Genomic DNA, 264,490 nt, shown 5'->3' with positions numbered 1-264,490 from the left:
AGATTAAAGTTACAAACTGAAAACCCCTCCGGGCTACTGATGAGATCTGAGCAGCTGGCTGCGAAGCCAAACTCCCACTCCGGAGGTGCGGTGCCGCGCACGCTGTCGCTCACGCCGGAGCTGCCGGCTCCCTCCATCCCTTCCTGCTGCCGGCGCCGGCTATTTTTACAGACTGAAAATTAAATAATAAACTAGTTTTGCCCTGAGGGAGGGTCCTGAGCAACACCTCAGCGATACCTGGGGGCTCAGGGGGATGGTTTTATGCTTCCCCCCTCATTGCACTCCTAAAGCTTTGGGGTTTGCAGTCTTCACCGGCACCTGGTTTGCCGGTGTCGTGGCCGCGGGATCACCTTGGTTGGGATGAGGGCCAGGGTTGGCATGGGAGGAGTGGCAATTGGCAGCCACTGATGGTGGTAACGACACGGGGAGGGTCGCAAGCCCTTTGATGCTTTCCCGTCTCTCCAGAGAGGTCTCATACAAGCCTCACCCTATCGAACCTACTGCTAGATATACCCACAGGTTTATATTCCTTTCTGCTACTTGTTAGTGTATTTTCTCACTTTTTTCCCCCCCTATATTTTCAGTAGGACTGGGCAAAGAATGCTCTTTTTGGTTTTATGGCTGAAAGGTACAGAAGTAAAACTCTGTCCCAAACCATAACACTATTTCCGTGCCTGTATCTGTAGGTATGATATGAAATTATTTTTATTTGACCAAAGCAGTGAGTCTGAGCCAAGATGATGATTCCATTTAATACTTAGTGTACTGAGCTCTCAAAAGTAATTTTTCCCCAATATTTTTCTTTTTGTTACTGTTGTTTTTACGCTTTTGGGGTGCTTTTTATCAGAAAGAGCCCATTTCAAAGCAAAACGTTCAGCTCTGCTATTTTGAAAATGTTGAAACGGTATATTTTGACATCTTGGAAGCTCCTCCTCCTCCCTGTGCTTTTCAGATGGAGCTCTTCGTCAGACACAGACAGAACCTGTGAAGATGTTCCGTGCCTCCAGGACTCTATGTTTTATCACGTTTCCAACTACCAGATGTTTTCCCCAGCTCTTCCCAAAGCACTTAGGTGACAGCGGAGTGAGCACCGGTACCGTGTTGGCCTTGCAAGAAATGGTGTGGTGGTGCGTGTGGTGGCCAGACAAGCAGTCGCTGGTTTGATTATCCGCTGCCCATTGTGCAGCCCTTCCCCGCCTTTCGCTGTAGAAGCATGCATCGCTTGGGTCTGTGCCTCAAGGGAGGACAGCAGCGGGACCTGTGTTTCCCGAGGGACTGAAATGGGCACGGGTAAAATACCATGCAGGCACAGCTCTAAAATGGAGTAATTTCCAGGTTCATGCCCGTTTTGATGCAGACTAAATGAGAAGGTTTTAGCAAAGCCTTGTTTTGTGAACTGTATGCTTGTGCAGGTCTCAGTCTGTGATGAATCTGTATCCTCCAACTGATTGTAATTAGCGCACTATTTTATTTACATAGGAGTAATCTAATTCAAATGACTAGATGAAATTCTTTGATCTACAGGGTACAAGAGGTGAGACTATGATGATTTTAAACAGTTGCTCCTGGCCATAAAATCTATTCATTTGAAAATCAATAGAAAGATATCTCTTGCCACGTTGATGAGATAATTTCCTCTGCTACTCAGCCCTGACCCTGTTCTCCTGGTTTTCACCCTCCTGTCAGGCTTCAATGCCTTTTTTATTTTTCTGGAAGCTCCACTCCACTCCATCCTGCACAGCTTTCTGCGTGTGTGGGGTACTGTCCTCTTCATTTGAAGCCACTTTCTGATTTATGTGCACCGAGCAGGCAAACTCTTCTTCAAAACTCTTTTCCCAACCAGTCAGGTGTCGTAGCTGCCAAAAGTACATCCCACTCCATATTTGTTCTTCGTTGCATTGGATGAATTTATAGGTATAGTGTTTTGGAGACTGTAAGCTTTCTGGGGCATGGTCTCTAACAAGTGCTGTTGTCGGTTCAGCAAGTCCTGCCCATTGCACAATGGTATGAGTATTTATGATGCTAAATAATAATCCTTGCCTCTGACCCAGCACTCTTCATCAGCAGATCTAGAATTGCCTCACTGAGGAAGCAGTCAAATCATTAACCTAATTTCCAGGTGGGGAAACCGAGGTGCTGCAAGGTGAAATGACTTGTCCGACGTCGGCAGAAGAGAGCTAGAAAGGGAGTGCAGCCGCCTCTGGCCCCGGCTACACGGTCCAGCCACTAGACCCTGCAGCCTCCTCAATGACGGCTAATAAAATTTGTGTTTATGCAATGCATTTTTCTCTTCTCCATTAACTGCGAACAATCCGAGTGTTTTCTTCACAGGCATTAATAGTCTCCCTGAGAAATATGTTTCGACATGCACTTTCAGCAGTACTTCTGCACGCGTTGCGCCCCAGCTAGCAGCTGTGACCTGCTAGAAGGAGGCAGACTGGGGCGAGGTGGCACCTACGCCCCTGCGCTCCGCTCCTCCTCCTCCTCCTCCGCCGCTCCTCCGGTGGCAGTCGGGGAGGCTGGGGACCGACCGCAGAGACGTTCTGCGTGGAGCTCCTCGGGGAGCTGGACCAGCTGCTGTGTTGGCAGCCTTGGAGCTGCCTCTGGGTCTGACTTGCCGTCTTGTCTGCTTGAATATAATTGCTTGCTGCTGATTTATTTTTTTTCTTTCCCTTTGATTCTGTGGCACTCGTATCCTACTCAGCTTCCTCGTCAATCTTGCAATCTGGGGAGTCTGAGGAAATAGAGAACTGATCATCTGCAGATTTCTTCTGTATATTATGAAAGTGTCCCTATGCCATGTGTGATTCCAATCTTTTTTTGTTTAATCAGACAGAACATCAGAGAGTCAGACTGTACCGGCGAGGTCTGTGCGTGGAGCGGGGAAGGAAGGAGCCGCTTCTGCAGAGATACTCCCGGTTCCGTAGAGGTGACGGCACATCTGTCGCTTCCCCCTTTCTAACCCTGTGCTTTACCTCCCCGCGGCCCGCACTGCTCAGCCTTGCAAATTTTCTATGGCAGAGCACGTTATCCCTCTCGCAGAGCCCGCTGGGGCAGGTCTGCTTGAACAGCAATGGCTACAGGGAGTCCTTGAGGAGTGGCGGAACGTGTCTCCCTGGAAATCTGCACGTGCCGTGGATGAGCCCCTTTCTCCTTCTTCGGAGGTCTTGAGGAACCAAATCACTTCGTGGAATTGGCCAGAATTTTAATGGTGTCCACCCAGGTGCCTTAGCACGGTGGTAGAAAAAGCATGCGTAGAAGGTTGGGTGGGTTTATTTGGGCACGAGGGTGCGTGTGCTCTTTGTGCGTTACTTTGAACGTTCATCACAAGCTTTTCAGTGCTCTGTAGGGCCTGTGTCATGAAGAAGATCAGACTAGATAGTCCTTACGCTAGGTAAGGGTCTTAAAATTGGACATTGATTCCCTAGCTTGCAAGCATTTTAGGAAAGAAAGGAGGTCTGAAATAGAGGTTGTCTTCTGCACTGAAGTTCTGCTACCTCCGTCACTGGATCCACCTCATTTATTTACTTTCTTAGCGTTACAATTTCTTGCTTTCACCTACCCACTCTCAGTACGCTACAACCGTTTCAAAATCAAAATACAAAAGCATGGAAACAGCTACAAAATTGCCAGAACTCTTTCCATCCCTCCCTTCCCATTTGTGCAGGGCAGACATCTTCTGAAGGGGACTTTTACCTCCAGACGTCAGGACATTTGGGAGAAGGATCGGACTCGGCGCTGGTTTGTCCTCTGTGGGATGCAAGCGGAAGCAGTACCTGGTCAGGAAAGTATTTGAATTTTAATGATAGGACAGCGCTAAAAAACACTGTAAAAACACTTCCTTGCTTTTCGCTGGGGAAGTCTCAATTTGTCTCATCGGCTGCCTCTGGCTTTTCGCCCGGCGTTCTCAGATTGACTGGTGAAGGGAGACAGCAGAGCGAGTTTGTCCTATTCCTCTTCCCCAGCGCGAGATGCCAGACTGGAGCAGATACGCCGCCGTTCCTGGCCTAAGCACGCGCCACAGAGCGGGCCACGGTCTACTCAGCCCGCTCCTACATCTGCCCTGATATATGCGGTAGCCCAGGACAGGGCTGAGTTACACCTCATGCGCTGGCAGCTGTCAGAAGCGCAGCTAAGGGCCGTAAGCACCTCTGCAAATCCATCTGAACGCTCCCGAAGCGGTGATGTTAGTCTCTCTAGGATAGGCACGCACAGTTCCGGCTGTGCAGGATCTCTGCCCGAGTCCCAGCACAGGATCGCACTGGGTGGACTTCAGAGGTGTCCTGGGAACTTCTTCCAGGAGGAGGGATTTGCATCGAGCATCCCTGGTGAAAATTTGACTCCCCACCTCGACATGCACCGTCCCTGCTCCTTTTCCCCATACGAGTGGCTGCATTTCTGTTGCACTGTGTGCATGGTATATAAAGCATTTAGGACGAAAAGTCTATAGAAGCGTGATACTAATAATATTTTACAGCTTTAATTACTGCGATTGTAGTGCCTAAAGGCGTATGCAAAAACATTTTGAGTGGGAGGAGAGAAGACAGCGCTGTGAACATTTTTGTGGTTTTGCTGGGCAACGTGCAACTGAGTTTTCTCATGGGAACCACAGCGTGCCAGGGAGAAAAGCTGCCTCTACCTCCTCGTCTGCTCCGTCGGGATACTGGATCACGCCCCAAAGCCAAGGAGACAACCACAGTCACTCCAGTTTCAGGCAAAAGCTGGGCGGTCGGTGCCTCTGCTTTGCAGAGGGGCTCCAGGTGCAGGCGCTGCCCGTTTCTGCAGGCAACAGGTATTCTCCCTCGGGCAACATCCCTGCCGCACCCCGCGGGATGATTTTCGGATTGGGCAATTGCTGATTTGTGGCACGGATTTGCCAGCAGCCTCAAGAGCAGCGTGCCCGTTTCTCGCTCGGGGTACACGCTGCAGACGGAGCCCCCGCTCCCGCCAGCCCGTCCGTGCCACGCGTCCGTGGGCAGGGGAGAGGCGAGGGGACGGAGAGAGGGGCCTTGTGTGGCCGGGCCAGCCCCCCGGCCCCCGCCTCGCCGCCTTCCAGCAGCCCTCCCCAGCGCAGGCTGCGCGGCACCCTCAGCCGGCCTGACGCAAAGTCACTAGCTCGACGGTCACGACTAAGTGGAAGATAGGAAAATGCCCCAGGCAGGGAGGAAAGTTCTCAGAGTTTAGCTGTTAGAAAATAAAAAGGATACGAAATAAAGACGCTTGCATTTCCCTAGCTACAGCAGGCGGTCCTGCATCTTTTTTAAACTTTCTTCCTAGATCATATACAAATTTTCAGACATATTTATGTCATTTCTGGGACAGTGATTTGCCATAGGTCCACTATTAAGGTGCTACAAAGGCAGTAGCCTCCTATTCGAAAAACTGGAAGAGAAACTCCGTTTTATCTGGAGGTGGTTACCAAAGAGCCGGTCTGTGACCTGGCTTCCCGGCCGGCCAGTCCCCGCTCCGACCAACAGCAAGGAGTGGTAAGGAAGCCTTCTGCTATCCAAGGTATCGATTGGAAGGCAACACAGATGGAGAGGAAACCCTGTGTGATAGGTATTCCCGGCTACGGGAAGAGTCGGATGTTGCCTACAAGACAAGTGTATTTTATTGAGGCTTTTTTTCCTCACGCTCTAATTTTTTTTCCCCATTTAATCCTTTTTCTGTTGTTATCTGCACTAAGTAGGATTTTCATTACCAAAACCTCCTATTTTAATCAGCTCCATCAGTTAAATAAATCCATGGTATCATTTCTCCACACTTGATTTGACACTTGGTATTTTGTACAGATCTTTGTACATGGGTATTTTGCACAGATCTTTGTACATGGGTATTTTGCACAGATCTTTGTACATGGGTATTTTGCACAGATCTTTGTACATGGGTATTTTGCAGGGACTTGAAAACCTCAAGTGAGGAATTCTAATGAAATCCCAGTACCTTAAAAAAGCAACCAAGTTTTGACGCCAGCCTCACGAGCAAGAACGTGGTCTCCCATCGTGGTACTATGTGTTGCACCTCAAGTTCTTACGAAGAAGAAAAATCAGCCCCCGGGAAATGGAAGGGCTAACAGGGGTGAGCTCTCGAAGCTGTAGACGGAGACCCTCGACATCACCGCCCGAGCGGTCGCCGTTAGCTGCGGTCGCTGCCGCACCCCAGGAGAACGAAAGGCGGGCAGAAAGGGAGGTCGGCTTTGTTTCTGCCGGTATTTGGAGTTCTGCCCCTCGCCCTACCACCCAGCCGCGTCTCACGGGCTGTGGGGTACCGTCGCCTCACGCACCGCCATTCCTCGACGGCTGCGAGGACGTCCGTCCTTCCTTCTGGGGGGCACCTCCCGAACAGCCGTGCTCGGAGGGGCCGTGGGAGCAGGGCTGGGCCGCTCTGCAGGCGTGGGGCGGCTCAAGACCGCTGCAACAGCGGTAACGCCGAAGTACGGCCGCGGAGCCTGCCCTTCCCACGCGCCTCACGCCGGAGCGACGACGGCGCCCGTTCCCAGGGCTGGGGTGTTTGGGGCGCGGGACAGGAGGAGGAGGAGGAGGAGGAGGAAGGCGGCGTTGCTCACCCCCGAGGGGTGATGCCCGGTGTCCCGCAGCCCGGGCGGTGGGCGACCGAGGCCAGCGAGCCTCCCCCCGGCGGGCCCGCGGGCCCCCCGCCCAGGCGGTAGCCGGCCGGACGGCGCGACCCTCCCTGCGGAGCCCGGCCCGGGGGCGGCGGTGCCGGCGGGGCAGCCCCGCGCCCCGCGGGGAGGGCAGCCCTGGGCGCGGGCCCGCTCCTGCCGCGGCCTCACCCGGTCTCTACCGGGGCCTTATTTCACCGAGCACGTGTTTCGCGGGAGCTGTTCGGGTTCCCCGTGGGGTTCACCACCCCGCCTGCTTCCCAGCCCCGCCGCCGCCCCCCTCACCCCCCGGCCCCGGCTCTGTCCCCGGCCCCGGGCCCAGGCCCCCCCGCGGGGCTGTCACGGAGCGGCGGGAGCACCGGCTGGGCTCGGCCGTGCGCCTGCCCCCGCCCGGGACGCAGCTCCGCGCGCCCCCCGCAGCGGCCGCGGCCCCGGCCCCGGCCCCGGGGCGGGCGGCAGCTCCCGCCCGTGCGAGCGGAAAGTTCGAAAGCGCGTTTTCCCGCGGGGCCGCCCGCTCCGGGGCGGGGCGGGGCCTCTCGGCCGCGGCGGGGCGCGCTGCCGGGCGGCGGGTGCCGGTGCCGGTCCCGCCCCCGCGCGGCGGCGGCCCCCGCCAGGCGCTGCGTCACGCGGCGGCCGCGCGTGGGCGGGCGGCGGAGCGCGCGCGGGATCTCCCCATGTGACCGCGCGGGAGGGGGCGGTGTGTGTGCGGGGCGGGGGCCGGCGGCGGGGCCGGGGCCCGGGGGGGCGGGGGCGCCGCAGGCCGCTCCCTCCCGCCTCCCGCCCGCCCGCTCGGCCTCCGCGCACGGCAGGCGCGGCCGCGACGAGGCGAGCTGCGCGGGGCGGCGGGGCGGCCGCGCGGCCCCCCCCCGGCGGCAGCGAGGCGGTGGCGGGGACCGGCTCGCCCACCCGCCCCGTCGATGGGAAAGGAGGAGCCTGGGCCGGCGGCGCGCAGGCGGGGGGGGCGCTGGCAGGAACTTCGGCGGGGCTGAGTCTGCGGCGCCGGGACGGCACCGAGGGAAGCCCCGGGCAGCCGGCGGCGGCCGCGGCGGCAGCCTACTGCAGAGTACGTGCGGGACGGCCGGGGGGCGCGCAGCTGGGGCGGCCCGGTCCCGGCCCCGCGGGGGACGGCCGGAAGGAGCGGGCGGGTCGTGCGTGGGTGATTCCCGGAGAAATCCGGCGCGGGAGGGACGGGGAGTGGGCGGAAAGTACGGGAACGTCCCTGCCGTGTCTGCTGCCGCGGGGGGGCCGCGGGGCGGGGGCGGCGGGGCGGGACGGGACGGGCGAGACGGGACGGGACGGGACGGGACGGGCGGGGGCGGCGCCCCGGCGGCGGGCTGGCGTCCCTGCCCGGGGGTACCGGGGGGGGGGCGGCGCTGTGGTACCGGCCGCCCCCCCTCCTCCGGCACTGTAGTGCCGTGCCCCTCGGCGGCCTCTCCCCCCCGCCGTCCCCCGCGCAGTGGTTCACCCCCTCCTCCCGCCCCGCGGCCGCTGGTGGGACGTGACGGGCTGTCCGGGCCCGGTGGCTCCGGGCGCCGCCGGACGGGCCGGGAGAGGCCGCCCCGCCTGCCCGCCGCCCGGGCACCCGCGCCCCTCGGTGTAGCCTTTACGGAGAAGCGGCCGCCGCCTCCCGAGGGGTGCCGGGCCCCGGCTCGGGGGTGTTCCTGTCAGCGGGCTCGGCGGCTGCGGACGTGGTGTCGGGACCGCGGCCCCCCGGTGCCCGCTCGCTCCCTTCCCTTCGCGTCGGCTCCCTCCGCGGCCTGCCCGGGGCCGGCGGCGGCCGGGTCCCGGCTGGCATGCCGGGGCGGTAGGTAGCCCTCACCGGGACGGGCCGGGACGCTCGCACCGAGCGGGTGGGAATCGTGAAGTATTTGGGATTTATTTTTTTTTTTACCCTTACACGATTGTTTTTTTTCTTGCACGTTTCGAGTTTCTTATTAGTTGCGGCGAGATACGCATCGGTATTTGGATGTGAAACTCACTTAATAGGTTGTATTTTGGCACATCTCAGAGCTAGACAAGACTATTTAATTTGCTAAGTCTCGCTTCTGCAGCTACATGTAATTTTCTTCTCCTGCTAAAAGTCCTTTGGAAACGCTGCAAAAATGTAATGAATATGCAAAGCAGCCAGCTCTCAAACCCAAATCCGGTTTGTCTTCAGAGACTTTTCAAAACGCCCAAAGTGATCAAGATATATTATGAAATAATCGCTTTTGCCTAAAATACAGGAATGCGATGTTTCGCACTTTCTCCTTGTGCGTATTCCTGATTTAATTGGTGACAGCTCAGCTATAATTCACCTGAAACAAAAATCTCTAAAAATCAGTTAGGGCTGCTCGGCTGCTCTGACTTCTAGCGCAACCTTGAAAAGCAGGCAGACTGCTCGCGAAGCCCTTGCCCCGTGCTTACATCCCACAGCTCCCGAGTTTTCCTTCTCCCAGTGCTTCACCCACACCCACCACCTGCTTACTGCAGCTGCGTATCTTCCTGCCACCTCCGGGAAATGTGCGGCTTTGAACTCGGACCAGGCAGAACGGGAAGAAACGGGTGTTTCTCCCGCGGTTAAAGGCGCTGAGCTGGGCTGCTGCCGCCGCCGGCTCTCTTGAGAGAGGGAGCTGGTTGCAGGAATAGGTTGTGATTCCTGCACTGATTGTTTACAAATATTTAGTAGCGCTGTGTGGTGTCTCTGTGGTTTTTGTTTTCCTTCTTTCCTAGGAGTTATGTTTGTGGTCAGAGTTACGGTGACATCCAGCGTTTGGAGAGGCGGGCATGGCGAGTGGGGTGATAGGCTGTGGATGTGAATGAGGTAATGTGGAAAATGAGAATGTATGGTTGTGGGTTGCAAAGGCTGCGTGAAAATCTGACTTGCAATTTCCTGGTTCTTCCGTGGCTGTAACAGTACGCACCCTTGCGTGTATTTTAAACAGCTTTTTCTGTTACGGGGAATTTCCTAGCTTCTTTCTTTGTTCTATATGTGAAAAATGTGAAAGACAGCCGCTCTTCCCTGTGTGTTCCCACACGCCTTACTGGTATGGACAATGAGCAAAGAAGGGGGAGAAATAGCAGCTCTACCTTCATCGCTGCGTTCGTTTATTCCTGCAGACCTTCCCATGCCAGCTTTGCGCTCCCGCCTTTTGCAGTAACAGGGTTTGCAGTTGGCCATACCTTGGAAGATCTACTTGCTTGCTCCTAAGGGCGGCAGATCGTTCTGGTTACCTTCTTGGGGTTCGCCAGAGGACATTACCAGGCTGTTACCCCGAACCAGGTTTGTTTGGGATGACAGATTAGAAAGCCTAAGACTTACCGAGCGGGCTGTAGAAGAGGGGGAACGCACACGGTGCCCCAGGGTCTTACCCGAGGTGCTCTACGCACGTGTCTCCTGGCAGTGAGCTCGCCCCGAGTCTTCTCATTGCGTAACCTCTTCTCGTGCTCACCCTTTGCCCCAAAAGCACCGTCCCTGCTGCACCAAGAAATGAGAGCAGCAGTGGTGGAAAGCAGTACTTTACGTCTCTTAGATGCAATTTAAAGGTCACCTGAAAGATGCGTGGCACCGAGACGTGAGTGGGTGTGCTATGGCTTTGCCGTAGCTGGGTAGGGAAGCAGAGCCAGGCAGCAACAGCAATGCCCCGTGTCCTTTGGGTTGACGGTCTCTTCTATTCCGGCAGTGCTGCGCCGCTTTCTCAGCAAACCTTGTTTGCTGCTTGTCCTCCTCCTAAGCCTCGTCTTACTCCTCCAGGTCGACTAGCTTACCTGCTTTCCTGGCTTTGTAGGCAGTGAGCTGAGCGGACCAGTAGTGTCTGGAAAAGCAGCGTAGCTGGCGGTGTGGTGAGGCTGTCTGGGAAAGGGGAGGGAGCCTTCCCCTTGTAGAAGTTTAGAAGTACTTGGGATGTCGTCGAGGTGAGTGCAGAAGGAACTCAGTTTAATGAGAGGAGGAAAGGCGTCAAAAGGAGAAGTGTTTGCAAATGTCTTCTCTGCAGAAATTGGTAGTAATCTTAAATGGAAAATTTGTGTGGCCCTCTCAGGAGTTACTGTACTAAATTTGGAAAACAGAATTGGTCTTTAAAGTACAAAACAAAGGGATTTCAGTCTTGCTTTAAATGCAAATCTCAACGCAGTCTGAACTGTGGACTCGCTACCGACGCCTCCATAGTACATATTAATCCAGTTTTATCTGTCATGAGGAGATTTGTTGATTAGAAGCCTCTAGGTAAAGGCTGCTCATGGACTGTTGCTGCTCTTCCAGCCTGTGGGCTGGAAAAATGAGCTCCGTGCCTTGCCTGGAGCTCTTGGGCTGTGCGTAATTTCACTGCCACCGTCCTCCCAGCATTTGATTTAGCTCTCTGCATGAAGTCCGTTTATGTAGATTTATGTAGATTTTTGTGCTAAGATGGATGACTTTCAGAGCAAATGGGTATTCTTGTAACAGTTATATAAGTTAATTTGTGGTAGTGATGGTAGAAAGTCAACATCCTTTGAAATGGGAGGGCAGGAGCAGTTTACTGAAATGCCACTAAACCGTAAGCTCTTAGTTTCGTTTGTCTTGTCAAAGTTTGTATGGAATGGGAGGATTTTTCTAAGAACTTCTGTGAAGCAATAACAATTTTTAAAATACTGAATTACGTGCTGCTTAAAGCATTACCTTAAGTGATCTTCCTCATTTTCCTTGTTGCCGCTCACATCTTTGAGTGGAGACAGTACTTAATTGTTTTTCTGCAATTAACTATTATTTTCGAAAGCTAATCTGTATTTCTAAAATCCGTAGCTCTTAAACGTTTCCAGTTTCACCCTGCGTTCCAAAGTGTGCAGTTTACTGGCTCTTGAGCTCACCAGCAGCTCCTTGAGGTGGCTGCTCAGATCTAAACGGCTATTGCTGTCCATTCTGTTTTACAAATACCAGCGTACAAAGAATATATGCATCCTGTTGCTGCCATATACATTTTTGTAAAGTTTCTGTTGGCCTCCTAATTTTATTTTTCTCTAGTAGAGTTTAATCAAAGTTCTGTAGCAAAAGCCTGATCTTTCAGTTGCCTCCTGAGTGGAGGTTGAGTTCTATTTGTTACATCTGTACGTTATATTTTGAGTTGCTGAAGAAAAAGCGTGTATTGTTAAAAAAAAAAAAAAAAAAAAAAAAAAAAAACAAAAAAAAAAAACCACCACACACCAAAAAAACCCCCAAAACAAAAAAAAAAAAAACAAAAAAAACCCCCAAAAAAACAAAAAAACCCCAAACAAACACCAATATGCAAAAGTGCATATTGTAAAAATAATTTCTGCCTTAGTTTTACTTCTGATTACCAGTCTCCCAGTGTCCTTAAGCATACATACATTCTTGCCTCAGAGTTCTGGGGGAGAGGGGTTGCACGTTATTAAAACAGTTTCCCCCCAGTGTGTGCAAATCGTTCTGTAAGTGCTGATTTTTAGGTTACTACTGTGTGGTTTTTTTAAAGTGCAATGTGATAGTAGAGCCAGAGTAATGTTAGCAGACCAGCTCCATGTCTTAGTTCTGTTACTTTCCCAACCAACTATAAATTACATGCTTTAGACCTTATTGATTGGTGGTTTAGCTTAATACAGTAATACTGGAAATTATCCGCTTGCAGTTGTGAAAGCCATCGTAGAGTGAAGAGGTGTGTGTGCGAGATCTTAGAATTCTCTGAAGAGTTTATTATTTGCGGGATAACTGTGGATAACAGGTTTTATGAAGTTGAAACTTGTGCAAATGGTTTTTCTGCAGCCGTAAGGGTAGAATACCGCTGCAATTTGTCTGTTGGGAGCCCTTAGAGCGCAATTGCTGTGTTGCTGAATGGTATTTCATGTCGTAAGTATCAATGACATGCAGGCCTGTTAGCAAATGGAAGGGGCAGGTGAATTCAAAACAATGTTTTTAAACTGTATGTGTTGGAATCCATCGGTATTTTTGCTTTGTCTGCGGATGTTGCTGCCGTAATTAAGATCAGCAGAGGCATTAGATCCTTTTTATGTGAAATGGGGAAAACTGTCGAAGTACTTGGTTCCGAAACACCCTTTTACTGATCCAGCTTCATTAACCCTCTGGGGTTCTGTGAAGCGCTTCGCTTTGCTTTGCTTTGCTTTTACAGTCCTCCACACTGCTATGGGGGGAAATGATTTGAGAATTAAGGCGAACCGAAACTGATGAGCTTTTTATCTTCAGGGGATCAAGTATTCAGTAATTCTTCAGAGTGTTTTGTGATCATTTTGATCTGAAGATATAAAAGAGAGTCAAGTAGAAGCAGTGAGCAATATTGAATGACATTCTTGGGAACAAACATGAAGTGGGAATGCTGAAAACAAGCTGGCTTCATGTTTGAATCATCTTTTTTGTAGGTGCATCGCAGCTATCTGCTGGTCTGTTTTTTCCACAAATGTTTCCATTAAGTTAACTAGTCAAAAAATAGAGCTATCGCTCCTTTTTTCATTTCCATACGTGTTCTTATAACGAGAGAAAGAAATCCTGTCCTCTGAGTTGACGTCCTTATGGATGGGATGGGTGGTGGTGGGGGAATGCATCTGGATGTCGGTGTTCTGGTGCTTATCTTCTCCCTGTTTTTACTGTTGGCAGGTTGTGTCATCCGTGATGGCGTCAGCTCTACCCAGAACCCTTGGGGAATTGCAGCTCTATCGAATACTACAAAAAGCAAATCTCTTATTCTACTTCGATGCCTTCATTCAGCAGGGTGGCGATGACGTCCAGCAGCTCTGTGAGGCAGGTGAAGAGGAGTTTTTGGAGATAATGGCTCTGGTAGGCATGGCTAGCAAGCCGCTTCATGTCCGAAGGCTGCAGAAGGCTTTGAGGGACTGGGTCACAAACCCTGGTCTTTTTAACCAGCCTCTCACCTCCTTACCGGTCAGCAGCATTCCAATATATAAGCTGCCGGAAGGGTCTCCTGCGTGGCTGGGGATATCCTGCAGCAGTTACGAAAGGAACAGCAGCACCAGAGAGCCTCACCTGAAGATTCCAAAATGTGCTGCCACGACGTGCGTGCAAAGCGTGGGCGCAAGCAAATCCGATGCGGTGGGGAACTTATCGCTGCAGAGCGGCAGTGAACCGAGACTCTGGCAAGGGCACCACACCACAGAGAGCGAACATAGTCTTTCCCCGGCTGACCTTGGCTCTCCAGCTTCACCAAAGGAAAACAGTGAGACCCTGGATGCCGCCGCTGCTCTGTCAGTTGCTGAATGCGTAGAACGTATGGTTCCCTCCCTGCCCAAAAGTGACTCGAACGAAGTCAAGGAGTTACTGAAAACAAATAAGAAACTGGCAAAGATGATTGGTCACATCTTTGAGATGAGTGACGAGGACCCTCACAAAGAGGAGGAGATCAGGAAGTACAGTGCAATATATGGCAGATTTGACTCGAAAAGAAAGGATGGCAAGCATCTCACCCTCCACGAGGTAAAATACTTTGAGCGACAATGGGGCTTCCTCCCCTATTCCTACACCTTTTATGAGATGTTGATCACAGGGTACACTTTTTGTACAGGTGCTTCTCACCGGTGATGAGTGTTGTGTCTTACAGGAGCCGTAGGCAGTCCTGCCCTGGAATAGAGATCTCGGGTGCAGTAGAAGTACCCTTTCTTGGGCGGGTGTGTGCATGCGTGCACTGATGACTTCAGCTTGGTGTCATCAGACTGCTCCGTCACTGGTGCTGCCTGTCAGGCAGAGGGTTTAAACAGTTTGGCACTGAAATAGCAAACCAGTATTGCACTGAGCGTGGCCCTTGGGATTCTAGGCATTTGGCACATTTTTAAAGCAGTCCTGCCTTGATATTCCCTGGCAGCTTTGAGAGTAGACTGGTTGTTTGGAAGAGTAGTAACTAAAATGGCTTGTCTCTGGTAACAGGATCCCCTGGCTTGGTTACTACCCTCTGCTGTCTTCCCTCACCTCGAGACCCTGCTCTGTAGCTTGTGCCCTCGAGGTAAAAAGGATTCTGCTGATGAGGTCTCTAAACCCGGTGGGGTGGGACTTTTTGTGTCTGAATTGGGATGAAGCTTAACTGTACAACCTGTGGGGTGTTTTGGGCATAGTGGTCTTAAGACAGTCAGGTGAAGTACAGGCTATGTGAGGAGGAAGGGAAAGGACCATCTCCAGTGCTGATGGGTGGCTGTAATTTCAAGGTTTGTCCCTTAATACCTGCGTAGCATCTGTTCCCTCTTGTCCGTAAAAGTCCACGCGGGCCTCCTTCGCTTCTCTTCTGGCATTCTTGAGGCTCACACTGCATATGTTGTAACGCAATAGGTGTGTCTGTGTGGGGAATAGCTCCCTAGTGCCAAAGTACAGTACAAGAGGAGAACAAACATTAATTCAAAGCAGTGCCAAAACACTGTTGATATGAATGCTGCATCAGCATTTTCACAGTTAACAGTGATTGCAAAATTTCAGTTGGATTTAAAATTTGGCATGTAAGGCTTAGCTCCCAAAAGGAAAGGCAATGTTTATGTTACAGGAGTGCCAAAAAAACTGTACTGGCTTTAGCCTTTTTTCGCTTCAAGAAGTTTTGTAGGTGTGTGATCCATAGCGTAAGACTAGGTTCTCTTTATGCTTCTGAGTAGAAGGGCAGAAGGAAACAAGGCGTATTTCTTTACATTTTTGTTTATGTGTTTACATTTTAAGGCAACTGCACATCACCAGCAGTGACTTCACTAGGGCTTTTATTACAGACTGGGGAGATGCTTCCAAGGGAACTTGTTAGTAGTCAGCCGCATTTCTACCACACAGTTTTAGTTGTGCAGCTTTCACTTACGTGCTTTGTGGCTTTATGTTGAACACTTAGAAGCTATGAATTCATCCAGTGTGCAAGAACAGATCTCGTCTTACTCCCCTGACCTTGCGGGAGTCTCTCCTGTAACAGAACAAGTTGCGTATGAGGTGAAGGCAGGATTTGAAAGGATTAATTGTGTAGATGCTCTGTGTATGTTGTTATTGCAGAGTGAGCGTTTGGAGAAAGGGGGTTCTCCCCACCTGAGGATGGAGGCAGTCAAGGTGCAGAATGCCTGCAGCTGTGCGCTTTTGCAATCTCTCTCTGGGGTAGCGGATGTAGAATACAGCCTGAAATCTGGGCGGACTTCTAGTAAGATAATTTCCTGGCATCCAACAGTGTAATGGGAGGTGGGCGCTGGGGGCAGCTTTTGTGTCGGGCGTGTGGTAGGCTCAGGAGTGGCTCTGTGAAGCTGGAGGAATGAATAGTGGGGTGGTAGTTTGAGGGAGCAGGGTAGCAAAGAACTGGAAGAAAGGAGGACTGCTCTGCCTTGTTAGGTTTTTTAGTACTGCACTACAGATCTTTACTACATCATTGTAAAACCATGTTTAAAAATGGAATGAGAGCATGGTTTGGCTTTAGGAAATATTTCTATCTCTATTATGATTAAGGGCACAAGATCAAAGGAGTATGTGGTTGACTTATGCCTCACTTACGCATGTGGGGCCTCGCTGAACTTGATGGGAACTGCACACATGCAAGCAACAAGAATTTGCTCATAATTGGTTCACTGTTTGCTTAAAGAGGCCGGATTTCACAAAGTTTTGTCTTGAACAGTTTTCTCTCCATTTCCATTTTAAAGCAGAAAATATACAAATAGTAGTAATGAAACCAATTTTTTTGTTTAAAATCTGCTAAACCAGAGCTTGCCTTTTGTAAACTCAACTTCAATGGGTTTTTGGGTTTGATGGCTTAAACAATTTGCTGCTCAGAAGGAAGGACCTTAAACAACCAGGGAGGTAAGTTTCTGCTTGTCCAGAGACTGTGTTTCTGCACGTGTTAATACATTCCAAGGCTGTCATTTTGCCTCACAGTTCAAGGTTTCTCCTTGCAACTGGCTGTGAACAGCTGAATAAACTTCACTATGAATTTAAAAGCTTAAGTAGTGGTTAGCTGCTTAACGTAAAGATCAGGGTATCTCTGGCTCCTCAAGCAGAGTGGAGTTGCATGCAAATTAAACTCAAACTTGATGGAATTATTAGTGGTGAATTAGAATATTTTCTGTTTCAGTATGAACACTGGAGTGTCTCAGAGGGCTTGAGCAGCCGTTGGAGGCCAGTGAGAGCTGTAGACACTGAGCTGGTTTGGAAGTGTGTGCTGTCGGTAGGATTATCTGCATAAGGCACTGATCTAGCGTAAAATCTGATGCAGAATCTTTCAGAGATGTTCCAAAACTAATAAACATACTGTCCTGAATCTATCCCATTGTTTTGGTATTACACAGCTTTTCAAGCATGGAGAGCACTTTGTGTTTAAAGTCGGACTGGAGGAGGGATGAGTACAAGGCATGCCCTTGAACTTGGTGACCTGTGCATGTTTGAGTCAGATTTGTAGTTTGTGTGTTAGTATTTCAGTGCTTGTCTAGGTACCTATAAAACCAAAAAAAAAAAAATCCTGTTTAATAGTGTGAGAAACAGGAATAAGAAATGCAAGTAATAAATTTCGTCTAGCTTGGTCTCTTCCTTTTCTTCTGTTGACTCACCAAAACAGTAGGGCTTTATATTTAATTATGTGTTTTTTAGTGGGGGAATCTATGAACCCCATCAGATGGGAATATATCCATCCCTCTCCGTGCAGCCTGTATGGTTATATGCTGCTCCATATCATTAAGGCTTCCAGCAAACAGAATCTTTATTTTTAGGCATGCAACACTTTCTATCTGCAGTATTATGCCTCCTGAAAAGGCAGGCAGCCATGATGCACTTCAATTCAGCGAGTCTGGATGTGACCTGAAAGAAGAAACCAGGAAAAACAAACAAACAAACATTTGGCTTTTTTCATATATTAGGGTAAACAGCATTTGCCAGCAACTACCCAAACAATTTTCAGTCATTTCAGCTCTTTGCAACCTTTCAACACTTCATTGAGGGATAAAAACCATCTCGAATTATTTTGTAAGCATTAGCCGTATTATTCATCTTCAGCAAAGTAATAGCTATCACTGTTACAGAAAGTAATGCCTGCTTTGGATGGTAATTCTTTTCATCAGTGTTGTATTCATCTTTTATTCTTGTATCTTTTTTCCCCCTGTTTTTTTTCTGAAAAGATAGACATTGTAGAACAACTGTTCCTGTCTAAGGGGTAATAGTTTGTTATTTTAGTACATTGTATTGTAGGAACATAGTAACCTAGAGGTGTTTCACAGGTTAAACCTGAACTTCCCACCCTTGTACATCTGATCTCTGTGAGATACTTTTGTCTGTACAGAGACTAAAGGATCAGGCAACATACCCAGTTCGCCTGTTAAAGATATGTTTGCACTCTGATTAGCAGTCAGGTATCGCAGGAAATGCCCTACTCAGATCAGAGGCTTTTATGCTAAACGCAGGAAAAAATGCTTATGAAATATTAGGAACAGCAGTTCTGTGTCAGGTTTTACTAGAAGTACTGCATGGGCACAGGCCGCTGCGAGAATCCCAGCTCTTCCGATATACATGCTTTTGGTTTTTCAGCCTTCCTGGAGAACAAGTGTCTCATTAGGCAAAATGTATTTTTTCTAATTTGGATGACATCAAGCGCTGCGGCGAAGGACAGCATGGTTGTGTGTCGTTCGTGTCTCGTGACAGCTTTCATCCTTTGGGGATGGAGCATGCGGTGTTTGGGGTGAGTTGCTGGCCTCTGTGATTTAATTCACAAGCAACGTTCTGCAGTGTGGTAGGCAGCGGGGTAAAGGAGCGAGTTTCTTAGCCTTTTCCCAAGAGACACCATTTAACTGCAGACCTGCTTCCATGAAAAGCGCTCCTTGTATGAGCAGTGCTTTTGGTGTCTGAGGTCACGCGTGTGCAGTCCTGCCCGTCCTCAGCCGCGTAACCCTGCGCGCTGAACCGCGGCTGTTCTTTGCGCTGCCAGATCAAGGGTTGGGGATGGCACGTCTCAATCCATCGTGAATATGCTGACTGTGCTGTGGAAAACCGAGCTGCTTTGTAATATTCACTAGCCTGAGACAGATACAGAACATACTGTTGACAGTAGCAGCAAAGCAGCTGTGCTCATTTGCGAGAAGCCAAGCCCATTCACAGCAGCTTCATTTCTAGGAACAGAGTGGAAGAGTCGTGGGCACTTTCGAAAAAACACCTGTAGTATTCTGGTGGCCTCTTGCTATTACGCCTCATTACAAGTGCTGGCTGTTCTTCAGCTGAGGAAGAAGTGAATTAATAATTTTGTTGCGTATAATAAGTAATATTAATAAAGTTGCGTTAATAATTTTGTTGTTTGTCTGTACTGTTGATCGTAGGCTTTTCAGACGGCAGTATTGTTAAGCTGGTGTAATTGATGACAGTATCACCACTTCCTGTAGGCTTCTGAAAAGCATTGCAAAACCATTTTCAGCCTTAACTTAAGGGTTCCCCGCCCCCCCACCCCCCCCTTATGAAAGTATTGCCAGCAGCAGAGGCACTAGAAATGTGTCCCGGCAGGCTCAGGAAAACATCCTTGAAACAAGCTACATTTGATTCATGTCTGAAGATAGTCTTCACAAACACGAGGGTGAGAAACGTAGCTAAAAAAAGTTTAATCGTTTCTTAAACCATCACCTTCTACAGAATTTATGCTGTATTCACCAGGGAAAGCCATCTGTACCCACACTGTCAGGGTTTGTTTTTTTTTTTTCCCCCCAAGTCCTGGGCATATTGCGTTTATAAAAATAGTATTCCCTGTAAACGAGGCTTTGGGAGCCAAACACTGTGAACGTTCAGAGCTACTGTTTTATACTAAGATTTAATTAATGCTGGGATGAGGCACAAGCAGCGCACATTGAGAGAGTCTTACAATAACGTTTTACTTTAAATTGGTGCATTTTATGTCCTTTATACAGATTTATAACTTTTCTCTTCCCAGAGGCTTACCTGGCTTAGTGAGGATATAAAGAAACTGAAGAAACCCTCCAGGGCTTAGTATACTATTATAGGTAGTTTTACTTGCAATTGAAATTTTTCACTGTTTCAGAGGAACGGGTACTTCTACAAGCACAATGGGTGAAAGTATGCAAAATCATGAATCCCTGTTTTTGTGTTTAATTTCCAGCTAACAGTTAATGAAGCAGCCGCTCAGCTCTGTGTAAAAGATAACGCATTGTTGACCCGGAGAGATGAACTCTTCGCACTAGCTCGGCAAATCTCTCGAGAAGTTACGTACAAGTATACTTACAGGACCACCAAGTAAGGTTTTAATTAACTCGAAGGACCTTTACTTTCAGGGAACTAATCAGTCTGATAGCATTTCTTTTGAAGCACTAGAGACGCTTTCTTCTTGCTCTTTAGCTAGCAAAGTGCTCTTCTGAGGAGGGTAGGAAAATGCTATTTAAGTCGTGAAGCTTTCAAACTGTGAAGATTTAGCTGTCTTGAATCACCGTTTTATTTGCTCTCTAGTTTTCCAGATTTTGTGGTGATAGTGCATGTTGAGAGGCATCTGAGGGGCTGGCATTTCAAGTATTTGAGGCATTTGTGTATTTCAAGGTTAATGTAAATAGGCAGAGCAGCCAAAGCTGCTTAATGTATCAATTATTTTTTTTCCATATACAGATTTGGCTTGTTAGTTTCCAGGGAATGAAAAAGATAAAGTCGTAGGGAGTGGCTTACAAACTTGCTTTAAAGGAAGGGAAGCTGAGTCCTAGTTTCAGTTGTTAACTGTTCTGTTAAATGAACTGCTGTTGTGAAACAGTAACAAAGGCTTAACAGCTTTTAAATACAATTAAAACTTGAGAATTAATAAATGTGATTGAAAGTCTTGATACTTCCTATATATTGGTTTTTAAATGTTAACTCCCTCACGTGTAATGCAGTATCCTTTCAAAATACATTTTCCTACACTTCTAGGAGCTTTTTATAGTTTTCCTTTGCTCCCCTTTCTTCCATAGTGATTCACGTAAATATACATCTATTCTGGGTAAGCAGTGCCAAAGGCATTTCTGTAATTCTCTGTGCTCAGGTAGCTTTGCTTTCTGTTCGGAAGAAGAGTGCCTGAGTCTCTTGATGCTTTTGAAAACAACACAATGCGCTTGTATTCCTCTATACTTGCGTGACATTTACTGCCATGTCCAAGTGAATTGGAGGCTTTTTCTGTGCATCTCACTTGTTCTTGCCTCATTTTTTTTTTTTTCCTTGACTCTGTTTTTCATTGTTATTTCTGATGGTCAGGGTTAACGTGCTGTTCACTGATAGCGTGTCTTCTCTTCTAGATCTAAATGTGGAGAAAGGGATGAGCTGTCACCAAAGAGAATCAAGATAGAGGTACAGTATTGTGACTCCTGTATTTTGACCTATGCATGCTAAAATTCACTTTTGTTTTGAAGGGATCTGTCTTAAGGAAATTTGTCAGAAAAACATTTGCTAGACAGTTGATGGGTGTGAGAGAGAGAGGGGGAGAACATCACCCCTGTCTCTGCAAATGTAAATGCTCGATGGAGAAAGCTGTAGGAGCAGGGTAAAGAGTAGGATTTGCTTAATGGTGAAGTTAACTCTCTGTGTTTTGCACTCTGTGTGAGTAGGAGGGGGAGGAATGGGACTGACTGACTTCCCGTGGTGAAATAAGCTCGAGCGTTATAGGAGGGGTTTTCCCATAAGGCCGCCTGCTTTTATGTCAGTGTGAGGTGGGGTTTTCTCAATTCACTTATGTCGGCTCTTGATCATGTCCAGAATCCAGAGTTCTGGATAAGGATTGATGGTGGAGTACTAGGCATCTTTGACTATGCTAGAACTTATAAAACTGATCATACCGAAAAGTCAAAAGCTAATGAAAAGCTATATATGTCAACACAAGTGGTTGTGCCTATAGATACTAATTTACGGGGGTTTGTAATTAGTGTTGTGTAAGAAGCACATGTAAACATGACTGATGTATACACCTGCACAAGATGTTGCTTAGGGAGATGCTGCGAGTTTCTTGTTAGGAGTGTGGGAGCTACATATATGTAGTTTACCTTTTGTCTTCAGTTACCACTGCTGGGAAGTAAACTTGAGGCCTTTTAAAAAGTCACTTTTTAATTAAAAAAAAAAAAAAACAAAACCAATTGTAATCATGTATACCTATATACCTCATAAGAATAGCAGTTCTTCCTTTTTAATTTATTTTTTTAAGAAATTACTGTTTCACTGTTATGTGGGTACCTAATTAATCCTTAGTGTTTTGGGAGGTTTTTTATTGTACTGTCTACTCCAAAAGGTGTAGGTGAAGGGTGCATTAGAATGTAAGCTAGGCCTGAGCTAGATTTGTATGTGACACAGATAGGCGATATATTCTTTAACTCTAGAGGAAAGTTGCAGCATATTCTGGAAGGCGTTTCTCAAATGTAACTCATTCTGTGATAAATGATGCACCGAATGTAAGGCTTTCATTTTTTTCAGTATTGCGGTGCTCTATTACCTGTACAAAGGCTTTTCCTGTGAGGCAAACCCCAGTGAGAGCAGTTAGTTTTGAAGAGGCGGTTATGAATAGGTATAGAGGAGTTAAATCTTTGTTATTTATTTATTTATTAAGTTCCATCAGTCTGTGTACAGTTGTACTTTGAGTTTACATAATACAAATATGCATGTGCATTGAGAATTTACTTGTAGCTTTGTAAGCCAGTCACGTCATTTACATGTGTTAGGATTTGCTTTGACCTATGCTTGTTCTTCGGTCCACAAAAAAGAGCAGGGAAAAGCTGCGCTAAATGATTTTATCCACCTTCACCATTATCTGCCTTGACCAACGCGTTGCAGGATGGTTGCTTGAGTCTCCCCTCTTTTGTCCAGCCTACTCCTGATTTATAAGAGCTGGTGGGGAGCTGCCACTCCTCTGCTTGAAATAGTATTTCACTGACTGTTAGATTTCAGCATTAGGATGTTTTTCCTTCATTCAGTAATAATTGATGATGAGCAAGTATCTAAAATGACACACTGCAAGGGAGGTGCTTTTTTCCACAGGATCTTCATTGAAAGAAAAAGTAAAATTAAAATCCTGAAAAATACATGCTGAAACTTCAGGTTTTTTGGAGAGCAGGAAATTTGGACAGCCTTAGAGGATGTGCATTCTCTTATTTTCTGTATGGTGGAATCTTAAGAGTCTGGAAGGCCTGCTTTCTCTAGATGCTTTTTAGTGCAGTAATTCTGCGAAAGGATGTTTACTTGGTTTTCTTCTTCTCTAAAATTACCAGTCATATTTTAAAACGCTTGTGAAAATTTCATGTCCTAACTGTACAAATTACTGTTTCAGAAATAGGACTTTTTTCCAAAATAAGAAATTGAAAATTAAACTAAATAGAATAATCTTTCATTTGATATCATAGCATTATTAATTATGAAATGACCAGTGTTATTATCAGCATAAATGTCTTTTTCCTTACAAGTTTGGGAGTCTTCTAAGGAGTAAATCATTACTTCAGTGCATTATAATTCTGAGGTACACTGTAAATCATGGACTTTTGGTCAAATAAATTAAAAAAAGATGAAGTATTACACAGTAGATCACTTTTACGTGCGGTGTTTTGGGTTCTTGGGGCTTGCATTTTGCAATAAAAAAACCCAAACGTCCTTTTTTTAGTACTATGTTTGGGGATTTGCGGGGGGTGGGTTGGTTATTTTTAGAAAGTTGGAGGTAAAAATGAAAAAGGTAGCAAATGCTGCAGATTTTTCCTTCTGTTCTGGATAAGAATTCCTTACCCTGTTTAAAGTTGCAATGCTTCATTGTGGCTCTATTAGCTCACTATCATGCTAATATCATGCAAAGGATCTGAACATGGGTGATTTTTTTGTTGTTGTAACTAGCGCTGTCTTTTACTTTTTTCTTTTTTTTTTTTTGGTAAAACAGAAAGGCAAAATGACCTTTAAGGCTGAACTCCATATTTTGATTCACCATTCCTTTACCTATTAGTCATTAATGTCTCTGCAAAGCGTGGTCTAAAATACTAGTGCTTGAATTTGGAAAGACTTCACACCCTGTTTGCATAGTGTAAAAGATTACTTAAAAAAAAGATGAGTTAATTTCCTGAAATATAATAACACTTAAAAAAACCTCCAGAGAGCCTCTGAAGGTCATCCTTGAGCAGAGCTAGCAGAGCTGTGTGTGCAAGCTGCAACATCGCCGGGTTACAGCCATCATTGTAAATTTATCCTCTTTGTGAATATGAGACTCACACGAGCATTACAAAGAAACAATATGCCATGAATTACATCAAATTACCTGTAAAAGCCTTTCTCTTCCCCTGCGAGCTCTCCCCCTCTTATTCGTAGAGTGGGTGGGCGAGCTGTGGGAGTGAAGCGTAGCGAGGAGAAGGGAAAAAATTCCAGGCAAATGACAGACTAAAGGTGTGGAGGGAGTGAAAAAGGGAATGGAGTGAATTGGGATTTGGAAGCAGATTATGAAAAAGGGGTTGTAGTTCCTGAATCCGCTCTGGACGAAGAGCAGGACAGGCGAATAGGGACGGAAACGGCACATCCTCCTGCAGAGCGAGGATTTCTCTTGCATAGGTGTTGCGGGGTGGGGGCCCCCCTTATTTTGGTCATCTTCTCTGACTCAGTACCAGCACTGCTCAAAGCGATGAGCTGTTGTGGCACCAGCTTAGAAAGCAAAGCAAGTCACAGGTATATCACACAGAAGTCACGGAGGGAGAGACTGCTTATCGCTGCTGCTGCATTGCATTGGGGTCGGCGAGGTTCCCCTTCTGAGTCAGTGCCAACAGCCAAGAGAGCAAAGAAAGAGAGTTTGAAAAATATTCTTGCTGTCTGTGGTATAAAGGAATTGTTGTGTGTGTCAATGTCTCTGTTCAGCTGAACGAGAGGAGTGGGGAGAGCTTGCAAAAGCTCATTTCACAAAGCTCAGTGGGAGTCAGGGGCACAGGCAGGAAGACCTGAGTGGAGGCTGCGAGGAAGTGTCTTCCCTCGGTGCTGGTACGGGTGGAGGGAGAGGAGAGAAAAAGCCCACCTCCACCATTGCTGAGAGGGTTGGAAAGAAAACCAGTTGAAGTGTGGGATTTGTGTTTTTCAGAAAAACAGCAAAAGCAGTAGAAGCTACTGTTTGCATAGGAAAAATGTCATTAGAGGGAGCAAAAAAGCACATGTGGGACTGAGAACATCTGCTGCACGAAGCCACTTGAAAAACAACTGAGCAGCAGCATGGCAAAACAAAAATGCTGCACTGCATGCAGCAGACCCTCCTGACCGCAGAGCGAAAAGGAACCTCCGAGCAGGTCGTGCCTGGCCCAGCCTGCTGCTTGTCAGCCCTTACTGATGGGGCAGCGGGGAGGAGAGCAGCCAGGGGTGGGGAAGGGCTCCAGGAAGGTGATCCAGAACTGCCTCGTCATCCGAGAGTTATCTGCATGACTGACGGGTGACAGTCACGGCAACAGGCAGCAACGGGCAGCCGGCCCCACTTTTAGGAAACAGCCTTTGCTTTTGTATTGGCAAGTGATCACAGATATGTTATAAAGAGCCGCGTTACCTGTTTCGTTGCAAAAATAGGATCCTGAGTGATAGGTTGTTGTGTATTCAGTTTCTCATCTTCCTACACATAATCGTTCTCTTCTCCCAAACAAATTTAGGTCTAACTAAGAAAATGGTCAGCGCTCGTGGAAATGCGCTGCAAAGCCTTTGTTTCTAGAGGATGAGGTTTTGTGGCAATTTACCTGGATATGAAATTTTGCATACCTATCATGTTTATTTTTTCGCTGAGGGAGTATGTTGGGTGGATAAAAGCAATGTGCAGTGTTCAGACATATATATTTAATTTTTTTCCATGAGCATAAAGAATAGGTTTATTGGCATTATGTTGCACTGGGGCTCTGGCCACCTGACGTGGGTCTGACCACCCACCGCTCTGCAAGTCAGTGGGCAGCCCTCCAACAGCATGGACTTTGTAGTCCTTCCCCCGTGGTTTTTCTGAAAGATTGCTTTTCTTGTTCTTGGGCTGTAACCCGTTTGTCCAGCTATTGTCAAAAATGCTGTTATTCACATGCGTGTGCCTCTGGAATCCCCAAGGAAAATACATCTAATTTGGGGTACCTTTGATACCAGGGTCTACGGATCCTCGGTGACAGGTGTCACTGTTTTCAGGTTTGGGTCTGTCTTAAGGTCTCCAGCTCCCTCTCACTTTTTAAGTCACCTATACTGTACTTTTGTAAACATTTCTGGATGTTCTATTTTACGTGAGCTTTCCTTTTATAATGCCGAGCAGGATAAATTTCTCATCGTGAACCTTTGCTTCGATGATTAATTTATTTTAATGGAGTCTGGCAGGCTTTCACAGGAACTTCATTTGCTTTATTGGTACATATGCAAGCTGCAAAAGAGATTTGCATGTCATAAGCATTTGAGACTGAAAGAATTATTGAATCATGATTTCCCATAGTATATAAAGTCTTTGCTGCCGTACTTCTTAAAATGGTGATATTTCATTCTGTGATACTAGTAGAGGTTCTGTGTGAAATACGTTGAATTTCAGGAGGCTTTGCTCAGTTTCTCAAGGTTAGTATATTCAGCTGCTGTGCCTTATTCTTGACTACATAGAAACTTGATTTCTTAAGAATCTTCAAAGCTGCTGTATGTTAAGAGTGACAGAAGCCACGGGCCTGAATCTGCCTGGCAAGGCTGAATGTAAACTAGTTTAATGTCAGTGACAACAGTAGTCTGGATTCACCTGAAACTGTGAGAGATGAGATATGATAGTCTGTGTATGCCATTTTAGATATATAGCAGTTGTTGTAGAGGGGTTGTGTGTGTTTTATGCACAAACTTAGATGATGTGGATAGCATGAACATGTAAATTGCAGTCCAGAATTTTCACAGAAGTTCAGGAATGTGGGTTTTTTTTTTTCTTTTGAGTATACAGAGAGGGTGAAGAAAAATCAATAATATGTCCCTCCTGGTGTTTGGTTTCTTCTTATGCTCAATAGGATGGCTATCCTGATTTCCAGGACACAGTCCAGACGCTCTATCAGCAAGACAAAATGCCACTTGCTTTGGCTAAAGGAAAGAGTGAAGACTCAACAGCTCTTAATTCCCAGGTAAACCAACTACACTACACTGTGAATAATACAGGCCATGTCTTTGTACATTGATTTTGATGTGTTTTTTTGATGACTAAAGTAATTACCATCAATTTTCAAAGGCTACCTAGCTTAGCTGTGATGGCATCACTCTTAATTTGGGTTAATTCACCTGAAACTGTTCTGACACAGTGCTACAGCTTTACCCTTGCTCGTTCCAAGGAGGTAAGATCTAGTGTAGTAGGCTTGAAACTACATGATCGCCTGTTGGGAGCAAGTAGGGTACTATTGGTACAGTATGTGCTGTGTTACTTGCGTTATTAGCTATAAATGGAAAGTTCAAGTTACTGAGTCTAGAGGAATAGAGTAGGCGATCTTGGAGTCCTCAGTTCTGACATTTCTTGTAAGAAGAAAGGCCAATATGTTTAGGAAATAGCGAACCTCTGGATCGGAGAGGATAAATTGCCTTTCTAAATAACATCTAGCCTGGTGGAAGTGCAGTGTTTTTTGAGTATCCAGAAAGTTTTTTATAAATGGAGACAGATTTTCGATTCTTTCTTTGTCTTTTCTGTAGTGTATCCCAGCCTTGAGGCAAAATACGCATCTCCTACTGCCAGTTGTTGCCAAAGAGGGATTTCATGCTAAGTTGCAACAAATTTATTTTGTATAGCTGATTTGGGCAAATGCAATCACTGAATTTTCACGTAAGATTACATTTAGGAGTTACACTCCTTTTTTCTGAGACTAGATGTGTTACCCTGTCTTCTACCTTCTTCTGTTGCAAAGTTGAGTACAGTCATACAAATCTGTTCATTGTGATAGATCAAAAAGCAATTATGCTACCTGTTCTGATGTCACATAATGATTAAATGAACTTGATTTTTGCAAGCTTATTTTCATCTTTTATATGCTTTAAAGTTTTCATCGGTCACTGCTACATAACAAAGGACTAGAGATTTACTTTAAGCTTAAATGTATCTGTAACTCTACAGGTTTTTCTACGGTGATCAGAAGCATCATTACAGTTTAAAATTCTGGTTTTATCCTAATTAAACAACAAAGGTGGCATGAGTGAGAAATGTTTTACTCTTCTTAAAAATTATTTTACAGTTCAAAAGTTATAACAGGAGTGACAGAATAGCAAAGTTAAAGCACACTTGAAAGTAAACTAATTGAAAATAGTTTCTTTTTTTACCTACCTCCCAAGACCAAGCTTGAGCTATCAGTGTTCTTCTGCAGAACCTGATGAGCTCTAAGCCAGAGTAAGTAAATATCGGTCATGTCATTACCCTCCTGTCAGGGTCATCACTGTGCTGGAGAAGCTCAGATCTTGCTGGTCTGTTATGCTGTCATTGTATTTGTAGATTGTTGAACTATGCTGAGTAAGCAGACTTCCGTGGGAAGTCAGGGCTTTCATCATCTCCCAAGAAAAGTTACGTGCTCTGCAATTAACAGGCCTCTGTACTAGTTGAAACAATTACGGCATTACCTGAAAGAGAAATTAATTTTTTCTTACCGATCGTAGATGTTAAGTTGGTACACTTTCTGTTCTTATGTTCATTGTGGCTCTTCTAAATCAACTTTCTTAACTTGTTGTTTTCTTTTTATTTTTGCAAGATGCTTATTTACATTCTCGAGAACAAGATTATATTGAAAGTTAGAATTCTCTTGGCATTAAAGTCAATGACAAACATTCAGACGCCATTTCCTCCCACGTTGCGCTGCATTGTTTAGTTTCACTCTCTAGAGGTGTATAGGTCTTGTTCTTCTTCTAGACAGACATTTCACACCTTTATCCCCCACAAACATACTGTCATCCTACACTTTCAGAATGGCAGATTTTTAAGCTTGTGTAGTGCTGTTTCCTAAAATAAAGATTCCAAGATGTCTGGTGAAATCTTGGCATAAGTTTTCAGCAGATGTTGCCATTGCTCTTGGAATGCTTTGTGAAGACATATATTTGAACAGAGCTAACTGGATAATTAAGACATTATTTTTTGCTTTACTTGAGATTCTCTTCATGTAACCTGCAGTCCAAAAGTGCAGAAAGTGATTTTTGTGTGTTTTTGAAGAACAGAATTTCATGTTGCATTTCTGCGTGGATGAACTACAGCAGCTTGCATTTTAAGTGTTCTTGAGTGACTCAGATGTACAGTATGAAAATCTTTGAGTGCAAAAATATTTTGTTTTCTTGATAGTTCTGAAGAAACTGTAAAGCACACATCTGTACATATGAGTCAACAAAAACCTATATCTAGGCTGTTAGTCTTATCATCTGATACTGTTTTTTTTCCCTGTGTTTTGACTCGCTGTATATATGTATATATAGAGAATTTTTTTTTTCTTTATTTGCAGGCGGAAAAGGTGATGGCAAAACAGATGGAGTTTCTTTGCAACCAGGCTGCATTAGAGAGACGTCTTTCCACAGGGTGTTATAGACAGAACTCAGAAGAGCACAGCCCCAATGGCATGTCATTAGATAATGCTGATGGACAAGGTATGGTAGCTTCCAGGCATGGCGTTGCTGCCAGCAAATACATTTGATATTACGCAACCTTTGCCAGTGGTGTTATTTATCTAGTGTAAAATACTGAGCACTGAAAGGACAAGACAAGATCTCTGCCCTGAAGTGCTTACAGTCTAAATAATGCGATCAGATGTACAGTCAGATTCTGCTCTGTTACTCTAATGTATCTGGGCAAACTGCTTTCCCTGTGGATAACGTGGGGAGGGGAGAAGGTTGGGTGCACTACTATGATTGAGGGCAGAACTTCGCTCTAGCTTTATCCTGTAGAGCAGAATGTTGCATTTCATTTGTGTTCTTGCTTTGAGGAAATTGAAAGTAAAGCACATAATATAGTTGGTACCCCCTTTTGTTTACCTGTTTGTGCAGTCTAGGAACAGAACCTGAGGAGCTGGCTATGTAAATTACTTAGAACTAAGCAGTTCTAATGACGCTCTTAATAGCTTGTTATTCTTCAAAAAGCTTACAGTTTTGTGGTTCTCTCTTTGATTTACCAACTGGCTATTACTTAGCTTGAATTAATTTTAGGAGTGTTTGTTTTGTTCCAGCACTTTCTGTTTGGATTTCTTCTTTTACTGTTGTGAAATGAGACAAAATGTTATAAACACAAGAAATACAACCAGAAGTTCTTGTATCTTTTTTTAAGAGCTAGTTTGTTTAAGGGGAAGTGGTGAGAAGCAGTAGAGGGAGAAACTAAGGGAATCAATATAAGTAAGTGTTAAAACATAGGTTTTCATTTATGTGTATTGGTCAAGCAATGCGGTACACGAGTATACAGGAAGAATTAGGTGTGGGGATCCAGCTCTTCTTGCTAGTGCAAGCTTCTTTATACCACTTATCCATTGTGCAGTGGGAGTGGGAATTTTCAGAATCTCAAAGGGATTGTGCAGTAGGAGCGGGAATTTTTAGGATCTCAAGGGTTTTTTCGGCAGAATAAGAGAGATTTTTTTTTTTTTTTGTATGGCTGAGTGTCCCTTTCTGGCAGTGCCTGTGGAATAGTCTGTGAAGCAGCATATTTACATAAGCCTTGTTTTGCTAGAAATCTTCCCTGAGCAGCTGGAATTCAGGATTGCTGATAGAATTAGTATGTTTTTAAGTCTCTACCTGTTTTTTAATACTGCTTTGCTTTTAATACATCAATTTTTCACTGTGAACAACTTCCAGGTGAAAGACCGCTGAATCTCCGAATATCAAATCTGCCAAGTAGACAGTTGCAGCACATTTCACTTGATGGAGAGCAGCATGTCGGAAAACCTCTGTGCAGTGATTTGATCCGGCTTTACCCCAGTGGTGAGGCAAAGTCCCAGTCCTCGGGTTAGTGCTGGTCCTTGTAAATTACCCACCGTTTCTTACAAAACCTGGGATGAACTTACTAATACATGATGTCTCTGAGTGAAGAAGCTTGTAGCTCAGCCTGGCATGCTTGGTGTGTAACCTTTTAATCAAGGCTTTGGACAAAACTTCAAGAGGAGTGTTACTAGCTAATCTAGAATCAGATTGAATAGTACTTGGGAAAAGCTTAGAGGATGCAGTAGTTAGGTTCAGATAAGCAGGTTCTGGCATGTGTCTGTCCTCAGAGAGCGCTATTGACCCAAACTACTGCTGTTAAATATTTATGTTGCTGTCATTGTAATGCAGTTTGATTATAACATGGCTTCACTCTGTATAAAGGAATCGGACTTCTTTTTATAAAAAAGACCTTTTTATTCTAGTTTATAAGGACCTAGCACTGTTCCTGTACTGTGAACCAAATCATGCAGTAAGTCTTTTGAACTGGGTTTCCCATTCACTGACTTCTACTCACTGGCAGTCTTGTCATTGACCTCTGGCATTGGGAGAAACTCATTCTAAGTTTGATAGAAGACAGCAAGAATCCTTTGTGAAATCTATATGGGTGGTTTCAGTTTAATACTTGGTGCACTGAGATAAAGCCAAGAATTCTTGAGACTCTCGCAACTTTAGGAATAATAATAAAATCGCACCTGAGTTTGGAAGATGCAATAGGAAAGAGGTTATTTGAAAGACAAGATGCAAAAGTAGTTGTTTTGAAGACTGGGCAGAATCTTGCGTCTTCCACTTTGGTATATTGCAGTCTTAGCTCACCTTTTTTGCAGTTTGTCCCAATCCCAGTGATAATTCACTTAGTGAAATTTCTAGTTGGGGATTTTTGCCAGTTCCCTTTCAAAATGCAAGCGAAGAGCACATGTCCGCTAACCTCTGCTCCCAGAGAGAGTTGAAGTAAATCGTGGTGATTACTCTGTCATCACTGCAATGTAACTGAGGTGGTTCTAACCCAGCTGGGTTAAAGCCCAGTAGGAGGAGGCAGAATTTATTGCTTCAAGTGTTAGTATCCATATGGTTCATGGACCTCTTTCTTGAATTAAGAACAGAATATATTTGTTTCCCAGCAGTGTTTTTAACATGTTTGGTTTTTTTTTTTTCCCCCTTTCTTTTCTTAATGCAGAAGGCCTTGGTATTTTAAAGGATTTTCCTCATTCGGCTTTTAACAACATAGAAAGGAAGGTCATAAAAACAGAACCTGAAGACACAAGATAGTCATTCTGCTCTGGAAAACGGTGTCATAGTAAAGAATGAAACTTCACAAGAGAAAAAAAAAACCAGCCTTAATAACCAGTGTTGCCTCATTCAAATAAGAGATTTCAATAGCCAAAGCCTAAGAACTGGTACAGTAATCTGTGGAAACAGGAAAGCAAGAGACACTGCAAACTAAAACAGTAATACAGGTGGATAAACATTCCTGTAAAAGTGGTTTTATAACGTGGGAAGATTCACAAATTAATATTGTGGGTCTTCATTATTTAAGAATGTATTATGTATTTGTATAACTTATCAAAGTAAACCTAGATGTCGGGACGTGTATTGAGTCCAGTAGATGTGGCTACAGTTCATTTTACTTGAAATTTCAATGTCTACTTTAAGTGTACCTAGCGTAGATATGGTTGTTAAACATTTGAATTAAAAATCCTTGGAGAATTAGGAACGCGAACCTCGTGACACAATTAACAGCAAGTTTGCAACAATATTTGTAGAAAAAAGGAAAATGCATAAAGTATTTCATGGTTTAAAATGTTATGTGGATATAGCATTTGATAGACCTAGACCCTGATTCTGTATTATAGCGAATGTACTTGACACTTAACTATCGTTACATCACTTTCAATGGTTTCAGCAGCCTTTGTGTAACACACTTACAGCATAATACCTACCTACAGTTCAGGAGTGTAGAAAATGCCAGTTAGAGTATGGAAGAGTCCATATGATTGGCTCCCATTTCATTGGGGAAATCTGTGGTTTGATAGACTGTACAATTGTGAAAATCTCATTTGGTAGGAAACCCAAGAGACCAAGTAGCACGGACAGGGCTGCAAAAGTTGTGATTCAGACCATTATCACTTTTTGGACTTCTCTGTGGATCTTTAAGGAAAAAAGAAAAAAAAAAAAAAAAAAAATTGCATCCTAGGTGTGGCAGACATGAAATATGATGCAGGATTTTTGCATCGGTGTAAAAGGTTGCACTTGATATCCAGAAACCATAAGATATTTTGGAGGAGAGAGACAAGGAGTTATGTCTTTAGCACGTGACTCCTTATTAAGTGCTGTCCAGCCCACATGATTCTATGAATATACCGTATACTGCATACAGTATGCCAATACGTTTCTTTATATATGTGATTAATTAACATCTGTATTCTTTATTTATTTGACAGTTTTTATTTTTTGTACATTTTCACTTTTGCAGATGTCATTTTGTCTAAGGAGAAATAGTCGGCATATAACTTTGGAATTTACTATGGTGTGTTTGTGTGCATCCGTTTTTCCTCTGCGCAACTCCCTCAATAAGAGTTGCTTTCCTGCAGTCAAAATAGTTGTATGCCTCAGTTTCTGAATACAGTTTTTGCCTACAAAGTGTTCTGGAGGGGAAAGGGAGGGCTGAAGAAAGTAAGTTAACCATGCCAGTGGGTAAACTTCCATATTCAGGTGTGCACTTCACGTCTGCAGTTTGCTCTGTGTCATAGATGTGTATTAACGATTCAGTCACAGTCTATGTTGTACTGAAACGGTCAGCAAAATGTGAGCTGAAATGTCTACACTGCAGTCTCTTATCACTGTAAACATATCTAATTATTTTATCACTTTTGATTTGTGGAACAAAGCTTTATAGTAGAAACACCAGTAAACAACTTTTTATACTATTAAAATGTTTGGTTTTTTTAAAAAAAAATGATTCTTGAACTGTATGGTACTGTTTCACTTACTGAAGTATCTTACTTTAAGCAATGGAGTGCGCAGCTTTGCTGTTAGAAATAAGAGATTGAACGTGTAGTTATATTTCCTCTTTCCTGTTGTGTGAGCTAGTAGTACGGATAAGATATTTCTTCAGTTTGTAACGTTAGCCAGTGCCCTGGTTAGTATCTGAGTAGCTTTCATGAGACGTGTACGGAACTTGTTAAAGGACAGCTTAAGAGTTGAACTGTACAGCTTGAGTGATAGAAGGTACCAAGCAACAAGACTTTAGAGATGCAGGAAATGTGCTGGTTTTTCAACATCTGGCATGATCAAAAGTCGTGCGTGGATCACAGAAGAAGCTTTTAGGCTCGCTGGTCTCTTCGAATGAAGTGAGAGGAAGGAAGAAGAACTTGTTAAGCAGCACGCTGTTTCAGTTGAGTCCAGAATTTATTTTGTAAACACTAATGTATTAAATTTGCTATAAATTAAAGTATATAACAGTTATATTTTTGAGTTGTAAATACAGTACTTGGTGTCACGACCAGTTGGTTATCTCTAGAATGATATTTCAGTTTATAGTCCAACAGGCCATTTCAGTCTCAATAAGCTGGAAGCAATTTTTTTTACTGGTTTGCAGCTGTATGACTTTTTTTTTTTAACCTGGGGGTGGGGTGGGAGGTACATTCCGAGATTGCACATACATTTGGTAAAGCAAATATTCAAGCATTGGTCTTCCCATGACAAAGGTCTTGGTGGACTGCGACTTGGCGAGCCTCTGGAGTGGCAGGTGAGGGCTTGCCCTCATCTGCTCTTGAAGGCTTGCTAGATTCAGGGTACTCTGGATCAGAGGCCAGCCCTGCAAGTGATGCCTGTTCTTATTCACATGTTTATATTGTTGCTTACAAAATAAAATTCACCGTGAGAACTCTTTAGTTTCCCCAGGGTTTTTCCTTCTCTTTTTTTTTTTTCTCTTAATTGTGTTTTCTAAAAGGAGATGTTAATTTGCTGGGGATGGGGGAGGAGGGAGTAGCTTGAACTGCAGCTCTCGCTGGAGGAAGCTTTTTCCTGCTCTTGCGGTTGAATCCTCATTTATGGGTGGCCTTGTTCTGTGCATGGCCTGCGGGGCTGTAGTGGGCCAAGGCGAGGAGGGAGGAACTAACACCCAGGAAGGGTCTGCAGCACGGCACTCGTACTGAAGGCCCTCTCCACCTCCCGCACTCTTGGGTTTGTGTGTGCTTGTATTTGCGCCAGAACGCAAACAAAGCAGATCTGCTAGGAGGTGGGCCTAGGCAGTTACAAGTGGTCTTTGGGGACTCGAGAGACGGCATCGATGCCCAGCCCTGCGGCTGCCCTCAACCTGGTGATCCACCATGTCTCAACCGACGTTCTAAACGGCGGCCCACATCTCCACAGTCCAGTGCTAACATATCGTTGGAGGACAGAAACTGGATGGGAGATGGGGGATAAAAAGGGAAGAGAAACAAGACCAGGGAGCAAAAAATAACAGGGGGGGGGGAACCCTACCAAAAACCTTCAAAAGCATCCAGGTTGCTGAGATGGCGTAGAAGCCGGGTGTGATTCAAACAGAGGGGAGAATGCACTCGCCCCGATGGGGTTGGAGTAGGTGCAATCCCTCCGCCTTCTCCCAGCCCAGAGGAGATTAAATGTGGGAAATCGGAACCAATGGCTTGATGTTTGCTGGTTTTTGTCTGCGCTTCCAGTGTGACCTTGTCCTATTCTGGGAGAGGAAAGAAGAGGAGGGAGAAAGGAGGTAGGCACTGTTGTCTTGAAGGTGCAAGGATGGGACAGAATATGCCGCAAGTTATTTACTGATCTTCCAGGCTACATGCAAGAATAACTGGAAAACCTTTAGATACTTATTTTTTGTTTTAAACTTGACATGGGCCGAGCAGCGACAGACCGAAGTTCAGTAAAAACAGTGATGGTGGACAGGCGTGGTCCTGGCGGGGCCCGCGGGCCTGCGTCGCGCCCACCACGCTCCGTGTCTCATCGAGGTGCTGTGAACCTGGGAGGGCCGCGTTGGAAAGCTCTGTTGGATTAAACGGCTGCTACAGAAGGGTCGTTAATGTTAATTTGAAATTTCGGGAGGTGCCTGTTTCTCCTGCAGCCAAAAAAACTTGCTTAAATTTTTATTGCTGGCTACCTGCCTGAAGCTCCTCTGTCTTTTTCTAAATAAGTGATTTATACGGGGGAAAGCATCCGCTCATGGCCATGCCTTTACTCGTGGCGATGGCTTTGCCCATGACAACAGATACAGACCTCATTCCCTCCACGTTTTCTTTTCGAAATACAGGAAACTCGTACGCGAACACCAGGTTCAGACATAGCGATGAGACGTCTTCCAGCGGCCCCCAGGTAAAGCACAAACGCTCCTTACTGCAGTAATCGGGATTTGGGAACGCTTTGGCTTGGATCTGGGCTCCTGAGGCGGTGGGGTGAGCACGCCGTGTGCAGGGCACCCTGCTTTGCTCCTTCCCTTGAGCGCGGGGAGATTTTCCAGCTGGAAAAGCAGCAGCATCCCTAGTGCCTTTGTGCTGGCCGCGGGCGGGCTGGGCTGCAGGTTGGGTGTGCTGGCTGGGGGGGCTGTCTGCTCCCCCAGGAATGCCTCAGCGGGGCTGGGAAGGGTCCTGCTGCTTCCCAGCCTTGAGCTGGGGTGCAGCTGGGTTGCGCTGCGGAGCTCTCTGGCTGTCTCCTTAAGCAGGAAAATGAGGAGACGTGCCATGAGGCTCTTTTCTGCTGTACAGAAGGGTTGAAAAGATGTTGTGCTGCAGTGATTCAGTGGGGAAAGGATAAATCCCTCACATACACCTACGCACCACCACGAGAAAGAACTCCGTGGGCAGAGAAGGAGCAGAACATGAAATATGAATTTCCTAGAGCTGCTCAGGAGGGATGGCTTTCCACAGCCCTTCCTCCAGCGGCTCTGCGCTCCCCCTGCCCGGCCGCCCAGCTGTGCCGGGAGGAAGGTCTGCCCCTGCCCCGGGGAAGGCCCCCAGGCAGGGCCGCCCGCCCTGCCCCATCGCTTGCGCCTGCAGCCTTCATGAAGGGCGAGTCCCCTTCTCGCATGGTTTTGGGCTGCAGTTCCCAGCCAAGGCGATGGCTCACGGCTGGCTGCCCGTCGCGGTGTAAGCTGGCAGCAGCCCCAGGGCTGAGGGAGGCGGTGGAGGTGGCTCCCGCTATGGAAAAGCTCGGGAAGCCCTAACATAGGCTCCTGCCAAGTCCTTGGGTCATCAGATGGTGCCCCAGACAACCGCTCACACCAAAACCACGCCGCCCCAGCCAAACCGGTGATGCTCCTGACACCCTGTTCTTCGGGTAAGCCCTCAAAGAATACCCCTCTTGGTGGGGAGGGGGCTGCGGTCCGAGATGCTGAAAGGGTTGATGAACGCCTTCGGCATTTAACAAAATATTCGGAGGTCTTTAAAGCCTGCTCATCTGAGACGTGCACCGTCTGCGACAGTCTCCGGTGGAGCAGGGGCCGTGCGGAGCCTGGTGCACACGTGGAGGCCCCCGGAGGAGCCGTTGCAGTGAAGGTAGTTGCTGCTGGGTCGGGTAGATTTAATCTACATTGCAAGGGGTTTTATTCAATTTTGTTTGCTTTCTTAAATATTTTATATTACTTCTCAGTAAATTTGAATTCCTCCTATATCTTTAGAGCGTGTGTGTATGCAGTTAATTTCCTATTACCCTGGGGATTTCAGACAGCTTCATTCTCAGAGCTATTTAGGAAATTATTTAATCACCTTGGAAAATCCTATGTAGCCAAAAAATCTTGTGTTTACTTATTACTCAGTTGTAAATTGGTGGCGCAAAACATAGCAGTACTGGGTTGTAAAACTGCACAGAAGCCTCCATTGAAATCCAGTGCCAAACTAAAAAAAAAAATAAATAATTAACTCTTCGCATGCAGTGACATGAATGCAAATGAATTTTTTCATCACAAGGTTGGGCAGGAATTTCCGAGGTTTCTGCAGAGCCGAGTAACCCCGCAGATTCAGGGTAGCTCATTGGTGACACGCTGAATTAGGATGTGATCATATTTACGCATTTTGAAACCCCATAATGAGTCATCCATATGCTGTTAAAAGTTTGCGCTTCGTAAATGTGTGTGTGACTGCTGAAAAGAGGCCGTGTCGAACACCCACGGGATCTCGGGAAGACAGCCCTGCTCCCGCTGCCGCCTCCGACGGGCAGGGCTCCGGGGCGCAGGCACCGGGATGCTGCTCAGCGGTGGGTGCCGGCCGGCTGCCTCAGCCCTCCTCCCGCTTGTCCCCAAAGGGCGATGAGCACGGACACAAAGTCGCTACCCGAGGGGCCCTTACGTTCAGCATCGCTGGGCCGTGAAAAAGACCCGCGAGCTGGTCCCCGCCTTAATACAGAAATATCGGGGGACACATTCATACGTTTCCAAAGGACCTGTTGAAGTCACTGGTCTCTGTGCTTGGCAGCGCAGTTGAATGGAGCCAGTGCGTGTGTAAGAACCGCCTTATTTTTAAGGGACAAAAATCCAGCCTTGTCCCCGTACACAAAATGAAAGTCCCCGGGTTGGCCAGTGAGCCCCCAGCTGAGCCCGGGAGGGGGCATGGTCCCAGCCCGGGGGTGATGTGGCCGAGGGCTCCCGCTGGTTTTGGCAGAGCCGTGTCAGCCTCACGCCTGCACTGCAGCCTCGGGATCCGCCTCGAGCTCATTCAGGAGCTTCAGCTTCGCTGCCACGCATCGACTGATCTCAGCAGCATCCCTCTCGTATCTCCCCTCCCTGGCTCGCTTCCAGCCTCTCCCGCGTGCGCCCAGTTATTACTGAAGCATCCAGCATGTTTTACTTCATATTCATCTCTCTTGCACATTCCGGCCCACTCACGTATTAGATCGGAATCTTTTTTTTTTTTTTTTCTTTTTGCTTGTTGCTTGACAAAGCGGCGAGGCACGACACGCCGCGTGTTGTGACACATCCTGACAGGTCTCGGCGGCACGGCGCAGTACAGCACGGAGCAGCCGTCTCTGCTGCGCCCCGGCTGCCTCGCCAGCCGGACCCACCGGCTCTTGGCAGCAGCCCACCTTCAGGGAAGCAGAGGAGAGCGTTGGATGCTGTGGATGGTGATGGCACCAAAGGTGTCTTGGCTTTTAATATATACCTCTTGCCAAAGCAGGGAGAAAGGCTTGGAAAACCACAGCCATTCGGTATGCCCAAAGCCTTGCTGCAGTCTTCTCCGATAATGTTTTGGCTTTTCTTTCTCTTGGGCAGTGATGGCCACGTTAGATGAAGATGACTCCATAGGGCTGGTTGGGGCCGTGTAGGATTCCCTGCCGTATTGCTAGCATTGAGAGGTGACATGCCAGCAATAGTGTGAATACAGAGTTTTCAGATTATTTTGGTGTGTTAAGCATGTGGCCAGTTTTAAAGGTCTGTCTTTCTCCAAAAGGTAAGAAAAGCTTTTCAAGCTTGATAGGAACAATGAATTGTAAATGGGAGGGAGAGCAGATCGTATCTTCTCGCCGAGGAGCTGTCGTGAGTGGCTGGGGAAGGCAGTACCGGTGCCTGGCTTCAGCAGGGGTGGCATCTCTGTGGCTGGATTGTTCTCTTTTTTGCATCTTCTGAAATCTCATTTTTCTATTTGCTGATTTTCCTCTTCCGGAGTGACCTACTCAAAAGGCTGAACAGTACTTCTGCTGGCTGGTGGAGTCTGGGTTTTATTTAAATTTGTAAAGGAAAAAAGTTGGAATGGTATTCAAAGTGGCCATTTTGAAGTATGCATCCATTGCAGGAGATCTCTGATGTAACTGTAGATGTTTTAATTACGAGCTAGAGAAGAATTCCTGTCAGTGCTTGAAACCGAGTTTAAATCTCCTTCTCATGCAGATGGCTTTCTCTTGCTGTCCGAAACAATTCCCTGGGTGCCCACAGAGCAGGGTCCCATCGCATTTCCCAAAGGCAGTTTGTTTCTTCCTTCAAATCGAAGAGTAACAGGCTTGAAGAGCAGCAGATACCATGCTAATCGCCTTGCTGGCTCCTCGCTTACCTGGAGGCATTTAATTTCACCCTTTGCTGTACTGAGCAGTGGATGGACGGTGCTGGGTCTCAGGTTGGACGCTTGTTGGGGTGGCTTTGGGGTTTTTTCCTAGCCATTTCCATGCATTTGGGGGCAATCCAAGAGGTTTGATGTGAACTCCATGGCCGAGACAGAGCCGGTGAAGCAGGTGGCAAGCCTGCATTCGGTGCAGGGAGGGAAAAAACCTGCAAACCAAACTGAAAGGCTTTTAATTAAACAGAAGATTAGATCAACGAAGTATTACAACAGGTGGTTAAATCCTGCGGCTAAACAGCCCGTGCTTTGTTCTCCGAGCCTGATGCACGAAGAGAAACTTTCTACAGGGCAAACAAGGGATCCTGAATACGTGGCATTAAAAGTTTATTACTGGCAACCCAGCAAAATTGGCACCCGCGTTTCACAGGGAGAAAGCAGAGACATGTAAATGCATGGCTTACATTGACGCGGCCTCTTGAACGGTGTCAAAAGTTGGCATTCCCATGGGATGGAAAGAGACTGATTTGGTTTCCTCCTCGCTGCGGCTGCGCGAGGAGCTGCTGGCACCCCTCTGCACCCAGGAGGTGTGTGCTGCTGGCAGGGGACACCGGGGGACGTGGGTCCGCTGGGCTTCCTTGTGGCCTGTCCCTGGCACAGCCATCCACGCCCCCCCGCTATACACCCTGCTTGTTAAATGAGCGTGAAGTATTTTGCTCCTCACGGGCTGTGACATTTGCAAAGCACTTTGAAACATGCATTGTTGGTAAGGGCTTCTGGGCAGTTCCGCAGCCGCACTGGGGAAGAGGTAGGATGTGTCACCTCCCGCTGCTTTCCCTGCTCCCAACCCCACAAGGTGCTGCTAAACTACCTACCAGAGGTGCCTTCTTCTTTGTGGACGAGCTACACCTCGATTTTCAGAACTGCTGGGCAATATTTCAGTCTCCTGATCTTGGACGCTCCACCTCATATACCTAGAGGGAGATGATGAGAAGCTGTGTGCACCCAACGGTGCGTGCATCCTGTCTTCCAACATTCCACGTAGGCATCCCCTGCAGCTCATTGCTTTTTAAAGCTCAAGACGAGAAGCCTCCTGGATCATGCTGGGCAACACGGTCTGCATGACAGGAGACACCCGGGCCACCAGCATGCTTCCCCTTGGTCATGCCAGTAGGTTGGCACCCTCCTGAAGGACCTGTCCGGACGGTGTCCTCCCCACTCTGGAGCTGCTGCAGGTCACCCCCGTGGCTCAGTGCACCGGTACCTGCCGCGGCGAGCGCAGGCAGGGCGAGGGCAGGTGATCCGCGGGGTCTTGGCAGCTCCGGGGGATGAAGTCAGTGCGATGGGGACGTGCCCTCACTGCAGCTGAACAGCACAGACAAGCCCAAAGGCATCCCCAACGCTGCTTGTGAGTCCTCCTCCAGTGGTGCCTGAGCGTCAGGACTTAGGGAAACGGGTGAATCTTGTGCCTGCTCTCACAACCACAAATGATACCATGAAAAAGAATTACTATTCAGAATTGTTAAAATTTTCCTTCGAATTAAGGCTGAGGGATAGGGGCAGGAAAGGAAAAAAAAAAAAAAAAGAGACCCACCACCAAACTGTTTTGGTTGGTTGGTTGGTTGCTTGGCTCTGCAGTCTGCGTTCAACAGAATTTGGGGGAATGTCTGTCTTCCTGAAAGACAACCTTTCATCAGACAAAGGCCCAACCCCAAACCCTCTTTAAAATGTTTCAGAGGGAGGAATTGGAGTAACTATGGCTGTGCACCAGGGAAAAAAATCAGAGCTATCATCTGATGCTTTTAAATCATCTGCTGAGCCACCATTTTAGGAGGCAGGTAAGCATGGCAGGTCCCAGAGGAGGGATGCTGCTCTCCCGCAGAACAGGTACCAGCAGGCAGCCCTAGCTTGGAGCGGAGCTGCTGGAGCAGGAACCCGGAACCCTGAGAAGCGGTGCCGTGCCGAGGCTCGGTGCCACCTGCTATTTTTCGCGGGATGAGGAAAGCGCTCTCGCCTGACCCGGGGGCTCCTTCCCCCCGGGAGAGGACAGATGGTCTCCCAGTGAAGGCGTGGGACTGGGAATCGGGAGCTCTGGATGCCTTTCCTGGCTACATCAGAAACTTGCTATGTGGCACCACCTACTTCTGTGCCCACGTTTCCTCCTCCTCCTTCCCTCTCGCTCACCGCCTTTTCCAGACCTTTCACCTCGCTGCTTCAGTTTTGTTTTTTTTCTTTCACAGAATGCTTTTCGCAGACTCGAAAGCCTCCCGGCACGCTGTCACCAGTACCTGGACCAGACGCCCACTCCTGCCCAGGCTTCTCCCCTCTCCTCGCTCTTCCCCAACAATCTCTCCCTTCCCCTCGCAGAGCTGCTGCCGCCGTTTGATATCTCCTCCAGATACTGCCTGTGGCCAAAACTTCTCCTTGCTCTACTTCTGGAGCATTGCTATTGGTTTTGCCCCAGGCAGTGCGCTTGGAGGCACGGGCGACTCAGATGCCAAGGGCAGAGCCGGCACCGGGCGCGGAGGGCGGTCGGCAGCGGGGTTTAGCCCCCCGCTCGGGCAAGTCTGCTGGCAGGAGCGTCCTGGTAGCGGTGGACGTGACTCACAGCAGAGCAGCCTGACTCAGCTTACGGGTTTTCTGCTCTGGACTGAACAAAACCTTCAGAGCTGGGTACTGCTTGTCCTTTTGGGCGCGTTTGTCCTGAGGCTCTGGGTTTTGCTGTAATTTGCTGCTTCAAGGTAATGCTCTCCATTTTTGGCTGGAAGCGTGTGCTTTGTGGAGCAGGCGCTGCCTAGCTAATAAGCTTAGGGCACGGTTTTTATATTCCCCAAAGATGATCTGAGTGACACGACACTGTGCCTCCCCTTCCCAAGGGCTCCTTGCAAAGGCTTCGCTTTCCGTGCTCCATCCAGGCTGTGGCTGTCCATGTCAATTGATTTTAAGTGACTAATCACAACATTTAGGTTGTTTATTGCTGCCTCAAAAGGATGAGACACCCACTCCAAAGCAAAAACATCTACAAGACTTCTAAGGCCAGGTCCAGTCCGGGCTGCCCAGCGTGTCTTGCTGCTCCTGGTCACCCGGGGGACGGACCAAGGTGACAAGCCATGGTTAGCAGTGCCAAAATGTCGGCAGCGTCAAACCCTTCAGCAGCATGCTTTGCAGTTGCTGTTGCTTCTTGCCGCCCAGAGCGGGCACCAGGGACCGTCTGAGGCTGCGTTGGAGGCACAGCCGGTGTTTCACAGCTGTTGTCGCTCAGGAGGAGACTCGGGCTCGCTCCTGCTCCAACCCGTGTTCACGTGGCTAGTGTCCCTTGGGGAGCTCTGTCACAGCAGTCCCATCCCTCGAGGTCCTGCTTGGTGGATTCCTACCTTGGGCACACACAGCAGTGACTCCACATCTTCAAATCCTGGTGGAAGCCTCCCCTCAATAGAGCTTAGCTCTGCTCGGGCACAGCAGCCACCCAATTAATTCAGGTTTTTCAGTGGTGGGGATGCAATAGATGCCGTAGTCCTTGTCTTCAGCAAGGCTTTTGGTGGGCTCCTACCTGGCAGTCTCATGACTGAGCTGGGAGGATGTCTTCTGGATGCAAATGCCCAGCGAGGTTGAAAATGCCAGAGGTCCGCGTCCAAGTAGGAGTGTGCTTAAAGAGGAGACCGGGGGCATTTCCTAGGACCACCGATCCTTCCTCCACAACACCAGGGCAAGGAGAACTAGCTCATCTAGTCTGCAGAGAAAAGCTGGGGATGAGCAAGAGGAGTGATGCCAGCAGGATAAGGGGATGCCAGCATATAAAGCTGAACCTACAGCGCAAATCTTTCATTTTTTGGGAGCAACAAGACCCGTGGTGCGGAGCATGGGGTCTGACGCTGGTGGTGTCCCCACGTACTGGGGAGGAGCACATGGAGCGGAGCAGCTTGTGAACGTGTGGCAGAGCAAAAGGTGAACTGCAGGACTGGCTGAAAATATCTCTACTTTTCATAACCCAATAACACGTCTTGCATGTAAATTAGGTGTCTGATGTGTTCCCACCACCATCAGCAGGATTTTTATCTGCCTGCAAGAAAGGGAGCTGGGTAAGAACCTTGTGTTACTGAATAATCCTGCAGGAGAGGAGAATATAAGAACTAATTAAATTAAATCTTATTTAATACTTGGCTCAGGGTTAGGATGGTAATAAAAGAAGAGAAACTGTTTCCTTGTTGTAATATGGTAGAGCATTAATTAAAAAAGAAAAAAAAAACCCCAAAATTGTTGTGATGCCAAGTCGCATTAATATCCAGCTGTTGTGCTTTGCATCTGCTGAAGTGCTGAAACAGTCCTTTAAAATATACGGCTTTAAGTTTGCATAAATAAAAGCAACGATCAAGGCTGAGGGGCAGCAAGCGAAAGGGAAAGCAGAGATGCTCCGCAGTACAGGGGCAGGAGACGGGGTTTCTCCAGGAGCTTTGCTCTCCAGAGGGAAACACAAAGCCATGGTCCTTCCTACCTCTCCTGCTGCCGCTGCAGCCTCCAGCGAGGAAACCTTTCTGCACGGGGGGGCGATGGGGCTTCTCCTTTCCCTATTCAGCAAAAGAGATGGCTAGTAAAGCTGATGAGAAAAACCAAGGGAATATAACTTCTTTCCTAACTTGTAATCTTATCATCTAAAAATTAAGGATTCTGAAATGTCTTTTGACCTTCTTAAAACTTTATTTTATGCAATTAATATAAAAATACTTTATTTTGATATTTTTGTCAAAATACTTTATTTTGCTATTTTAATCTATAAGCGTGTCATAAATCTAAGGAAAAATCTTAGGTTATTTATCTTGGGACCTTCTTGATGAAACTAAAACGTGCCTTTGAAATATTCCAGATTCACTAAATCTGCTTTCTTCCCCCCCCCGAGATCTGCTCGTTCAGAAAGAATTCAGCAAATTCATGTGATAACACATTGCTAAACAAATTAGGCTTTAGCAGAAGATGGTGTTTTGGAAAACCAGTAAGTGATAGAGGTATACAGCTCATCAGATTTCAGGATTCTTATGAAATGTCACAAAGGAAAATAATCTATAGCTGCTGAATTAGAACAAACCCAAATATTTTCAGTTTTCCATAACTTGGAATTTTGGAAAAATCTAATTTTTTTTTAGAATTTTGAGGAAAATTTGTTTGGGTATCTCAAAATTTGGTTAGTGCATGGGGATGTTTTGCCATCCCAACTTTTCATGTCATACCTGTGAAGGCAGCACATTATGTGCCTTACAATTACTGATACATCGTAATATGACATAAGAGCTTCAACAATTTTTTTTTTTAATTAAGAGCGCTTTGGGCTTGATACTGATTAAACTACCTTGCCTTTGTTTCTAGATCAAAGTGGTTGTAACGAAATGGTTTGACGGCTTCACTAGGGCACAAACAGGAGCCACTTTGATCTAGAACAGAGAAAAGATGTCTCAAATAGTACCAGATAACAGCTGCTCTTTGTGATTGTGATGGAAAATAAAATGAGAATATTTCAACTATTATTCTTGTCATAATATGACATGATACCATAACTACTTCTGACATGTAATTTAATAGATAAAAATAATATTATTAGAAGGAAACTCCATAAAATAAGAATGATATTTTTAAAATGGAGAATCCTTCATTTATAAAGTGGCAATTTTCATCAATACGCATGTTTCATCAACAGCTGAATTCTGTTGCAAGTGCCTTTGTGATGGAAGATACTTGGTTTGACCAAAAATTAAGAAACGGCTCTCGTTAGCTTGGCACGCAGCTGCCTGGGATGGAGAGATGCTCTTGCAGATGTGCCCTGTGTCAGGGGACAAGATAAGAGCTTGGCTCTGCTGGGACTAGGAGGGGGATGCTGACGACCGTTAAAAAGTGGGGAAGCTGCAGGATTTCTTCCCAAGAGTGACTTACTTGCTCAGGCTTTTTCCAGAGCTGCATGCAAACAGCCTTTGTGGTCTTAATTTATGACTTTGTGGTCTTACTTTGTGGCTTTGACTAACGTCTCTCCGTGCTGAAGAAAGCTGGTATAGGAGGGGAGGTCTCTTAGCCCGCTGGAGCTGGAGTCTCGCTTTCCTTGCTCCAGGCTCAAAGACTCCAGGTTGCCGACAGCCATGGTGTCATGTAGCCATGGTCCGTTCAGTGTCCCCCCTCGTCCCCTCGCAGGCTGCCGGGGCAGGCAGGGACCTGGTGTGGCCCTTCCCCGCGTCCCGCAGCATCCCGCTCCTGCAGCCTAGCCGCCAGCACGCTCGGAGGCGTAGCCAGGACCAGAGAAGCTTCCTGGGATTTGGGGAAGGAGCCAAAAGTCCCAGTCTGCTCCCAACCAGCCGGTGAAGTTAGCTGAAACTTCAGGAGGTGTCAGCGGGATTTCTGGCCAGCCTTAGCCTCAGGTGCTCCAGTGAGGAGCAGCAAATAAAACCTTAATTATTTTGTGTATGTAAATTGTCTCCTGAAACAGGCATTTGGCAACCCTAATGGTTTTCTGCATGCCGCGGTGTAGCCAGGCACTAAAATAAGTCAGTCTGTAGGAGGGGTGGGAGGTGGGAGATAGGGAAAACTCTTTTTATATTGCTCCCCTTGCTATATTAAGAGGCACCGTTCCCTTTCCTGGCTCGAGAAAAAGCTCTCCCTCGCCTTGCAGACGGTCTCTTGTCCTGGTTTAACTGCTCAGAATTTAGAAATCCTCATTCTTGGCATCGCCACCTGCATCCCTGTGACCTGTAGGGCGGTGAGGAGGGCTTAGCTAAGTCCAGCTGCAGGGTAAGGCCGTGGCGGTGCCGCTACCTGATGCGGGATGTGGGGTCTGCCTCGTGTCCTGACCCGTCGGCCGGTTGCGGACGGAGAGAATATGAGGAGCTGGGCGTTACAGGGAGGTCCTGCTCCTCCCGGAGAAGTGTGTGATGGCTGAGGGGGACCTCAGGTACCGGCATTGCTTCTTGCTTTTCTCCCTTTTTTTTTCTTTTCTTTTTTTCCCCCCTTGAAGCTCGCAGCTGGGTGTTGCTGGGGGTGAGGCTGCTGGGGGGTGGATACCTTTGGATGTACGTGTTTTAAATAATGGCGCTGAGCCCAGAGCTTTTTGGATGGGCGCCGCCTTAGTATTGTGGAAATCCAGGGAAATAAATAGCAAATAAGTGACTCTGACACGCAGTCTCTGCTCACGGCTGGTTACTCCTCATAGGTGAACTTCATCCCGTAACGATGAGGATTTGCAACCCCTTCAAGCGCTCCTGTAACGCCTGTCCTTGGCGATGAATCACTAAGCTGTTTGATCTGTGACCTCCTCACGCATGTAGAGGTGTACCCGCCCGGCTGACGCGACTTCCCTGCCTCGCTGGAAGCCTGGCACAGTGCTGGGAGCCGGCACAAGCAAGGAGGAGCCGAGAGCAGGCTGTTTTCCTCCCGAAGCGAGTGGGAGCAGGCAGCGGGCGATGCTGCACCCCCGCTTGTCACGGCTGTTGTTTTCCGCCAGAGCGAGGGGGAAGAGATGCAGACGTCGCAAAAGCTGCATCGCGCCGAGCTGCTGTTTCTCCCTCACCGCCCCCCAAAGCCTAAACCCGTCCCAATCCATCGCACTGCTCAGAGTAGTAGTTAATGAGTGTGCAGCGTTCCCAAGTAGAAAAGCTCCGGCGGGAAGCGGAGCAGGGCCGGCGGCAGGCAGCCCCGGGTGCCGGTGCAGAGCCCGGGGTGTTTGGCATGGCTGGCTGGGGACCCCGGGCTCCCCACCACGGAGGGCCAGCAGCCGCGGCTGTGCCCGCGCCAGGAGGTGCTGGATAACGCCCCCCGCAAAGCCATTCCACTGAGTGTCAGGATTGGTTGTTGTTTCTCCACAAAGCCCAAATATTGAGTTGCAGTGGAGGTGACAGTACCTTTTATTTCACCAGGGTTTAGGATAAAAAAGCAAGTCAGGGGAGTGATCCCACAGAGACATATGCATATTTATTCACCCTACTCAGGAGCATAGATGTTTGTGGGATACAGCCTTAACATAGCATCTGAAATTACACCGCTTGTCTAGATACTGCTATTAACATCTACCCATGACAATAGCAGCATCATTTCTGCACAAATCTACTTCAACAGAGAAAATGCAGAGGAGACCCTGTGCTAAAGACTGCCTGCCTCGTCAGCCAGCTGCTCCGCCGGAGCCAAACTCCGCATCCCAAAAAACGCCCTGCTTTCCTTCAGTAGTGCGAAGGGAGAAAATTGTGAGGGTCAGGGGCTCTGCGGTTTGGCCGCGTACCGGGACGCAGCAGGGATGCTCGCCGCTGAATTTTTGGCAGGGGTAGGGATGCCGTGCCGACGGCTGGGCTGTGAGGAGGAGGAGGAGGGAGCGGGGGGCTCTGACCCTTCCCTGCAGGGGTGACAGCTCTTTGCTGGGGCTGTCTACTACGATGCATCGCACCTGGGGTCGGTAGACACCCGGTCCCTGTAAAATGATGGTAACTTCTAGGAGTGCAGGAAAGACATCAAGGAGCTTCTGTCAAGACTAACTTGATAATGACAAATGAACTTTGTAAAACGGGGCTTTTCCAATGAGCTGATTCCTCAGCAGTGTTTAGAGAATTTTCCCCCTTTGCTCCCATTGTGTAAACGCTGATTCACTCAGGAAACCCAGCACATATTTTATAGCCTAATATAGCGTTATATTGACTTTGAGTATGAATTCCAGAAATGATCCATTTCCGTTGTTGGAACAAAACTCCACCGATTTTCCGCCATAGGGACCATGTTTACCTTGTGCTTCATATAAGGACAAGGTGTGCAGTAGAGCCTCCAATACTGGGAGACAACTGATCCGGTATTTTTCAACAGGCATGTTTCTACAGGTAGCAAGTAAGCCATTTGTTAGCCGTTACGTCTATATAAGTATCATCCTGTATCTTATTCCCCTTTTTTTCCTTCTTTCCCCAATCACTCACTTTTTCTTAAGCACTTTAGAAAGGGCTCCCAATGCTATATAGAGCCCCAATCTGACAGTGTGAATATTGAGTATATCCAAGATTTCTTCCTACAATATCAGGTGTGCTTTGCGGATTAGACAGCAGAGTCCTCACCAGACAACTTTGCTATAAAACCTCACGAAATCTGCTCTGCCAGGGCCAGGCGATCCCCGCACAGAGCCTGCTTAACAGTGCTGCCTGCCTTGTGATGCTCAGGTTTATTTTGGGAGCGCTTGAAGTCTTGAATGTGTTAGGCTCCGAGATGCCATTTTGCTTTCTCCCAAAATAAATTTGCAGTCTTTGTGGTTGAGGGCAAAAACGCCGAGTTTATAGTTTTCTTTCCATTGTTAAATAGAAAACAGAAGAACCATCCTCTAAAGCTATTCTTAATACGTATTTCAAAGAAAAAAGACGAGGCACGAGGCCCTTTTTGCTCTGCAGATCACCTTGGATTCCCATTTGCCATACCCACACCACCCTTTTGTTGCTTGGTGAATGGAACCAAATACATCCATTTTTTACCTTTTTTTTTTTTAGATTTAGCTCCCCAGCTGAAATCAAAGTGGTGGTGCTGGCCCAGCTGGGAGAGGGACAGCAGCTGGCCCCTATTCCCTAGAGGCTTTGCTGATTACATTTCCTCCGGGCAGGGTGGGATACAGCCTGTCCCTCCTTGGGTTCCCACCTCAGGGTCTTTGCTGAAATTTCTCTTCCGAAAAGAAGGCAGAAAGCATATTTAAGCCGTCACTATGCTTCAACCTGTTTTCTTCTTTGCTATGTTCAGGACTTCCCTTGGGAAAGATGGAGAAGGGAGGATGCAAGAGGATGGATGCTTTCACACTGCCTAAGGCTTTGGTGAGATTAAAGCCTTCCTTGCTGTTACTGGTGGTCGTTAGCAGAAGGTAAAGGTGGGTGAGACTGACTTTTGCTTTGCTGCTTGTGTGAGCTTTGCCTGTTGTCATCTTGTCCTGTGCAAGGCTGACCTTCACGTCAGCAGGACATCAGCAGTCTTGTAATATCAATTCAGCCTCTGCTCATGGCAGGGGGGACCCACCAAGGGGAGTTGTTCCCCTGGCCAAGCTAAAAAGCCACCTAATTCATTGTGGGTACAGCGGGGTCACGTATCACATCTGTAGGAGATGTTATGGGTTTCCTCGCTGTTGTAACTAGATGGGAAGTAAGAAGATGCGTGGCACTTAGGGACATGGTTTAGCAATGGACTTGACAGTGTTAGGTTTACGGTTGGACTCAATGACCGTAAGGGTCTTTTCCAACCTAAATGATTCTAAGATAAATAAGAAGTAGCATTCAGATATTAAAGAGGTAGGCTAATACCCCATAAGGTGTATGCTGCCACTGGGGTTTAATCTAAAGGACTGACGCTCAGGTGTGGCTATGCACAGATTAACTGAGGTGTTTAACTTAGGAGTGTTTAATCGGGCTGACTGTAATCAGGTTTACTAGTGTCGGTGCAAAAGCCTTTCTGGCTGCCTTCGTTTGTTTAGAAACGGGACTAATGGTGTTAATTAAACAGACTAGGACCGCATTCGAAGTGAAATTGGACATTCTCAAGCTAAATAAATGTTCAAGAAAGGGTTTGAGCTGGTTTAAGAGCCAGCGGCTGAGGGAAGGCAGAGAGCTGGTGGCGGAGGGAAAACCATAACCCCCGTTCCTGCGTCGGGTGTGGGGGGGCTGCCTCCCCTCTGCGGAGCGGTGCCGTGGCTCTTAATGGCGTGGCGCTTCCCAACAAGCCTATTTTCACTCCTCCGAATAGATTTAATTCCCGCTGCGAGCGGTGCCAGCCGTGCCCGCGTTGTTAAAGGCTACATTGATTGGAATTTTGCACGCTGTACCGACGGCGTTTCTTCACATCCAGCTTTCTCCCTGTGCTGTAGCGAGTGGGAACAAATGTTCCCCCGTTCAGATGTGGCCAAGGCGCTTTCAGCGGCTCTGAATGGAGAGGGAGGGCTTGTGGTGAGAGCAGTTGAGTGCCAAGATGCTACAGCTGTGGTGCAGAGGCAGGCCTGAAAATAGGTGTTCAAAGACCACAGATGTGTGAGCCTCCACCAAAAGGAAACAAATATCTTCTCTTATCCCAAGAGAGGTTCAGCCCAAAACCCCAACGATACACATCTTGGTCGCAAATAAAATTCACAAAGAAAAGATATTTAAAAAAACCCCATATAAATAAACAGGGAGTGTTGTGCAAGACCCTGGGAAGGCTGTGAATTTTAACATTTACGCTGGCTTGCTCCAAACCTCTGCTCCAACAGGCAAACACCCACCTCCGTGCCTGCCCACGCGCGCGGCTGTCACGTTCCTTCCACCTCCCGCATCCCCAGCAGCCCGGGATGCAGGAGATGATTAATGCCGGCAGAGCAGGCATGCGAGTAGTATTTGTCTCGATCTTAAATAAATAAGACGTGTATGGAAATAATTGAATAAACAACCATGTTTTAACTGCAGCTCCTCCAGGGTATCTTGTTTAGAGCCGACGTGTTAGGAGTAAGGGGGGAAAATGCGCAGTTTCCATGTGTTTTTATGATTCCTTTCAATTCTACTAACATCATTTATAGACCTGGAAGACAAGAAGTGTTCCTCTTGAGCCGTGATTGCTTTACTGCTTCCCCCTCGGATGCGCTGCAAGGGACTGGCAAGGGCTGCATGTTGCTTTCTGAGCATGATGCTCAGCAGCGCTGATGGCCATCAACACGTTAAAAATATTTGAGACTGTTGAGACTTAAGCTGCCATATAATATCTTTTTCTTAAAACCTCTGGTGTCGCAGATTGCAGCTCTGGCTGTTCAAAAGACTCGATTCAACTTCCAGTGAAGCCAGTGAAAATTTGGGTTAGGCCCAAGGCAATATTTTTCAGGCTGGCGAAATGCGCTGTTCTCTCCGACTCGCACGCGTCGCTCCCATCGAGCGTAAAAAAAGCACGGGGAAAGTGCAATGCAATTGAAATCAAATCATGCAATGTTTTTTTTTTTTCTTCCCCTTTCTCTTCCTCCTCCCCCGGTTCTCCTGAAAACAAACAAAAACAAAATGAAAGAAAATGAACAAAAACAAGCAGGGAAAAAAGGGAGAAGGGGTTGTTCAGTACCAAAGTGCTACATAATTATAGGTTTCCTGGAAAAACCACTCTGTGTGGTGTACCCCCCACTGCTAAGCCCTTCCATGCTCCCCGGGCTGCTCAGCCTATTTTTGGCGCTTTTTGGGGTGTCCAGGATTGGGGCACAGCTGTATTTTGCAGTAAGGGCTGGTCACCCTCCTGATGCAGGTGTTATTCCACGACGAATTCTCCGATTGAAATTCGTGCTTCACTAGTCCGAGACGTTTAAAATAATAATCTTCCCACTCCACCCCAGCAGAGCATTCCCCGTGATGCACCACGCAGCGCTCACCGTGATGCGTGGCTGGGAGATACGGTGCTACCTCTCTCACCGGCTGCCGGGGAGAGCCGAGATCAGCCCTGCCTGGTGCAGTGAGCACCCGGCCCCGCTGACTTTGTTCAAATAAACCTCTGGCTCCCAGGGCTCCTATACAACCGGGATGCACTTTGCAGGGGGAGATGGATGTGCATGGGTTCCCCCCACCCCGCTGGTGCTAGGCGCAATGGCAATGCTGAGACCCGTTGGGAGGGTGGGTGGGTGGATGGATGGGGAAAACAAAAGGGTGAGCCCAAGCCTCAGCCACTGGGAAGCTTTGAATCGAGCAGCAAGATTCGGCTTTGAATTACTGATCTGCTGTGCAGAAGGGAATTAATCTGGATTTACACCCAGGGAGCAAAAGGAAGCAATTTGGCCCTGGGTTTCCCATCTCTAATTGCATGCCTGCAGCCCTCTTCTCACAGGGAGATGATGGCAGCTTTGCCACTGACTTCAGGAAGCTCAGGTGTAGGCTCCAAGTTTCACATCTTTTATTTTTTTTTCCTCTTAATGTTTAGCATTTTAGGCATGTCTTGGAATGATCCTTGTGACAACTTCATGAAACCCATCTGGCTTCTCTTTATTTTTTTTAAATTATTTTTCAAATGCATCTGTGCAAATCTAAATAAGCTATCGATAGCGATGTAACATACACTCTGTAAAAGGGTGAACTCTGTGTGCTCGGTGCTTATTACCCCCGAGTGCCAATCCAGGAAGAAAGGCGTTTCTAACTGGGCCTCCTGTCCTTGATAATTCAGGTGGTGTTTGTGCAGATAAATCAGGGCACCAAAGCATTTATTTGCTTTTAGTGACAGGCACCATCTGCTACATGCCTGCGACGCGTTCAGGGAGGGATCCTGCCCGCCTGCTGCGCGCCGAGAGGCTGTGGCAATGAGAATAATAACGGCGGATTTAGCGGCAATGTTTGCAGAGGGTATGTCTGCAAGGTCAAGTGCAGGCACGGCCGGCGGTCCTGCCCGCTGGGAGCGGAGGGGCAGGGGGGTTAGCTCAGGGGTGGGCTGGCGCGACCTGGCAGACAGCCTCCAGGTGGGCACGAGCATCCCCCGAGTACCCCCGTCAGCGTCCCCCCAAACCTTGTCATGGCTTGAAGAGATCGCAGGCTTAGAGGTGCTCCCCGATGGCCTTCGTGGATTCACCCACAAGTGCTATGTGTGGATAGATCGCTGGGTGAGAATACCCGCTCAGGAGGAATTTGGGTACCCCTGGGGCACAGCTCGCGGGATTTGGGATAATGAGGGACTACAAATCTGCCAGACAGTAGGTGTGAAATCTCTGACGAGCGCGGCATCTCGGTGGTAGCCTGGGTGTCCTTACTGCCTTCCTCCGCGACGGCAGCCGAATTGCAGAGCCATTGAGGTGCCCGTGACCGAGCGTCCCCACCACCTTAATTAAGCTGTGCTGGCAGTGGCAGGCTGGCTCCCGCTCCTGCTGAAACGGGCACGTTAAAGTTCGGCACTACCGTGTCGCCATCTGCAAAGTGAGGGAGAGGGTATCGAGCTGGTAGGGGCGGGAAAAGGATGTGTGGGAAAGCACTGTGAGGGGATTGATGGAAAGGGTTTCTGAGCATGGCTGTGACCTTGTATCTCAGAGTAATGCTATCCCTGCTATTTATTTATTTTAATTTTTTTTATCGCACAATAGAACTTTTTAATAGGAAATAATTGCTCTTCTTTTTGGATAAGTAAGCAATTCACTCCTGGAAGACGTTCCCAGGATTTTCTGCTCTCGCATGCCTGTGCATTACAGCAGGGTCAGCTCTCCGTGCAAGTCAAACTCGCGCAAAACAACATACATGTAGGCTCTAGTCTACGGGGTTTAGATCAGAGACGGATCAGATGACTCACAGAGATCTATGGAAATAGATCAAAGTAGCAGCACACGTTTGAAGAGAGCGTTTGCGTTCGGCAGGGAGCGGGGTTTTTTGACAACGGCTCGGAGCGTGAGTCAGAGCGTGGGCCGGCGTGGGCAGCTGCATCTGTGGGTGTCGGACCGAGACAGACGCAGATAGATGGCTGCAATTAAGTAGTTAGCAAAATGACTGTAATAGTAAAATGAATTTAAAGGCGCAGGTTGCAAACGCAGCACTCCCAAATAGCTCCTTCCTGGCAGCTCGGCGGCCAGCGGGCGTTTCCCGTCGGATGCTCCGCTCCGGGAGCCAGTTATCCCTGCTGATGTAGGAGGCGAGTTGGGCGGCTGCTTGCTGCAAACCGGCTCGTTGCCAACTGCCGTGCGCACCCCGAAGAGGGCACGGGACGGGTGGTGTAGCCTGGGGCTGCGGGCACTGACCCCGCAAGCTCCCGCTGGGGAAGGAAAGCCGGGAGGAGGAAGGGATGCCAAGCAGAGCTGCGAAGGGAACAAGGAGAGAACAGATCTGCATTTACTGGGAATGGTTGCAAAACGCCCACGTACTTCTGTGGGACTAGGATCATGCCCAGAGCTCACAGAAAAGCTAAAGTTGGTGTGGTTTTTTTTTATGGTGCCCATTACTGTTGCTTCTAAATACTGGCGCTGGATCCCGCTCGTGACATGACCCTGGAAATCCAGTCTGGAAAGCCTGCTCTTGGGCTGTACCGCTTGCCTTTGCAGTGAATGCAAACCACTTGCAATTAACTGCCTCCAAAGGACCTGGATTCAGCTCCTTCGCTACTGGTCTTGGTGCCCCCACGGTGGCAATAGCACCTGTATTACACCGGCTCGCTGACTCCGTCCCGCGGGACCCCGCCTCTCGGCAGCCCCGTATGCGAGCTTTTGGGGTGGAAGTGGAGCGAGACTGTCTTCCTCGCTGCTATTTTTAGGTATTGCTATTTCATGCCCCGCCACTCAGATTTGATAAGTCTGCATGGCATGAGAGGAAATCTGGTTAAAATAAATAAATCAATAAAGGCCTCATTCAATAAGTGACGAAGGAAATGCAAAGCTTGCGGCCACAAACCTGCCTACCCAGCTAAATCTCCGCTCAGACCTGGGCAAGAGATCAGCAGTACCAGATACCTGCTTTGGATTGACAGCTGTGCTTTTGATGTTTAAGCTTCATTTCCACGTAACAGTGCTGCTGACTTAATTGATAGTGTCAGCTCACTTGAGGCTGTTAGTAATTTTTGAGTGGCTTGGGGGGAAAAAGTTAAAAAAGTCATCCTCGAAGCCCAGCTTTGCCACTCTGTAAAAATGAGATGAGAGGGAAATATTTCACGATGTATCGCGCTGCCACATTTAATGATGAATTGTAATTAGATTTGCTGCCAACAGGGGCAAACGGCTCAGGCGTCTCTTGAGCCATGAGGGTCTCGTGTGCCGAAACACAGCTCCCAGGAGAGACATCCTCCCGGGTCCTACAAGTGGGTTCCTGCACGTTTCCAGACTGCACAGATCTGCCAGTTTGGGATTAGCTGTGTGCTCCAGAAAACCTCTTAGACACAGGTGGTTTCCACCAGAAGTTATCAGTGGTATTTTAATAAAGAGCTTCCATGGGTCTTTTTTAAGATATTGCTTGGTAAATACCTATTATTGCCCTGCACGCCCCTCAGCTGGCCCTGCAAGGAGACCTGTAGTGGGGATTTCCTTCTCTGAGCAGATGGCTGTTTGTGGAAGGGAGGATTTTTAATTCATTGATTTTTTTTTTTTTTAAGGTGTTCTGCACAGACAAGGGACCAAAGGAGTGCTCTTCACTCTGACTGCTACACAGAGCACATTTTAGCAGGGAGAAAAGGTGTTATTTTGAATAATTAGAAAACCCCGAAACTCTTGAAGTAGTACATGTGTAAAAATTAATGTATTTTTAAAAGTGGAAGTGTTTCTACATATGTCCACTGTAGCATACGCTGCCCGCGCAGTTGCAGCATTTCTCAGCGCGTGTGAGCAACTCTGTCCTCTGCTGAGTGTGGTCAGAGCTGTGCACGGCCACCACTGATGCCACCAGCTCCAGCGCCCGAACCTCACCTGGTTTCTAGAGGAGTCCTGGGTGCAACGATTAGCTTTTTGTAGCTAAACAGGGTCTCACTGCAACGATTGCCCAGCCCAATAGCGTTACAGCTGGTTATCCCTGCCAGCAGGAAGGACAGACGCCTGGTGATGAGTTGGGACACTTCCAGGCTGGGTGATGGACGTCCTGTACGGAGGTGAGGAACTGTACGGAGGTGAGCTGAAACACTGGCAGTTTCAGCTACCCTGGTGCTCACCTTACTTGCTGCAATTCGCTGGGCCATTGCCTGCAAGCAATTTCATGGAATGTAAGTCACTGGAGATAGCCCAGGTTTACTTACTACACAGCTTTTATTTTCCCTTTTCATTTTCAACAATCTCTGGTCTACAGAGGTATTGCCCATCGTAATTTAAAATACCTATATTTCAAACTATGGATTAGAAAGAGAGAGAAATTAAATTGCAACGTGACTTTTTTGGAGGCAAATTTCTATTTCTGTCTGTTCTCGGATTGGGGTGCAATTACTGTGTATTGGAGCTCAGAGTTTCATTTACTGTCTTTGATTGTCAGGCAGTCAGATGCGCGCCTTTCCCCACCTCTCAGACCTGTAATTTAGCTGCTGTTCCACCACGACACTTGACTCCGTTTTAATTACAGTGATCACTCAATCTGGAAGCCTATTTCAAGAGGGCTGAGGGCTGGGCATTTTGAGCCCTCTCCTTCTTGGAGGCTCTCCCCGGAGCCCGGGCTGCTCCCCCAAAGCTTCACCCAGTGGGCTGGGCTGCGGTGGCCGTGTACCCAGGGTTTTGCATCTCATGGGAGAAGCGGTGGAGGCTTAAAACCGGGTTGAGATGACTGCAAGACCGCCCAAGGTCTGGGGCGGAGGATAGAGCCCAGAGCCATTAACCGGCGCAGTTTTCTGCTTTCTAGTTTTGTGTAAAATCAGGCGGCGTTCTTGTTACCGTTTTTCCCTGTGGCAATTGGAGCAGGTGTGTTTTGCGAGGACCCCGAGCGAGACCTCGCCGGGGCGTGCCGGCCGCGCGGGCAGGCAGCCTCCCTGACCCGTGGGGCCGTGCCGGTGCCGGTCCGTGCCCGCCCGTGTGCCCACTGCCCTGGTCCCACGTGCGGCCCTCGCCCCATCCCGCTCACACTGACTCATCCTCCTGCCGCCGCACCTTTGCGCGCTGCTCTTTGCTGCCTCTCCACTCCCTGCGTCTGTCGTTCTTTTCTTTGTTTTTTAAGGCTCTTGAAGCAGCTAAAAATCGAAACCAGTTTTTCTCCCCGTAGCCCCCCGGGGTGACAGCGAACGGCAGCCTCTCGCCATGCTGCTGCTTCACCTCCCGCTGCGTGCGGTTCGGTCAAGGTGTCAACTGGCTTGTGGATCTGTCCAGGTACTTCAGGGGATGGTGGCAAGACCCCTGCGATCTTTAAAAAGTGGGGCCCCCTTAGTACTGGGATCCCGCACCCCAGCGGGGCCAGCACCCCCCTTGACTTCAGTTTTCGTGAAGAGGGTGGTGGGACACCAGGGAGGTGCCTGAAGGGCTCGCCGAGGCAGCAAAGCTCAATGGCAATGCCCTTTGTGTCTGTTCTCAACCCGCAAAAAAGGGCGGTGGGGAATATTGCCTTGCCCCCCTGGTTGCCTGTAATGGGGTGCGGTGTGGGGGCACAGACCCCTGGTGCAGACAAACAGGCGGGGGGACATCTCCTGAGGGGGCAGGGGAAGGGGCTGCTCCTGCTGTCCCCCCACCGGCACCCGGCGGTGGACCGGCGGCAGTCGGCGGCTGGGGAGGAACAAGGAGAGCGCGCTTTTCCTCCGTGAACTCTCACAAATTATTTTCCATTAAAAAATACACTGATTAATTTTTTTCTTCTGTTTCAGAAAATGTAAACAAGTATTATTTCTATGCGGCTTCTGCTAAATGTCATAATTGCGTAACTGTTGAAGCATTCGATGTTTAACATTTTGGTAATCGTTGATACCAAACCAGCCCTCTCATCTCTTTTCCTAGATCCACGGGTCTCCAGCTGGGGCTTCCCCGGTGCTACCCTGCCAAATAGCTGGTGACGGAGAAACTCTGCTCACCCCTCACTCCCTGGGCTGCGCAGGCAGAGAGGGCTTTGGGTTAGGGGAAAAAATAAATAATTCCAATTTAAACGTTTATAATTGAAGGGGGCATTGAGATGAAAGGAAGAAACAGGATGGGTGATATGCCATGGATGCGGGAGGCTAATTCGTTCCCACCAGACACCGTCCCTGCCCCAGCAGAGCCCTGATACGGCCAAGCAATTCGGCTGCGGCTGCACCGGGCTCGCAGCAAGCACTGAGCGTGTGAAGAGGTCGGTGCAGCTAATGGTCTGTAAATGTACGTGTTTAACGCACAGGGGCTTTGCTGCACTGGGACCCAAGCGACTGTGGGAGCAAACTGGCCGCGGGAGGATTAGCTTGGCCAAGGCAAGAGAAGCTCTGACACATACGGCTAAACCCCTAAGAATAAGAAGGGTTTTTTCATCTAAGTATACAAAAAAAATGCTTTTTTAATGATAACAGTTCCCCTCCTGTAAGGGGGAAAGGGGTAAGCCACTTTGTATGTAGCAGCCAGGCCCATATTTCTGGCACTCTGGTCTTTGGTCAGGAAAGACTTGTATGGAGAAAATCATGATCTGTGTGCGTATAGTCTGGTCTTTCTGCAAGAGAAGAGAAATTTGAGGACCAAAACACAACCATGCTCCTCCTGGTGCTTTTCCAGCCGCAATTCGTAAAGATGACCGGAGTGGAGCAGAGCTCATCTGGTGCAACACCTTACCAGGCTCCGCCAGCCCCGCCGCCTGCCCCGCTGCTCCGGCTTCGGGCACTTGAGCTGCCCTGGCCCCCTCTCTGCCCCACCTCCTGCCCCCTCGCCCTCCGAGCGAGCGGAAAGGGGTCCTCCACGCCCCGTGAAGGGGTAAACGCCGGTCCCTTCACTGCTGGTGCTGTACTTGATGAAAAAAGCACAGGGAAATATACAGTTATGGGAAAAATATGTCAGAGTACAGCGTAAGTGACAGCTTCAAGGCAAAGCCTGGTCTGCTTTTCAGTGTAACGTTAGCCTCCGTTCAACGCCCAATGCGATAGAGAAAGATGACGTTTGATTTTTCTTCTGATTTTTCCTCTTTCATCCTTCTCTTTTTTTCAGTTCCGATCATTTTTATCTCTGCCCTGTCACAAGGCTTGGCTTTCACTCCCCAGGGCAGTTATTGCTGAGCAAATATCCTTTACCGATATCCTTTGTACCAGCTGAGGAGCAGCGCCGCGTGCCTTGCAGGATCCAGTTTGGCCGCAATTAGCATTTACAGAGTGAAATTGTTTATTAAAATAAGTTTCTTAATTTCTCCCTACTTGAACATCGGTAGATGTCGGGGTGTCAAACTCAGTTATCCTCTGGAGAGGAAGATGGGAACAGCTGGATTTTTCCTTGCTGCACATAGCTGCTGGGGTGGACTTGCACAAGGACACGTTCCCTGCCATGAGCCTCCTGGAGCTGCTGGATGAATGAGGGCTGGAAAGGAAGAGCTGGGAAGAGTTGGTGGGGGAAGTAGATGGATGGCGAGATGAGGTGAATGATGCGGCCACACTTCTGCCTGTGTGTTTTCTGTCTGCTCCTCTCCCCTGGGCCTATGTGCATGGAAAATCCCACAGTACCTGGAGCAGGGATCCATCCCTAACAGCATCTCCATCCCAAGATGATGACTTCAGTTGTGAACGTGCTTCTTCTCGGGCAAAGATGAGTGTGGGTCACTTCAGTCCCGCTGCTGCAGAGCAGTGCTAGGGCCACGTGCATTTCTGCGCTGCTGGAGCCGGGCTGTTTGCTTGCTCAAAGCCAGCGATGCACAAATCTCCTGTGTTTTGCTCTCCTGAGGTCTGTACTGGTAACCTGCCCACCAAATGGAGAAGGGGAGGGAGGGAGCAAAAGCTGTCCTGCAGTGGAAGCGCAGAGCGAAGGACTGGCTCTGGCCAGGCTGGCCCATGCAGAGCGGAGGAGGTGGTGGCCACGGGAGGGCTGGCAACCCAAGCCGCCCTTCAAGCAATGCCGGGGCATGCCCAACCCGGTACCGCTACTCTTGCAGAAAGGTTCAGCCGTGAGGGAGAGGTGCTGTTAACCAGCAACGAAAATGCTTGGAAAGTCCTGGTGAAGTGTTCGCCAAGTCTAGCGGAGATAGTGAAAGGAAAATGAATCCTATGACCAACGAATACAGCATTAGCCAGAAATTTAAATCTCCTTTTTAGCATGTCTTCCCTCCCCCCAGCCATAACGAATGTGTTGCTCACCTTTTTATCTCATTCTTAACTTTTAAAGCTTTGCCAGTGCATTTCATTTCAGTAAAACTCATGCTTTTCTTAGTCTTTTTTTGTTTTATTGAAAGTCTCTTTTGCTCAAAGCAGGTTGATGGAAGAAACGCTAGCCACCAGTTCTTACAAATGAATCATTTCTATTTCAAGGTATTTCAGGTTAGCATAGGCTGATGGAGCCTGTAAGCAGTAGATGGGCCTGAGGATGCTTGAAGCTATGCAGGGGGATGTCAGATATTTGTACTCCCACACTTTCACAGGGCTGTTGAAAAGTGTCTTCTATGAAGCATCCATCCTCCCCTTTGTATTTGTTCTAGGAGGGGAACAAAATACAAGACTGTATGGATTCTGGACAGGGTGCCCGCTTTTCTGGCAGCAAAGTTAGAAGCAAAACCTACCTCCAAAGCAAGATAACATGGCATAATTCAAGAAGACTCCTGACTTCATGAACCGTACTAATCAATGTTTGCATTTAATCAAGTTATAATTGTCTTGGTCTGCTTCACTCCAAGTCGCTCAGCAGATGAGACTTTGTGGTCCAGTGGCTGCTTACGTGGAGAGTTCCCGCAAGTAATGCCTGCTTTCAGGGTACCAATGAACTAACGCTCAGGTCTCTCCTTTCAGGCAAAGCGATGGTTGTCATTCCCTCTTACCAGTGGTCCAGCAGAGCTGAAGGCACTTACCCAAGACCAAATTCCCTTCATCCTAGTGCTGTTGCCCAAGAGAAGGTTTCCCCTGCAGAGCTGAGGTGCCCCAGCCAGCGGACGCCTTTCGCAGGTCCCCCGTGCAAAGTCCTCGGGAGCAGGGGAGTCTGCAGTGCAAGTGGTGGTGGAGGTTTGGTTGAGTCCCTGGCACACACCCATGAAGGTTTCCTTCCAAGAGATGATGCTCTGAAAGTGGTGGGGATTAGTGTAGCTGCTGTGCAGCCATGCTGAGGCCCACAGTGTTTCTGGCAGGCTGACTGAGAAGAGATTTGGGCTCTATAGGATCCCACTGAGTGAGAGCAGCTGTTGAAGTGTTTTAAAAAATGACCTAGATAGCGTTTACTTGAAGCTTAGAAATTGCCATGAGATGAGAAATCATTATTTGCCTGTATTTTTCTGCTCACCATTCACAACTCGCATCTTGGAAAGGGACGCTTTGGGAATCTTAGTGCTTCCAAAAAGAAACACCACTCCAACCCTTGCTCTTGCGCGTCCTGCTGCAATTCCCCATCCGTGTATTTACGCTGGGCTGGGTGGCAGGGCAGCCTGTAGGACCCGGCTGTGACCCTGTGCGAACAGCAGTGCAGGCTGAAGTGGCGTAAAATAGCAATATTTCCCGGCAAAAATGTGCACGGCATGTGTGAGGTAGTGTTAGTACCCCTAACGAAGCAGCCAAGCGTCAGGCGTCTTTGCCCTATCTCAGTAATTATTCACATGAGGAAGAAGGGTGGTGTGGCCCATTACAGAACTGCTTAGTGAGAAGCAGCTTCTGAAATGCGTGGGATGCGATACAGCTTTGAGTGATGGCGGCCCTTGTCCAGCTGGAAGATAACTCCATTCATCTCCTCATCAGGGCCCCGTACCCCAGGCACCTTGAAGAGGGGACAGGCTTGTTGCCCCTGGGCTGGGGATGCAGTGTCAGCTGAGCAGACATCTTATTTCCATGTGACACCTGCTGGTAAGAAAAGGCATGCCTGCCCTTCACAAACAAGATCTGCTTTGTGGCTTTTTGTTTTTCCAGAAAGCACGCATCTCGTACCGCTTGCCTGTACGGGGTTTCTCGCTGCTCCGGGTTGGTATTCTCAGTACTCTGACTCATTTTGGCAGGTTGGAAAGTACTGGTCCAGGGCAGTTGTGTGTACAGGACGTATCTCTCTAGATGTTAGATTTCTTCAATTCTGCAGAAGATGACCTTTCAAAAAAACCCACCCCTAAACTAATTAAACTTCAGATTATTTCAGTGGCAACAGAGACTGCTCTGAGTGTGAACCAGTGCAAGGTGGCTTAACGCCATTACCATAAAGAAAGATGACCGTATTTTCACATTGAAACAGAGCTCTTGAGCATCACCAGATTTTACTTTATGCTTTATCATTTTGCTATAAAGATGTTATCAGCTTTGTGCAACCTCTGCCCTCTATGTTACCTTAACTGCCTGCCGCGTTGGCGGGAGGAAGGCAGTAGCGATGCAGAGTAGGAGCGCGGAGAGCCCCGGTGACGGCAAACTCGCTAACCTCCATGGGTCCTGGCAAAAGTCTGGTGGACCGCGCTGGTGCCGGAGGGACCCGCTCAGTCAAAGTGTGCTTGAACGACGTTTTGCAGAGCCTGGAAGGGCCGCGGAGATGCAAGGCGTATTTACACGGCAGTTTTCTGCTCCAGCTGCAGAAGCGAGGCTGGAGCTGGGTGGGAACTACAGGCTGCCAGACCTGACCTGAAAGCGGTGAGCACCTGCCCTGGGGAGGCTGGCTTCACATCCGTCTGCGTTCCATGGAAAAAAACCAAAATGCTGCCTGGAAAAAAATATTCTGCGTACAATACTTGACAATGTTTGTGGTGAGGACTGCTCTCTGGCTACGCAGCAAATGCCAACTTGCTGAAGGCCTCTCTCTGCTTATGCAAATCCCCCTAAGCTTATTCTTAAACCCAGTATCGCCCTGAGCGCACTGACAGGTTTCAAACGTGGTCCTGAGTGTTGCAGAGGTTGCAAACCCTTGATTTACAGTGTTGCTATATTCTTTGGCTGGCTGTTTAAGAAGAATATCGTTCAACAAACAGTAGTTGAATGCATTCACGTCAAGTTAAATCATTCCTTTAAAAGGCTTAGTTGTCAGGTATTCATTAAAGCGGATTTCACATCAAAATGATAGTCACTAATACAGCGAAAACATCTTTTATAGCTTTCAGGATTTCTATGTTGCATTGTATAAATGCCGGATCTCCACTGGTACCTAAAAGTCTTCCTGGACCTACACGGTAGATATGAGACTGCATTTCTCTAGTTCCCTTCAGAAGAAAATGAATACGGTATATCAGTGTGGTAGGAACAAGGACGTTCCTGAAAGTCCTTTATGTAAATAGGGTGCAGTGGACTGTAGCTGCAAATTTAGCACAGCATGCCCATCACTTCTGCAAACTGTTTTCCACCTTGTAAACACTAAAACTGGAGTTTGTCACTTATTATCTCCGTAAGGTGAAAATTACCATTCTAACTTCATTTTTTGTAACATAACCGAGCTAAAAGGTGGTTCTGGCTTAAGAAATGGAAAATCAGTAGCAATCTGGTCACTTCAAACTTTGGTTTTCTGGATGCTTTGGAGAATTTCACTCATCTGCGAGACTGCTAAATCGGCATTTAGTACAAACCAGTCCTTTTTTGCTAGTCTGGGGAAACCCGGAGGACACCGCCAAGGCTGCAGTGGCAGGGGCCACTGGATTTGGGTTCAGGCTAAGGGGAGCTGCAGCACCCTCAGCTCTCCCTCAGAGTCAGGCAGGTGCCTACGTATGGATCGAGGCATCTCACTTTAGACTAGCTATTTTTGAAACGCCTGGCCCCAGTTTGTGAGTTGATGGCATTTCAGTTGCAAAGAGCAGATGGTATTCGCTAGTGATCCAGGACAGCTTTTTTGCATTAGTGTCAAAAATAGATCAAATGCCAGCTGTAGCTCTTTTGGGTCAGCGGAGGTGAATTCGGAGAGTGATGTGCACAGTATCGCAACGTGCAGCAGCAGGGAAAAATCAGGTGTTCCTTTTAGCAGCACAGAGTGCTTTTCATTGGCTTAAAATGCCATTCCTTGTGTCTTTTTGCACAGCTCAATTCATTCTGTGTCTCACTCAGCAGTAAACTAAACTGCCTGGTACCGTAAAAGTATTATTCTGCGTAGCTTTAGCTTTCAATTTGCTCCAATTCAGCATTTGCAACCAGTTCTTGGAGGTAGCTTTGGCTGTGCTGCTGCTGATGGGGCACTTCACAGAGGCACGGGTCCTTCTCAACCCTGCGAGCCCGAGAAGTCACTGACTTTAGGGGGGCTAAGCAGGGTCTGGAGGGACCGGGGCAGAAGAAGGAGCTGCGGTGCCCTGGTTTGCCTTCCCAGGAAATCTAGTTTTAGAGGTCCTGGTAGGAAAGCTGCCAAGCTGATCTGCCTAAGAGCAGGCAGCGTAAAGAGGAGTCTGAGAGCATTTTATGTTTGTTAGAAAACCAGAGGTGATTTCCGTTCCTGGGCTTTCTGCTCATTTTATGTATTGCTGAAGTTCAGTTGTACTCTTAGTGAGAAACTACAGAAAGGTGTAGTGTCAGCAAGAATGATCCTCTTCTGTTAGTTCCATTGAGTGCATGGCCTCTTTTTTCGACTGAAGAAAGCTATGATGTATAAAGAAGAGAGTTTGCATCATTTAAGGCAAAAAATGAGTTGTGTATGTGTAAGAAAGCTGGTCCGCAGGCACACCCTGCTGGTTTGTAGGGAGAGTGCAAAGGAAATATATATATATACACACACACACACACACACTTACTTTAGAAAAAGGCAGCTTTCCTGTCTTTCTGTAATCTACCTTAACTTTTTCCCCATGGTATCTCTCTCTTGGTTTTCATTCTGAAGACACGAGCAGTGATGCATGAGCCGCCAAGGAGGAATCTGCAGGCGGTTGCCTGACCGGGAGGACTCCCGCAGCAGATCCCAGTGCTCTGGGAAATCTCTCTACCAGATCTGTATGCCTACCGGAATGACTTTATAATGTGTGTAGCTGAAATGGCTAAGATCTGAAGTAGGTTGTATGTGACACCTCTCCATGCCCTAAGAGATCAACACTGCGAGCTCGACCATTGTCGGGGTTTTTCCACATGAAGGAAATTACCGGAATAACAGAGAAAAAACCTGTTCTTTGATTCTGCTCTGGTATCTCTCCCAGATGCCCATGTGATGATTGCCTCCATATGACTTTCCAACCAAAACCAAAGAATAAAGGAAAAAAAAAAAAGAATCAAGGAAATAATGCTCCCTTTATCCCCGAATAAAATGTCTGCAGTGATTCGGAAATAGTTATTCCAGTCGATTTCCGCATGCAGACCCGCTGCTGTTAACAGCATGACTGAATTACCTGGGAGCACTAAGTGTCTTCAAATTGTATCTGGCCTTCACAGGGCAAATATTAAGGCTGATATTTTGAAGAGTGGTAGGCGGTCGTTGACCATCCCATTTGAAACCTCTCAGGTGAAGCCAATTTTGAAAAATTACTATGCAGCTGAAAATCAGGCTTTTTTAGAGATGTCAGACCAGAGCCACACTTGTTCATTAGCTCTGGGGTGGCTGAATGCCTGCGTTTTTCAAGACACAAACTGCAATTTTCATATGTTTGGGAGTCACAAGACTGATGGAGAGATTATCTGCGCAGGGAGGGGGGAACTGAAAGGACCCCTTGTTTCTGGTGTATGACCCCCAGGGAGCACAGCTGGGAGCACAGCTGTCTGAGCACTAGCACCCACCAGGGGCTCTCCTCTTCTCCCCCCACCCATGATTTGGATAACCACTGCAACCTGGTACCGGCATAGCCCTGCCCGTGATAGGTGGGTGCCCGACAGCCCTCGGCTCCCCTGGCTGTAGCAGCTTGCTGGGGTTATGCCCGAGCTCGCTGGCCCTGGGTATGCTGGTAGGACTGGAGGAAGTCATTGGGGTGTTCTTGGTGTTGCCTGGTAATAAAAGTGATGTCCTGGGGATGCAGGAATATGGAGTTTGGGCTTCTCCCTGTGAAATCACCGTGGGAAAGGGGATGGAGATGGAAGGGTCAGGCAGCAGGGTGAGCAGGCTGTGTTCAGAGCTATTCAGGAGGCTCCCCGAAGCCCAGGAGCCTCACCTGGAGGTAAGCTGCGTTTCCTTTTGCCGTTTATCCTCTCTGTAGCTGGCGTAAATAATGCTTGTGTGGACTCCAAGTCTTCCCGACTTGTTGGAGAAGGAGGGGATATTACAAATTACGGTGCCTAATTCACTTCAAGAGAAGAAGAACTTCAAGGAAAAAATCATCGTTAATACGATGATTAAACCTTCATTCACCCTTTTTCCCAGTACCCCGTGCTTGTGTTCATAACCGGTTTGGAAATCCTCTTTTAGCCACTTCCCCAGAAAGGGGAAGTGTCAGGCCTTTGCTCTTGCAAGGGTGCGTTTGGATGCTGTGCCCCAGGAGCCATGAAGCTTGTCTCCCTTTCACACCCGTAACCCATTTTTATCCTGCGAGGAGGGCTTTGCCTTCATGAACAAACTGGTTTTCTGTAGGCATGAGCCCAGTTTGAGCCCTGCAGCCTGACGTGCAGTATCAGTTTACACCTGTAGGTTGTGCTTCTGGACAGCTTTTCTCATCAGCTGGAATTGCTCTCCTAGACCCGTCCTGTAAAATGACGCACTTTCTATCTCACAGATTATATTTGTTGGGGAAATTATTAATCGCTTGCATTTGGTAGATTACCTTTGCATTTGTACAAACCTATAATGAGCTTATAATAAATCAGAGTGCAATAGCCACTGCACAGTAAAATAACCAGCGAATATAGCAACAGCCTTAATGATGATAATCTATGCAGATATATGCTTGTGTATATTACGATACTTTTATATGATGCCAATAGTATGCTAAGCACTTCAAAGCCTTGGAAGACAGATCTTTGCCCTGCAGCACTTGCAAAGTAAAGAGCCATTCAGGGGAAGGGCAGCAAGGAAGTGCCAAATATAGTTGGGATGTTTGACCAGTAATGTGGTTGCTTGCATAATTAATGTCAGTGGCATGAAGAAAATGCTGGGGCTGATACGTTTTCTATGATTGAAGGGCTTTTTTTGTTTGTTTGTCTTTCATGATGAAAGATCCCTGTCAGTGGCCATGCCTGGTAACATGCTAGTTCTCAAACTTCGGGCAACACGGTGAAAAGCCTGGGGAGATTTTGCTGTTACAGTAGGGAGGGGCTCTGCCTTGTGCTGCTAAATGGAGATGTGACTTGGATATGGCAGGCACAGGAGGAAATAGGGAGAATGGCTTAGAACAAGTTGAATTTGGTTGCAACAGGTTTTATTTTGTTTCGCTTAATGACTTCGTAGAAGAAACAAAAATATCCCTCGTTTCTGCATATCCGGTTTGCATTGTTTTTACAGCATGTTCCTTTCTCGGTTCTCCTCCTCCTTCTCTCACACACACAGAAAATGTTATTTTGGGTTAAGCCGTCACTGTGGTATGCATGGTGGTGCTACTCAAGGAAGTAAACAAAAAAATAAAGTGCACCACAACTCTTCTCCTCGCACTACAAACCTACCAGTCAAAAATATTTTTGTTGTCCTCCAGTAGCTTTTATGATCTCCTGACCTTCGTTCCGATTGCTGCAATAGTATTTGTAAGATAAGCCATGGAAGCAATGGGAGATGCTGCGCGCCCTGCCTGATAACAAGCGGGGCTACTGTGTTACAGAGGCTTGTCTATCTACAGCGATGTACAAATACCTTTGACTATTATGAGCTTAATTTTGGGTGGAGCGGAAGTCCCCCGCTGGGTCTGCAGATGTCCAGGCACTCATTCAGCAGGGCTCACGTGCTGCTGGGGCGCACGGAGGCAGCCCTTCTCTTCCAACCGAGCACGGGCGGGCGCTGTGGCCTCCTCGCTGCACAGCTGTTCTGCTGGGGAGGAAAAAGGATCCCAGGACTCTGGAGGGAGAGTCTGTTATGCGCTCTTCTTGCAAAGCCCTCATCAGTGTCCCTTCGAAAAGGAAACGACCCTTAGTAAGGCCGTGTTCCACCAGGCAGGTAACAAATAAAGCGGGCAGCAGCTGCAAGGTGATGAATTTCAGCTTGTCCCTTCAGCTAACGTGACTTCTTTTCCCCATGACATTATTCCAACTGAATGCTCTTGGGGCTTGAGAAACCACCCCATAACTAATGACATTTCAGCTTTGGAAGTGAGTCATCTCCAAGCTAAGGAGCACACAATGACTCCTTTCAATTGCCTTGCAGAGCAGAGTGACTTTCATTTGTGGCTCCAGTTGTCAACCTTTAAGCAGTCCAATGTCAGGCCTATAGACAAATCAATGGGGATGTTGGTAATCATTTACAAATAAATGATAAATTCTGTTAGTTTGCTGTCCCAAAGCAATTACTGCTGCTTACGCAGAGAAGGCTGAAGGCTAAAGATACTCTTGGCCGCTGGCTTGCTATCCTCAGCTGCCCTGTCTGCTGCGGATTATCATCTTCTCTGTCACCTTCCTTCAATAGTTCATTGAATCTGTGCCCGAAACTGGATCTGGGCAATAGGTTTTCTTTAAGAAAAGCACCTTTTTTAGGCAAATGTTTAATCTGCTTTTACACAGCACTGAGGTGTTAATTGTTAAGACTTTATGGGTTAGGATGGTTGATGCGGAATAACTTTACTCAGTGCATCACAATCATGTGCAGAACTAAGTAAAAATTTACCTCTCTGCAGCTCCTTTGAAAATTTAGCAATCGAGATCTGGGCTGAGCCTTCTCAGTTCAAGCACAAACATGGTTGGGCTTAAACCTGGCTTCCAACTTGAGCGTAGTATAAATATAGATGTACCCACTGTCTGAATAGTCTTCCGTCCCTTCCTTTCACTTCTCAGGATGGCTACTGCAATCACTGAAGTGCTTGCCATTTTCAAATTGTTTTGCAGTCCCTGGATTTGAGACAACAGTTGGTTTTGGCTAAAGGCTGGAAAGGGAGTTAGTTGGGCTGGTGTGTGTGTGTGTTATTACCCATTCTCCGGTACCCTTTGTGAGAGGGCTCCTGGGAGCAATGAGTAAGAGCCCAGCCCAGTCCCTGGTAACTCAAGTCATGGCAGGGCATTGTTTGATGGGGCTTTCCCTATTTTCTGTAATGCTGACATGACTGTAATGCCCAGGGATCAGGGACGAGGGGCGGAACTCTGTCGAGTTAAGCACTATATGAACATGTGATAAAGAGACAAGCGCTGAAGAGTTTGCAAGCTATTGTTGGTGTGCAAAGCTAATTGTACATTACAATTCCTCTTCACTGTTTGTTTTTGGGGGGTGGGGTGGTTTTTTTGAATGGTGAAGTCAGCCGGCATTTAGCAAAGGAAAAGAGAGAAATCCTGGTTTTCTTCTTTCCAGTTTGATACTGGTACGATGGATAGCAGAGTGCAGGTCTATTTTTGCAGCGAGGACTAAAGACGAAGGGAATAGCTGAGCCCGGCTGAGCCCGAGCTTTGCCTTATAAGGGAACTGCCAGAAAGCGCAGTTCTCCAGCGAGCCTCTCCTTGGCAGAGAAGTCCATAAAGCAAGGCGGTGATGTGTCAGAAAGGAGGTTGCAGGGATGGCCAGAAAAACAACGCGCCTTTAAATAACTTTGCCAAACTTCAGCGTGAAGGAGGCCACCGGCTTCCTTCTGAAGAGCAGTGTGTGCAGTCACGCCAAAGAAACATCCACAAGCTTGCCTGAAATGGAGCCTCCTTTGTAACAGCCAGTGCAGGGAGTCTCTGCTGCAGACTGGTACTTCAGCTGACTTCTCCTCAGCTGGAAGCTATAAACACCTTCTGGACTAGCAGGCACTTTCAGCTGGATGGAGAGAGCTCCTTCCCCTGCTGAAGGAAATGCTCCTGGCTGTCACCCCGTTCCCCCGTCCGAGCTGTCCTTTCTGACTCCTGGGGCAGATCACTCATGCTGCGGTCCATAAGAGCCTCATCAGTCTGCATGCACGCCCAAGCAGCCCACAGGTTTTGAGAGGGGAAATCTGGCCCCGATAGGTCCTCTTCTTGTTCCACAGGTCCCTTCCCAAGTTAACGTCGTGCTAGAGAGACAGCAGAGATGTTTTGCAAAGACTGCTGGCTCAGCAATGAAGGTAATGCATTTTTTTAATTAAAAGGGTAAGTGGTTATGAAATGTTCCTGAAACCTTAATGTAAATAGACATCGACAGCACCAGTTCTGTCTGAAGTATAATCAATCTAAATAGATCGGCTAATGTCTGCCACACAGCCATGTGACTCCCCTGGGCTTTGGCGTCTCAGCAGTGAGGCAGCGGTTGCAGAGAGCTTGCTGGGATGGGGCGGGATGAAACGCAGCCTTGGTGGGAGAGTATAAGGCCCTCTTTGTACGGAAGGCAGTCTCCCAAAGCGGAGCATCGTGGCAATACTCCAGCCGCCTGCTCTGCTCATGCTTCCTCCAGTGCTGCGACTGCAGGCTAGTAAAACGTACTGTCAGACAGAAACTGAATTTGCAAACGAGCAGATGTGGGGAAGTTCCCTTGCTCATTTTAGAAAAGAAGGGCCAAAACTAAGAAACCACTGCCAGCTTGCCACGTGTGGACTGTCACCCAACAGAAGAGCTTCACCTGATCTTGCCTGGTGTTGATCCCAGCTTTGAAGACCACAGGGCAGGGCAGAGACCTCCCAACGCTGTGGGAATTCAGCAGTTACCCTGAGCGCTTCACACACTCGATCAGCCCCTCTGCTTTGTTGTTAAACAGGTCCTCCCTGAAGGGGAGAGGCACCTCTGAGGAAGGTGTTTGGTGCAGGTTGTCAGAGATGCTCCGAACCTGGTTATGACTTTTGAGGGAGCAGGTTCATCTCCCGAATACACCTTGAGGGCAAGTGGCCGTGTTACATGTGAAACCCGCCTGTGAGAGCGCTCGCATACCACCTGCTGCTCTTTACTAAGTATGGCTGATGTTGCTGTGTCACGTAGCCGTAAAGCTGGGATAATTTTTAGGTGGTAATGACAGAAAGCTGGTCTTATTAAATGAAAGCTACAGCTCCCCTCACTAAAGGATCAACTGTATAAAATGGTAAAAAGATATCTAGATATACTGCTGTGCGTGGAAAAACTTTATTTGTGCAGAAACATCTGATAACCAAGAGGTCAATTAGGTCTGATGAATAAGCTTAAAGTTACGCTTCAAGAGGAGTCTTCAGAAGTGCAAGGATGTTTCCCCACATTAAATACGTACATACGTAAGTGGCTCTGTAGAGGTCTGAAACGTCACCCGCTGTGCACAGGTGCAGGAACGTTGCACCTTGCCAAAAACTCTTCACAGGTTTTAGCAAAACCGAAGCCCTAGGAATAATTAGGAATAATAAATCCTTTTTCACAATATTGGTTCTATTAACACTGTAAAAATGTGAATTTAAATTAAATCAATGCTTATCTTATCTCCATCAGTACTCAGTGCGGTGTCCTTTCTCCCAGTGGGACCGCTTTGCTGCGTGCCGGTATTTAACCTCCTGGGCGGGAGCAAACCACACGAGAACTTGTCAGATCTAGAAACATGATGAGGTACCTGTCGCTCAGGGAAGTTAAACCGGTACACTTCTTTCTCAGGCTGGAGTTAATAATTGATCTTCCTCAGATGTAAGCTACATGCTTCTGAGAAAATAAAAACAAACATACATTCCTGCCCTGAACAAATGTCCCTGTGTCTGAATGTGAACTGCTAATGAGTAACTTCAGCACATGGTTTGGGTAGCAGGGTATAAGCTCTTTTGTATGAGCCTTGGTTAAAACCCTCAGCTTTGCTTCTTGAAAGTATCACGGCATCTAGAAAAGTATTCTTGAGCATCTTCTTCCTAACCTGTGATTTTGTGCATGCTTTTCGAGTGTGTGTCGTCGTGAGTGTCATAGCTGTGTGGTCTGGGATGGGATCTGCTACCTGCGTCGCTGAGGAAAGCAACAGCCATGTGCCTCTGGCATCCACGAAAGATGCTAAACACCTTGGGCTGCGGGCTCCTCGGCGTGGTGGTCTCTAAAGACTTGGAAAGCACGTGGCGGGTAGCGCTGCTGCTGCTTGCAGCAAGCCCAGGGCAGCCACTGCGCCGGCTGCAGCACTCGCCTGAGAGCGGGGATGGTCAAAGCAGCCGCTGAGGTCCTGCTGGTAGCACCGCTCCTGCATCAGGCCTCAAAACCGACCAGAGTTGGTGCGGCGTGTACTGAGCACTACGTCCAGTAGCCTTATGGCTTAGTATCTCTCTTGGCTCAGCGCAGCTGTCACAGGCATGCGTAAACTCTGCAACGGTACGGAACAGCCTTGGCATTTTGCAGCACTTTATCCAGTGTTATGGGATGACAGCTTTTAGCTAGAAGTTGAAATGTATGATGTATTTTCTTTCACTGCAGAAGAAAAATCCCAGCTGTTCTTGAGCTGGTGATCCTCAGAACCTAATGCTGTGGAAAACCAACACCTTACCCTGACAGAAAAAACATAAGGCGATCGCTTGCTCTGCTCCTCATGGGGAAAAAGAAATTGGTTTTGAGCACCCATCTTAAACGTCTGTCTGTATGGTCAACAGACTGCTCAACTCCATGGCCATTCTTTTTTGCAAGTGGAAAGATGTACTGTGCATGATCTGTGTCACTGTATTCTCGCTATAGCTACCTGTCTATTAACATAAACCTTTTCTTGTCATTACATTGACAAATTACATGCCGGGTGCTGTTGCACACGCCAGCGAGGCAGTTTTCCTTCCAGACGTGGTGTTTGTTCCTCCAGGTTAACTGGCAGTGCCTGTCTGGCAAGCTGGGGGGACTCCTGTCTCGCCTCGCTTCTCCTCCTTTCATCTGTTGGTTCCATGTCCTTGTTCCTGAAACAGTGTGTCTTCCCTCTGGTGTATGTGGGGTTTTTTCATGTTTAAGTTTAGCCAAAATTCAGGGGGCTTAGGCCTGACTTTAGTCTGAGCACTATAATTTTCACAGGTACTTGCATGGTTTCTTTTTTGTTATTTTCTTCTTCCCTTCCTCAGGAACCCCTCTGTTCCATCACCTGCCAGGTGATCTACCGCATCCGAGCTTTCTGCCTGCTTTTCTGTGTAATTCATGTACCCCACCACTTTTGTGTGCATTTTCAGTGCCTGCCTTCCCAGCTGACTCCAGCCCGCTGCTGCGGGCTGTGGCGTTAGAGCCTGTACCGGCCGGCCTGAACAGAAATGGTGGTTGTGCAGGAGAATGGTCGCTTTGACTGAGCACCCATTTGATGGAGTGATGCTCGGCAATATCCTACTGCTGTCAGGGTGCCAATCATGTCTCCAGTGCTTTGACTGTCTGGTTAGGGAGTAGATTCAGAGGGTGCAATGGTACAGACCGTGAATGAAATCTGTATTACCTCGTGGGCCTGACTCCACACTGCTGTGTCAATCAGGCATCTGTCTTAGTGTTTCGTGAATATGTCTGTTGTTGAAGTCTGGCTAAGATCTGCACACATTCTGGTACTTAAGCAGGGATTTGAGAGAGTGTAAGTCAGTTAGTTGGCCTGGGTCGTAAGTATTTTTGGTGTAGGTAGGTGTATTTTGGCTGTGTTGATACAGACTTCTCCATCTGGACAGCTTTGCAAGTGACGTTTCTGATATGAATCTTGTCCGGTGCTGCCACTCTAGGAAGTGATGACAACGAGCAAGATGGTCAAGTTGCCGTACATACGTCTTCTGGTGGCTTTACTGTCTTGTCTGTTCTGTAGGGCAACATTGACTCTGGGCAGCAAGAAGGGAGAAGGAACCTTCCTCGATGCTGCCAAACAACATGAGTTATGCTGGACACACGCAGTATCAGGGGATGACTCACAGGATGATATGTCAGCTATGTGACCTTCTGAGCTGGGGCTCGGAGCCAGCCGGAGAGCACAGAGTAGCTCGCTCGAGATAATTCGTGCTTTCTTTGTTAATGTTGTGCAGTCTCTTCAGTGCCATGGCTGATGTCGCCTGCCTGTCCCGAAGCAGCTGATGAAGTGCTTGACTGCTGGTAGTCCTCTCAGCAGTGCTCGAGTAGTGAAATAAACACGTAGGGGTTGTGTTTTGGATTTTTTTTTTCACCTCCAGATGAACAAAAAAGGATCTCTTCCACTTGCCCTTTGTCAGAGCTCTTGGGATGATTTAGCATATCCAAAAATGCAAGTGGTTAATAACACCATCCACATTATTGCGAACACTTTCCAGACACAAGACGTCGCACTTGTGTTGCTATGGCTATAGTATTATAGCCTCTTTTATCACGCAGCTTTATTGGGGCAGGGAAAGCTGGCTTTGTGCAGTTGCGGCGCTATCGGATTGCTGAAAGCCCCTGCCTCATTTATCTTCAGTTCCTGGAAGTGCTGACGGCCGTCGTCCAGGCTGCAAAAGATGGCTGCGAGGTGAGAGCGATTGCGGCACTCTTTTCTGGCAGCAGCTAGGAAGAATGTTTTTGTGGTGAGGAGCTGCCAGGCACAGGTATATGGACTCTGGCTGTGCACACCTGAGAAAGCGGAGGGGAAGCCTTGCAGGGGTCCGTTTTAATCCTTAGGGTTTAGAGTCAGATAGCTGCATGGGTTCGCAACAAGCGTGTCGGTCCTGTGTGCAGGAAGGCTGCCCAGAAGCATGGAAACGTGCCAGTAACTCTTATTTCAAGTGCTGCGATAGGTCATGTCCATGGTGTAACTGACTGAGCCACGCTCCCACTCACTTGTGTATCCTCCCTGCGTCCGACCGAACACTGCCACGGGCATCCAGAAAATCCTTTCCACTGAGTCAGAGAAGGGACCCTGTTGTGTAACATGGGGTTTGCACTCTATCATGGCTTCCACATGGGATTAGGACAGCATCTGTGCTTTCCCTAAACTAATCTTCAAGTATGCTAGCAGCCAGCCTTTATGGCAGTGTCCCTGAAAGTGTAAAATGAATTAAAGGGACACCGAAGCTTGGCTTTGCAGGGACGAGCAACGACCGCAGAACTTGCCAGGGAGAGCCAGTGGGCTCCAGCTTACAGCTGCTTCCAATCATTTCCATTTCCTGGATAATGGTGTTCATTTCCTTCCAGATTTTACTTGCCTGGGAACACAGTAACATCTGCTCCTCCAGGTTTCATGAAAGATGAACCTCCTCACGGCAGCAAAGGCAGCTCTTTTTTTTTGTTCTCAGAACAGTTGCTTTAAGCGAGGTTAGCTCCGAAAGACAATTATAAAAATGATAAGCTTGCCTCTGTGTTTGGCTATTTGCTAAACAATTTCTGCTTTTACTTGCTCATGACACCAGCCCCAGCGCCGAAAACCCGTCTTCCCTGGTGTCCAGGGCAGCAGGCAGAGCAGCGATGGCTGCATCTGTGCCAGAAGCAGTGCTCCCGTGCGCTGCCTCATGTCGCAAAAAGGCTGAACAGATCGGCAGTGCAACGAAAAATGTGCCTGTGTTGTAGCCAGTTCTACTGAGGATGCATAAAATGCTACGGAAATAAACCTTTCCCATGCAAAGGTACATTCAATCTGCTGCGCTATTGTGAGGAAAAAATGAAAAGATTCACAACAATGAGAGTAAATGGATTATTTCCTTAGTAAAAAAAAAACCTCTTTAAATGGTTGCTCTTCTGTGTAAGCTCGCACTTAGAGTTCTGGATTTTATTTTTTTTAGTAGAACATGGCATAGTTCATCTTTATAGAATCACTTACGGAACACAGATCATAGTTTTTTTGCATAAAACCAAAGCTAACTAGCTTTGTTAAAATTGCTGCGTACCTCATGATGACCCGGAACATCATTCAGCACTGCTTTTCTCCTCTTGTCATTCTATATGGTAAAAAGGTATGTATCTCTTTAGGGAGAAAGAGAGAAGTGGTTAAGAATAATACCGTTCTCATGCAGCCCCGTTCTAAAGAATTTCAAGCCCTTAGCTCTCTCACTGTCTTCAGTGGAAGCCCAGCATCTCCTACAGCTTCGTGACGTCTTTGAGGAGGGTATTTATACAAATGACCTCTCTCTCTGGGCATCGCATGGCCTTTTAACAAACTTGCCCAAACCTTTGCACGCACGCAAGCTGTGACCTAGTGGACTGACTGTTTTCTAGGACATCCCTTTCCGCTTGAGACAGAGCGCCCTGCCATGCCTCTGCCCGCTCTGCTTCGAGATAATGTGTAACAGGCTGCCAGGCCATTTGGAAAGAATCTTCCCCATCCTTTTGCAGCTCCGACCTGAAAGCCTCTGAGAGTTGAAGGTTAAGCAGTTCAAGTTCCGGCTGGAATAAGCAGGCTGACTTTATAGCTGAACTCTGAAACGTGCATTCAAAGGTTACACCTATAACTTCCACAGCACAGCTGCCTATTACCCATGCCCTTGAACTCAGAAGACCGGTAGGTAACAGAGGTACAGAGAAACTAGCTTTCTCCTGCTGCGCGCAAGCTGAAGGCAGTCTGCTCTGCTGCTGTTCTTTTTGGAGCACAAAATTCCCAACGCTGAGTTTCAACAGTACTTAACGGGCTCACAACTGTCCGTCTGGGTGACAGCCATCCGGTGACTGCACTGCTTCCACCCTTCATCTCATGCATGCGATGCTCTTCTGGTTTCTAAGATCCAAGTCCCAACATGCCGATAAAGGTTGCCTAAACACTGGAAGTGTACAGGGGACAGAAATAAGCAGGCGAGAAAGCACAGCTGTAGCACTACTAAAGGTGCTCATTCTTTTTCTCCTCCCTGTCACGTTTCAAAGACGGCGCTGGAGCCAATTGTGTGCTATCTATTCAGGGATGCAAAAAAATTGCCAGCAATCTTTTTTTAGAACTACTATGGGGGAAGAGCACCGTTCCTCGTGGTTTTTCCAAACAATCGCTTAAGCTGATGGTAATCCTGAGCAGAGCTGAACGCCATTCAGCTGGGCTGCACCGGACATCCAGAACTGCGCCAAATCCTTGGGAAACGATCAGCAGTGTTCTACCACACACAGCCCTCCGCTTTTCCTTAAGTACAGGGTCATTGATCTGAGCTGGGGGATGTATCAGTTCATTAACTTCATAAGTTAATGGTTCTCGTTACGCAAATTAATATTGAGATGTAAATTAACCTTTTCCCTGGTAGCTGTTAAAATAAAGAGTATAATCTCTATATTCAGGATGTTTGTAGAAGATTATTACTCACTAGCATGTGGATTTTGATTTATTATTTCCAGTTCTAGTAATCATTAACAACTACTGGTAGTTTAAGAATTACTTTTTATTTCAAAGGGTAGAATTTATTTGGCTTTACACCAAGGTAGATTAAGTAAGCCACGCTGAGCAGTTATTACCTTTCTCTTCAATCATACTGCTGTGTAAAGAGGCACTACATTCTACTGCTTGTGCTTTTTCAACTCTGAATTTCACCTTTAATAAAATATGTTGACATACTAAACAATGTAACTAATAGGTAAAGCAGAACAGAATGAGTCACTATTTAAACTATTTTTTTAGATCATGCTTTCTCTATTAAAGTATATCAATCAAAAGACAAAGAGATACAACTAAGACAGCCAGAGGAAAAACTTGCAGAAATGTACAAGGTGAGATAAACTGAATAAAAGAACTGCATCAGAATACACATAACGGAAGTACAAGAAATAAACAAAATTAACTTCTTGATTAAACATGACACGTGCCTTATCTTGAGAATTTGTAATTCTGCTCCAGACATGATGCAGTAAGTCAAAGCTGGGGAGAAAATAGAAAGCTGACTGGATGATGTTTTCCTGATCATAGATACATGAATAATTACATGTGTCTGGCCCGCATGCCTTCTGGCCCAAAATACTTGACATAGTTCATTTTTCATTTGTTGTCTTAAAGTCCTTTTAGCCCAAAATATCCTTGCTAACACTGCCTGGTTCTGGTCTCATTGCCCAGACTTTGTTTCAGCAAAGCCAATCCTCCAGTGTCTAATGAGAGTTTAGTTTAATGCAGCATATATCGCAAAGAGACTGAAGACCAAAAAAAATCGTATCAAATGGGCTACTGGTAGGCTCTATTAGGTTGGTTCTCTAATTAGGTCTAGGATGTCTTGGGTGATTACTGTAGGGTATTACAAGGTTATTTTGTGTGTGTGACAGAATCAGGGATGTTCTAGTAATTCCAGAACTGCTTATATTTTCTTCTAAAATCAATGTACCATATTATCCAGACAGATAACTGGTTGGGCTTTATGCTTTATTATAAGGATATCTAATTGCCTGAAGCTCTGCTCAGTGACCGAGCTACCAAATGAAACTTTATCTAAATATTCAAAATATTCAAGCACTTGGTCATCATTTAAAAATTGCCTGTGACAGGAAGGCTATGAAGTCGTTCCTCAGCAACATCCCTTTCCTGTGGTACACGGCCAAGCGTACAGAGAGAAACAAAATTATCAAAACTTCTTGACTACTGCTCTTCCTTTGAGCCATTCTATGGCAGATCTAATTCAAAGCTCAAGACATGTTTCACAGATTTATTATGTGAAACTCCTTTCTCAAAGAGGAGAATTATCACTCATCAAATTTTAACCCAGGTTGTTTCACTCACGCAGTTCACAGCGTGACCCAATTCAACAGTTGTCTCAGAACAACTGAGGGGGTGACAAGCCACGGCATGTGCGTGGGAATGAGGACTTTGCCACCAGAGATCATGTCACGTTAGAAACGCTCCAAATTTCAACAGCACAACCCAGTCAGTCAGGGCAGAAGCCCACATAGTTGGGTCTAATACTGCTATGAAAACTATGCTGAGGGCTAAAAATACTCTTTAAAAAGTAGAGATTCTGTTCTTGTGTGTTTTTCCATCAACTCCTGACTTCAGTGAGAGTTGTTTCAAGCTTTGTCTGAAAATATGGAGCATTATGGAGTGGTTAAAGATGACGTGAACATGTTCTGCGACAGCAGTTAACCCTAAAGAAACACAAATCTTGCGCTTGCACAAATGTTTCAAATTCACCAAAAATACCTTATAAGAATTTTGAATGTTTGTCTTCTTGGGAGTTAGGATGAGCATACACACAATTAAGCACTAAACTAGTTGTTAGCGAAAATACATGCTCAATCTAGGCTAATTTACAACCTTGATTGCTCCGTTATTTTAATCTTTGAATTCAGTTTTGCAAATCTTCAGTTCCCCACTGGCCTACTGTTGTGGAAATGATCAAAAGTCCTTGTCTAAATATTAAATACCCTTGGAGTGTGATGGTACAGTGTGTGCTACTGGAAGTGCTGCTGGTAGCGTGTCCGCAGTCACCAGCAACACGTCCGCTCGCCTACTGGTACCAAGAGTATCTGCTTTGCTATGCTTCTTTGCCTCCTTCCTTTCACCTCCTGGAGAAAGTTAGGTGTTTACAACAAGAGAATTAGGGAAAAAAAAAAAAAATCATCCTTCAAGGTTACATCCTTCAAGAATTAAAAACCATGAGCTGTTTTCCCATTAGTCTTTGTGGGACTGTTTTTAAGTCAACAGGAGACTTAAAAAAATACCAGGGCAGAAAGAAAAGTGTGGTTTTGCCGAGTAGTTTGTCATTTCAGAGGCAGTGGGATTTCCTTGGTGCTAGCATTATTCTCTGCACTCGATCAGAGTAGTTTCTGTGTGCTTCAGAGGAGCCTTCTGGAGGTCAGAGACTTTTTAACTATTTGGATTACCACTTATGATGAGGTGGTTTCCATTGAAGCCTGACTGCTTGTTTTGTGTGCTTGATTTTACCTTGTCTTGTTTTGTTTTCCTCCAGAACGAGTAACTCTGCTCCTAAGCCTGGGTGTCCTCGTAAGCTTAAGCTTCTACATGGCCACGAGTAATTTCAACCTCAGTTTGTGAAAGGGCAAAACCAGATGTGTGAGAGAAGGTTTTTCTACATGAGAACATTAAATGGGACGCACTTGTGCCTTTGCCTGAAAGACTGCATCTCTCCAAGTGCCTTTTCATAAGGTGCTGGAATTCAGAGGGGAAAGCAACCAGCTTGGGATGAGGTATGGCTGCAGCGCACTGTCATCTCCATCACTTCAGGGCTGGGGTGGCACAGGCAGATGTTACCAGTCAGCCAGCAATCACCCAGCACTGCGTAGCTTTGTATGTGCCGAGCCAGCCTGTGGTCAGCTTAAGTGCTCTGACCTTCGCTTAAATGCAGGCAGCAATTTTACGTGTCCGTTCTCAAAAGCAGCTGGGAGCGAGTTCGTGGACTCCCCTGAGCTCCCAGGCTCTCTCATGCATGCTCAGCGCATACATCTGGGCTACGATGGAGCAGCCAGGTGATGTTGTCGCTTGTTGCCATTTCCTAGCACAAGGTTACGAAGGCTAGCATCTGAGGATCGGGAACACGAACAGAAGATTGAGGTTTGCTCCCTCTCCCTGGCCTGCTGTAGTATCAAGACCTGGACTGCAGTTTGGCAGGTCTCATCAGAATTAAGCATTAAATAGGATTGTGGGTGGAATGCATGAGGTTTGTAACACCATGACTTAGGTATATGATAGCACAAATCATATGCAGTTTGCTGGATGCAGCAGGGGATACTTCTCTGGTAGGGAAGCTGCTGGCTTCTGAAGGGGAATGTTCTGATGTGTAAAGCACTTCGCATCTGAAAAGCGCTATAACCGATAATGAGCGTGAGGAATGATGGTGCTGTCTCACTGGCGACGATGAAAGGAAATATGTTAACAAATAGAGTAACAGGAAAAAAATGTGACTAACAGACTGAACAATTAAGACCATAATTCAGAAATTGCAATTCAATTTGGCCATGTAGTTGTCAAAGAAGTTTTGTCCCCCATTTGTCTGGTAACATGGATGCAACATACGAATGCAGAAGAATCCTGTAGGTCCAATTTTAACGTTAGAGCTAGAGTCACTTTATTATTTGGGCATGTAGAATGCACATATTCATGTGGTTTCCCTTTGGAAGTTACAGACTGAAAAGACCTAGCAACTGATGGTTTTAGTGCATAATTGTACCCCATAGAACATAGGTGCATTGTTCATTTGTATTTTAAATAAATCTAGTTTCCTTTTCCCCCCCCTTCAATGCTCTTCTCTCTTCATAATTTAATTTCGAGGCAGTTAACGAAGTCAATAGTGAAAACCAAGCCATGGGGTAAGGAAGTGACCAAGATGCCAAGAGTGGGGAATACACTTTATCTCCTGAGACTCTATTCCTGTGCAGCGATTTTCAGTGGCAGACAATCTTCCCCAATACTCAGGTTAGGAGAAGAATCGAAAGAGAAGCATTTTAAATATTATCATTTTGCAAAGATTTGGGTTTGTCTTTTAATTATCTTCTTTTCCTTTTGTTTCAAATCAAATGGCAATTCTATGGCTTTTGTGCATTTCTTTGATTTCATCCCTTGACTCTGTGTCAGTCTTTGCAGATCATCCTCAACAAACCTACTTCTATTATTTGCTTACTCTGTCATGTACACTAAAAAACATCATATATTGTCTCTTAATCATGCTAGGAATGTTCCAGGCCCTTGTAGTCTCTCTTCATGCCAGTCTCAGCAAATCCTCCAAATATTTTTGTTGCTTTCCTTTGAATTAATTTCTCACTGCCTATATTCGCCTGGAATGAGAGTGATGAGAAATGCGCTGTGGTCTCACTGATGCACTACACAGGGAAGATGGTTTTGAATTTTTGCTGTTGCTTGTCACTTGAGGTCACTCCCTCAACTATTACCTTCCAGGTAAATTATTCCTCTGAATATTTTCCTCCTCGTTGGATTTCTGAACTATTACACCTAAACATGTAAACCTTCATTTTCTTAGATTAAATAGTAACTTTATTTACTGCTTATGCTTCTGTGCTCAGAGGAAGTTGTTCCCTATCCTCTGTATAATCCAACAGGGAATGTTTCTTGTGACTGAGCACCTTTCATTCGAATCGATATCAAAATGTTACCCAAATGTGCAGCAAGTTAGCCTCACAAAAGAAAAATTTATTTTTAGGAACTGCTGCTAGAATTGGTAGGAATACTCAAATAGAGTCAAAATTGCAGTGTCTGGTCCTCAGTTCTCTTTTGGAAAGCATTACCCAGCAACAAATGAAATGAAGCCAACACAACCATTTAAAATAGCAAAGTAAACAGTTCATGTCGTAGTCAAGATAATCCTTAATTTCTGCTGCTTATCTGAGATCTGCCCTGCCGATCTGATGGGAGGATTTAACCTTCCTGAAAGCTGTTATCAGTGTATGTGCTTGAACTGGGAAGACCTCTTTCCACCTGCTTTTCAGAGCCCTTTCTCCTAGAAGATTAACGCTGCTATGCCCCTTTTAGAAAGAAAAACCTCTGAAATATGGATTATTTTTAGAGGGTTACACTACAGCTGAAGGGAAATACTTAAAAAATAATGCCTATTTAAAAGATCCACTTTATTTCTTTCGTTACTGAAGAACCACGTCGTCTTAAATTCTCTCTCTTAATTTTTGTCTTACAAAAATACATGTATAGTTGTGGAAATTAAGAAGAGAATAATTAGCTTCTGGTTACTGCCAGTTGTGTAACCAACTCAAAATAAAAGCTATAGTGAATTTTAATTTCAAATTTCTTTGCACTATGTTGGAAACCATTTTTGTAATTTTCTGTTTCTCTTGGGATACTGTGTGAAACACAGAATGGCAGAGCAGATGGCCTGTCTTCTATTTCCAAAGAGACAAGCAGTATCACTCTTCAAGAGGGAAGTCTAAAGGGGGTTTCACTGAGGTATGGGAAAGCCCAGTCTAGCACCTGGATCAAACCAAAAATCAGAGTCAGTTTTAACAAGTTTAAGGTACAACACTTTTCACAAGCAAATGGACATATTTCTGATGTGATCTTTACTACATTTCTTATTTTAAAAGTAAAAAAAAAATTCATCTTTAAATTAAGACTCTCTAGTATACCTGGGCCTTTGGGAGGAGGGGAGAGAATCACTGGGTGAAACTTCTTAGGCTTAGTCATAGTAGGAACAAGGAGTGATGGCCTGAAATATGCAGCAAAAGTTCTCAGAGTAGGGAATGAGTCACTACCGCCCTTGAACTCTGTGAATCTGAAACTATATTTTATCATTTTGCATTGTTCCTGAGCAGTGTATTTGTAGTTCCACACAGACAACAACTTGCCTTTTCTGCCCTCAAAAGCTAAAACACATGCAAGGGAATTTCCAGGGAGAGAAGGTGAGGATTAATTTCTTGGAGTAAGTTTTAGGAAAAGCTTTATTGAAGAATACTTGTGTTAGGAGATTACTTGATGTGAGGGTGACACTAAAAGGTTAAATAAATGAATAAGGCAATAACATGTGAAGTAAAAAAAAAAAAGGAAATGAGTAAAGTTAAACAGTTCATGTAGGGTCAAGAATGTGTAACACGGGGTACTGTCATGAGAGGCAAATATTTTTGTTACTGTAGTACTTTTTTTTCTTGTTCCTTCCCACAACCTTATTTGCAATGTTCTGAACAGAAACCAGAGCACTAAAAGGAAAGATCCAGATCATTACATTTTGCATTCTTCCTCTTCTTCCCCCTGCTACAGACATGAATTAGACAAGTTTTTTGAACCAGGTCGGTTGCTAAACAGCTGGCTTGTGACAGAGCACAGCTGTCACACCAAAAATACCACCTTGGCACTAAAAAATCAGTAGGGAATCTTGTAAATGTCTGCAGAACTGTGTGTTCAATTAGTGACCAAATGCACATACTGGAAGCGCGCTTGCTCTCTCTGGTCTTGCAGCAGTAGACCCTGCAGAGAAAATGGAAAAGGTGCTTGAGAGACTTCTATCCCTAGAGTACTTTACATAACGGAATTTAAAAAAATGAGAAATGTTATTGGGTGGCAGGATAAAAGAGGCAGTTGTTGGCTTGCCAAAAAGACTTAGCAAATGGAAATCCAGAATCAGTTCCAGGAAATATAATAGGTAATGTAATAAATATGTGAGAACTGTAGGTACTTTGCATTTTTGTATGTGAAGTAACTGTAGGCTGGGATTACACATCCCACACTGATATTTCAAGCTTCCTTGTTCAGTGGGAAGGAAAACCACTGGTGCACTGAGGCTCATTTTATAGGCATAGATTATCAGCTATCTTAAATCTGCTTCCAAAAACTCTCATGGCTGTTGTGACAATTTATTAGCAGAAGAAACTCCTGTGGGCATTTCTGCTGCAGTGTTAAGTATAAGCAAAGGCTATTCTCAATGTCTGTTTGTAGTGATTATCGCAAACTCAAGAGTGCAAGGAAAACAGGTAACAAAAAACCCTCTGTGCTTTACGTGGTTCTTTAGGAGCAATTTACTATACCTAGACAGCTGAAACTCTCAATCTGTGGGGTGGTGGAAAATAAAATATCAGTATCTTCAGAGTAAATACAGTGTGCAGCAAGATCATTTTAACTCAGAACTACAACTTCTCCACCCCCACCTCCCCCAAACATAATAAACATACCAAAAGAAATAAACCTCAGTGCATGGGGAAATTGTTCACAAGGAAATTTAGCAGTAATAGACTCAGAACTCCAGAACTATTTACATTTTTTCTCAGAAAATTATGATTCTTGACATGAGAAAGCTAGTGGCAATTTACAGAATCACATAGAATCACAGAATCAGTAAGGTTGGAAAAGACCTGTAAGATCATCAAGTCCAACCATCAACCCAACCCCACCATGCCCACTAAACCATGTCCCGCAATGGTACGTCCACATGTTCCTTGAACACCTCCAGTGATGGTGACTCCACCACCTCCCTGGGCAGCCTGTTCCAATGCTTCACCACTCTCTCAGTAAAGGAATTTTTCCTAATATCCAGCCTGAACCTCTCCTGGCGCAACTTGAGGCCACTTCCTCTTGTCCTGTCGCTAGTCACTTGGGAGAAGGGACCAACACCCACCTCTCTGCAACCCCCTTTCAGGTAATTGTGGAGAGCGGTAAGGTCTCCCCTCAGCCTCTTCTTCTCCAGACTGAACAACCCCAGTTGTTGGCTCGGCCATCCAGCCAGTTTTTTACCCGGTGAAGAGTGCACCTGTCTGAGCCATGATTCACCAGCTTCTCCAGGAGAATACTGTGGGAGACAGTGTCAAATTTAAATACTGGTTTCCATGTTGGCATTACTGATGAAGTAGGATGACACAGATCTCATCTTCTACTGTTACTCAGAATGGATACCATTTACTAATATAGATTTATACTCAACTAGGACAAATTTAGCAATTGGTTATGTGAGCAAAAAGTTTCACCACATAACTGCAAAATCCGTGACTTCCAAGACGCTGTACGCTGGCAAGCAGCATGTCAGGATGCCGTGACAGAAGCTGAAGTATATGTAAGGAGTGACATTTATACCTTGCACTGAAGCCCTACAGATACTCTCTGCTACTCTTCCCACTTTGGCCTTCGGCATTGCATTGCTATGGGTCGGTGGGTCCCAGGCTGAGAGCCGTAGATGAGCAGTAGCAAAATTTTGGGATTGTTTGATGACGTGACGAACAGCTGTGCCCAATTCATCTAGGCACCCAGGTGGTTTACTTCTCCTCTGTTGTTTTTTTCTTTTTTGAAGTTGTACGCTTCAGCCTCCAGAGCAGGTTCTGAGAGGGGGCTACACAATCACGTTTTTATCGCAAGCGCGTGGAAGCCCATCCGTCGGCCTGTGCGTTAACAGAAGCATTTGGCCCAAAGAGTCTGGGAACTGCTCTTCCCGCTCGGGGCGTTTCTAGCACGCTTCGGTCTCCCGAGCCCTTCCCTGCGGTGCCTGACGGGCGGGACGGGGGGCTAAGGCAGGCCTACGGCCGGCCGGCTCCCAGGCGGGACCGTCCTGCCCGCACCGCTCCAGCCCGCACCGGTGACCGACTGCGCCCGCCGCCCGCTCCTCTGTCCCGGGAGAGGCGGCCCACTTGAGAGCTAAAACCGTAAAATTTAAAAAATCGCCCGTATCCATGGCAACCTAAACCTGACACCGCCGAAGCCCAACCCGTTTCTAACCCGTTTCCAACCCCTTTCCAGGTCGCAGAGGAAGGGAAGCGCCGCCGGGAGCGTTTCAGCCGCGCCGGGGCCCGCGGGGGCCCCCGGGCGCGCCCGGTGCCGCCTGCCGCCCCGCAGGTGCCGGCTCCGCCCCGCGCCCCTTCCCCGCCGCCGCTGGGCCACGGCCCGGGCCCTCCCGCGCTGCCGGCGCGGGGGCGGCGGGTACTCAAACTTTCCCTCCTCCGGCGCCGGGGCCGACAGAAAATGGAGGCGGCGGGAAGGGCGGGGTGACCTCGGTGCGGGCGGCGGCGGCGGCCCCGGCCCGCTACGCGCCGCCGCCCCGCCGCTCCCCTCAGCGCGCCACCGCCCGGCCCTGAGGCGCATCCGCCCGCGGGGGGGCGCTGCTCCGCTCCGCTCGCGCGCCGCCGGCCGCGGGCGGTACCGGGCCCCGCGTCCTTGTCCGGCCCCGCCGCCCGCCCGCGGGCCCCCCCCGCGCTCCCTCCCGCCCCCCCGCAGCGCCGTCGGCCTCGCGCGCCGAGACCCCAGCGGCCCGCGGGCGGCTCGGCCTGCGCCGGGGGCGTGGCCCAGCCGGAGTGGCGTCCCCGCGGGCCAATGAGCACGCCGCGTGCCTGACAGTTACGCGGCCGCCGCCAATCGGGTGAGCGGGGGCGGGCGCGGCGGGGCGCGAGCGGCGCCGCAGGCCGCCGGCTGGGGCACTCGGCGGAGGGAAGTGGCGCAGCATGATGCGGCTGTGGCGCTCGGCGCTGCTGCGGGAGCTTCTGCTGCTCGGCCCGCCGGGGGCGGCCGGCGGCGGCGGCCCGGGTCCCGGCGCCGGCCCCAGGCGCCTTCCGCCGCCGCTGGCCGCCTTCGGCGCGAGCCCCCCCGCCTCCCGCCGCGGCCCGCGGCTGCTGCCGCCGCCGCCGCCCTCGGCGCGGGGTTTGTGCACTCGCTCGGAGGGAGCCCTGGAGGAGCCGGGGAAGGGGGCGCAGGCGCCGCCGCCGGCCCCCGGGGAGCCCCCCGCCGACAGCGGCCACAACAATAACCACGGCGGCGGCAAGGAGCTGGCCGGAGGCGGCGGCGGGGGGGAGAAGTGAGTGCGAGGGGGGCGGCGGGGGTGTGCCGGGGCGCGGGCGGCGGTCGGGCCGGGCCGGGCCGGGCCGGGCGGCGGGGGATGCGGAGGCGCCATGTGAGCGCCGCGCCGCCTTCCCCCTCGCGCGCGTGGTGCCTGCGGAAGGGGGCCGGGCCGGGCCGCCCCGGGCGGGGCGCGGGGGCCGCCGGGCCGCTTCCCCGGCAGGTGCCGGGGCCGGGCCGCTGCTCCGCGCGGGCATCGCCTCTCCCGGGGGCGAGGGGGGCCCCGCCGGCGGCGGGCTGGGGTCTGTCACGGCCGCGCCCCGGGCTCGGGGCGGGGCGCGCTGCGCCTGTGCGCTGCGTGCGCGGTGCGGGCCCAGCTGCCGCCCACCTCCCGGTGGGTGCTCCCCGTGCCGTGGTGCGGGGCCGCGCAGCCCGGGGAGCTGCCGCGGGTCGTGGAAGGCGGGCTGGAAGGGGGGGGTAAGCGCAGACTCGTAGGGTGGGGAGCGTGTGTGCCTCCCGGGGCGGCCCTGGGCAGTGCTTGGGGTCCTGCCCGCGCCTTGAGCTCCCGCTTGGCTTGGGGACCCTCCCCGCAGGCTGTGTGCGTTGGGGGGGTGGTGGGGTGGGTTTTGGCTCAGAGGAGCCAGCGTGCGTTAGTGTGTTTTTTCTAGCGCTGCTACTTGCATAAAGTATTTTCCAAGAGAAGTGAAAGCTGTGTCATCTTACATTAATTATTAAAGGCAGCGTACGTGGTGTATAGTTCTGCCTTGGCAGTTTTGCAGCACTGTCTTCCTCACGTCTACATCTAGTGTAGTTAGAGATAGATGTTGCCACCAGTCAGTGGCGTGTACAAATGTTCATAGGTGCTGCAGGATCTGTCCCTGTGCCAAGAGGTCCTGATTTGTCCCTAAGTGACAAAGGTGCATGCAGGTAATAGAATGATAAGACTGTATACGCGTGTGAAGTTAATACTCCCTCACTTAGAACCTGAAATATTCTTAAAATAATTGGTTAGGGACACGCATACCAGCTCCAGTTTAGGTCCCTGGTAATGACCAGTAATGGATACTGGGAATAGAGTATAATGACGAGGTAAATGGACTGATGGTTCCTCTTAGCACTCTGCTTTGTTAGTCCTTGGCATTATGCAGGTCTTGAAAAAGTCTCGTTCATTTCCCACCTCCCCATCTGACACTTTGCCCATTGCTTGTTTGAACCTGGGTATGCTTCGTATCTCTGATAGCCTTTTACAAGAAGTTTGATAACTTAACTGCAAGCCCCATGAAGATCCATTTCCTTTGTGCGTGTTTGGGACATGCCCTTTGGCTTTCCTGTAGGCAGCCTGTGTGTCATCTTTGCACTGCTTATCGGGCAGCAAAATTAAAATCTAAAACCAAGCTGCTTTCCCGGGTTTTGCTATGCTTATTACCTAGATGAAAAAAGCAAAAGACAGAGGAAATAAGGCCAAGAGAGGAGTACCTTGCTTTAACACTGAGCAAAATCTTTGTTAGCCTAATGCTAAGAGGAAGTCTGGAAAAAATTCTACAAGGCCAGTTGGGAAGGTTTCAGCCCTTAGCTTGTTAATAGTTCTGCTTTTGACTTGTGGTTTTTGGGGTTTTTCTTTTTTTTTTAGCATGAGCTTGTAATCCTTCGACATAGCAGGCAGGGAAAGAAGGTATTCTCTTGTTCTTCTCCCCTTTTTTCTAGCAAATATCTTAGCTGCGCAGCTTGGTTCAAGCCTTTTGCTCCAATGGGGTGTAGTCGTCTCTAAAGGCATCGCTTATAATTTCTGCTGTCAAATGCCTTAAAAAAAGCATGCATGTCAGGTTATATAACCATATACAATATAATACACAATAATATGTGGATTATTATTATATATATACTGTTCAATATATATGAAGTCTCCTCTTTGAATTAGCTCTATACATAAGGTTTTGGAACAAAATGTTACTCAGCTGTGGCTCAAGTAGGTGTGGTTTATGAAGGTACTTCTATTTTCAATGAGAAATACAGACAGTACCATTAAAAACTTAAGAAAAAAGCAGTATGCCGACTGGGGGGGGGTGTGTGGTTTGAGCATGTTGAAAAGGTGATTTATTAAAGAGGTAACATTTTCCTAAACTGAGCTTTTATAACAGCTTCCTACAGCTAGCATCAGTTAGGGAAATCCTATAATTTCTAATATGTCTGGTAAGGCTATGTAGTCATAAACCAGTTATACCCTTTTAATAATTTTTGGCTTTTGACAAAAGGATGTATTTGAAAGTCAGATGCTTGTTCTTTGAGCCTGACTGCAAAGTGAACGAGGAACAACTATATGAAACATACAGCATATAGTTACGAACAAGGAAAAACCTGGAAACAATTTCAGTTCAGGCTGTGCAGGAATTCCTGGTGGCACGTTAGCCAGGCTGCTGGATACTTTCATTCTTATTTTCCTTAATGCAGAATTATGAAAATCTTCTTTAAGCATTTGTAAATGGTACATTACATGTGGAAATCATTGCTGTGTTAAGACAGAGTGCAGGATTCGGAAGAAGAGTGAAGTTCATCAAAAGACAGGTTTCTGGACTAGATTGACAGCTGGGCTAAGTCAGTGTAGTCTGTGTGTTCTGCTGATTCCAGCACTTTGCCATCCAGTGGTATATAACATTTGAGTTGTGTTTGGCAGATAGTTTGTGGACCCAACTGGGAAGACAATAGTTCTTTTTACGCTTTCTTTTTTGTTTGGTTGGGGGGGGGGATTATTTTTTTCTATTTGGTTGTAAGGTCACGGTTCTAGGATACTGGAATGACCTACATTGTCAAAAGACAGTACTAAGATTTTCTTGCTTGTTTGCTTGCCTAACAGTCCTCATGTACAGAGAGTAGGAGTTGCAAGTGAAAACCTAAAATGTTTTGTGCAAAGACTGCACAGAAATTTAGAACAGTGTAATTCCTCATAGAGGGAATAAATTATGAGGTTTTGTGGCTGATGAAATAACTAGTATCCCATTGCATAACCAGATCCCCTTGTGCATTTTTTCCTAAACGTCTTCCACCACCTCTTTATCCCTGCTATCCAGCCTTTGTTCTGTGTATCCACCTGAAACTTAATATATTTTGGAAAGAAAAAAAAACTTGAGCTTAAACTGAGAGTGGTTACAGACTGGTTATTTTGATTAATGAAGGCTGTGGATTAAAATGCAGTCATATCTATGTTCCTGCTTAAATACTTAAAACACAATAACCCCGTACAGTCCTAAATTATAAACTCATATAATATTTAGTAGTGTTTACTTCCACTTTCAGTATAACTGTGTATTGTTCACTTGCAGTATAAGTGTGCATTGATCGTCTTACATCTTATGCTGGACGGCAGTAGGATCAAACATAGTTTATCTTAGTATAAGCTATTTCTAAATTACAAAGGCCTTGATTAAGGTGAGAGGGAGAAGCAAAACGTGAGCAACTCTGATTTTTCAAGTATAGCTAAATTACAATAGTGATGGGTACTAGTCCATGGAATATAGCAAAATGGTTAATGGAAGTGTTTTATTAATTTTTGGGTTTTTTTTTTTTCTTAAAATGACAAGGGAGTGGTAGTGCTCCTTGTTAAGGACGGGGTGAATTCTGGAGATACCTTTTAAAATTCATTTTGCTTTTGTACCCAGGCCAGATTGCAGAGGAATAACTGTATAGTAACCAGGCAGTGGTTCATCTCACTGTTACTCTTGTTGGAGTGTGGATATAATACTTGCAGATGCAAGAAACTGTTAGAAGTGCGCTTTCATTAGACCTTTCATAACTTCCTTCGAGGCTAAGTTTTTGAAGCAACAGTTCTTGTTTTTACCATAAAAACTTTGACATCTACTAAAACATGTCCATCTTCAGTCTAAGTTTATAAATATATAGTTTTGTCTGAATCTTGGTAAGTTCTCAGGTAAATGGTTACCCACCACTGTTAATGGGATCAGTGTCTAACTACATAAGTGGAGAGAAAGTAGTTATTTAGTGACTTGACAGGTGTTCATGTCTTTTATTTGGAGATCAGTAATCTGTGGTATGGTGACAACTTCTTCAAGATGCCTGGTTTAGATAGAGTGGCTACCAACTGCGGGTTGCAGCCCTTGCAGCTTTCACAGAATTGTAGAGTAGTTTGGGTTGGAAGGGACCTTTAAAGGTCACCTAGTCCAAACCCCCTGCAACGAGCAGGGACATCTTCAACTAGATCAGGTTGCTGAGAGCCCCATCCAGCCTCACCTTGAATGTTTCCAGGGATGGGGCATCTACCACCTCTCTGGGCAACCTGTCCCAGTGTTTTGCCACCCTCATTGTAAAAAATGTCTTCCTTATATCTAGTCTAAATCTACCCTCTTTTAGCTTAAAACCATTACCCTTTGTCCTATCGCAACAGGCCCTGCTGAAAAGTCTGTCCCCGTATTTCTTACAAGCCCCCTTCAAGTACGGAAAGGCTGCAATAAGGTCTCCCCAGAGCCTTCTCTTCTCCAGGCTGAACAACCCCAACTCTCAGCCTGTCCTCATAGGAGAGGTGTTTCAGCCCTCTGACCATTGTTGTGGCCCTCCTCTGGACCTGCTCCAACAGGTCCATGTCTTTCCTGTGCTGAGGACTCCAGAGCTGGATGCAGTTCTCCAGGTGGGATCTCACCAGAGCAGAGCAGAGGGGCAGAATCACCTCCCTCGACCTGCTGGTCACGCTTCTTTTGATGCAGCCCAGGGTATGGTTGGCTTTCTGGGCTGCGAGCGTACATTGCTGCCTCATGTCCAGCTTTTCATCCAGCAGTACCCCCAAGTCCTTCTCCACAGGGCTGCTCTCAATCCCTTCATCCCCCAGCCTGTATTGATACCAGGGGTTGCCCTGACCCAGGTGAAGGACCTTGCACTTGGCCTTGTTGAACCTCTGAGGTTCACATGGGCCCACTCCTCGAGCTTGTCCAGGTCCCCCTGGATGGCATCCCCACCCTCAGGTGTGTCAGCCGCACCACTCAGCTTGGTGTCACCTGCAAACTTGCTGAGGGTGCACTTCATCCCACTGTCTGTGTCATTGGTGAAGATGTTAAACAGTACTGGTCCCAGTACGGACCCCTGAGGGACAGTTGTTTGTGACAGTTGTTGTGACCTCATATTTTTATGACTGGTGTCTTACGGTTAATAATGAGACTGAAACTATTATTAGCAGTATCATATCTTTATATCTCTTGTTGTTCTATAAATCCTGTTCTGCCTTTTGCCAGTTACATCTTGAAGTACAAAGTAGGCATGTTTCACTGTATTTGAAATGTAATCTCTTTTTATATTGTAGAAATTATAATTCAGCTGTTGTTAAAATGAAATCCTCTGTGGAGTGTGGTATAAGCATCGTACTGATGTAAAAGGAAGAGCTGAAGGAAGGAACAATATGGACCGCAGAGTCCTTGTGCTTGGAATTCCTGCATTCTGTTTTTTTTTAAATAAAAAGAGCAGTATGGAGCATCCGCCAGTATTCTAGTCCACAGAGTACCACTGAAGAAGTCTAGTTGTGTAATAGCCTGGTGCTTAATTTTTTTTTTTTTAAAGAGGAGAAATAAGTATCGAAAGTCATTATTCATGAAATGGAATAAACTGGAATTTCCACTTTAATTCGACTGTGGAAACTGCAAGTTCCCTGACTTGAAAAACAGCTCTTTACAACGTGTGCTGAACAGCACTATCTTGCTAAGTGTGCTCACGGTGCCAAAACATAGCTTTTAGGTTAAGCAAACATTAGTTACTGACATCACTGACCTGATAAACTGCAGAGCAAGCCTTTCCACCTCTATTTCGCTGATAAACTTTATCAAAAGATGGACTATTTGACAAAGAGCAATTTTCTGTAAATATATTGAATGCCATCCTCTTTGCTTTGGCAGTCAGTGCAGATCCAGCGTTAAATTAGGCTGACTGACCTAATACTGAACAGCAGCAGATGTGAAAGATATGGAAACTGTGTCAAGAGAGAATTTATGCTGTGGAAGGTGCACATCTCTTTAATCTATTAAAATCTTACGAACAGGCAGATAAAAATCTTTGTCAAATGTCTGAAGTTTTCTTCTGCACCATTCCAGATAAAATTCCACATTTGGAACAGCTGTAAAATTCTGAGTAATAGCTCAGAAACTTGTAATTAAATAGGTTATCAATTAAAATTTCTCAATGTGTTTGCCAGCTTGTTTTGACAAAACAAGTGAAGTATGGAAGTTTCCTCTGTCAGACCTTCAGGAATCCAGTAACGACTTGTAGCAGAGACATTCCTTAAAACATGAAATCTCGATGCTTTGGGGAGCTTAGTTACATGCTCTGTGTAAATGGGGAAGATGTAGGGGTATAGACTGTGTAACTCAGCATAGCTTTAAAAAACAAAGTATATAGCTGCAGAGTTAGGATCCGGATACAGGATGAAGCTTTAATTGGTATGTTAGTAGTTTTGGTTCTGTTGGCTTGACTGGACATACTGTTCTCAAAAGATTGGAAGCGCAAGGTGCTGCATGGAAGACTTGAATTTTCTGTAGGAAAAAGGGTGTTCAGTAATTTGCTTGAGGTAGTTGCAAGCGTTTGTCTTGGTTGAATTGCCAGCCTGTCTGCGCATTAGTCAGCCGGCATCATTTAAAAAAAAAAATCCAGACTGGAAGACAAGGAAAGTTCTGTTGGCTTACAAAGCTGTCTTCTGTTCTTAGTATGTAAGTGCAGTGTTTTAAATAAATTGGAAAATGAGAAGTGAGATTTTTACTACTGGATTTCACTGCTAGTTATGAGGAAGGGAGGCAGGCGAGTGCAATCTAAAGGTTGTCTTAAATTCAAAAGGGTATTTGGATATAATCAGATTTTTATTAGAAATAATCATAAATCTGACCTGTTGTTGAGCTCGAGCAAGCTAGCATTGGGAGAGGATGGAGGATGAAACGCCAGTCCGTAAGACTGCATTGGCCTACCTAGGGTCAGTGCTCAGTTGTAGTATTTTATTTTCCTAGTTATAACCCTGAATACTGATATTCAAAGAATTACTAACATTGTGAAAACTTTCATGACTAGAATTTAGACCTGCTTTAGGTACACATGTGCATACATGTATAAAAATAGATAAATTGCCACTGAGCATTCTCATTTCGGGCAATAACTTTTATTTATTACAGTATAGTAACAAAGTATTGTCAATATTATTAGATTATAAGATTGAGCTTTAAAATTGATGGCTAAAGTAATGTAAGACTGCATACTCTGCATTTTAGTTAGTTTATGTCTAAGTTTGCTAGAGAACTGCTTTGTTTTTATTTATTTTTACTTGTCAAACATCAGAACATTGGCTTTCTCTGAACTGACTTTGTCTAGAAACAACCCGAAGCACTTCAGGGGACTAAAAGAATTGGTCCGAAGCCCTTTGTTACCACTGCCTCTAGCAGTTTGGAAGTGTACGTTCCAGCTGTATGCTACGATGCCGTACTTACTGGGGAAGTGTAAAGAGCTGAGTACAGGCTTGTGCTCCTGTGTGCTGCACGGTGCTTTGGCATATCAAGGAAAGGTGAAACTGAGGTTAAACCTTTAGAGAACTTCCAAAGGCTTTGAGGGAAAGCTGTCGGTATTACAGCTTTCTCTCCTGGAAGGACTCTTGATGCTTAATCTGATAGGTTTCCTTCATATTTCACTTAAAATGGAGATGTAAGTTACAAAAAAAAAAAATGCAGGCATACAGGAAGCATATCTCGGAGTAAAATAGTTAACATGTGGAATGCTTGGAGAGCCAGTGTATTTACACTGATAAATACAGTGACCATTAAAGATCTATCTACACTGCTTATTAACTTACTCTGCTAAGTACGCACGATGAGAGTTACTGCTTCTGGTGCCTCAGCTGGTTCAGGTTACTGTATTATGCTGCAGATGGCTTTGCTTGCTTTCACTGTAGCTGATGTGGCTTACATAGCTTCTAGAAGGGCAAGGACTTTAGGACTCCTAAGAGTTCCTAAAAACAGGACTATTTTGAGGAAAATAACACACATTCATCATCTCTTTACTTTCTCTCGCCTGTGGAACCATTGGGTCAATCTGCTCTTACAGCTTTATTGAGGCACACAGGTCTTTGAGTCTTAGAAATACTTTATCCTCTGCGCTAGTAACTTGTCTATCCTCTGTAACATCAAGAAGAGGGAAATGTGATGAATCTGCTCCAAAAAATTTCTAAATATAATCTTAGCAATAAATGTATGTCAGCAAAAACATGACTGTGTTGCAGTTAAAAATGTTTGCTTTGTAAAGTATGTGTATGCTACTTCTAATATTACAATCTTTTTTCCTGCTTAAAGCTGAATTAAGCTTTGTGTTCACTGATAAAAACGTCCTTTTGACATTAATGGTAGCAGTTATATTGGTAGTGAAGATGTGTTTCCTTGTGAACAATGCAAAAATGTGTATAAATAAAAATATGCACTCAATTAATCTATGCATGTGTTTTGTTTTTTTTTCCAGTAAAATAAAGCAAGGTCTCCTTCCTAGCTTAGAAGATCTACTTTTCTATACTATTGCAGAAGGACAAGAAAAAATACCAGTTCATAAATTCATAACCGTAAGTTTACTGTTCCAGACTGCTGTATGAAAGCTAACTACTACAAGGTTTTTTTAACATTCTAAATGCAAGAATACAAAGCAAAGAATTTGTTATACATGGTTAGCTGCAGCAAGGAATGTAACTGTATTCCCTGCCCTGTACCCCCCAACACTTTTTCTGTAATTAAGTAAGAGAATGAGTGTACTAGCATTGTTATTCACTACTTTGCTGTGCAAAAGAGTATGCTTGAAAGCATCTGTGTCTATGGCAGGGCTGGATAGTATTTGCACTTGTGTAAAATGTAGTTGGACCACTGTGGATTTCAAATGACATTAATCCTTTGACATCAGACGCAGCCAAAATGGCAAAAGGAAATGACAAAAGGATCGATGAGGTGTCAAAATGTCTCTGTGTTGATAACGCGGTGACAGATGTCTCTTATCCTGATAAATAAGACTGAGCAGTAGAGAACTTGATTGTAATAGCATATTTTTTCATTTTAGTGATTATTGTTTTATTGTAATAGGCACTCAAATCTACAGGATTACGTACCTCTGATCCCCGATTGAAAGAGTGCATGGATATGTTAAGACTGACCCTTCAAACAACTTCAGATGGTGTTATGCTGGACAAAGACCTTTTTAAAAAGTAAACTTTCTGTCAATAATGTAACTGTATAATCGTGAATGAATGTTGTGTGTGTTACTGACTGCTGTCTTAGGAGAGGCATAAAGTATATAAATCTACGTGTAATTAGCAAGGGAGTCAAACACGCACTCGTACTGGTGATGTTTTCCTAGGAGTTTGTTCTCTGGTTTCATGCAATAGACAGATTGTGTGATCTCCACAAGAGTTTAATATATCAGTGGTGTTTGCATGTGTATCTGACCCCATACTGCAACTCTCGGTCAGATGCCAAATAAATTAATTGATGCAGCATGAAGTATTTAGTATGAGTACAGAAAGATTCTGTCTCGCTGCATCATCAGCTTTTAGTCTGAAGTTCAGGATGCCGCTTATGTGTAGTGAGACGTTCAGAGTATGTATGTAGTTAATTCTAAAAGTGAGTTTAAGAAAAACAGAGTGAGGTTAAATTGCAAGATGTGTGGAGATGAGAGCAGTTAGGACTGTAGACACTGCTTTGGCCTGTTTTGGAAAAGATTTAAGTGCCATATTTTAGTGATACTTTTTTTTAAGAAAAGTCTGTGGTCAGTTAGCTGAACAATATAAGCACTGTTCAGGTTGTCTTCAGTTCATTCCAAGCACACTCCTTTGCTCCCCTGCTTACAGTTTTTTGTGTGCCAAAAGATTGGAAGTTTAGAGGCTCTTGCATCTTGAAATGAAATTTATAGACTATTTTTGAGTCTATATGTTTATTCCATTTACAGGGTAAATGACATCATGAAAGAAGCAAGCTTTAGATATTAAGAGTATACTTTTGTCAAAATTAGTACAATTTTGTTGTTCTGCAGGATTTTTTGAATTTGTGAACTAATGCTGTTTAGTGCTATTTCCTCTCAGTTACAATTTGAAATATATGTGTGTGTATAAAAAAGGTGTGTTTATATAATTGCGTATATGTATTATATACATATAAGTATATAAAATACATGGTATACAGTAAATGCTTATACTGTATTATATATTTACATAGTTTATGCAAATATAAGCATAAAGTATGTATGTTATATATATTTTTATATATATCTAAACATTTTTTGAAGTACATTGAGAAAAAATGAATGTCTGTGTGTGTGACAAAATAACAAACCAGTCAACTCCGTAATCAAATGTGGGCTACTTCTTAAAGGTACAACATGGACTAACTTTATTCCTGTGTTTAAGTTCAAGACCAGGTCTTCACTGGTTATTTGTCAGCACTGTAAAACCTCTAAATTGTTACAGAGTCAGAAACCTTCCTGGGTGTATGGTTGGATTGGAAAGGAAATGCTTTTGCTATTATGCATTACATTTATACTAGAATTGTATCTCTAGGATTTGATCCTCTGTGTGAGGGGAGTGGTTGTTAACTGTGATAATTTGTGGAAAGCTTACATGGTTGCTTCTTGCATAGGAAGAGTTTGGAACATAAAGACTATACAGAGGGTGGAGAGGTGAATCTCTTCACGTAGTGGATTTTCCTTCGCAGCAGCAGGTGTTGACCTTTTTTATAAACTAAAAACGCCCAAACTTCAGTCATCCGTTCCTCCTAGGCACACAGCATTTGCTGTGTAGAGACTCGTACAAGCTTCCTGTATCTTTCGTTCTTCTCCAAGTGTTAAAGGTATGAAATAGAATGATGTATCTACTCAGCTGTACTTACCTCAGGACTTTGAAGCTTCAGTTCCCTAAACGTAAAAGTCAATGGTGTACTTCTCCTGTTGAATTTGAATCCTAAGCTGCTAGATCAAATAAAGCATCAAGGATAAGTGATGTGGAGTAGCGATAGCATAAGCTTGACTAAATGAATCAAGTGTAATAGAAGTTACCTGTAAAATATTTTAGCTCATGCATCTGTACTGCATGTCTTTGTAAGAGAAGTTTCAGTTTAGAACCACCTTTTTTAGTGGTTCTAAACATTAGACTCCGATTTGACTAAACTTGCTTTATTTTGAAGATTTGTGGCTTTACAGTGCTCTCCACTTAAATAAAAATTTGGAAAAACAATCTCCATGTTACAGGCAGAACAGCTTGGGTTTTTAATCTTTCGTCTCTAGAGTTTCTTGAATGAAGGCTTCACTGGTGCACATTTTGGAGAGTGCTTGACAAACGTCTTGAATTAGCTGTTTGTGTTGCATCTATATAACATTAACACATGGTCTTTGTAGCATGAATGGTACCTCGCTGAGAACAGCCTGCTTACTGAAAGCAGCGCAGCATGCTGGTTAGCTTGCTATGAATTTTTTTCTTTTTTGGTGCCCTAGCTATGGTACTACTTAATAAAGTAGTCGTAGTACTATCTAACTATTGTTAGATGAACCGTAGGCAACCTAACAAATACGGAAGATTGTGCACTCTAATCTTCCTCATGAAGTGTGCGCATTTTGACATATCTTTTTTTTTAGATCTGCTTCTGTGACATTGTAGTTAATTTGTAGAAAAATTTCTGATAATCTTTGTAAGACATCCTCCTACCCTTCTTAGCTCTTCCTTTAACTCACAGCTCGTTTCTAACAGAAAAGTAAAAGAAGACTTGCAAGAAGCCCTGTTTCTTAACTAACAACCTTTTGGTCAAGGCGGGGGGGCGGGGAGGGAAGGCATGAGGCAATCAGAATTGAGGTATTTTGAGAATGGTGTACACTTCAATGAGATGATAGCTACTGAGTAACAGTTACAACTCTGAGATTTAACCTCGATTCTTTTTCAAAATGTCTTACTGGGCCTTGTAGACTTAGCCTTTGTCAGAAGGTGCTGTCTGTCCCCCTTTATTGACCTAGAACTGGGGTCTTGCTAGCCAAGTCTCCTCTGATCTGTGGGGAAGGAAGCAGCAATCTGGGTATGTTATGTTCTAAGCATAAACCTGACAATCTGTTGCTGCATCTCAAACAGGGTTACCTATTTGCTTCTGAGTGGCTGTGCTGCGCTCTCGATCTAGGTAGCAAATCCTGAGGAAAACTTCCATTTTAGATATGTTTAACCCAGGTATTAATAAATGTTTTCATCCTTTTTGAGCAGTTAGAAAGCTTTTGACAGAAGGTGTAGAGGACTTCTGCTATGTTACAATATTAATACCTCATTAGTCAAAATAATGTCACTTCTTTTTTCTAAGATGTCTAAATATATAGAACACTTCTACAGACCTAGTCTTGCTAGTTGGAAATGGAGTTTCACATTCCTTTCTGTAATGCTTATACTGTAGCTTTTTAAACAGGAGAAAAAGGTGTCCATCCAGCTATATATAGATAGCCTAACAGTTCTTCAGAATCGGTGGGAGTTCAGACTGTGTTTTTAGCAGATGTCTACTTTGTGTAGGGAAGCAATAATGAGCAATTGGAGCCAGAACTTGAAAAAGAATGGATAAATGTAACAAGTTGTAGGATAGAGGAAACACAGTAATCTTAACTTTATGCTACAGACCAAAGATTCAGTTTCCAAAAAAACCCCCAAACTGCTACTTTGAGGTTATAGAAGTCACTGAAAGTTGTTACAGATCACAAGATTTGCATCCTAATCTTCCTAACCCAAATGTATCAGGGAAGTTTTATGGTTTGAAAAGACATGTTTTCAAATGGGGGAAGAAGTGCTTGGATTGGGATTTGGCAAGACAGAATTTTTCAGGGAGAGATTATAAAGTTTGCAGAAATGGAAGAATTTGAAGTGGGAAGTCTTTAGTATACCTATCTTGAACATTGCTAAAGTACGTAGGGGATAAGGGCTATGGTGGTTGTAAAATTTGCGTGTAGAAAGATTTTTATTTATCAATATATTCATTTACTTAAATTCCTTCCTGTGGTCTTTTCCTACTGCTCCACTTCTCCTGAGCCTGGGGCCATTCATCTCTGAAGGGTTACCTGGAACATAAATCAGTTAGAAACTCTGGTGTGGGGGGGAGATGTCCATTGCAGAATATTAGAGGTTGTCAAGGCTAGTGTCCTCTATTGACTGAAAATATTACTGCCCCCTTAATTGGAGCTTACTAAGACACCTGTCGTCATGTCCATGCGGTAATTGGTCTGAATACCCATCTAGATTAATTGAACCCCATATTCAGTGTCTGTGAAATCATATGATTTGCCTGGGTTAAGAAGTACCAGAAGTCTGGGAACAGTAACTTATTGCAGAAATAGTTAATGCCCTTAACCAGCATAGCTATTTCTGCAGCGAGCTTCAATCTCTAGCTTAAAATGATTGAATTATTGAAGTGAGCATCCTAGACTTGGTGTGAATTGGTAAGTGTAGAAATGCCCTTCCCGTTTCAGAAACGTAATGTGGTGTCAGAGGACTGTATTTCAGTGCATATTGCCTTCTTGTTGTTTTCCCCACTTTGTGTTCTTGAGTTGTTCTGATAAGTTTAGGTGACCTTCATATTCACTGTCCAAGTGATTCAGACAACATAGAAGTGCATCTGAAGGTTGTTATTCCTTCTACACAGGTAGCTGCCATAACTTATTAATTACTTTTGAAAAGGGGTTGTTGCACCTGGAGTAGGTAACTCCAGGAGTTGGAGTAATTGGAGGCTCCTGGGAACAAAAATGAACAGGATTTTTTGCAAGATGTGTAAAAAAGGAGTGGATAAGCGTGACAAATTACAACAAAACCAACTCAATTGCTGTTTTAACATAGACTAACAAAGCAGCTTATTACAGACAGAGCAATTCTTAAGATGCCAATGTGTACAATGGAAACGTCTCTACTGTTTTTCTTTCACTCTTGGAGAGTAGTGCCTACCAGCATTTGAAATGGTTGTCAGTTGAATTTGGGATAAAGTCTCCTAAGTACAAAGGAGGTCAAACGGAACCTTTAAAAAAAAGAGAGGGATTCAAAGGGAAGATGATTCTGTCTGTTCACTAGTCTTCATGCAACTTCATTTTGAACTGATAATGACTTTTAATAATAGGATTATTGGAAGTATCTATTCCAAGTGAAAGTATTTCCCTTAAAATTAGTTTTTTGCTCTTCTGAATAAGTCTTCGTTGGAAGGATACGTGCTTATTTGTAATACGGGCCTAGATGTTCCTAACTTTCCGTTTGTCTGAATTAACGGTTTGTTTCTGCATAGTCTGAATGTGTTAACAAAATTGTTTGTTTGGTGTTAAACCTCCCTTTCTCTTCCTTGCACTGGGATGGGACTGTTAATACTCTTTATCAGGTCATATTTCAACTGGCATGATAACGGCTCCCAATTCCCACCCCTGTTCCTGCTGACCCCCCACCCACAGGCACACCACTTTCAGCAGCATGTCTCAGCTTGTGTTTTGATCCTTCCTTTCTTCTGTTTCTCCTAGATAAGTCCTTTCCTTTTTACCTCATCAGTTTTTTAAACATAGCAGATGGGCTGATGTTCAGAGGGTGTGGGCGATAATGTATTGTGGGTTAAAAGGCAGCAAAGATTCCTTAACTGGAGATAGTTTGAAGCAAGAGACTTGCAGTACTGCTTACTGTTCACTTTTGTTTAGTTTAGAAGATGTTATCGAGAACTTCCACAGGGTTTTGCTCTTATTCCAGTGGAGCCTCATTCCAGTTTGGTCTGTTGGCAGTGTTCTTGTTCAGTTCATGGTGAAACCAGTCGGAAGTGAGAGAAACCAACTCTGAACCTCAGAAGTCTGATCTAACTCTGAAATTAGCACTTCTTTGGGCAAGGGCTGGGTTAGTTGGCTGTCACATGTCTTGATCCTAAGAAATGGGTGGCCCAGATCCCTTTTGCAAGCTTAGATGTTACTCAAAGGCAAATTGGTAGTAACTTGCAGTACAACCTTACAGTTGAAACTTCAAGTAAGGGCTTTAAAAACGCATAAAAGCAAATGCAATGAAACAATTTGAAATATTTTTTAAAATCATTTATAACTTGTGGAGTGGAAAATTGGAAAGTCTTTCTAATGAAGACCTGTTCTTGTAGGCATATAACTTCAAGGGACTGATGGTCCTTATTTAAATAGCATGTAATTGCTGCTTAAGTAGGCTTTTTGACAGTACTTTTATACTAATAAACTTTTTTAACTTTTTGCAGGTGTGTACAAAGTAATATTGTGTTGCTTACTCAAGCTTTCAGGAGGAAGTTTGTCATTCCAGATTTTATGTCGTTTACTTCACATATTGATGAGCTGTATGAAAGTGCTAAAAAACAATCTGGAGGAAAGGTAACCTGTTTGTAAATTCAACTTCAGACTTCTATGGAGTTCTTGATATTAACCAAATACATTCTTTGTTAAGTAGACAGATATTTCTTAACATTTTTAGCAAAATGTTAAGCTGATAACTTGATAAAATAGTTTTGGAAGTTCAGTTATGTCTGCGACTTGTAAACTGTGTTAGAAATACAGCTCCTTACCTCTAACAATCTTTTACAGTTTTGAGGTTAGAATGAGAAAATAGTGTTGTTCTTCCTTTATTTTACATCGACTATAAAACTGCTATATCATTTCTCAAACTAAACTTAGTCTATAAAAGAATTATGCTACTCTACACAACTGGCTGGGTTGTGTGACAGAAATAATTGTCAACAACATGCCTATGTTAGTAGTTGAAGTTTAATCTAGTGCTTATTTTCAGTAAATTAATTGGAAAAACCCCAAACTTTGTTACAAGCCAAAATTTTACATTATTTGAAAATGCTAAACATGTTGTAACATAGAACAGAGATTCTTCTTAGAATGCGCTGAAGTTTGTACTTTGAAAAAATGTTTTATTTAGTAATGAGCTAGTGAATATAATAATTTGTAATGATGTTTTAGATACATTGGGTGATTATTAGTGGAATAATCCAGTTGTACCTTGTGTATCCTTTCCACTGGCATTTATTTTAATTAAACATATTAACATGTAGTGAAACATTTTGGATGTTGTAATGTCTCTGTTTTTATTTCACATTGTGGTAGGTTGCTGACTATATTCCACAACTGGCCAAGTTCAGCCCTGATTTGTGGGGTGTTTCACTTTGCACAGTGGATGGACAGAGGTATATTCTAACTTCTAGATTTTGCTATTTCAGTTATTTCAACTGTCTGACACATACAGCACTGCATGATATCTCGTGGTTTAATAAAGGAAAAGCTTTACTGGAGTTAAGAAGTAACACCCACTTGGTCATCTTTCTTAGCATTTTTTCAACTTCTCTGGTTAAGCTGAATTATTTTTCTATTTTTTATATAATATTACTTAAATAGTATTTGTAAATGCTATATTTAAGGCTGGATTATATTGCGCTTATGATCCAAACACAATAATGAAGCTGTGGATAATTTCAGTGATTACCGAAGGACGAGATAGAGACAATGCTCTACGTAGTATTATTCTTCGGAAGTTGAAGAGCTTTGTCTAATAATATAGCTCAAGGCATGGGTACTATTTTTTTCTGTAGGCCGTGATATACTTAAAAGTTAGTTTATTTTCTGCACTTTAATGTTCTTACTGTAGCATTATTGTATGATCACTATACATCACTGAAAAATTTCAGATCTATATTCTTTAAAACGAAGACATGGAAACTTTACAGAACTTAACTTGATTTTGCCTTTCAGGTTTATTAAACTTTCTCCTGTAAGGGTGTATATATGTCTTAGATATAGCTAGAGTGATTTTATTTTTATTTTTTCTTGAACTCAGTGTAGCAGAGACAGTTATGAGCCCAAATGTAAAAGAGTATCTCACACCATCTAGCTGAGAAGTAAGGTAAAATATTCTGTGTCCACCTTTGCAACTAGACAATGCGAGATACTCATCAGCTTGCACGTCTCTGCTGTCCTGCAGTTTGATAGGGTCATACTGCATATTCTGAGTACCATAATTTTTAGGTATTTGGTGTGTCCCGGGTGAATGGGGCATTCTTGAGAGAGCATCAGACTTGCTTATGGTGACTATGGATTGGGGTTCATTTTAATGTGATCTGTTAGGATCTGTATGTTTGTTTCTTACTAGCCATATGCTCTATAATCTCTAGGGGAAGAGCTGTACAAGTGACTTGAAGTATTTTCCAGCTCCCTGCTTAAGTGTCTGAATTATAATCTATTCGTAGTAAAACAGCCTTAAAATTAAAAATTTTCTTTTTGAAGATTTTAAATTAGCATTTTGCTTTGTTTTGGATATTATAATATGTACTAATGAAAAGTTTTTATAATGCTAATGTTTGTAATGTTTGATGTTGTGTAATGTTAGTTTTTTATAATGCCAAAATGGGTTTGTGAGTTTCTCTGAAACCATCCCACATTTTCTGCAAAGAAAAGAAGCAAATACACTTCTGATTTTGCCATCAGACAAGTGGTTGCTTGGAGCCTTTTGCTCTAGGTGGGGCATATGCTGCTTGTATGAGTCATTCTTCAATGCAGTCTGACTTAGATATTGAAAGTAATCTTTCCAAAAGATAGCATTTAATAATTGTAATAAAATATCTATGCCATCATCAAAGGGAATGTAAATACAGTTATTGAATTATTGCTCTCGAATTCCAAAACTGAATTGGATCTCATCTTTGTTTATATAGACATAAATATGTATAGTGGCTATATTCAGGTCAGCTGTACCCTCTTGGGTATGTGGTTTGCAATTGAGTAGGGTAAGTGTGATACTAGAGCTCTGAGGTCATTTTTTTGCTCTGGTACAAACCCATTTCTGAACTTGCTTTTATTTTGTTACATCTGCTGTAGTCACCAGCAAGTGACTTTGTTATGCTTAGCTTATGAAGGCAATTGTTAAAACCTTTAAATCTTTTCGTTCTGTTCTTTAAAATGAGACTTAATAGTAATATGCTTTTGGCTTTTTAAGTCTTTTTGTTAATAGTCCTAGTATGTTGAAGAATAGATGAAGCATTTAACACTCTACTTGCCACAGCTGGCAAACAGGAAACTTCAAACCTCTTCATCTGTGTTTTTCCCAGGCATTCTGTTGGTGATACCAAAGTTCCATTTTGTCTTCAGTCCTGTGTAAAGCCTTTGAAATATGCTATTGCTGTTAATGATCTTGGCACAGAGTATGTGCACAGATACGTTGGTAAAGAGCCTAGTGGACTAAGATTCAACAAGTTGTTCCTGAATGAAGATGGTAAGAGATACATAATACTTAATAATGCAAATACTCAATTTTAGAAAATTATAAAACAAGCTACACGGTTTTTGTTCAGTCTTTTCATTTTACTGTATCCTCTTAAGTCCTATTATTAGTCAGTCCCAAAATATCTTGCCATCACCAAGGTACACTTATCCTTTGTCGCGCATTTCTGTCTAATTTAGAAGGCTAGTAAAAGATGCTTTATTATTTCTGTTCTATTTGCTAGTATCCAGCTGTAGGGAAAAAACAAAGAATTTTGATAATGTGGGTATTTGAAATGTATATTTATTTGGTTGAGCTGATAGCAAGTGTTTCTTAATCGTGCCTTCTGTAAAACAATGGTGAAAGAATCAAAGATGTTAAATTGATTTTAAGAAACATGTGTATCACTTCCCTTCTCATCCCTCTGAGAAGCAGGTGCTGGTGCCAAAGGCTAGCACTGGCTAGTTTCCAGAAGACTAAATTGCAGACATCTTCCCACAGATTATTCTAAACTGAATTTGGCTACTGATTAAAAAAAATGTTTTTATTTTATTTTTTTTCCTGTGGCAAGAGTGCTTTAGCAAGAATTTCTCATACAGTACTTACCTAGATATTATTTCTTTTTAATATTCTATTAATTCTTAAGCATGTAAATGTTATTTTTAAAAACATTTGGCAAAAATCTGAGAAGGATGACTCATGTAGCCTTAGAGGAAATACTGGATGTTATCTCTGAAACACAAATGTTTCTTCTAGCGGATCTTTTCTCAGTAAGAGAAGAGACAATGTTTCTGTTGCCATGGTATTGCAATTAATATTTAATTAACAGATACTTTTGTCAAGGGCTGTATTGAATTCTGACTTAGATATCTGTGTTATTAATATAGAAATGATAAATAATTGTATTTAGTACATACCTTAAAATCATCTTTCCAAACTTCCAAATAATACAGATCTTGACAATTTGTTTCGTTTTTATTATGTTAGTAAGTGGTAATGAAATAACCAACATGTCTATATATTACCAAGAGGGAATTAAGCATTTTGTCAAGCTTTGCTGTCTTGTTTTTGCTTTCCTGGTTTTTCCAGATACAGTCTTACAGTGTGAAGACAACTGCCCTTCATGTCCTAAGAAAGCTTTCATATAAAAAAAGTTCTGATGGTGCTGAAAATTGCCCATTTTTTCCTTTGGATCAATATAGGTGTTTGATCTTTTTTATTTTTAATGAAATGACAAAGCATAGTAGTTATTTTCTTCTTTTTATTGATACTTTTAAAATTGAACTATGAGAGAAGATGAATTGTTAGGCTATGGTCTTTTATTATATTACTGTTAGACCTTAAGAGTGTTTATAAGACTTATGCAGTAAGAGTTGGGATTATTGAAAGTTTGACCAGTGTGCATGAGATTAATAGAGAGGACTAATTCACATGATAGAAATCCTAATTTCTAAGTATGTGCTTGTATGGCTGATATAACTGACATGAGAAAAATGTGCTAAAACTAACCTGAACAGCCTTTTATTTATACGGTGCTTAAACAAAAGACTGAAACAGAAGGTGCAAGTCTAATACGAACACTTCAGTTACAGGGAGAGAGAGGGAAGTTGAGTTTCTGCGAGTGAAGGAGGAGGAGGGAGGAAGAAGGGATTACACTTGTCATTTTAAATTGATGTATAAAGCTTGGATATGCAGAGTATTTGGCAGTTTGAACATACATAGCTACTTTGAAGATCAGATTTGAAAAGAAATATATACAACATAAATATTTATTTGCTAATTATTCTGCTATAGTTGAATTTCATGTTTGTAATCAGGATTTTATGAAGTGATATGCACGTATTTGAAAACTGGTTAGATGTGCATCTGAAGGTATTTTTTATAGTTACTACATTAAAGAATCCTAAAACGGGGTGTTCTTCAATTTCTTTGTTTACTAGTATTGAGATTCAAGCTGGAAAGAACGGAGAACATTTTAAATTATAGCTAAAAATGCCAACTTACAACAAAAAAGTGTTACTAAGAATCATGTGTGTTTTGAGTAAGATATGTGCTGTGCAATGGAAATCTGAATATTCACAAGGCTGCAGAAGTTTCCAATTTTAAAACTTCTTTTTATCAAAGGGAACATATGGCCCATCAAACAATTCAGATTTCTGGAGGACTAAAGCAATTCTTATGTTAATTAAAACCAGATTACTCTAGTTGATTGGAGGAGATTGGGAGTTTTATATAGTAAAATGTGTCTGAAATAGGCATCATCAGGAATAATTTTTATGGTCATCGAGCAGTATGCAGGTTTCTTCATGCCTATTGAGTTCATGTGGCAACATGTCTGACGATATGTGTATATATGTACAGTTAGTGTCTCTTATCCATACGTGGGACCTTCTCTTGATGATACTTGTTTGTAGAATTAGTCCAGTAATATAATTATTTATAGAACTTAGTCCAGTAATAAATGTTGCATTGTAATTGAATGAGGGATTGCCAGGAAATTGTTTGTTCTGCTGAAGGATTTTGTTAACCAAAGATGGAATCCTTTACTTAAGTTTTTACATTGGACAAAGACATTTTGATAACATCTTGAAAAGAACTTGTCAGGATGAACTGTTCTGTATATTAAAATGTCTGTACTGTGTATGTGTGGCAGCCTCTTGTACAAGAAAGGCCTAAGGCCAATGATGGACCAAAAAGGGCAGAACTGGCAGAGGAAAAGCACTGTAATTTGAGCTTATTTGGGAGAGGTCTAGTTCACATATGGCGTAACTGCATGGCAGGTTTCTAGAGCAATCATACTAATCACAGGATCACTAAGGTTGGAAAAGACCTGTAAGATCATCGAGTCCAACCATCAACCCAACACCACCATGTCCACTAAACCATGTCCCACAATGCCATGTCCACATGTTCCTTGAACACCTCCAGTGATGGTGACTCCACCACCTCCCTGGGCAGCCTGTTCCAGTGTCTCACCACTCTCTCAGTAAAGGAATTTTTCCTAATATCCAGCCTAAACCTCCCCTGGCGCAACTTGAGGCCACTTCCTCTTGTCCTGTCGCTAGTCACTTGGGAGAAGAGACCAACACCCACCTCACCACAACCCCCTTTCAGGTAGTTGTAGAGAGCGGTAAGGTCTCCCCTCAGCCTCTTCTTCTCCAGACTGAACAACCCCAGCTCCCTCAGCCGCTCCTCATCAGACTTGTGCTCCAGACCCCTCACCAGCTTCGTTGCCCTTCTCTGGATACGCTAATTGTCAAGCAGTTTTGAGGTATTAAAAAAATACATGTTTTTCACCGTTCAATAGTGATGTCCAGTGGAGAAGTTGTTAGGTAACTAAGTAAGTGATATTTGCTTTTATTTTGAATTTAGATATACCTGTTAAACATATTGTAGTTCTTTATGTAAAAGGCTGTTTCAGGCAAGTACCTCCTTCTCACAGGAAAAACAGAGTGCAGTATCAGTGAAGAATATATTTACTGTTCAGAGGCTGTTAGGTGGGTTGTTTATGCAAGTGACAAGTTGTTGAATCAGTGCTAGACTTAATTAGGGCACCCCAGTTAAAGTCGAAGGGTTATTATGACTTGTGCTTTCCATTAAGGATAAACCCATGAATTTACTCCAAAGTATGATGAGATGATACAGTAATGTAAGAGACTTGCAGAAAGGCTGTGTAGAAGATTCCCCCCCCCCCCCCCCCCCCCCCCAGTCTGAGCAGATCATTGCCTTTATTTGGTTTTATACAGAGAGTGTATGTGTGTGTTTTTGGTTTTAGTGGTGTGTGTCAGTTAGCTTTGCAGAGTTTGATACCTCTTTCTAAAGATTAACTGATGAATTTGTTCACCTCTTTGGCAAACTGTTGCAATTACAGTGTCAATCTTCATTCCTTATCATTGTACAATGTGGAATCCCCTTGCTGATGGCACCCACTCTGAGGTAAATCAGTAGTTGCTGCCACTTTAGAAAGAGACCTATGTATGACTTTCCTTAAAATTAATGTAGTGTCAGAACCTACACATCCCTAAGAGGTGAAAAAATACCTGGGAATGGAAGTAGTATTGACAGGAGCGGAAGACTTCTTTTGAAATTAGCAGGGATCTTTCAGAATGTAAGATTTTATTTAGGCATCCTGGCCCTTCAAAAAGGCCAGTATGTCTTAATGAAGAACCTCTCCTCAAACATATAGAGTAGAATATTTCAGTTGGAAGGGACCTATGACAATCATCTAGTCCGACTGCCTGACCACTTCAGGGCTGACAAAAATTAAAGCATGTTATTAAGGGCATTGTCCAAATGCTTCTTTAGCACTGACAGACTTGGGGCATTGACCACCTCTCCAGGAAGCCTGTAGCTGTTGTGGCAAGATAGAACGGTTGGTTATCTGTCAATGAGATATCTAGCTATGGGAAGTGTTTGGATAGTATTATCTGGTGCCATCCAGATAATAGTGAAAATTGCTTTCCTGGGAGCTGGATACCCTGACAGGGTTTATTCTTAGAAGAGGCAGCAGTGGATTAATGGAAGGTGTCCTAATCAGCTCTGTGATGTGCTGGTGTTAGGCAGCAGCAGGAGAGACCCTCAAAAAAGAGCGTTTGTTAGTGTGTGGTAAGCCAGGCTGCTGTACCTCCCCATAGCCGTTAAGGCTCCCACAATGATTGTTCCTTGCTGACCTGTCAAGGGGGCAACAAAGCACGACTTCGATTCAGAAGCACATTCAGGGAAGTCCAGGTTTCATTTCATCAGAAGGTTCTTACCATTCTTCATGTGAGGGCAGCAGACAGTGGTGTGTTGGTCGTGAAGTGGCCAGAACTGGTACATGTAGTTTGAGATGTTAAGCAGTGAGAGACAGGAATTTTCAGAGTAGAGGAAAAGGTGACCAAGAATGCCTTGTGACATTGAAGGTAAGTGGTGACATCTTCAAGGAAATGAGATGCAATAGAATTTCTGAGGGTATATTCTGTATGTGGACTTACCACATGGATTAACTTTTGAGTTGGTGAATGCTAAATATGCTTTTTATTCAAATATACATGTGATGCAGGGTTTAGGATTTTTTTAGGATTTTTTTTTTTGCTTTATACTGTGTGGCAGATTGAACCATAGAGATGTGCAGAAGAATCAAGAGCAAAGCATTTATAAAAATACTTTTAGAATGGTCTGTATATGATTGAGTTGTTAATGTGCCCAGCAAAATGCACAGCAAAAATGTTAGTTAAAAAAAAAGATAACTGTAGGAGGTAGATGTTGATGAATGAAAACTTGTATTTGGGGAAAAGTAAGGCAGCTGATAAGGACAGCTTTTTTGGAAAAAGAAGAAAAAAAAGAAAAAGGTGTTTCATTCACATGAGCAGCCAGGAATGACTGGGAATGCAAAAATACTGTTAATATGGAGATTAGTGATAAAAAAACCCCCAGACTTCAGTGTAGCAGGTATATGCAAGTCAATAATAAAGTAAGTTAAATTCTGATGAGGATGAGTGAATTGTTATTTGTATTTCAGAAGTTGCCAATAGAAACCTCTGATCCTTAAAAAGAATCAGGATTTTGTATTTATGTACAGCAAAAGGAAACTCAAGAACTGGCATTCTTTTTTTGAAGGACCTGCTTGAACACTTTTAAAATCACTGATACTTGGTAACTTGGAGGAAATATTGGAAAATCCCTTAGGGGTTGTTCCACTTACAAATGTTGCATTGATCAAATCTTGGAACACTGGAGAGGATTCGACATTTTCAAGAAAAGCAATGATGCCGAACAGATTGATTTTACTGGACTGTTAAGTAGCATTAGGCTGAGTGTCTTCCAAGCTGTAAAATATTTTGCTCAGAGTTAGAAAAAACTGTATAATGTTCGATTTCAGTGTTTTTGATTTAGGATTATATTCCGTAATCATAGCTTTAAGTCATACATTAATATTTATAATTTTTCACTTGAACACATGACTGGTTTTGTTTGTCGAATGTGGCTTGGGATATATTTGTAATTGAAAACTTTATTTCACAGACAGGCCTCATAACCCTATGGTGAATGCTGGAGCAATTGTGATCACGTCTTTAATCAAGGTAAAAAGTTCATTTTTAGTTTGTCTCGGAGTATTTTAGTAGAATGTAGAAAAAGTATCTTGTACAGATTATGAACTGTTTTCATTTTATGTGTGCAGTTTACTCATTAGCAGGTAGACAAACTGATGTTTTGGAGATAGTAACACTGCTAAACGAATGCAATATTAGACTAGCAATTTTTAAAAAGTATCAGTGCAGCTGAAAGACACTCTTTTTCCATAGTGTTTTTATTTTAGTTTGTTTCCTTCATTAACTGCACAGCACTCAATATTCTCTTGAGAGAATTGCCTCATACTCGTTAAATGCTAAGAGTATGTCCTCAGGAATATACTTTATAGCAGTCAGAAATATGTTTCTGAATGTCTAACGCTCTTCTAAAGCAGAAGGTTACAGGAGTATTTCTTGCTGTGTAGAAGAAATGGAAGATACTGTACTTTGTACAGGAGCAATGCAGCTATATTCGCACGTCAGTCTTAATGCTGAATTTGTCCGCTATTAACATACTGTCCAACTAAGTTAAGCATAACTTCTATGTTACGTAGTTTCTGTTGGGATGTTAAATGTGCTTTCTTAAGTAAGTGTGTTTGGAAACAGTTACCAGTATTTTGCTGAGTAAACTATAGCTGGATAATGACTTAACGTCTTTAGTCCATGATCTGTGACTTTTGGAAAGCTGTGTTTTATTTTTGCTTAGAATAGCTGTATGTATCTCTTGAAGTTGTAAACAGCATAAATGCTATGTAATGCTAATGATTGCCAGATACTTTACTTGACTTTTCTGCCTTTTTTGGTAGCCACTGGTAGAAAAACCTATTTATTTTTTTTAAGGGTACCTGCTTAGAATTGTGGGGAACATGACAGTCCCCTGGAGTTTTCCAGTAGAAAACTTCATAGTATTACTTCAGAGGTCTAAAAGTCTTCTTTCCAACCTTTGTCTTAGTTATGTTTCCAAGTGCACTAGCTACAGTGTGTTTTCTACCTCCTAATTCCAAATTGTTGATTTTAAAATTACTTAGATCATGATTTTCTGTTATTTTATATTTGAAGAAGGTGTAAGAACTCCTGCTTAAAGACATTTATCTTTAATAGCTGTAGGTGAAAGAAAATGGCCTTAAGTATGACAGGTAAATTTATTCACATTTAATACTTTTTAAAGGTTGACTGAGCATTGAAATTCACTTGGATAATAGTGAATTTTAAAATCTGACTTAACACATTTGTCTGAAATGTCAAAATGTTAGTCCTACTACAACATGCCCTCCTGGTCATAAGGCAAAACACAAGCATGTGCCTCTTGCAGAAGGCACATAGTTCTTGATAAATGGTGTACTTCCAAATAGATAACGTGGATTTGTTTACTGCATGCAATTGTGATATTTGTTAGAAGGCTGGGGGATTGTTTTTGCTGGGCATTTTTTATTTTTATTTATTTTTTTGCTGTAATGTTCTTACGAAGAGTATTGCATTGCACTGATGTTTTTGCATGTGGTAACTGCACGTCTAATGGACGCATATCATACTTATCACACTCCATTATTTGTTTTCAGTGTGATTAAAATGTAGATTATTTTATATACTACTTCCACTAAGATACCATTTATCATTTGAATAACTAACCAAACTAAACATATTCTGAAGAAAATTACATAGAGGGTCACAGGTACAAAGTTACTTAATAGTTGTATTTTTTGTGAAATAACTTCTTTACAATCTGTAACTTAACAATATTCCTACTAACTATTCAGTGATTTAAGTAATTCACATTTATATTTGATCTAATCTAAGACTTTTTTCTGGAAAAGGTGGCTTCATTAACCCATGTTTTGCCCTCAGTCCCTCTGCATTCAGTCTGTTTAAGGTGTTACTTGCATATCTTGAAGACTGCGTATGGCTCCTAGAGTCCAAGAAAATGAAAGGATTATTAAACATGGTCCAGTTCACCGTGTATGACAGATTTATCTAATGATAGCATGTTGATAGCTATGGAGAGAGTGTTGATGTATTTCAGTGTTAAGAATGCTTTTACCTCCTTTGATACCAATTATTTTATCTCTTTCTGAGAAATTTATATAAGAAGTCTTTCAAAATTTACATACGTTGTACTGAATTTAGTGACTGTTAGTATGCGTGATCTTGCACACAACTGCCCTTAGAATATGACATAAATTATGATGATTCGTGGATAAGAGATCACGCTTGAAGTAATCTTTTTGTCAGAATATGTTAACATTCTAGGGGAAAAAATGGTTCTTAGCATCACATACCCAGTTCTGACTGCCTTAAGAAATTGGTATATGCACCTTGGAACAGAGCATAGACCTAAACTGTAATGTTTTGTGTAGTCCTTGCTATTCATAATAATAAATAATAAAGCGTATGTGCATGTTAAGTTGTACATTTGTTTGGCTTACTGAGGCATGACCGTATCATACTTTTACCAGCTTAAATGATTCTCCTACTGTCATGTGCTTGGAACTACGATGCATTTATGTTTTGGTGCCTTATCTCACGGCTCTGTTCCAACTGTACTTGCATTACACTCCACAGACTGTTCCAGCAATTTAAAGCATGTCTCTACAATAAAAATGCTTTAGCAAAAGGACATCCTGTGGGCCAGTTTTAATGAAATAAAATTTCTGAAAACCCCTAAGGACCTTTTCCCTTGTGTGTAATTGTACAGCCATTTGCCTTTATTAGTAGTTATGTAATAGTTGTAACAATTTTAACGTAATTGTTATCAAAAGAAGATCGTAGTGGCAATTACAGGAGTTTGTGGAAAAGTGATATTAGATAAAATGGTAAATTCTTCCATGTCTTCAAGGAAATACAGGTGCTTGGGACAGAAGATTCAGCTTCTGTACAGATTTAGTACAGATTCGGTGTTCTGTAACCATGCAGCTTTCTGTACATCACATTGACTGGGGAAAAGCCTTTATTGCCTGTAGCATGGATAGATTTTAATGTTTTGATCTGTTGTTTCTTCTCGAACCTTAAACTCAATTCTCAAAGTGTGTCACCTCCAGGAATATCAGTGGTTGTGTCAGCAATTGCTCACTTCCCCGTATCTTTACTGACTGGGGAGGGTAGTGTGTTAGAGGTGCAAAAGAGGAAGGGTCCAGAGTGAAGTATGTAGGAGGAGGCAGATGGCTGTGGAAGGAATCACCAGAGGACAAGGGATTAATCTTAAGTCATTTTTATTGTATGCTTTGATTCTGTCTGTAGATAAAAGCTTTCCTAGTGTAACAGCAAAGGTTTGGGCAAATACAGTGTATATAAATCCTGTAAGTGCTGAGAATCACATGCACAATGTTATACAAACAGTGACAATAGACTTGAATGCTTGGTGAAGGGAGGTATTCTATGGTAGTAATGCTTCCCACGTTAATTCTAGACGTGTTGGGGGGGCATAATAATATTGATAATACTTGCAAAAAATTTGGTGTGAGAGAAAATGCAAAGCTGATCTTATTGACCCTGAAAAAACTTAATTTAATGAAAGCTTTTCTTTTTTTGTACAAAACATAAGGAGGTGTATCCAATACACTTCAGAGCTTTCTAAGTATGCTGATAAGTCATAAAATAAATGAGGCAGGGAGTGGTAGAAAAACATGTCCAGCTGTGCCAAGGGTCTGTTTGCTGTCAGGATACCGTTAATTAGCAAACAGATGCAGTTATGGTCTAATACTTGAGGGGTGGGAAAATGCATGGTTTATTGGGTTTATTTGACAATATAGTTACAATAAATAGTACAGATTTAGCTTAATTGCTCTATGCTACCCACTCCATTTCTCCTTCCTGATAGACTGATGTGTAAATGTACATGCATTACCACTTTAAAACGTGTTGGTGTTGTGATCTTCTCTGCCAGATACCTGTCTTTATTTTTGTGAGGTTTCCTCTCTTGCTGGGTTATTCATTTTCTTGGAGTAACTAATTTTGGATAGAACATACATTCACGTTATTCTGCACTTGCTTTTTATTATAGCTCAAATGATTGGATGTTACTTGACATAGAATAAGTAGTAGTGATACTTGAAACGGCATGTATTCAGTGGTCACATATGCAAGCATTTAATACCTGAAGGACACAAAAATAATTCTTACCTGTATTTGAAATAGTAATAGTATTGGTCTTAAGGGGTCAAATACTGTCTGTGACAGTGTGCTCTCAAGTATTTCAGAGCTGAAAACAGCATGCTAAGCAGTCAAGACACGAGTTCTCACAGAACAGGCACAGATTAACAAATAAAATTAAAAGCATGTGTAAGTACAGAAAACTAAATTAAGACGTTAATAGTTAATATAAAATGCACAAATGTAAAAGAATGTTTTCTTGCATTCTGATGTAGTGTTATGATATTTTTTTTTCTGGATTTATTCATCGGAGTATAGTGTTAGGTTATAAATTTGGCTTAAAAAAATTCCAGAAATTAATTTTTAAATAATCTTCTACTGTTAGAAGATTATAAACTTCTCATGATCCGGACGTTTTTATTAGCTTGGCTTACGTTCAAAATTGAAAAACTATTTTTAACAAGAGACACATGGTAAGAGCTTATGTGGTCTAATAGTATAAACACTGAATGTTGATCAATGAAAAGTGGCTAATATTAACTAGTTTTCTAATAAATATTGCCTAATTTTGTTGTTGCAAGCTCTGGTAAGTATCCATGGGTCTCTTCTTTCCTATGTACATGTAGGCATGCAACCTATGAAACAGCTTATGTTTTTTAGTAGAAAAACAAATAATAAAAGTACCTAGGGTTTTTTTTTAAAAAAAAAAAAGGGGGGGGGGAGAAGATCACTAAAACCTGACACAGTCAAAAAATTCAAATTTATGATCGACAGCCATAGTGTCCATTGTGGTTTTAAGTGTTTAAAACTTGTATTGAGCTGTCTTCTGCAAGTTTGAATTTTCTGCCTATCAAACTGCTTAATCTTAACATTTTCAATTTCATTTTGTATTCATTTAGAAGTGTTTTTCATATGTATATACACACAAGCATGTATACAGTAAGTGTGTATATGAACATATGTTTCAGTAAATGTACTAAGTGTTTGTGGAGTTAGTGCATGGAACGTTTCCTTTGATTTCCTAGACAGATGAATTGCATCTGAACTTAAATACAAGTGCTTGTTAAGAAATACTGTCACAGTGCTCCCAACTTTGTAAGCTTATACAATCAAGCTAAAAATAAGAAGCACTTGTGTGAGAACAGAAGTTTTCTTGTCTCTTATATTTGTTTAAATTATTATGGAAAAGTTGCTCAGTATTCTTAATGTTAGGATTTTATATTTGCAATTGGATTTTAATCATAGAATGTGTGTTGCCTCTGTCTCTTCAGCTTTTTAGGAGGAGCAGTATACCTCTGTCAGCTGCTGAAAGAGGGAAGCTAATATGTTGGGTTTTTTAGTCGTCATCTTGTGTATGGAAGCAAAGTTTTCTGGTTTAGTTATGCGTTATGTTAAATCCATACTGAGGTCTTGGTCATATGATTACTTAGGCAAATATTTTAGGTATATGAGCACTCTAATTTCAGTAAAAATGCTTTTGTGTTTGGTACAAAGTACCTATACAAGTGTGTGGAACATCGAGGACTGAAAATGCATCATCTGAGTTAGTATACAGAAGATTTTTCTTGCCAAAAAAATTTTAAAAAGAAACCTTTTCTATAAAAAGTTGATGTGGAAAAAGTTTGCATTGAGTCTTTCGCCCACCAGTTTCAATTTTATATGCTGCTAGTGAAGCCAAGTTTTTGTTGAAGGGCTAGGAATTTTTTTTCAACTGGGGAAAAAAAAAAGAAGTATTATGTATTTATATTTTTGCAGAAAGCATGATCCCTTTCTCCCTCTTTCTTTTTTTAACAGAAGAACTTGTTTCAATTTATTTTACATGTCTAACCATACAATTATCAATGCAGCATCCCATAACTAATGCTGACCCACTTTCCCAGAAAAAGATGTTCATTGTGCATTTGAAAGGTTGAAAAGGTTTTTGTGGTTTAAATGTTGTTACATATTTTACAGCATTAGGATCTATGGAATATTTTGACAACTGCAACAGTTCAATGAAGTTGGTAATTTCTTCTTTTAATTATTTTTCATTGAACAGATTTGGAGTTAAATTTTTAAGACTTGTGTTCTGGTATATTATACAGGAACATTTTGATGAAATGTATCATGAATTTTTTTATCTTACTGCAAATTAGCTAGAGATTATTGTCTTTAAGAGCAAGGTTATTAGCCCTTAAGCATAAGGTAACCACTGGTGCATAATTTTGACGAAACAGTGTGGTGTTCCTTTCAGCTAGTGATCGTACGTGTATGACTGCACATCCTCTTGTAGATGAGCTGATGCATGGGCTTCAAAGATTATCTGCAACACCCTAATCCACATACGGAGTGGGAAATGAGACTGGCTTTACGCATTTCATTAAGTAAAATACTGGTTGATATAAAGCTTCAGTTTTTTCCACTTCCTTCCCCATTCCCATACTAAACAAACTGCAAGTAGTGTCTTGAATTGTTTGAGATGTGTTAAACACAGTTTTGTTATCTAAATAGAGTATCTTTTAACACTAAAATTATTTATAAAAATATCTTCTCCAGATACATTGTTTCCACTTTTGTATGTGATGCCATTGTTTTCTAAACTTCCTCAAAAAATTCTACTTGGCTACTTCAAAAAATTAAAAACTCCCCTCAGTAGACCATGTGCTATTTTTAAAGCTCCCACCGCTCTTCCAACATCTTCCTATAGGAATTTGTGAAAGGTCGCCTGTCGGAGACCTGTAAAGAATTAATACATCTTGAACTGGCAGCTGCTAAATTTGAGAATGTTCTTAACCAGGGCAGGGGTGGGGAAAAGAAGCCCCAAAATAATACCTCTCCACCTCCCCCCAAAAAAACAACCAACCCTAAGAATTAAGTTTCACTAGCATCCTTATTAAGTTGCATTTAGATTTTTCCTTACATTGTTAGCACAGTGATGTACTCTACTCTGTGATGTGAAATTCTGTTTTTCTATCTGTTTAATTTTTAATAGGTAGGACATTAATCAGATATTAATCAAATCAGATATTTTTGATTAAATGCAATTATTTTCATAGTAAGGGGTAAAACTTTATTTTAAGTCTTCAATCTAAATTCTTAGTATGGGCAGTAGCCATGGAAATATTTTAATTTCAGTAGCCTGAACTTTCCTATGCTCAGCTCTGTAGGTAATATAAGGATACCTTTGGGTTACTAATCTGTAAAAAGTTAGTGTTTTCATTGTAATTATCCCGATTGTAGTTACTTTTGTATTTTTTACTTTAACTACTACATTTCCTTATGCTAAACATGTAAAGTTGAATAGAGAGCACTTAAAATAAAGCATACCTTTTTCAGTTTAAATTAATTTCCAACATACAGGTGTTTAAGAGTCTTATAGGATTATTTAATTTAGATGATAATTAAAGATTTACTTATCTAACACTTTAATTTTTTCATTAATATATGAAGTGATTGTAGTACCTTATTCTTAATTAGCTTCATACCTTAGTTATATGCATTAAAAATCCTAATACTGTTAAGAGAACTAACTTCTTTCTTATGTTAACAATTTTTGTAAATTATTTTTTCTTTTCTTGCAGCAAGGAGCAAATAACGCAGAAAAATTTGACTACGTAAGTTAATGTTATAACATTCCTTTTTTAACTAAATTCACTGGTAAAAGTCTCAAGATGGCAAGGGAATTGCAAATGAAATTTTAGTTATTTCAAATGTTTTCTCTTTTTATCAGTACTTGGTTGTTTGAACATTTAGTGATTTGGATTGCATTTGTAAAATCGTGTTACAAGGTTCCGAGTAAGGCTGGATTGAAAGTTCATCAGTTACAACTTTTCATGTCTGAAAATGGTAGCATGCTTTTCCCCCCTCCTCTGTCTCTAACAGGTGATGCAATTCATGAATAAAATGGCTGGTAATGAGTATGTTGGATTCAGTAATGCGACGTAAGTATTTTTTATTTACTTAACGAAGTTAGGTGGAAAATGCCTCAACTGATAGTTGGCATGTTGAGCTTATGGCAAAGTTTAGTTATTTGCATTGAAACCAGCATTTCATCCCTAATATGAGAGGGTGTCTTTGGCTTAAAATTTACAAGAACTAAAGTTGTGCATGTCCCTGACATCAGTGTGGCTAAATCTCACATAAAGGTGTTGGTTGCCTCTTTGAAATGTTACTATTCTGTCTGAACGCTCTGTTGGTGCTGTGACAGTGAGAGCTGTAAGTGCAACTCTTATCTTCCTGGCATTCATATTAAAAATTAAACTCTCCATGTTGATGGCTGTGTATCAAATACTTAGAAAGCATACTTTACACAATTGGGACTCTCTATGCTTTTTTACTCTGCGTATTTAAAATCTTTTCTAAAACAATTCCCCTCATTAATTCAATGTATAGCATTCCAAAAATCTTGAGAGCTTTTTGAGGCAGCGTTGGGAAAATCATAAAGATTACATATAGCAGAGTTGCTTCCAGGGTGCTGGTTGGCGTGTACCTGCAGAGAAGCAGAATGAGATAGCTAGTGTGTGTCCTGAGCTTTGTCAATGTAAAAGTGTTTACCATGGAAGGAACCAGACAGGCGAGAATTACCTGCCCTTGTACCCATACAGATTCCTCCTTTAGGTTTCATCCTGACCTTAATCATCACGATAGACAGTGCAGCCATCAGTCCAGTCACTATTTGACCTGCAGCTTGATCCTCCGAGTTTGGTCAGTGGTGTCAGTGAATGACCCTTTCACTACAGCTCGTGGTGGGATCTTTCATTCCACTACAGCCTTTTTAGAAACGCTTCTAAGAGCAGGATCTTACACTTCGTTGCCTTATCTCCAAGTCAGCTTACGTGCATGTAGGTAACCAGTACTGTGTGTATTCGGATGTCAAAGCTAATTCACTCCACCTGGGTCTACTGGGGTGAGCTTCTATGGCAATTTCTGTCCCATTAGTAGAATGTTTGTGTTCAGAAGTAATGTATCCTTTACATGCAGTTTTACTGAATTACATTACACGTCTCTGAAGTTCAGGGCTTTTTTTGAAAGGTTGATGTGTTGTCCTGTCTCTTTAAAATTTTTTTCTTATTTTTTTTATTTTAAGGTTCCAGTCCGAAAGAGAGAGTGGAGATAGGAACTTTGCAATTGGCTATTACTTAAAAGAAAAAAAGGTTGATCTCTTTTGTTTATTGTATTTTGAAGGCTGTGTGGTGGGGTTTTTTTCATAGTCTGTGAAGATTTTTAACTTATTTAATGTACAGTATGGCATAAATTAATACTCTATATGTTTTCACACTGTTACTCAAAATGCTGTCATTTAGAATGTGTGATACTTGTGTCATTCTAATAGAATACCTGTAATCTTTTTTTCTGTATCATAGCCCATGATAATTTGTTTTATTTCTGGTAGAATGTGTAATCTGTGCTGTACAGATGACTTTATAAAACTTAGATGCATTTTGCCATTTGCTGATTTAATGGTAATGAAAGCTGTACTGAAAAATATTTTAATACCTAGCTTATTGACCTCACTGCAGTGTTATTTTTAAATCTAATGTGATTTAATATTTCTACTTGTTACATCTAAATAGATACTTAATTTTAAATCTGCCTAGTGCTTGATATGCTGCCAAGAATATAGCTTAATTTATGTCTCTCTAAAAGCAATATTTAAAAAAAAATAATCATAATTTTAGTTAAAGACTCTATTTTTCTTCCTCAGTGCTTTCCTGAAGGCACGGATATGGTTGCTATACTAGACTTCTATTTTCAGGTAACTGACTTTAAAATTGAGACTCATTGTAGGCTTAGAATTACTGTTATAAGCAGTAGAAGCTGATGTGTTCATAGATACGAAGGCTTTAATGGCTTATGGTTAAACTTGTCAGCTTCTGTTAAACTTTGTTCGGAAATGAATGATGTACATTTGATATATCCAGTTTTGCTTTTGTTTAGGTGATGTAGTTAGGTGTCTTTATTGCTAATGCAAACTAGCAGTAGTCTTTAAAACACTAGTAGTCAGAAGCTTAAAATGTCTTGTATTACTTCAGTGAGTCTGACAAAATATTTCTGCTTCTTTGGGTTGCTGCTCTTCATTGTACTGTGAAGTACTTTAAAGTCCGTGTGTAACTGAAATAGTATATGCATGCTCTATTGTAAGCTCAAGTGTAGTGTTATAAATGAAATAATATGAATGTCGTTTTCTTGTATAATTCAATGCTGATGAGTAAAACAAAGAATCTAGTCATACATATTCTCCCCTGCCCCATTTTTTTTTTCCCCACTTTCAGCAAGTTATTTGCAACTGTCACAAAATGAGAACTCTGCAAGTGTGAGGTATTTTCTCAGTAAGGGTTTCCTAATGTTAAAACATTCACAGTTCAGTCAGCTCTGCTGCATGTAGTTCTCAAGAGGCAGTTCAACTTGTGTTACTGATTCAGTCTGCCTGGGATAGTTTAAAAAAAAAAAATAATTTCAGAGTTTAGTTCTCAAAATGAATCTGGTTTTGATTCATGAGACTTGCTTTTACTTATGCAAATTATAAACAATATTTTTTTAAATGCAAATTTTGTCTGAATTTTTTGTATTGGGATGCACCTGCTATAATCTTTAAATTGAATGACTGTTTATGAAGTAAGGTATATGTGATTAGCCTTAGTTGACCTCTTGTGTTGAGTTGGAAACTAGGTACATGCTAATAGTCTATTCTGAACTTCTGTTACTACACAACAAAGCTGATAATTTATTTGAATTTACTGTTTAAACATGCTTTTTAAATGCTTCGTATCCCACTGCCTCAAGTCCTGATATGCATCTGAGTGCAAAGCTACTCATAGGTTAAGAAATGCCAAAACTAATTTTTCTGATGTATTTTAATTTGGCCTCATTTTTGTGCATTACAATCTCTAATTTCATGACCACGTGTCATTCTGTTTTTTTCCCTTGCAAAATCCCCTTTTCACTCCATACTCAGAAAAAGGGCAGCTCATACACGAGCGGCAATTCTGTTTTCTTCTCACTGTACAATGCTTACTTTCCAACACTCAGATTCTACTTAAAAGGCTAGTTATTTCTTTTCTTTGGGTTTTCTGTAATGCTCCTTCCTCCCTTGTGTAATTGGGAACTTTCTGAACGGGAATAAACTTAATTTCCTATTGTCTCTGTAAAGTGAGGATGGGTTATTCTCATTTTAGAGAACCGAGGTACAAAATGCAGGTGCTTAAACTGAGAACCTAGAAACACTTTTTTTCAAAGTAGGTGATATTATGTAATACTTCATATGTTTAAAACACAGTTGCCATTTTAGATGCGTCTCTGACAATCTCTTGATTTGCAACTCCAGTTGATTGGACTAGGATGTATTGAGTTTGGCACCCGGAAAATAAGAATTCCAGGTAGTAACTACTCATGCAAACTTGGCTTAGGTAACTTCATGAAGTATCATGTAATGACTGTTTGGCAAAAGCAAGAATACAAGCACTAGTTTGTTTACTTTTCAGAGTAGCATTTCAACTTCAGGTTGAAACCAGCTTATCTTTTGGTTTCTGCAGAAATGAGGCAGCATCAGGTGATGGCATCATATCACATTTCCTGATGTGTCACCAAAGTATGTATAGTCTGTACTGAAGCAGGGATCCTGGGAGAAATTATCGTGTGGTTGTATCATTAATATATCAAAAAGCATATATGAGAGAAGGGTGAAATAAGGCTGCATCAATAGGAACTGCTGGCAGTAAGATTTGCATGTGCTAGAGTTTGCAGCTTTAAAATGTACTTTTAATTGATGTGTGTGGTCTTCTAAGGCTTAAAAAAGCCACACAAAACAAACTCATATTGGAAAAACCCAGTCATTCTGTGGCTTTGCCATTTAAGCAGATGCAAAATACTGAGATCGTTTTCCAGACCTCTTCCTCTCAAAGGAACGTAAGGGGGGGCGGGGGGAGGAATCAAGTGGAGACACTAACCCGTGTAAAATACTATCCCAAACTATTAAGAGGGCTTACAAACACTGTTGCTGGGATCTTTATAGCAGGAAGATTCAGACCATATTAATTGATGCTACTAGCGTCACCTGTAACAAATGTTATGCCAGAGGTTATTTTATGAAATGTTATTTCTCTAAAGACGTACTATTGATCCTGCTATAGTTGGCCTTACTGTGCTAGAAATATCAGTTCTTATAATCTCAATTTCTTTTTCATAAGCTTTGCTCAATAGAAGTAACGTGTGAATCGGCAAGTGTGATGGCAGCAACTCTGGCTAATGGTGGCTTTTGCCCAATCACTGGTGAAAGAGTACTGAGTCCTGAAGCAGTCCGGAATACCTTGAGTTTAATGCATTCCTGTGGCATGTATGACTTCTCAGGACAGTTTGCCTTCCATGTAAGTAGTTTTCAGTTATTAATTGTAGCTGACCAGGAAGATTAATCTTGTTTTCCATGTTCCAGGGCTTGCTTGCTTGCTTCTGGGGGAGGGGAGGGGCTGTTACATGAATTGTTTAGGAATTGAACACACCATATAGGAAAATCTCATCTAGAATTCATGGCACTACTAGCACACCATACCTTACAGTACTTAGTATTCTGTACCACTTCACATTTGGGAATCCTTTTCATGTTGAAACATAAATTCTGTCCCTAAGAAAGACTGTTCATGAGAGAAAAATAGGTGGTTGATGCAGATGTAACTGGAAACAGCATAACTGAAGAAATCCTGCTATATGGTAGTAAAGGATAGCAGAAAGCCTTTGCAGACAATTACTTTTTCTTCATTGACGCAGGCTGTTTCATGAATTCTCCTCATGTGTTGTAAAAGTGGCTGTCGTACACAGCATATGTACCATGCTTCTGTTTTCCAGCAGTATGTTTCTTATATGTAAGTATTTCAAGATGTACTGCATCTTGTTTTGAGCGTTTTTAGTTTTTCCTCATTGCATACGTGTAACATTGATTATGATGCTTTGTGTGACCTAAAAGTTATTGCCTACAGAGCTATGGGGATATGTGACACGTTAGTTCCTGTTGGGAAAAAGCAATACCTTTATCCAGATTGTAAATAAGTAGGTTACTGTATGACTTCATGGACAGGCTCTTCTGTTTTCTTGGGTTTTTGTTTTTTCACCTTTTCCAGTCAAGGTTTTTTTACATATAGCTTTGTACTACTGCCTTGTTGCAAACTGTTCATGACAGATGTACTACTGCTTAGTCATAATTGCTTTTTTATAATAGATTTGAATTATCTTTTTCATTGTATTACTGACACTCTGTTTTACTGAGAGCAAATAGCTTTGTGATTGTGTACATCATCTTGTCACAAATTGCGCTTCAGGTTACTGTGTATCTGAAAAGAGATAAGTAATAATGCTTTCCCAGCTTAAAATGCTTTCTGGATCTACATTTTATGAATGTTGCATAATAATATTCAGTAAAGTGCTAATGCATAGCGTTACAATAGTGAAGAATGTTTGCAGAGGACAGTAATTCTCTAATTATTCTATAGGTTGGTCTTCCTGCAAAATCTGGAGTTGCTGGTGGGATTCTTCTGGTTGTTCCTAATGTCATGGGCTTGATGTGTTGGTCACCTCCTTTGGACAAGATGGGCAACAGTGTTAAAGGAATTCACTTCTGTCATGTAAGCAGCATTGCCTTTAGTGGGGTTGTTTTGGTTTTATTTTTTCCTTTTGCAGCTGACGTTTACTGAGCTTCAGTTAGTGTAGCTGAGATCTAAGTGAATTAAGTTCTGATTCGTTACTCTTCCATACATAGCAAGTTTCATCTGATCCAAGGATGAAAGTCCAAGAAGAGACATTTGCATTTTAGTAATAAATAACCCTTTAATTCAGTGCACATTAAGAAAATATGATGCCAGAAACACTGGGAGAAATCTATTGTGGAAAAGCTTTGAAAAGGAACACTTCACGAAGTAATGAAAGAGCTGGTCTCTTGTATACTGCATTAGAAGCTGTAGAGCTCTACTTACAGAGTTCTTTTCCTTTCCAGTCATAAAGTAAACGATTTTCAAAACATTGGAAATGCAGCTGTTATTTCATTACAATAAAGGAAAAAGATTCTAATGAAATATTGCTGTTCTGATGTATTTTCTAAACCGATTTTTGTAAACGATCTGGCATAAAACATGTCTTCATAGATCTGACCCAGTTGTTGGGCAAGCTCTTCCTGGCTTTGTCCCTTGCTTTTGAAAGGGCTGTGGACAGTCTGTTGAGAGCAGCATTAGAAGCAGGAGAGATTTTGTAGAGTACTTTGTAAGGATTAATAAAGATGTTTTGTGGTAGAGGAGAATGTAAAAGATGTTGCCGTCCTTCCCCCCCCCCCCCGCCCCTTAAAACCACTTTGTAATACCGATTAATTAATTATAAATGGAGGTGGAAAGGTCTCAAAAAAGAGACTAGTAGGCTGTCTAAAGCCCCATAGGAAAGGTAAGGGTAATGCTTTGAAGTTGGAAGGCATAACTAGGCTCTTCTGTTTTCTTCCCCCTGCCTTTTTGTTTTTTAAAGTAGTGATGACAGTTAAGTTGCAGTCATACTAGTTTGAATGGACTTCTGTTCCTAGGGTGAACACTTGTATGACTGGTCTTCACTTAGTTTATCGACAACAGCATGGGATTTACAGTATGCAAAAAGTTTAATTCATGGGGATGAGCAGCAGTTAAAACTTTTCATACTTCTATTTATCTAACATCTGCACTGCTGCAAATTAAGAGTACTAAGAAGATACTAATTCTAGTTTAAATACTTTAAAGTTTCATATGAAATAGTCTTTACTTGATAATTTAAATATAAAATTATAGAACAGTAGGTAGGCGAAGGATTTACTGCATTTATTCTGTGTTATAATGAGACCTAAAAACGGATAGATGATCATGGTATACAAGTAACAGGAATGTAACATTCACTTTACAGAACTTTGTGTTATATTTTTAAATTATAACCTTTCATGTTGTAATTCAAACTGAATTAAAATCCATTATATCACACATTTTCTTGTTTCATCTTTTTGAGTGAAGTTTTGTATACTAGGCTAGCCAAGACTATTCTTCCTGTTTCTGAAGTGTTTCATACAGCTGGAGTAGAAATACATTAAAACAGACATTTTGCAAATTGCTGTTTGTTTTGTACTTCTTAAAGGAATTTAAAGGTGTTATTAGAACTTAATCATATCATTGAGTTATTTTCAAAGGGCCTTACAGACATTGGTATTGATTTATTAAATAAGCTCTCTTATTACTGGTTTAAGTTACTAGGATATGATGTAAAACATAAGTGGTAGTATTATAAAAATCTCATACGCATTTGACTATCATATGCAAATAGTAATGTATGTTCTTTAAATATTTGCAGGATCTGGTTTCTTTGTGCAATTTCCATAACTACGATAATTTGAGACACTTCGCAAAAAAGCTTGATCCTCGCAGAGAAGGTGGTGATCAGCGGGTAAGTTAACATGTATGTTTAGTGAGTATTGCTTGTAGACATGAGAAGAAATAGGAAAGTTCTTCTTTAAATCCAAAACTGCTCAATGACATGTATTGCATCAAAGCTTTCAGATAAACTAGTTAATTCACATGACTAGTGGACACTTACCTGGGTGGACCACACTATCATAGGGTTTTTTATAGAAATTTTTCATAGTAGATTTGTAACTCCATTTCATGCAGTTCATCTCCCGTGCTAGAGTAAGTATATGGTATCTGATAAAAGTTGAAGAGTTTTACTGTACTGGTTGCCTTTAATAAAGATTTGACCAGCTGGTGGGCTTAGCCTTTCTGTTCTGTGCTGCAATGCATGAGATGTTTAGCATTTTTTCACAGTGCTATGTCTGAGACCACATGACGTGCTGAGAGTTGCACAGGCAGTGAATTCAGGTGTTACAGTGCTGTAGACAAGTGCCCGTTACTAAGGAAGCTGTGTAAGCAATCTCTGGGAATGAACTGAATCCACTCCAGCTACATGTATAAAAGATGAAAGAGTGAGGGTCCTTCAGATAAGGAAAACCTCTGCTTTTATTACCATTGATGTATTAACTAAGGCATGAAGATTTCAATAGGAGAAGATCCAGTAGAATGATTTTAAAGAGCTTCTATTTGCATGTATATGTCTAAAAAATACCCAGTTTGGAATTGGAATTTTTTATAACTGGAAAAGAGAAAATAACGGTTTATGTGAAGAGGTGAAAAACATGAGTCTGTTAGCATTGACTGCAAGTATGGATTTTTTTTCCTTCAAATACACTAATAAATAATGTATGTTGCTTGAACAACTAGCATTCCTTTGGACCAATGGACTATGAGAATCTCCAGCAAGAACTTGCTTTAAAAGAAACAGTATGGAAAAAAGTGTCACCTGAATCAAACGAGGACATCTCCAGAACCGTAGTGTATAGAATGGAAGGTCGGGGAGAGCAGAACTAAACAAATGGGTTCTAGCTTCATTAAATTCTTCATTTTAAAAACCCTCAAGCATCTCTAGATTTAACTTTGATTTGAGTATTGTTTGCCTGGTGTTTCATTTCTATATATACATTTTGTGTAAATTCTGTATGCTATACCAAAAAGATTGTCAAAGTTCAAAGGGGGGAGAAAAGCACATGCAAACAACAAAAACCAAAACTGTTAACTGACTTTTGTAGTTACTTAAACACATTTACTTCAAAAAAAAAAAAAAAAAAAGAAAAAGGTAAATCTGAATGTTTTCAAAGATATACCACTTCTGTGTATATCTGTTTATTTTTGTTTCTATCTAAGAATTTTAAGTAAATTAACTTTAGAACTAAGCAAGATCTTACAATGTGTCCTCTGATCAGGGTCAGCATGTAAAGATAGAAGAATTTAATTAAAAATATAAAGTAAAATAGTGTCAGCAAAATACAGCAAATTCATGAATCTCTCAATAATTGTGTATTAAGTGGAGATAGGTTCTGAGTCATGTTATTATTGTAACCCCTTGTGTAAGATGAGCTTTCAAATTGCTTTTGAACAGAAATGGATCCTTTGGATATGCCATGTTAGTGAAGATTTTTTTAATCAGACCTTTAGTAATTATTAATGCTAACATTTAAATAAAAAGAGCAAAAATAGCTGGGGAGGACTGGGAGAAGGAGGGGGGAACCTGCCTGTTTGCAAGTTAACTAATGCAGCAGAAAGATTTCTTACCAAACTATTTTGAGTGTCTTGCTAGCTGCTTGTACTGCCAGCTGGTAGTTATGACTCAGAAGTCTGCCTTACTGATCATGCTGTGCTCCACCCTGGAGAGGAATGTAAGCAGTCTTGGTTTTAGAGTGGTAATAACCCATCGAGCAGTGAGCAGGAAATATATTCAGAGCAAAGCAGATAGGCAGATATTATTAAAACTGCTTACAATTAACTTATTTTTCAACTGCTAGTATGTGTGCATGTTCATATATAAGATCAGTGGTTTCGTTTACTTACAGATGAGCGAATTTTTAAAAAGTTACCATTAATTGCTACTTTTAAAAATGATAGTGAGTTTGCACCTCTGTCAGCCAGCTAAGAAACAAGACTTGCATTCTTCTACAGGCAACTGCATCTGTTCGTCTGCATAATTTGATAACTTTGAGTATCCTGAGTAGAGTGTATCTTGAAATGGTATATGTAAGCTTCAGATAGGCTCAGTAGGCAATGCTGGACAGAGGGCACAGACTCGCTGAGTTCTTGACACTTGTAGCTGTTAGATTCTTAATGATGCTAAAAATCTTAAAAAATTTATTCTCTATTTTTATAAAGTTTTCCCCTTGAAAAGTTTGCAGATAATTTGATATATCCCTCCCCCTGTACACATCATGCAGAATCCTGTTTATAAAACTGTCGAAAACTTGTCCAAGTAATGATAAATGGTATTAGCTGGTTAGTATTTTAAGAGACAATGACAGATAATTCGTTAGTAACATCTCCACCCCTTCTCCCTGCCCCCTCCCCCAATCCCTCTCCTTTTAGTTTATCTAAAACTCCAAAATGCATTCATACGTGAGTTTTGCATAAGGGAGGGTTAGGTTTTTCCTGCCCCTTTTTGTCCTATCAGGATGTTTGTGAATTAAGGAAGATGCATAAAGAAAGCTGATGTTCTCAGAGAAAGCAAGCTGTTGTTAATTACTCTGTTTAGGTATTAGTTTTGTATAAACATTTGAAGTTAAGCTCTGACTAAACTCTGAATAATCTTCATCTAGCAGTGTATGGTAAAAGGATGGGCTTCCTGTCTTTGAAGCCTAGGATTAAAATGTTTAAGCAAAACAATAAAGAATATCAATTTTCAGTGAATTTGAAGTCCTGCTGGGATGAAGAGGTAAATCTGTGGTGCAGATGTCATTAATAAATGTCAGTTGTAAATTGCTGAATAATAGCTGTTTTATAATCTTATCACTGATGATAAGGTTAGGTTTGTCAGTGCTTATCTTGAAAACAAAGTAAAATAAGTAAAGGCAAAGTCTTGAATTATAAAAATGTCTCACCTGTTTGAGGATTTTACAGTAAACTAGTAGTTACAGAGGCATAACAAGTATTCAGATCCTGCAAAACTACATGTCTTTACCTGAAATACCCTCAGTTGCAAGAGGGAACATAATGTGTCTGTGCTGCTAATGAAAAGTATTTACAGTGATGACATGTTGCTGGTTAAATTACTGATTTAATTAAAAAAGGAGAATGTATGATGCAGGACTTGCCTGATCTAATTCTACACACGTTATTTTCTGGTTTTTAGTACTGTTTGAAGCTAATTCTAAAAACATGGTTGAAGATGGAAAATTGTTCCATCTGGGTTTCAACTTGAAAATAAAAATCTTTACCGTTATTTATGTTTGTCAGTTACAAAACTTGTGGTAGAGGCAAGTCCTGCATGGGAAGTATAAAATTAAGGAAAGTACTAGATCTTTAATATGCATAATAAGAATATTTAGGGTACAGCCTACACAATCTTTACTTTAGAGAGATATATATATTACAGGTCTGTAATATATGCTTTTGAAGCCTGTCTCAGAATTTAAGCCAGCCTCTAGTTAGGAGGGGTCAGGAGGAGAACTCCTTTGGACCAATTCTTGTGCAACTTCCCTACCCTCACGAGCTCTTGTTCTGGCCTGCCGTGGCTGCAGATGGCTCTGGTTCATGGCAGGGTACGCAGATAGCTGGGACCACAGGCAGGTCTGCCGTGATGGCTTACCCACGCCTGCATTATGTTTGGTGAGCGGGTCTGAACGAACGCGGTGATAGAGGCTAGCCATTGAATGTCTGAAGTCTGCAACGGTTTTAGTGTTCACCTGTGCTACAGTAATAGCAATTCTTGATATTCAAGCATTTTAGCTGTTTGTTTGTTTTTCTTTGTCAGCATCATTAACATTTCATTAGAAATGTAAATGCTTTTTAAAATCTTATTTTAGCATTTGTGTTGTACTTTTTGGCTCAGTTGTTAAGTTACCTGTCTCGTTTTCCATTTTTCATTTGCATTGTATGTTATTTATGTATCTCGATTTCCAGCATGCTTATTTTTGTATTGTTTAATAAATTTATTTTAAGCTGATTTTTATTGTATTTTTTTTTCCTCTCAATGGAGAACAGATTTGTTCAAACACATTTTTGAGACTGAAGTGAGAGAGCGAGCACTCTGTTCTAAAAAAGATAAAGTTCTGGAAAAGTAGGTGGAATAAGCAGATTGAGTTAAACCTGTCAATGAAAACCTTCCTAAGATTTCTTAAACATTTTGTGCAATAATCTAATTTTTCTCTTTGAACTGTTACCTTAGAAAGTTGAAAGCAAAAATCAAAGTAGGAAAACTTTCTCACTGTGACTTTTCTAATAAAAATGTCGTGGTGCAGTAGGTTATTAACGTCACTGTGTATTTGTGTGGTTTTGAAGACACTAATTCAGTCACTTGGGAAATACGTGGTTAATGGTACCAGTGCCAGGGTAGTAACTTGATCCTGAGCACTATGAAGTGAAAAATATAGCTTGTGAAAATCACGCATAGCAAGGAAGGTGGTCCAAAACCCACATCCTTGTAGTAGCAACAGTGGGGTGTGAACAACAGTTGAATCTGGGTTCCTGGCAAAGCACTTGCCCTTTGTCACAGGCTTACTTTTTTTTCCTCATTAAAATTTATTCGAGATACTAAATAGTAAATGTATTTATAATGTGATGATTCCGAGGCAAGGTTTTGTCACTAGAGCCACGCAGCTACTGAGGATGGCTGTAATGATTAATTTAGCTTTTCTGTAGATTGGTTTATAAACTGCAGTTACTTGTACTAGGTTTTTAAAATTAGCTCTATGTTCATTGTACATAAAATACCATATATATAAAAAGACTTTAAATGTCATAAAGGTGAGGAAAGGTAGAATAGTAATAGATGCAAAGAGAGTGCTACAGGTGATTTACTGTAGAATTATTTTGGCTCTTAAATTTTGGTTTTCATTGGGCATTTGTGTCAAAAGACCAGCGGGTGCGTAGATGAATAAAAAGGCAATGGAGTCAGAAGAGGGTGGGTGGAAGAGGGGATAGAGTATGGTGTTTTTTCATGGTTCTTATTTCTCTTGGTCTTGATACATACATGTCATTGATGCACAGTAGTTAACTGTGAGCAAAGTAGTTAATTATGAGCTTCATAATTTATATATGATGTTTTAGTATCATAAACATCAGTTGTAGGCTTTTACTATTTTATTTTTTAAACTTTTAAAAATATTTCTGTAGTTTTCTGGTGGGAGTTCAAAAGCAGTAATTCCAGTGAAAGAAGAATAGACTTTTTTCAGCGAAGTTCTTAGTGGGATGACTAAATACACCTAATAATTTATCTTCAGTGCAGAGTCTCTTTGAGGAATTTGAATGTCAGAAATGTTTATAGTCGTTTCAGGCATGGCAAGAGGCTTTAAATCAGGCAGCAATCTGACTAAGCCTTAATTATTTTTTTCATCATGCTAGTATCTTGTCTGTTTGGCACTTCTTGTCCTGTCTAGAAAACGCATGACTAAGTAATGTGCATAATGACATGCTTTTAAAAGATGGGTCATGCACAGCCCCATTTTTCTTTCAGGAATTTATGTCCTGGTCTGTAGCAGTTTGTTGCAGTCTAAATTACTAAACTACCTACTTTGAATCAAGTGTGGTTTCCAATTTACCATTTGCTCCTCCTAGAGAATATTGTGTACAAAATCGAAATGTCCTGTTTCCTTTTGCTTTTCATACAAGTAGAAGTTAGTTTTCTTACTGGCTTCTAATACCGCTGGATGCAGACTTCTGATGTCACACAAACACTTAGCATTTAAAACTTTTTGCAAGACTTAAGAGTGGCACAGCTTTGCACATAGTTCGGTTACTTCTGAAAACACACATTTCTTCTGTGTGTAGCAGCCCTTACGTAACGGTTACATCTGAAGCTGCAGTTTGACTAAATAAAGCCCTATGGTAGAGTTTAGGCTGGCAGAAGTGTGGTGGTAGTGGCAAGTTGTTTTTTTTGTGGGGTTATTTTAACCAGTTTAAGTAGCTTAAACAGAACTTAATTTAGGTAACGAAGCTGACGTGGATGCATGACCTAGAGTAAGGCTGCTAGAGTAAACTGGACCATGCAGATTTTTAAAAAGACAGGCGTGTTTACGCGCTGGGAGAATAATAGACACTTTGACACCTTGGCACTAAGGCTGACGAGGAAACAGGGTTGAAGGAAGGACAAGGGGAAAAGGAAAGAATTCTAGAATGCTTTTCTACACTCAAAAATGTTCCAACCAGCCTTTCACGTATTCCATTTATGCAGCGGGCATGCGGGGGGGGGGGGGGGCGTATCTGTTGTAAGGTAACGCTTCCTGTTTTAGCTGCTGCTCCGCTCTAATTTTGACCTAACTGGCACATAGCTGGTGCCTTCTGTAGTGTCGTCCGTATACTTTACTGATAGCTTTTGCCTTCTGCAAGCATAACTGGTATCTTCTGCATATCTTCTTTCCATATTTCCTCTGATGCCTTTATCTGATCAGTTACTGCAGGTCTTCTCTGGTTAAGTAGCACTATTATTTTGTTAATTATGGGCAGTTGGTAGTGCTTCTCCTGCTAGAGATCAGTGGACATAAATTTCATTATTATTTGGTCAGACTTGGAATAAAGTCTGACTTTTCCCACCCCATATTTGCATTTCAGTTAATCTGTTTGGCATCATGATTTTTCAGTGAAATTGCTTGAATTTGATTCTTACTTTTACATTGTTGAATATTCTGAAAATTAGAAGTAATTGTTTTGATAACACAGTCAACAAATATCTGTTATTTTCTTTGGAAGGTTCTTTAATAGCTAAGTGCTATTGTTAAGTAGGCTGCTCATTTCAGTTGCCAAACAGCTGGTATACAGAATTTGAAGTATTCATGTGTCGTTACAGAATTCTTGTGCACACTGTAAATTGGGAATTTATCTTCATACTGTTTCTTTTCTTAAATTGGGTCAATTTTACCTAGCTGGGTGCAATCATCATAACCCATTTGTATGAAGTGCAGGAGATCCTAGTGACTGTAAGCAACCTAAGAATGAAACCATAAGGTTGTAGAGCTTGGAAGGGATCTCTGGAGATCATTTAGCCCAACCTCCTGCTCAAAGCAGGACTTAACATCAGTTAGATTATGTTGCTCAGGGACTTCACCGGTCAAGTGTTGAAAACCTGATGGGGTTTCTGTAACCTCACTGGATAACCTGTCCCAGTGCTTTACCACTTCCGTTGTGAGGAATTTCTTCCGAACTTCCAGTTGAAATTTTCCCTTTTTGCAGCTTGTGATGGTGACTCCTGTCTCTTCACTGTGCATGATGAGCTTACCATCATGTGGAAATCTGTTGGCCTTTAGGGCATCCTAGAAGTGGCATAGGTAAAAATGGCTTTTGGTCAGCAATAATGAACATTTTCATCTCCTGCTGTATTTTCCTACTGGATCCTAAATATTTTTTTAAGTATACAATTGAAAATAAAGTGGTTTAAGGATTTGAAAACTCTGTATTCCCTTTATTTTTCTATTAAAGTGTAGCAGGCTAAATGCAAATGTGGAAGTATGTTATTTGCTGCGGGACAGCATGTTACTATTAGGACCCCTTGTGATCAGAGCGCTTATCACAACAATGAACTGGGAACACAAGTGGAGTGATAGGAAGAGATAATGTTGCTTGCTTCCTGTTGATGTCATTTGCTAGTCCAGCTTTTTCCTTGAGGCAGGCAACTTTATTGTTTGTTCAGGAATTACTCATTCAATATCAGCTTTTTTGGACTGGTAGACCTGGTTTTGGTTATATGTGTAGCTTTGGCTTTCTGATGGTAAGTGCATTTCACACTTCTTTAAAAGGACTTGGCTTTTAAACTTCTCTAACCTGTAATCGTTTCAAGACAACTAGTTAATACATAATCTCGGTCTCAGAATAAACTGTTCTGATCAAATGTGTTTAAAAAAACCCCAACACCTGTGCCATTGCAGAAAAGGATTAAGAACTATGATTGAGGACATGAAGAAGCAGGCTAAAACACCTGAGTACATTTTGCCCCATATACCAACGGCTGATGGGGAATAATATGACTCTTCCCAGGATTTGGAGATGAAACTCTGGAGGTGGAAGATCTGTTTAAGCTAATATTTCTGATGTAAGAAAACCAGATACTGAATAAATAGTCTAGAAATTAGAAGGTGGTTTCTAGAAACTTGTTCCTAATAGTTTAGAATCAACCCTCCCAACGAGAGTAGAGTGCAAACCTCTGTCAAGACTTCCCTTACTCTGCTTTCAGTCTGTAGGGTGTAGTCAGTCTCTTGCTTCTGAAATTCCAGTAAATATAGTTTGAGAACGTCCTCCTTTATTTTGGGAATAATTCTAGCTCTGAGTCCTGAAGTTAAGAGTAGACTGTCATCTATAAATGGCGAAGTACCTACAGCCTGGAAAGCGGGAGCATTAGTCTACTTGGAAAGCGGGAGCATTACTCTACTCGGTTGTGTGGGTATCAGTCGTAGTCAATAGGTCCTTGAAAAGGCAGACGTTCTTTTGTCCTGTCTGCTTAATACAGCTAGTGTCACTAAAGCACCCATCAGCATTCTGCTTTATTCATCTGACTATCGTTGATCCCAGTCCTTTGGTCCCAAATCTTGCAGTGTTAGTAATGTCTGTATCCACTACTTCAAAGGCTCTTGTTTTTTTTCCTGTATCGAGAGTCAACTGGTCAGTGTTCATTCTTCTTGTTAAGTTCTCTGTATATATTCTGTATGCTTTTTGTTGCAGAAGTGTTTGAAGGGGTTAGCCTATGAAAGGACTGAACAGGAACTACCAAAGTCCCTATCAGGAGATGATGATGACCCTAAGATTCCTGTAATAGTTTTCTGCAAGAATTATTATTTTACCATTTTGGAACTTCCAGTCATCATAATTAACTGACAATACATTATTTCACTGCTGATAAGAAATGCTGAAAAAGTTTGACAGCAAAGTTAAAGCCTTTGAGAGGGTCATTCTTTTTTTTCCGCATAACTTTGCTGCTTTGGACATGGCAGCAAGATTCAAGTATTGCCAGCCAAAATACTGATGGCAAATGCATAGCACCTAAAACTGAAAATTTGCCTGGACTTCATCTTCTGACTTGAATGGTGAAAGTCTTTATGCCTCTTTATGCCTTAAATATTTCACTTGATCTAGTAAACTTTTTGCTGAAATAATTTGTCTACCTACTATTCCTTTGTCGTACCATTCATGGCAAACAACACAGTGGTAACATTTTTTGTCATCAGGACAGGAGCCAGGCCAGCTTTTGCTGTTACTCCCTCTTGTTAAGTCATGGTTCTCTGGAATTGCCTGATTCACTATAGTTAACTCTAATTTGGTTTTCCTTATTAAGTCTTCAAAAAATTTGCCTGCTGGCACAATTTGTGAGTTTGTGAATGTCCGTGAAAGGTGGTTTGTTTTCTAAATAACCTGTCAGTATGTGGAATCAGCCAACTTTAGGTCTTGAGTCTAGTGAGAGATGATTAAATTTTTTTACTTCCTATTTTGGGAGTTTTGTCAGTGATATGCTTAATTCAGTTGTCTCCAAAAGTAAGAAGTGGGTTAATTCATTGATACCGGAAGTCATCAGAAACAGCAGGTAGAACCAAGCATGACCATGCTCATTGTAATCAAGTCAAGGCAGTTTTGGTACTCAAGTTTCTCTGCTCTTTCCAGTATTCTTACCTTTTCAAATCAATGTAATCATCCCCAAAACAAAGGTCATTGGGTATGAAGCAAAGCGTAAGACATCTGCAAGTAACTGTTAGTGAGTAGCACTAGAGATTAGCTACTCTTCTACCAGACTCGTCTTTGGCCAAGCATGCATGTGCACAGGGAGGGAAACTCTTCAGGCACTGCATCATTATCGAAGCCCTGGTAAAGCTTCTGCATTAGTTACTAAAGGCCTCCTGTTAGTGTTGAATAAATTAGGGTCACCTGTGAGTTGTTCAGAGGTATCCATGTCAGAGTGATACTGGCTGTGTTCATCCTAGTACCTGGTTTTAATATTGTGTACCATAGTTGTGTATAAGGGAATATTAAGGCCTTTTTGCAGGAATTATCCTCCAAATAGAGATGTTTCTGTTCCTGAGATCTTGTAATCTAATACTGCTGGAGTCGATGGCTCTGACTCTTGTGCTCTGACTTGCATGTTCTTTTTTCTGTGTACCCCTTGAACCAGCTAATCTTTAATGGTAGTTTTAGAAGGGGAAGGACACAATCAATCATGCACTGCTCTTCCCACATTTCCCGCTGTCATGCCGAGTATCCCTTGCCCCTAGTGATGGCACAGGAAAGGAGAAACTGCCCCATCCATGCACCCTGGACGTTCTTACGATATTACGTGCTCTTTTATAGATAAAAACAAGTTTGGATGCTCTGGTTTGGGGGAAGAGGCTTGTATGCAGGGATTCAACTACATTTCGGTTTGTGCATTCTCCTGGAGAGACTGACTGCTCATGCCTTGGATGGGTGCACTCTTCGCTGGGTAAAGAACTGGCTGGATGGTCGGGCCCAAAGGGTTGTGGTGAATGGAGTCAAATCCAGTTGGCGGCCGGTCACAAGCGGAGTCCCCCAGGGCTCAGTTTTGGGGACGGTCTTGTTTAATATCTATCGATGATCTGGATGAGGGGATTGAGTGCTCCCTCAGTAAGTTTGCAGCCGACACCAAATTGGGTGGGAGTGTTGATCTGCTTCAGGGTAAGAAGGCTCTGCAGAGGGATCTGGACAGGCTGGATCGATGGGCCGAGGCCAATTGTATGAGGTTCAACAAGGCCAAGTGCCGGGTCCTGCACTTGGGTCACAACAACCCCATGCAATGCTACAGGCTTGGGGACCAGTGGCTGGAAAGCTGCCCCGCAGAAAAGGACCTGGGGGTGCTGGTTGACAGCCGGCTGAATATGAGCCAGCAGTGTGCCCAGGTGGCCAAGAAGGCCAACAGCATCCTGGCCTGTATCAGAAATAGTGTGGCCATCAGGAGTAGGGAGGTGATCGTGCCCCTGTACTCAGCACTGGTGAGGCTACACCTCGAATACTGTGGTTTTGGGCTCCTCACTACAAGAAGGACATTGAGGTGCTGGAGCGTGTTCAGAGAAGGGCGACGAAGCTGGTGAGGGGTCTGGAGCACAAGTCTGATGAGGAGCGGCTGAGGGAGCTGGGGTTGTTCAGTCTGGAGAAGAGGAGGCTGAGGGGAGACCTCATCGCTCTCTACAACTACCTGAAAGGGGGTTGCAGAGAGGTGGGTGTTGGTCCCTTCTCCCAAGTGACTAGTGACAGGACAAGAGGAAATGGCCTCAAGTTGCGCCAGGGGAGGTTTAGACTGGATATTTAGGAAAAATTCCTTTACTGAGAGAGTGGTGAAACACTGGAACAGGCTGCCCAGGGAGGTGGTGGAGTCACCATCCCTGGAGGTATTTAAAAGACGTGTGGATGTGGTGCTTAGGGACACGGTTTAGTGGTGGACTTAGCAGCATTAGGTTAATGGTTGGACTTGATGATCTTAAGGGTCTTTTCCAACCTAAACGATTCTGTGACCCCCTCTCCACCTCTGGAGCTCAAGTTCTGGAGTCAGTATTGGTGAAGGATTGATTCTTCTGCCTCCATTGGGGGAGGCAGTGGTGGGAGTGTGGGAGATGAGAAACACGGCTGTGCAAAACAGCCTTGGCTCACCCCGTGGGGTTTACACACCTCAGGAGTGGAATAGATGGGCATGGTCTTTCTGAAAGTATCTCAGTTACTGAAGGTAAGTATGTTTCACTTAATCTAGTAAATGTTTTGTTGAATTACTTAACTCTTAATTTTAATTAAATAGTCTTATCTGTAATTTAAACAAAATCAGTTTACTAATACTTCAGAATTAATCAATAGCCAGAAGGACTGTAAATAAGAAGTCATTGCAAAGTCAGTGTTTGTTGTCGTGAAATCAGGTCTCTGCTTCTGTAGCTTGCCATCTTCAAGGACAGTTCAACCAGTGCCGTTGTTACTGTCTTTCAGGCACTTAAGCAAAACCAAACATAGTATGAAGTAAACTATTACTTATGGCTTCACACAGTATATTGGAAATATATAGTATTTTAAATTTCATTTGCAAGATGCTGAATCTCATTTATAATGTAAAAATTAGAAGAATGAAATTCAATAATCTCTCAGCATGCAGAGGCTGAATTAGTTGTAGAACTGAGTTCAGTCCTGTCTGTGTCTTGCTTTTTCTTCATGTGCATGAAAGGGTTTTTTTTTTAACTCCTTGAAGAGCTTGTACCTCCTACCTGTTAGTATTTAAGATTAATTAGCCTTTTCACAGGTAGAGAGATGTTATTTTGAGGAATACCAGTGAGGCAGACTCTTTCCAGGACTGTGTGTCCACTTGATGATCATCTTATGAGCAAGAGGTTGGTATTGGAGGAGGTGAATTCTGGTTTAATGTCTTTCATAGCTCCAAACATGATTGGAAGAGAAGGTCCTGTGTCCTTGTTAGGCTTTTAAAATTTTACACAAAATAGTATTGTAACAGAGCAGAAAAGATGGACAAACAGTTATGGTATTGTGCTAGCTTGTAGCAAGTATCATTTTTAGATGCTTTTCAATACCTAGATTATTTTAAAGTACTCTGATGACAAAAGGACTTGTGTTTACTGTAAAATGCAATATTGATATTCTAATTATTTACAGTTTCGGGTAGGCATACTCTAGTACTTCAGAGTTTTTGACCGATCTCTAAAAGGCTTGAATCTGAAGGAAATGTGGATGGTAGAAATCCACTTGAAACTAGTAGATGAGTTGGGGGGGAGAGAGAAAAACCATCTCTGCTCAGCCTTCACCTCCAGGAAGGCTGCCCTTTTCCTTTGGCGACTCTAGCCTATACGTTATCCAGTAAAGGAGATTGACAGTTGTTCTCAGGGTGAAGGAAGGGGTTTATGATTGAAATTTTTTTCCTGGTGTCAAGAGAAATCTTCAATGTATATATTTGGTTTAATTAGATGTTCCTTATATTTAGCTACTTGCAGAGCTTCTGTGAGAGGCACTAAGACTGAGCTACCCGTACAAGCTTGTTTGTGTGTTAGCGCTTCTGAGTCTGAATTGAACCGAGCCAAAACTCTTTGCTCTCTCTTCAGACTTTTAAAGGGACACTTTTAGGACCATAGAGTTGTTCTGTCAAATACCTACCTGCCAATTTAAAAATGTAGGAAGTCAGAAGAAGACAATGACCAGTTTTATTGTAAAAGATCAAATTTGGGTTTGAAACAATTTTAAAAGTTGAACTGCGAAAAGAAGATATTAAAAGCGTACTAGGATTTTGACCAGCTTGATATGCAATTAAAAAAAAAAAAGAAAAAAATCTCAGGATTGCATCATTTTTTCTGCTGAATTGATCTGTTTGTTAGCAAACAGCAACACCTGTCTCATAACTTTCCCACCTTCCTTCTGCCTGGGTCCGAATTGCAGTCTGACGCCGAGGTGAGAGGCCGTGGCCCCGTGCCAGCCCTGGGGGGCTGTCCTTGCGCTTCCCTGGCGTACCCTTACCTGCTGACCGTGAACTGAGCAGCCTTGCGTTTCTCATGGCATATCCAGCTCCTCTTACCAGCTGCTGACTGCTGCCATCCTGGTCTGTAGTTAGATCAATAATTTAAAGGTCAAAAAAACCTTTTAACTTACAAAATTATCCAGCATGTTTGTGGCATTTTTAATAAAGTATAAATTAACGAAAAAGCAGCAGCATTACCTAAAATAATGTATTCCTTGCATTCCTGTGTCATCAGCTCAACTATCCCAGATGCAGTAAGGGTCTGTATGTAGGTCACAGAGCACTGGAAACGGTCTTTGTTGCGCTCGTAAGTGCAGTTATCTCACCGAAGTGATTCCAGACTGTAAGCTGTGAGTACAGCATTGCCATCTGATGCGGCCAAGGGGAGACTGAGAAGCTCCTCTGTGAACCTGGGTAAGTAAATGGCTGGCTTGCCTGAGGTTTTCACAGCTATAGCAGGACAGCTGGTTTAAAGCTGCTTTGGATATGTATACATGAAAATACCGCCTCTTGTGTGGCTGCAGTCTAGCCATAACTCTTGGGAGAAGCTGCTTTCGGTATATACACGAATTGTGTTTGAACACGGCTGCTAAAAACCATAAGGCAGTTCCTGAGGAATAAGTAAGTGTTTCATGAGTCTGTTGGTTTTCTACCAACAGCACAAGCAACGTGAATAATTGCTGTGCAAGCGGCTTTTCAGTTAATTCCGCCAGGGAGACTCCAAAAATAAACTCCGTGGTAGCAGCTGTGAAAGTTACTGTTGCAGCTTTTGACTCCAAAAATAAACGCTGCACCCACAGCTGGTAAAAGTGAGGGAGCCGGGTGTCATCCTCCGTCCCAGCTGCAAGGAGGAGCTTGCACCATCTAGAGGAAAAGAAAGGATAGTTGGTGCATTAGACAACGCACCGGGGAAAGAATTGACAAGGTCTTGTTTCCCGTGTTCCTTTCAAAACACAGAAGAGTAAATATTTGCAGATTCTAGAGTTATTTTTGCACTTTCCTCAGATTAGGTGAGGAAACCAGGGTCAGTAGAGCAGAAAACAGGCTAAAGGGGTGGGGGGAAAAGTCCTGAAGAAGAACTGAAAGTTTTGGGGAACAGCTAGCCCTGTTTGTACTGTCAAATATTTCTGTATGACATTAACGCCTGTAAGTGTATGCATGAATTTATTCACATATTCTCTAACTATTTATAGTATAATGGGAAGAAAGACTTTCCCAAGGAACTCTAACTTTGTGTGAGCCTCGTGCTCATGGAATGTCGGGCAAGGGGCTCTGTTAGAGGCAGCCGGCGTTGGGCTGCTCTAGGGGTAGGTGTGGTCGGTCGGTCGATCACTCTCACTTGAGCCCAGAGACTTATTTTTGCATGCTTCAGAAAGTTATTTAGGGAAATTATCTTTTCTTACGTAACTGTTAGCTTTCTGTAGAATAAGGTAAGGTTGTGGCTTAATCCAGAGGCTGCTTAGAGTGCCTTCAGGGACTGCCCATCCCTAGAAATACCCGGGGGTGGAACCTCACCCGGCGAGCTCCGAGACGCCTTCAGAGCGGCCCTCACCTGGCTGGCACCTAAACTCGGCTGGGTTCGGTGAATAAAAGGCAGCGCTTGGTTTGGGTGTTGTATCCCGGCAGGCTGCTGGCACTGGCGTGGGGCAGGTGGGTAAGCACCGGCGTTCGCGTCTCGGCTGCGGGACGGAGGGGACGCTGAGCTGGGTTTGGAGGGGGGGTACACGGGCGCTTCTCCTGCGCTGGCACGGTGGACATCTGAACGCCAGTGTCAGTCCTTCAAATACGCTGGGTGTTACAGAGAGCTGTTTGTGCCAGGCTGAAAAGCAGCGGTTTTAAAAGCTGTAAGAAACTCCGGTGGAAGGACGGGGTCATAGTTAAGTGCTTTTGACAAACCCGTGTTGTTTGGGTTGGCTGTTTGTTTAGGTTCAGTCTTACTTTTGACTTGTAAATGTTTTACTGACCCTTAGGTAATAACTTTCACTTTCTTTCAGGGGAAGCAAAGCAGAAGCTCAGCTGCAAAGATACTGACTTTCAATTGAGATTTCTTTCCTTACAAAATACAGCTTAATTTCATGTTGAAGACAGGTATTTTTAAGGAAACCCGTGGCTCTGTCTTAGACTCGAACAGTGATTTTTCCACACCAGCCTTGTCAGCGGGCCCTGGAGAGCAGATTCCAGTTTATTGCAAATGAGTTGTAAAAATGGCCAGTTTTTAAAATAAGCAGTCCTGTCTAGTGTTTGTCTGAATGTACAGGCACGTGCGTTCCTCTCTGAGATTAGCCTGTGGTTTTATATTTGTCCTTTGAGGGACTACATGCATTCTAGGTTAATTTCGGAGTTGCAGCTTCAAAATTACTTTTGAGCAGGTTTTTTCTGAATTTTATTTTGAAACCTTGCATGCAGGGAGTAAGTCATCTGTAGGCTGTGCTTCAGCATAGTTGAATTACCCATTTTGTGTGTAAACACTGTGTGACCTAATCATTTAATTTGTGCTCTAGATTAACTTTTTCTGGGTTTCTTTGTTGTTGTTCGTTTGATGGTTGGTTTTTTTTTTTTAATAGGTCACCACTGCTGTTTCAGAATTTATATTGGCATCTTTTAGATTTCAGGATTTTTTTTCCACTGATAAAATGAGCATCTAAAAACCTGTGATTTTTCCAGGGAGTGGGCAGAATGCTTTGCTTTTGCTGCAGATGACCCTCATCACGGCATCACCTTTAGGAAAAGCAGCAGAACAGCGGTGCTGTGAAGTTAAACTTACGTTGATTTTGGAGCTCCGGTTACCTTGCGCAGTCCCTCTGGGCTCATGTAAACCCTTTGCTCCTGCGTCACTCTTCAGGACGTGGTCGTTTGCAAAGTCAGGAGAACAGGAAGACTTTATAGTAGTCGGTCTCTTCCCAGTGTGAACCGTTAATCCTCATGCACTAGACAAACGCTCCTTAGACAGCTTAAAAATCTATTTTCTGAATTTCGGAGTTAATCCAGCGCTGAGCCGGCTTAGGGAAGCCGCGCGCTGTTAACAATGGGTGGGAAAGCTGGCGGGGCGCGCGCGGCGTCTCTTGGCAAGCGGAGCCTTCGCACGCGTGTCCGGTGCGTCGGTGGGACCCGGCTGCCAAACGGGTGGCTCTCGGCGGGGCGCGGGGGGACTGTGGAAGAGAAATTGCTGAGCGCTTTGCGCTCTCGTCTTTCTCCTGGGCGTAACAACACGTTGCCAGGATCCGCGGTTTTGAAATAACATCTGTCAGACTTTTTGTATACGTAGGGAAATTGCGCTGCATCATCTGCGGGCGTTGGCGCAGGTGCCAAAGGAAGATGGCCCAGGTATCCTAAATGCAGATTAACCGCCCGGCAGCGTTCGGAGGTTTTTAGTGGCGTGGAGAACTGTGCCTCAGAGAGGCTTCCAGACAAATCAGTCTGATTTCGCTGTGTGTTCGGTGCGGGTGAAGAGCTGCAGAGCTTTGGTCCCATTTCAGTGCAGCTCTCCTGCGGCTGGGAGCGTTTGCCAGGAGACCGGCTGGTGCCACGCACCAGGAGTCTCGCTTTTCTCTGGCACCAGCTCCGAGATCCCAGTGCATCGGGACCCGGGGTCAGCACGACAGCGGCTTGTCATTGGGGAAGTCTTGAGCGGCAAGAGCTGAAGTTTATACCCCGATTTATCCCTACGCCTCGCTGCTGTGCAGGGGAACATTGAAAACTTCATTTTTCAAGCCGTTTGTCCAGGAGGGCAGGGTTCCCCAAAGGAGACATTGTGTCCCATTTTAAGCCCAGAAAATGAGACGCGAGAGAAGAGAGCGGTGGCCTTGTTCTCTCAGCTAGCTCTGCTGTCTCGTTTTTTCCCCCTCGTTCTATTTGAAAGTCTCCTGTCACCGCACTGGGTCTTGTGCATAGTAAAGTTCAGATATGGCAAAGCTCCTGAGAAACAGTGTGCATTCAAACAACCTTTTTTTCCTGGTATTTTGAACATCTTTTCTGAAGGCCAACCTGTGGCATTGTCCCCAAATATCACGTAAAGAGCATTGGAAAGATTTGGGGCGTTTGTTTGTTTATCCTTGTTTATATTGCCTTTAGCAGCACCATTTTAAACTATGGGGCTTGACTGTATTCCTCAGCCACCTGGAGAAACAGTAAAGTTGGAAGTAATATTTTTTTAGACTGTACATTCTGCAATGTTTTCAAAGAAATTGGGGGGGGACAGTGCTCTCAGGAAGCAGGACACAGTAGGAAATTAAAATGCAGATTCAGTGACCTTTTTAGCTAAGAGCTTCTCATGGAATTAATCCAGCTCTGAGCTAAATTAGTTTTTTCTAAAGGATTTGTTTGCTTTGCATGCACAGCTGTTTGGCTTTTCTCTCCCCACCCAAGCGGAGGACGGAGCAGAGGCTCGCCCTGCTGTGCTGGAGTCGTGGCAGCGATAGCAGAGCAGGACAAACAGCCCCGTAGCGGCGGGGACGTGCGGGCAGGTACAGAGCACGGGGCTGGGACGGCCAGCCGCTTGGGTTTGGTTCTGTTTCACAGGAATGCTGAAGCGTGTGAGCCGGTGGGCAGAAGGCGCTGGGCTGCTCTGCGCCCGCCGCGAGACCATAGCGGTTCATTTCCAGCTCTGGGCCTCAGTTTCCCATCTTGGAGCCGATGGTGATAGCAGCTTGCTCTCTGTCAAGTGTGTGGAGAGGTCTTCTGTTGATAAGCGTTAGAGCTGGGCAGTGATACACATGCTGTTTTCTACATTTAAAAAAAAAAATCCTCTAAACCGGTTTGTGTTAAGTGATTGTCATCTCAGTCTTGTATGGAGATTTGCTATTAGCCATCATGACACTAAGACTATTTAAATAAGTCTTCTCCCGTGGGCTGGATTTGAGTGTGCAGCTCAACTGGGAAAGACCGTTTTGTCACAAACACTGCACCAAGGCTGTTCCCACATACCAGTCCTGCCTTTCAGATTAATTAGACGTGTTGAAATTTCACTCGTGGTAAGTAACTTCAGCATATTAATTCTGGAGTTAAACTTATTTTTTCATTAGGTCTTTCAGGTTGGTACACTGAGAAATTGAAAAAGAAACCAAAAACTACCGCCTCTCACCGAGGTGCTCTGACAACGTGTGCTATGGAGAAACAGGGGACAGCGGTGTACTCGCTGTGCGCTGGGCACGTGCCCCCTGAAGTGCTGAGGCAGCCCTTGTGTTCTGCTGCGCTTCCGCCATTCCCGTGCCGTTGGTGTCACATCTGAATCCCGCTGCTTGAACGAGCCTTCTTCGCAGCTTTTAGCCCAGTTGGGCATAGGAGATACTTAAAATAACTGCAGTATGAAAGCTTTGGACTAGCAGTCACTTCAAGGCTCAGTTTTCCTTTGTAACTTTCAATGCCATATCTCACTTGGCTTGTGCTTTTGGGGTTTTGGGAAGGTGTTTCTTCCTTTTTTTTTTTTTTCCCTTTAGGCCCCCCGTGTTTATGTGAAATGTTTGCCGCAGCGGTGTGACTTCCTGCCGCTCCGAACTCTGAGTGCTTCCTTCCTTTAACTTGAGCTCGGTGTGCTTCTTCAGCAACAACAGGCTTGATCTTTCTTTCTCATGCTGCTCACGTTCTTACCCGCAGACTCAGAGAACGGTTAGTTGGAAAGGACCTCTGGAGGTCGTGGTCATTTGGCCACCTCCAGCGTGAGCAGGACTGTTGCTGGCACTCGACTGAGCCGGCCATAGCTTCATCCAGCTGAGCCTGAGACCTCTAAGACCTACAAACCTGAAGGTGAAAATACAAGGTGTGTGTGGTCTGGGACTTCTGGTTTTAATGTTGGGTGACAAAACCATTCCTGAGCAACCTTTCCTTGCTGGCGTCACCATCTGGATAACAAGGATTATATCCAGCACTCGGGGAAAAAGTGTTTGTGTGCAAAGACGGTTTCATCATAGCTAAGTGAGTAGTGCTGTGTATTTCTGATGCAGTAACAAGAGAGCTGTTAAGTTAACCCAGTGCAGTGCATGCAGGTTTTATCTCCCGTTTGACATAAGGTGGAACAGTTTTTGCTCTGGGTTTGATACTGCTATATAGCTGTATGGTAATGTTTGAGCCTAGTCCTATGTAGCAAAGGGACTCCATCTCTCCTGCTTGTATTAAATTTTCATGGTTAAGGAATTCTGTGCAGTAGAAAAACTAATTCGTGGCTGTCAGGTTGAAGGCAAACTTTCCGTTCCTGTTTCTGAAGGTGAGTGGAAAATTGGGTTCATCAGCGCGGTTAACAGAAACACCAGTACTCAGTATGGCAGATAGAATATAATGAACCACTCGGTTAGAAACTCAGTGACAGAGTTTTTAAACACTTAAATTAGTTGCCTTGTCCCTTGTGCCCTACTTAGTTTGAATGGGTACAGCTCATCTGTCATCTTTGCTATTTTTTTCCTCCCCTACAGTTAAAAACCCCACAATCATATGTTTGCTGCTCCCACTTCAGAGTTTCTTTGGCTCTTGGCTTTTGCAACGGACCTGGTATTTCAGGCTAGTAAGCTGTGAGTTTGGGGGGAGAGAACTTTTGCTTGCATTTTTGAGGTCTTGATTGTGCTTGATTTTTATGGCAGCCTAAGTGAGCTTTTGTGCAGATACAGAGCTTCTGGCAGAGGGTTATTTTCACATGAGAACTTTTTCTCAATGTAAATGATACCCTCTTATGTGATGGTTTAATATATATGCTACTTAGATGAATATTCTCTTGATATCTAAGGGATGTTCCAGAAGATGCTCATGGAAACTGTATATTCTTACTTTGAATTCAACATGTATTTTGCATTTGCAGATTTTTAAATTTTATTCTTGAATTCACTTTTATGTCCATCTTTGTTGGTTATGGCTGCCTTTTGAGCAATTTCATTTCATACCTTACAAAATTCATTAATTTTTTGGCCTGGACTATGCTGCTGATAGAGCAGGGTGCAGTTACAGAGTCAAGGTGTGTTTTGTTGCTAGCAAATCCAGCCTAATTTTTCCATAAAATCATTAAAGTCTCACTGGGAATGAGGGCAGGTAGCCCTAGGGCACAGCCGTTTCAGCTGTGATGGCTACACTCTTCTGCTTTTTTCCAGCTTGAGTTCACTCCTGACCAGTTTTGGATAATTATTCTGCTAATAATTGTCCTGCTAATTTGTTTGTCTCCTGCTGTTTGTATCCCATTACCTTTACTGTTGTGCGGAGAGCAGTCATATTTCCTCTCAAAATTCCTTCTTCTGAACTAAACAAGCAGAGATTATTTTTATTTTTTTCTTTTTGTCTGGACTTGTATTTCTTTTTGTTTTGATCCGTCAAGAAGTTCAGTTTTATAATGATGCGACCTTGGATTTTACGTTATTTATCTTAAGAAAGGAGTGGCTTTAACCTCTCCCAGATTGCTGAGAGACGTGGCCTAAGATTATTGTGTTAGAAAGTCTCAGGAATCTCCAAATTAGATTTTGTCACATCATTATAGAAAATGAAAATGGCTTCTTAGCAAAATGTTCAGCTGAATCCAGAGGGATTCTTGGCCCCAGCTGCACTTGGAAAGTTATTTTTTGTAAGGAAGGAATGCGTGTTATTTTTATTTTATTATTTTAATGCACATTTGCATTTCCCAGAAACGTAAGGAAGCCCAGCCAAAATGATCAGTTACCTCTGAAACGGTTTTTATTAAGGACAGAATGTCCTTTGCTCGTACTAGATCCTGAAAAAGGGAGAGTATTCAGCACCTGCGGGACGTGCAATGTCCGAGCACCCAGCCCGCTCTCTGGCAGGGCACCGGGGGTGGAGCGATGCTCAACTTCTCTCTCAGCCAGGAAAACGCCCGAGTCATCCTAATGAGGTTTAGAGGTCGTCAAACTAAATTCCCCTTTCATGCCTGCGTTTAAATACAGTCTGCAGCCCAGTATCTATAAAGGATGTACGTTCTTTTAGGGGGTTTTAACCCGTTGGTGTGACTGTGGTGGTCTCTATTGGAAGCCTCATGAGAGGGCTCTGGGGTGTTTGCTGGGTGGTGCCGTCTCCGTGAGCTGCAAGCTCGCCCAGAAGCGGTGGGACACCGCATCCCCGTGGGGTGCAGGTAGCGGCTTGTTCCCGGGGTCGTGTCGCTGCCGGACTGCGCCGGGGGGTGGAGAGAAGGGGAGCCCAGCTGTGGGGCGCAGGGACAGCCCGGGGAGGAGCGGCCCCGGGGCCGCCGTATGGGTGGGTGGGCTCAGCCAGGGGTGGCCGGCTCCGCATCCGGAGCAAAGCTCACGTGCTGTGGGGTTCTTGGTCACTGGTTGTTTATTCTTCCAGAAGCTTGCAACAAAAAAAATCTTCATGGGAGGAGCAGAGTTGCTTCAGGCCTGTCCTCTGTGATGCTAGTGAGGAGGGTCTGGGAAAGGCTGTGGGGTTTGCCGCGGTTAGTGACGACCCCGGTGCTTGGGGGTGGGTGCGGTGGGAGCCCAGGGGCACAGCCTTCGGAGGCTGAGAAGCAGCCTGGGGGATACTGAGCCCCCTGAGAAGGGATGGAGAGCTGCAGGTCCTGCCGAGCAGGTCGCGTACCTGCTGCGCCAGGCTCCTAAGCCTGCTGAGCCTCGTAGCGCAAACTGAAAAGGAGCGCAGGGTTTGCGGATGCTGGGGTGAGGAGAGGGGCTCCCTTTCCACCCTGGCGCTGTCTCCTTTTGCTTCGGTCTCTTTGCGTCAGTGCGTACCTGAGGTGTAAAAAGTAACAAGCAATTCCACTACTTCGGTTTGTAAGAGGCGCAGATGTTGGCTCATCTGTGGCCCTGTGAAAATACGCCCGTGTTTTTGCAGAAATCTGCGGGAGACTTGCTTGTGGGCGGTGATTTCTTTTTTTTTTGTTTGCTTCTCCTTGTTCAGGAAGGTCAGCGCAGCATCAGTTTTCTCCTTTATCTCTGTTACTTGGCTGGTAGCAGCGAGGGAACTTTGTAGACTCAACTTAAAAAGCAACAGCATTTAGAAGGTTTACTGGAAAATGCTGTGAATGGTGCCTAGAAGTGGCCATATCGGTTTATGAAAGAAGCTGAGGTGGGATGCTTTAAATCATCTATCTTGTCGGTTTTGGCTCTTGTTAAAACTTTTAGAGTTGTTACAGCCAGGATGCGTTAAAAACGTGCATGGGATGAAGCTGGTAGCCTAACAGTATGGTTTCTTTCTCATTAATACAGCTGAGAAAAACATTACTTGCCTGAGACTTCACCTATGTTATTTGATCTAAAAAGATCCTACTTTTGTCTTCTTTGAAACCTTGCTTTGCTTGTATTGAAGAAAGCATCTATATTAGATGTATGCAAGGAAAATCTGTCATACAAAGCAAGACCGCTACCATTTCTTCTCTTCTGCTAACATAGATTTCTCTTCGCATTAGGAGTCTCCTCTGTTAAAAAAACAAAAAACAAAACCCAAACCCAAACAAACACAAAACCAAAACACAAACAAACCACACAAAAAAAACCCCCAACCAACACCCCCCACCCCCCAAAAAACTTACTTTTCCAGAATGAGTTTGTTTTATGAGGTGTTTATGGTTTGTGACTTGTGCAAAGTGATGTAATTTGTAATTTTGCAATTCAATACTTGGTATCATTGGGCAATCAAAGAGAGAAATATGGTTTGTCCATACAGCAAGGCTCCGGTTTTTTGGGTTTTTTTTACCACAGTAGCATAGAAATGCGTGTTTTATGATTCTTTTACTGTCCTTATGACTTAACCTTGGAAAGATAGACATACAAGTACTGATAGCAAAGCAAGCTGGAAGGAATTCTTCCAGTGTTTTACTGCAAAATGTGGCCAGGGAAGGGGATACAATTAACAGGTTTGTAAACACTGGACTTTCTGACCACGCTGGGCTTTTCTTGGTTTTCCATTTGTTTTGTTTTTGAGGGAAGAACCTAAATAAACTGGCCTTCATCTCTCTCTGTAGGTGAAGTCTGTGATAAATCTGCTGTTCGCTGCCTACACGGGGGATGTGTCTGCACTCCGGAGGTAAAAATCAGTGCGGGGTTGGGAGTAGGAAAGCTGCTTGCTTGGTACCTGCTGTTGTTGTTTGCTTATTGATATGCACTGTGTCCGTGTTGGGGACATCCGAGCTGCACTGGACATTCAATATGTTCACCCAAAGCCCAACCAACCAACCAAAAAACCCCAAACCTAACCATCAAAAAGGTACCCTCACACTGTCCTGCAATCTCATTGTTTTCCCTTTCTTTGGATTGTACTGAAATAAATTTCCTTAACCAGTCGTTTTATAGTGATGGCAGAAAATCCTAGCTGTACCCTAGCCTGCTTTATAATTCGATTCTGAAACTGCCACCAAAAATCAGGCTGGAGGACACACACTGTTGTTGGAGAGGTTAGGAAATCTAGCTTTGCTGTCTGAATCTGGAGTAGAATCTGGAAATGTTTAAAGTAATAACAGTAAGAGACTAAATAAATGTATTAATGTGGCTAGAATATATCTGAATATAGTTAGTGGCTGGAAAAATGTGTATAGTTTAGCTCTGCTGTCCTGGAGCACCGTGGTGTGATGAAAGAACTCTCCCGATGTTGTAACGCTGTTGAGGATTTTCAGACTTGGGAGTCCTTCCTGGGTTTCCTCAGCTGGCATGAATTACTTTGCTTTGTATGACTTATCTGATTTAAAATCTAACAGGGACAAGCTACGTTGACTGTTACAAACCCTGCAAAGACATTTTTATTTTATTTTTCTTCATAACAACTAAAGATCAGAAAGAAAAGTAAGCCCCTACCTTATTTTTAGAGCCAAAGCAGTAAGGGCCCCTTTCATTATAACTGAAGGTACAATGTGCTTTTGATACTGTTCACGTCCTCTTGCAGCAGACGTTTCATCATTTTAACATCAGGGTATTGTTCCACGCTAGTTTTGTAACTTGTTTTAATTATGTAAGACTTCTCTGTAATCGTGGGGTTTTTTGGTTTTTTTTAGATTTGCTCTGTCAGGGATGGATATGGAACAAAGAGACTATGACTCACGAACAGCCCTGCACGTAGCAGCTGCGGAAGGTAACGGCTCCTCGTGTGTCATTTGCTATCTGTTAATGGAGCGTGGTCAGTTTTCTTTACAGTGTCTTCGCTCTCTCTGTATGCATACCTGCTTTTTGAAATTTTGTATGTAGGTATATACATAGATATAGATAGATATGTGCACTCACAATCCTGCCTTTCTTACAGGACATGTGGACGTTGTTAAATTTCTGCTGGAAGCATGCAAAGTGAATCCTTTCCCCAAAGACAGGTGAGTGGTTTTACTGCCAGTTGGGCGGAGAGCTGCTCTAACAGCATCTCTCTGGCCCCGGTGAAGAGAGGTGTCTGTCAAGTAAGAGTGGAACGCGTTGAGCCAGGACGCTGAAGCAGACGGAACAGGACCCTACGGGTTCTTTGTCGGTTCTGCAGAGCGAGCAGGAATAAAAAGTGGTGAACCATTAAAACCATTATTTAAAAGATTATGCTCAGCTTATGAAGTATTTTCAGACTTGCTGAACTTCATGTGGTCTGTGTGCCAAATTATTATCACAGAATGTAAAGAACTAGATTTTTCAGTGCTTTTGGCTCTGTACTTACGTGCTGACCTCAGAAATACTGTGCTCCTTCTTGTAGGTGGAATAACACTCCTATGGATGAAGCTTTACATTTTGGACACCATGATGTTTTTAAAATTCTTCAAGAATATCAGGTCCAATATACGCCATCAGAGGATTCCAACAACGGAAAAGAGAACCGAACGGTTCATAAAAATCTGGATGGCTTACTATAATCGTCTTCAGCTAGATCCTAAGAATCAGATCACTTACCTATTTAATTGTGGTATACATAAGTAATGAAGAGCGTGTGTGTTTCTATCTGATAGTGGTATATATTTTACAGAAGTCTCTGTTACTTCGGTGTTATGTTGCAGGAGTTTCTATACGCACAGGACAAATCCAATCTCTTCTCTAAAGAAACAAAACCAACTAAGAATCTCCCTCCATAATGTGAGCAATATTACCTCATGCTGCATATAATTGATGTATAAAAATATTTAGCTGTTGTTGGCTTTACTGTGCACTACTTAATTTATTTTTGTGTTCTATGTGAACTCTAGTCTGTGGTCAGGAATTTTTCTGCTGATTTTTGTTTCTATAGCCCTCTGTTTCCAGTATGGCCAAGATGAGCCAGAGTACTGTCAGGTGTGAGCGTCAGTGAGGTTTTTCAAAAGCTGAGGATGCCGATTGTAGATTTAGGCTGGGTGTGTTAAGTAAGGATCTGCACTTACCTTTGGGAAAAAATAAAAGATTTCCACACAACCTTGTTTACATAATATAAATATCAACAGAGTATATAGGTGACAGTTGTCAGTGGTCTAGGCTTGTTCTTAGAGATAGTCTTGTCAGGGAATCTGTTCTAAGGTTTGTTTGACCAAATGGCATAGGGGAGTGTGACTTGTAACATCAAACAGCGTTCAGTGGGTTTTTTGGTTTCGTTTTGGAAGCGTTTCTTTCAGTTCCCTTTGTCTCGCCTTCCTCCTCTCTCACCTTGTTCAGCTGCTAAATTACTTCCCCGTCACTGGGGAGAGCGGGTGCTTCCACTCCACGCAGTCGTGTTCCTTGCAGGTATGTTTGCACTGCAGCAAGCCTTGACAAGCTGCAAAAACCCCCTTTTGGGCTCACGTGTGGTGTTCTTGGCAGTCACACCAGGAACCGGCAAGGGGAATGGAAGCGTGTGATCGGCAAAGTACTAACCCAAATATTACATGTAAATCTGACCTAGTTTAGGCTTGTAATAAGGAACACGGATGGAGTGAAACAGCTTTAAGGAGCATAGAGCCAACCAAAGCCTGAGCAGGGCAGGAGATAAACCAAATTTTTGGGTATGTTCTCTTCTTGCGCTACCATCAACCAGGGAGCAGGATATTGCATCAGTGGGGTTCCGCTGGTGTAGAACAGGAGTTCAGCAACAGGAGCACAAGTAGGTGTGATGCCTTCTGCGGTGAACGGTGGCATTTATTGTCTTGCCACTGAAGCCAGCTCGGCACGTGCTCCGTTGTGGGAAATGTAGATGCGGATGTTTGTTGTTTGCAGAAGTACAATGTTACGACAGTTCCCCATCCCACGTGCAATTGCTTCTGCCAATACTGCAGCATAAAACCTCAGAAGTGAGCAGTCGCTTAAGAGTGCGATATTCACAAAACACCATAGTTGTTGGACATAGGTAAGAATTTTAGTACAAGAATTTTAGGCAAGGATCGTTTAGCACATGGAAGAGGAGATTGTGCTTGAGAATTGCGTATATGGCTATTTTTATCCTAGCACATAGTGTACAAGTCACTAGTAGATCTCAAAGTCCAAATTTTCTGCTTAGGCACCAAAATCCTCCTGAAATAATGCGCGAATTCTTTCTAGAATGGCCCAAGCACTTTATAAAGATGGTCTGAACCACGTTATCCTCCTTTTGCAAATGGGTACACTAAGGCATGGAGAGAAGTGACTTCTCCAGAGTGACCCAGCAGGTCAGTATAGTTGAGAATAAATCCTCTCGAGTTCCTGTACAGTCTCTCGTTGATATGCCATACTGCCTCCCTGTAGGGAGGACAAATCCCATGGAAAAGTGCTTGATACTCATCACAAGCAGTGACTGTCTTCATGATGATGGAATCTTGGAAGAGTCTGAAAGTCAAAAGCCCTGAAACCACATTTCGAAGCTGGCTGGCATGGTTATCAAACACTTTTTCTCAAGAACCTTACTGTTCTTAAGCTGCTCTTAAGCTGCTCTTTTTTTTCTTTTTTTTTTTTTTCCTGAAGATCAGCTATTTTTCTGAAGGCTTTTAACCCGTTCTTTTCATGTCCTGTGTCACAGGCACCTTAGTTCTAATTAAGAACTAAACGAAATGGCCTCTGGCTTTTTACTGAGCCATGTCGGTCACTGAGTAGCACAAGGCCTCTTCTCTGCTGCACCCTGAACTAAATTCCAACGTGTTTTCTCTAGCAAGAGATCTGTCAACTTCAGAGTAAAGGAATGGTTTTCAGATGGACTCTAGTATTCTGTACCTCAGTGCTAATCTGACTTCTTCCATATTTTTTTTCCTATTAAAACATACCCTTTAGCTTCTCAGAAAAATACCTGATTCAGCTTTATTTAACTGAAATTTGCATTGCTCAAACTGGCATTTTTAAAAGATAAGTATAATATTCTATAATACACATATATACGAAAAAACCAAAAGAAGGCATTTTAACTGAGTTAACATTAAAGATTATGGCTGTCCCTAAACTTAACGCTTTCCTGAATCATACTGAGTGCTTTTAGCCGGTCTTAGCTTCAGTGCATTTTTGCTGGTTAGTTTTAGTATTTTCTCATTGTGAGAAGATGCATTATTTTGTAATGTCCAATTCAGCGATGCAGCTATTTAGACATGGCGTTATTTATAAGTATAAATATATGCAGTACATTGGTTTGGCTGTTCATCATTCATGACACTGACACGTAGATTTTAACGTAAATAGCTTTTGGTTATCTTATCAAATGCAGACTTCCTTATGCTCCAAAGAGGATTCCCCCACTCCTTTGTTATTATGTCGTATATGTTTCTTCTGTATCACAACCTAAAATCGTTAAGCTAACTTAATGCTTTGTACTCAGAAATATTGTGATAGTCTTAGCATTAATTAGCCCATCTTTGTGGACAAAATGTATTGTACCAGATTTTTTTTTTTGCTTCTGAGCTGGACTATCAGTGACTGTACTTATCGGCAGTGTACTTCTGGTCATTGTAACTGACTGGGCTGATCTTGACTTCTAGATTCTGTATTGTGGGCAATAGACAGTGATGAATGTATTTCTAGCAGTTTCCCATGAATGAATCTAAACTTGAGCTGTACTGGTTCTGAAAATGAAAGTTATTTATTTTAAGAGATAAAATCCAGATAGTGTTGCTTTTTACAGCATAATAAATGGAAATACCAAGATGATGATGGTAGTGGTGCGTTTTATTGGTTACCTATGTGACTGCCATTGAAATAAGCCTTCAGTTGTGGGGAAGGCTGTCCAGGAAGACCTAGTCTGGTCATTCCCATTGTGCAAAGGAAATGAGAGCAAGTTTATCTGATCTAGCTGCCTTTTTTTTTTTTATGTATCTTCTTTTCAAAAAAAAAAAAAAAAACCTTTCTACAGCTGTGTCCTTTCACTGGTTGCTTTTTGTTAATGCTGGGATTCTTAAGTGGATTGGCCGTGTGCCCTCAACAGCTCTAGCTTTTTCTTGCCTACTCTTCACTCCTCCTGTCCTTCATCTCACCAACAGTTTCTTTCCTTTTATTATTCTTCCAGCTGTGTAGTTAATATCGAAGCCTGACAAGTGTGAGACAAGGGATCATGTCACTTAATATCTCCAGAGAAAAATGATGCACCTGTGGGCCAGCTTCACAGCTCACAAAGTTTAATTATAGATCAGTTACCCTACTCATCAACTCAAATTAGAAATTCAAGTTGAGTTTATTGAAGTTTGGTTGGGGAAGAAAAAAAATCAGTAATGTGATACAAGCAGCAATTAAAAAAAATATTCTAACCGCCACCTTCTAAGAACTCTGTAATGCAGACTGACCTGCAACAATGCAGTGAATTAAAAGCATCTATATTGCATTAGGCTTCACAGCTGTAACTGTTCAGTTGCACATACAAGTTTAAAATGAGATATACAGTAAACTATTGTCAGACACATCCTGTGTCTAAAATAGAAGTAGCCAGAAAACCAGAGTAAGGACAAAAGTGTCAACTGACAGTTGCATTTATTTAAAATGGCAAAAGAATATTCCATTGTTGAAAAAAAACATTGCTTTTAAAACTATTTGCAGTGTAAAGACAAAGCCACGAATAAGGCCATTGCTTTAAATATCACAAGAAAATTTCACCCTGGTCAATAAAATTGAAGTATACAAGGAATGAAAACAAACTGCCACATATAGACCGTAAGTACAAGGTGTAGCTCAAGAAACAAATTACAGTAAAGATACACATTCAGCTAGTTATAATAATAAAAGCATTAAGTCACCAGTGGTGATATTCTGTAGCACTGTTAACCTCACTAACCCAGGGCACCAAAAGTAAGTCAGTTTAGCAATGCTTTCCATTTAAATACTAGGTTCTTTAAATTTTCTTTCTCTCGAGCTTTTGCAGGGGGCACATCAGTCTTCCTGGGCACACGATACTGAAGCAGCCGTTTATTTTCTAAGCAACAGCTGATCAATCTGGCATTTCTGGATGGTAGAGAAGTAGCTCTGCAATCCCTGAGTCACACTGGCCACTGCTGCCCTCCCAGCACTGGGAACAGGTAGCAGTGGGTTGAGAAGCTGCAGTAGCAACTGTGTCCGTCACAGATGGGTGGAGGTTGGAGGGGCCTCTGGAGGTCATCTTGTCCGACCCCCTGCTCAAGCAGGGGCACCTAGAGCAGGCTGCCCAGGTCCTGTACCTGAACATGGGGGATCCAGCACGACTGTTTCGCAGTCCCTCTACTCAGCTGCCTGCTAATTTGCAGTCTGGACTAATACATGCCCGTAGTCTAAGAGATGAGTTGCTTAAGACAACCTTCCCTCTTAACTGTGAGTTGTTAATTATCATCAAACATGCTGAGAAACACAAATGTGTTCCTCCTCTGGTGGAAGCACAGCTTCATCCTTTAAGTACTAAAGATGGCATATCCTGCAACTGTTACCCAGTACAACTTTATCACTTTCCTGTGCTTTATCCCTAACTGCAAAACTACTTCATTATCAAAGCCTGGAGGGTCTTCTAGCTATTCAAATCAACAGTTAAATAAATGCCCTCGTTCATACTGCATGAGAAAATTCAGTTCCATTCCACCTGTTACAACCTAAGTGGGGCATGTATCGTAAAAGATACGAGTGACCAGGTCCTCACCTTGGTAGATTAAGCACAGTGAGTAAAAACATACTCCAACCACTTTTGCACTCTTTTAAGAATAGGTTCTCGTTTTGTCTGATACTGCTACTAGACAGCATGACTGCAGTCTGTAGAGGCTTTAGTCTTGATTGTGCACAGCAAGTTGCAAGCTCAGCATGTGCCAATGCAGCTTTAAGGTGGTGTCCTAAGAAGTGCTCTTTCTCATAAAGATTGTGCTAAAGATCCTACACAAGAAGACCTTGCCTTAAGAAAGCAGCAAAAATGAAACGCAGATAACATTTTAGGCTTATGTTCTCTCAGTATTCCATGCCCTTAGAAAAGATAAAACCAGGACAAACTTCAGCAGCACATGGGTTCAGTGTGGCATATACCTGCAGAGTCTTTCTCTTACTCCTTTCTGTGAGGCAGATGAGAATTCAAAGCTGTGAAAGTTCTTCAGAAGTAGTTACGCAGAAGGTGCAAGCTTTCTGAACAGAACCTCTGCAAAAGAACTAGCTTTGAAGCCTTCTATGTACAGCCAACTGTTTTAAATGTTAAGTTTAACTAATCCCCTTAAACAAAAAATGTATGTTTCCCCCAATGCTCTTGCTGAGGACCTCTCGTTCCTATCCTCCTCCTTTCCTCCACTCCGGCACGGTTGTCTCGCTAACTGGCAATTCTTTAACAAAGAACCTCTAAACAAAAAAAGTCCATGTAAGGGGGCTACTCAGACTGTGGTTTATATTCCTATTAGTTAAAAATTGCTACTGGACCTTCAGGTTGAGAAACCAAAGGATCGAAGCGTGTCACCAAGTCATTGACTGCAGAGCAGGATGCATAAGCTAATCAGCTGTGTTGATGATGCAGTAAAAGGCTCAATCTTTAAGTTGAATATGCTGAACACATCTGCAACAGGGAAAGTAAATGTCAATTAAACAAGCCAAGTAAAGCCCCAATACTCTAGTCTTTGCTAACCACAGAGCACAACAAAGTCCTCCCCAAACAGCACCAGATTCACATCTTGGGATCAAACTACCATGGGGAAAAAAAAAAAAGCCATGCTTTAATTTGGAATTTTTTCCTGAAGTACACCGCAAAAGGACAACACTGCTCCGTTAACAGGCAGTACCTCGCCAGTGTTGGCAGGGTAACACCTCCAAGCTGCATACCTGCTCTGTCTTCCCTCCCTACCCCAGACCCCGCAGGAGGAGCACAGCGTTACTCCTGCCTCCCTTCCTGTCTTACCCCCCCCCCCCAAGATACACACTGGAAGCTTTGCTCTCCTGTTCTTCAAACAAGTGGAAAGAACAACTGATAGCAATCCCAGTCTAACCCTGGATTCCCAGCTTTTCCTACGCGTTTGAAGTGACGCGTTCTGAGGTGTTAGCTTGTGTTAAGTGTCCGATGTATGTTTGAAGGGAAAAAAAAAAGGAAACAAGCAAGTTCCAGTTCAACCCCCCCACAAAAGCCTGGTTTGTGATACGTACCACAGTATCAATCTCTGCTGGGTCTACCATCCGAGACACCTCATCAAACTCTTCAGGAGACATGGGGAGCAGGTTTTCTGGAGACTGGAGTCTGGAAGGGTGGCTAATAGAAGGAGAAGAGCAGGGACAAACCTTCAGTAAAGAAGTGCAGCACAGCTGGGCTGGCTGTCTCAGAGCTGATAGAGGAAAGATTTGACAGGGGCACCTACACCTTAAATACTGTGAAGAGACATGAACTACAGCTAAAAAGTTATGATCAGTTCCTGGAAATCCAGCATTTCTGTGGAAACTTACACTTCAGATACAGAGATTAACTCAGTCTTGATGTAGCCATTTCCCTTGGGACCATCCAAATCCATAGGCTCTGGTGCTTCAAGGAAAAAAAAAAAAATTTTGTTTTTTTTTAAGCAAGTTTACTTCACATTGCCATCTTTATTTTACCAAAAATAAAGCCTGTGACCCAGATAATGTGCAAGTCTCTCTCTCATGCATTTTACAGCACTATGGTAAATTTATTCCATTTTTTAGTCAGATTTGCCTTTTTACTCTTCCCCTATAGAAAATGGGGAACAAAACTTCCCCTGAAGTTTGCTGTAGCTGTATCAACACATCCTGCCAGGCCCACAGAGCCAGGCTCAGTCCTGTGTAAGTTAAATATGAGTCATGGTTCCAGCTGTTAGTGGGAACCTACTCCTCTGAAATAATCGCACAGGCTCACATGAAAGCTGAATTAGGGTTCCAGTGACAATTATGTTTTCAGTTTTTGATCTGACTAGATCTCATGTGGTGCCTCTTTAAAAACAGACCTTTTCTTAACCTACTAAAGCTTAGGTGCCTGTTCTCACCTTTCTGCTGAGCACCACTCAAGCATGGGTAAGGCTGCCAAGACAGTCCAACTGCTACTCTTTCTTTCCATGCCACAGAAATCATCCAGTGCCCAAGTATCTCAAGAACACACATCACACTTATGCTGTATGACCCATTTATAGCACTCACCCTCCTTAGGCCTGGAGTAGTATTTGCCAAAGGCATTGTCTTTAGGTATATCTGGGTACAGATATCTCAGTGGATTTTCAGGAATGTTTTCAGCTGCCATCACTTTGTAGTTGCGAATGATATCAGGGAAAGTAACAGCAGAGAGCTCCTTCTTGGTGTATGGTTCTACCGAATGGAACTGGGGCTCTGCAGATGAGAGAAGCAGCAACTCTTGAAGGTGGTTTCAAAGTTTTTTCTAAAACTGTCCAGAAAAGCTGCAGCCAATTCCACAAAGTCAGAGGTCACGTGAGCAAAAGGCATACCTGGATGACACCTACTGTGCTGCAGGTAAATACTTAACGACTGTCAAAAAGAACACAATTGTATTGTGGGGAAGGAAGGCATATGGGGGGATAGCATATAGCAATGGCTTTTGGTGTATTTTGTATTCAGAATGACTGGGGTGACCTGTCCGTGGAAATTAACTGTGATATTTCATTAACTAATTTAAGTTGTGCTACCTTTTCAACCCTCTTCCAAATGATGTAATTCAAACTCTATCGCCTATTAGGAAGTTTGATCCTAATACACCACTTGGAGCTCTTATGAATCATAAAGAGAGACAGATAAAGCCTCCCTGAATGCTCCATATTCTATCACCCTTCTTTGCTTAATTTTTGGATGTCTCAGGTATGAAGGCAGCAAAGGGAAAGAAATCAAGTACATTCAGCAGTTTCTCTTCCAGCTGCTGTAGATCTTGGGCTCACCCAAGTGAAGTGTCAACAGCTGCAGCACCCTGGCAGGTGGGGTTGATTTAAGTAGTATGATAAGGGAAGAACCCTGATTGGTTACAGGGGAGATGATATCTTTTTGCAGCTTTTAAGTTCCTAGGCTTCCTTGAAAGAAAGTGAGAAAGTAGTTCAGTTAACTGAAGCAGCAATCTCTTCATCAGTCCTTCTTCTGGAAATGGGAGGAAGGAGAACTACTCAGATAAATGAAGTAAGTGAATACATGGTTTACCTAGGGAGAATGTAGGAAGGAAGGAACAAATGTGTTTGACCATGGGTTAAAGAAAGCTGTTTGAGAAAGGAGTGTTGCACACAAGGTGAAGTAGCAAGAGAGAACAATAATACAGAGGGCTGAATAGGGCTATAGTGAACTTTTTCTGGGAAAGACATTTCTGATGGGGAAGGTGCTATGGGGTTGGAGGGGGATGCAGCTATGTATGTACTAAAGGCATCTTGCTAAGAGAGAACCTAAGGAGACAGGGGAGACAGCCTAGGCAGTTTGTCCTCAACAAACTTCCAGGCCGGAAGCAGTACCTGGGAAGTGTTACTAGTCCTAGCTGAAACCTTAAACAACCTACCATGTGCAGCTTATGAGTTACACCAAGTAAGGTATGTGTCTGCTATTGCTTGTGGCCTGTTGCTTGTAAGGGTGGAGACTGCTAGGGTAGTGTATTGTATTGGTTCTTGGTGTGAAAAAGCATAAAGGCGTGTTCTGATGTAAGCTTATACTTTGAAGACAAAGATGTTCTCTCTTACTGACTTACCATTTTGAGATCCTTCTACCCACGTAAATGTGATTGCTCCCTCTCTGCTGCTTTCACTGAATCTTAATAAAAATGTTCCTGGACTCTGGTCCTTCAGTAAAGCACGCTCTTTCTCTTTACTGATGAAACCCATGATGCAGCTGTAATGTTGAAAAGAAAAAGTTGAGTTTGCTCCTCAACATAGGAAAACTAAAAAGCTTTTGTCACTTAAAAGAGCTGAAGTACTTGTAAAAGCCTCACAGAAGGCTCTGCCCTGTGGAAAGCCGGCAGTAGGACTGGCAGGCTGGAGCTGCCCTGTGGAAGCCATGAATCACCACAGCTTCCCTCAGCGCGCTTCCTTTTGCCTGGTGGCTTATACAAACACTTTTCTGAGCTTGGAATAAAAGAGATCGTCTTTTGCTGTCAAAGCTAGGCTGTGGAAGCAGAAGTGAAGTTATATGTGTGTACTGTGGTCAGATCCCAGCTAGCGGTTTTAATTTCAAAAGTATATTAAGAAACAGTGGTTTCTCCTATTTGGCTGATGAAACAAGGTTTGCTAGCTACCAGATTGCATTTATACAGGTGTGGGGTTTATTTTATTCCTTGTGGACATTTTCTAGATGAGCTGTTAAGCTTGTGACTTCAACCCCCAAATTCACTATGCTCAGCAAATGTCACTGTGTAGGCAAGGAGGCCAATGTGGTAATTGTAAGAAATGGATTGGTCTGAACAGGTACTGGGGAGGGAATTGTACAAGCCAGCACTAGGGCATAACCCTGGTCAAACCCCAACTGCTTTTCTAAAAAGGTCAGAATTTCTTTGCGCTGCTTCTTATTCCTTAAAATACCCCATCAATAATGGTATTTTAAGTACTACTACTACTGTCCTTTTGACGATTAAGTTAGGGAAAGTGTTTTTTGCACAAAAAACTACTAAATAATCATGATTTTGCTTAGGGTTTCAGATGCTGTAAGCTGTCCTGTTTTATGGCATTTTGATTTTTTTTTTTTTAAATGGCATGCTTTAGGTAAAAAATGTGTTAGTAAATATCCTGAGCATAATGAAAGTCTTTTGCCCTCCCATCCCTCAAGTATGAAGAAAGACAAGTGTTCTTGAGGCTGTAACACTTATTCTTTTCTATACAAGGGGAGTCTCTATCCTAATGAATGCTATAGATTTGTCTCTCCCATTCAAGTACCTTTGCCGTTGGCAAGAGTCTTCCCTTCAGTTTCCCTTTTTTGCCTTTCTAGAAAACAAAGATCTGTGACTATCCAACAAAGCCAGTTAAGAGAGGAAAAACTAATAGTACTAAATCTCTGGTTTTGATTACATTCAGGATTTAACTTGCATCTCTTCTTTCTGTTAAACCGTAAGCAGGGGATTGCTCTCAAACTGAGAGCAATGATAATGCTATTTGAGACCATATACTATCAAAGCCACATGCAAAAAACCAATCCTGTAGGCACATAGCCATACTGAGGCGGAATACCAAATGGGGGAGAACTGCAACTCTACTTCAGTAATGGTGGCAAAAGATCCTGCTGCATTGGAGTCCACTTAGCCCTGAAATATGCAGGTTTTGAGCAGTGCAACAAGGTTTGTACTATAAAGGGCTTTGACAGAACTCATCTGGAGCTAGGGGGTAATAGTTTGAAGCCTGCTGCTGAATGTAGCAAGACAGAGGAATCCTGCTGTTGTAGATTCTGCAGACTTGTGGGATACTAGAATGCTCCACTGTGAATGTGCTATTGACAGGGTTTCATAATGTGGCTAAACCTAAAATGCAGGACTGTGACCCTGACTAAACTTGTTTCTGGCAGCAATTACTTCTGAAATCGGCAACACCAGAAGCAAAAGTTTACTAGACCAGTATTAAAGGGCAAATAGAACTGGCTTTCCATCTGGCAGAGTCTTACTACTTAATAATACTCTATTAAAATCAGCAAAGACTACTTTCTGGACTCATAGTGCAGATACAGAAGTTCAGAGTCTGGCTGCTGCCACCTAGAGGAGGCTCATAATGTTTGCTTGTGGGTAGGTTTTTTGTTTGCTTTTTTAAGACAGATGATTGCTTTAAGACTTTGTTGTAGTTCAGTCTTCCCTGTCAAACACGAAAGAGGCTCTGATCTAGGGTGTAGCAAGAACCTACTTACAGCGGGAGCAGAGGCAAAAAATCTAACATTCGAAGCCCTGCTTTGTGACTTAAATGGGACAGCTTGGTCATCTGACATCTTCGCTTCAAGCAGTTGCCTGACTAGAGGCTTCCTCACTACTAGAATTCATTTTCCTCAGATTTTTCTAGTTGTGAGTTCCGCTTTACTAGATCCAAAGTATCTGCACAGACAACCTCACAACCTGAGGATGCAACTGCTAGCCTAAATGAGAGGTCTGAGGCAATGACCATGTCTTAACTTCAGTCAGGTCTTACCCGTCATTCCAGAGACACAGGAGGTGTTTCTTAATAAGCTCCAGGATTCCCTCAATCCACAGCCAAAAGGGGAAATTTTTATCATTTATATTTTCCTGAAATTCAGAATATGGAAAGGCAGAGGTGGGAGGGGGGAGAACAGGGATAGTGAAACATGAGTGTTGTTAAGAGGAGAGGAAGCAAGCTCTCAATCCTGCCAGCATCTACTTGTTCTTGCATTTTTCTCCCCTTTTTCTTCCTTCCCACCCTTCCCTGTATTTTCATATGATTTTTTTTTTTCCCTTTCTGTTTCTCTACTCCAGAAGGACAGAAACTATTGGGGATGAAGCATGTACTGAATCTAAAGGCAAGAGGCAGTGGGAGATAAATGCCTGCCTGAGCCTATGGTACCCACAAACATGTGATCATCACCTCTCATGTAACAACACTGGTCTAAGAGCAGAGAATAGGCTCTGGTTCCTGCCTGGGCACTGTCCTTACTGGGGTTCTTGGACAGCCAAACCATCCTATGGGGCTTTTAACCAGGCTGGCTAGCAGAATGGCTTAGAGAGACTTTCTGTTCAGACTCGGATATCAATTCCTCATGAGACACCCATATTAATGAACCTGAGTGCTTGCAGGTCACTGGAGCTTTGCTCTTCCCCTGGAGTCTGCTCCTGCCTGCTGTCATCATCTGCTTATCTGTACCACTTTAGGTTCTAAAGCCAAAGAAAATGTGAAGAGTCTTCCTGTCTTGCTGCAGCCAGGGTTATGAAATCTCAGATGTGGTTTTCTGCCACCATGCTGACCCTCTTGGCTGCCCTGTGCTAATCCTCACCCTAATCCAGTTGCCCCTGGTCTGGGAAATGTCCTTTGCAATGACAGAGAAGAATTGTTCATCTTGCTGGGGTTTTTTTGGACATTTTCTGTAATACTTAAAATGGAGAACTATTCTATTACTAATAATGAAGATGCTGTTTGAAAGACACATTTTTCCGTATAGTTTATGTGGCTCAAAAGCAATCTCAAAATAATCTACTCCTTACTATTACATGCCCTTTTTCCACCTGCTGCTGCTACTTTAACCTCCCCACCAAAACCTCCCACAACCATGTAAGCTCTAGATTAGGGTACGCTACAGAAAAATAAAGCATCTGGAGGGGGACGACACCCCAACAAACCCCACAACAAACCAAGACAAAGCTCCCTCTTCCATCTCAATTTTTAAACTGTGTTCATACCTTGCAGAATCTTGTCCAAGGAATAAGGCCATCGTGAGATCCTCCGCTTGTTGGCCCTGAACAGAATAAATTGACTTCAGTCACGTTCTGTAAGTTACTTAGTAAGGCTGAAAGGAAAGTACTTACAGCACCAAGTTCTCAGTGTTTATTTACAACTCTAAGCTGTTGGACCAAGAAAGAAGAGAAATGGAAGGCTACTGTATTTTCACGGCTAGTGCAAGGACAGCTTGCAAAGTTCCCCTCTGGAGAAGCTCACTGTATCAGAATGCCTGGGTGTATTTAAATGGACTTTGCGTAATGGGAACCAACTCACTCTGACACTTTCTATGCTGTGCTACACCTAACACTTGCCAGTTTCAAAATGCTTCCAGGAAGGAGACTGAAACCTTGCACATCTCTTCTCCAGCAAAACAAGAACACTGCAACCCATAAGCTTTTCTGTAGGAGCTCAGCAGACCCCACATCATCTTTCTGAGATTAAGCACTTTCCCGTCTCAATTCTGGTGACTCGTAAGCTTTTTCCCCAGAAACTCTTGACTCCTAGGTCTGCCCCAACCAGAGACTCATCTCATTCCTGTTCCAATCATTTCCCCCCACCTTGTTTTTATGTCAACAGTGTTTCACAACCACATCCAAACAGTAAAGAAAATCTTATGCTGTGACTACAGTAGCTAGAGCTCTGCAGACCCTGACTGTATTCAGAGCCAAATTCTTTCCATTACAGATAATGCTATGGATTTCAATAAAGTCAGAAGTACGCTGCTCTTCCCTCTCGTATCTCTAAAAATAAATGGGGTTGGGGAGCTTGTTTCTGATGCTGCTAGTGTGAGAGACCAAGGTTCTGTCAACTTTCAGATCACAAAAACAGCAGGTGAGTTGTATCCTGGCACCCTGTTAGATTCTGTGTGCCCTTGCACTAAGGAATACTGAATACATAGTGTTCAACTACCTGGATTTTTTTCAGTAGTGAAATACTTTAGCTGTAGAGATAAGATTTAAACAGCATCCCTATTCTTACCAAAGCTTGACAAAATCTTTGAAGTTCTGAAATGCAAGTTAACCATGGAAATATGTCAGTGGTCACTTTGTCTTCATGATGGTTAATTAAACTAAAAAAATTCCTCTCCTTGCAGAATTCTGAAAAGTAATCTATTAAATCAGTAAGTTTTGTCAGATCTTATGTCTTGGGGAAATTAGAGAAAGGGAATTAGACTGGAATGCTATACTTACCACCTGGAACCACTAATGTTAAATCCCTTTAAGCTTCAGGAAGCATTTATATTTAAGGTTAGTGGAACATACTGAATTAATGCTATTTTTTATCTAGAGTCTACTATGCAAACTCAGTAGTGGTGTCAAGTGCTCTGCCTATCAGGCAACCTGACAAGGAGTTTGGAAACAAAACTCATGGCTGATTAGGCTTTTACTAAAGGCTCTTGTCTGGGAGATAATCAAATTGATATCCTTTAATAGTTTCATAGTGTTTGCACTTTGATATTGCAACTGTGTTTATGCAGATAGAGTAAAACCCCACTGTAGCTGGGGCCATGTATGAACTTAAAATTAATGGAGACAGATTTAAAAACAAAACCAAAAAAGTGCCAAGAAACAGCCACCTCAAAGATTGACTAAACATGTGCGTTATTTCAGTAGCTCTTCAAAAGGCAGAAATAGTGCTTATCTGCACTGCCCTAATGCATAGAACTCCTAAGTTAGAACTGCAGATTTTTTCATGACCTGACCTTCATTTACAAACTCTACCATACTGAAAACTGGAAAACACTTCATTGCTACAAAGTGATACTGTGTGAGGGAAAAGGTGTGTGAGGAAATGAAAACTTAAAATAGACTGCAGAAAAGATGTAGAATCAGCTTCAACTCAAACAGGCCATCTGTGATAGAAGCAGTCCATACCAAGTAGCTTCTCTCCCAGCATGCTCAGCTGATCTGCATTAAGTCCTCTCTTTGTTACAGAAGAAAACTGCCAACTCAGAACTTCAGAAAGTTTAGACCACTTTGCATAAGGTGGATTCAGAAAGAAGGACAAGTTCTAGAATGGAAGGGAAAAATACAATACAATCTATAGTTAATAAACATTGATTTTTGGAATGCCATTTGAATTTACAAAAGTGTATTGCCAAAACAAAATGCCAATTTAAGAATGGATGTCAGCTTGAGGCAACTCTGGAATAGCAGGCTGCTATTCTGACAGGCACTCTTTACCAGGAAAAGCAATCTCTGGGACTCTGCTTTGGACATGTCTTCTCCCAGTAGGCAGAATTCCTAGATTTCAAATACAGTGCACTTGAGTATTCTTGAATGTTTATTTGGTTTCTTGTTGTGTACTGTATATACTGAATACAATGTATACTATCCTTATGTGGGTTTCAAACATGGCTCTGTTTAGGATAGGGAAGTGCTTCTCTCTACGCCTGAAAGCCATTAAGAGTCATCTGCATGGAAAAAATGCAGCAGTCACTTGTATACAGACACGCTTGAGAATTACACATGGTATTTCTGATACAATTTTTCTTTTTTGCAAATACCTTGGGATCAGTAGACAGCATGTTGAACCATAAGATAGAAGCCCATCCACTTGGAAGCTGGCTCACGTTTGAGATCACAACAATGGGAAGGGATGTGGTCTGAAAGGGTCACAAATGGAAACATGTCAGACTACCCTGTACCCCTGCTGCAGTCCTCCTCTAGATTACCCACAAACCCTTTTCCCTTGTAATTCCCTGCTCGCATGGTCTTAACTTTTTTTTCACTTGAATTTGTATGTAGGGAAGAAAATGTCAGTATGATGAAGTACTAGAAAGACTTAGGTGATTTTGTATGATAGACTTTCATTTAGTGTCAGTTGTGATAGCACTGATAGTAACAGTTGCGTTCATATCAGTTTCCATTTATTTCAGAAACAATATGCTATCTAGAGAACTTAAAACACATGGTTGGTTATCAGACACTTTACAAAGCACATCTACTCTTATTTACTAAGAGATCTGACAGCATTCTCACTGTATATGTCTACGCTGAGATGTTGTGAAGTGTCATTCATAATTTTGAAATAACTGAAAGTGCTATATCCCATACTTTAAAAAAAAAAAGTTTAGATTGTCAGCATGAGTGACATATAGGAATTTAAGTCCACCTGTTTCATCTAATACATACCTCTAGATCTACTACCAAGCCAGGCTGGCACAGCTGTGTCTCAAAACTCAGAGAGTGAAGTTCTTCTGTGACAATGAGAGGACCCTTTAAAAAAAAAAAGAAAACAAACCTTTCAGGGACTGAAAATTGCTTGGGGGGAAGGTAAGGTGATTCATCATGGGGGAAAAAAGCCTTTTCTGACCAAGGTTACTTGCTCTAGACCTCAGAAACAGTTTTCAGGTCTAAGTTAAGTGACAATGCTAACTTCCTAAAACTGCCTGTTAGAATGGATACTCTCTGGGCACCTTTTTTTGTTTCTTACCTAGAAGCCAAAGAAAACCCATCCTTGCCAGAAAGTCCTGTTAAAGCTAGGTGCCAGTGAAGGAGAGTCCAGAGGGAGACCATTCTGGCAGTAGTTCTCACTTGTAGACACCTCCTACATGGATCACTTCCTAGAAACACTGAACTCCTCTCCTTTTGATCTGTCATCCTGTGTTTCTTCATGGGGCTGAGTGGAGCATTGTCTTAAATACCCAAATGCCTTTTCAGTATTATGCAAAAGCTTTACAAACAAGGCTAGTTCTGCTTACCTCGTTTGTTCTGCTTCCTGCATTTTTCTGTTCTTTCAGTTGCTGCAAATGAACAAAAAAAACCTGTCACTCATTTACATCAGTGGTAAGGTAGGAAAGTGGTAGAGGATGGAAATGTTTGCATGGTCTAGTTGCTCAACTGTATGCAAACTTGCTGCAGTAATGTCTAATTCTATTTGGTTCTAAGCTGTGGAAGCCAGAGGATTAAACTGTAGGTAACAACTACTCTTTTATAAAATACACATCTGTGAAAATAGATACTGCACTGCTATGATGTAGTGCCTTTATGTAAGAGGCTTTATAAGAACAGAAGCAGTATGAAATCAGGAAGGATCAGATGAAATACTGGTTTATCAAAGTACCCCTCAGAATTGCACAATAAAATCCAGACAGTGTTCTGGACAATGAAGGGTGGAAGGGAGACTTCCATGTTTACTGGTTCAGGACTTTCTTGTTGTAATGATGGAACCGATCTGATTTATCTCACAATCTGCAGATCAAAAGTGTTGTATAGCCTACTGAAGGCACTGAATTTCTTGTTGTGGCCCACTCCTAGACAACTTTCATCTTCCAGACTCAAAGCTCTTTAAACTACCCCAAGCTTTCCTACCTATGGCCTTCCTCTAAAAGGTCCAAACCAGCATTTCTAGGCTTCTTTTTCTTCCTCTTCCAAAGAACTCATTGCAATGTAGGCTGTATGGCAGCAAATACTCTTGTTTGCATTTCTGGCCCTACTTCAGGGACAAAAGCATTTCAATTGAAAGAAGCCAAAGATTTCAAAAAGGGAAGAACAAAGAGGAGAGATGATCACAGTTCCTCTTTTACAAAAGTGAACCATGACTTCAATAACAAAAGCAATTTGTTTCCTTCCTACCACACCCTCTACCCACACAATTAAATGGATGTGTCAATAAAAGAAAAAAAATCCCCTACCAAGTGCCTGAATTCTGCTGCTAGACTTCCATTAGTAGATTCCTCCATGTTCATTACTTTTGTGTTTGTTCCCAAAATATTAAATTTCCTGAACCTTCATAAAGAGAGAAAATAATTGAGTCTCAAATTTATTGAAAGAACCCAACATCAATATACCAAACTGTGATGCCACATACCCTTTGACTGAGTTCTTCTCACTTACATCTCTGTAAAAAAAAAAAAAAAAAAGGCAAAATAAATCTTTTGACGTTTCTGCCACAGACAGAGAAAATATGTGTGTTTGTTTTCGTAGCTGGCAGAGCTGACTGAGAACTAGTAAAATGCTTCTGTGAAATATTTTGTGCAAAAGAGGAGGCAATTGGTTTAAGCAGTCAAAATAAATACTGTGCTACACGGTCTGTCTTTTGCTGAGGCTTAAATTTTGCTATGGGGGCCTTATAATCAAAGAAAGTCCTTTCTACATAGGTTTTTAACTCTTGTTCTGAAAAGAAAAAGTAAATAGTACTGTCATTCTAAATCTGCTTTCAAACCATACAACTTGTTGAATAAATTGCTGCATAACTTGAGTTGGTTTTCCCACCACTCAGGATTTTACTGAGTTGCACTATATCTGGTGCACTTCTCAAAGCCTCAGCTCCCACATCCACATGTGATTTTTTTTTTTTCCCCCTTTCCTCATTCCATGCAAGTTTCTGGACCCCAGAGCTGTTTCAAGTGAACAGAATGCCCCCTAAAGACTTGAATGGGAAGACAAAAACCCACCTGCCTTCTTAAAACCACAGCCACTGTGGTTATTTTGGAGAGCCTGTTACATTTCTTCCCCTGCCCTTAAAGTGCTAAATTCATCTGGATGGTATTGCTTACAAAAGATTGGTAGTAGTCTATTTAGATTGCTGTAAGTCTTTCACTAATTAAGAACGTGTTGTATGTTAAAGGTAGACTGTTTACACCTCTAATTCAATGATAGCTTTAGGATAGCTAGATTCCTCACTATAGGCTACCCAAAAAATAAGGTATTTTAAAGTTATGACTGAATTATGTGATTGAAAACAGCAGAGTTCAATTCTAAGCTCTCATCTAGTGCTAACCCAAGTGAAATACCCACAACAGAGAAGTGGTTTAGCAGTGTGCGTGCTGCCCAGGTGCTGCTCTGTGCCTAGACTGATTTAGCAGTAGTAAGCTCTCCTCAGTGCACTTAAGTGGAGTTGGTGGTGAGAAGCTGAGGCTGTCTGTACTTTGTGACATGCCTCTAATGGCAGAGAGAGATTTAGAGCAAGGGCATGGGTAAGAAAAAGGGAGGATGTACCTGCTGCTATGGAGAACCAGCCTGCTCCTGGCCATCTCAACACTTAAAATGTGACTGCCATTTGGACTTCTGAACATGGGGACTGCTTACCATTAATGTACACAGGGATGAGAAAAATGCAACGTACTTATCAAATAAAACTTTCACTTTCAAGTTGTAGTTCAATTCCTGCAATTTCACCAGCAATCTGGAAAGAGAAATTTTTTTTTAAATGACTGCAATTGTAGAAGACAGGTTTTCTATTGCGTTGCTTATCATGGATACACTTAAGCTGTGCAACTTGGGGCCACACAAAGGCTCCAAGCATGCTCCATACAAGATAGCATTTAGAGAGGAAACTAGATGGGCAAATGAGTTATTCTTTTGTATGACAAAGTGGTCTGCATGTGTCTTCTGCTGTTTAGTTGTGCTTCTTACGTGCTCAATACCCCCCCCACTTCTAGTAAAGGGTAAAAGCTGAATGCAAGTTAAACTTGGCTAGAAGCTATCCCCCTGCCACATGGCACTTTCCTCCTCCTCCTGATCTTAGCACCTGGGCTAAGATGCAACATGTGCAATCCTCTCAACTGTTAGAAGCCAATGACATGAAAGGCTTACCAGAAAACAAGAAGAGGGAAGGGGAAAACATACCTCAGCTTTACAGTAAACTGTACTCCTGTCTTCAAGACTAATGGCCTCTGAGGATGTGTTGGCATGCAAGGCTGCCTCTCTACCACAAAGGAGCTATGGAAAGAACAGATTAAAGGCACTTTGATTTATCAATGTTGTCTTTAAGGAGTAAGAAATTTACATAAAGAGTGAACTTTAAAAAAAAAAACCAGTCATTTTATCAGTAGTACTATACACTTTGTTCATCAAATTTCTACCTACACAGAGGTCTGTGTGTTGGTTTCTTTCATGTGTATCAACGGGGCTAGAAATACTGCAAGTATAAAGTGATTTCATAAAGGTTGGCTTTTCCTAAATGCATTGACGGCTTGAGGAGGGAGAGTGTTACCTCAAACTTCCCTGAAATCAAACAGCATGTAAACACTGTGATGTAACTAGCATAATTCAAGTGAGGAGTGTTGATTCATTTGCCACTCCCAGCGCTTGCTAAATTTTTACAGTTACAGTGCTATGTAACAACACGTGCCCAAGAGCTAGATAAGCTAGCTGGGGATTTGATGAGGGCTAGCTAACGTCACGAAGCAAACTCCTGAGGCTATCCTGTTCTGACACACCCCAAACTGTTGCTGTCTCGGGCACCTTTTGTGTTAGCACTGTGCTGTGTAGACATAAATCCTGAAGTATTTCTACTGTTACCAAGTTCTAGGCAGCATGGAGACTTTCCCTTCCGCTATACTCACAGGCAAGATAACTAAACAGTAGCTGGATTTCTACAGCTCTTCCTCACTGCCTTTGCTTCATTGAAGAGCAGTACTTGTGTTTTCCAGTTGAAGATTAGTGGTCAAAGCATCTGAATGGGACTCCGGAAACCTTGGGTTCTAGCCCCCTATAAAGGGTGTTACCTGCTGCATCTAAGCCCCTGCTCTTATCTGCTTGTTTCAAGCCCTCTGCAGCATGAATTTTTGTCTACTGTATGTTTACAAAATGGGACTCTGATTTTATGTGGGGCAACTACCAGCTACAGTAACTTGCCTCATAGAGGTAGTACAGAGATAGGGCTGGCCTCCCTGTGCTGGAGACAAAGAGGATGCGTCCAGAGACAAAGGGTTGGAGAAGCTAGCGTGTATTTATCTAGGGCATAGCTTGGTGCGGATGGTTTCTTGCCTCCATTTACTTGAACTTTGCAGGGCTGAAGCTTAAAGCAAGAAATGGACTAACAGACTAGGAGTTTGATTCTGTAATCAATGCATACTGTAGCATAGCTCCTGCTAACTTAAATGATGACTGATCACAAACCCTTTCCATGGGCCCAAACCTGTGGAAACCCTAGATAGGGTAAATCTCAAAAGTGGTTATTTAGCTTAATGTTTGTGACAATCTTAGGAAAACATCAGAAAATGCAAAGTTAGCATGCAGCAAATATTGAGGGGACAGAAGGGAAGGTGCTCGCCATCCATTTAGTCACACAAACAGAAAAAGACCTTTCTTGTCTGTTACCTCTGGATGAGTTGTTTGAAAAGACTGTATGTTCGGTCCTGCAGAACTTGTTTATTTTTTGTGATGGGATCAGGGTCATAGGTAAACTTCTGTTCCAGTTCCTCAAGCTTTTTGAGCTGCTGACGAACTTGCTGTAGACTTTCAGCAACAATGGTGAACCTACAATTACACATTCTTATTACTTTTAGCATGTTTTTGTATTGTAATAATGCTGAGATGCCAGCCAGGTGACTGTCCCTAAGGGCTATGCAGTGCACAGAGAACACTTCTTGCTCACTGGAAATGTGGTGAGGTAATAAAATCAATGAAATGTAGTTACGCTGTGACAGAATGAACATGCATAATATAAATAATCAGTATATTTCATGGATCTGGTGTTCTTTCATAACACACTTCAAGTTCCTGTCCAATGCAGTCCTTGACTAGAGACTTACCAGTTCTGTAGCTGGTCAAGACAGGCGTTGGGTGGGCCACCAATGCATGCAGTCTGTTGCCTGTGTTTCCACTCCACCAGCTCGTCATTAATAAGAGCGCTCTGAGTGTGCTCTGTGGTGTTCAGCAGCTGTACTATCTTGTTCACCACTTCCTATAGAGAATATTAAATTACCCTGTTTATTAAAAATACTTCATACAGGAAAACTAAGTACTGTTTTGGCTACTGCTCTCTGTCTTGCAAAACTCTGCAAGGACCTCAAAGTAATAGTTTCTGTCAACAGAGAATGTTTTCTAAAAACACCTGCTTCTTTTAATATGGAGTATGTGCTAGGTCAAGTGGAGAAACAAAGTATTCAGTATCACTGAATTCTTAAGAGCCAGTGTCTCACATCCATGTATGTCCCAAATGTGTATCTGGGATCACCCAGTGCTTGCTGTAGATTTGAGCACTGCAATGAGAGTAAGCACATTTAACTCTAATATAGCTGCAAATTTTTTAATAGTTTTTTCCTCAAGAACGTGACTATGATATGACACCTTTTCCCTCTCATTGTTCTTTTGGCTTTACCGAGCGAGCTTGATAAACGTGGCTAGAAGAGAAATAAAATTGCTTATAGAGATTCTAGATTTCCAGTCAGGATGGAAAGAATGAAATCTTAGTTCAACTGATAGTAGTAGAAGAGTTTTTTTCTTTAATATGATTTATGTCAACCCAATGAAAATGAACAGGTTTTCAAAATAAAGTGCTGTTGCCTTCTGAAAGAACACTTGAGTGCTACCTTTCTCTTGAGGTCAAGTGATAAAAACATCTTCTTGAGATTCATCTGTTCTTTCTTATATTCCTCCTGTGACACACCATTGGACTCATGCTCTGTAAAATAAGTCCAAATTGTGAAGGTGAGACTGAAGGACTGGTGAAGTATGGGTGAGGGAAACACTGTGAGGAGACCTGCCTGGCATGAAGTATATATTTAAAGCTTAAGGGAGGAAATATTTACTGCCTCCCAGATTTTTTTGATTCCTCCTTTCCCCCGTCTGAAAGGACAGAGTCTACGCTTAAAGCACTAATGCAAAGAAAAGCCACTATCCCAGTGAAGTAATTAAGACATGAATTTGCTTGCTTTTTAGAGCAAGAACCTGACTTAAAATAATTATATCGTGTAAAGATACACACTGAGCAATTTGTTCTCATGCTGGCTTCAGACATGAATCATTCATATTGCTTAACCTGGCAACAGAAGTTAACTGTTTCAAAGGAAGGATGTTTACAGCCTCCTGAGGGTAGCCCGGGCTGCCAGATCCTACACAGTTGCCCTAGCTACTACCTCTGACTGCCTACTGACCTTAAATTAGAGGTTCCTGTCGGCCTCACAGAGTACTATCTGCCCCCAAGTTCAAAGAGCAAGATCGTGGCTCAGTGCTCCCCTTTGTATCTTCTGAACACATCCCTCTTCTGAGGGACAGTCGCCTGCCAATTTGTGTTGGTAACTGAAGCTTTTCTTAGAAAAAAGTAGTCAAAAAGAGAGACATCTATATAATGAAACTGGTGTGGACTACAGCTGCATGTGCTTCCCTCAGTACACAAAAGCCTACAAAACTTGAAGCAGGAAGGCATTTGTGAAATACAAGATGGCAAAGAGAAGCTTAAACTTAACTATTTAGGTGCATGGTTGAACGGTCACAGAGTCTATAGGGTTTGCTGTTTCTAGTGGCAAAGGGATGTAAAGGACAAAGGAATGCTGCGTTAACAAAGAGGCTTTCTTGTAAGAACAGACAGATGCAGAGAATCCAATTTTGGGAATTTAGGTTTCAGTGTAAAGCAGAATTAATAAAAGAGCGATGTTACCAGGAAGTTTGGCTGCATATCGTTAGGTACAGGTTCCTGACATAAGACAGAGTTTACTCTTACAAACTACATGTAATAGGGTATGTCCTTGATAAATTACTGACCTCTATTCTGCAAGGTTTTACATTTAAAGTCGTATTCGTCTTGCATATCCTCTAATGTCTTGATGTCTTGCTCCACGTCCTATAAAGCACAAATGAAAGTGGCCACAATTATTCAATACTTTCATGAAATGCAAGACTACTTCTGATTAGGAACAGCGTGGTACCAGCCCTTTACAGAGATGAAATCCAGTTTTGTAGCAATGCCTTCTCCTGGAACTCCCTAACAGGAAATATCCCTAAACTTAAACACTTCTATTTGCTTTCCCTCCCTCCTCTTGGCTAACTAAAATCTGTTAATTATAAAATATGGAAAAGCCCTCATTGTCTAGCCATATAAGTTCAGACCTTAGGAGAACCTAGGCTACAGTGGAAAAACTTGGAACAGCACACAGCATTTTAAACAAACTTTCAAATTCTTAGGTATTGCTTGGAAAAAAGCTTTGTGTCATGACAGTACCTGTGAAGACAACAAACATCTATATGCTAAATGAAAATCTATCTTCTAGTTAACAAAAAATTGATCAGTATATGATTTCTTAAGCATTCTTCCTCAGTTGCTAGTATTTCAGATAGGTAAAATGATTTTGTTGCTAAAATTTAGGCACAGAAATTTGATCTTGCTAAATCAGTCAAACACCAATCTGTATTATGGTGCTACTGACAAATAATTACTTTCTATTTTCATACAATTACTGGTTATTGACTTGAAAACCAAACTGTTACCTTATTTTTATTTGTCATTTTATAAAGTCTTATGTACTGGAAGCTTTTCAACATCTGTGAATCAACAAACGCTACTTTAAATAGCTATACTATACTTACTATAACACTGTTTTTCACAGCCTTAACTTTCGCATCAAGCTCCTTCTGCTTGTCCAGCATCCCAAACACAGTGTTCTGTATGTTCCCCACTTCCATCTGAGGGAAGCAATCAGAACAACAACAGAAGTCAAACCAGAGTGACCCATGACAGCAAATAATTTTTTCATTAATGTAAGTTAGTGGCTTTTGTTGACAAACAACCTGATGAAGCATGGCTTGTTCTCATAAATCATACTAAGGTTTCATAACGTAAAATTGAGTTCAGGTGAATTTGCAAGAAACAAGGAAGGATTAAAAATGCCTGTCGTGTGGTGATGCTGCACTTTCTAATCATAGCAATATAAAGCTATAAACATATTCTGCTTTCTCTTGGCACAAATAAATTCTTTTGTTTGCTTATCTTCATGTATCTTCTAAATATATTTAAGAAAACATTGACTGTGAAGGCTGGATGACATCCACATCAAGTATTAGATTCATCTGTAGAGGATATGGGGAGAAATGGGCTAAAAGCAAGAAAAAGATAGGTCTGTGTACAGGCAAACGGGGCAACTTGGTATGCAATTTCTTTCCTACAGGGCATTCAAGCACATTTTAGATTTCTGTACAGTTTCTTTGAAAGCTGACCTCAATGTCATTCAGGAAGTTTATTGCATGACATCACTCAGGGAGAGTTGCAGTAATGTGAATGGTACTATTGGTGTTACAAACTTGCTGTTCCTCTAATGTGGGATAGTCAGGTATGCATTGTTGCTCTGATTAACACTTAAGGTCATCTAAAGCATTTATTTGGTAAATTGCCAAAGGTCCCCCCCATCATAGACTTCAGTCAGACTATTAAGGCAATCTGAGCATACTCTAACATTTGAGATTCTCCTTTGTTTTTTATGATGCTTTTATTTGTGCTTGCTCTGTATTTTATCTTCTCAGCTTTGGGAAATGAGAATATTTACCAGAAAGCAGAGGTAGGGCGTGGTGTTGTACCTAGTGCCAACAGTAAGTATAGGAGGACTTATTTCCCTTTTTGATCACCCAAATATATCGCATGCTGGAAAGGCAGTTGTGAGTGCTTTGTCATGTGCCAGAACAGAAACTGAACAGCTGTGCTGCAGCTACGAGGGCTTGGTCAGAGTCACGTTTTTAGGGGACCTGTTTTGGACACAGTTGTGTTAGGCCCCTTCCCACTCTAGGGCAAGTTTTTGAATGTGTGTTAGCAAAGGGAAGTATTTCAGTATCAGCCCTTAACATGCTTGGACAGTCATCATTTTAGATGTAATCCACTGATGTAATAATAGCTATATATTTTGCATGCCTTTCCCAACTGCAGAATTTTTTTTATTGCAAAACAGTTCTCCTTGCAAAGGAAAAAACCAAAAAGATGGAAAGTCAGAGAACAGATGACGAAGGAGAAGAATACGGCTTTACCTATGATTCAGAGCAAAGAAATAGGCTTCATTTAAAAAACAAAAATAGAAATACTTAGAAATAACTGGGAAGAACAATGATGCATCATTTTCCTAGAGAGACAGTCCAAAGAAGCACCAAGGCTCAGCTGCTTAATACAGAGTAAATTCAGGAGTAAAATGCAGAAGAAAAAAGCTAAAATCTTGCTGGAGAAATAAGGCAAGCACTAATTATTAAACTGTAATAAAATCTGATGGGCACATCAGGCTGTAATACAGAAGCATTAAAAAAAAAACAGTGTAGCTTTTACATCACTCAAGGAATAAAAATTACTTGCTGGCCATTTCCTCTCTGAATGCTTCATACAGCACAAACAAGCCACACTGTCCAGCTGTTATGTATCAGTATTCACTCTTCTGTCTTAAGAAACATATTGTTGGGCAGAGATGACAGCTTGTTTCCTCTTTCAGTTGTCTTCCACTCCCTCTGTCACATATAATAGTAAAGGGTAGATACAACTGTGGCAGACATTTCAAGACTGTTACCTGATTTGACAACTGGGCGCTGTTCAGTATTTTCCTCTCTTCTTTCAGACAGTTGTAGATGATCATTGCCATGTGTATTGGGTCTTCTTGGAAGTTATCCTGGTGTTAGAGACAGTCTATTGTTAAAGTTCATACCCATAATTTCTTGTCCTTCAGTAAACTGATTGGCAAAAAGATTCGGGGGTGACTGTGTGTGAGCCTCGAGGCACACGGTCATACAATGCTCCAAGACTACAGAGGGTGCGACAGCTGCAACCATCTCCAAGAATGAGTTTCTATTTTTGTTCATTAGTGTACAAAGAGATGGGACTTGGCACAAAACAACGAGTCAGAGACGTTACTGGGAGAAGTGAGATACTACCCTACATCCTCTCTCTCGAGCCATCCTCCCACACCTTTGAAGTATAGCTCCTGGTTTTGAAGGGCAGTTCTAGTTTGACAGGTACAGCTCTTGCTCAGTGATGTGAAGGAGATACGTTAGCTGCCACTTATGAACACACAGTTAAGGCTGGATACAAATTCAATCGTATTGTTTTACATGCATACAGAGTTGAAACATGCTCTGGACTGAGTACTGCCCTGCTCTGCCCAGGATGGTGCTGCCCTGGGGGGGTCACTGAGCTGTACCAGCCTTCTTTGACTGATCTTTCATTGCTGATCTATAGTTACTATCAGATAAGTACAGCCTGGTCATGTTCTCATCTCCTCAGAAAACAGTTCCCTAGTCACTGACTTGCGGTGAGGAGAAGATAGGCATGTGGGAAATGGGCTGTGGAGAAGGTGACTCTATGGAAGATCCTCTGGCATAGAGCCCTACAGGGAGGGGGGGGAGGACTGACTAATGAAAGTAATTAAGTCTGCTAAGGGTATGTTCTGCACTGCCACTTGGTATCAACTGCTTTGGCCCTTTTCTTTGTCAGTACAACAGAATGCACAGAAGTGCTGTCTAATGACAAGTCCTTTGCTATTAACTGTAGTTCTGCAGTTACATGGGAAGGATTTCTTCCCCTGTGTTTCTTCTGCATCAGAAGCTTATTAGGACACTGAGGAAACCGGCTGGGGAAGGGGTGGGGTAAGTGAAACTACAACTTTCTTTTTCCTAGAGTTCTTGGAAACTGTAACTGTACTGGTAATGAAACTGTAACTTTCTAACTGTAGCCAATTAAAACAAAAATGGAGCAACATTTGAATTCTGGCTTTTAAATTAGGATTCTCACACATTCTCTGCAACAATCCCTCATGGCAGGGTAGTTTGCTTAGCGGCATCCAGTTGCACTACTGAAGCAATTCAAGCAAATGTATAGGCATATACCCCAGGCATACCTGAAGATTACGTTTGCTTTTCCTTATGTTGTGTTGCAGCAAAAAGTTGTTTTCTATCAAAAATCTACTAAATTGATCATCAAGCTGTGACAGCAGGTCATGGAATAACACCGTAGCAAAAGATACGTTGTTGGCTGCATGTTCCCTAGAATCATTTAAGGCATGCTTGTGTTAAATACACTTCCAATACAACATTCAAGAAATGCACACAGGAGTACTTTATTTTAATCCCCAACTCCAGTTGTAGTAACGCAAGCAGTAAGAATTACCTTCAAACATAGGCAGTTTCATTCTCTCAACTTCAACTTCCCTTGATACAGAAATGTTGTTTTTCTCTGTATTATTCTTGCCACATTCTGTGCAACTTCACTTATTCCGTGCATATCAAGAAGCTAAAAGTGAACCTGATGCATGTGCATGATGTACCACTCTTCTAAAAGAAGACACTCCACAGAAATCTTGGCAAAAGGGCAAAGTCCGTGAACAATGAGAGACTGAACTGCCACTGTAATAACTGATCGGTCTTAAAACAGCCACTTTTGTTACAGACCCACAGAGGGAAATATGAGATGGTACACTTGTTACTCTAGGTCTCAGGTCCCTCTAGAAAGCCCTGAAGAGGGGCAGGAACACAGGCTATAGCACCCACCCAGCTACTGAAGCATCCTACCAGCAAAGATTCACCTAGAAGCTTGCTTCCTCATTTTTTTTCTGTGGCCTGTAACTGTGTGTGTGATAAGCAATGTTCTCGTACAACGGGAAGGCCAATTTCTGTGCTTACCAATCCTGGTTTTCCAGCCACTGTGCCAGGTACTGCCTGATCTCCATAGGAAAGCTGTCATCGTATAGCTGGTGAACTTGCTCCAAAAACTTGGAATCAAGTTGCTGTAGCTGATACCACTGAGTCATCCTAAGGAAGGGGAAAAAAAAATCAGTGTAAATGTTTAAGTAGTTTCTGGGCTGAACTAGTGAAAAGTAACTCATTTAAAGTTTTCATGAGCATTGGCAAAATTGGAGGAATAGGAAGGAAAAGTATTTCCAGCAAACAAACATTTTTTCAGCTCTAAGTTTTAGAAAGTTAATCATTAAAACTGAATACAACTTCTACTGTGCTTGTTTCAATTGGATTTTTTTTTTAAATTAAGACAGTGCACTGTTTTGTGAAAAATAACTCACAGCTAAATCATCCTTCCCTACAAAAACTTGCATATTTTTTTTTCCTTTGAACCCCTTTTCACAGCATTCAGGGTACTGGTAGTAGCGTTAGCAGGAATATGGGAATGAGGACCTGTGTGTTTGATACCTGTACTCTGCAGGATCAAGATCCTGTATGTGGAGTTTGACCTTTTGTTGGTACAGATGTACTCCCCATCACCAAGGGTGTGAGTGGAAAACCAAAGAAACTTCTAGGGGCCTGTTTTCAGATGCTGTTTGTGTCCCCGCTTGCCTGCTCTGAAAATGGACTAGATCTCAAGTCATTTTAAATGGAGAAGTACTGGAAAGATGTTTTTTCTACTATATGCTTTAGTTCCCATGATCAAATTTTTCAGGCTAAATTCAAGTAATCTGTGCAGCAGACACAGGTTATGGAAAATGAACTAATACAATTAAAAGAATCTATGCTGTACAGTAACACTTATATGACAGAGTGGCTGATATATGTTCTGATGGATGGTCTCTGCAGATCTGTTACAGTCTCCTCACTGGGCTGCAGGTTAGTGTCTTGTAGTGGACATGGCCTGTAAAGATATGTCCAGGGAACAGTCCTGGCTGAGAACAGGGGTGGTGAGATGCAAGTCCACTTTCATCTGCAACTTTTAAAAAAGGGTGATAGGACGTATCCAAGGAATAGGGCAGCACTGGGGTGAAGGACTATCTTGTATACACATGGCTTCCTGCCAAATCCCTTTAGTGTTTGTATGCCACTTTCCCTGGGCTCCTGGGTGGCATGTGCTATGTGTAAGAAGTGAATGAGAGTTAAAAATGCTATTATGTTTAAAGTGAGGACTTTGAGAATTTTGATGTGTGTGGGATTCAGAGTACAGGTAACACAGCATTTGAGTATGCTGTAGTGGCATCAAGGCAAACAGTTAAATATGACATTGGTGAGGAAAGCTGGAAGAATTTGCCTAAAGGCATGAAGGTAGTCTGTTTTTTTTTTTTTTCCCTAGTGCTTAAATGAAGATGTACTCTGATCTTCCTGTGTCTTAAAGCAACCAGACTGGGAAAGGACTTAGGAGCAGTGGCAGAGAACTATCCAAAGAGCTGGTTACAGAGCAACAAATGCAATCCTTGGGGATGCAAGCAGGGAAACACTGAAAAAGTGGGAAGTCAGCACCTTTTGTGCAAAAGGTGTTAGACCAATGCTGGGATGCAGGGCTCAGCCTGCCATTGACAAACTGACAGCGAAGTGGTGTAGGACGGACAAACCCATTTTGCTGTTCCGCCTTCCCTTGGGTAAAGGCGGTAGGATCACAGCCCCTGTATGTCTCTGGAGAAAAGGGGTCCTGCCGGAAGCCCCTAAAAGGGTGGCTTATTTGCAGCTGTGCGGGCCTGTGTGCCCCGCTAACACCCGTGCCCGAGGGTGTCCCCCACAGCCGGGCTCGGCCTCCTTCCTGCCTGCGCTCTAACTGCGCTTCCCCCCGCCGCCTACGGGCAGTCCCCTTCTCCCTGCCCTTCCCGGCTGTCTGGCGGCGGTGCCAAACCACGCCATGGCAAAGGGCGGGGGACAGCCGTCCCTGCCGCCCCGGACCTCGCACGCCTCCCCCGCCACGGCGGGGACGCGGGGCGGACGGCGCTCCCGCCTGTCGTGTCGCGGTCCCCCACCCGCCCTCCGCGGCCGTTGGCGACCGTTAGCCCCCGCCCGCGCGCGCCGCCCGCACTTACTCGTGGGACGAGGCTGCGCTCCGACTCCGCGCCGCGACCCTCCCTCGCGCGGAGAAATACCCGTAGAGGTGCGGCTCGGGGGGCTGGCGGCAGGGCCAATCAGAGCCCCGCCCCCGCCGCCTCGGCCAATGGGCGCGCGGCGATACTGTGCTGCCCCGCCCACAGCTCTCCCTTCCGCGTGGGGGCGGCGGGGTGTTCCCGGCGCGGCGCTCCCCCCCGCCCCGCGCCGGGGCCGCGGGGCTGCTCTGGGCGCCTGCCCGGCCGGCCGGACCCCGGTAAGTGCGCGGGGTTTGCAGGCAGAAGCACCGGGCGTATAACGTGGAGAGCGGTTGCACCTGTTAAGAAAAGGCTGCCCGGCAATAGCAGGCGAAGCAGAAACAGGGTGAGCACCGACCCTGGTGACAGGCCTCCGTTTCTGCCGGCTTCTGGCGCTCCCAAGGAGGGTTGGGAGCCGGGCAGCGTGAGAAGCCTGGAAGCGTGTGAGAGAATGTGCAGCTCTCGAGGAGGAGCTAGATGTTTAAGAAGTAGGGTTTGTGAGCAGAGGTAAGAGGTGGAAGAAGAGCACGGGCTGCTGCCCGGCAGGTGGGTGATGCTGTTACGGTGTCCCCACAGGAAGTGGGGTGGCCCTGTCAGGAACGAAGACCGTTAGGAGGTGACTCCCGTTGCCCCAGGAAAAAAGATGCTGAAGCCTAAAGCGCGGTGGGCGATCTCCAGACAGCAGCCAAGGACGGCAAGCTAGCCAGCGGGGAGCTAGTCTGAGGTAGCGACCCGTTCAGTTACACTGGGCATTCACCCCGCTGCCTTATTCCCTGAGGTGCAGTCACTGCGCCGCCGCGCAGCTCCCAGCGCTGTTGGCGCCGTTCCGCCCTCTCCTCCGAAGCCAGCCGCCGCACCTCCCCTCACCTCTCGGTAAGGCTCTGGCAGCCGTCCCCAGTGACCAGCGCAACGGCGCCTGCCGCTGCCGGCCCCCGGCCGCCTCGGGGAGCCCGCCACCCTGGCCGGGCGGAGTGCGCAGGCGCGGCGGGAGGGGGAGCGCCGGGCCGGGAACAGCCGCACCACGTGACTTCGGGGAAAGGCGGCGGGGAACCAGAAAGGGCTGACTGAGGGGAAGGCGAAAGCGAAAGCCGCGCCGGCCCGGACTCCCCCGCCGCCCCGCCCCGCCTTCCCCTGGGCTGGCCGCACGGCAGCCGCAGCGTCCGCATTCTGTGAGGGGGGCAGTCGGCCTCAGCGGCGAGAGGGGCCGCGTATGGGCGCCGGCAGCCGCTGGCCCGGCCTGCCCGACTCTCCCTACCGGGGCAGCAGCGGCTTGTTTTCCTCATCGTCGCGAGTTGTGGGGGTTTAAAGCATTGGAGGTTAAAAGTAGGCAATGGAAAGCGACCTGCTTTTCACCGTTGCAGTTAAGAAAATCTCCCGGTTTTCAGCTCCTGTGGGTGAAAGCTGGCGTAGTGGCAGGCTGGCTCTGGAAAGCAATAGGGCATGGAAGTCTGCGAAGGAGACCTTGTCTCAACCGTCCGTGTTGTATGGGTGGAAGAAAGGCATGCAAGGGCAATAAAGGATTGTACGAACACAGTTGCAATGGTTAGTTTATGACTGTAACACGGATTTCCGTTAAAGTTACAGAAACTTTAAGAATGCTTATGAATTGTAGGTGGCTGGCTTAATCATTCCTGGCGTTTTGTCAGTTGAGAATTTTCTTCTCACTGAATATCTTTTGATAAAGAAGTTTCCTTTTCCTTCATGTCATCTTTCTTTCAACAGTCTTGTTTGCTAGGACACTGGTACTGCTACTTGGACATGCGCGGTCTTCTTTGTTCTTGTCTCAGGTGTGAAGTGTCAACAAAGACCAGAAGAGTTGAAGTCCAGGCTTTGGTGCAGGTCTCAGCATACTTGGATCTTCCTCGGTGTCCTTTGTATCCCCTTCTCTCCTCAGATGGAGGAGACAATTCTTAGTCTGTGGAAGAAACAAGTATATAGAACGTCTGTTTGGTAAACTTCGTGGCATGAAATGCTGAGTAGTGGATATAAACGTGGCTATAAATAAAAGCTATAATAGAAGGTAACTGAGAGTTTTTACATTTGTTTGATTAAAATCATTACGGTGATGCAGCAAGACACAAAGCACAGAACAACTACATGATTTCCCCCCCCCCCCTTATTTTTGACTTTGCTGCTGCAAAACACAGTGAAAGCGCAAGCACAGTTAGTAAAAGTACTTAAAAACAGATGTTTCGTTTCTTCTGGCAGTATCTGAGGCATTCCGTTCAGTGTGTTTTTTCTCTTCCCCCCCTTTCCCCATTTTACTAGAGAACCCTATTCTTACTCATAGTAGCATAAGGACAAAATTCTCACTTTTTTTTATGGAAGGAGGCTTGTGCTGTAGACATTTATCTTGCAGAAAATTACTCCAATGTTCCTTTAAAGCAGCAAACTGTATTTAAGTCATATGCCTTTCAATTAAATTTTAAACCTACCCCTTGCAAAATCTGTTGTAAAACAATAGTAGAAACTGTAATGCCAAAACCTCATCCACAGTGGTATTCAGTAACACAAAATATGTTGTGTTCAAGTCAAGACTTGAGAGTCTCAAAGAGTTGCATTGCACAGGGAGCAGGGAGGAAGAAGAGAGAAGATTGATTCACATGCCATGTCTGGACCTTTTTTACAGTACTTCTCATGAAGGTTAGATGGTCAAAAGGATAGGGTACCCCCCATTTTGTTTGTATTAAGATTGTGAGAACAGGTTAGAATGAAAAGGCATGCAATAGCTGATGTGAGGTGAAGTTACGTTTGCTGCCATAGAAGTTTGTGTTACTGCTTGTAGTTCAGACTTGAGATCGACAAAAAGATACCACAAATCTGTTTTTATTTTACCTTGAAAAAATTCCACAAAAGTCCAGGTATCCAACTTTAAGCCAAAATCTGTTTTTATTCATACTGGACATATAAATTACAGATGTTACCAAATAGTATACACAAGTGCTTTGGTTCTGGAAAATTCTTTATACATCATGCTTTCTGAGAGAAAAAGACTTCCTATCTGCAGCTTGCTTTGAATAACTCAGATTAATGAACAGAGACGTGCTAAGTCATTTAAGATCTACTCCGTGTATTACAGAAATATCTCGTTATTTTCTTTCCACTCACTCGCTTTCAGCTAATGTCATTGCTATGGGCGAGAGGGGTGAGTAAAAAAGGAGAAATGAAAGTAACATCCCGGTCTTACTGAATCAAGGAGGTTACGTTTTCATCCCAGATGTCTAATTTGTACCTACTCAAGAACAGCGTAAGGTGCAAATGCTCAAGTGTGTGTATGTATTTTAAGAACTTTGCATGCATTAACCATTTATTCTGTACGCAAGAATTAAGTCTTGAATGAGCCTGCATACAAGAAATGCAGTGGCCTTGGAATTGCCAGTTTATTATTCTATTAACAGATGTTTTAGGGATAATATTGGGGAAAAAAAACCAAAACCAACAACAAAACCGAACAACCCAAACTCAGCACTAAACAGTGTCTGAAAGAAAAAAAGAGTATGTTAAAAAGGCAATTTACCATTTATATAAAAATTAGTTATTCTGCTTATTAAATGAGTCTCTGATAGGCATGTAATATTCTGTCACGTAGCATAAATTGCCCAGCGGTCAGCAAATGCTGCAGCTCTTCAGTAACTATTTAAAAACTATCCATCCCAGTCTGCATTTACCACATAGTAGCCGAACTCTGTCAGATCAGGATTTTTTCTTTGTAGACTTTCTGATAGTACTTAATGTAGTATCTGAGTGCTTCATGCATAAATAGATTTACTTCTGCAACTATTTGGTGAGAGGGGGAAGTTTTCTTAACCCTCTCTTCCAATGGCAAAACGGAGACAGCCTTTTTGACACCACAAGCTTTGTGTCTGTTCCCTTTCTGGAACTCCCTTCTCTTCCCAGCCTTGCCTTCTTTCCTTCACAGTTTCTGCTGTGGTGGCAGACAAAAATCTATGCTGAACATAGTTCATCTTTGGACAAAAGCAAACCCTGGACACCTATGGGACATTCGAATTCGGAGAGATGAGAATCTTTGCTTTAAAATAGAAGCTAAACCAATGGTATACAAGAAGATGATGAAACAGAAGCTATTTAACATAATAAATCCTAATTTCCCCAAACACATTAATGTCTTTAGTTATCCTTATATGCTGCTTTCAGAAGCAAAACGTTTTGTTCTTATACTCTTGTATTTACAGCAATTCTATGGATGTTAATTCTGCAAGTAAAATTTGTCCCTGCTGGACCCCTCTTAAGTCAAACAACCTCCAAGCCGGAAAGGATTTGGCCTTCTATCAGTGAGGACAGCAATTCTGACTTGCAGGAGACTATTTGTAATCCCTAGGGAGAAGATTCCTCGTTTACATGGTATTGATAACAGAAAGAGGCCCAAGAGTAACGTCATAATGGGTTCCAGGAAATGCTGATTTATGAAGACGATGAAAAAAATATTTACTGCATCTTTAACCCATCCATTGTTCAGACGATTACTAATTTTTCCAGTATGTAAACTTCAGTCAGTTGAGTAAGGAGAACTCAGCTAGAAGAAAAGAAGGAAAAGATCAGTCTCACGGCAGTTACTGCTGTTCCTTCAAAAATAACTGCAGATGAAACCTACTCTGGCTCAAGGTAACTGCAGTGTCATTTGGACAATCTAATGCAAACTGGTAAGGATCTGAGGATCCTGTTTCTAGTTCTTCACAAAATATAGGAGTGCTCATTAGAAAGCACTGTGTGGGAAACAGTTGCAATAAAAATTATATATATTTTTATATGAACTCTTGTGGTTCTTGCAAGCTATGGATATGCATAACAGGGTTCTTACTGGAGTCTTTGTTTTCCAGATGTGTAGGGGAATCTGGAGAGGGGGGAAATAGAAGAGAATTTAGTAAGACTGTAAAAAGCATATCTTGCTAAGACTGAGTTACTGAGTTGTAGGATATTTTTTCCTGCTGCAGATTGCACTCTTGTTCTCTGCATCTCACGTAGTGCTTTTTATTAACATCTTATGGAGGAAAAGTGTTGCTTTAATAATGCAGATTGTCTTAGCTTCCCCAGGGTAGATTATGTTGTGTGAATTTGGGATGATAAAAAACCTCCATATTGTCCTCATTCCCATTTAGCAAGGTAAATAGAATGGAAAAAGGAAGGAAGGAATTCTTTAAAAATCTTCTAAAGCTATTTTCTTTTCTAATTTCTAGCAGAACTTAAACATTTCTAGGAAGAGCCTCCAGAAATCCACCTACCGTCTAGCAGCACTGAACCACTTCTCTAGTACCCTTTAAAACTGCAGCATGATTGTATTTGACTTTCCCAATTCATCACCAAACATTCTTTTTGTGCAGTTACGACCCCAAAAGATGGCGATTGTCACAGCTGGTTTGGAAGCTCTGGACAGAACTGGTTTGAGAATTACTGTGCATGCTAAAAGTATCCAAAAACATTTGGAGCCTAATGATAAACAGAAGTGAAGCCAACTATTCCACTGCCGAAACTTAAGGAAATACAAATGCTTACATAGCTCACAAATGCAGTTCAGAGCATCAGAACTGTTTCCATATGTATAAACCAAACAACAAATGAGTGGGGACATGTCTCAGATTGGGTGTGGTACGTTTTAATGCAGAATTTTAATTCAGGCTAGTATTTCAATTTTAACTGAAGAACTAGTTTGTTATGAGCGCTATCAGAGAAAAAGCAAAAAAAAGGTATTTTGCTCTTGAACGGATCTTCAGCCCGATATGTATTAAAGAACTCCTCTATTTGTATATGAAATTTAACTGTGCTTCCAGTCATTGACAGTCAGGATTCTGGTTTAGTTTTGTTCTGTTTGTGGGTGAGGAGGACTGTTTACAGAGAGGCATTTGAAGGGGAATTGACAGACTTTTAAATATATAACCATTTTAAGATCACAACTCATTGAACATACAGAAACTAAGAGCTAGTATTAAAAAAGGAAGTTTTCCTTTAAATTTGTTAAAGCCAAACCAATGCTGTGTTTCCCAACAGAAGTCTGCTGGACAAATCTCCAGTGGGTAAACGTCAGTGTCCTAATCATCCACAATGATTCAGAATGCAATTTCTAGTCAGTAAGTAAAAGAGGAAAATATTTTTAATAGGACATTGGTACTGTGTTTTCCCAATCTTTCTATATACTTAGTGAATATTAGTTTTATTTGCTAAAAACGCTTTAGCTGACTTTTAATTTCTCACTTTGCTACCCCTTGTAGAAGCTTGTAGCACTGAAAAATTGTGCAAGTTTGCTGAATCAGAAATTTTAATGTTCCTTGTGCAGCCTTCCTCAGCAAGTCAAGTCCTTTGTGCTATCTACAGAATTAGTGTAATCGTTACGTATTTGTCACTGTAAAGGCTTCGTTTGTGCAAGAACTCTGGGATCTTTCAATTATGACATTCATGGTTCACTGGCCAGCATGTCGGACAATTTCATGTAACACAGTGTTTCCAAGTATGCTTGCAGCATCCTGTGCTATTTAGAATAGGAAATGTCTGCACCATCGTTTCAGAACGTAATACAGCAAGTGATGAAAGAGCTCTAATTTTTTCATAATTGTACAAGCAGCCTTTTTATAACTAGCATGTGTTTTGTATGTGTCCCATTTGCTTAGTGTTAACTTATGAATGGAAAAGTTTACAACATACGGCAGTTTCGATCACTGTGGGACTCAGGTGTTCTCTCAGCACAGCATAAACGCTTGGAGACATTGGAAGAAGATCTGATGGAGAATGTGGATCTGTAGAATCATTTAAGCTTAAAAGAAAAACAAAAACAAAAAACACAAAAATAATCTTCAAAGCAACCTAAAACCCTCTAACTTGATGCACAGCAGTGGAGTATGGTGACTGCTTATTAAATTAGTTAAGCCTGTACTTGGGCTTGCTGTTGGCCCTCTAAGCGCATGCCAACGACCTGGTATGTGTTTAAAAATGTAGGAGATAGGACCAAGGGAAGAGAGGATAAACCTGACTCTGTAATATCAGCTGCTGGAGAGAAAAAGGAGACAGAGAAAGATAAGTAGATCAGAGTACCGTAAAGTCTGCACTCAATTTTTACAAATGTTTTGCCACATGGATAGGAAAAGCACTGTAGAAGTGAAGTTCTTTACTTCTCTTTCTTGTCTTTAGCAGTCCTTGGCCAAATAAAAACATGCAATGTCTTGCCATCCCAAACTGTTTGAATGGTGGAAGGGAGGCAGGGAAAACTTTGAAACAGTATGAAAATTTAATAATAACATTTGAAGTGTAATACATCTGTAAGGATACTTACATTTTGGAGACTGGGATAAATACAGAAGGAACGTAACCTTTGCCTCCTCCATCTGAGGGCTTTGAGACTAAAAATCAATGTTAGAGAAATTAAATATCGCCTAGTAATTTTATTATTTATTTGAAATTGATTATCTGCTTAAAGTGCTGCAGACCATAATATATTAAAAAAGAAATGTCCCTCATAAAAATGAGGGGACTTCCTGAGATTAGTCTTTGAGTTCAGTTCTTGGTCACATAATTGATTGTGCTCCTTTGATACGAATTGCAATCTCAGAATATAATACGGTAACTGATGAAAGAGATCTCGTTAGGGCTTCAAAAGCAAATATACTGTAACTCTACAAGCTTGGTACTTCTGAGCCTCTAGATTTCAGCTCTGCAAATGCGTGGAGCTCTGTCTCTACAGATAGAGCTTCAGCAATGTCTTTTGCATGAAACTAAGCATATACATACATTTTTAGAGGATTGGAGCATTAGGCAAAGTCCACTGAATTAAAATGAAGAGGAAAAACTTTTGTAGCCTCCAAATATTTTTGAGTAGTGTAGGAATTTGAATTAAAATGGAATTCTGTAACCTTTTATACTGAAAGTCCAGAAGAATGTGTATTATCTCTTAAAAAAAAAAAAAAAATAAAGGCTTTGAGGGCTCTTTTTTTAGAAGAGAGCAAGTTTGATCTAAAAATGCCTGAGTTGTAACTTGGACAAGAGAGAGCATGAGCCTGAACGTATTTGGAGCCATTCTTGTCTAGCCTTTTTGTATTTTTCAGTGTAGTTGCCAGGGCTTATACTGCTGGAATAAAACAGGTCTTCCAAGCTGTTTGGAAAATACAGAACTTCTTTGAAATTAAAAAGACAGCATGCTACAGTGTAACACAATTATGAAGCTGATAAGCAGGATGACTTTTCAGTTTCATCTCCTTTGAACACCCGAGCACTGAATTTTGTAATGCATTGGTCAGGAAAAAAAATACTATTTTTTTGACTCTTTCTACCTTAAGATCTATTTCTTAACTTCTTTTAGATATTGTTGTCATCGCCTCTAATGTAACCTCTAAGACTAGGGATGTATTTACAAAATTAAGCTGCCTAAATGATAGACACGTGTTAAAACAGTTCTCTTGAAGATGCCAATTAAAGGAGGCATCTTAATCTGTTCCCTTCCTCCTCCCGCCCCCATTCCTCAAATTGCCTCTTGACTTTGCAGCTGCTTTGCGGCAAGGGTAAATACAGAAATGGAGCCCAACCTTCATTTGGCTGACAGCTGTAGTGTTTGCCAAAGGCCTTATCTTTGGGAATGTCTGGATACAGATACTTCAGAGGGTTTTCAGGAACGTTGTCTGCCATAATAACTTTGTAATCGCGCAGTATGTCGGCAAAAGGCAGTGCAGATAAGCGACCTTTGTTATAGGGTTCCACCGAGTGAAACGTTACGTCTCCTGTAAAAAGTACAAAGGCACTGATAACTAGTAGAGCAACATCTGCAGCTGGAATGTATTTTTGCCTTTCTTTTGCAGTTTACACTGGTGTGGGTTTTACCTGTTCATACCAATGTTAGTTATCTTTCAAGTTATATTTTCTGTACGTGTGGAAACAAATTTAAAGCCTGCAGTAAGCAGGTACACTTCCTAATGAACTTACATAGTTAATATAAAGAATTGAGAGGCAGACTTTCAGAGTTTTGGTTTGTGTTTCAGTGAATATAATACAAGTATCTTGCCCAAAAACATACTAAGACATGATACACAAGAATTTTACTTTCAAACCAAAGAAACCGTGGCTCCTGTATTACAGGTTTATTGCAGAGTTTGAGGTTTATGTTATTTTTTTAAAATTATACTTACCATTTTCTAACTGATCCACCCAAGTAAAGGTAATTCCACCCAGATTGCTTTCACTAAACCTTAGTAAGAATGTTCCTGGTGTCTTGTCTTTAAGCAAAATTCGTTCCTTCTCTTTGCTTACAAATCCCATTACGTACCTGAAGTGTAACAGGAAATCATGGGTTTGCTTTTGAAAAAAAGTACAGACTTCAATCTGTGCAATGCGTCGGGCCAAACTTTATATAGGTGTTCAAAGCCCAGTTACAGAAGCTTTATAAGGTCTTGAAACTATGACAAAAGCTTCATGTGATTTATGTGTGGAGGATGGCATTGAGCTCAAAGTACTCTGAAGCATGATGAAATTTATCACAGTACTTGACTATACACTGACAGAACTGATAAACAGATCTAAACCTGCATTTCTGAGAGATTCAATGGTGTTCTCTTTTGGCAAAAATTTCAGAAAGTTATAAATGGGAAGAGGAAGACAGAAGTGTTAAACTCTTTGCAAGAGTTTCTAAAACTGAGATTAGTAAAGAAAAAAGACAGAGCAGAGAGAGATCAATATACAGCTGTTTCCTTGTTGCTCACCCATCAATCCAAAGAGGAAGAATGTGTTTTTTAATTAAGTCCAGGATGGCTTCAAGCCAAACCCAAAAGGTAAAAGACTTTCCAGGCAAATGTTCCTAATGGTTAAAAAAAACCAAAAACAACAAAACACAAACAAAAACAAGACACACAAGAAGAGAATTGTGAGAGTGTTGTTACCCAACATCCACATGACATGGTTATCTCAGTTTCTTAAGAATAATTTAGTTTGTTCAAGCGAGAATGACAAATTTGAACTGCTGTTTTGTATAATGTCTCTCTTTCAGCTTGACATAAAACCAATTTGATTTTTAAGATATGCATTGGAAGTGCCTCATTTTTCAAGAAAAAAACCCCCACATTTGTTGTTTCTTCCTGGTTATAAAATGACACTTTGAGAGAAATAATGATGAAAAAGTTGAACCTTCCTTCCAGGGTTCTATATGTGTTTAAATAATGTAGTTAATATGAATAAAATGGGTTTATCCTTTTTTCTCTATAACTTTTCCTGCTCCTCATCAAAGTTACTGAATATATCGACCGACTTGAAATAATTTAAGTCACAACTGAGCATATGAAAAAATTTACTGTATGCTTTATGAAAAATATATTGTATGCTTTGATAGCACAATCTATTGATCATTTACAGAAATACATAGGGCACACTCTAATGACAGTTTCTGATCTCTGTAGCAATGTAACTAAGTAGATCTCTTAGCCCAAGCTTTAAACTTCTGGAAATATTTTCCCAGTTAAGTTTTTACAATGAATGTGATTGTGCTGGGCTACAAGTCCCACATATGGCAAGTGGGGATCTTATCAGTAGCATCAGAGAGACAGAGTTAGGCACGCATGCGGGCATGAAGTGAAAGAAGAGTCTAGTTTTTCTTTTGAAACTGTACCTTGCAGAACTTTGCCCAGGATAGTTGATAATCATTGTAACTGACTTGTTGTCCTGAGAGAAAAAAAAAAACCAAAAGCAAATGGTGAGTCTATTTTTCTGAAGCTTTGAAATAGATACAGTTTGGTATCTGGTGGGGGGGAGGGAGGAGTACAGTACATCCGGACTTGGAGAGGGATTGAGAGGGGCATGCTAAAGGGTTGTAGATCAGGTTTTCTGTATCCTTTTGAAGTAGCTGATAATGGTAGTTTTGGGAATATTTGCCTAAAGTAGTCTGGGACTTTGTTTCTGCTCAATTTCAGTTTTTAGCCCAAGTGTTACTTCTCTTGGCCTTCACTCTATCTTGAGCTTCCATATTTTAAGACAATTTTTTTCTTCTTTCTTATGATTCTTGCTGATTTACAGTGGCACCTTTCAACTCCACTAAGCAAGAAATCTCCAAGAAACTATCAGAAAAAGTGACTGTTACCCAGGGAAACCAGTCTTTGCTTCCCAGCTTTGAAAGCAATAAAAGTAAAAATTCCCCCCAGTCTTTGACAAATGCTTCTGTTCTTGCCCAACAGTAGAGATAGCATTACACACTCAGCTTGAAGTTTCTTACAGCTCATAATATATTTTATAATTGTTTCTTCTCCAGAAACAGATAAAGCTTTCTTTTCTTCTGCCAGTTTCCCTAAGGCCTCTCCCTTCTGGGGGACAGTCAGATCAAAGTGTTCAATAGTTCATCTCACTGAAGTTACAGGGCCTCTTTGCTACGCTCTCACCAGTGAAGGATGGGTCCCAGAACTAAACAGACCCACAAGGAAAATGAAACAAAGCCCTAAACCAAACCCCATAAGCAAGCAAAAAGACTTCCTTTTGGTTTCAGATGCATGAGATAATTGCTAAGGGATCAAAATAACATCACAGTTCAGTGTGACTCTGATGCCCTCTTTCTTCAGTTTAGCAGCCTGGAAGTTCAGAAGTTGAATCACTTTGTGGCAAGAATAAGCTGACACGTGCTTTTCTTTAAAGAAAAAAATGTCATTGTGGAATTTTTGAAGTCAGCTCTGGAAGTGGAGGTCACGCTTAAAGTCATTACCTGTAACTATCAAATATAAGAGCCCCAAAGCAAATAAAAGCTGTGTATTTCTACACTTACCTGTAAGTTTCTCCGCCAGCATGTTGAGCTGCTCAGAATTGAGTCCACGACCGACATACGATGAAAATTGCCAGCTCAGTACTTCTAAGAGCTGACTTAAAGTGGCAGCAGGGGGATTGTTGAAGAAAGACAAATTCTGCAACAGAATTAGTGCTTTGTTTAGACTGTTAGCAACCATGAAATACACTGCAGGCTGTAAAAGAAGGCTGCAAGTACTTGAGCAGAATCTGGAAGTGTTGAAAATGAGGTGTGTGTAGGGATACGTTGGGGCAAATATGTGCTGGCCCTCCCACCTGCAGCCACCCAGCAAGGTCTACTCGGGTGCCTAAGCAGAGTTACTGGGGGAGACTCCTAGGGAGAGCGAGAGTCTGTGTGGGCATCTTGGATGATTAAAAACTTTGCTATGCTTCTGATAGTATTGTATGTTAAGACAGTGAAAATATGCTTAAATCCTGTCCAATAAATGCAGATATTCTCACTATACTTTAATGTTTGGTGCATGGAAATCTTAAACAGTTACATAGTCATATAGCAATATGTTGTTGAATCGTTCGGCTCATCTTAGTTTTTCATTTGGTTTTTGGACTGTACGTGTAATGAACATACTGAAGACTGTGCAAAAACTCTTTGGAGTATCACAGAGTGATAATGAAGTCCAGGCTGCTGGTCAGCTGGCCAGCCATCATTCTTAAGCGCACTCCATGGTAATCTGTCTCACCCGTTCTCTCTTCCGAACATCTATGTGGCTGCCACTAATCCCCCACTGAAAGCCTGACAGCTATTGACAGCACTACTGTACAATCTGCAAATACAGTAACAGTGACTGAATCTAAAATATGTGCTGAGGCAGCTGAAGCCTGAGAAAGAATGATTCTGCTTTTGCTTATGGTTAGAGCCACTAGAAGGTGCTACTTAACACTTATAATCTTCTCCATAGAAATCACTAGCTCCTGTAAAAAGCATGAGGGAAAGCAGCACTTAAGTACATTACAGACCCACCTATACACCTACTTTGACAGTTTTGATTTGTACTAGTAGAATTATTTTGTACCATGTACAGTTTTGGTCAACTGCATCCAAAAAAAGACAAATTCAAACTAGAAAAGTTGTGGAAAAGGGCTATCACTTTTCCTTAGTTTAAGAACTACTACTTTAGCCTACAAAAAGGAAGGCTAAGTGTGCATATGGTGTTATATCTGGGCAGGGAACAAAAGGTAAAGCGAACAACATTGAAGTATGATGTTGATAACAGGGTATGTGAAGAAATTAAGACCAGTTTAAGAGGGAAACACAGCCTTTTTGTAATGAATATATTTGGTAACCAAGGAATAGATTTGTGAAAATGCAGAAGGTCAGTACTTGCATACTGAAGACCTACCTGAGGATCGTTGGTTGACAGGTTATACCAAATAATAGAAGCCCACGCGTTGGGTAGCTGGCTGACATTGGAAATCATCACCACAGGCAAAGAGCTGGTCTGGTGGAAAGAATGAATGTGGTATGTAAATGCCCCTGAGGAAAGTGTTAGTGCTGTGTTATGCTTTTTTTTTTTTTTTAGCCCCCTTTTCCTTCCCAAAGCGTATGCTTCTGCCCAGAAGTTCTGGAAATCTTGCGTCTGCTTATGGTTACTGCTGAAGATAGCATCTAGGATAGATGGACCTGTGGTCTGGCCCAACATGGTGGTTCTTTTATAAGCTGCTGGAAAATGCCTTTTATTCTTGCCCCATAAGAATACTCACTGGCTAGAATACTCACTTCCAAATTTATAGTCAATCCATACAGGCAGACCTGTGTTTCAAAGCTGATGGAGTGCAGTTCCTCGGTCACCATGTGAGGACCCTGAGGGAGTAAGTAGGTTATAAAACTGTGAATGCACAGTTGGCATTTAACACTGTTCTAGTGATCTGACTGCTGAGATTACACAACTTTGAAAGAAAATACATATCAAATATGTAAGTAGAACAGGAAAAGAATCATAGAATCATTTAGGTTGGAAAAGACCTTTAAGAAAATCAAATCCTACCGTTAAGAAGGAAGTAATTTGTTTGTTAAACTCTGACATTAAATTAGTCCAGAAGTCTGGTGGTTTTTTCTGATTAATCTAAGAAAAATCCCTTGACATTGTTAAAGCAACACTTTTAAACTTTTAACTTTTGCTTTTAACATTTTCTAAAATGGTGCTTTTAAACACAGATTTGGACACAAAAACTTAGGTTATTTTTTGTGTCTTTCAAAGATTGTCTCCCACTTTTCTTTTCCTAAAGTTTCTTTACTGATTGAGAATTCCAATTTAAACAGAGATGTTAAACTTCAAGGAGAAACAAACTAGAGACAAAACAAAATGCCACAGCTTTAATGACAATCATCTGGGAACACAGGTTTGTTGTAAGTATACTTAGATGGTACTAGTTGAAGGAGTAGAGGCCTAAATCATTAATCCAAAGTAAATCTGGTACTAAAATCCCAAGCTTTTCTTGGATGGGGAAAAAAAAAAGAAAATCTGTTTGTCATAGTTGATTAAAGTTTGTAGTACAAGCATTTTGTTCTGATTACAAATGAGCATAGCTCTGTAAAGCTATTCTCTCCAAATCTCTGCCCCTTGGGAAACAGATCTTTTGAAATACATTTCCATCCCCAGAAGTCAAAGTATAAAAAAATCTATTTGTCCTTTTCCTAGGTTTTTGTTGTTGTTTTTCCCCTCCCCATCACATATTTGTTTTGTCAGACTTTTTAAAAAAGAAACAAAATCAAAAATCCCAAATCAAAATGTTTCCATTTACTGAAATACTCCTCTTTCAGTCAATGTGAAATAAAACTATTACTCGGGGAAGTGCCTCGTGGCCTTTTATTTCCTGTGGAGAACCTCCTCCAGCACATGTACAGGCCACTGCAACAAAAGATACTGTATAAATGAGGGATTGAGACCACAGGAGATCCTCAGGCATCTGGATAATAAATCTGCCTTGCAGAGGGAAAATCCGGCTTAGAGCTGAAGGCTTTTACATGAAATACTCATCCATCAAATGAGCTCAAATGTTTTAATACAGGTAGAATCAATCCACCTCAATCTGTATTGCTGACACAAAGTTGAAAACGATTGGTAAAACTCCCCTTCTCCCTCCCTCCGTTATGATTTTGCAAAACCTTAAATTTTTGTCATAGAAAAATCATCTAGGCAAAAAGGCATAGCTACATGAAAGGACAAATCTCAATTACAGGAGCTTCCTTTTTTTTTTTTACGAGGCAAGTCATACTTAGAAACTACCCTCTCAGCTTACTAAACATCCTATAACAAACCAAGTTTTTAAATTTTTATAGTTGCTGTTAATAAAAAACAACCTTGTTCATGCTAATAATGCCACCACAGACTGTGATTTGACCAAGGAGAAGCTCTGTTTGAGGAAATCAGCGCTGAACCATGTCACAGCTCAGCTGTTCTAATTCTCCACGGCCTTATGTTTTATATAGTTACAAAGGCACAATGTGTTAAAGTGGGAATAAAATGCTACCAAAAGTAGAGCGCAACATTTTCACACCTGCATTTTTACATTTGCTTGCCTTGATACAAATGACTCTGTAAGTAGCAAAGTATTTGGGAGGCGAGCCTTGAGTTTCAGTCTTGCTAATCAGGTTACAAGCTACTCTGTTCAGAAACACCGTGTGAAGTGTGCACAAATATCTTCTGCTTTAGCTTTTTGGTTGAAATTCTCCATGCTGATCACACCTTTGCTTTGTACTTAAAGACTACTTGTAATAACTTCTGTGCTTGTATAACTACATCTATTTGGGCTGTGATATGAGTGATTTTGTTATTTTTTTAAATTTTTTTTTTTCGAAACTTGCCAATACAACTTTACCCTCAGCACTTCTACTGTGCAAAAAAGTTACACTGGTGTAGAGATACCTTAAACCAGTATAGGCTATTTCACTTCCTAGGTAAGTAGGTGGCATTCATAGAAGCATCTTATGACTTCAGTTACCTTGGGAGACATTAACTGTTCTGGTAGCGTTGGCAGAGGCTGTATCATTGGCTCCAAGCTTCTGACTTTTGCTTCTGTCAGAGATTTACCTGCAGATTTTTGCTGTTAAATAACAATGCTAAATTTACGGTGATGGTCCCTGGCCACCCGAGAGCTTGTGTGTCCTTGTGCCTTTCCCTCCCTGCCTTCTGCCTCCAGTTGCTGGATGAGGACATCCTGCCTTCTCCCCTGCTGGCGTGGTCCTCCTGTCCCCTCTTGCCAGTGATGCCGAAGGTGAATGAATGAAGGCAGTAACTTTCTTGCCTGTGATTCTGGTTTTGTCTGTGACACCCAGGGTGCTCAGGGAAATCGCGGTTTGTAGGAAGCCGGAGCTGAGAAGAAGGACATAGGGTAGCGCTGTGCAGATGGTGAGGAGCTGGGCAGGGGAAGAAGCACTGGTGGCCTGGACATGAGGGGTGCTGGAGGGTAACACAGGAATGGAAGGAGCGCTCTACGATACAGGGGAATGCAGGGGCACGGTGTTCTGGGCGTGGATTAGCGCCGATGCTAATATTTCTTACTTGTGTTCTCCGCAAAGCACGAATGTATGGGTTTTCAGCTCCGCTGCTAGGAGGCAAGCACTTTCGCAATATCTTTTCACCTTACTCTGTCAGGTGGTATGTGCACGTCTCTGATATTTGGGTACCGCAAAATACCTGCCGGTTTGTTAGGGCGAACGTGCCATAGTAGAGTGTCACCACAAGAGGGGAACCGACGACCGGATTCGGATGAGTATTGGTAAACTAAGCATGCTTTTGGTTCTGGTTGAGGCAAGCAAACTTCTTTGATGCAAATGTAATTATACCCTTACTTCAGCTGTAAACTTGGCCAACAGAATATATATTTAAAGAACCGTTCCTAGAGGAAAAATTGGTTCCGCAAAAAACTCAAAAAGCTTATTTTTTTTCAAAATGTAAATGACCAAAAAGGCAGCCTTAAAGAGGAGTGCATGCATTCAGATTACTACTTCCTACCTTCTATTGTAACTTTTTAATACACAAATTTGAGGCATCTAATTAACATTTCTGAGTACTTACTTCTGAAAAGTTCTCATTATACTTACACTATCATGTTATATTTGGTCCTATACCTAATATAAGGATAATAGATTTGAAAATCTAACAGCATATAGTTGCTCTTTGATTTAAATAAAATCTGATCTGAAATACTTGTGAAAGTAATAAAAAATAACATGTAAAATAAATGCACAAACCTCATTTCCTTTGCTTCCAGCACTTGATTTCATTTCTTTGGGTTGCTGTATAAAGCAAAACAATATTTATGTGCCAAAGAAACTACAGACAGAAGTACATATAAAGAACGTCATTTGTAACCATGATGTTCTTAGTATGATGTTTTCTTTACAATATACAAATATGCTGTAAAGAAGCTCTGCCACTATGCCTTGAAAAGTCTATTCAGTGAATAGTCTTTTAAAGAATTTTTTAAGAAACTAAGTTAATGTACCAAAGTGTTTATTAGGGTGCTTGCAAAGTGCATGATACAAAAAAGCACTAAAGACCGTCTCTCCCGTTGTAAAACTACGCTGACGCACTGCATGTGTGGTTAAGCCAATAAAAAAAACATAGGTGAGGGAGCCTAGTCAGAAAGCATGACTCACTGGGGTATTAGAAAAGTTACAGAAGCAGTACTATAGCCGCTCAAGAGACAGTTATCGCAGGCATTAATTTCAACCAGCTCTAAAGCGTTCAATTATATATTTCCCTTAGATAATGGTGGTGTGGTTTGGTTTTGGTTTTTTGTTTTGTTTGTGTTTTGTGTTTTGTTTGGGGTTTTCTTCTTGTGTTTTTAACAAAACTCAGTTTCTGAGAAGCTGTGTAATTCAGCGTGATTAGTCTTTTCCTTTTCTGGCATTAATTAGGATTTGCTTTGTCATTTCTGTGAAAATATATGGTCTTATTTTATGGAATGGATAAAGTATGGAATTGGGGTAAAGAGGTTCTAGGAGTAAACCTTCTATATAAGGAAAATGAGCATAGACTTGACAGTACTATAGTTCTCCCTTTCTTTACCAGAGGTCCGCGACAGGAAAAAAGCAGTCAAACTTACCAAATGTCGAAATTCTACCGACAGGCTTCCGTTTGCGGATTCATCCATGTTCATTGCTTTCACGTGTGTTCCACACAGAACGAATCTACGATTACTATGGAGGACATTACACTTATGTACTCAAATAATATTGTATTGGATAATTTAAGAAATACGATATTTTATTTTCTTACCTTACAGTTGAAACATTCCTAAAACAGAAGAGGGGCAGGGGAGGAAACAGATTGTGAATCCGTAAATGTGTAAGCCGTAACTTGTACCAAGAAACATATCTTGACGGTAGATTTTGCCTTGTCAAAGTTAATTTCTATTACTAATACAACTGCAATTTTTAAACTAAAGAACTGAAATTTGTACTGTCCAGTTAGACTTTTGCATCTGCCCAGTTGCAAGTAGTATATTTTTATCTAATTTTTTCCCACAGTTGGAATGATATGTGGGTATTCAAAGCTGCAGTACTATCTAATTGCCTGCACGCCTGTGTTCTGGGACAATACAAGCCTGTGTAGATAGTTCATGGTGTGCTGGGAGAACATGTGCACAGCAGCAAATTGGACAGAGGACAGCTTTTGAGAGAAACAGTCCTGGCTTCTCTCCTGCTCCTTCCTCACCAGGTGTTTTCCTTCCTTCTTTTGGGCCAACATCTATGTCCCTGTGGCCAAGGTGTTTTTTAGGGGGCTGCAGACAGAAGACGGGAGGTAGCCAGTACCTGTGGCTGAGGATGGTGGGTGGTGAGGACTTGGATCACCTTTGCTGATTTTGAAATCATACCTTGACAGCAAGTCTTCTGCCCCATGTTTTATCGTGCTAGGGTGCCCTGACCTACCTGTAACCAAGCTTGTTCTACCGTACTGGATATTGCTCAAAATAATACATCTTGCTGAGAGAAGATGCGTAAGCTCAAATAGAAATACTCCAGGCAGTATTAAAACTGTTTTCACAAACATAGTACAGACAGGCTCTGAGATGCTTTTCGCTTGGGGAATTATAATCAACCAAAGTAGCTGGGGATATCCTGTTCATATGAGACAGAAGAAATAACGGGAACACAAAGGACAACCAAACCCCTTAGAAAGGAGGAGTTTATGTGGCAGTCTTAATTTCAGGCGGGGTGAAGCTCTGTAAGCTGCCATAGTTACTAATTATAGCACTAGCTTTTCAAGCACAAGCTTCAGGTACTACTTAAAGCAGCTGCATTGAAGGTACTAGGCCTATTAACGCAAGCAGAGATAAGCGACATTTCAAAGCTAACTATCCCATAAATGCAATACAGTTTGATTTAAAGTTTCTGTATGATGCTGCTATTTCAGACTGATGAATTTTAAATAGTCTTGAAACAAATTTTAAATTGATTTCTTGCTTCCAATTTGAAAATATCAACTTTAAATTTTCTTACTTGTCAATAGTTGCTTTCACTCTGATCTGGTAGTTCAGCTCTGGCAATTTAATTAGCAGCCTTCAAAACAGAAAATGTAAAAGTGAACATTAACAGAATAAATTTGTCACCAGAAAATATTAGAGACCAGTACCTCCACACCAAAGTGTCTGAAATAATTATAATCTGAAAACAGATGAAGCATCTAGGAGTATATCACGATTTACAGGGTTGTATACTCGGAGGGAGGGCCTGAGCTGTTCCAGTGGCAGGTATTCTACCCTCCCTGTGAGTATGTGGAAAGGTTAGTATGGTTTGAGGGAACGGCTAGAGAGACAACAAAAACGTAATCATTAAGAGATGGATTTCTATAATCTGCGACTGCACCGTAGATGTATGTGTACTTTTCTTCATGTACCCTTTCCACCTCCCAACCCTCCATGCATTCCTTTCACTGCAAGGTGGAAATGAGATGCAAGTTCCTCTACAATCTTTGCTCTTTTCACAAAGTCAGGCAAGGAGCTAGTGGGAGAGAAATAACTTGTCATTGATTCACCAGAGCCCACCAAAATGCAGAATTTTCTCTTTCTCACGTGCAAGAGTGGTTCTGAGTATTCTGATATTGGCTTGTATGATGTGGATTGTTATCTGCTTAGTTTGCAAAGTCACTAAAACAAGAATTCAATGCATACAGAAGCCTGAAGGTGCTGACTTTTGGCCACCACCTGTCTGCCCTCCTCACACTGATTTGTTCTTTATTGCCACTTATTATGAGTGACAGATTCTGTGGCCTTTATATCCCTACTCCAGAAAACTCTCCCTGGAGTCAAAAGGATCTCTAACACAAGTTGGTCTGCTTTGCTTTCTAGATTCTGAAACAGTCTCCTAGGATAAAATGCAGTACACAAATGAAAGAATATATATCAGATTTCCTTTCCTTACCTTAATTTAACAGTGAACTGTATTAACGTTTTAAGAACCATTGGCCTCTGGGGATGTGTCGGCATGCAGGGCTGCCTTTCAACCACAAATGAACTAGTGTGAAAAGAAGTGAAACAAATAGATTGTTAGGAATATGCATAAACAAGCAGCTGTATTAGGGAAAATAAGTGCTGTTATCTCTTGGAGACTTATTTCTCTACAGATGCTGGAGTGGGAGGTATTTATTCCAACACTCAGTTCCCAAAATGATCCAGTGGTCTAACTTACTGTTGAATTGTTCCCATAAGAAACAGATATTTGGAATACATTAAAAATCAAACAAAACAAATTCCATAGTCCTAAAATACCAGGCTGATAAAAGTCTGGAAGACCGAGACTTTTATCAGAACCATAAAATAGAGTATGAAAATATACTGAGCCTGGCTCAAATGAAATTAAACAATCATTTTATCTTTTTTCATTTTTTATAAAAAAACCCAATTGGCCACATTTTGCTTTCAGATAGTCACTTGTGGTATATCTCTAGTATAGCCAGAACAAAAGGCAAGAGGAATGATGTTAATATTTTATATATTAATAGAAGGGTGAATTGGGGCGGGGGGGGAAGAATGTCTTCGTGGGGAAGAGGAAAGACAAGGAAGAAATTAGCACCTGCCACTTTACTTACAAAAACCAACCAACCAACCAAAACAAAACAAACAAAAAACCCCCCAAAACCACAACAAAAAAGCCCACAACTTTTCTCAGCAGTACGTACATGACTCCTACTGAAATAAGTGGATTTTGTGTGTTCACCTGGAGTCAGAACTTGCTCACAAACCCTTAACTGCTACACATGAGAAGCTGCCTGGCACCTTCAGCTTCTAGGAGTTTTGCTGACAGCTGTACATACTGCTTGTATTGGAAACTTGGTCTTTAAGGTGCTCAGAGACTCAACCTTTTTTTGTTTTTTTTTCTTCTTAACAACATGGTCTCATTGTTGCCAATAAATTTGTGCTGGTTCAGGTAAAGTTATGTGCACTGACAATAGCTTACGCACTTCCGGAAAAGATTGTAGAGCAGAAAGTTGACTTTTTCCAGTAGCTGAGGTCTTTGCACTGGGATAGGGTCCCCATCGTAAGTCAGTCTGGTCAAGAGTTCGTCCAGTTTTTCTAGTTGCCTTCTAACTTGAAAGAGACTCTCTGCCAACAGCGTAAAACTACAGCAAGACAAAAGATTAGTTTGCAGTCTTTCATATAAGCAGCTACTTAGAACATAATGGCTACTGAAGTTCTTGCTTAGGGAAATCAGAATCGTACCGATTGGTGCTTTCTAGCTTTATCCAAACTAATGTCCATTCATCTTCTGTTTGCAAATGTATATAAATACAACAGGCAAAATTTCCTACTTTATTTTCAAAGATAAATATTTTGGCAACAGGCCTCATCAACAGCAATGCAACACTGTCTGTGATAATTTAGAAGAAATATATACACAGTTCTGATGTTTTACATGCAGGGCACTTGTGCCGATTTTGTTTCTTTCCTACAGCCTAGTAGTTTTGCAAAATGTACTCTTTAAAAGGATAATATTTATATAAAATGAAAAAGTTATGAAAACTGAGGAAGTGCATTTCTCAGAAATGTAAAAATAATAAGGAAAATCAAATTCAAACACACTTGCTAACAGTTGAATAGGGTACGTGGGTATAAAATCACATCTTTTAGCTATTTTTACCATCTTCATTGGAAAAAAAATACTGCAGTGGGGAAAAAAAAAAACCCACAAAAAAGGCAAAAAATACTTTTTATTCAAACCTAAAAAGGTTCTTGGTTGCTTTCCTTCCTTTTTTCTTCTTACTCTTTACTTCACCTTCTCCAGAAAAGAAGTTTGATGGGAGACAAATGACCAGGACTTTGACATTCTCTGGCTGCATTATCTTTTTAAATAGAATGTGGGTTTTTTTATTATTTGCAATCACCTTTAGAGTTACCACCACAGAGTCTACTGCCATTCGATTCCTGTGTAGATTGAAATCTGGAGGAGTGATGTGCCTAGTGAGTCAAAGCATAAAGTGTCTACCCAGCTCCTGCCTAGACAAAACTCCCACTGTCCTCGGTGACAACTCAGTCAGCACGGTTCTTACTCAAGCAAAACTCCCGAGAGGGTATGTATCATGTATCTGGAACAACTGTCAAACCAAAAAATGACCGACTGCCATGGCTCAGGCTCAGCAGTTCACTGTAATGTTGTTAATTCTGAATTGCAAATGTTGTCCACCAAAACAAATTGTATTTTTGTTATTTACTTGCTTAGCTGGTAATGAATTTGCTGCTGTTGCAAGGTAACTGATCTAAAGGAAAGATCATTTCATATGCAGCAGACTTCCTGTGGTTTTCAGTGGAAACACAAGCTCGAGGCAAGTTTACCAGTTCTGGAGCTGATCAAGCCCACCATGGAGAGGACCCCCAATGCAGGCAATCTGCTGCCGTCTCTTCCAATCTAGCAGCTCTTCAGTCAGCATGTTGCTCATAAGCATATCGATTTCATGAATCACACGCCCTATTTTACTGAGTACTTCCTGTAAAATAGGAAAGGTGTCACAAACTGACCACAGGGAACAGCCACAAAATTCAGCAATTATAAAGTGCTGATTACTTTTTTTTTCAATAATTTTGAAAGTAACCGTATTTAGTCCCTATCACTTCAGTCTCTTTAACTCAGAGGTGACTGGATTCATCGCCCATTGTACTTTAAATTAATACTGAATCTCTATGAACTCTTCCTCAGGAAAACTACTTTTTTTCTTTTTTTTGGGGGGGGTGGCAGGGAGGATTGTTGCATTCTTTGTGGGCATAACACCTCTAAGTAGTTGACGTTTGCAAGCACTGCCAAGGTTAAAAAGTTCTCCTTCTGTTTTGCATCATATCCAGTGCATGGGTTTTTTGCTTGCTTGCTTTTAACTGTAAAAAGTACATGGACTCAAACAAATTGCCTAAATGTACTGTTTTCTGTGCCAGCAAAGAAGTTGTCAGGGGAATATTTGCTGTATTTGCAAGTCTCGATTGCTGAGCAAATCAAGGTACCATTGGTGGGTTGTCGGTTTGCTTTTCTTTCTTTGTTTTCTTCACAATTATTAGATTACATTTACTTTGAATACTTTTTATTTACTTTAAAAGCTACAGATTGCCAGCTAAGTTATCCATTTAGCACAGTACCTAAGAGGTCCTGTGAAGTGACGCACTCGCCTCCCTTCTAAAGTGTGCAGAACCATATCCTTGATTGAGCCATTATTAATTGCCAATTTCTTAACTGCTAGTCAAAATCACCCACACCCACCCAAACCTTTTGTGGATTTTTAACTCCTATGTTATTTGTTCGTTCTTCCGAGAGGAGAATTTAAAAATGCAAGCATATGCATTTGAGTATTCGGTGTGGGAATAAGGGGAGAAAGCAAATGAACCACAAATGACAAAACACGTCACTAACCTTTCTCTTGTAGTCTAAAGTATTGAGCATCGCCTGCAACGCCAACATTTCCTGTTTAATGAGGGCGCTGTTTTTGTCGCTCTGCTCTGCGGGGGGATGAAAAAAATCAGTATAAATGCATGTGTGGGTGCGTGTGTGTGTTTATAAGGGGAGGAGGGGAAAAAACCATGACCAGACTGCAGCATGAACTAGTGAAAAAATTGCAGACATCAGTAGATTATGTAATAGTGTATTTCATTTGAATGGACTCACTTTAGTACAAGTTTAAGATAAGGTTTTATGATTCCACTTTTTAGATGTGTATGTGGTTTTATCATTCCACACATTAGATGTGTATGTGGAACAGGAAAAGGTAGAAAACATACGGATGATACCTAGAAATCTATAAAGTTCTTATTCATGTGCATACTCGTGTATTATGTACATCTGGCTTGGATCAATGATTGATCTGTGCATTACTGAAATATGCTCTTGGTGTCAGCAGTTAGACTAAAGCTCTTTGGACTTGATGGGAATTACATGTCTGGCTGAGAGAACGGAGGTTAGGCATTTGAAACAGAGATAAAGTGTTCATTGCTGTGGCCATTTCAGCAGCCAGGAGTACTGATCACTGGGTATTTCCCCCTCTCCGTAACTTTTTTCCTTCTTTGGATCATGCATTAGTTTCAAGCTTCCCCAGGCTTGCCCCATGCTCTTTCATATGCAGCTCTTCCCCCGCCCTCACCTTCCCCCACCTCTTGCTCTTCTTGCATCTTTTGTGCTACCTTCAAAAAAGAAATTGGTGCCAACTGTGTCTCTGCTAAGCTCCGGATTGACATCTTCCCATTACCTTAGGGTGGATGCTTCAATAGAGGCAGACAAGTAACTGATTGTCAGCTCAGCCACAGCAATTGCTCACACACGTTGTAAGGCACTGCAAGCTGGCTGTGCTGGTGTAGAGCATTTGTTGACACAGTGAGATTTTAAGCCCTGAAAGTCACTTATGTAAGCATGTTTTATTTTGCAAGTGGGACAGGCTTCAGTCATCTGCGTGGTCGATGACTATGATTGGCCTGATGACTAACAACTCATTAAACCATGGCAACTTGACCTCTTCTGATTGCCTGGCCATACCCAGCCTTAAACATATAGGATTGACATGTTTAAGAACTCGGACATTTCAAGCCCAATATCTTTGCATGTTCAAAGGGAGATAATATGAAGATATCTGAGCAGACACAAGTGGACCTCAGTTTCTTTTCTGAAAGAGATCATGCAAGGACTGTTGCCATGTGCAGATCTCAACCATCATAGGCTGGTCAAACGTGCATTCAGAGTGCTTACCAGCTGGTTATCACCACTGTGGTCAAAAAAGAACAGAAAGCCAAGTTAGAGGCTAAAAAATCAGTTTTGCACAACTCTACTCTGGGAAATAAGAGGCTCTTCCACATCCTGCCAAGGAAGGGCCATGTCAAAGGTGAGGAAATTGAAAAATAGGTTCTTTAAATTAAGAAAATAACTACTTTTCATGCCATTATGCAGCTTATCTATAGAAAATAACTATACTTGCTCGACAAGATCCTCTTAACCCCAAAAGAGTCATTATGTTCTAAGACTATAACTTTACATAAATTAAAAATCCATTTTTATGTTTACATATATTATCTGGGTAATGCACAAAAAAAACCCTGATACTGGGGTCTAGCTGTGGAATCAGCCATTTCCTAGAGAATCTAAAAATTATTATAAAAACTCTTACCTAAGCTTTGTATTGTTTTATACCTGAAGTCAAATTCCTCTTGCAAGTCTTCCAAGTATTTGACATCTTGGTCAGTCATCTTTTCCGGGGAAAAGAAAGTAAAATTATTTGGGTGCTCACTGTGGCATAAAAAGGAATTTGTTTTGTAATAGACAAATGCATAATGTAGTATTTTTTCTTTCCTACCATTTGAAAATCCCTAAGCAGTTCTGGGAACTCTGGTTTACTATCTTGTAAACTTTAAAAAAGACGATTGAATTATAAATCCACATTTATAACTACAGATTTATTTTACTTGTTCAGAAAGCCAGCTATTATCCTCTCTCCCACAGTCAAACGATACAGCTTACCAACTTCTTGTTTACTAGTTCAATGACATAGTGGAAAGTAGGCATGATTACTTTTAGCCTGAGCTAAATTGAAATGATTATGCCAATAATGTCACTCTCTTCTTGGAAATTTAAAGCAGGGCAAATGGATAATTTTGCATTGACTCCAATGGAAATTGGAATGGGGTGTGCAAAGCCAGGAAAGGTGGAGCCAGAGACAGGAGCAGAGCTCAGACACTTTATTTGGAGAATTACTTAGAATTTGGGTAAAGAAATTAAACATTTTTGCTGCTTTGGCTTTTTGCAAGGGTTTGTTTTCACATGTACTGCAAAAGCTTTAGAAGGTGTTTTCTAGTAACCAAACAGTGATAATTCAAAAAATGACACACCAAAAGAAGGAAAATAAAACTGTAGGAAATGATCTGGTTTATTTCGAAGGTCTGTTTCTGTGCTGTTTGTAGGAAGCCTTGATTCTGCCAACAATTCATAAACAATCCTTTTTAGTTCCCTGAGATATGCACAATAAGTGCTTGTGAAAACACAAAAACTCATTTACCAAATTAGGACACACAGAATTAGCTGTTTTGGTTTCCTCTTTATTTTGGAGACTAAACTTTTAAGTTATATGTGTAAGGTATGAAATTACATACACAAGGAGCTGGCTGATTTCTGTGTTCAACGTAATTACTTACTAAAAAAACCTTGTGTCTAGAAATCGTTCTCATTTTCATTGGTCTTTCAGGGATGGCTGTGGTTCCCCACGCAGGCAGAAGGAGCAGCATGGTAGGCTGCTGGCTTGCAGCTTTGCCTGCTTTTGTTCTGCAACTGTTATCTTATAACTTTATACATAGATAGAGATCTAGTATCACATTCTTCTAAAGCTAGCTTTATCCTTTTAAGGGTTTCATCTCTCTAACCCTTCTTCCCCATGTAGGGAGACACTGATGAGAGAATGCTACTAGGACCTTTTTCCAGTATACCAAAAGTGTTGGTCTTGAACAGCATATGGACAGGTATTTCAAATATAACTTGTACATTGAGACTGCTGCAAAGCTCAAAGTGGGGCTGGGATAGCAAAAAGGCCATAGGTAATCAGAATCCTTATCCTCCTTTGAACCGAATGGGCAGGTATTGTCTGAGCTTTCAAGGTTTCTATGGGACATAGCTACAGGTTTGGCCCAGCCCAGCTCTGCCCTGCAGTGGTATGGGAAACTCCTGGAGAATTGTTACCATCAGCTCGCAATGTTGTTCTCCCCTCACATCTCCCAAACATGTAATTATGTCAAGTATCCTTCAGCTTTACAAAGATCTTGGTACGTGACTCAGAGGTCACGAAGGCGAGCTACTGCTGACCCAACTAAAAGAGGTGAAGTTGCAGAAATACATTTACTGAACCTCACATCTTTTTAGAGACAGTAGGTATGTTCTTACTGCACTCAGTGGTCTGCCTGCAACTCACATAGGGATGAATGTGATAGCTTTAAAATAGGTAGCTCTCACACTAAACCCAGAGCAGCTGTAAAAACCTGAGGATCCAGGTGTGTCCTGAGTAGTTCATCTGGGCTGAGGTCCTCAGAATAATGGAAAATGGTTGGCGCAGCTTGCTAGCAAAAGTATTTGTGCTACCCAGCTTAAAGATAGTTCAGGTATGTCTGTATGAAAATCATGGCTCCGTAAACAGCAAACAGGGCAAAAAAATACCTGAGCGCTGTTCTTGATGGCTGACACTTTGTGTTCTACATTTCGTTGTCGTTCTGAGACCACGGAGTTCTGCAGAGACTTCTCCAGTGGCCCCTGGAACACATTGAACAGATGATGGATGAGCAATAATAATGAGCGTTAATAACTGCCCTGCAAGCTCTAGCATAGAGAGGGAATTCAGAAGCTGGTCTTCAACAAACTGGAGACTGGTGTAAACAGACAAATCTGTTTAGTTCTATAGGCTTGAAAAACATGCTGCTTTAACTTTTAAATCCAGAAGGTGAAAGGGTGTGGGTATACTGCAAACATTAAACATCTAGGAAGTTAAAGACACTGAAACATAGATTATTAGATTTCTCAAAAAGACCCATGTCACAATACTCATACAAGAATATGTATTACATCCACAGGTGATTAAAAAAGAACACGCTTGACTTTAAAATTCTGTCTATTCTCTTTTAATTATGTAACAATTTCCCCAAAATAGGTTTTATATGTAATTTTAATGTTTATTTCTTCAAATAGCATAAAAACTACCAATGCCTTTGCAACATATCAGATGGAATGTCTTTTGCATTGCGTAATTAATATGAATTAATGCATTGTATAATTTAAAATATACACATCTGTTTTGCAAAGAATAATCTCTTTAAAGCCTTTCCTGCATATTAAAGTCTTTGAAGATTAGCTGTGACATAGAAGTCACTTACAGCAAAATGTTTGCAGCAGTAGAGCCACTAATGAAGTACAAACGTGAGTTTAAAGGGCAACATTTGGCAACCCCTACTGTACACAAATCACTCAAGTGGAATGAGAGGACAGGATTTGGTCCTAAAAGCACATCAGCAGATTAACATGGAGCAGATTAACGAAATGTAATTCATTACCTGTACAGGCATGCTAGCTGCAGCCAATATTCTTCTTTCTTCTCTTAAACAGTTTGAGATGATTACTGCTATGTGCATGGGATTACCATGATATTTGCCCTGCAAGCACAAGTAAATACTACTTTTAAAAATTCAGAATGTCCCTCTGGAAATCAAACACAATGATTTCAGTGTCTATGAGCTACAGCTTGGTGCAGGTGGAAAAGATTCCCCTCCTGTTCTCGACCTTTGTTAGTGCTGGTTCAGCCTTGCCATGCAGCATCGCTTAGTGCCATTGTCATAAAATACTCTTAACAATGTTCTACAGAGATTACAACTCTGAGATACACATCATTTGAAGATCAAATTGCTCCACTGCTAACGCAGCTGTTTTGAAAGGGCTTTCCTGTCAGCCTATTCTGTGCATGATTTTATCATGTATTCCATTTTCAATAGGATGTTGCTGCTAGCATGTAGCATTTCTGCCAACAAATAATTGTAAGCATATCAATATGGTAATGATGCAAGCAGAAAAGCCACCTCAGCATAATGCAGAAGACTTAAATTTTAATGTCTAGGAACAATTTTTCTCCTTCAACAAATAATGTCCCCAAGATGAAGGAAGAAGCAACTGTTGTCCCAAGCTGAAGAACCAAAAAATGTCTCTATTTTTACACCTCCATAAATAAGGTGCAGAATTGCTGATGCATGACTGAGGACTTGGCACAATTTGAACAAATATTGGATTGTGCTGTATTTAGCAAATTGGAATGATTGAGGGCTCTCAAGCAGCATCTTTCATGGTGATGTATTTGTTCAATGTTTCTCAATATCCTTCATGCCTTTTATTCAGCGTTCACATATCATTCATTCTGATGCCCTTTATTCAGTGGTCATGCAGTTTTCAGCCATTCATTAGAATTAATCCAGTCATTTCTTTTCCTGTATGGTTTCCAGTTTTGGACTTGTTCTATTTTCCCCTCTTTCTGGTTAGTTTTTATTCTCATAATATTTTGCTGCCACTCAGAACTTCATTTATTCTTGCTTTCTCTGAATGTGGCATGATAATTTTATGCATGCTTAAATTGATGCTGTATTTTCCTTTGATATCTGATACCAATTGTTGTATTAGAAACAAGGGTGTGAACTCATCTGATAGAAATGTGAACATACTGCGTCTATATTCCAACTGTTACTATGACAGTGAACATATATTTCTAACACTTTTAACTAGACAGACAAAACTGAATCATTTCCTGGGTGCTTTTGCATGAAATCTAAGTTATCTGAAAGATTTTTTTCATAGTATGTTTTGACTTCAATTACAAGGTAAAGAAATATTATATTAAAAATGGTAATTTTACTCATGGAGACTTGGTTTGAGCTGCTTAGTATTAAATACCATGCTGTTGGTTGTACTCTGGTTCCAGGTAGAGACTAAGGTGAAAGACATAGGACTCTTAAAACTAAGTAAGTTATGTACAAAGTGTTCCTTTCTAGAGAAGCTTTGACTGTCGTGGTGGTGTTGGCAATGAAACTAAGCTTTCTAACATTTCTAGGGTTTCTGAAGTCTTTTCAGGACAAATAAATTACATGCCCTACAGTGCAACCAGTGCACACCCGAAGTAGTCCCAGTGCTGTGCCTCTTTTGATCTCTCTAAAAGCAGTTCAGGGTGGTGCTTTACTCCAGCAATCATCTGCAGCAATTGCCCTGAGGAATGGGAGTTATGGACTAGACTGTGATTTTTAGGAGTTTCTCTGGAAAAAAGAAGTGGTGAGTTAATACCACCCCAGAGACGCCCACGGCGTCTCTGATGAAACAGTAAGCACCCCCTCCCTGCCTGCTCCTTGCTGGGCAGTGAGGGGGGATTTAACATTAAGGATACGCTGCTGATTTCCATGTCGAACAACAATGCCAAAGATCTGCCGGTACTCGTTTCTCCCTGCCAGCTTCTTGGCTATAAGGGTAGTAACTATGTTCTCGCTGCACACGTCCTTTAGCACAGCTGAACTTCAGGTCCAGGAATATATCCATAGTCCCCTTTATTGAGCATATTCCCCAGCTGTCTCTGCGTAGTGTCAGGATGTAACTTTGGGAAGGGAATACAGGAACGTGGGAAATGGCTGTGATCTTCCTGCAAAAGATTTGAGTGGAGTGGAACTTCATGTGGAAGTAAGGTAAAGGTAGGGTCCAACAGCAACAGTCAGAGCAAATTAATTGCTGCAAAGATGGTTGTGCTCCCGGCTGTGCGGTGCCAGCCCTTGTCTTGTGCCAGTCCGGTGCCTGTCTGACTCCTTAGTGAGCCAATCCAGATTGCTAACTGGGATGGAGACCACTCGCGCTTTTCTGCTGAACGGGCTTTCTGCTCTTCAGTGGACTGAAACTGCTCAGCAAAGGATGAGTTTATTGTTAAGGACTAGCGCAAGTGAAGCCAGGAGAGGTTAGCTGGGAGAGGGGAGAACAGGCCTGCCTGGTTTCAGCTGCAGTCAGTCGTATCGCTAAGCCTGTCTCATCTCTCTGCACCTTGATTAGAGGAAAAAAAAGTCCTGTTTTTAATAAGGCTTGGGGTGAAAGCTGCGGTGAGACATCTGTAACTGGTGTAAATCCACTGATGTGCATCCACTGATGTGCATATTAATTCCTCAGTTACGTATGTTATTTTCTGCTTGTTGCTGTTTTTTACTGGTAAAACAGGGTCCCACCTTCCACATAGATGGATAGTATATGAGGACCATACCACACGTTGGTATCTGTGGGCTCTCTGAAGCTACAAAGCTTGAGGAGTGTTTAGTCCTGGCTTACCACCGCCCAACAGAATTCAAACACTCTAAGGGTTGACGGTTGCCTTTTGTCTTTGCCCTGTGACACAAAGGAGTCAAACAAAAGCTATTTAACAAAGTCAAGAAGAAATAAAAATCCTCTCTTGGAGCTGGAAAGTGCGTTTATGTAGAAGAGGAGGCTCTTCAAAAAAATCTTCTGACAGTGGGATGTTTTAAAATCCCCCACAAAAAATGCCAGGTATTAGGGACTTTCCTAGCATTTCTAGATACCATTCATATGCAAAACTTTTAAAAACCCTTTCTCCCTCTCTTTTTCTTTGTTTCATTAAGAGAAAGTCATCTGAATCAAGAGATGAAGTGGAAATTCACTTTTTTTTTTCTCTTTCTTCTCTAACTCATAAAGCTCTAGTAATAAGCTGCGCCTGTAGCAATTCCCGTACTTGTGCCTGTCTGGTGCTTGTTCGACTCCCCGTGATTCAGTTTGAGCAGACACCAAGCAGGTCGAGAGAGAACTGCCACCTGCCCTCCCGGAGCAGCAGCCCCTCAGAGAAAAGCTGGAATAATGGTGGCTCTGCAGTACGAACGCTTGCAATCAAAGGCTAGGGACAGGCCTTGCCTTTGCCGTAGACAGATGCTCTGGACAGCTGGCACAGAGCTGAGCGGTGTGCCACAGCTTGAGCGGGCATCCCCTTCCGTTGGTCCTGAGCTCTCTCTCCTAGAACGGCTATACTTGTACAGTATATGCTATATCGATAGCCTCTTTTGCAGTAATCTAGCAGATGGATTGCAACTCAGCAATAAAAAATTGATAAAATAATAAGTTGTAACATTAAATAGCTCAATAATTGTAACTTACTAAATAACAATAATTACTAAAAGGCACAATAACCAATGTGTTTGACTCTGTCAAAATAATAACACTGAATTTTTTCTCCGCATGTTTTATACTTCTCAGAGGTAATTACACTTCAGAACGTGCCACTCGGTATTCCCTTATTATCTGCCTACTGCCAACTCTTGCTGTTCTGCACTTCCATTTTGTCTTTGGTTGAGGGCAGAATTTGCTCAAGATGACACTGGCTTCTGAATGACTAATTGAAAATTATTTCCTATTGTTGAAAGAGTAGTATAAGTTGGAAAATAAAGGAAATTTAACCAAAAAAAGGCTTGAGATGGGGGAATCCTAACTTAGTGTGACATGAGCATTGGCAGCCAGGAAAGAGGAAGACTGTGGATTCTGTAGTTATGCAGAATTGTATTATTAAGTTTAGATATATATAGAGAAAACTTACAATTGTCTTTTGATAAATACCAACAAAGAGAAGTTGAAGATTCACTTTTCACCTGAAGTTTCAGATGGAAACATTAGTCTTATCTGCTAATATTACTATAATTCTATTGTTCTTAGAAATTTTCTTACTCTTCTCTTCCGTTTTGATGAGGTCTTCCATACCAAGATTTACAACAAACAACAAATGATCTTATTTGGACTGGCTTCTTCTTAGTAACTACCAGCATGATGCTAAATTTAAAGAAACGGGGGAAATTAAACTTTCATTCTGAACAGGTGAAAATTTTCTGTGAATGCTGATGACATTTCCTTGGGAGAAAACCTTCCTACCGCTGCCCAGCATACACTCTCTCTACTCCAGAGACATCTGTTGTGATAGTATCTTACTAGATCATGAAGAAAAACGAAGAGGCATTTCTGTAAAAACAATTTATACATTATAGTGCGCAGAGTTTAGACCCCTTAGCCAAATTTTAAAAGAACTTGAACTATTTAAGACATTTTAAGATGCATGAAACTGTGGCGTGGGAAATGCCAGATTTTATTCTGTACATTATAAGATCATGGAGAAACGTTAAAATACGTATTATGACACTTTAAAATACATGTACTTTTAAAAAGAGCACCAAACAACTGTCAGTTTTAGTATCTGAAAGGTACTGCTTTTCCTGAGACAAAAGAAGAAATCTAAGTAATGTTAATTCTCTTACTTTTCTTTTCTTGCCATTTTTTTTAATTTTCCAAAATGTAGCTTATTTTCTTGTGGGCAGCTCCATCACGAAGTGGATCACTCCCAACTACAGTAATATTGGCCAGCTTTCTTTTCATGTGTCAAAGGTCTCTGTGCACATCTATAAATGAATACTATATATGCGCTCCTTGAGTATCCTGACTCTGTTTTCAGTGATTAAAGTAGGGGATTAGGTATTAGTGACTGTTGGTCTCTCCTAGTAATGTAGAAGGATGTGCCGTGCAACCTTTAGAAAGTCAGTTGGGGCTTACCTGGTTATCTCCTGGTTTTCAAGGTGACCTAAAAAGGACTTGAGCAGGTTTTAGTGCTTTCTAATTCTGAAAAAGTGCTTCAGAATTTGGTTGGTTTTTTCCCTGCTTTTCTTTCTTTCTTTTTTTTTTTTTAAACTATCAAAAACATCACCTGTATTTTTTCTTGTTTCTACTAGAAAAACCCTGCTTGAGCCTTTTAACTGTATACAATAAGAGCTTTACTTGGAGGCATGGAACTGTTAACTAGTATGACTGTTGATGTATTTGTGGAAGTTGAATGAATATTTAAAGAAGCTGATGGAAGGGAGGTGGGGCACGGAGAGACAGAAAACAGGATTACAAAGTCAAGCAAAAATACATTTCCTTCCCTGCTGCTCACTTGTGATATGCTTATTTTACTAAGTCTGGTACTCAGCATCTTTCTAGATAAGCCGATATCTCATCCTTCATGTAATTAAAAAACAGGGAGAAAAACCCTTTTGTTTATCACTTTATTTTTGAAAGAAAAAAACCTTTGGTATAGTTGTGTATCTCAAAGAAATGTGTGGGTGGGAAGGCATAACCATATACACTTACTTCCCGTTTTCACCTTCAAATATGACAAACAACATTTTGCCTTGATTTGTTTTCTACCTTTGTTTATGCATCCAGGCAGAAAGTCTAATGAAGACAGTACTAGAATACAAGGAAAGAGTCGGTCCTTGTGTTACCCTGATACAGGTAAAACACTTGCGAGTTTTTTTAAAGCCTGTGTTTAAACAGGCAGTATTCTTGCTAAAAAATCTTTTTCTGCTAGAAAGATGGCTCTGTTTTATCTAGGTCTTTAAGAGGAAGTACCTGTGACACTGTCTTTTTAGACTGCTCTTGTTAGACTTTTATTTTTAGATTTCCCCTTCCCCCCCTCAAAATACATGAGAGAACTTAAAGGCAACCTCATTGTTTTAGACAACTCCTATGATGTGTGGGAAGTCCTAATACATAGGGCTGTAGTGTTGTAGTTCTGCTTTTCTCGTGTCGTATAACGCATAACTTCCAAAAGATCATACATTTTTTTAGGGCATGTGCAACCAAATTGCAAAAGCACAGTGAATGAGCTGTGAAGACAGGGATCTCTTTTTTTCCACACCCCAGTTTGTCCCCAAATTCCACTGCTGAGTCCCTGCCAGCAGACACTAAAACCAGCCAACGAAGGGTCTATAGAACCAGCAGATTTCTAAGCAGGTAGGGTGAGATGCAGCTACAGAAAATATATGTCTGCAGATCTCATCATCAGGCAGTAGAGCTGTGCTGCCAGGGGGGTTGAATAATATAGCAATCCTTCTTATTTAAATGAGATTTATTTCAGAATAAATAAAAGTACAGTGTTCCCTATGAAAACAGGTAAAGCAGCAGAGGAGAGAGAGGACTGAGGGTGTTTGGTATGGTTTGTTTTTTTTCCTTCCCCCTCCCCTCCATCTTCTGGACACAAAGACCTGAGTATTACTAACGAATCTCTCGGGCAGATGCTTGACTGCAACCGGGCCCTTAATACTCTAGAATGAACAAAGCCCACAAGAGGTTGTTTAGTTTGTTTGCTTGTATTTTTACTTCTGATTGTAAGTTAACTCCTATTCCTTCTACAAAAAAACAAACTGAAATGTTTATAAACTGTTAGAGTTGCATTCTTTAAATAATAACTAGGAACTCAAAAATATTTTACTTCTAGTAAGTAACCTTTTTTCAGTCTTGTATCAATCATTTTTAAAAATCTTTATTAGCTGATGTGCAGTCACCAGCCTACGATCACTAACAGCAGACAGCTAGCTGCTTTAGCATACAGACTTCTGTGTGGGGTTTCCCGTTTGTACACCAAATTTTTTTGTAAACAGTTTTAATGGTTGAACTGGAAAACTCACTGGGGGCAAGATGCTAATATGAAAAGTCAATCTGAATTGTATTAGACAGCAGGACACACTGGTTCGAAACACGTTTCCTATTATAATTTGTTGCTTTGTTGATCTGGCAGGTTATGTGAGCACTAAATACATGTAAATAACATTTTGAAATGGATCTTCTGTGGTGTATTAGAAACTTTCTCTATTTTGTTCCATTCTCACCCTGTTGTAAGCTTTAACAGGAAACTGCAACTTAAACAACAGTGGCTATGTTTCCATTCCTTGCAACTGTTTCTCAGCACAGTGCTTATTAGAATTGTTTGCTAAGTACCAGCTGGAATGTCCTATTTCAGATCTAATATTATTTTGTCCATTTTCTTTGATGTACTGAAAGAAATAATCTTAGGATCCCTCATGCAGGTACCTTTCTGGTACAGTGACTTGCGTAAACAGTCACCTGAACTAAAAAACCTTTGTATGCTCATTTTATGTTTCATCTGGAGAAGCACAAAGATGTTCAGTTCTCATTATAAATGGAAACAAGCTGGGCAGCATAACCACCAGCCTGAAACAGAATCAGGAACTCACTACCGTGTTACCGTTTCTAGTAGCATTGTGTAAAGTAAGATGCTATTTGTTTGTACTACTTAGAAACAGGGTGAATTTTATATGGACAGAAGTGCCATAATGTTAATATATGTTGATTAGATGATTCAGATGCTAGTCCAGATCTTTCCATAAAAAAGTAGGGTTGTGTAGGAGAAAGAAATATAACTAAAGTATTATTTCCCAACTGCACAGTATAACTATAGTGCTTCCAAAAGCTCGTTTTAATATGACTGGTCAGTGTGAATCAGCAAACCTGGTGATTCTGCCTGACCTGTCCATTTGTAAGCACACCCCAAGGTGTTAATGGTGTGCACATAGACCTGCTCGTTCAGGCAGAATCTTCATTGCCTTCCCTTTCCTCATCTTAGGCTCTAGCAGGGCTGGTGAGCAGGTAAAGTTCACCAATACCTTAGAATCTGCTGTGAGTATTAAATGAATATCATGAATATACATCACTTACAGTGAATTGTTCCCCAGAGCACACAGTATACTCATTAACTCAAGCTTCAATGGTAAATGAGCAGAGCAGCACTTCTTATTCCTGAAATCTGTTATTTCACTTTTATAAAGGAAGATTTATGTAATCAGATTTTCCCCTGAATACTGTAAACAGTGATGTGACACAGATGCATGTTGCCATTAATGAGAAGGGATTGCTTTCAAAAGTTATCTTGAGACTAGAGCATAAATGAGAGCTTCAATTATGAGTAGGACAATTCTGGCAATTTCTGCTTTTTCCTGATGTCACTGTCATGCACCCATCGCAGCGTGCAGCACAGCCAGCGGCTCTTCAGGTCCTGGGAGCTCACCTGAGCCCATGCTCGGGCCAGGTTGCATCCCACGGAGCTACATCTTGTCTAGCAGGTACCTGCTCAGTGCTCCAAATTTCCAGCAGCTTGGAGTGGGGGGAAGAACATCCCTGAGATGAACATCACTGGACTACTCAGAGACCCCCAGGCAACTGCCCACCAGCACCATTCCTAAACAGAGTAGTGGGACACTGGGCTATGGTGGCCATCTCTGACTCCCAAGCTACTCCGAGCTTCCCCTGCCTTGGCTCCCCTGGTGCACTGCAGCCCGGCTGCTCTCCCCTAACCAAAGATTTTGGCATGTGAGTCAGGAACGTGGACAGTGCCTGTCTCTATATTTCACCAGTCGTCTTTGCATACTACATCTATTCACGTACTGCACAGGAGCTTGTATCAGGGACCGGTATGCTGTCATTTAAAAGCATTGCTTCTGAAAACTAGGACGTAATTGTTCGTGGGCTAAGGTCGTGTAGACTGTTGCACCTGCAATTTGGTTCCTAGAAGGGCTAGGCAGCTCTTCTGAGCTAAGATCTGCCCTTTATGCTTTGTTGTCATGGCAACAGCACAAACCATCTCCTTGTGACTAATCTGCTTTGCTTTTCTCCATCTAGGTTTTAAGCAGGCGAAAGAACCATAGACATAGTTTCCCTTCCTCTTTCCCCCCCACCGCCTCCAAACGTTTTCTCTCCTCGTCCCTTTCCAGAACCGCTGCTGGGGGGAGCGGGAGTCCTGCAGGAAGATGGACAGAGTAGTTAACCTTAGCAAGTGATTGTGCTGTACTGTCTCCCACCGAAGAGCACAGCAGCAAAAGGCTGCTCTGCTATAAAAATGAATCCAATTTACTGGCTAGAGAAGTAATAATAATGTAAGAAGTAAATAGGAAGGATTTTAACCTAAAATGCTGACCCTGATTTTAATATATGTGCATTTATACCAGATTAATGTCAAGAAGCGATGTTTCAGTGAAAGCAAGAAATAGATATAGAAGCAAATTACTCAGAGCTAGCAGTAATCTCAGCTGCTTAGCTAAGTTTCTCAGCACTTTTTCAAGTGCTTATAACTTTGTCAAATTGCATGTTTCTTGGTCAGTGTTTCTTTTTGCCTCAAGATAATTTTGGAAATGTCAGCAGTCTGAGCAGAAATGCCACGTTCCATAGTTATTTCTCTAATGGTGAGAGAATAGGGATGGTCCCTGTGGCGTAAAAGCAAGGGTGCCAGGCAGACCTGTCTTCCTGCTGAGACTTCTACTCTTTGCCCTTCACAATGCCTAAGATTGCCCAAAGCTTTGTATTGCAAATATGAGGCAGGCAAGTTCTCACTCTTTCCACTACTTCCATTCTCTTTTCACAGAGCAACTAAGATGTTTACGTAATGATGTTTCAAGTGAAGCTCAGAATAGAACATTTTCTCCACTTTAAAAGAAAAACAAATCCTAGGGACATCTTCCAGATAGGGTGTGCTTGGCTGTGGTGCTGGTAACTTGTAGGCATAGTTCTCTCTAGATTCAGTAACAGCACCAGGAATCTTGACCTAACGAGTCCTTTGCTGCCTAGCAAACAGCTGCACAAGCCGTTTATAAAGTGTGCATTGCCTCCTCTTCTAAGGCTGCTCTTCATTAACAACCTCGTTGTATTTCTAATTAAACATTAGTCCCTCATTTTGCCTTTTGTTAAGAAGTACAGATTGCTTTTGAATGGCTTTTGTGTGTTCTCTAATTTTAATGATTTTATTATTGCTATTGTCGTAGTATTTAGGAACCTATACATAGTTCAACATGCTACTCTGCATACTTAGTGATAAATGCTGGTTTCCAGCATTATTTAGTTTGACAAGTATTACTTAATATTGTAACATAACCTGGCTCAAAATAACGAACAAACGTTGCACTCAGATCATGTATTGAGGTTGAACAGCTCTGTGTGTGTGCACGCTGTACATGTGTCTGTATGTCTGTGCGTGTGTTATAGAGGGGAAGGAAGAGGAGTGAACTGTGAAATTTCAAAGTGCTTGTGCTAGAGAGCAAAGCAGAGATAAAGGTGGGCTCATCATAACTAACCTTCGGAGAAACTCAAACCAACACTGTTGGCAGAGTCACCAGAAATGAAGAGACGTTTACAAATGCAGCTTCCTCTCCTCTTTAGGAACCCAGTCTTTCCTCCATCAACGTCAGTGAAAAATCTTGCTAGTTTTATAGCATACCCTTCCAGTCTCCCTTTCTCTAGGTGGTATGCTGGGACAAAAGGGACCATGGCACTGTACTATGTACATCAGTCACCTGTTTCTGGTGTTGTCTCATGAAACTGTCACAAACTAGTTCAAATCGCAAGAGTTAGGTATCTGCAAGTGCCTCCAGCTGTGGGTGGGGATCCGAGTGCCCAGTTCCAAACTTCTCATACATTCAGCAATAAAATACAATCAGTGATGCATTAAAAAAATTAGACCCATAATTACATGATTTGTATACTCAAATTTAAGGACATTACAGCAGATACTGTCCATACTGTGTGTCATGTACAGTTCATAGTCCATTAATAATACTTGACAGTTAATAACAAGGATAGGATGTCAACTGATTACAACTACTATAGCTTTTTTTCCTGATTTTCCTTCCTAACCGGTAAGGAAATAATTTTAACAGCTGACACTCAGGAGACTGCCTGTGCAGCTCTATAGAACATGCAGCCCGTACTTTGGCTGAAAACGCATTTATTGCCCGTGTTCTAAATATTAGAAGTTGTAACATAATATTTTACACAAAAATCCAAAATACCTGTCACGGATTTCTTAAGACATAGTTTACGTTATTTGCCTTACCCAAAATAATAATAATAAAAAACTCCAACCCATTGCAAGAGTCTGGTCCTACTCCAGCATATAGAAAGTACTTTGGAAATCAGAATAGGCTGTGGGTAATAGTGCTAAAGGTCATAAGAAATCAGGAAAAGCTCTAATAGTGAAAGTGCCATTCAGTATCTAGTGGTTCGCATGTGTATTTTGAAACTGAATGAGTACCTTTTTATCCAAATACGGGTTATCTGCTGTCTTGATATAATGGAGAAAGGCCAACATTATTAGTGACGGAGAGAGCTGTTGGATTTTTTTTTGCTCAGTTGGAAACATTTTACTGCAAAGCTCAAGACCGAGATCCTTTTTATTAAGCGGTATAACTCCAGCATCACACATGTCCTCTCAAGAAGTTCGTAATGCTTTAGACTGCAAACCTACAGACCTTTGCAACCCAAGGGAGCAGAGAGACCTTGCTGCTTGAGAAAGCTTGCTAAGTCAGGGCCTTACCGTACTACAGGGTGATAGAGAAAACTAGTTGGTGCACGTTGCAACTCGTGCGGCATTTCTTTTCAGAGCCAGCAATCAAGTGAAATGATGGGTTAGGCTACCCCACACGGACCTTTACTGTTGCTTTATCCAGATAAGGAAAAGACCAGCTCTGCTGCTGGCTTTGCTGCTGCTGTAAATAGTATATGGTGACTGTAACCCCGCTGTACAGCTGTAATGGGGACATCTGAGTGTTTTGGCGTGTTCTGGAATTGTGACTCAGATCCTTGCCACCTGAGAAACCACTTAATCAGAAATCACTTAAAACTCCCCTTCTCTTGCTTATCTGGAATAAGGTCCTTTGCTTTGTCCTCTTCAGGAAGCACATCATAATATAATTTCCAAACATGCCAGGACTTAAAGGAAATGGTTTTCATTCTGGCCCTTTTCACACTGGCTATTATGTAAACTTGTGTATGTGTGCCCAAGGCCTGATTACTTGTCTCGGTATGCTGAATTTCACAGAGCATGCAGAGCTGCCACTTCAAGTTTTGGTAAAAATTTTAGAATAAAATAAATGGTGTGAAGAGAAGAAGGAACAGTGAAAGACTTTAATCTTGTAGAGCCTGTGTGTAAATATATACCAGTCCTTCTGCATGTGCACATTGTGATGGTATAATCATAAATGCACAGTCTTTTAAGCTAGGAATACACCAATGCAACTGCTTCTTTCAGTACCCTCAAATGCTCCTTCCCCGTGCTACTGTGGGAAAATACCTTTACTAATGTGATACAGCTCTGTCTCAGCTCTATCCAGGTAAAGTGTGCCAAGACCATGACGAAATAACAGGATTAACCTTTCTGCAGTTAACACCAAAAGCAGTTAAGTAAATTTGCTGTTTGAGCAGTACTGAAAGTATGGATAGTGCTGCTACACAAATCAGAAAAGAAATAAAAAGCAACTTTAGTTTCAAGTTACATAAGACTGCTTGCGTAACACTGGAAGAAAAAGTGGTAGCGATGGAACTATTGTCACATTTTTAAGAGGCCACCATCAGGGATAAAGAATAGAAAGACACACAGCCATAAAGTCAACAAAATAATTGGCAAGGTCATGCTAAGATTTTCCAAACCAGGAGATATATATATATATATCAATCACATAAAGAAAATGTTTTGGAAGCAATATAACTCTCATTTAAGCACTTATGGAAAACACCATCAAAAAAAGAGAAAAAACCCCAAACTTTCAATAAACTCAGATGCGTATCTGTTTTATGCAGAAGACGGATAGATGTCAGGAAGTAGGTGACTAATGAAGTGTAACTCTGAGAATCCTTGCCTTAGATAAACAATTATTAGAGAAATATTCAGCCAATCAAAATAAATACCATTTCGCAGAAGCCTAACGGAAAATCCTTTAAGCCATTCGTAACAAATAATCCCAGCTGAGCATAAAATAGCAAACATGCTAATCATTTATAGGCATTCCTTTTTCAGGGTGCTGCTTTAAGCCCAAAATATGCATTTTTATTCCATAGTTAAATATCTGTGTGTGTCTGAAAGGTGGTAATTACATTTGTAATGAACATGAACATCCATAAGCAGTATACAGTCTTATTTGTAAGGGCTGAGTGAGACACAGACACACCTAGAGCTAAGAAGTCACAGCATGGTTGTATCTGAGCAGAGTGCATTAAAATGTGAATTGTTGTTCCACAAAGTAACAGACAGTGGAATTATTATTTTGTATTATCTTGCTGAAGGCTTGGGTCTTTCCATAGCTGCTTGGTGTCCATAGCAATCAGGACAGCTCTGAGCTGTGCATAGGAACTGCGTTCAACAGAGGCTGGGCACTACCTTTAGACACCAGTAAGAGTACGCAATTTTTCATCTGAAGTAACAACCTACCTGCAGCAGCTTCCTGGTTCTTTTCAGGTTGTGTATCAAGAGAAGGTTCTTCTCCTGTGAAACCCGGTCCAGCTGTTCATCCACTTGTATTAGCAAATTCTGTAAAAGGATTGTTGCCATTGCTTCATTGTTGGCCGCAGCCTCCCTAGAGGATCAATAAGTGAGAAATACCCATGTTTAAAATGTCATAAGAAGTGTCAAACTACTCATACAGAAAATCATAATCCATTCAGAAATTTAGGCAGCAAAAAAAGGCTTTAAATATATGGTGACTTGCATATAGTTAGAGGTTTGTGAATAATTGATTTTATGATCCTTTTATTTATATTCATGTAGATATGCAGCTATAAAGACAGCGTGAGGATGTTCTTAGCACAGGCTATGGAGTCAGCCAGAGGGGAGACAACCAGGGTTTTCTAGTCTCTGGTCCAGTGAATATTTAAACATTTGTAGCCCACTTCTCAAAGGAAATAGGCCTTATGCATACTGTCCCTCTCACTCTGTCAGTCACACAGATACAATTTCTGAATTTGCTGCCCAGTTTCAGATGAAGTTGACGCTGGGCTTGAAGTCCAAAAGATAGTATGTTCTTACAAATTTCACAGAAAACTGGCAGGTTGGTAGAGGAGAGGAATCCAAATTAGTGCCTCCACTGAGGAAAATGGCAGTAATAACTTGCTCCAGGAGGCAGCAGCCAGATGGCCAGTCAGCAGATATGTATGTTCACACCAGGCACCAGATGAGCCTTCGCCCAGCCAAACTATTTGGGGATACAGGAAGACTCTGAAGCTACTGGTGAAGGGTATGTAGGGGACAAAGGACACAAACACACAAAAACAGGCTTTACTGGTTCTGCTGTTTACGGAACAGCTTGGTATGTGAAGGGCAATTACATTTGCGAGCAAAATAGAAGAAGATAGACTTTGGACTGCATGGCATCCTTGTCCTCGGGACATTCTCTCTCCTTGCTCTCCAAATGGCAGATACCTGTTTGAGATATGCCTGGTAAATCTTGCAAAAAGGAGATGTTAATGTTTCCCGTGTTCCCATAGCCCCATAAATACTGGGCTATAAACTGTAGGGAAAGATTATATTCCTTAGCAGATGTTTTTTGCAGTAGTCTTGTGGATTTAGCTTGAAACATTGAGATGTCTCTTTCTGGTACAACTAATATAAACTTTTTTTGGCATTTGGTTCTGAATTTTCTTAAGATAACTATCCAGCGAATTCAACCCAAATTTGTGCTTAAATTCACCTTCTAGAGAACAGTTCCTGCAAATAGCTGGCTTGTTCCCTCAAATTATATATCTATTATATGGACAAATGAACAATTTTACGCTGCAGGATGTAAATGTATAACATTTCCATTGAAAACTAATTTGTATTTTTTTTTCCTATGAAAAACCTGTAATACCATTAACTTGCCAGACGATTTTTATTGGATTTTGTTTAGGAATAAGTTCAAATGAAACCTCACCTCCAGGCGTTCCTTAAATTCAAAGTTTGACAGTTCAACAGGCTAAATCCATAACTAGTGGAATACTATTCTTGAAGTGCAGGTGCCTGCACAGTTCACAAATGAGCACCCTAAAATCTGCCAGATGAGTAAAAAATTGTTCATGACTGAAATCATAAGGGAGGGAATAAACTTAATCCTACCAATCTTGGCTTTCTATCCATTGTGCTAGTAGGTGCCGGATTTCCATGGGGAAGTTATCATCATAGAACTGGTCTACCTGCTCCAAAAACTTTATTTCCAGTTGTTGAACTTGACTCCATTGGGACATACTGCAAAAGAAAAGATTAAACATGTTTTCCATTGAAAAGTGAATATGAATTAATAACCCAAAGTGCATAAATCACTTTTTTTCATTGTAGTTCTTATTATATACATAATGTTCCTGTTTATGCCGTCTTTCAAAATGGACAGTACTTGGCTAAAGTTATTCAGTTAAAGGGAAGAGGGAGAAAAGTGATGAAGACCGTTAAAAGTTCTGTCTCTTACACTCGAATGGGCACCTCTGCCAATTTCCTTCCTTAATGCAAATATTTTGGGGTACTGTATGATGCTTATAAAGCAGGGAGATTTACACAGCATCTCTTCCAAGAGAAGTAGCTTAGGATTGTACTCTTCAAATCCAGGTAAAACTATTCTTACGGAAGAGCAGTAGAAAGCAATGAATTTGCTCTCTTAATGAATTCATACCACTCAAATTTTTCCTAAAGTCATAATGCTTGTATATTACTGTGCTGTTCCTAGGCCCCACATCTTCTGTTTGGAGAGTATTGTTTGTTTTACAACCTAAATTGTTTTTCTAGTACATCTTTTCCATTTTTCATTGCTATAGAATTCTGAGATTTGATATTACAGAAAGAAAAAAAAAATTGGGAAGCGTGAAGTCATATGAAAACTACAGGACAAGCAAGAGTAGCATCACCCAATGACAGGCTCTGAAATTCTTACTGAAATGACTATCCCAAGTAAGCTTTGGCTGTTTACTGAGATACTGGAGTTAGAAGCTTGATTGTTCCAGATTTTAGGTGGGCTGAATTAATGCCTGCTCCTCTCTGTGGACTAAAGAGATTGTTTTAGGTGAGCAGATTTTCCAGGTAGACACCCGAATGACTCTCCCTCCACTCGAGAGAACATTACCTTTCCAATACCTGCACTCTAGGGTTGCACCACATCATCGTTAATCCCACTGGTGAAAACACCGTCTTCGATGTGATTGTTTTAGCGCAGAAAAGACTAAAGATAAAACATTTCCTCAGGGCAGGCTACGCCAGGCTGTAATTCTAGATGTGGCATGCAGATAAAAAAAGTCAGCAGTAGGGTTGAGAACAGGCCATGGAGGATGAGCAGAGAGGAGGGGTGCCCTAGGGCCTGTGCCCCGGGATCTCGCTCCTCCAGTGTCTCTGCCTAAACCCTGATCCCATGCCAGAGGTTGTCTTCCCTTTCGTTAGGATGTTTGTTTGTCTTAACAAACTACACAAAATCCAGTCATGGATGAAAGATTGCACTGCAGTAGGTCAAGACATTACATCTGTTTGAACATTTCTGATACAAATTTTTCCTGAAAAAAAGATGAGATTTCATCAAAATTGACATTTTTATAGAAAGTTGACCTTTGTATAAACAGCTTTTCTATTTCCAATTCTGAATCATACTTTCAGAACGTCAGCAGTCTGAATAGAGAATACATCATATTTTCAATGCTGTGGTCTTTCATTTTGCATTTTCTGAAGTCAAAGAAAAAATAAAAGATGAAGTATCTCAAGGCGTAACGGAGTCCTGAGTTACTTACTCACGCAAAAGTAAAAGTGACACGTTTTAGTTTCTCCTTAACAGAGGCTGGATGGGATGATTCTGTGTGTGGTACGAAGGACACTGTATATACCATCAGTGGAAACGTGCCCAGTGACATTTCCCTTCTCTTTAGTACTTCCATTCCGAGAGGAAAAAATATTGCCCGAAACTTTTGTTTCTTTAAATTGCTGAGGAGTCATGTATAGGATGTTTCACTGTCTTTGTTGCTATACTGATAGTTACAAAGAATCACAGACCTTATTTCTTGAGATACTTACAAGGAATCAAGTCATGCTATATTAATAATGCATGTTCAGAAAAAAAAAAATTGTAAGTCTATTCCCATTCAGTGGGACTTTTTATTGCAATTTCTGGTGAATTCTGGTGATTATGATATCCTAAAAAGATTAGTAAGAAAACTTAATATTATCTAAAGAAAAAAAAAGGGCAAAATTTTGTCTAGGCTGCAACCCCCTTAGGCTTTCTACGTGACGTGCAGGGATGCTCACATGCCTAAACGCTTGCAAGGCACACGGGTGCCGTTTGTAAACGGGGTTTTTGTAAGACGCTCGGCACGGTGCACCCTGGCAGCCGTTGTCCCCGTGCGCCAAAGGAGTCGCGCCGCACGCTGAAAAGCTGCGGTGGTGTAGTTTGTTCTGGGTCGCCCCGAAGGCGGCTGGCACAGACGGGTGACATCTAGCAGCCAGCAGTAAGGTATCATCATAGTGATAGCGCAGCTGCTTCGCGTCCCACTTCTCGGGCGGCCAAGCGCTCGCTTAACCGCCGCTGGCCTCGCCTGCGAGCCTCCACCGAAGGCTACCACCTCTGCCAGGGCTCGGGCCAGCCTTCCCCCGTCCCTCCGCCGGGAGCCGCTGCGCCTCTCCCCGCGCCGGTCCTCCGCCAGAGCCGGGCGGCACGGGCGCCCCCGCTCCACCCCGCCGGCGCGGGCAGGCCCCGGCCCGGCCCCCCGCTTCCCCCGGGGCGCCCCACTTGCCTGCGCCAGCGGGTCCCGGCCGCGCCCTGCTGCCGGCGGCGGCTCCCTCCTGCCCGGCGGCTCCCGCCCGCCCGCGGCCGACGCGCGCTTTATGCCGCGCCCGCCCCCGGCCCCGGCCCCGCCGGCAGCGGCCTTCCTGTGCGTCAGCCGGGCCCTCGGCCGCCGCGCCCGCCTGCGGGCTGGTTCCGAGCGCTTAAAAACCCGCTAGCGAACGCTGGGCCTCGGTACGGTTGTGTTTCAGCTGGTGTGAAAGGCGCGGGGCGGGTATCGGAGAGCCAGCAGCCGTGGCAGTCACCTAGGAGGAGTTCAGAGGAGGAAGTCTTAAGTCTTGCCTTCGGAAGACTTAAAAACCATTAGGATCTTCCCAGATCGTACTGGGGGGCCCGAGCCCGGGCAGAGGGCTGGGGCCCGCAGTGCGGGGGGCCGTCGCGCCCCGGGGAGCCAGGGCTCTGCGGCCGGCTGAGCGGCGTGCAGCCACCCGCTTCCCCGTGCGCGTACTCACCGTCCCACCTCGGCGACAGTGCACACCACTTAAACGGCAAAGGGCAGTCTTTGAGGAGTTTGGCAGCAGCACGTGGCAACGACACCTGCCGCGGCTTCCTACAGCATTCCCCATTTCAGCTCGTCACTGGGGTGCAGGAGCTTCTCTCCAAGATAACAGATTTGGCCCCTGCCCTAAGGAGTTAACGATCCCACGTTGTATCTGTAAATAATATTCTTGCAGCAAGGGTTATGGCAACAGAGATGTGCTCCAAGTATTTTTTCCCTAAAGAAGTATGTTACTGGAAAGAGAATTTCTATAATAGCAGGTGCAATGCTGCTAACACCAAAGTGAGCGGAAAACGCTAAATTATGACCGTTTCAAATGCATCTTACCTTGGCACAAAGCTTTGAGTGGTAGGATCATGGCTCTGGTGTGATGCAAAGCAGCTGCAATCCGCCCAAAGAGGATCCTTTTGAGTGACTATTGTTTTATTTGTCATATTTTGTCTTACCAGAAACCCCAGTCACGAGCAAGGCTTTTCTGTGCCAGGCTGTGCAAACCTGGAGTAAGAGGCATGCGCGCAGAACCTGCCAGGGAGCTGACCTGGTGGTGTTGCACTCTCTGCACACTGGGAGGAACGTAAAACCTCGTTCAAGCGAAAAAGCCAGGTGCTGGAGATGCAGTTAAGAGGAAGGTGCATGTCCCTATTGATGTGTAATTGCATTTTCTAGATAGAGCAGAGGGAGAATTGAAAGTGAAGTGAGAAGCTTTGATACATGGGCAACTTCCAGAAGATCATATACAGGTGTCAGCAGCTGACCCATGTCTGAATATCGGCGGGGTAGACATCATATTCACTGTACACGTGCTTGAAATGAGATTTGGCATTATCTTTAATAGCATTTAGCAATTTTTCAGGTGCATTTGTATATAGAGAGCCAAGATCATAACAGAAATCCACAAAATCCTGATTTATAGAATTGTGCGGTCTAGTGCAGTAGACCCTTTATTTATTTCTGTTGTTCTTTTATGTTGTATCATTGCATATTCGTTCATTACCTTTTTCAAGTGAGATGAGGATATAATGTACTAGAGGATTTTCTTCAGCCTCTTATTTTTTTTGGTAAATGACCAGAGTGCAAAATCATGTCAGCTTTCCAACCCAGAAATGAAAGCTAGGCGTATAAGGCTGGAGGAATGCTTCTGTTGCTGTTCATGACCAGACGCACATCAAGTCCCAAATTGCATTTTGACTTCTGTAAGCGGCTGTTCTTGGTTCTGATTTAACTCAGCTGCCAGTGGTTCAAAAGAGCTGACACTAGAGCAGAATGACAATATTTTCCCTGCCTTTTGTTGGGAACTGGGGACCAGACTGAATGTCAGACTTGCTCTTTGTCCAAAGAGGTCAGTCCCCAAATACAGCCAGAGCTTGGCGAGTCTCTGCTCAGACCTGCTATCTGTCATTTAGATTTCAGCAAGCATAGGAAGCTATACAGCTGCACTTTACTTACATTTCTGGTTTTGCTGATGGATATCCTGGCATCTCATTCAGAATGCGTACGCTCACACACATTTTATAATCTTCCCATAGGACTGCATACTGTCGTTTTGTGTACGTGATAAATAATCTTAGGGATTGACCAGAGTTTTGTCAGATTTTGTTCTTTAGCATTTGGTGAATCTTCATCGTTTTCTGAGGTAGCTGATTTTCACATGGTTTACTGTGTACCAGTAAGCTTGTGTAGGTGCCACATTGGGACATCGAATTAGTAATTTGAGGACCACCCAGGAAATAACATTGATTAATAATTTGATTTCGTGCTGTCAGTAGGGGGAACTATTGCACTGCACTTTTTTCTTTAGCTTTTAAATAAATATCGGTAACTGTTTATTTTTCTTTTTAGATTATGTACTCATTCTCTGAGCATCCTTACGTAACTGCTATCCATAATGATAAGAAGACAGGTAGTTCATACCATCCAAATAAAATATGACAGGTAAGAGGTTTCCAATCCCCTTTTTGCTTGCTGTTTCTCTGCTTAACCTAGAAAAGAAGCTATGTGGTGGAGTGGTTGCTATGAAGATGATACTATGCTTCCTATTATCTGGTGCAAATATCTATTCAGGCTTGTTTCAAGAGGCCATGAGAAAAAAGTTCGGTTAGGTGTTATTCCCAAAACCTAGGGTAATCAGAGGTCATTCTTCATCTGAGGTTCAGAGACCAGTTTCTGGGAAGATGGTTCCTATTCCCCTCTTCCCTCCTTCCTCCCCCCACTTCCTGGCAGGTACCGCGGTGAAGGCAGGTCAATTGCTGGGATGGAGAGCAGCTGTGGAACCAGCCCTTGGGGGTGCAGGATGCTGGATAGAAGCCATGGCTGTGGAGGCAGGAGAACAGGGGTGTGATCCTCAGAGCAAGGGGTGCAGGGAAATGAGTGGAGTTGCTTGTGACGTTATAGTGAGTCGGGGGAACCCTGGGGCTTTGCAGAAGCTCGCTGGAGACTGTGGAAGTGCACTTTATTTGGAGGAGGGGAAGAAAAAGGCTTGTGGTCCTAGGGCGTTAGAGTTGGGTGGTCAAAGGGGTTGAGGTATGGCTGAGCGTGGAAAGGCCTGAGGTGTGGATGGGAAGATAAGGCAGCTTGAGGTGGGGAGGCTGTTTGAGGAGCACAGGTGGGAGAGAGGAGGGTGTGGAGCAGCAAAGCATGCTGTCGGGGTGGTAAGGACTAAGAGGTTCCCTCCTGAGGCTGAGGGATGGCTCAGCTCTATGCTCTTGGAAGAAGGGTCAGTGGGGTGTGTTAGCACACCATAAAGGATGTCATGATGCTTGGAGATGTGAAGGAAACTGCTGTGGAGCGGGACTGAGATGAGAAGAACGAGATGGTCTCGGTCAGTTCAGGAAGCTCTGGAGGAGAGGTACATGGATGGGATCCTGGAGGAGATGGCTGGAAGCATGCAGTGATTACTGCTGAGCTAACACATGAGGAGGGTGTGAAGGAGGCAGCTGCGTGGGCTGAAAGGAGAAGCTTAGGGGCAAGGAGTTGTGGCTCACACTCAGTGGAGGAGTTCAGTGAGGCACACTGGCAAGGCAGGACAGGCTAAAACGATGCTTGCAAAGTCAGGGGCAAGGAATTAAAGAGCCTAGGGCAGCCCATGGAGGAGAAGGAGTTTCTTCAGCTGCACTGAGTCACAGTAGTACGGTAAGGGTGCAGGCTGCAGCCCTGGAGAGTATGGATAGGCACAGGCCAGGAAAGGCTCAAGCCACTGTTGAGTTTGGCAGGTCAAGGTTAATCTTCACTGTGTAACATGTCATTCTACTTCACCAGTGTTTCAGCACCAGTCAAAGCAGGAGAATAAGAAGCAAGTGTCTAAATTGTGTGGGCTATTTAAGGGAAGAAAAAGTCTCAAGTGATGGAGAAGGACTTCAGGACACGGTAATCTTCTCATCAAAAGTTCACAAAGTTGTTTCTAGGAACACTGAGCCAATTTATTACTTTGATCTGTCTGACCAACCTGTAATCAAGATTATAATCTCTTATGTTTGGCCTCTAGTCATTATACTCCTTGACTAACCTTTAATTAGAGTATGTCATCTATCTTTTACATAAAGGAGGCATTTGGCTTGTACATGCTATACATGCATTATGTCTTGTATCTGAACTGTTCGTAGCTTTTCTTCTTACATTCAGAACATGGACTTCTGGTCTCAGTGAGACTAGTAAACACTGTAATCATGAGAAATTGTCTTGCTGACAGTGTAGTTCCTCCTAGTCAGCACAGCATAAATCAGCAGTTGTGCGTGCAGGTCACATCCCTTACTGTCCTCTATTTGGAGAAAAAGACAGGAACAGCAATGTTGTCCTGAAGTTACATGTTGTAACAAGCTGTTCATGAATACTGGAAAGAACTCTTAGCTTTGTGTTTGTGTGTAGCTAAAAGAGTGATTGTTATGCTTAGAAAAGATGGGATTTTTTTTGGCTGTTTGGTTGCTCTCAATTGCTGAAAACCTCACTGTTTTCCCCCTTCCAGTAACGAATGAGCCAGATGTTGCAGATGTATAAATCCATATGAATTAAAGATACATATCTCACCCAAATTCAAGATGATATCGGCTAGAAAAAAGTAATTAACTTGCCATGTAGAGAATAATGAGAAATCAGGAATTATAGAAACAGAAGTTTTCTCCCACTGAGTCGGGCTTAGGTCTCTGCTTTCATGGCAGTGTGGCCTTTCGATACTATAGTCTGCAGCTTTGCTTTTTTGGCAGATGCAAGTAGAGCAACCACTCAGCAATGCAGGAGCAGGTCAGAACAAATGCCCTGTAGGTAGAGGACTTCCCTCCTGAGGCTTTTTGCTGCGCTTGTGCCTGTGCCCAGACCTCTTTGGCCCTAATGGAGGGTCCATGCCCATCCCTACCGCTGGGGAGAGAATCTTCTGCACCATTTCATAGCAAGATCAAGTGAGAAGTTCTTCTGTCAAGCTGGGACATCAGGAGTTCTTTTATTGTTATCTTTGAGCAACAAGATATGTTGCTTTGATGCATGCCTTATTTATCATTTTACCTCTTGATGTCATATTTGCAGTTTTGCACTGGGTGGTTTAACGTGTATCCTGGGAAAACTCGGAGGTATTGGCTCTGAAGAAGAAAGATTTGGATATTCTGGTGAGTTTTTTCTGGGAAGGAGGTACTCCTCTAAGGAGAAAGAAGCCTGTGCATCTCTCTTGTAGAAGTTAAGGCCAATGCCACTTGGGGTCCTACAGTCACCATGCAAACTTATACACTGTCAAAATTACGGTAGGAAGAAATTATCTGAAAGGCCTCAATTCCACCTGAATGCCAATCTCTCATTGTTTATGGAAAGGGCACCTGTGGAGAAATGGAGGAAGCATGGAAAGAAGTGAGGGCAAAGAAAGTAGTTTAGAAGAGCAAAGAGAAGGCGAGGAACTCTGTATTCGTTCTCTGGTAACTATTTTTTCAGAAATTTTCATTGCTTTAAATATATGATTGCTTTAACCCCTCCACTTCCTAAATGATATTGTGCAAATTTAAGTTTTACTTTTCCTGAATTACTTTAGAGTCAGGTTTCCTTTTTTGTTTGTAGTTATGTAGATTGTTAGGAATGCTAGTAGCGTAGGCTGTGGGTGCTCAGGAAGCTTTTTTCTTATTTTATACTACAGCTTCCTTGTCAATTGGTAATGATCCCTTTTTGTTTGCACAGAAGCTGAAGACTTTGTGATTAGCGGTTTCCAAAGTAGAGTGTGAGAAAGGAATACAAAGTCAGTGTGATTTGGGGAATGCTGTGGTTTTGTATATATGTTGCCGTGAGGTACAGCTTGGAGGGCAAAATGGAGACCCTTGGTGATGCAACTTTTTTAGTATGTAAGTCAATGTTGGCTGGACAAGAGAAAAGAGAATTTTTTCGTAGTAAGCTCACTTGGGATTTGTGCTGTCAATAGTTACTTAAGTTCTTACTGCCTTTCTTGCCTGGGATCAAGATGACTATGCATAATGGTAATTTCTGAGCATACTTAGGAATATTTTCATTTTGCAGTCTCTTAGGTCCTTCGAGGAGTCCTTGAGTTTTATTAAGCTTGCTAGTATATGCTAATTGCAAAAAACCAGTTTGATGCCTAACAATGACTTCCAAATGAAAAGATCAATAATTTTAGAATTAGTAATGGATCGTGCTCTGAGAAGATAACTTGGTTAATTAATTTAATAAAGTCTTTTCACACAGGGAGCAATTAAACCAAAGTCTGATTATCTCTGCTTGATAATACTTGAAATATTCTATATTAAAGTTACAGGTTTTAACTCTGATGGTACCAAAAGAATCTTTTGATTTATGTTACTCTCTGAAACTCCTTATCTTTTTACGTTATTTGTATAACAAAGCACACATCTTCAGAAATAATGTCAGCTTTTTCCTTGGCTAGGCAATAAGGTATCAACAAATCTGAAGCGGTTGTACAGTTGACCGTAATTGTTTTGTTGGATATCACAAGGAGGACGGCAATCCCATGCCCATTACAGACTCATTGCCTTCCTTCTAGGATGTACAAAAGTGGTATTTGCTTGCATCCTTCTATTCCTCTCCAGCCGCCTATAAGAAATCCCAGTCAGATGGGATTTTATTTTTCCTCTGTAAACCTGCTTTTTCCTGGATCTCAGCCCCTCAGCATGCTGTAGGTAAGGGCCCTTGTGATGGGAAGGTTAGCCGCAAACTGGCATGTCCCTCACTCAGTGCAATTCCCATAGCAGCAGGGAGGGAGGAGCAGTATGGATGAGTATAATGATCCTGTATTTATTTTGAAAATCGTTATTTTTTTTTCTGAATTTTCCAAGTGACTTTTTATAGTGTGTTTCAAAATTTTCAGTATGAATCATCTTTTAGTATGATTGGTTCATACCAGAAACAAATACAAGCTTGTTTTCACTGGGAGACAATTGGAGTGTCTGCGGGTGTAGGATGACATGGAGAACTAAGACTGTATGTGAAAATTTAGCATTGGAAGTTGTTCTAATGGTGTGAACAAAACTTGTGTTGTTCTCTTGTCTTTACAAGGAGAAAAAAGTGATTTCTAGAGCTGGCTAACATGCAGTGAAATGCCAGTAGGGAAGAAAGCAGCCTGTGGCCACAAAAGGACATAGGTAAAACCAAAGCTCAATTCTGTTGTCAGTCTGTGGTCATTCGAGCTCACATCTTGCACTGTCCCTGAAGCTGCTCCTGTAGGGTGGGAAAGGGTGTTCTCCCATTGCTCTTGGAGAAACAGATTTGAGATTCACGGACAGAGCTTGCTGATTCACTGTAGCCTGGTCATTCAGGCAGTCCAGCATCAGAGTCCAAGGACTTTTGTGCTTCATATGAAGAAGTTATGATGTCTGGTGTACATGCAGCGGGAATCAAAGCCCAGCCTTCTTCCCAGTAAGAGCTGAGGGCCTTTGTGGTTGGGCATAATGTTGCTTTTGTTCCTGGTCTGGATGAAGTACTCCTCATCCTTGCTCTGTAATACTCTGAAGCAGCCTGCGGTTTCAGGATCGCAGGAGTTTCCTGGGAGAGGAAAAGAGAGAGTATGTCTGGGTTCCCTCAGTCTGGTAAGGAAATTACACCAGGTCTTTGAGTCTTGGTGAGTGCTTTAAATACTGATTTATTTGCAAAACACTGCATGGATTTGAAGGGGAGGGTGATGTTTGCAGCAGGAATTCCTCCCTGAGACTGGTGCGTGTCGTGTGTTGTTTGAGCTTGTGCTCTGGGTTAGAGTGCACTGAGGCTCCTGCCAAACTGGGGAGTCCTGAATCAGAACTGGGTTAGGGCTGAAGTGGGCAGCAAGCTGTTGAACAAACCTGGGTGTGGGTGGCACAACTTCAATGGCATCATTCAGACGCCCACGAATTCTAGGTGTGTAAAAGACTGGACAGCAATTCTGAGGATTGCGTTCCTCAGCTCGGCTCCTAAATGCCACCCAGATTTCATTTTAAGTGCATTTGGAATCTTGTCTTTAATTAAAAATGAGGCTAATGTTTGCTTTGATGTGCTGCCTTGTGTTACACAACAAATGCTGTGTTGTTGCTGTTCTGTGCACGTGGCCAAGTCGGGTGGATTGGCCACAGTAAAGAACTACTTGGGTATTTCTGCATCTGTCCTTGTCAGGCCTTTGTGTGCTGGGGGAGCGTCCCAGCAAGCAGTCTTGTGTTAGACTCACACTGGTTAACAGGAATTAAACAAGGGCTTTTTCTCTTCCGTCCTAAGTGTCTAGTAATGTAAATGTTGCCAAAATATGAAAATGGTAGGTACTATTGAAGGTACTCTTTTAAAATACAAGCCATAAATGACTTCTTTTCTGATGTTCTTTGAGTCATTTATAATTTCTAATGTTTAATGACATGTATTTCTCACATTTCTCGGTACTTTGAACACAGAATAAAGAGTTCCTCTTTGTACAGTTTGTATCATTGATTCTAAAACCAACATGAATGGAAATCTGTGATCTCAATTTTCCTCTTCTCTCCTCTAGTTCAGGATCTCCAGCATCTGCCTGGTGAGAATCTGCGACTTTTAGATTTTCAGACAGGGATCTGACCAGTGTTTTTCAAGGTTTCTTTCCTCATATGGCCTCTTAAACTTATTGGAAAAAAACTGAGAATTGCCTAACTTCTTTGGGGGGAAAAAATGAATCACAAATGCATTGTGGAGTCCTGCCACAGTAGTTATCATTTGGAATAAAAAAATGAGGCAAAGCTTTTGAATTATTATGATTTTTCCAGTGCTGATTTTGTTTAGTTCTTTCCATACCTAGGAATGTACGCATATCCTTCAAAAAAATCCTGCTTTGTGTTATGTTGTTTTGCAAACTGCTGCATGAAGGTTTATGACCTACTTGTGACCCAGAAACTGAAGTGCTGCTCCAATAGCTACGGTGGTGCAGATAACCTACACCACTAACATTATCTTTTGTCAAAAAAGAAACCACTGAGTTCTCTGAACTCCTGAGAACTAAGCAAGAGGTTCTCAGTTAAACTGATGCTAATATCTCTTGTGGTATTTTTTTTTTAACTTTGTTTTACAAGCCATATCTGGTTGTTTTTAAAGTGCTTTTACTGGGAAGGAAGGAAATAGCATAACGCTGTGTTTGAATGCATAGAGCAGTCACAGCACTGGGAGGTTCAGGGCACTGAGCAATGCCAAAAGGTGCGATATTATTGAAGGCTGTAGTATTTTGTAGTATATGGCCTGGTTTGTAACTTCTTTCCTTGAAGCCCTAGAAAGAAAACGGACAGCTGAGGGGTTTTGCCCAACCTGCTTGTCACGCCTCCCTTTGCTGGGAGAGGCTTGCAATGACTTGATGACTGGCACAGCTGTGGGGGGCTGAGCCCCGGGGACACCTCGGAAGGGACCTGCACAAGCAGCTGAGGGAGGGAGGTACAGCCGGAGTCTGTACACTGTATAGTTTGAATACTACATCTTGTAAAGTGCCATTCCCTTGTACACAAACTTCTTTATTTTTTTGGAGATTGTTGGAGCCAGGAGTGTAAGTGCACATCTGGAAGGAGAGGACTGCCTTGTCTGAGGAAGCAAGTGATCTCCAGCCCGTGGCAGCTCCTATGTCATCAGCTACAACTACAAGTCATACCTATGAAAATATAAAAATACATTTCCTAGTATTAAAAGAATATTTAGCAATAGGAATTAGCTATATATGCAAACTTAAATGGCCATACTCAGCTGATGAGAAGAACGATCTTGATGCGTGGTGTTAAATTTTGCATACTTCTGCGGCTAGATTTGAATCTTCGGTCCTGAGCTCACTACCAGTGTTGTGTAAATCATACCATATGTTAGGCATGTTCAAAAGAAAACTGAACAAACCACACAGTAATTAAAGTGGTTTTTTTGAAAAAGCGGACTTTTTTTGCTTATTAGAAGATTTATTGTTTCACAGTTCTGCTGAGAACAAGTATCTTTACCTTCCTTTGTGAACTGCGTATTTTTTTCTCAGAGGATCCTACCTCTGAATAAATGCGGGAATCCATGGTCTTTGTGCCTTGTCCATTAGCATTAAGATGGGAAACAACTATGAAGGGAATTCCCAAATTCAGCAGGTTATAGCTGGGGGACAGCAAAGCTACCGCTGTCTTGAAATCTTTCCTGTTTCATCGGTCTGAAGAGATACAAGTGTTGATAGGTTTAATGAGGTTCTCAAATGACAGGAGGTTGTGTGCTGATGTGGGAGTTGTGTGGTGACTCAGAGGCGGCCACATTTGAGTTGCACGAATGCATTTGTTTTCAAGCAATGTGGTTATGTTGCCTGAGTTCACGAAGTTAAAGACTGTTTTCTGTGTGCCTTTCTTTACCAAAAGTTAATGTTGTGCTAGGTAGCGAGTAATTAGCAAGAAGGCGGCTGTAAAGAGATATCCTGGTGAAATTACCAAAATTAAAAGGTCTGCGTTGCCATACAAAAAGATCATGTTGAGAAGGACAGTATGTAAAATTAGGCTCTACCTCCTGTTACAGAAAGATAATACTGGTAGGATATAGAATCGTAGAATGGTTTGGAAGGGACCTTAAAGACCATCTAGTTCCACCCCCACTGCCGTGGGCAGGGACACCTTCCACTAGACTCGGTTGCTCAAAGCCCCGTCCAACCTGGCCTTGAACACTTCCAGGGTTGGGGCATCCACAACTTCTCTGGGCAACCTGTTCCAGTGCCTCACCACCCTCATGGTGAAGAATTTCTTTTAATATCTAATCTATATCTTCCCTCTTTCAGTTTAAAGCCATTGCCCCTTATCCTATCAATCCCTGATAAAAAGTCCCTCCCCATCGTTCCTGTAGGCCCCCTTTAAGTACTGGAAGGTTGCTATAATGTCTCCCCGGAGCCTTCTCTTTTCTAGGCTGAACAACCCCAACTCTCTCAGCCTGTCATCATAGGGGAGGTGCTGCAGCCCCCTCATCATCTTCGTGGCCCTCCTTCGGACCCGCTTGATATAACTTGTTTCCAAACCAGATCTTGCTCCCATAGCTGCCTTTACCGGCCTAAACATTGGCTTGGCTTCATAGTCTGCCAGCTGGGTGGGATGTGGAGAACCTCTTGAAACTAAGCCAAAGTAACAGGTGTTACGAGATGTGTTTAATTCCAGTATATTGGAAAGCAAGTCATGTCTCACACTGAGATTCAGACTATCCAAGGAGCTGTTATCCATTAAAACATGACATCAGTATTTTCTTCCATGAGTTGTAAATATTCTTTCTGAATATGGAAAACAGGCTAAAGAGAGTGCTGGTTGGAAAAGGCACTTCAAGCAGTCCAAGAGCAAGTTCAGATTCAAATTGTAGAAGCCCATTTGGTCTTCCATCAGCGTTCAGGTTTGTGTATGACACGGTATCTGCCAGATCACAGCAATAAGTGTTTCTTCACTGTAATAAAATGTTTCATTTGTTCTAGAATCTGCTTTACTGTTTTGGTATTGTCTTCAAAGAGATTTTTCTAATTATGGTTCCTTTTTTGTTCCTTCTTTTTTAGTGTTTATATCTTAATCTCTAATTGATATGCTTGTTTGACCTGGAGGAAAAAAAAAGCATGATGATGACCACACAGATGCTTCAGAGTGGTGAGGTATAAAATGTATATAAAATAGAAGTATCAGATTAATATGTAATGAGCTTTATTACAATAAAAATTCCCTCTTGCAATTGTTCCTTCCCATCCATCCTGTAGCCAGGCTTAGGGCTGTAACCACTCTGATTGTGTGTGTAGTGGTGGTGCTTAGAGGCCCTGACTCAATTTTGCTAAATGTTGTATGCATCTCTCACCCAAAGTGCTTATTATTTAAAGGTAAATGGGTGTGCAGCTGAATGAGCACTAGAAATGTAGAAGGGGGAATAAAAGGTGACAGGGGAGTAACGATCAGCGTTCGAAGCAGTAGTCACATTGCTCAGCTGCCTCTCTGACTCAAACTTTGAGGAAAGCCCCTTAGGGTAACATGTTTGGCTTTCAGTGCCTCTGTTTCCCCATCTGTAAAACACAAATAGCTATATCCATCTGACAAGTGTGTTGTCCTGCTTGTAAAGTTTTTGTTATTTTTTGCTCGAGAATGCTATTGTGATGGCACAGGCATTGTTTTTGTTAATAGGGGCTTGTGGTCTAATTATAACTGCCTTATCTAACTTTTTTCAAGTAGATGGTGTTATTAGAACTGTCATGATATTGATAAATAAGGATATTGAAGGACAGTGTAGGTCACTTTAAAGATCACCTCAGTCATTATCTGTCAACTTTTGTTCTTTCCTTCTTCATTTTGATGTTTGTTTCCCTGTTACTCTTTTTTTGGGGGGGCTGTGGAACTAGGTATGAGCGTCCCCTGACACACAGATCCCAACAGCCGGTGTTTCTGTTGAAATCCACATGTAGGGATGTGATGTGTAACAAACCAAGGAAATACTTGTGAGATCACAACAACAAGTGACTATTAGATGTAATTTGGCAGGTTTAGTACTAGAAGTGTTTACAGGCATCTTGTTAACTTAGCTAGGGGAAAACTTTCCAGATTATTTATTATTGTTTCAGTGTTCATACTGTAGTTTCTACTCTGTGATTCTGTCTCTCATGGATTCCAAGATTTCAAGCCTTAAAAAACTAAACGATACACAAAAAATGGATTTGAATCCTGCTAAGATTAGCATTGAAACAAACTCTTTTCTTGCATGTAATTTTCTTAATCCTTCTGTGGAATTTTAACAATTCAGTTTTTCCTGCTTCCTCGCCATTGACCTTGACTATATGGAAAGTATCTTTGGAACATATATTTGAAACAGGAGTTCAGAGTCGTGAGCAGACACCCACATACGCTCATCACCTGGAAGTAAGTACTTTCGTGACAAAACAGGGTGTAGCATAAATCTGTTTGGATATATCATTTTAATTGAGCAAGAGTTGCTTGTAGAAACACTGGTCAAGTTGTGTTGTGTTTTTTTAGTAAGGGAAAAGATGATGCAAGTGCAAATTGTTGTAATGCTGAAATACTGTAGGTGTAGTTTCAGTAGAAGAATAATACAGTCAGGACTAATGTCTCTGATATCTCATCCTGCTGGTTATTTGAAGATAGTAAAATAACATTTCAGCGCACATGCTAAAACTTGCCATTATATTGCTTAAGTGTAACTACTATCAGATGAATATTTAATGTAAAGGAAATATTAAAAAAACCAAAGGCTTATTTTTCAGAGCTTCATCAAACTATGCTCACCTACAAATGGTACCTGAGTTCCCTTTAAATTCTGTTGAAGTTAAATAAGAGAAAGCTTGTCAGGATTTTGAGGCTTGCTATGTATTTAGACAGTTCAGCTCCTAACTCTCTTTGAGACATCCTGAAGTCTATTACCTATCTTTGTGTTGTTTCTCAGCAAGAATTGATCTAGCTCGATACACTGGCAAAGCAAAACTTTAATTGTCTTTCAGTACTGCACTTGAATGTACATGCCTTTTTAGGTAGTCTTATTTGCAGTAAAATCACTGCTTCTTAGAAAGCTGTGCAGTGAAATAATGATAATGTCACAAATCTGCAGGTATGTCTAAATGAGAGTAGTAGCTAGCCCTCTGCATGTTTCCTGTATAATATTGAGCTTATCAGTAGGGACTTCCAAATGGGAAAAACCAACATGTACAGTACTGTATTTATAAATCTAGGTGATGTCAAACTTTCTGTTGCTGAAGGGGAAGTGCCAGATTTACTAAACCACGTCGTTTCTGTAAAGCCTGCTAATCTCTTTTTCTTGTTTCTTTTCTTTCATCACAACACCTAATGCCCTGAGCTATCTGTATAATGATTTCAGGCAGCAATCTACATTGTTAGTTTATTTCCCCTGGGTATATTTGGTGTATTTTTCAAAGTCAATTTGAAATTGCATGGATCCATTTGAAAGGAATACAGCAGTTTCTGTGCAATTTTGCCTTATGAGTGCCTCTAGCAGGCTGAATTACCAGAGGCACACAACTTCTTGGAAACCTAGTGTGGAATGGTAAAGCATAGCTCAACAGGAAAGGTGGTGTTAACACATCATGGCTCTGGTATTTGATGCTCCGGGTGAAGACTTGCAAGACCGGGAAAGGAAAATTACGTATAAGTAATATCTGCACTTAGTCACCAAGTCCATATAGGCAGATACCACTGCATTTGCAGGTAATTGAGCAAGGCAATGAACACAGCTAGCTTTAGTCACAGATTTTCAGTTGCACTTTGCACTTTGAAGAGCTGAACTTGCTGAAACCTTAGTTGAGACTGAACCTGTGATTTTTCTTGCCATTAAACAAAACCACCTGGAGATTAACAAGCTGGATAAAAGCAAATTTACTAAGTTTGTATTTTCCAAACTGGAGCTGATTAAAATGTTCAGCTCAAGTCTGAAAGGATCAAGGCTGTTCGAGATGCTGAGCTCTGCAAATGGCAATAAATGGCAGTGGGAGCTGGTGAGCACCCTCCCAGACCTAGCTGTCCCTCCGCAGCGTGATTGCTGTTTCTGCCAAGCAGTCAGCGTGACTTCTAGCCACAAAGAAGATCTTGTACATTGCGTCTGAACTGGTACGCTGTGCCCAGTGGCTTGTGTCATGGCAGCGCAGCTCTCTTCTGGTCACATCTCACCCAAAGGCTTGGAGAGCAATTTGCTAAACCCCGTGAGCACTTGTGTTCAGCCTTGCTGACTCTTACAGCTGCCGAGCTCAGTCATGGCTGAGCTGCTTCCCTCTCACCCACCCCTCTTCCTTCCCCAGCTAAGCCAGCTGCAAGCTTTGAATCCAAAAACGTGGCAGCATTAGAGACAGTCCTGCCAGAGTTACTGTCCCCTGAAGCTGTGCCATCTGTAAGGACAAGCCCTGTGCCACTCAGGATTCAGAGAGAGAAGTCCTCTGAAAAGCTGGCCTCAGCTAACCCATCCCCAAACATTTCTCCCAGCTTACCCAAACATTTCTCCCTGCTTACCCAGAAGCGCACCCCCTCCCGCCCCCCAATGCTGTTGTATGCGTTTCCGTTTCAATTTGCTGTTCTTCGGTGCGTGGTGCTCATGTCTCACGTCACGCCTTGCTAGGGAACGTATGCTGGTTTCTTTCCTGCCTCTCAATTCCACAGGTGCTTGTGCCTAAAGGCCTCCACAGTGGTACTGTGCAAGTGCTCTCTTCTGCCTTAAATGTCACTACAGCTAGTGGATGATCTGCACTTCCATAGCTGGATTTCTAAAAGATTTTGCATATCTGTTTTGCCTTGACCTTAATATTTAGTTTGGGTCTTACTCCATACTAAAACCAGAACGACTTTTTGTCATCTTCTACCAGGGAAAAGTGATTGAATATCAGGCTTTCCATTTGTTAATAACTCTTCTTGTGATAGCTGTGGAAATGCTGTTATGACTGAGCAGAAAAAGTAGATAAATAGGTTTGCAGTCCGGAGATGTGTGCTCTGCTGTTATTTTTAGAAGACTTGTTCTTATTTTAATTAAGTTCATTGTTCAATTTTAGAAGAAAATGTTTTACTGTGTTCTGCGATGTAATTGTTAAAATAAGAAATTGCCTCGCTCAGTAAGCAAGAGGAAGAATTCAGGTGCTCAGCCCACTATGTGTGTTGCAATATGCTAAATGCAAGAAATTGTCCTCTTTACTGTGTTTACGTTTCCTGCAGAGACTTGAAATACAAACCAGCTCACCAGTTTATGAAATCCAGGGTAAAGCTGAAGTATCCCTTGCCTTGCCTACGGAAAGAGACAATAATTATGAGACTGTACTTTAAAAAAAGGTGGTGATCAGTTCATCTTATAAAAGAATATAAACAAGCCTCCTGCTGGCCAAGTGTGAAGAACCCTATAGAAATGTTGCATTTGTTCGTGTGTGTGTGTAGAGGGTATTTGTGCTAAAATGGACCTCCAGCTTTCTGCTGAATTCCTGCACAGCTCTGGAAAAAGCTGCACATACAGAGTCAGAGCTAATGGATTTTACAATTACACACTTTTGCTGGCTTACAGGACTCTAACTCTTGATCAAGATGCATGACATCTCAGCTAATACCATATGGCTTGCTGATTGACTGTTGGATAAACATAGACTTCATAAGGATTATTGCTTGGTTTTCATAGTGTCTTGCGTATTTGACAGGCATGCAGTCTATGGACCTGAGGATGCTTTTGAAATTTACCTCTTTAGTGGCATGGGTTGATTTTGAGCTTCACAGAAACAAGGTTTCCTTTGTGTTCAAATGGTGTAAAGATTTCACTGTTTGGTCCACTCGCAGGTTCATATGTTTAGTGAAAAATGTAAGTTCTTCAATTTTATGAGGATATCTAATTTTAAGCCATTTTGCAGAATCAAGATAAATTTTGTGGGAAATATAGTTTAATTGCAGTGGCCGTGTTGAGGATGGACTGACTCATGAGTGATAAAATTTTGGATGTGTTTGATGAAGTGTAATTCAGATAGGGTTGTAATCCTGTTGGGACAGAGGTGATGTGATTTCTCCTAGTAAATGAGATATCTAAATTGAGTTCCTTTTTAAGAAATACATAGCACCAGAGGATACCGCAGGTGTGAAGCGCACAGTCTTGCAGCTCATGCCAAGTAATGCTTCTTAAATGATACACTGGGGCACTATTTTATGTAACTTGCCATCAGATGACATAAATTCTCTGACAACTCTTAACTACACTGAAGCAAGCATTCTTGGAATAGGTTGTCGTACTGGAGCCAAGCAGTTAATCAGGTGTAACATGAGGCTTTGACATGATTTACTGCCTGCTGGTAGCTTATACTGGGACTGTATTGTCCTTCTGTATGTACTGTATAATAGTTTTAAGCTGTCCTTGGACAGGGCCCTATTGTAAACAAGCTGTCTGGCTTAACTAGGATATCCTGTAAAAATATGTAATAAAAACTGAAGTCATTGTAAAGGATCCTACTCCTACTATTCCTGCTTCCCAAACTATTCCCACCAGTGAAATACAGCACATGCTCTTAACTCTTGCTGCGCTGACACTTCGCTGATGCCTGCTCGTGTTGTAATACTTGTTTCAAAACTGATCAATCACTGCGCATCATCTCAGCTGGCTGCTGGTGTGCATGAATTCTCTCCTGCCTTGGCTTACACAATGCAGAAATTACCTTGAAAATAAAGCTTATTCTCAAGGGGTCACATAATTTTATTAGCACTTATTTTATTTCACGTCCCCTTCGTGTCTCAGCTTAGTCAGGTCTATGGAGTGAGTTCTGAGGTAGTACTTCATTTAAGTTAAAGTAGTTTTTTACAATGAGGTAACTTGTGTTTAGTATTAGAATATTACGTCAGGTCCTTGTAGCCTGGAGCTAGTAGGTCAAGATACAACAATAAAGCCTTACATAGGGTGTAATTTTCAGAACGAGACTCTGAAAGACATCGTCAGACATCATTCACTGAGGGCAACCTCTACTAGACTTTCTGGCTAGGGACAGATGCTGAAAATGTGGGTTGTTGCAAAATGAGGTGTCGTTCCTTTAGACAGAGAGGTGTGTTCCAGTGGGTTTAGACATGCAGAATTTCTTGAGGCAACAAACGCTCAAAAGCGCATGCTGAGAGTCTTCTCACAGAAATCCCTGAACTTTATAGGCAGGGTGAGACATTTAGGAGACCCGCAGAGGAGGCCGTGACCGGCATGAAGGGCCCTTGTTTTACTAAGTTGCCTGTGGTTCCTGGAGGAACAAAGCCTGTGTTAGGGGGACTGGCCCCAGTCTGCAAAGAGTAGCACTAAGCAGTAAGCAGAGGGTGATGCTTTGGAGAGGTTTCGGATTCCTCCTTCTATTCTGCTGAGCACTCTGCAGAGTACAAATCCCCTGGAATATGGGCACCGGGATTTTAGGAGGACCTCAAAGGGACCCACTGGTGGCTCTAGAGAAATGCATCAACCCCAGCTTGAAATAGCTCCCTCCCACTCCACTCATTTTTTTATTAGAGGCAAACTTGTGATATGCTTCCTTTTGTAAATTACTATGTAATTTTGAATGTAAAGCAAACATTAAATCTTTTTAGTAAGGATTTGCATCATCCCCATAGATGGAAACACCACTTGTGGGTTGCGCGGTGCTTTGAGGAGGGAAGGGTCATGTGTGCAGCTGTTCAAGACCATTAAAAAGTGACCTGAGCCCCCAAGAGCAAGCCTGGGATTAACTGTAAATTGATATTGCACATCGCCACAGTTTTAATCTCAACACTAATTTCAGATTTCTGCATGGCAGAGTTTTGCTAAATGTTCTTATTCCAGGTATTCTGGTTACACTAATCTTTCATGTGCTTTTAAAAATAGACTGCACACCAAGACATTGGCTATGGATGCAGTTTAATAATTGAAGAGTTAATCTTTCAAATCTGAATGAGAAGAATGACTACTCCTCAATGTATTTCCAGCACAACAGTCAATTTAGAACTTATCCTAAAAAATAAGAAAGGAAAAAAAAAGAAAAATGTGACCGTTTTGATTTTATATTACAAAAGGACACCTGAAAAATTATTTTTATTACTTGGTTTTTAAATTTATAGATGTATGTTGTCTTTGTTCTGGAAAACGTTTGTCACTGAATTCTACAGGACTTGCTGTCGTGATTGTGCTGCTTTAAATGTTCAGTAGAGCTGGGCAAAACTTTTGGTGGCGTTGGAGAGAACAAGATGGCAGGTGCTGATTTAGGTTTGAAACAACCTTGCAGGCAAACCTCCTGTGGTGCAAACGCTGCTTCCTTAGGTGCAATGTCTTTTTTTTTTGTTTCTTTCTGTTTTCCCTTGTTCTGATTAATTTAAAGTTACTGCAGTGAACTTTAAAAGGTGAATGTGCTGGTTGTTTTCTAGGCGTCAGTAACAAAAGTGAAATTGCTTGATCCAAGGCGGTGGTGTTGGGCATCTGAGGCAACGTGTTTGCCGGAGAAGCGGGGAGTGCTTTCTGGCGGAGTAGCTACCTGCAGGGAGATGCTTCCCCGTAAAACCCCACGGCTAACCGAATCACAGGATCACAGCGGAGACAAAGAAGAGGTATTTACCCCAGCGAACAGCTTGAGACAGAAGTGGTGCTTGCATGGGGCTGAGGGGCCAGCGGCAGAGACCTAGCACGGATGCCGGCCTCGAGTGTTTCCGCCGGGGCGAAAGCCTCGCGTGGCTCCTCTCTGTGAGGGTTTGACGAAAGAGCAGCTGTGTGAGTTGTCTTGCTGTGGAACGGCTTGATGGTGGTGGTGGTGAAGGCAGAGCTGCAGAAAGGACAGGGTGTCTCACCAGACTGGTTAACTCTTTGTAGGTGGCAGCGTGGCCCAGCCCCGGTGAGCCCGGAGCAGCCGCTCCAGCTACATCGGTTCAGCAGATTTCCTACGCGCTCATGTTGATGGGCAGCTGTTTTCCCAGTAGCTCCTGGGTATTTTGAAGACTTTTGGGTAAGCCCACGAAGCACTTCATCAGGTAAGAGTGAATACTGTTGAGGTGGCAGGGAGCTAGAAGCAACGGAACGCTTCAGACAGCCTGAGAACGGTGGCAGTTGGCTAGCTACTGGGGCTGCCTCTAGCTCACCTCTATTTGCAGTCGCCTGATTACTGCCACTCGAAAGGAGGCAGCCAGAAGGGTGTAGGGGGTGGAAAACCGTATCCTGAAGTTCACAAAAGTGTTTCATTTTTAAGGCTGCATTTTATTATTTCTCTTGATTCCTGTGAGTAGAACCAGTTCCAACGGCTCTGGAAGCAGCTACGCAGGACAGCGATCGGCGCTTTTCAGTGGGAAGGTAGAGCTGGTGAGTTAGTGTGTACCTTTGTTGTTCGCTGTGTGATCTTTTATTTTTCTTTTCTGTTTTTGTTAATGGCTAGCTTAATGAAAACACAAGGAATGGAACCTAATTTTTACAAGGTGACTGTCTTCAGAGCAACAACAACAAAAGCAATCATGTAACATTGCACGTAAATGAGCATCAATGACTGTTGGGGGGGAAATACAGACAAATTGCTCATTTTTAATAAACTGTTACCCTCCCCTAACATACTACTTTCATTTTTGTTCCTCAGCTCCTGTCTGCGCCAGTTTGTACGGGTGTTGCGCACCTATTTTCAGCAAGGTAAAGCTGAATGCTTTCCCATTCATATAAAAAGGTGATGAACCGTGGCCTTCAGAATATTGTTTATTCACTCAAATGTGATAGTCGTGATAGTCGTGTCTTGCAAAACATTTTGCCCTAACTTGTCTCTAATTTTTCATTGACATAGTTCAAATTCATCATTCGTTTCCCTTCCTAAACCAATAAGACTCAGGAGGGAGTCATGCAGAAGGTTAAAGCCTATTGTATAATTCGGTATTTAAGCTGCGTGCCTTTTGCATACAGTAAAAGCATCAGGGATTAATGAAAGCATTTTAATGGATTTCTATATTCATGAATCATAGCAGAATCATGAGATCACTAGAGATAGCCTGGCTACCAGATTTTCAGACTGGGTAGTGCTACTCTATATTATCAAGTATAGATTTTCTATGTGTGTGAAAAATTACGTGGTGAATGAATGGTGTTTTTTATTTTCTGCATTGTATTGTTATACTGTATAAGATGCATGGTAAGGCTAACCAAATAATTTTGACAAATAGAGAATTGGTATCTTAAATTTGATCACAAGACCAATCCTTTGCCTTCTGGACTGACATGTCTTCTGTCCTTTTTCTGAAAATCTGAAGACACTTTGGAATGTAATTTTACAACGTCTGTGAGATACTTGCTAGATTCACATTCATTCCCAATTAGTGATAAAATAAGTGATATTTTCTGATAAATACATTCAACAAAAAGCATCACGGTAAAATAATCATCTGTTTATTCAAAGTTAAGGTAAGAAGACAAGGTAGATCTGCCTGGGACATATAGAAAATCTCTTAGCATGTGGAACAATTAGTCTGTGTAATGCCTAGAAACCAGACTGCTCAGTACACTGAAACAGTGATGTTAAAAATGGCTGGAAGTGTACAGCAGAGGACGGTTTTGCCCATGAGCAGTTTTTGATGCCTCTGGGTTCTGCGACTAGCAGAGCAGAGCTCAGTCTGCAGCCATTGGGAGTGTTTCAGTAAAGCAATTTAGAATATCCTGGATCTGAAATAGGTTAGTACTTCTATTCATACTTTTAACAACTTTAACATATTGACCTGATTTATGGTCCCCGTCAGATTTCTCTGAGGAGAGGCTGTAGGAAGCTTCTTTTACCATTGATCTCGAGGAGTGCAGGAACTGTGCTGTAGGCTGGATAAAGGGGGTTTCTTTTATCCTGTATCTTGTATGCTGTACCTGTATCTTACATGCCGTACCTGTATCTTATCCACATGGACTTACATAACATGATTGTAGAAATGCTGTGGTCTGAATAACCCTCATTCTGCCACCAAATTACCCATGCCTAAGCCTTGGAAGTCAGGGATTCTGGTAACTTCCCTGCCACAAGTCCACTATAGCATTTTGAGGACAACAGTATGCACCAATTCGGAACACAAGACTAGAAAGCTATTGCTTAATATTGCTAACAAATACAGAATTTGTAGCTGAAATGTCACTATATAGATCATTGCCATCCATGAAGAAAGAACTGGTGTGTATGGCTTCTAGATCACTTTTTTTTTTTTTACTTTAAATCCTAGGGAGCCTAACTTCTTTCTTTCTAATGAGACCCCTTTACTTCATTCTGGCATTGTCAATGGGCCTTAGTCAGGCTGAGTTTCATACTATTCCTTGAAGGTCCTCTATACAGCTGGAGGGGAGTCATAAGGAGTATTTAATACAAATGGAAATCAGACGTAGTGCTCTATCCATGAGATAATAGCCCTGTTCATAGCTCTGTTTATAAAGTCATTAAAAAAATGAGGAGAGTGACTTCAAAATAGCAGAATGAACAGACACGTCCAAACTCCATTAGAAATTGAACAAGCTGGACGGAAATTCACATTTTCTTATAAAGTGATAATTGTTTCCTATGGTGACCCTATGGAGCTTGACAAGAACAGCTGAGATGACCCTAACGGTTTTAGACATGAGCTTTCCATAACCAATCATTAAATTAATGGCTTTTTTCCCCACCACAATCAAGACAAAGCAGCTATAGTGAAGCACATGTAGTGGATAACACTATGAACGCTTTCCATGTAGATCTAAGTTTGCCCATCTGAGCAATGACATCAAAATGTCTAACAGTGTTCTAAAGAGACTGGCAATGCATGTATTTAGGCAGACCTTAGTTGATGGCTTATAATTCTTTGTAAAATCTTTGCATGTTTGAGAAAGATGCATGGCTGCAAAAATTAAGACCTATAGAATACAGGATTCAATACATAGCAGTAGTCCAAATTGGCTGTTTTAGGGCATGGGGGAGAATTATCATCTAATTACTACTGTGCGTATTTTTTTTTTTCAATTTTCCTGGTTTAGTTTCAAAGCATAGAAATACCATTCTCCCCTTCTCCTGATTGCTCAAGACATTTTGATTATTAAAATACATTTGTATAGTTTCTTCACTTAGCCTTACAGTCCCTGCTTTGAGCATCTGTTTTAATTATACTGAAGCAAGCTATGGTTTCGCTGGCTTAAAATTTCCAAGACTGGATGCCAGTAGCAATGTGTTTGGCTACAGCCTTACTCTAGTTCTGCCAAAGCAGAAACTCCCCAGGCTATTCACTTCTGATTTTTCTTTTTTTAAAATTTTTTTCTTTTTTTTGGGGGGGTGTCAAACCTTAAAACAAGAGGTGCATGATCCTGGGTTAGTTTTGATTTGGCTTTCAGACTCATTTGTCAACACATGTCCCTTCCTCTCTGCAAAAATGGTACATAGGAGTTCCATAATAATGGAAAAAAATTCTGCTTGCTTTAGCAATGAGAAGAGGAGGGATCGGAATAGGCCCAGCATGAGAATGTTATGGTGGTGAATATTAAGCCTTGCAGCTAGTGTTTACAGCTGTAGAGGATGTTTTCTTGTAATCTTATTCTTGTCTTTATAGTTATTACACTGAGTAATTTATTATGTTTGCTCAGGAGATGTCTATGTTTGGCATCCTGTGGAGCTGGAATATGTAATGTTTTCTTCTTTTTTAGGAAGAATACACTGAAGAAAGAGAATAAGACAATATTTAATGCATCCCTTGTGCAAATAAAATGAGTTACCATAGATTGTGGTTATGTTTGAAATCAGCTATAGCCAACTGGTTAACAAGGAAGTGGGGGGGAAGGAGCTGCTGCTCAAGATTTCTTAACACAGACAATGGAAGGACACAACTAGATGAGCAGGATTTCTCTTTTTTGTTTACTTTTTAAGTGCCAGCTGAAAAAATGTGACATCTAAGATGAGTGATTAGCATTTTTTTAAAGACTATAGGTATACATGGTCTCCCTAGTTAAAATTAAAAATCGCTTAATATCAAATTAAATGAGTGATTATGCCTTAAAACACCAGCTCTAAGGGAATGCCCGAGAAAAGACTAAAACATGACTTCAGGTCATGCAAGCAGTCCTTTTTACGCTCCGTTCTGCCATGACTATACCATTGGCCATATCAAAGGTGGTTCAGAGGCAGTCTGGAGACCCCTATCCATGGGTTTGAGCCGCAGTATCTGGTAGGTATTCTTCTAAGTTTAAAAGGTCAGCTGGCATCTGGGGGCAGACTGTTTCTCTCTTCCTTTCTCTTACTAAGCTTACATTTCTGTGGATCCTTTAGGAAAATATAAGTTGAGGGGAGCAGTTTCCTCAGCTGTGTCATAGTCTTCTGTTAATGAGGACAGGCAAGCTGTGTGTGCTAAAGGAAAAATTTGCTATTTAAGTGATAATTGGGTGTTCTCGTGTTGGATACCAGTGTAGTGGTCAATTTAACCCTGTGTGAAGCAGTGGCATGATCCTACTCTGCTTGGGCTTCAGGAAGTTTGTCTTGCTATGTACTTTTTCTTAAGTACAGAGATAAAATTATTCTAAACAAAATTCCCTGAAACGGGTGTCTGTTTTGAAATATCCATGTAATGTGGACAAGGGACGATTATGTTGACAATGACATTTCCATCACATCTTTATGTAAACAGCTTTGAATCTGAGCTTCATGATGTGTTGTATTTGGAGTGGTGAGCTGTGTTTGGAGATAAGAGCTTTGGAACAAAACCAGACTTTCCTGAGGAAGTGTTAATGTAGCTGCAGGATCAACCTAAAAGGTGAAGTCCTTCACCACCTGATACCTGCAAAACTCCAGTCTTAGAGCATGGTTTTCAGAAAACAGTTTATTTGCTGAACATGAATTTCACTAGATTTCCTAAAAGTTTGGTTGCAGCGAGGGCTGAAAAGGCAAGAAGGATAAGAGGCTGCAGAAGTAGCTGCAACCCTTTTCCACTCCAGTTGGAAGGAATGTAGAGGACTAAATGAGTATCACTGGCAAGTAAGAGTGCACTTGCCCCTTAATTAGTGGAATTTTGCTTGCAGAAGATAGGGCTTTGTTTCTGCAGTTGGCTGAACGTATTAATTGGTATTTCATACCTCTTTCTATGCACATCTCTCTGCTGCAACTTTGTTCTTCAAAAACTTCAAAGATAAAACTGCAGTATTACTGAAAAAGCCAGTAATACAGATGCAGAGTGAGCCAGAGCAGTAAGAAAGGAGCCTACCCTGAGGGAAGGAGTGGGAAGTCCCAGTGTAACGTACTGAATATTTCAACAGTGGTATGTCCGTGATTAATAAATACATGAGAAGCTGTTGTGCAACAGTACACAGAACAGATCAGTGAATAAGCATTTGAAAAGCCTTGTTTTAGTGGATTAATAATTATGCAGGGCTATTCTAATTTCACAAGAGATATTTTAGTGTATGATCTGAACCACTATATATGAAAAGTATGAGTTCAAAAGACTTCATAAAAATCTAATATTAGTAGAAACAATTTCATGATTAAAAAAATTGCAGATAAGCCTTTTTATTTTAAATTAAACACCTGTATGGTTTTTGCAACAATATTGCAGCTGTAGACTACTGGCATAATCAAAAACCAGTAAAGAAATAATCGAAGGATAAAATGAACCTATATAAATTCACCTTATAAATGAGGTGAAGAGACTAGTTTTCTGAAGGGTTTGTTTTTAAAACTGATGTGGTATTTAGTTTCTGGATTTTCAGTATGGCTTTTAATTTGGAACCCTCTGCTCCTAACACGCACAAGGAATAGCAAAACCCTAGCTAACAGTACATCCAGTTGTGTTTGTACTGTTACCTTTGGCACAAAGATTCAGCATCTCTTTTTAGCTTTGAGATACAGAAGCACAAACTAAAAGCCTTTTAGAGTGAGAATGTGCCTTTGTGTTTTCCAGTAAGGCTCCGGGACAGTTTCTTTTAGTCTCTTGGTTTACAAGGACAGCCCAAAACTTGGCATAGGTGGCTGAGGCAAAATTGCATCAAATCCTGAATGTTTTACTATCTGAAGTCCAGACTTCAAGTTCAGCCACCGCCATTCAGGATAAGCTCATTCCTTTTGGCCTGACCAATGCTTAGCAAATAAAATCAGGCTGTTCAAAAGATTGAGGACATGATAAACTCAGATACTTGCCCATATCACAGTCTGGATGTTTAAACAAGACCGAGTTGTTCATTAACAAGACCGAGTTGTTCATTAACATTGATAGACTTTAAAAGAAAGCCTTCCTTACATCTGAGCTTGATTAAGACCTCGTGCCTCTCAAACTGCACTGTCAGGAGGTGAGCAACTGCAGACTAATCAGGGTTGATATCCGACTTTCTGCTCTTAAAAAAACCCAACAAACCAACAATGCATTTTCTCAAGAGCTTTGAGATCTCAAAGTGGCAACAGTCTGTGAGTGTTTGTATGAAATGTGCAGTGGCCTCTGCAGTGCTCGTTCATTCCTCCGAGCCCGTGTCTGCTGGAATTTCTCACATGGAGAAAGTTATCTATTCTTTAAACAAGAAAATGTAAATGAATGTCTTTTGTAGGAAACGTGCTGAATAAGGATCTCCTACAGACCTAGTTCTGTGTGTAGGCAGAGACAGTTTCTGGACTCAAGCCATTCATTTTTCTCCCTACAGTCAAAAACATTCATTATAGCCTACGTAGTTTTACTTGAAGTCTACCAGCTTTGTTTGCAATAAAGAATCCAGCCTTTTGGAGACTTTGCTATCTTTTCTGCTATGCTATCTTGATAAAGCTACCAGCCCTAATTCTTGCACCATGGTAAATGCATTTTATCCATCCTTTCATCGGATCACAGAAACTGCCTTGCCATGAGTGTTCTTTTCAAGGGCTTGAATAGCATACGTATCCTCAGTATCTGCTTCTCCGTTGCCTTTTTACACTGCTTGTTGTCCTGTGTTTCAACAGCCTGCTCAGTTCCATGGCCTTGCTGACACATCATTGACTTTGACAGCACGCTTAATATGATGCTAAACCATTACACAAAATGGTTCCCTGTAAAGTACGGTGCCATAACCCTCATCATGCATCCTATAGTGAGTTTTTCTGGCGTTGTCCCTGCTGAGGTAACTGCTAGATATAAGAGGCAGTACAGCAAGCAACTTTGACCAATCTGGACTCTTTTCATTCTTTTTGTATAGGCGTAAGAAGCAAATGGGATGGAGAAGAGGGGCAGGCACCCTTTTCTCTCATCTGTTTCCCAGTATTTATAAGATGTACGGCAGGAACAATCCTTGTGCTCTAGTAAGTACAATGCATCTAACTCTCACTGGCTCCTGGTATGGGTGATGTGCTGGAGGGAAGATTCCTTTTTTATCTCTTTCTCTCAGGACTCCCTCTTTCATTAATTTTTTTAAGGCAAAAAGAGTAATTCATCCCTTAAGCAGGTGCTTCAGAGCTCACAGACAAGTTATGCAGATGAAACGGCAGCTTTCTAGCTATTTTCTCTCTCTCAGTTGTGCTTTCCTAAAGAGAATAATTATAGAAACCTTAGGGTCATGTGTGAGCCCTTCTAGTTGCGTGTTATATTAAAACAGTAAATCACTTTCTTTCACGAAGGAGCTTTTTCTGTGTGGAAGCTGTTGGGTAATTTAGTCCAAAGTCAACTGAACATCTTTAGTTACTTCAGAGATAACATGTCCTACAGAAGGTTTCAATTAATGTTTGTTCAGGGCTGTCTAAAGCAGGTAGCCAGTCTTCTTGTTTAGTAAGTGTCTGTTAGAAATACCTCTCTTTATACACGTCAAATGTGACCTTCAGACTTGTTGTGGTCTGGTGGGTAATACCCCCAAAATGACTTGGCACAAGGTTTTAATTTATATCCTTCTCTCTTTGCCTTTTCTTACTTATGTTGGAGGTGGGCACAATACCCAGGGCTTGTGGGCCAGTCAGCCCCAAGCCTCTGCATCTGTTTGAGGAAGAAAAATAGTGATCTTTATTAAGCAGTTATTATAGATTCTACAGAGTGTATTTTCAACATTCAAAGCCTGGTTCAGCCCAGCTTTTCTGCTTCAAATAAGCACACATTTAGGAATAGTACTTAAACATGAACGTGGTTTATGCACTTCACTGGCTGCAGTCCTTCAAAAAGTAGCAGGGCCTTTTTAGTTAAACCAGTATTGGAGATAAGGATGGCTTATTACTCGCACAATAAGGGTGTTTCTTAATGAATGAATATGAAATAACAAAGTGGATGTTTTGAAGAAAAGACAGTGACTGTCTACTCATGAGATCTATGAAAGCAAATGGTTTGTAATACATATGACAACACATGCATAAGACCAAATGCCATAAATATATAGAATTTGATTACAATGTGTACATTTTGTTTGTGTAAAAATGAGAATCCTCATTTTACACAGAATAATAATCACAGAGAATAGCTAAATCATAATCAATCAGTGAATGCTGGAAGTGTTCATGTAAGTTACATTTTGACAGACTAGCGATTAATCTGGTGACATGTGATAAAGTATATTCTTGGGTTCAAACAGGTAGTGGAATAGCTTGAGTGACTGCATTGATGAGGAGTTAATAGGGCAATGTAGAGGGAAGTTGCATTGATGCGTTTGCTCTGTTTCTGTTTGGACAGAGTTAAAAGTTTGGCTGAGGCATCAGTTACTTCACTGTTGCTTTGCTTCTTCCAGTAGAATTGCAGTTGTTTTGCGCTGGTGTAGCTGGGGCTGGATTCAAGACCCTTGCTTCAAGAAGGTTGCAAATAGCATCTCTTACAAGCACTGCATTCACCTATGATGGAAGCAGAAACACACCATGTACATATGTTATTAATTTGCTTCTTGTTGGCAAAAATTTGCACTCCTAAAGAGTTCACTATGTTGAAATAAAGCTGGAGAACAAAGAAATTGCTATTTCCCTGCACATAAGACGTGCATAATCTCCAGTGGGTAGTTAACATCTGGGGAACATAGAACTCTGGTGCTGGCAGTGTCTGTCTGGCATGTACAGTCACATCCATCCCAGTTGGATTACCTTCCACAGGCTTTTCTTGCAATTAAGTTGGAAGAAAAAATTGTCCTTATGTGCCCTAGATAAGTCGATCTCTTTAGCTAGCAGGCGAAGTGGAGGGCTCTCAGGTTTATAAAATTATTAAGATGGAACTTCCAGAAATATCTTATTTCTGATTTCTTTAGCCATTGATTTTTCCATGCTGCACTTCTCTTTATTATTTATACTGCTTTCATTGTTGCTACCATTCATAGGCTGGTGGATAGCCAGCAAAGAGTTTGGCTGAATTGTCCATCTGTCTGCACTTTTGCTTGGAGTCAAAAAGGTTTTGAGTCCACAGCCTAAAACTTGCATAGTCAGTTCCTGTTTAAACTCTTCTTTAAGGAAATCACAAAGGTGAGATAATAATTCATAATTAAAGGAAATATACACAAAATAACTTCTTCGTATGTAACTACATGTACATTGTTTGGTATTAGTATTTGTGATGAGACCTTTTATAAGGTCTTTGTCAAGATTTCACAGTCTCCTGTTAAAGACCCAGGTCGTTCTCTTTAAAACTTCTTTTGGTTTAAATGGTGCAACTCCTTTTCTAACACCGTCTTCTGTCAGTTACTTTTGTAAGAAGTGGGCTGTCATTTTTTAAATTCTAGTGTAAATTGCAGACCATTTTTAAATAGTGGGGAAAATAATAATAAAGCATAACTCCTCATTAGAAGTCTTGATAAATATATTGTAGAAATACTACCACACAGGAATGGTCATTCCCCGTCTGCAGCAACTTGTTAAGCCTCAGTATGTGACATGCAGGATTTATTATTATAATATACTTGGTTTTATTCTGCAAATAAGTTTGCACATACCTACAGTTCAATTCCAATGCTTTTGTGTGGAGTAATTTTGTTTGCCAGAATAGTCGTAGTCCAATACCCTTAATCCAAGTACAAGTTTCCCTTCTAAGCAGAGTCCTCGATAACAGAGAACCATACAATGGACAAGAACATGTCATCGCTATGTTCATATGCCTGCGGGAAGGAGGATCTCCACAAATGTGTAGTTAGAAATCTCAGTATAAGTGCAACTCTGTCTTTAACACATTACATATTGTGCTTGGGAATCCACAAAAACACATACATTACAAAATCAAAGAGTTCTGTGAGAAGTATATAAAATGGGAAAAGAATATCCATAATTACCCTGATGCAAAGATTTTCAGGCTGTATATCCCTGTATGCACGGAGATCGCAGCGCAAATACATTACTGGTGACATTTGTCTTTCGGTGCACAAAGAGACTCTTCTCCCTAGTGCTCCCTAGGTTTCAAACTGAAGATTTTTCCCTTGCCACTTAACGTGATGACTGATCTGACATGAACTTTTGAATCTTGCAGGACACTGGGCTTTTCCCTCCCTTAGATACGCTTTTTATGGTTTGCTTGAGGGGGGTGCTTGTGAAGGGATGCAAGCAGCAGTGTCTCCAAAAAGTTTATTTTTCAGAGGGAGGAAATATTAATTTGTTATACTAGGAAAAATGGGACTTTCTCCTGTTCTGTATCATCAACAGTATAATCCTTTGGGGGTGTGTGTGAATATTATTTAGGAAGTCTGAAATCGCAGGCATTACCTCTGAGCAAACTCTTCCTTAAGCTCTTGAAATATGTTCCACGTTTGCAGAATTATGGGGTGACAGTTCAGAAGATTCTCATAGCTTTCTTATGTTTGACGTTTTTTTTTTTCTGTGTTTTCCTTAATTTTAGTGGATGTACTTACTCTTGAACTCAAAACCAGAGACGTTTGGGTAGCTTGACTGAGGAATCCATACTGGGAGGAGTTACGAAGGCAGGTTAGCAGGGAAAGTTGTATATGGTTTGTTTAAAAAATAGGAAGAGAAGAAAATTTGTTTGGGGACTCCTGGTTTTGTGAGTCAGTGTGCTGATCCAGCAGCTAGTGAGTCCATCGGACAGTGTAGTACTTGATTCCCTGGGGAGTCCCTTTTTCTGTGCACTGCATCCCAGGTACTTACGAAGAGAAATCAGAAAATAATCACCCACGTACGTAAGAAGGAGGTGCTCAGCCCTTCAGAGGAGATGAACCGGCACGGGGGTTCATTCTGCCTAGTGACGATTGGGTCCGGCTGCTGAGACCACTGGATCAGACTGAGGATGTGCCCTTCTACAACGGGCTCACAGAGCTGCTGAGTCTGCCAGTGTTGAATTCTCCCGGCGTTTTTCCATCCTTCCTCCCTGCTGGCTGCTGAGGAGGACACCCGAACCCATATCCGGGAAATTCTGTTGAATTCAATCAGCTTCCCCCAGATTTATACCCAGTCAGTTTTTAAATGTGTTTTCAAAGGGAAGAACTGTGGAAACGAAACTTCTGACATGTTCCCGTTGTAACTCGGTCGTGCTAATGTAAAGATCTTGCCAGTGTTTGCATTGACAGGGGGGCTTTTCCAGATGTGCCTTTTGAGAGGCCCGAGTATGTTCATGTCTCCAGGGAGCACTCAGCTCCCAGAGCCTGGTGTGTGGCAGGACGAGGTGGGAGCTGAGCCACCTCCATACTGGGCGTTTCTTGGCTATCACAGGGCCGTTAGCATTAACCGTACCAGTTAGGTTTGGGGACTTTGGTAGCTTGCATCATGTACCAAGCTGATTTCAAGCCTGAATTAGCCAGAAAAAAAGTGAATGCTGCCTCTCAGATCCTGTCCTGTGCTTAATGCAAACAGACAGGGTGAAATCTCCCCTGGGGCGACCTCTTCTCTTGAATTCTAAGTGTAGACCCTCGGGCTGTCTTACGCAGGTCTTTGCTGCAAAGGAGAAAAATACCATGCTAATTGAAGGCATATTGCTGCCTCTGGACAAAAAGGGAAAGTCCCTATTTGGCAAAATGAGGAGACATTATGGCAAAATGGAAAGCTGACAGTGTTTTGACAGATGGAAATACAAATCCTGTATAAGATCCACAGTTGGAGAAGACAGATGATCTACCTCAGTACTGAATTAACCGATGCTTTCCAAAGTACCTGAAGAGCATTCCAGCATGTGGCTATACAGAGCCACTGCTTGTTCGTTCTAACTTGCATGCAATTTAATTTGCCACAGGTGGGTGAAGGATGAGCTGTATTCATGTACAGTCTTTGCTTTCTGGTTTTCCAGTCACAAAACTGGAATTCTCTGGACGACTGGCAGCTTGTTTGTTGAATCATTCAGTTGTGTCCAGACAGAGCTCAAACCTGTGGCCATTTTCCATAACAAAGAAGCCAGAGACTATTACTGTTAAATCCCTGTGCTCAGTCTTAGAGCAAGATTTCCTGTCGTCGTCTTACCCGTACTGTTTTTTTTGCTTGAAGTGGAAAAGTATTATAACTACTGTGGGGTATATTCCCAAAACTTCTGGTTTGCACTCAGTCCCACTGATTTAGAACAGAGGTATAGCTGCAACATTTTATGAGTGCACAGAATTTTCTCACTGAGTATAGGAAAAATGGCTAAGCTTGGTCTTGTGGCTAAGCATGAGATCAGAAACATGGACATCTAAATTCTGTTTTCAGCTCTGTCAAGGAATTGTTGAGTTATTCTTGCTGACTCAATTTCCTCATTTGTGAACAGGAATAATTTGATGTCACATAGTTAATCTCTCCATATATGAGAATTGTATATCCAAACAAATATGAAATAATAAAACACGTCAATCAGTAACTATCCTTGGTGTCTGAAAGAGAGATTAAGAAAAACAAGGATCGGTTTTGTTTTCTCCTTTTTTTTTTTAACCTATTGAAAGCTAATTTTAAGTTATAAATAATAATATCTGTCTTAAGTACGGATTTGTTAATTATGGTATTTAAATGCATGGTTCAACTAACTAAATGCATTTGAGAGCACTTTTAACTCCCATCCAATTTTATCTAATAATGTCAGACGTTTCTGTATTTCTAGTGAACTAATCTCATCCTAGAGCCATGGACGCAACTGAGACTAGATTACTATTCTGCCTTGCTGCATATCCTGACAGGCAGTACAAATTATGATTCACAGTAGTTCTGGTTTTGTTCTCTGAAGTGCCTGGTTCGGCTATTCTTTGCCGTCTTTTCTCAGCAAGGTTGGCTAGGAGGTACTTCTAGCCATTAACTAGTGCTCTTCTAATTGCCTGGGATTGTCACAGGCAGATCTAAGGACTGATGCGTGTTTGATTCGTGGTTTGTCAATCAAAATGGGTCCCTGAATCGCCACAGTTTTGCCCTTGCAATCTTAGCAACAGCTAGTTTTACAGTTGGTTTACTTGCTTGGAGTGTGAAGCTGTAAGCTTTAAGGCTGTAATCAAGATACTGTAATTTACCCTGTGGAAATGTCCAAAAAAAGAAAAGGCGAAAAAGAAAAGAAGGGTCATCTGTAAATAAGCAGCTCCTAAACTGCTCTGATGTACACGGATGTCACCACAGCTTCTGCTGAGTCCATGATTCGGGAGCTGCAAAACAGGGATGCAGCCACATTCCCATTTTCTCTCTGAAATTGCCATAGGCTGTTGCCAAACGAAGCCTCTGCCATGCCCTCTCAGAATGACATGTGCGTGCTAAAGAAAGCACATTTAATGATTCAGCGGTTGGAAATTCCCCTTAAATATCCTCTAGGTTATATCTAATGTTCAAAGGAACCTGAATGTGTGAGGAATACTGATAATCACTGTTCTCTTATATGGTCCAGGATATACCATTTGGCTTTAAGAAATGAGCCGTTTCTTAAAGAAAAGAATTCTAGGTATCTGCCTGATCATCTGTGACCAGGCATGTCTTTTAGTTTAGTTTAGATTTTTTTTTTTCATTTACTGCAGATTGTGTCAAGTGATAATTATGGTAGTCCAGTAGATGTAGTAAAAAAAAAAAAAAAAAAATCTAGATTGAGTTGTGATACTCTTTGTATTGTACTAACTTACTTTACGGAAAGAACACAGGTTTCAGGACCGATGTTTCTTACTAAGCCAGGACAAAGCAAAGAGCGTAAGATATAGTGATAGGCTGCTAATTCACATTTTATAAAGTGTGAGAATAGAAAATTGCCCCAGAGTAAAGATGGGTAATGAGATATCTTCTTTCGCACTGATCTGAAACAAGGGGAGAATGGAGTGCTGAAAGGCCAGGGGAAAACTCTAGATATTTTGGCTTCATTTCCTGGAGGACAAGGCAGCCTCACAAGGATGCTTAATATTATCTGTGTTAATAAACGCAACCAAATATCGCCAGCTGTTACAGGTGGACATTCTTATTTGCAGGAGTCTGAGCATCAAATGGGCATGAAGAGTGCATCTGAGAAGTAGCCACCGTTAACCCTTTTGAAACACAGCGGTAGGACGATGGGAGGAAAGCTGCGGTGCTTCTTTCCTGTGTCGAAGCTTCTCTTTGGACGAAATGGATATTTTTAACCTCTGAGGTAGAAAATTTTGTGTTTTCATGCCAATGCAATGACTTAGGATAATTTTAATGTATAAAGTTGAAATAGATACTTTCTCTGTGAAATGTTTGCAGTCACTGTCTTGTGATACTACTTACTGTTCTGGGTGCATTGTTGATAAATAGTCTTGGCTGGAGAGGAACTGCTTTCCTTACAAAAACTTGAAATTAGTCTTTATTTAAATTTGGAGTAAAAGGAAATGACTTTTTCTTTCTTTCTTCATTAATTGGGAAAGAATGCAATAACTGTGTCCCAGAACAGCAAGCTGAGTCATGAGCAAAGCATTCACCTGACCGCAGAACCCCATGCAACACTACAGGCTGGGGGATGAGTGGCTGGAAAGCTGCCCCGCAGAAAAGGACCTGGGGGTGTTGGTTGACAGCCGGCTGAGTATGAGCCAGCAGTGTGCCCAGGTGGCCAAGAAGGCCAACAGCATCCTGGCCTGTATCAGAAATGGTGTGGCCAGCAGGAGTAGGGAGGTGATCGTGCCCCTGTACTCGGCTCTGGTGAGGCCGCACCTCGAATACTGTGTTCAGTTTTGGGCCCCTCACTACAAGAAGGACATTGAGGTGCTGGAGCGTGTCCAGAGAAGGGCAACGAAGCTGGTGAGGGGTCTGGAGCACAAGTCTGATGAGGAGCGGCTGAGGGAACTGGGGTTGTTCAGTCTGGAGAAGAGGAGGCTGAGGGGAGACCTCATCGCTCTCTACAACTACCTGAAAGGGGGTTGCAGAGAGGTGGGTGTTGGTCTCTTCTCCCAAGTGACAGGACAAGAGGAAATGGCCTCAAGTTGTGCCAGGGGAGGTTCAGGCTGGATATTAGGAAAAAGTTCTTTACTGAGCGAGTGGTGAAGCATTGGAACAGGCTGCCCAGGGAGGTGGTGGAGTCACCATCCCTGGAGGTGTTCAAGGAACGTGTGGACGTGGCATTGTGGGACATGGTTTAGTGGGCATGGTGGGGTTGGGTTCATGGTTGGACTTGATGATCTTACAGGTCTTTTCCAACCTTAACAATTCTGTGATTCTGTGAGAACGGGGCGAGAGGATGGGGTCATGGTGCTGCTCAGGAATGGTTCTTGCCTGTGTCTCTTTCAGACCACCCCAAACCTAAATTATCTTCCTGAGAATACCTGCATCAGACTGTCACTGTTTCTGTAGAACCGAGTTTTGACCAAGCCTTCAGTTTTTCAGTGAGGAAAAATATTTTGCTGTAGCAGTTTTGACCACTTCTGATGAAAGCAGTCATTATTTTTACAGATTTAAAAACTTAAGGGTGGGACAAATGTTAGGAGCTAAGCATCTGCTCTGAAAATCTACAGATAATAAAATAGTGATGATTCTATAAATCAGCAGGGCTGTAGGACTCTAGTTCTTTGGATTCACCCAAAAGCTGTCTCCAACATCTGTATAGTTACAGATTTGAAAAACTGCATGAGAATACAATCTCCTTCTGTATTTACTTTGAAATAACAAAAGTGTTTTAATGAAGAAGGCTTTTAAAATGCATTTTGCATCTTTGCTGTATGGTTCTGATCACATTGAATCTGGTGATGTAAGCTGGATTTCTTCTATGTACTGAAGAGTTTAGGCTGTGCGTCCGTAGTTCAGGTCCTCTTCGCTGTTACCTATCGAGCGGAGGGTTAGCTTGTAGCTGAATTGAAGCTTATTGCTGTTTAAAAACAACCCAGCTTGGAAAAAGCCTACTTGCAATCATGAAAAAAATAACAAAAAGATAATGTGGTGATTGGTTTCTTAGGAAAGAGCACATGTAGGGAAACTTTTCATGCGGGGTATTTTGCCAGGAAGTGTGTGAGTGTAATATATAGACCTAAATACTCCCCTGTCTCATCTGTGCATTGGGCAGTTTTTATGGGGGTAGGGAGAAATGACTGCTTTCTCGCCCTCAGACCCAGTTTCAGGCCAGGGAATGGCCGAGACACAGTATGAATACAGCCCTTAGGGATTTTTCCTTTTTTTTTTTTTTCCTCTTTTCACACAATGGGGTCGTCGCCCTACATTGTTGGTGGCTTATGTGCTTAAGAGGAGCAGGATTGGGCAGATAAGATATGTTCTGTCAAAGCTTGCTGTGAATACTTTGGGATGCTAAAAATGCTGGTAGGTTTTGAGGAGGTGCTGGAAACGTTGTTGCAGAAATCTGGTCGGGGATGCTCGATGTCATGCTAAAATAGGCCAGTTTCTCTTTTTTGCTTCGTTTCTGAAGGCTAAAGGTGAACTATAGAGGAAGAAAAATTGAATGCCGGGGCAGAACCGGAGCACTGCCGATTCTTACAGGTTTGAGGCGTCCGACAGGCAGGAGGGGTGAAACACATGCGCACCCCCCGCCCTTTGCAGCGCCCGGGGGAGGACCGGTGAGGAGGGCTCCGGCTCGCAGCACCTGCCGTTGCTCAGCCCCTGCGGGGTCGTCGGGGGGCCCTGCCGTCGGGGGGCCCTGCCGCTGCGCCAGGCGAGGCGGGGCGGGTGGCCGCGGCGGGGCTCCGGGGCGGGCCGGGGAGCCCCCGGCGCGGGAGCC

General features: G+C 42.7%; 4 protein-coding genes across 6 annotated transcripts; 2 read left to right on the top strand and 2 right to left on the bottom strand.

Annotated features, from left to right (window-relative positions):
• Positions 1-13,211: 13,211 nt before the first annotated feature.
• On the top strand, positions 13,212-34,269 carry NAB1 (NGFI-A binding protein 1). 3 transcript variants are annotated; one of them, XM_059820304.1, is made up of 8 exons: positions 13,212-14,030; positions 19,636-19,769; positions 20,789-20,840; positions 26,477-26,587; positions 26,844-26,846; positions 28,925-29,066; positions 30,258-30,407; positions 31,558-34,269. In XM_059820304.1, exons 1-8 carry the CDS (start codon positions 13,212-13,214, stop codon positions 31,647-31,649), a joined length of 1,503 nt encoding a protein of 500 aa, XP_059676287.1. In that variant the 3' UTR covers positions 31,650-34,269. The 3 variants fall into 3 exon arrangements, with proteins under 3 accessions (XP_059676287.1, XP_009818314.2, XP_059676288.1); XM_009820012.2 differs by lacking the exon at positions 26,844-26,846; XM_059820305.1 differs by lacking the exons at positions 26,477-26,587; positions 26,844-26,846 and adding an exon at positions 22,468-22,470.
• A 52,090-nt stretch (positions 34,270-86,359) lies between these two features.
• GLS (glutaminase) lies at positions 86,360-154,988 on the top strand. Its single transcript, XM_059820103.1, is given in 19 exon segments — positions 86,360-86,709; positions 95,169-95,265; positions 95,774-95,895; positions 101,915-102,044; positions 102,783-102,862; positions 104,777-104,940; positions 110,932-110,990; positions 118,625-118,657; positions 118,926-118,984; positions 120,130-120,196; positions 120,748-120,798; positions 123,230-123,406; positions 124,523-124,654; positions 126,381-126,473; positions 149,950-150,011; positions 150,973-151,049; positions 151,218-151,281; positions 151,644-151,677; positions 151,679-154,988. Coding segments are annotated over 19 exon segments (2,037 nt in total). The 3' UTR covers positions 151,865-154,988.
• A 798-nt stretch (positions 154,989-155,786) lies between these two features.
• Positions 155,787-182,036, bottom strand: STAT1 (signal transducer and activator of transcription 1). Its single transcript, XM_059820721.1, has 24 exons — positions 182,009-182,036; positions 179,904-180,032; positions 179,123-179,267; positions 177,800-177,898; positions 175,851-175,946; positions 175,029-175,107; positions 173,858-173,949; positions 173,078-173,229; positions 172,644-172,802; positions 171,168-171,260; positions 170,665-170,724; positions 169,408-169,437; positions 169,232-169,325; positions 168,299-168,340; positions 167,730-167,813; positions 167,102-167,200; positions 166,470-166,605; positions 164,556-164,611; positions 163,336-163,430; positions 160,929-161,068; positions 159,398-159,583; positions 158,696-158,771; positions 158,402-158,504; positions 155,787-157,820 (listed from the first exon to the last, which is right to left on the bottom strand). Exons 2-24 carry the CDS (start codon positions 180,029-180,031, stop codon positions 157,797-157,799), a joined length of 2,268 nt encoding a protein of 755 aa, XP_059676704.1. The 5' UTR covers position 180,032; positions 182,009-182,036; the 3' UTR covers positions 155,787-157,796.
• Positions 182,037-186,379: 4,343 nt separating this feature from the next.
• STAT4 (signal transducer and activator of transcription 4) lies at positions 186,380-225,620 on the bottom strand. Its single transcript, XM_009820983.2, has 23 exons — positions 225,493-225,620; positions 223,834-223,978; positions 210,305-210,403; positions 209,418-209,510; positions 207,388-207,466; positions 205,650-205,735; positions 204,590-204,741; positions 203,221-203,379; positions 202,182-202,274; positions 201,261-201,320; positions 200,038-200,055; positions 199,865-199,958; positions 199,008-199,052; positions 195,531-195,614; positions 195,154-195,252; positions 193,776-193,911; positions 192,636-192,688; positions 191,737-191,831; positions 191,167-191,303; positions 190,570-190,761; positions 189,324-189,390; positions 188,699-188,807; positions 186,380-186,578 (listed from the first exon to the last, which is right to left on the bottom strand). The coding sequence occupies exons 1-23, from the start codon at positions 225,618-225,620 to the stop codon at positions 186,552-186,554; spliced, it is 2,250 nt and encodes a 749-aa protein (XP_009819285.1). The 3' UTR covers positions 186,380-186,551.
• Positions 225,621-264,490: the final 38,870 nt, after the last annotated feature.

This window comes from Gavia stellata, chromosome 8 (assembly GCF_030936135.1).
Source record: "Gavia stellata isolate bGavSte3 chromosome 8, bGavSte3.hap2, whole genome shotgun sequence".
Taxonomy (NCBI): Eukaryota; Metazoa; Chordata; class Aves; order Gaviiformes; family Gaviidae; genus Gavia; species Gavia stellata.
This window is presented reverse-complemented; position numbering and strand designations above follow the sequence as displayed.

Excerpts from the sequence above, each read along its gene's own strand:
- NAB1 (XM_059820304.1), top strand. The coding sequence starts at position 13,212 with ATGGCGTCAGCTCTACCCAGAACCCTTGGGGAATTGCAGCTCTATCGA. Across the intron at positions 14,031-19,635 it reads AGCATCTCACCCTCCACGAG|CTAACAGTTAATGAAGCAGC; the intron begins GTAAAATACTTT and ends TTTAATTTCCAG. Across the intron at positions 19,770-20,788 it reads TATACTTACAGGACCACCAA|ATCTAAATGTGGAGAAAGGG; the intron begins GTAAGGTTTTAA and ends CTTCTCTTCTAG.
- STAT1 (XM_059820721.1), bottom strand. The coding sequence starts at position 180,031 with ATGACTCAGTGGTATCAGCTACAGCAACTTGATTCCAAGTTTTTGGAG. Across the intron at positions 173,230-173,857 it reads CACTTGACCTCAAGAGAAAG|GAAGTGGTGAACAAGATAGT; the intron begins GTAGCACTCAAG and ends TATTCTCTATAG. Across the intron at positions 167,814-168,298 it reads CAGGAAGCAGAACAAACGAG|GGTCCTCTCATTGTCACAGA; the intron begins GTAAGCAGAACT and ends TTTTTTTTAAAG.
- STAT4 (XM_009820983.2), bottom strand. The coding sequence starts at position 225,620 with ATGTCCCAATGGAGTCAAGTTCAACAACTGGAAATAAAGTTTTTGGAG. Across the intron at positions 207,467-209,417 it reads CCATCAAGAACAGCGCTCAG|ATGACTGACCAAGATGTCAA; the intron begins GTATTTTTTTGC and ends TCCCCGGAAAAG. Across the intron at positions 191,832-192,635 it reads CCTGGGCAAAGTTCTGCAAG|GAACATTTGCCTGGAAAGTC; the intron begins GTACAGTTTCAA and ends TTTAACCATTAG.